The sequence below is a fragment of the Phacochoerus africanus genome, chromosome 1 (genome assembly GCF_016906955.1).
Source record: "Phacochoerus africanus isolate WHEZ1 chromosome 1, ROS_Pafr_v1, whole genome shotgun sequence".
NCBI classification, from domain to species: domain Eukaryota; kingdom Metazoa; phylum Chordata; class Mammalia; order Artiodactyla; family Suidae; genus Phacochoerus; species Phacochoerus africanus.
In genome coordinates, this window is record NC_062544.1 from 28,105,720 (window position 1) to 28,375,960 (window position 270,241).

At 49.4% G+C, this 270,241-nt stretch overlaps 1 protein-coding gene and 1 long non-coding RNA gene across 3 annotated transcripts; both read right to left on the reverse strand.

Annotated features, from left to right (window-relative positions):
* Positions 1-280: 280 nt before the first annotated feature.
* SH3PXD2B (SH3 and PX domains 2B) lies at positions 281-123,015 on the reverse strand. Of its 2 annotated transcripts, none has more exons than XM_047788749.1 (13): positions 122,795-123,015; positions 87,662-87,742; positions 72,138-72,213; positions 63,260-63,336; positions 51,528-51,619; positions 41,875-41,900; positions 32,589-32,723; positions 25,775-25,879; positions 19,874-19,991; positions 16,604-16,821; positions 14,586-14,635; positions 13,609-13,734; positions 281-3,931 (listed from the first exon to the last, which is right to left on the reverse strand). In XM_047788749.1, exons 1-13 carry the CDS (start codon positions 122,867-122,869, stop codon positions 2,390-2,392), a joined length of 2,721 nt encoding a protein of 906 aa, XP_047644705.1. In that variant the 5' UTR covers positions 122,870-123,015; the 3' UTR covers positions 281-2,389. The 2 variants fall into 2 exon arrangements, with proteins under 2 accessions (XP_047644705.1, XP_047644787.1); XM_047788831.1 differs by lacking the exon at positions 122,795-123,015 and adding an exon at positions 119,622-119,696.
* Positions 123,016-133,158: 10,143 nt separating this feature from the next.
* Positions 133,159-143,732, reverse strand: LOC125132089 (uncharacterized). Its single transcript, XR_007136130.1, has 4 exons — positions 143,185-143,732; positions 134,500-134,790; positions 134,284-134,367; positions 133,159-133,591 (listed from the first exon to the last, which is right to left on the reverse strand). It is a non-coding gene; the product is annotated as an uncharacterized LOC125132089 (long non-coding RNA).
* Between the last annotated feature and the right edge of the window lie 126,509 nt (positions 143,733-270,241).

Below are 270,241 nucleotides of genomic sequence, written 5' to 3' on the forward strand. Positions count from 1 at the left end.
TTCAGTTCATGTCAGAACCATCATCATCATCAAAAGGCGGATTCTTTCATTTGCAGGAAAAACTTTCTGCCCAGAGAAAGGCAGAACCAGCCCATTCCCACCCAGCCGTCCCCTGGGAGGAAGGGAATGAGGCCAGCGACAAACCCCTTCCATGGAATCTGCACACAACGACCCAGTCTCTCCACAGCCAGGCACGGAGCCACGGCAGCCTGGGCTACGCCCAGCCCCCAGCACCTAGTAGGTGCTCACGAAATACTAGAAAAGGCCAATGAAAGCAGAATCAGAAAAAAGAAATGAGTTTTGTCTTTGGAAATGTAGGCAAATGCTGCACAACAGCTTCACAAATGGTGTTTAAACCAGAGTGGGTCAAAAACTCAGCAGAACCTGCCTCGGGGCCTCCTCCCAAGTGGGGGGGCCTTGGGTGGCAGGTGGTTCTCTCCCAATCTCCCTTCTGCCTTCTTCCCCCACCCAGGGTTCTGGGGGCAGGGCCAAGGGGCAAGGGGGTACTGTGAGGGGTTCCCGGAATGTGGGATTTACAGACCTACTGAAGAAATAAAGATGCTACTGTGGATCGGGGGGAGCTCTTTCTCCTGCAGAGGAGGGTGGGGAGAGTGGAAGAGGGCTGTTTGCACATCAACCTTTGGCACTGCCGCTGGACAGCGAGCGTCCCCAAGAAAGCTGGCCTTGCCCTTCCAAAAGCATGGCAGCAGGTGAACACTCTCCGGGGTAGGTCAGGGCCACTTCCTCTGGTCCTGCAGAGTCAGGCAGGCTGCCTTCTCACCCCCACATGCCCCCGCCTGGGCAGCCTGTGCCCCAGGCAAGAGCTCTGGGCTGGGGGCCAGAACCCTTGGGTCCTGATTCTCGTTCTGCAGTGTGGCTGGGCCCCTATGTGCCTCAAGGAACCACATCCATCAAAATGGGTGCGAGGGCGGCCCGGGGTTTGCAGAGGGTGAGGTCATAGAGCAGGAGAAGAAAACTCTTCTTCAAGTGCCAGAGAGGAGCCGGAGGCAGCAGCAGAGGGAGGCAGGAGGTGTCTGCCTGGCCCGTGGGTCTTCATCTCCTTATGGGGCTACTGCTTACTCTGCTCAGCTTGCTGGAGATCCAGCTGCTGGCCTTGGGCCACCAGGGCCCCTCCAGGCAGGCACGTGAGACCATCTCAGCTCCCTTTGCTCCATAGGCTCCATCCCCTGGGGGGCACTGGCACAGGAGCAGGACATAGGGCTCCACGGCAACATCGGGGTCCAGGGCAGCCTGTGGCAGATGCTGCAATGGGTTGGAGGGTGGTGGGTGTGGAAGCAGCCATGAGCCACCCCGTTCCCTCTAGCACATCCCTGGGGAAGCCAGTTGGCCGCCTGCTCCTGGCAGCCAGCCGGCCTCTCCCTCTCCCCTGCCTGGTTTCCCTCTTGCAGGGGGAAGGGCACAGGCGTGCAAGTCAGGCCAGCCTGCATTCGGATTCCCCTTCCTCCTCTTCCAGCCCGCGTGCCCTTGGGCACACTGAGCTCCGGTTTCCTCATCTGTAAAACAGATGATATTTATATATCATAAGAGAGGGTTGTTGCGAGAGTTCAACGTGAGTGTGAAGTGCCAAGTACAGCATTTGGCACCTACTAGCTACGTGGCAAAGAGGAGCTCACAAGGGCCCCCTTATTCAAACCAGCCTTGAGCTTCTTGCTCTAGGTGGGCAGGAATGAAAGGCCCCTCAAAGCGGGCTGGGGATTCTGGTTTAAAAGCCCTGGGTTGGACCAGAGCCTGCAGCAGGAAAGGAAGCCTGGAGCTGGAAGGCAGGAAGGCGGAGGGGCCCTCCTGGCCCACGCCTGGGACAGTTGCATCTGGTTGAACCTGAGAGGCCCGAGGGCCAGAGGCCTCGGGGAAGACAGCAGCTCCCTGGGATTGAAAGGAGCCAGCTTCTACAGGAGGAAGTTCTTTTGGGGACCAAGCATTTTGGAAACTGACTGAATCAAGTCGCTGGACTTGAACGGACTGAGTGGGGTGCTGGCGGGGGCGGGTGTGTGTGGGGCGGTCCTCTGCCTGATCTAAGCCACGAGAGACCCTTTCTGCAGTTTTTCCAAATGATGGGCTTTGGTCCTGGAGGCCTCAGAGAGTCATAGTCCTGCCTCTGGGTGGGCAGGGAAGCTGGGTGGCGATGCCACGGGCCTTAAGGCAGGGATGCTGAGTAGAGAGAAAGGGGTGTGGCCTCTGAACCTCCAGGGGATGCTGCGCTGGGAGGGGTTACCCTCCCCCGAGGGGAGGGAGGAAACCAGTCTTCCCTTCCAGTCTTCCTTCCTTTGAAGCTTCGTGGAGGATGATAAATTAAGAGGCATATTAAATACGTGGGGAAAGCTGGCAGGGACCAGGGACGCGCAGGACCTCCGGGCAGGGAGGGAGGAGGCTACGGCTTCTTTCTGAGATAGTTGGAAGGAATCCACCCTTCCCAGGAGGGCGCCCCACTCTGGACTTGGCAGAACCACCAGCCGCTGCTGTTCTTCTCCCGGACCTCAAACACTGTCCCCTCCTGGAAGCTGCTGGTATCTTGGTCCCCTTCAAAGTCGGCCACGGCCACATACAAAGAGTCCTTCGGGCCGTCTGCGCCGGGGCAGGGGGCGGCAGCCCCTTTGTCCTTGTTTTCTCCCATCTTGCCCGTCATCCGTGGCCCCAGCCCACCTTTGCCTCGCATGTCATCTTGGCCCCCAGGGGAGGTGGAGAGAAAAGGTTTGGCTTTTGGAGGGACGAGCAGGGCCCGGCCCGGGGCAGGAGCTGCCTTGACTTCACTGGCCTCTCTCTGTGGCCCCCGGACCTCTGGGAGGGGCCTGGATGACGAGGTTTTCTTGGGGGGCGGTGGTCTCCGCGGCGGGACCACAGGTCTCTGCTGGGAAGCCTGTGGGAGAGGGACGGGCGCGTTCTTGGGCACAGGCTCTGCGGTCTTGCCCGGCCTGGGCGGGGCTCTGCAGGTCGGCTCCTTTGGGCTAAGCCCGTCTTGTTTGCTGGTCCTGTCCTGGGGGCGGCCAGGCCCCTCCCCTGGGAGGAAGCTGCGGCTGATGGCCATGTCCTGGCCTCCCCCGGCCTGGTGGCCACCCTCTCCATCCATTGAGGGTTTCTCTTGGGACTTGGCAGGCCTGAGCTTGCTCCTGAGGTTACAGATGTCCACCTGGTCTTCTCCCTGAGCCGGCTCTGTCCTCGGGGAAGGAGCTGGTTTTGGCCTCACCTGGGGTTTGGACTTCAAGAAGGGATTCGGGGGAACGGCTTCCGGCCTCTCCTCCGGTGGGTCGGCTTTGGATTTGGAGACGGGTCGGAGGTTGGGCTTCTTCACTTCCTTGGCCAACACTTTGTGGCCGCACTCCAGCCCCATTTCGTTTTTCAGCTGGAACAACTTGCTTTTGTCAGGTTTGGGCTCTGGTCTCCTGCTGTCCCGGCCCGGGGGCGCATGTTTGGCTGGAATCATGGGCAAGATCATGCCGGGAGGCTTGGGTGAAGCTCCCCGGAGCTGCTCCATCCTCTGCCGCTCCCGCTCCTGCAGCTCCCCTTCTGACTTGATGATGGATTCTTTGCGGGGAGGGAGGCTGGGCTTCTCCTCCAGGTCGGGGTCCGAGATCTCCTCATAGCCTGCGCACGAGGACATGTCTGAGGATGCCTTCCTCAGGACCTCCTTCCCGCCCTTCCAGTCCTTGGACCACGGCATCCCGGAGTCTGCAGCACCGGGCGGGGCCTCGGGCAGGGGCCGGGAGGGGCCCGTGGCTTCGCTGCTCACGCTGTTCTCCATCGCTGCTGCCTCCCCCAGCCGGAGCTGCGGCACCTCGTTGGGCAAGGGAGCCAGAAAGTTGGGTCTCGAGGCATTGCTGGTCTTCTTATACTTGTCAATGAAGGTCGCGGGGGCCCATCCCTCCTTATCTTCAATCTGAATGTACCACCAGCCACTCAAGTTCTTCTCGATTACCTGCAAGGGAGCGCAGAGGAAAGCACTTAGCGAGTGTTGTGTCAGGGCCAGCGGGCCAGAATGGTCTGGGAGAACTCACCTGCAATGGGGGTTCTAGAAGCAGGGATTTTTACATTCGGCAGATTGCCAGACAACATCTGTGCGGGACCATCTAAGGAGACTGCTGTGTAATGGAAACATCTCACATGGGGGTGGGTTCTTGTCTAATCTTGGATTCTCCCAAAAGCAGTCCTTGAGACATGAACTTGGGTGTCAGTCCTTGAGACATGCACTTGGGTGTTGGTAGTTAATTTGAGAGATGATTCCAGGAAGCCCAGGTGAGGAGGTAGGGAAGGGGAGAGCCAGTTAGGAGCAGGTTAACACTCTGGACCACTGGGGCTTTATCCAACAGGAACCCTCAGTGAGACTGTGCAGAATCGGACACCGGGGTGGGGACATTTATCTCCTGATTCCTAGCCCCTCCCCCCCAGGGCACTAACCCTCCCCCTTTCTGGGTGGTGCCCTCCAGCAGGCACAGGAAGTAGGAACCAGTCAGGGGGTTGGGAAGCAGGGCAGGCCACCAGCAGTGTCTGCTAAAATTCTAAAGAAGTTCAAGGCAAACCCCCGGTTTAGCCCAAACCAGCCTTTGGTTGAGCACCAGGCGAAGCAGTTGGGTGGTGCTTACAGGCCTTGCTGTGTGAAAAATGTGCATCCTTAAGTGTGGGAATCACGCTCAGCTCATGTTTAGATACAGGGGGACAGATACTGATGGAGGTAAGACAAAATTTCATCCCATCTCCTTCGCCCTCTGGGATAAACACCCATTGACTGGATCGGTGGGTGGAATCATTCATGTTATTTAAGATCTTAAGTTTCTTTTTTTTTCTTTTTTGGTCTTTTTTTTTTTTTTTTTTTTTTTTTAAGGGCTGTACCCATGGCTTATGGAAGTTCCCAGGCTTCCATTGGAGCTGCAGCTGCGAGCCTACGCCACAGCCACGCTAGATCCAAGCTGTGTCTGCGACCTACACCACAGCTCATGGCAATGCTGGATCCTTAACCCACTGAGCGAGGCCAGGGGTTGAACCTGAGTCCTCATGGATGCCAGTCAGCTAGTCAAATTCATTACCGATGAGCCACAACGGGAATTCCAGATCTTATGTTTCTTGTCATCTTTTCGCTTAGTGCTGTAAGGCTGAAATCACACGGGTGAAAGGCGCACATGCTGCATGTTCTGGGCTGAACTGAGGTTCCCCCAGATTCATATGCTGACACCCTAACTTCTGTAACTTTAGATTGTGACTGTGTTTGGAGATAGAGCCTTTTAAGAGGGAACTGGGTTACAATGGGGTTGTTGTGGGGGGCGGGGGGGGGGGGCTCGTCCAATATGACTGCTGCCCTTAGAAGAAGAGATTAGGACACAAATACAGAATGACGGACAACCACATGTGAACACAGGGAGAAGGCAGCCGTCTATGAGCCAAGGAGAGAGGCCACAAGAGAAACCAAACCTACTGACACCCCTGATCTTGGACACCCAGCCTGCAGAACATGAGAAAATACACATCTGTTGTTTAAACCAGTCTGCGGTCCTTTGGGATGGAAGCCTGAGAAAATTAATACCCAGAAATTCCCCAGCAGACTCTGTGCCCAGGATTGCTGATTGCAACTGCCCTAAGAGATGGGGGACTGTCAGCCCATTGTACAGATGCAGAACCGAGACTCGGGAGTGGAGGCTCTCACAGAGGGTCACACAGCAAGTCAGTGATGGAGGCGGGAGTTGCAGGCAGGCTGGTGGGCTCCAGAGCCTGAGTCTTTACCACTACTCAGCCCTGTCTTGGAAAGTGGACTCTGCACGGGGAGGAGCTGTGCCCCAGAGAGAAAGTGCAGGGGCAGAGGGTTGCGGGTGTGGTTTGGCTGTTGAGCTCTGCTGCCCAGATCAGAGAGGAATAGCAGCCACAGACCCAGCGCAGGAGCAGAGGCTGGGCTCTGGGGCTGCAGTCCTGGGTTCTGGTTCTGGCTACCTGAACAGCCCTGTGTAAGCCACATGCCTGAGATGCCACACCGCAAAACTGAGAGGGTGGTAAGAACAATGATGCCTATTTGCAGGGTTTCCATGAGGACCGCATAAGCTAATGCAACCCCGTAAGCTAATGCACGCAATGGCACTTGGTAAACCTGAAAACCAAACGTTACCTATTAGTATTAAATTACAGTGAGATCACTGAGAACGGAGCAGACATATACTTAACAAGTCTCACTGGAGTCTCTCCAGAAAAGGGGAGCCATTTACGTGTGGACAACCACGTAAATTAACACGTGGCAGCTCTGTTAACAATTAAAGGCAATTGTGGGCATACAAGGCATCGTCAGCACATCCATGAGATTCAAAACCTCTAAGTATGTACGTAAGCAAGTGAAAACAGGACAACAATCAAAATAAAATGTATCCGTGAGGATTTGCTAAGTTTACACACTACTCTGTACTATGGCAGGAGCTCTAAACGTTTTTATTTTTAATTGAGATATATGGGAGTTTTTCATTTACTGGAGATGCTAAGAGCTCTTATGAAACAGACATATCTCATTTTCTTGTGTTACACTTTATTGTGCTTTGCAGATACTGTTTGCTATACATTGAAAATCTATAGCAAACCTGCATTAAGCAAGTATATTGGTGCCATTTTTTTTCTTTTTCTTCCTTTTTTTTTTTTTTAGGGCCATACCCACGGCATATGGACGTTCCCAGGCTAGGGGTCCAATCAGAGCTGCAGCTGCTGGCACATGCCACAGCCACAGCAACTTGAGATCATAGCCACATCTACGACCTACACCACAGCTCACAGCAACACCAGATCCTTAACTCACTTAGCGAGGCCAGGGATTGAACCCGCATCCTCATGGATGTTAGTTGGGTTTGTTAACTGCTGAGCCACGACGGGAACTCCCAATTGGTGCCATTTTTTCAACAGCAGTTGATCCCTTCATGTCTCTCTGTCACACTTTGGTAATTCTCAAAATATTTCCAACTTTTTCACTGTGGAATGATGATCTGGGATCAGCAAGCTCTGATAGTACTATTGTAAAAAGATTACCACCGGCTGAAGGTTCAGATGATGGTTCACGTTTTCAGCAACTAAGTATGTCTTTTTTCTTTTGGCTGCACCTGCGGCATGTGGAAGTTCCTGGGTCAGGGGTCGAACCTGTGCCACAGTATGGACAACACTGGATCCTTAACCCACTGAGCCACTAGGGAACTCCGAACACGTTTTAAAGACACACAGACCAAGCTAGGAGCTAAGGTGCTCCTCGTAGCTCCACTCTTAGAATGCCGTGGTTCTATCAATGAATTTTGAAGGCGAAGAAGATGTTGAATTGAACAAGGAAACCAAACTGGAGAAGAAGAAAACAGAGGACACAGCATTTATTGTACGGAAAGAACAGCTGGTTAAACCAAAAACTTTATGGACAACGATTTCTCACTCGAGTCCTGCAAATTACCACCAGCAGAATCCACGCTGACATCACAGAACAATAAAGCAGAGAAGTTTCCAGGATGGGTTATATCTGTGCTTCCCGGAAAAGAATGCTGAATAAGTGAGCTATTTATTGGCTCAGCTTTAGCAAAAATAGACAGGATAAAAGCCAGATACAAGAAAGCGGAATGGTTCTGGTTGAAGGGGTGGGGTAGGATCTTGGAGGGAGACTCCGCCACACCCTCAAAAAACCCCAGGGATCTGTTCACTCCCTACTGCACCCAGAGTCAGCCCTCAGCTTCAGTGTGTTGTGCAGCCTATTGAGCTGCCCTTGGCAGATTCCAGAACGTCCTGATCCAGGGTGGTGCTTATTGGCTTATGTCCTATACACCAGCATGCTCAAGCAATGGTGTGTGTGTTGCACAAAATGCTGGAAACTCATTGTCTTCAAGGAAAAGAGGGTTTTCTAATACTTTTCAGTGTTCTTGGGAAAAAAACAAACAAACAAAAACATTTTTAACATGCAAGCCAGACTTCTGGCTTCAAGATGGGAGATAGAGTGAACAGCAGTTTCCCCTTACTGCAATACAACCAGGAAACAAATAAATGAACACAAAGCCAAGTTCAGAAGAAGGAAGGGGAGGAGTCAGTGGACCAGGAATTGGGTGGAAGGTGCGGAGTGGGGCTGTGTTCCAGGCCTGCTTCAGGGAGTTCTGTAGCAAAAGGACTACCGGACGTCAAGGGGGTGGAATGGGGGACTAGGGAGGCCCAGGGCCAAGTGACAGGGGCCTCACTGGGATACCAGGCAGAAGCAGCCAAGCTGGTTGACCTCCCTCTGCTCTTTATCCCAATCCTGTAGGAGAGGTGGAGCGAAGGACTCAATTGCTTACAAGTGGAAACAGTGAAAGAGTGAGCTTGGGTCTGAGACACCACACTGTTCGGTGGCTGGCTCAGAAGTCCCCAAGCTGTCACTGAAACCAGTGCAAGTTGACCAGCCCCCTGTGTGCACCCCCAACCTGGCCTCTTTGTCTATCTGCTGCCTCTGCATGTACAGCCCAAGACAAGTACTAACACCATGAAAAGAACTGAAAGAAAAACACTCCTGGCAAAGGGTTTATAACTGAGGAAAGAGGTCCTGAGCAAAACCATATTTGATATCCTCAGACAGATACGGAAAGGCATAAAATTCATGAAAGAACAGGCTGTTATGAGATAAGAACAGGCAACCATGAAAAAGAATCCGTAAGTGTTCTTGGAAATAAAAATGGTAACTGTTGAAATAAAATAAGCCACAGACTGAACTGTTAAAGAAGAAATTGGGAGCTCCCTGGTGGCACAGCAGGGTTAGGATTTGGTGTTGTCACTGCTGTGGGGCAGGTTTGATCCCTGGCCTGGGAACTTTTGCATCCTGAGGACATGGCCAAAAAAAAAAAAGCAAATTAATGGGCTAAAAGATGAAGTAGAATGCTTTATCTAGGGATAAAGATGGAAAGTATAAGGAGTTCCTGTCGTGGCTCAGTGGTTAACGAATCCGACTAGGAACCATGAGGTTGCAGGTTCGATCCCTGGCCCTGCTCAGTGGGCTAATGATCCAGCATTGCTGTAACCTGTGGTGTAGGTCACAGACGAGGCTCGGATCCCACGTTGCTGTGGCTCTGGTGTAGGCTGGCGGCTACAGCTCCGATTGGACCCCTAGCCTGGGAACCTACCTCCACATGCCGAAGGAGTGTCCCTAGAAAAGGCAAAAAGACAAAAGAAAGAAAGAACGAACCAACGAGGGGAAAATACCATTCATTTCTCATAATGTCAAGAAAGCATTCAGTACAGAAATGAGGGTCTGCCCTTGGTCTCAGACTGAGACGTATGGCCCCATGAGCTAATGAGTGTAGGGAAGGGACACCAATGGGAACCAGAGCAGGCAGGGATTTGAAGAATAAGCTGGATTTTTTTTGTTGTTGTTGTTTTGTTTTGTTTTTTGGGGGTTCTTTTTTGGCCCCACAGCACATGGCGTTTCCAGGCCAGGGATCAGATCCAAACCACAGTTGCCATTTATACAGTAGCTGCAGCAATGCCGGATCCTTAATCCACTGTGCTGGGCTGGGGATCAAACCTGCAACCCATCGCTTCAGAGATGCTGCCGATCCCGCTGCACCACAATAGGAGCTCCTGACTTGGAATTTTTTTTTTGTCTTTTTAGGGCCCCACCCGCAGCATATGGAGGTTCCCAGGCTAGGGGTCTAATCAGAGCTGTAGCCACCGGCCCACGCCACAGCCACAGCAACGCGAGATCTGAGCCGTGTCTGCGACCTACACCACAGCTCACGGCAACGCCGGATCGTTAACCCACTGAGCCAGGGATCAAACCCGAAACCTCATGGCTCCTAGTCGGATTCATTTCTGATGCGCCATGATGGGAACGGCTTGGATTTTTAATTTTAATTTTAAAAAGTTTTTCATGGCTGCACTCACCGCATGTGGAAGTTCCCGGGCCAGGGACTGAACCCAAGTTGCTGCTGCAACCTGCATCACAGCTGGGGCAACAATCAGATCCTTTAACCCACTGAGCTGGGCCAGGGACCAAACCTGTACCTCTGCAGCACCCCACACTACTGCAGTCGGATTCTTAACCCACTGTGCCACAGTGAAAACCCCAGAGTTGGATTTTGATATGCCAAGTTCATTTCAAAGAATGACCTTTTTTTTTTTTTGCATGTTTCTTTTTTTAATATATATATATTTTTTTATTACTCGAATGAATTTATCACTCAAAGAATGACCTTAAGTGCCTTCTATGAGAGCAGGTAGTGGGCTAGGAGCTGGGTTAAAGAGAGGATGAAGTCAGAGAGAGTGAGAACTGCAGGGAAGGGCCAGCTGGGCCAGGGGGCTTCAGAGGAAAGCAGTGCAAATAACAGCAAAGGGAGGAGGACAGGCCCCGGATGTGTAAAGATGTGAAGAGAGGCCTGTGTTTCATGTCAGAATAATGTGTGTGTTTTACAGCAGCAAAGTGGGGAAACTGGGCATAGAATTTATCCTGTAGCCCAAGCAAGATGCTTTGTGAGTTCTCTCTGTGGATTTGAAGTTAGAAAGAACAGATTGAGAGGAAAAAAAAAAGGAGCAGATAAAAAGCCTTTTAGAGCCTTATTTTCACTGTTGCCTCAGTTTCTCTATAAGGATTGTCATTTGCATGTTACAAAAATTAGTATGAGAGGCTTCAGTTTAGGTTCTTTAAACACCTCTGCAGATAGTCTCCCTTCTGTCTGAAGGATACCTGGGAGTTCCCTGGTGGCCTAGCAGTTAAGGATTCAGCATTGTTATTGCGCTGTGGTTTGGGTTCAATCCCTGGCCCAGAATTCTGCATCACACACACACAGAAAAAACAAACAAAACAAAACAAAACAAAAGACACTTGACATTTCTGGAGAGGCTTGGGCAGAATCAGTGGTGGAGAGCCCCAGGATGCACCTTCAGGAAGCCCCCAGCTCCCAGGCTCACTGGGCAGCTGCTGTGGGATGTGAGGGGAAAAGAGAGGGAGGCAGGAGGGGTCACAGCTGGAGGGAAAAGGGCAGGTGCTTTGGAGGCCTGGAGAAGTGAGTCGAGACCCTCAGGACATGGGTCGCACTTACACACTGGCTCAATAATCACTCGTGCGCTCCTTAGTTCCTTCACTCGCCCAAACATCCCTTCACAAAGGAATGGCTCACTGAGCACACACTCTGGACCAGCCCCTGTGCCAAAGTGAGGGGCAAGGATGAAGAAGAAAACACTCCCTGGCTTTCTGGGCATTAGCAGGAGGCTAGTGGGGAACAGATTTTCACTGATTCAACAACATTTATTGGAGTTCCCATCGTAGCTTAGTGGTTAACGAATCCGACTAGGAACCAAGAGGGTGCGGGTTCAATCCCTGGCCTTGCTCACTGGGTTAGGGATCCAGCGCTGCCGTGAGCTATGGCGTAGGCGGGTGGCTACAGCTCCGATTTGACCCCTAGCCTGGGAACCTCCACATGCCGCAGGAGCGGCCCAAGAAAACGGCAAAAAGACAACAAAACAAAACAAAACAAAACACAGCATTTATTGCAAACCTACCCTGGGCCAGGCGCTATGCTAGTCGGGGGATATGGGAGTAAAAGACAGATATGGTCTCCACCCTCCTGAAATCCCCAAATATCGGGCAGATAAACAACACACTGTCAATACCCCTGGCTTTCTTTTTCTTTCTTTTTTTTTTTTTTTTAGGGTTGCACCCATGGCACACGGATGTTCCCAGGCTAGGGGGCAAATTGGCCCATACCACAGCCATAGTAACACCAGATCCTTAAGACACTGAGCGAGGCTAGGGCTTGAACCCGTGTCCTCATGGATACTAGTTGGATTCATTGCTGCTGAGCCACAGCGGGGAGTCCTTTTTTTTTTTTTTTAAATGATTTTAATTTTTTCCATTATAGCTGGTTTACAGTATTCTGTCAATTTCTACTGTACAGCAAAGTGACCCAGTCACACATACATGTGCACATTCCTTTTTCTCACATTATCATGCTCCATCATAAGTGACTAGATATAGTTCCCAGTGCTACACAGCAGGATTTCATTGCTTATCCATTCCAAAGCCAACAGTTTGCATCTATTTCATTTTTTTTGTGTGTGTGGAGTTCTTAGCCTTTCTTTTTTTTAATATGATTTTTATTTTTGCCATTATAGTTGATTTTCAGTATTCTATAAAAATACCCCTGGTTTTCATCTGGAAACAGACATGGATTCAAATCCTAACTCTGCTACCTTTTATTTTATTTCATTTTTGTCTTTTTGCCTTTTCTAGGGCCACTCCCGCAGCACATGGAGGTTCCCAGGCTAGGGGTCTAATTGGAGCTGAAGCTGCCGGCCTTCACCACAGCCACAACAACACGGGATCTGAGCCATGTCTGCAACCTACACCACAGCTCATGGCAACACTGGATCCTTAACCCACTGAGCAAGGCCAGGGATCGAACCCGCAATCTCATGGTTCCTAGTCGGATTCATTAACCACTGAGCCACGATGGGAACTCCTCTACTACCTTTTAGCTGTGTGACTTTGGACAGCACCTTGTTTCGGAGCCACAGCTTCCTCATCTGAAAAATGGGGACTGTACTATTCTTGCCTCCCCAGAGTCGATGATGACGCGAGATACCGCACTGGAGGGGCTTAGCGCAGTGCCGGCACCTAACTGCTATCCCACTACTTACAGGCTTTTCTGGAAACATGGGAAACACCTTGAAGCTCTAACTCCATGAGAAAGAAAAGGGAAATGAAGGAGAGAGGATTTCTGATGGCCTTTATGCGGGCAACAGAGTAGATAAGCAAAGGTGTGGGAAGCAGAGAGGAGAGGCATTGGGCAAGGAGGAGGTGATAAACACAGAATAGAAGAGAGTTCCCACCATGGCTCAGTGGTAACAAACCCGACTAGTATCCATGAAGACTTGGGTTCGATCCCTGGCCTTGCTCAGTGGGTTAAGGATTCGGCATTGCTCTGAGCTGCAGTGTAGGTCCAGATGCGGCTCGGATCTGGCGTGGCCATTGCTGTGGCTGTGGTGGAGACCGGCAGCTACAGTTCCAGTTGAACCCCTAGCCTGGGAACTTCCATATGCTGAGGGTGTGGCCCTGACAAAACAAAACAAAAACAGAATAGAAGCCAGTTGCAAATACCATGTGTATATGATTCCACATATAAAATAGATTAGTGGTCGCCTAGGGCTGGGGCAGGGATGCTCAGAGGGATTGAGGGGAAACGGGGAGTGACTGCCAGAGTATACAGGCTTTCTTATTTGGGTGATGAAATATTCTAACACTACTTGTGGGGATGGTTGCACAACTCTTAAAAACGATTGAGTTTTACAGTTTAAATCAGTAAGTTGTATGGTATGTGAATTATATCTTAATAAAGCTGTTACAAAAAAAAAAAAAAGAAAGAATAGAGAAGTGGGAGGTGGTGCCTAGAATCAAGAATCACAGTAGGGAGTTCCCATTGTGGTGCAACAGGATTGGTGGTGTTTCTGCAGCGTCAGGACGCAGGTTTGATCCCTGGCCAGGCACAGTGGGTTAAAGGATCTGGTGTTGCCACAGCTGTAGCACAGGCTGCAACTGTGGCTTGGGTCTAATTCCTGGCTGGGAACTTCTGTATGCTTTCGGGGAGGCAAAAAAAAAAAAAAAAAAAAATCACAAGTAGGCAAAGGGACCCTGGATCCACTCACCTCGACCTTCAGGCCTGCCTGGAAGCTGATGCCATCAGGGATGGTGGTCTGAAATTCGGCGATGGTGTAATACTCTTCCTCCACTTGAGGTGGGATGGGAGGCTTGGGCAGGTTCAAACCTCGAGGCTGGTGCAATTAAACACAGTGTCAAGTTCAACAGAAGTCCATTCCCACGGGGGCGAGTGGGGGTGCTGAGAGATTGGGGCACACGACCACCCTCGAGGGGGCGTTGGTGGACCCATTTGGATGCTGAAGGACAAATCAAAAGGGACTGCTCAGATCATCGTCTCTTGGATGGGTCCCTGGCCCGTCAGCTTTAGGGCGACGAGAAAAAACATGGGACATTTACTTACAATCATGACAACGTGGGGCAAGACAATATTCTCTGAACTTAAGAGGCAGCGGGGTTGTGAAATGCAAGTCAGAGCCATTGCTGTGACTCTGGGCAAATCCCTCCCCTCCCGGAAGTTTCAGTTTCATCTCCTATAGAAGGGGAAGAGCAGGATCTACCTGGTGGGGTCACTGTGAGCGTTCCTGAGTTCATGTAGGGAAACACCAGCACCCTGCCTGGCATTTACAGCTACTCAATAAATGGCAGACCTTAAAAAAAGAAGGCCCGTTTTCAAAGGCTTGCTTAGAAAACAGGAGTATGAGAGGAACTCATCAGAATGGCCCCACAGGCGGAATGTGAGCTTCATTCCATGTCTGTTGCAAGTAATCTCATTTGAGAAGATGGTTCTAAGATAAAACAAGGTGGGGGCAAGAAGCAGAGAGCCCATCCTGAAGCCTACCTGCCACAAAGTCATGGGCAAACTGTTTGACCCCCCCTGGACCTCAGCCTTTCCACCTGTTAACAGGATGAGCTTCATGAGGCTACCGTGTGGACAGGGAAGAGTGCATCTTTGGAAAGGGCGAGGTGAGCGTCGAGGCCAGTCTCAGGTCTGGGGCTGGCTCCCCAACTGCAAGGGTCCACTTACTATGGTCATGTCTCGGCGAGGAGGGGGTCTCTGCCTCATCTTGGGAGATCCTATAAAGAGACAAGATTTTATTTCACACACTACAGAAAAAGTTCCTGAGGTGGACACAGGAAACGATCTATTCTCTCTTTTTCCCATGGGAAGAGCCTGACTAGGAAGGGGCTGCTCAGACTTGGACTTGGCTCAGGACTTTCTATCAACAAGTGGATGGTGCTGAGTCGTGGCGCGATGGGAAGCTCTCCAGGAAAAGCAGCAAGTGTGGGCTTCAGAATAACGCGGAGGTGGGAGGTAACAAGTTCTGTGATTTCAAGCCACATGGCCCTTTTCTGGAGAAGGTGGGTGCCTGCCTCTTGGGGCCAGTGGTGGAGATGAAAATAAATAATACGGGTGAGGCTCTTGGCATGTGGCAGGCACGCATTCATGTTACTGCCCCAGCTCTGTGCTCTGGACCAAACCCCAAACAAACAATCCGCAAACAGAACCCAGCAAACTTGGACTGATGACTTCAGGGGTTTTTTACTCAGGAGTTGGACTGCCCTCACTCTGGGTCTTGGGGTCAGGAGGAAGATAACTCTGCAGTGATCTGAGGCTCCTGGCTAAAGGCAGAACACTGAGGACGGCAACCCATATGCTGCCAGAGCTGGTTTAGCTTGGGTCTACACAGCCTGACAGCTGGGGTGTGGAGGAGACTGCTAAACTCTTAAAAACTCTTTCCCCCTTTCTTCTATTAGAATAAATAGCAACAGGGTTTTAGCCAGACATTTGGCTGCCTACATAAGACGACATTTCCCAGACTCCCTTGCATCTAAATATTGCCATGTGACTAAGTTCTGGCCAATAGGATGCGAGAGAGCACCTAGTGTGTCGCTTCTAAGTCCCATCCTCTATTCTCCCTGACCATTTTCATTGGCTGGACTAGTGGGGAGCCATCCTGGACTGGGAGGATGAGGGCAACACGATAAAGATGCAGCATAACAACTCTTGACTGGATAGAGATGCCATAACAGCTCTGGACATTTACCTGGATTGCTCAGTGAGAAAGAAATTAACACCCATATTATTGGAGCTGTTGTTATTGGGGGCATGTGTGTGGTGGAGGTGGGGAATCTTTGCTTGAACATCCAAACCTATAGCCTAACAAAGACGCGGGATTTCAGACTTTCACTTGCTCCTCTGTATTAATGGGAATTATCTATGCTCTTTGTCACGATAGGTTCCTGCCATGGCATGTCTCTGTTTCCTCAAAGTGGCTGAGGAGAATTGAGAGACTCAAGAAGCACACTGACCATAAGAGCTAAAACAACCGGAGAAGCCCAAAGAGGGGCCGGTGACTTCAAACTTGCCCCTAGTTTTTAGGCATTTCCTAATAGATTCCTTCTGCCTTGCACAGGGTCATCCACTTGAGGCTGGAGTCCTGGTGATAAAATAATGAGCCGATGATAATAATGCACCCTACTCTCAGGTGTGCTGGGAACGTTCCGTGGTAAAACATAGATGAGGGAGCTTTGCAAAGCAAGATGGGTAAAGACATCTTTTTGGAGTCAACTCCACCCAGGGTCCACTTTTTCTTCCGCTGGCTCAGAAATGAAGCCCTGCAGCGAGAGCACAGGTGCTGGACTCAGGAGGACCTGGGTTCAAGTCCTGGCCCCATCGTTCACTAGCTGGGTGGCCTTGGACAAACCATGTCATCGCTCTGTTTCCTAATCTGTAAAACCAAACTTGGTCCTTCAAAGGTTGTTAGGAGGAGTCACTGAGGCCGATTACAAGATTCCTGGCACAGAGTAAGGGCTTGAGAAACAGAACCTGTGGTGTCATCATGAGGCAGCAGAAAACACATGGTCTGGACTAGGAAGGCCACACCTCTTTCGACTCAGGGTCTGCCACTAGCAGGCGGAATGACCTGGAGGGAGTTGCTGGGGTTTGTGAGCCTGTTTTCCCATCTGCAGGACAGTGGGGAGCAGGTTGCCGTGAGCACAAGGACAGCATGAGGCGCTCTGGGCACAAAGCTGGGTGCTTACTCTGCTTCATGTCGCCGTCAGGTGCCGGGCGACCGTCGAACCGGCCGTCCCTCTGGTTGTTGAGCAGCTCCTTCTCCCGGCCCGTCTGCCGGGTGATGCCGTCCAGCTCGGGGACGCCTGCATGGGCAGGTGAGCCGGGGCCTGGCTTCGGGGGTGAGGGCTCCCCGCTGCTCTTCCTCAGGTAGGAGGCCGGGGCCCAGCCCTCTTTGCCCTGGTACCTGGGAGGAGTGGGAGGGATGCTGGTCAGGCAGCCCTGCCCGGGCCCTTACTGTACATCACCCTTGGGGGTCCAGATGATGAGAATGACGATGGGTCACAACACTTGCTGCCTCCCGATGAAGCCCAAGCCCTCGGCTGGGCATTCAAGGCCTCCCCAACCTGGCCCCTCCTGGCCTCCCCAGCCCCACGGCCATCCCCACATCGCACCCACCCCACGCGGCCGGCAGTCTCCCGAACGCTCCCTCTGCTGCCCGGGGCCCCTGCTCTTGGAGACCCTCTGCCTGGAAAGCCCATCCTCTTGCCTGTTCTGTTCCTCTTTCCTCGCTCTACTTAATCCCCCTTCCCAAGCCTCTCCCGAGCCTCCCTCCACGGTGCCCCGCTGTCTCCGGCACACACCACGATCCCATCATCTGTGACACACAGTGACACTTGGCCCTGATGGTTTTATCTCCCTACTCAGAACGCGAGCTCCTGGGGGCGGAGATCACGGATGATGCGTGTCTGTGTGTGAGGGGCCTCGCTCCCAGTGAGATGAATAAAGGCAAACGGGACAAGTGGACACACTGCCAGTGGACCCGGCAAGGGTGACCAGCCGCAAAGCTCTGCTGGAGTCGTTGTCCCCATATGGTCATCACTGTGGTGACAACAATGAAGATAATGATAACTGGCACTTAGGGGGCCCTACTCTGTGTCAGTTCTGTTTGAAGCACTTTTTAGCTGTTGATGTGCTCCATCCATCCAAGCCGGGAGGTGGCAGAAATGGATTCAGACCCAGGTAGCTGGTACAGGTCTGTGCTGTGAACCTCTGCTTTGCTGCCTCTGCCCAGCAGCCCCAGCTCCCGGTGCAAAGCCTGGCTCCACTCATGTGGGTTAACAGTAGATTAAACACATATTTGGATGGGAATGAAGCAGGTTAGGGGCTGGTTCCAGGGCTACCAAGGGTCACTGAGCTTCAGGGTGACGGAGACGCTAAGAGATCAGTTCACTGAATTCCAAAGGGAATTGAACGACTGTGATATCCCTTGATTCTCTACACAATGGAATTCAGTTGAAAAGCATGAGCAGGTTGCTGGAGCCAGCTTGAAATGCTTGTGCGAACCAACTGTTCACAATTCTTCCCAACTCTGCACTTGGCGACAGCACCCTGGGAGCTTGAAATACAACCCGGCAGGAATATTTACACCATAGCAATTGGCAAACACCACAGCTCAAGAGCATTTTTCCCTTGGAGAGCTGGCTGTTAAACATTTGCCAGCACCCCACCAATCTGGACCACAAAACAGGTGCCCCCACCTTTGGGGAATATACCTAACGGACTGGACATGATATATGGCAGGGCCACATCTCTCATCAGGAATCACTGTAAGGAGTTTCTGTGGTGGCTCAGCAGAAATGAATCTGACTAGTATCCATGAAGACAAAGGTTCGATCCCTGGCCTTGCTCAGTGGGTTAAGGATCCAGTGTTGCCGTGAGCTGTGGTGTAGGTTACCACGTGGATCAGATCTGGCGTTGCTGTGGCTGTGGTGTAGGCCAGCAGCTACAGATCTGGTTTGACCCCTAGCCTGGGAACCTCTATATGCAGCAGGTGTCACCCTAAAAAGACAAAAAAAAAAAAGGAAAAAAAAAAGAAAGAAATTGAAAAAGAAAGAATCACTGTAAGAACTAAATAGCACTGTGTTTCAATAATAAGGAAAAAAAGGCTCTTTTATAACTGGAAGCAAATGTATAGAGACAAATCTGTAGTTTGGTGTCTGTCAATCTTAAAATATCCTCTGAGAAGGACTATAAATCAATTGTGCTAATTGGAAAACGTCAGGCGGCACACCATCCAGGCGTCACTTATGAGACAGTTCATTGTTTAGTGGCACTGGAAGCAGAGAGGCAACACATGCAGTGCTGAGTGGGCTTTGGGGTCAGAAAGGCACAGGTTCAAAGCCTGGCTCTGTCACTTTCTGCTTCAGTCAGACCTTCTGATGACCGGTGCCCTTGCTGATGTCCTGCTGCTACTTCATGAGGGATCCTGAGCCCAACTGAGCCACCTGAATTACAGAGCCACTAAATTTGGGGATAATTTGTCATGCAGCAAGACAACAATATTTGAGCTGTGTGAGCTACCCCTGTCCTTACTGCAAGCCTCTGTTCTGAGGTCCCCTCCTTTAGGAAGTCTTCCTGACTGCCAGGCCAAGGAGCCCTCTTCTGTACTCCAAAGTCCCCTGTGCATCCTTCCAACATACCACTCGCTGCCCGGCCCTGTGCCTGTGCCCGAGTCTGTCTTCTGCGCCTGTGGGGTGAACTACTGTGTCTTTCTCACTACTGACTCCCCCAAATCAGAATAGGTTTTGGTGTAGGTTTGCTGAATGAATGAAGCACTATACACTCAGCCGCACATGAGTGGCCCTGATGTCCTGCCTTACATCACAGCACAGACACCAGGTGGCAGGGGACTCAGGCTTCCTCTCTTGCCATAATTTCCTGCGGTCACAGCTTGGCCACCAGGCTAACCCAGGACTTTCACCAGGGTAACCCAGGGTAACACCAGGGAGTGACCCAGGATTTTCATTACCAAACTGGGAAAGTCCCAGGCCAAGCAGGATGAGTTGGCCACCCTACCTATGAGGTTTTGATTTCACCGCATGGGTGAAAGAGCTGTGACAAAGTGTTTGAAATGCCAGTCTCCTCTGGACTCCGAGCAATGACAGCAAATGATGGGCTTTAGGACAGGCTCCCGTCTGTGTGGTGTTACACATCCAGTTGCTCCCAGAGGAGGGCTGGAGTGGGAAATCACTCACACAGGGCAGCACCAGCCTCCAGTTACTGGTTATGAGACACATCTGGAGACCAGTCTTGCTCAATGGGGTTACTGCTTTCTGTTCAGTTTTGCTTATGACGGATTTTTAAAGGATATGGGTAGGGAAGGAAGCCAAATAGCACAGAGGAGAAGCATCCTTTTATGGCTCAAGCTGAAACCTCACTTCTTCTGCAAACACTTTATAGACTTCTGAGCAGCTGGAGCCCACATGACCTGAAACCCACCCAGCTGCAGAGGGTACCTGATCTTCCACCAGCCTTCCAGGTTTTTCTGGATGACTTCCACCACGGCTCCTCTTTCCAGGTTCATTTCATCTTGGTCACGCGCTGTGTATGGGTAGATGACTGTGTACTTTTCCTCTGTGGGGACAAAGGGATGCTGGGGTGAGTCAAGGGTACTGTTAAGTCCCAGAGTGCTGATGGCCAAGGCTGTGATCCGAGAGATGCCCTAGCAGTGAAAGATTTCCTCCAGAGGCGTCTGTGCACCATGCCCCCTCTCCCCCACTATAACCTCACTTAGCTCTGGATGAGCCTGTGCAAGCGGCCACAGGGCAGGTTCCAACACCTCTGAAATCCCTCGGTATCATACACGGCACTCACCTTCTTCAAATCTGTGCCTCAAGGTCACCCTTCTTGACTTTGCCTTAGGCAATACTCAGACGCATGGCACCCTGCCCCTTACCCAGGTGTATTCCCCCCTTACCAGGTGTTACCTTCTAATAAACCAGGTAATTTACTTATCTATTATGTTCATGTCTGTTTCCCCTGCTAGAATATGAGCTGCAGGAAGGCAGGACTTTGAGTCTGTCTTGTTCATTCCTCTATCTCCGGCACTGGCCATGGTCCTGGGGGTAAGTATGCAGCCAAAGAGGCCCTATTTAGTAATTGAACAAATCCCCAAGGCCTTGTGGGAGTCAGCTCGCGCATGCTGGTGTGTATGTGTGTGTGTGTGTGTGAAACAGAGAGAGAGAGAGAAACTCTCCCTGGCTCCTCTGCAGTTCTCGTTGGTAGAGGGGTCACAGACAAGCTGGATTTGGCAGCACATGGTTTTGGGCTGAATCACTACCCAGGAGGAGAGAGCAAGCAATTTTCATTACCTAGATAGGAGGCGATCTCTATCTTACACTATTTTCAAGCCCTTGGATCCAGCCATGCCTGAAGCACCTATTTTGTTTTATTTTAAAATTTATTATTATTATTATTATTATTATTATTTGCATCAGGGCCGCACTTGTGGCACATGGAAGTTCCCAGGCTAGGTAGGGATTGCCTCGGAGCTGCAGCTGCCGGTCTACGCCACAGCGGGAATTCCTCAATTTAATTTTGAAAAATTTATTTATTTTAAAAATTGAGATAAAATTGACATATGACACTGCATTGGTTTCAGGTGTACAATGTAACAATTCAGGTATCTATCAGGAAAGGACTGCCTGCTTCTGTCTTCATTAGTGTGATTGGGGTGCCTTCCAGCCTGCTCTCTGCGGTTCCAGCTCCCTCTCCCAAAGCCCAGGGACCATCCTTATGGCTCCAGTCCAATGGGCTGCCTCCAGCTGCGTCCCTCTGGTCCCCCCCCCTGCCGCCCCCCTCCCAAGCTGGAGGGCCAGGGCTCTGCTGCGAGGGTTGCTCAGTGTCACACTTGGGGAGGCCCTCCAGAGACCACGACAATAGCTGCCACGCCTAGCACTGTGGGCAGTGACTGCTGAGACAGATAACGGATGAGCGTCCCAGGGGAGCCATGGAGAGGAGAGGGCTTTTGTGTTTCGGTTACATTCCAGCCCCCAGGGAGTGACCAGGCCAGCTGCGGGCTGATGCGGATGGTTCGCGTGTGTGTGTCGAGCTGACTCTTTCTCTCTGGGAAAACACCGCGGGCTGCCTGTGGCCAGGCCAGGCAGTGCAAAGGGAGGCGGGAAACACACGGGGCGTTTGTTTACTGATTGATCTAGCCCCTGACCTGCTCTGCGGGGGCTGAGCTGACTCAAGTTGCACATATCTGTGCACAGCCGCCTCAGCTGTTCTCCTCGCTCACAGAGGCAGGCTGGGCTGTGGCTGCTGTGAGCGGGGCAGGGGGTAGTTCAGCCCCGTGGATGCACAGAAGTTCTGTTTGGCCAGGTGAGAAGGGGCACTGACTGGGTCCCAGACTTAAGAAGTACCCCAGGCCCTGGACTCCTGGGGCCAGCAGTTTTTGGTGGAATCACACTGGGGGATCACCTCTCTGGCGATCCCTAACCAAGTTTAAGACGGAAGGAGTTCCTGATATGGCTCAGCTGTAATGAACCCGACTAGTATCCAAGAGGATGCGGGTTCGATCCCTGACCCCGCTCAGCGGGTTAAGGAGCCCGCATTGCCATGAACTGTGGTGTGGGTCGCAGACGTGGCTCGGAACCCACGTTGCTGTGGCTGTGGTGTAGGCCAGCAGCTGCAGCTCCAATTTGACCCCCTCGCCTGGGAACCTCCATATGCTGCACGTAAGACCCTAAAAAAAAAAAAGAAAAAGAAAAAAATCAAAAAATAAAAAGCATGAAGTAGGAGCTTTATAAAAGAAAAACATTTAAGGTGGGAGACCTCGTAGACTGCATGGTGGGCGACACTGCAGCCTCCATCCGTGTGGTTTGGGTGAGGCTGACCTCACCACTGCCCAAAGGGATGGAGGAGGTACGAAACCCTAGCTTGGCCAAAGTGGCCGCCGTGATGAGTCCAGGGATGGCATATGACCCAAATGGATCAGTCGGAACCAATCCTGGGATTGTATTGAAGGAGGTGCACTTTCTTTGATGGGAGTCCCTGAAGGGTGCCTGGAACTACTGTCACCATGAGAATATGGGTCCAGCAAGGGAGAGAAGGGAGCAGAGGGGTGGCAAGGGTGAGTCCCAGACGCCAATGACACGGGGAACGGGAATGTGGCCTGCCATTCCAGTAAACCAAGAGTGTTGCCTGCCATTCAGTAAACAAATGTTGCTGCCATCAAGCCCTTAGCAATGGTGCACCCTGAGGGGAATTCAGAATGGATAAAAACAGGAAGCATTCTGTTAAATTAACTTACAGAGTTAAGATGCATATCTAAGGAATAGTTTCAATGAGCAAATTCTTGCATCTTCCCATTCAGAAAAGGCACTAAAACCATTACCTTAAGATGTCTGGTTTTTGTGACTAGCAGGTTTTTTTTTTTTAAATGTTGGACTACATGTTCTGCCACCACCTCCCCCCCACCCACCGCCAGCAAAAAATTCCTATATATCCTGGTTCCTCCCTTACCTCTTAGGAGCAGTTTCTCAGAACTATCTGAAAGGCTCTTTCATGGGCTAGAGTCCTTAGTAAGGTCCCTGAATAAAATTTAACATGCAACTTTTAGGTTGTGCATTTTTCTTCAGTTGACAGACAATTTCAAGCTCCTGGATCCAGCCATGCTTGAAGCTGGCCCTACCCTGGGCTTTTCAGCGCCATGAGGCAATACACTTCCCTTTTGCTTAAGCTGGTCTGATGTGGGTTTCTTTTCCTTTGCAACTCAAATGACCTGTTGAAGGTAAAAGGTCACTGGCTGAGCATTATAGAGGCCCCAGATATCGTTTTTTTGGGGGGCCCACCCACAGGCATACGGAGTTCCTGGGCCGGATCCTTTAACTCACTGTGGCGGGCTAGGGATAGCACTGCAGAGATGCTGCCGATTCCATGTGCCACAGTGGGAACTCCCAGGCATCATTTTTTAACCTGGGAAATTTTAGGGCCCCAGGCAGAGAAACACCCCAGGTTCCCTCCTCCCAAACCCACATGCCAACACACACAGGGTACAGACAAGACCATTTCTCACATGCAACAGGCACTGGCGGTCCCAGAGCAGCGAGGCACATGCAGATGCAGGGACCTGGCTCCGAATACCCAATGGGGATGAAAACTCCAAGGTAGGCACCTTGACGCCAGCTGATGGCATACAAGTCCCCCAGAGTCCGGCGGCGGCCCATGGGCCGGGGCAGAGACCAGTACCTCCACGAGACTGGACGTGCAGCGTGTGGAGACGAAGGGCAGAAGGCAGAGGTGAGAAGAAAGCACTTGCAGTGTCTCCAGGCCAAGGGGACACCAAGCACGTGCTCCCACGTAGGAGCAATTATTTCTGAGTCTATGCCAAGCCCCAGGTGTCTCAGAAGGACCCAAGTCGTCAGGATTAACCTCCCACCTGAGTGCAGAGCCACCCACTAGACAAAATGTTCTTCCCAGCAAGAGGACAAAGAAGCACGAAGAGATGCCCTCAGGGCAGGGGACGAAAACGGACAAACTTAGGAAACCGTGGTTTCTCTCCCATCTCTTAGCCGTGTGACCCCGGCCAAGGGTCTCTACCTTTCTGAGCTTGTTTTCTCATCTATAAGATGATGACAATCATCGGTCCCTCACAGACACATGCCCCGTGTGACGCCAGACGCCACCACCCTTTCATCGAAGCTGAGTCTTGCAGCTCCGTTTGTCAGCTCCGCCCCCTGTGTTCAGTGCGCCCCATAAACGCAGAGCAAAACCAAAGCCATTTTACTCCACGGTGCTGGCCACAATGAACTAAATGTAAAACCACACACGCTTTTTTTTTTTTTTTTTTGCTAACCTTTGAGCATAGACATACCTGCCCCCTTCTCCTCACCCTCTTTTCAGACAAATATATACTTTTTTTTAAAAAAAACTTTTTTTCTTTGGTCTTTTTAGGGCCGCACGCAGGGCACATGGAAGTTCCCAGGCTAGGGGTCGAATCGGAGCTGTGGCCGCCAGCCTACACCACAGCCACAGCAACGCAGGATCCAAGCCGCGTCTGTGACCTACACCACAGGTCATAGCAATGCAGGATCCTTATTAACCCACTGAGCGAGGCCAGGGATCGAACCCGCAACCTCAGGATTTCTAGTCGGGTTCATTAACCGCTGAGCCACAATGGGAACTCCTAGATAAATACATACTTAAATGGCTTTGTGCTTTTTATAGAAAGTCAACTAAAAAGCCCCAAATGGTCAACCCTAGGTAAGTTATCGCTCTATGATAATAACTGTTCCCAGTTACTTAATTGTTTTAGGTTCTATGCCAAGGGCTCTGCATGTGGGATCTCATTTAATTTAATTTAATTTATTTATTTTTTGCTATTTCTTGGGCCACTCCTGTGGCATATGGAGGTTCCCAGGCTAGGGGTCTAATCGGAGCTGTAGCCACTGGCCTACGCCAGAGCCACAGCAACGCAGGATCCGAGCCGCGTCTGCAACCTACACCACAGCTCATGGCAACGCCGGATCGTTAACCCACTGAGCAAGGGCAGGGATCGAACCCACATCCTCATGGTTCCTAGTCGGATTCGTTAACCACTGCACCACGACAGGAACTCCTCATTTAATTTTAAAAAGAAATCCCATGACGTAGATACTGTCACTTCCATTTCGAGAGGAGGAGGTGGCTGAGGCATAAAATATTAAGTTGCTGGCCCAAGACCATTGAGCCAGTAAGTGGTACCGCTTCAAATTCAGCGGTGAGGACGAATTCAGATCTGACTCCGAAACGCTCCTGTTTCTTAGCTCAGACTGAGCTGGAGACTGAAGAAGGCTTCTTGGGGGTGGAACGTTGGGTTGGGCCTTAGGATTTCTGACACGGCAGGAACCACTCTTTAGGATACCTGCAGGGAAAGTTCTCTGGGAAACGGGAGTGTGTGTGGGCGAGTGGAGAGGGTCACATCTAATCTTGACACCCAGTCAGGCCACTAAACCAACAGAGAAGGCAGAAAAAGCAGAGACTTTTACCAATGGCTTCAGGTGTCTTACAAAGGAGCCAGAAGCAACCCCGGCCCCATGGCCATTAGAATAATTCAAGGGCGGAATAGTGGGGTACTGACAGCGATCAGGCTGGGCCCCCCTGAAGTTCCATGGAGGTTTCAGGGCCCCAGTTCCAGCCAGGCTCCCCTGAGGTGGTGCCTCAAGGCCCTAAGAAAGGGCAGGCTTGCTCTGCCCCAACCCCAGGGCCTGGCTTCACCTCCACAGGCTCCAGAGCCTGAGCCAGTGAGTGGATGAGACTCAGAGGCAGCAGGTGCTAGGAAGGGAGTAGGTGAGGGGCCCCCCATAGGGGGCGCCAGTGGGCACAGTTCCCCCCGCCCCCCCCCCAGCAAGCCACAGGTCCCAGCTCCTTCCTACCTTCCTCAGGCTGGAGGGCAAACTCATCCTGCCCACCATCCTGCCCTTCGAGGCAGGTTGCGGGCACCCAGCCTTGCTCTTCAGCGGTGCTGACAAACCACCAACCTGGGAAAACGAGAGTGCAGACTGATGTTTAGTGGGGTCAGGGGTGAGGCCCGGGCGGCAGAATATGATATATTCAGCCAACGCTCAGGGTAGGACTAAGAAGTGACCATTTTATTAGTGGAACACAACTACCCATTTAGCTGATTGCTAACTGCTAGCAACAGTCGACAGGAAACCTGCTCTTGAGCCTGGAATGGGGCTCGAGAGGGGAGTCTGGGGCAGGGCGGGGAGAAAGACTGTCCTAAAGGATGAGAGGAAAGAACGCAGCCACCTTCGCTAAGGTGTGCAAGGCGCTCCTCATTTCACTTGCATGATCTTACCTTCACGTTATCATCCCCACTGCATGGATGAGGAAACGGAGGCTCGAAGAGGCAGGACTTGGGCAAGTTCACGCAGCTTATGGCGGAGCTGCGATTTGCACCCGGGTCCCTCTGATACTGACAGCGCTGGCCTGGTAACTTATCTAAGACACTGATTTTGCATCTGTTCATGCCAAAGTACAGCTGGCTGCAGAGGGAACTGCTTGAGAGGCCGCTCACGCAGACTCAGGCCCTCTTTCTTATTCGGGGGTGGGGTGGGAGGGAGTGGCCCTCCCTCTCTAGGGAAAGGGCTCTTCTGGAGCCTGAGGTGGGCAGAATAATGACTCGCATGGCAAAGCGTTAGACTTAGGGCTGCAGATGGGATTAAGGTTGCTCATCAGCTAAGCTCCAGACAGGAAGTTATCCTGGCTTATCTGAGTGGACCCTATGTAATCACAAGGGAGGCAGAAGAAGACTGTGGGGGATACATGGCTAAGGAAAAAAGGCTCAGAGAGGGGCAACGCTGCCGGCTTGGAAGATGCAGGAAGGGGCCCCGAGCCACGGGATGGGGCAGCCTCTAGACAATGGAAAAGGCAAAGCAGCAGATCCCCCATCCCCTCCTGAACCTGCAGAAGGGAACACAGCCTTGCCAGGGCCCACGTTTTGGCCCAGTGGGACCCATTTTGGGCTTTTAACTTCTAGAACCATATGATGATACATTTGTGTGGTTTTAAGACCCTAAGTTTGTGGTGATTTGTTACAGCAGCCATAGGAGATGAACACAGGGCCCGACAGGCTGTGCCCAGCAGAAATGGATAAACAGCAATGAGGTCCTGCTGTACAGCACAGGGAACCATATCCAATCACTTGCGATAGACCATGATGGAAGAAGATGAGAAAAAGAACGTGTATATATGTCTAACTGAGTCACTTGGCTATACAGCAGAAATTGACAGAACACTGTAAATCAACTATAACAACAAGTTAAAAAGTCATTAACAAGTCAACAAATAACAAATGCTGGAGAGGGTGTGGAGAAAAAGGTACGGTCCTCCGCTGTTGGTGGGAATGTGAATTGGTACGACCACCATGGAAAACAGTATGGAGGTACCTCAGGAAAGTAAAGATAGAGCTACCATATGATCCAGCAGTTGCACTGCTGGGCATATATCCAGATAAAACTTTCATTGAAAAAGACACATGCACCCATATGTTCAGAGCAGCACTATTCGTAATAGCCAACACATGGAAACAACCTAAATGTCCATCAACAGATGAATGGATTCAGAAGATGTGGTACATGGGAGTTCCCTTATGGCTCAGTGGTTAATGAACCCGACTAGGATCCATGAGGATGCGGGTTTGATCCCTGGCCTCAATCAGTGGTTAAGGATCTGGTGTTGCTGTGAGCTGTGGTGTAGGCTGATGGCTGTAGCTCCAATTAGACCCCTAGCCTGGGAACCTCCATGTGCTGCAGGTGTGGCCCTAAAAGGACAAAAGACAAAAAATAAATAAAATAAAATAAAATACGGAACAGATGATCCTATCTACAAATAACAACAAAAAAATAGAAACAGATCATAGCCAAGAAAAGCAGACTTGGGGTTCCAAGGGGGAAAGGGGAGGGAGTGGGATGGAAGGGTATTTTGAGGGCTTTTTGGATACCAACTGTTCTATTTGGAACGGACGGGCAATGGGACCCTACCGTACAGCACAGGGACATATGTGTGATTGGGTCACTCTGCTGTACAACAGAACTTGACGAAACATTGTAAATCACCTACACTTTAATAATAATAATAATTTAAAATGAAAAAAATTTAAAAAAGAAAAACAGGATCTGCTCCCCAAGATTGCAAACCTCCAGGTCCTGGAGACCCCAAAAGAGAAGAGAAGGAAGGGGCAGACTCTGAGCAAGCCTCCTGGTCTTGCTGGGAGGCCTTGGCTTTTGAGCTCCCTGAAGAGGAGGCCAACTTCTGCTTTACCCAACTGGCTGCTCCTTTTTTTTTTTTTTTTTGGTCTTTTTGCCTTTTCTTGAGCCACTCCCGTGGCATATGGAGGTTCCCAGGCTAGGGGTCCCATCGGAGCTGTAACCACCAGCCTACACCAGAGCCACAGCAACGTGGCTACTCCTTTTAAAATACATGTTTTGGTGGAGTTCCCTGGTGGCTTCATAGGTTAAGGATCTGGCCTTGTTACTGCTGTGGCTCAGGTTTCATCCCTGGCCTGAGAACTTCCACACGCCGCTGGCGTGGCCAAAAAAGTAAAAGACATGTTTTGGTGGCTGGGAACTGTGTGTGTGTGAATGAGTGGACTGAAAAATTTGTGGAAAATCAGAATTCGGAAAATATGGCGTAGAATTCCTGCTGTGGCACAGTGGGTTAAGAATCTGGCTGCAGCGACGCAGGTCACGGTGGATGTGCAGGTTCGATCCCCAGCCTAGCGCAGTGGGTTAAGGATTTGGCATTGCCGCAGCTGAGGCATAATTCCATATGCCTTGAGTGTGGCCATTTAAAGGAAAAAAAACCTTGGGAAAAAATACATCGTAAGCATCCTAAGGACTCGTCTTTGTAGGTACCTGAAACTGTATCAACAGCAATGACCGTGGAGACACATCAGACTGTCTCAGTGCCTCACACCTACGACCGATGGGCCAGGTCCTCAGAGCAGCCTGTGAGATGCGTTCCATCACTGCTCCATTTTATAGATGGGGAAGCCAAGCTCAGAGAGGGGCAGTGACTTGACCAAGGCCACAAAGACAGTGGCAGAGCCGGCATTCGGACCCAGGCCGCCTGGCTTCACGGTCTCAGCTCTTTACTATGGGTACTAATGCCTGCATTGCTGGAGGGAAAATAAATTGGTACGGCCACAGTTTGGAAGCAGGTAACTTGGCAGTATCTTAAAGTTGAAAGTACCTGTAGCCTACGGTGCGGCAGGCCCACTGCTGGTGTCCAACCTAAAGAAACACTCACCCACGTGTCCAAAGAGGTACTGTTCTTACTTGAGGAAAACATGGCTGATTCCGGTCAAAGAGAACGCAGATGTTAAAAGATTAAGAAGAGCTAAATGTTGACTTAAAAAGTCATGCTGCAGATAAAAATGTATAGCATGACAAAAAAAAAAAAAAGGAGTTGCCGTCGTGGCGCAGCCGAAATGAATCTGACCAGCATCCATGAAGACGCAGGTTCGATCCCTGGCCTTGCTCAGTGGGTTAAGGATCTGGCGTTGCCATGATCTGTGGTGTAGGTCGAAGGCATGGCTCAGATCTGGCGTTGCTGTGGCTCTGGCGTAGGCCGGCAGCTACAACTCTGATTTGACCCCTAGCCTGGGAACCTCCATGTGCCATGGGGGCCACCCTAAAAAAAGACCAAAAAAAAATGTATAGCATGATAGACCACTGGGGTTTAAAAAAACTACAATATGATACATATAAGCATGAAACACGATGTGTATGTATGATTATGTGTGTACACACGTGCATACATATATGCACACACACATATGTACACACTGTGTACGTACATATAAATCTCTGTACACACATATCTATACAGACACTTAAACAGCTGTGTGTGTTACAACTGTCAAGAAGCATTCACTCCAAACCGATCGAAGGGCGATCTGGGTTTGGAACGCAGGCTAAGGATGAAAGTAGATTTTAACTTTATCATTAAAGTTGTAAGAATGTGTTCAGATATTACCTGGGTAAGTAAAATGTCATCAAAAATAAATGTTGCCTGTTCCCTATTCTAGAAATGTCTTGGCTACTGGGGCCACTTGTGGTGTTATCTAGTATTATCTGCAGAATACACACGAACACACGCACACATTCACACTCACAAATACCCATGCACGCCTAATTTCTTTACTTGATAATATGAACACAAAAGACGGAATAGGAAAAATTATATATAAATGTTGCCAGTGCGTTGGCCCGTTGAAGATGCTAGCATCTGCGCTTTTTTCCCTGCTGCTTCTGGACACACCAGACTTGTCCCCACACCCATCCTGGCTTCTCCCAAGCAACTGTGCTTTTCCTGGTGTCACTCGAGCACGCAGGGGCGGGAGGGGTGAGGGGGTGTGGGTGGGGAGTGGGGGAGCCCTTCTTAGTCCCCACAGAGCATCCCAGCCACACCCACAATCCGCCTGTCCTCATTTCTAGGAAACAGAACGTCACACGGCCTGAGGGCCAGCTGGAATCGGTCTGGAATTCCAGCTGGGTAACCTGTCACGAGATCTTGGGGGAGTGACCGAGTCACTTGGAGTCTCGGTGTTTTCAGCTGTGAAGCAGGATGACAAGGGCTACATTGCGTAATCAAGGGGGGGGGGTTTGGTTGGCTAATGCTGATCTCATGACTACTGGGAACATGATTCAGAGTTGCTGGAAACAGTCTTTCCCCAGTTTGCTGGACCTTAACCAGCCATGGGGGTATCACAGAGATTGGCCCACTAATATTACTAGCTAGGGTCACATTTTAGCCACAACAAAGTCAGTGGGTTTGTGCCACTTTTTCCCGGAGTGGGTCTGCTCATCCCCTGTTCCTTGCTCTGTCTTCGGTGGTGCCAATGCCCTATTTTGGCTCAAGAGGCAAAAGGGAAGAAAACTCACACTTTTGAGCATTCACTGTGGGCCAAGCACAGGCTCAGGCCCGCTCTGGGTATTGCCTCCTTTAATCCTTGAGGCACCAGCCTTGATGAAGCAACCTGGATGCCTGTGAGATGTGGCGTTCAGATGGAACCAGGCTAAGTGTCACAAACATGTCACATTCTGTCCCGGCCAGTGGACAGGCAGACCTCGATTTATTGCACATCACAGATAATGTGTTTTTTTACAAATTGGAGGTTTGTGGCAGCGCTGCATCGAGTAAGTCTATCGGTGCCATTTTCCCTACAGCCTCTGCTCACTTTGTGTCTCTGTCACACGTTGTCCCAATATTCCAAATCTTTTCATTATTTTTCTATCTGTTACAGTGATTTTTTTTTTTTTTCCTTTTTAGGACTGCGCCTGTAGTATATGGAAGTTCCTGGGCTAGGGGTTGAATTGGAGCTGCAGCTGAGGCCTACGCCAGAGCCACGGCAACACCAGATCCTTAACCCACTGAGCGAAGCCAGGATGGAACCCACATCCTCATGGATACTAGCTGGGTTCTTAACCCATTGAGCCACTACAGGAAACTTCTGTTATGGGGATTTTTGATGTTACTATTACAAAGAGATTATTACTTGCTGAAGGCTGCTAGCATTCTTCAGCAATAAAGTTTGTGGGGTTTTTTGTTGGTTTTTTTTTTTTGGTCTTTTTAGAGCCGCACCCATGGCATATGGAGGTTCCTAGGCTAGGGGTCTAACTGGAGTTGCAGCTGCTGGCCTATGCCACAGCAATGTGGAATCCAAGCTGCGTCTGCGACCTACACCACAGCTCACGGCAACGCTGGATCCTTAACCCTGAGCAAGGCCAGAGATTGAACCTGCAACCTCATGGTTCCTAGTTGGATTCGTTTCCGCTGCACCACGACAGGAACGCCGGTATTTTTTTAATTAAGGTATGTACATGGTTTTTTTTAGACATGAGGGTATTGCACACTTGAAAGCCTACAGCAGAGTGTACATATAACTTTTGTTTCCACTGGGAAACCAAAAAGTGGGTGTGACTTTCTTTACTGCAGTGGTCTGGAACCCAACCCGCCATGTCTCTGAGGTCTGCCTGTTTGTGCCAGTGGTCCCTGAGACAGCTAGTGGGCTGGGACAGTAGGTCCATCCCACCAGAACCCCCAGCGGACAGGGCCTTCATGAAGATTTCCACGGCAGGGGAGTTCCCGTCGTGGCGCAGTGGTTAACGAATCCGACTAGGAACCATGAGGTTGCGGGTTCGATCCCTGCCCTTGCTCAGTGGGTTAACGATCTGGCGTTGCCGTGAGCTGTGGTGTAGGTTGCAGACGCAGCTCGGATCCTGTGTTGCTGTGGCCCTGGAGTAGGCCGGCGTTTACAGCTCCGATTTGACCCCTAGCCTGGGAACCTCCATATGCTGCAAGTGAGGCCCTAAAAAGACAAAAAGACAAAAAAAAAAAAAGATTTCCATGGCAGCCAAAGGCCCATCCACACGGCAAACTTGCAGTGGAGGGCTGGGCTCCGTGCCTCCAGGTGCAGGTGCTTTGAAACAGGAAGGAATGTTCATAAAACATGAACCCCAGAATGCGTTGGGAACATCTGACCCAACAGGATGCTGCTGAGCCGTGACCAAGTGGGGCCCTCGAGCACTGTGATCAAACAGAGCCAGCTCTCTAGCGGGCCTTCAGCTGGAGCCATGGAAACGGACCCGCCTGGGCTGGCTGCTGCAGTTTCTGCATTCCCAAGGGTTTCCTGTCCCAGGCTTGGTGACAGTGGAGGGTGGAGGGAGGGGTCCAGGGCCCTACCTGACTCGTTCTTCTCAATGATGTCTACCACCTGCCCCACGCTGAGGCTGATCTCCGAGCTCTCCTGCTTCTGGTAGTCCGCCACCACCACATACTGCTCCAGGACCATGGGGTCCACCGAAGTCAGGTCGCCCCCTGGGGATACAAAACGCTACCAGATGTCACATCTGGCCACCACTCATGAGGGAAGGCGCAGGAGCTGGGGGTGGGGGTGGGGGCAGGAGGAGGACATTTCAAATAGAGCAAGAAGCCGTGGCCACCTCAACCATTTATCCTTTCACTCATTTGTTCACTCAGTTACCAAATCTGACCAAGTGCCGGTCCTGTGCAGACACTGTGGGTTCAGAGCTGATGAGGATGTGGTACTTGCCCTGAAGAAGCCGACAGCCCAGCGGGGAAGTTCATTCATCTCTCCATCCATTCATCCATTGGCCATTATTCACCCATCATCACCCCACCAACTAAACGTCCATTCATCATCCATCCAGCCACACACCCATCCATCTATCTATCCATCAATCGCCCATCATCACGCATCTATTCATTCACAAAGTCACCAGCGATGTTCCAAACATTCTCTTAGATGCTGGAGGTACTAAAGTGCATGAAACAGACACGACTCCCAGCCTCAAGTAACTCAGTCTGGGGGGGGGAGACAGACCCATGAGCAAATATATATGATCACTAAGTATACAGGAGACTATTAGTTTTCGATCGATGCTTTGCTGGAAACCACCAGGATGCCAGCCAAAGGGTGAGGAGGAAACAAGCTCCCCCTGCAAAGGAGGTGACATAAAGCAGAGGCCTCTGAGACAAGGAGGCTTCGGGAGAATGGGCACACAGACCCGCAGGCAGACTGTGGGATGGGGAAGGACCCTGAGCCTTCTAGGAACTGGGAGGAGGTGGCTCATGTCCAGGAGTGAGGAGAGAGCAGTCCTGTGTGAGGTCACACTGGCAGACAAGGGTCGGAGCAGGCAGGGCTCTCTGAGCCACGGCAAGACGTTTGGATTGTTTTTAAACCCTGAAAGGCTTTAAGCCACTAAAAGGCTTTAAAAGCGAAATGACAAGTAAAGAGGTACATCTTTAAAAAGAGAAATCTGGCTGCCATGTGGAAATTGGATTAGAGCCTGGCAAGAAAAAGAAAAAGAAAAAAAAAAAAAGCTCACCAGATGGAGGTGATGGCATGTGCAGACAAGAGAGGATGGTGGCTTTGGATCAGGGCAGGGACAGCAGAGCTGAGGTGCTCCCTGAGAGGCCATTTCCACAGGACGCAGTGCTGTATGGCCCTGGTTAAGCACTGAGACACATCTGCTAAATGAATGAAAAGCTATCACAGCACACGGGGGATGCAAAGGAACACCTGAGTTCAAGACACTCCAAAGAGAAGGGTCAGCACTTTTTAAAACAAAAGCAGGCTGAGGAGTTCCCGTTGTGGTGCGGTGGAAATGAATCCGACTAGGAACCATGAGGTTGCAGGTTCGATCCCTGGCCTCACTCAGTGGGTTAAGGATCTGGCGTTGCCGTGGACTGTGGTGTAGGTCACAGACGTGGCTCGGATCTGGTGTTGCTGTGACTGTGGTGTAGGCTGGCAGCTGTGGCTCTGATTAGACCCCTAGCCTGGGAACCTCCATATGCTGCGGGTGCGGTCCTAAAAAGACAAAAAGCCTGGGGGGAAAAAAAAGGCAGGCGAATGTGGCGGGAGGGCAAGCTGGCATGTGTGGCCACCAGGCCCTCATTTTCAGAAAGCCTGGATTCCAAGCACTCCCTTCTGTTGTTTCCATAAACCAATGAAATATCCATCTATGCATCTTTGCGCCCAAATACACCCACAGTGAGCCAATCTTGTGCATCTCTTCCCGACTCTGTTGGGTGGTGTCCTATTGAAAATGGCCATGGTGGGAGTATTGACACCATGGAAATTGGCAAATGCTACAAAGCAGGGCTTTCCATCAGAGAGCTGGTTGTGAGTTTTTACCAGCACACCACTGCACTCCGGCCTCTGACATCCAGAAGCAGCACAAAAACCCTTTGTTAGGAAGGGTTCTGTGCTCTGAATTTCTGATGTGGAAAATCAGAGCAGGGCACTGTCGCCAGGTGAAGGGTCACTGCTTCTTGGCTCTGTGACCATGTTCCGGCCATTGACCCTTCCAGGTTGAGGTTAATGGAAGGAAGTGAGAGGGCCCCGGGGTGCCACTTGCACCCTGGGTGGAGAAAGCATGAGAACAGAGAGAGAGAGAGGAGAAAAAGAGGCAGAAGATATGAGACGAAGGTTCAGAAGACGACGGGGAGGGAAGCAGCCCCGGTCAATGCCTGTCACAGGCTACACACTGTACACAAACTATCTCGACACAACTGGCCTGGAGGGTAAGTGCTACCATCCTCACTTTATAGACAAGAAAACAGAGCTCAGGGAGATCCTGCTGTGGCACAATGGGATTGGTGGTGTCTCTGCGGCTCTGGGATGCAGGTTCAATCCCTGGCCTGGCATAGTGGGTTAAGGATCCGGCGTTGCCGCAGTTGCAATGCAGGTCGCAACTGTGGCTCGGTCTGATCCCTGGCCGGGGAGCTCCACGTCTTGAGGCAGCCAAAACAGAAAATAAAGGGAACAGGGACCCAGAGATATCAAGTGACCTACCTTGGATCCCATAGCTGGCTGGTGACAAAGCCAGATTTGAACCAGGTCCACCTGGTGGCAATGGGTGAGGAAAAAAAGATGGAAGGCAAGCAGGCTGGTCGGAGGTCTGCTTGCTCTCCTCCCCTGTGAGCCCCTATCACCACCCCTAAGTCTCATTTCTTTGCAGCTCTCAGGGTTATCTTCACTCCTGCTGGCCCTCTCTTCCGCTGTCACCTTCCACCCAGGTCAGGCAGCAGGGCCAACCTCCTCCCAGCCTCAAGCAGGACAGTCCACCCAAGGCAGCCTGGCCACTGCCCCCTCCCAGTGAGTAATCTCTTGACTGTGTCCTTAACCCCCTGGCACTGCTCCTGTGAGGTACCATCATATGAATGGGTGAAGGCAGACCTTGGCTTGGCGGAGGCTCTTGGCTACCTGTCCTGGTCATTGTGAGCTGGGGACACATTCCCCTGTGAATGCAAAAGTAGAGACCAGGGTTTACCCCAGAATACAGCCTCCCCCAGACGTCAAAGCCTCAGGAATGCATCTGCCCTTCTGTTTTAACCTCACGTGGGCTTCATCCAGGTAACTGTGCTTCCCTGGGCCTCACCTGGAGAAAGAGGAGAGAAGCACCACTTCACAGTCAGGCTGGAAGGGCCGGGAGGTGCCCGTACTCCCACATGGGGGTTCTCTGCTGCCCCCTGGCGGCAGCCGTCAGGACGACCCCTCGCAGAGCCACTGGTCTGACATGGGAGGACCTTCCTGCTAGCACTGCATCACTTCGCCCACATTCTCACTAAGCCACATCCTCTGCACCAGCATCTGAGAGCGCCTCCTTGGGGCCAGAGGTGTGGAGGTGGGGCCCTCGTGATTGGTCTCCATCCTGCCGCTCCTTCATACTGCAGCCAGAGTGCGCCTTCAGAATTGCTACTCTGATCACGCCATTCTCTGCTCAGCATGTGCTATGGCTCCCCAGTGCTCTCAGGTTCTCCAGGACCTGGACTTTGCCTGTCTTACTGGTTTCATTTTTGGCCACCTCATCCCTGGCTCACTTCTAAAACTGCAAAGCATGTAGGTTCCTTTGCATAGCTGTTTTCTCTGTCTGGGCTGTCTCCCCCTTTCCTCTCCATTCAAAAGAGAACCACCTATCCTTAACCTCCTAACTGGCTCCTGCTGCCAGCCTTGACCCCGATAATCTCAACACAGCAGCTAGAAGAAAACTTTTGTTTATTTTTTTATTTTCTAGGGCCGCACCCGCGGCATATGGAGGTTCCCAGGCTAGGGGTCTAACTGGAGCTGTAGCTGCTGGCCTACGCCACAGTCACAGCCATGCCAGATCATAGGCCATGTCTGCGAATTTCATCACAGCTCATGGCAATGCTGGATCCTTAACCCACTGAGCGAGGCCAGGGATCAAACCCACAACTTCATGGTTCCTAGTCGGATTCGTTTCAGCTGCGCCAAGACAGGAACTCCAGAAGAAGCCTTTTAAAAGATGGCTCACACTCTTCAAAGTTAAGGTCCTGCAAAGGCTTCTGCCTCACTCAGGAAAAGCCCCAGTGGCCTATAGGCCTAATCTGTCTCTGATCATTACTTCTCCATTCTCTCCAAGGTAGCACAGACCACTGCTTCTCCCCATTCTCTCTTCCCCTTATAGAAACAGAACTGATTTCTAGCTAGGCCACTTGGAATAACACTCCTTTATGGATGGGAATGGTCACGTGACTAAGTTTTAGCCAGTAGTGTAAGTGGAAGTGTTCTATGTAGCTACTCGGTAAGAATCCTTGTAGGAGGGGCTTACCCTATTTCACCCTTTACTTGTTCCTGCTGGCTGAAAGGTGAAAGTGATGGCTGGTGCCGCAGCAGCCATCTTGGACCCTAAGATGACCTTGAGAAATGTTGGACATGTGTGCCAAAGCCACGCGATAGGAGTCTGGGTCACTCCTACCATCAAACACTGTATTACTTCTGGGCCATCTATGGAGTTTGAACCAAGAAGAAACAAAATTAAATTTCTTAAACCACAATTATTTTTAGTTACTATGCTCTGGTCTCCTTGCTATTGTTTGATAGTGTGAAGCATGTTCCCACCTGAGGGCGCTGTGCATTTGCTGTTCCTTTGCCATGGCCAGTCTCCTTGAGATACCTGCAGAGCTTCCTTCCTCCCTTCCTTCACTTCTCGTTCAAGCGGCATCTTATCAGAGACCTTCCCTGACCACCTGCACTGCCTCACTCTTACTTCCTGCCATAGTGCTTTTCCTTTTAAAAGCCATCACAGAGTCTATATACTTACTTGTGTCCTTGTTGTCTATTTTTTTTTTTTTTTTGCTATTTCTTTGGGCTGCTTCTGCGGCATATGGAGGTTCCCAGGCTAGGGGTCGAATCGGAGCTGTAGCCGCCGGCCTACGCCAGAGCCACAGCAACGCGCGATCCAAGCCGCGTCTGCAACCTACACCACAGCTCACGGCAACGCCGGATCGTTAACCCACTGAGCAAGGCCAGGGACCGAACCTGCAACCTCATGGTTCCTAGTCGGATTCGTTAACCACTGCGCCACGACGGAACTCCCTTGTTGTCTATTTTTTCACTCTAGAATATAAGCCCCATGAGGGCAAGGACTCAAGTCTCTTGTTTACTGCTGTACTCACACTGCTTAAAGGCTCACAGGACCACGGTCTGCTTTTGGGCAAGGGGAGCTAAGAATGTGTTTTACATTTTTAAAGATTTGTAAAGAATCAGAAGGAGAATGAGTGGAAGAGGAAACCATTTTTTTTTTTTTTTAATCAGTGACAGAGATTGCATGTGGTTCACAAAGCCTGAAACATTTACTATCTGGCCCTTCAGAGAAAAAAAATACTTGCCGGCTCCTGGCCTAGAGCATGAATGGCATTTACAAAGGCTCAATAAATATTTGAATGAAAGAATGAATATTTTAAAACAGCTTTAAAAGACTTCCTACCTCTGGGAGACATTCAAATGCCTTCTCTCACAATACCTATAACATTTTATTTTGTTGACACACCCGTCTTTTCTGCAGACTGAGGATACCTCCCGCATGGTGTGTGCCTCTGCATTTCCTGGGGCTCTGCCGGGCACACAGTAGGTGCTTAATAAAAGACTGAATGAATAACCATGTTTGTCTTATTCACCCAGCACAGTCGCTCAGTGGACATTGGTGGAGGGAATGAACACAAGATGAATGAAGACATCTAGGAAATGTCCCTGCCCCACACGGCTGCAGGCCTCCTCCTGCGAACACACAGCACTGAGTTACCAGCAGGTGCCTGTCCATCTCACAGGCAACCCAAGACCACTCCTTGCCTGTAAGTAGGATTAGAGACCTCAGTTAACTCAGGGGCCAGTTAAATCAGGTTACTTCATCCAAAAAAGTTCAATTGTTGCCACCTCACTTTAACAACTGATGGTGGCCCACATACAACTTTCAGGACTCTGATCAATGGACCCATCTACTCACTTCTGTACCAAGTCTCCTAACCGCTGCCAACTGAGTTGGGATTAACTATGAGCAGTAACAGGATCAGGAAACTGTGGGACTCACTGCGAACAGGACATGCAGCCAGGTCACGAGGAAGGCAGGGAGCGGGGTGAGGACTCTGGGCTGGCATGAGCAGACCAGGCGCTGGCACAGGGTGCAGAGCTGGCCCTTGCTCCCAAACTCGTTCAGAGGCCAGGTCTGAGCTTCACATCTCCTCCCTGTTCTTCTCGGACAGTGTGTTTCCTGCCATTGAGTGCTTCAGAAGAGGGTGTGTGGAGGTGCATCTCAGCATGTTCTTCCAGGGCAAGCTGCCTTCATTTCGCCCAGAGCACTCAACTTGCCAGAAGGCCATACGTGGGATCGACCAAGTCCCAAGCTCGGCTACAGGCCATTTCGGTGTTAGCGGAAGGCCCCTACTGGTGGACTGTGATATTGCAACCAAGCTCTATGATGCACAGTAACGGCAGTATCTAGAAGGTAACTAAGTTCCAGGAGCTACAAGTGTGAAACCAAAGTATTTCTAGATAAGAAATGTCACTCCTGTGGTCCAGCAGGGGATAAGAGGAAGGAAAAGGTCAAGAGAAAAGGAGGAGCTCTGACAATGGAAGGGTGATTTTATCATTAACGAAGTGCCATCGGAGTTCCCGTCATGGTGCAGCAGAAACGAATCCGACTAGGAACCATGAGGTTGGGAGTTCGATCCCTGGGCTCGCTCAGCGGGTTAAGGATCTGGCATTGCCGTGAGCTATGGTGTAGGTCACAGATGCGGCTCGGATTTGGTGTTGCTGTGGCTGTGGTGTAGGCTGGCAGCTGTAGCTCTGATTAGATCCCTAGCTTGGGAACCTCCACGTGTTCCCCCCCCCCCCCCGCCCAAAAAAGGAAGTGCTATAAAATATCTTCAAAAGGTAAAGTGCCTCATCTACCAGAGAGGTTTTCTATTTGGATATTTTTTTTTCCTTCATGATGGCAGTTCTTGACTTTTTTTTAAAATGACAAGAAACGGTAAAGTAGGTCTTTTTTCTAGAAATTCAATATACTGCCAGTCTTGTTGAACGAGCCAATAAACAAGAGAGTATGTCAAGAAGTAAACGGTGGAAAAATCAGAAAGAAAAGAGGCTCCTTAAATAATCACATGATCTGTTAAATTTTGGTGGGAGGATTTTTTTTTTTTTTTTTTCTCTGCAGGATGAGCAGAATTTGAGACCATGTCAGCCAAAGTCTGCAGGAGCCAGCCGGCCATGACAGGGAAATTCTGGAGCGAGATAAGCTTTCTTCAACGCAGAATTCTGGCACAGACGTCTCAGGCTTAGGATGTGAAACTTAAAGCCCTTCTGAATGTAATCAAAGAGGCCTGTTCCAACAGAAACGCACGTTCAAAGGTCAGAGAAAAGAGTAAGGTTCCTTCCAGCAGGAGTTCTTAGTCTGAACGAAAAAAAGATGCTATTTTCTAGCCTGTTGAATGAACTATAAATACATCCACCCGTCCCCCGTCATTGCAGGTGACCGATGTGACCGTGGTCACCACAAATGAGACCTTCTTCTCTCTTTTCCGGACCAGTCCCCTCATCAAGCCTGTTCTGACGGAACGCTTTTATTTTCACAAACCAGAGCTCTCTTCCCTCTCTCCCTCCAGGAAAGTCTCTGCATATTCAAAGCCAGAAACTCTGGGACCAGCCCGAGACTGTCTGCCTCCCTTCTTCTCTCTGCTCTTTTCTAAGAAACGTATCATTACCCTCGGGGCTCAAGGGCTATTTGTAGCTTTAGCAGGATGTCAGGGCTCCGGACAGTACCTATTAAAGCCAGAGAGGAGAGCTATGAACAGGCCGGCCAGGGAGAGGCCAGAGATCATTCCAGACACCTTCCCTTGAGGCAAAGAGATCCCGTGGGTCTCTGCGCTTCCTTGCAAGGATGGCCTTGGAGCCTGGAAAGCGGACCACAGGCCTCAGACCCAAGGGACAGTACAGGGACCAGAGCGGTTGAATTTGGAACTGCTTCTGATGCTGGACAGGAACATCCGTGTGCCTTGAATTATCAGCAGTAGGAGCATAACACGGCACACACAGCTATCTCTCAGAGCACGCCAGGCACTGTTCTAGGTGCTTCATACATAACGTAAACCCTTCAGGGTCAGTTACCATCCTCACCCCCATTTTACAGATAAGGAAACTGAGGCCCAGGACAGGAGGCACCCTTTTTCACTTGGGGGAATCTCTGCCTAGCTTCCTCTCCCCACATTCTTATCAACCCCCTCAAACTTCCCAGAGTCTTAGAATAAATGAAAGCATTTAGAATTCTGGAAAGCTCTGAAGACCACGTTGGCTCCAGATGGGGTATGGGCGGGGGCCTCTGCAGATGTGCAGGCTGTTCTTGGCAGCAGGAGGACAAAGTCAGGAGGCTGTGAATCGAAGTTTACCAACCCCCCGGCCCGTGAGAACCCAAATCATTCCTCTGTGTGCACTCGAATTCCTGCCTTTTTTTTTTTTCCCACGATCACTCTCGACAGGGACCGCAAAGGTCTTAGGAAGGCAGAGAACTGAAAGTGAGAGCGGAAGTGATGTGACAGTTGCCTGCAAGAGCAGGTGTCACTGCCCAGAATGGCGGCTGACCCAGGGGAGCACGGAGCGGGCTCCAATCCATCCACCCCCCGCAGCTCCCACACTGTCCCCTCAGTCCTGCACGCCCTTTGCCATGTGGAAAGCTCCTGTTTGCTATTCAAGACCCAGGGTCCCGTCGTTTAGACCCCTTCCTGACACCCAAGAAGAATGCTCTTGGCTCTGAGCGACCACATTCCTCTGTCTAAAGCAGAACAAAGGTATGTAACATCCCACGGCCGGGTTCGGGAGCTGTCTGTCTCTCCTATGCTACCAAGGCAGTCTCAGGGAAAGACGCCAGGTCTCAACGATTTTGTAATTTTTTGGTATAGAATGCAACCACCTCCAATCCTTTTTTGGGGGAACAGGGGTACCAATCAGTCAATCCATTCATCCACCCATCCTCCCGGCCATCCATTCATCCACCGATCCATCCACCCACCTGTCTGTCCCTCCATCCATCATCTATCCAACCATCCATCCATCTATATCACTGTAACCCCAGTAGAGGGTTGGGGTCTGGGACATCACGCAGTAGGGGGTATGCTGAACATTGAAGGAACAGGAGAAAACAGAAAACATTCTTACCAGACTTCTTTTTCCCAACATGCTCCCTGTATAGGAAAGAATGGGGGTGGGAAAGAATCGAGAGTCATGAATCAGTTTCTTTTGTGTATTGACATGAGTTATTCTGTTAGGAAATTGAGATTTTTCCCTCCCACATGTCCAGTGAATTAATAAAATCCAAGCCAGCCCCAGGGACCCAGACTCTAAAAGGAAAAAAGTCCCCTCAATTTTCTCCCTTTGCCCGATAAGTGCTCTGGTACCCTGGGCACCAGCATCTCCTCTATTTGTAGAGTAGGGAGTCTGGGGAGGAGCTGATGGGCAGAGGGAGGTGGGTATGCAGTCAAAAGACAGGAGTGAGGTCTCCATGTGGCCCTGAGCCTGACACCCCCCCATCAGGCTTGGTGGATGCCTGGCCCCACTTCTTAGCGGTGCCCTGAGCTGTACAATTGGAGCAGAAAGCTCTCGGTGCTGAGTGGAATACTTGAAAACTGGGCGGACATCTGAGTAGCGGTGAACACAGCACAGCTCCCCCACGGTGGCACAGAGACCATGACTACAGGCTAGAATTCATACAGAACAATAAATAAGCAGTCACTCCCTTACACTTGTCAACCACGTCAGTTTTTACACACAACTGCATTACAAACACAATATTACCATTCAGGGTTTATGGTGTACTTTTAGGTAAACAATCCCAGTAGTAAAAAGCCTTCCAGTGTTAGAAAGAGTATAGGGAGGAGTTTCCTGGTGGTGCAGTGGGTTAAGGATCTAGTGTTGTCACTGCTATGGCTCGGGTGACAACTGTGGCACAGGTTTGATCCTGGCCTGGGAACCTCCTCATGCTGTGCGCACAACCAAAAAACAAAAACGAAAAAACAAACCTATTATCCTGTGCCAGTACCCTGCTAGGTACTTTTAGTTCATGCACTTAATACTCATGACCCCAGGAAACAAAAATTCTTTTTCTCTTTTTTTTTGCTTTTGCTTTTTAGGGCCGTACTCACAGGACATGGTTACCAGGTTGGGGTTCGAATTGGAGCTATATCTGCAGGCCTATGCACAGCTACAGCAATGTGGGATCCAAGCTATGTCTGCGACCTACACCACAACTCATGGCAGCGCCAGATCCTTAACCCACTGAGTGAGGCCAGGGATCGAACCTGCATCCTCATGGATCCTAGTTGGGTTCGTTAACTGCTGAGCCATGAAGGGAACTCCTGGAAACAAGGATTATTTTTTTCTTTTTTCTTTTTGTCTTTTTGAGGGCCGCTCTTGCGGCATATGGAGGTTCCTGGGCTAGGGGTCTAATTGGAGTTTCCACTGTGCCAGAACGGGGTCCCCAAACAAGGATTCTTTTAATGTTCATTTTACAGATGAAGAATATGAGGCACAGAGAGGTTTATTAAGTTGCCCAAGGTCATGCAGCTTGCAAGCAGCATAGTCAGAATCTAAACCTAGGTTAATCTAATTTTAAAAAAACTGAGCTATAACTCACATCCTTTTAAAGTACAGAATTAACTGTTTTAGTGTATTCACAAAGTTGTGTAAGTATCACCACGATTTAAATTCCAGAAAAATTTGGAATTCTCCTTGTGGCGCAGCTGAAACGAATCCGACTAGGAACCATGAGGTTGCAGGTTCGATCCCTGGCCTAGCTCAGTGGGTTAAGGATCCGGCGTTGCCGTGAGCTGTGGTGTAGGTTGAAGACTGGCTCGGATCTCGCATTGCTGTGGCTCTGGTGTAGGCTGGCAGCTATAGCTCTGACTGGACTGCTAGCCTGGGAACCTCCATATGCTGCAGGTGTGGCCCTAAAAAAAAAAAATAAGTTCATTACTCCAAAAAGAAACCCTGTACCCATTAGCAGTTACTTTCCATGTCCACGCCTCCTGCCCCTTGACAACTAGAAATATGCTTGCTATCTCTCTTAAATCTATTTTGGACATCTACTATGAATAGAATCATACAATAGGTGGCTTCTTGTGACTGGTTTCTTTCATGGGGCATAATGGTTTTAAGGGTTATCCCCGTTGTAGCGCGCGTCAGCATCTCATTGCATTTTGTGGCTGAATACTATCCCACTGTGTGGATAAACCACTATCTCTTCACCAGCCGATGGGCGTTTGGGTTTTTCTACTTTCTGCCTATTACAGGTAATGCTTTTATGAATTTTGTGCACGAGTGTTTGTGTGGACATTTATTTTTATTTCCATTATAGGAATGGAATCGCTAGGTAACACAGTAACTTTATACGGAACTTCCGAGGCATTGCCAGGCTGTCTGCCACAGCAGCTACACCACTGCACGCCCCACCAGCCGTCGGGAGGTTCCAACTTCTCCACATTCTCAGGCACACTTGCTGCTATCCGTCTTCTCGTCTTTTCCATTCTAGCCACGCTAGTGTGTGAAGTGGTACCTCCCTCTGCTTGGGACTCGCATTTCCTGATGGCTAAGGATGCCGAGCATCTTTCTGTGCACTGATTGGGCATTTGCTCATCTTCTCTGGAGAAACGTCTATTTCATATCTAATTTGAAAGTCTGGGTTTTTAACCACCAGGTAATACTGCTTTTGGTGTCATCGCGAGGTTGGGGAGGGGCTCAGCTAAGCCCTGGCCCAGGGCTGGACCTGGCTGGTCAGCAGTGATGTCCTCCAAGCAGGCATTACCCAGTGAGGCGCCGTGTCACTGCCCCTGCTCAGGAGAGGGCCAGGGTGACCGTGGAAATCCTTGCTCACATTTCCTGGCATTCACCGTGGACAGTGGTCCTGGTCAGAGGGCTGTACCTGGACTGACCCACTGAATCCTCAGGACAACCTTTGAGGGTCACTCTATTTTGCAGATGAAGACACTGAGGCTCAGAGAGAGCAGGCACCTCTCCCACAACTGGGACCCAGGAAGCCAAGCTGGAGGCCGCTCTCTTGACCCACCCGGACGGTCCTCCCAGCTCCGAGACATACCAGCAATGATCTCTTAAGTCTGCTTCCGTGTAAAGGGCTCTCTCCTCCTGCCACCATCCAGGTCTGTGACCTGAGCCATGGTCGGGGACACCTGAAATCTTGGCTCCTTCACTGCCATGTATCCTTACTAGTTGCCTCACTGTCCCGGCCGAAGGGTGGTGGGGGGGCAGTGAAGGGCAGCGGTGGTGTGGGGGGGAGGCGGCTCTTGGGTTCAAGCAGCAGCTTGTGTGGGCTCAAGCAGGCACATTATTTTCTCTCTGTGGCATGCTCGGGGTAGTCCCAAGTTTTCCCAGGCATGGCAGCAGAAAGCTTCCTCTAAGAGCACCATCTGGAAGCCATCCTTTCTTTCCCTAGAAACTTCTGGGCAAGACTCCCAATTTCCATCTCAATCCCTAACTCATTACCCACTAAACAACAACCAAGGGCCAACTGAGATTGCCTGCCGGGGCCCCAGAGCCACCCCGGGGCCCTCAGCAACCTGCCCCCTTCCTTCCTTCCTTCCTTCCTTCCTTCCTTCCTTCCTTCCTTCCTTCCTTCCTTCCTTCCTTCCTTCCTTTCCCTTCAAAGCCTGGCTTAGGGACAGCAAAGCATCCTGCCATGTGCCTGACACTATCACTGCCCTTTAGGAGCAGGATGTTGCTTAACTAAGATGTGAGCAAGCTTAGCCACGCCCACTTTACTGATGCGGAAACAGAGACGTCAAGTCACTTGTCTAAGGTCACACAGGGGGGAATGGACAAAGAGACTGGAAACTTCCCTTTCTAGGAAGACTCTTGGAACCAGATGCAGATACTCCAGCAGGATGCTGGTAAGCTTAGCTCAGTTACTTTGTGCTTTTCTGGGTACAGTCTAGGCCGTAGTTTGTATTTTTAGTAGATGTTCTGTGTGTGTGTGTGTGTGTGTGTGTGTGTGCGCGTGCATGTGGGCACGTATGCATATATGAACTTTCCCACCAGTACAGAAGCCTCCTGAGGGCAGGTGCTATTTTTCTCTTCTATTACTCCCAAAAATAATAAGGGAGGTGATCATTAAACACTATAGGTTGTGGGCTTTTGTTTTTGTTTTTTGGGCTTTTTGGCTGCACCTGCGGCATGCGGAAATTCCTGAGCCAGGGAACCATAGCAGTGACAATGCCAGATCCTTAACCCACTAGGCCACTGGGGAACTTCTTGTTTTTGTTTTTTAAATAAATGGAGCCATAAGATTTCTTCTAGCTGGTCAAAAGGTTCTAAATGTAGGGAAAAAACCTTAAGATTCTCACCACATGCCACATATTGAAATGAAGTCCAATTGATTTAATAAGTAAATTTTTTTTTTTTTTTTAGGATGGCACCCGTGGCATATGGAGGTTCCCAGGCTAGGGGTTGAATTGGAGCTGCAGCTGCCGACCTACACCACAGCCACAGCAACGTGGGATCCAAGCTGTGTCTTTGACCTACACCACAGCTCACGGCAACGCTGGATCCTCAATCCACTGAACGAGGCCAGGGATTGAACCCATGTCCTCATGGATGCTAGTGAAGCTCATTACTGCTGAGCCATGATGGGAACTCTGAGTAAATCTTCAAAGAAAATCCAAACCATAAATCAAACATTTAAAAAACCCTAAGGGAACTATCTTGTGTCGGAACGAGGACTGCCTTTCTAGCCTGAAAGTGAATCAAAGAAGTCAGTTGAAAAATGGTCACCAGATTTGACTTATGTCAAATACAAAACTTATGTACCTCATAAAATCCAGAAATGAAACATAAACGCACCATAAAAGGGACAAATATTTACCACAAATATGGCAAAAGCGAATTCCTTACTATTTAAATAGCCTATACAAATCCATAGTAAAACCAGTAAAACCAACAGCAAAAACAAGCAAAGAGATTTTCCCCTTCCAACTCTTGAGTCAAGAGCTGGAGGCAACGGCTTCCACTTGACTCTTTTCTAGCTCAAGAAATGCCCACCAGCCCTCAAAGCCCCTGAAGGCAGGAACTGGGCTGGTTTTTCTGGGCTTTCTGTGTGGGTGGCAGTTGCAGGAAATGGCTGGGAATGAATGTGTTTGAGTGAGTTGACCCTGTGTGTGCTGACTTTTGCCCAGGGACGTGGGGGAAGGGAGAGCCATCTAGAAGGCCTGCAAGGAAAGCCTCTGGTCTTCCTGTGTCAGAAGGAGCATCTCCACGTGGTACCCAGTGACCCATGACAATCAAATAGACCAACGAGCTTCTCTCTTACGGCCTCATAAGAGATTGTAGAACCCAAACACCTTGGCCTGGTAGCTGAGGTATGAAGACGGTGTGCCTACGATGGCTAAGCACTTCACACACGTCATAGATCCAAGCCTCGCCACGACTGTGGGTCCTTTATCCACGAATTCCACCAACCTCGGACTGAAGATGCCTCAAAAAAAAAAAAAAAATTCCACAAAATTCCAAAAAGCAAAACTTAAATTTGCTGTGTCCCTGGCAACTATTTGCAGAGCATGTATATTGTACTAAGTATTATAAATAATCTAGAGATAATTTAAAGTATATGGGAAGATGGGCACAGGTTACAAGCAAACATTATGCCATTTTATGTAAGGGAATTGAGCATCCGGGGATTTTGGTGTTGGGGGGGCGGGGTCTTGGAACCAATCCCCCTGCTGAGAATGAGGGATGACTATACTGCTATTCCCATTTAAGAAGTCAGGAAATGGACGCTCCTTAAAAGTTTAAGAACAAAACTCTAACTCCAGGAAACGTGGGAAAGGTCTAAGCTGTAACGATGACATAATACCTGGTGGTGGGGGGAGGGCAGCACATCACGATTTCAGCCCCAAACTCCAGAAAACTAGCTGCTGGTCATGTCCTAATTTGCCCACCACTATTTCATTTCAGTCTCCCAATAACCCACAGTGTGGGTGGGGCAGCTGACTCGGTCTTATTTACAGCTGACATAAGGGAGGCCGAAAGGGAGGGGAGGGGATGGCTCTGCCCAGGCAGACCAGCTGGCTGCCTGGCCAGCAGGCTGTAAACTCCCTGTGGGCACAGACTGCATCTGCCACATCATCTCTGTGGCCCCCATGCCCAGCCCTTGGCAAGCCCTCGATCCCCACTTCCTGAACGGATGACCAATGCTGGCACTCCTGACGGGGAACAGTGCTGGGTCCAGAACCCCCAGTTCCGTGTCCTTCCTTCCTTCTCTTTCCTGTTCTGTTCTTTTCTTTTTCTTTCTTTCTTTCTTTCTTTCTTTCTTTCTTTCTTTCTTTCTTTCTTTCTTTCTTTCTTTCTTTCTTTCTTTCTTTCTTTCTTTCTTTCTTCTTCTTTCCTTCCTCCCTCCCTCCCCATCCCCTCCCTCCCCTCCCTCCCTCCCTCCTCTCTTTCTCTCTCTCTTTCTTTCTCTTTCTTTTGGCTTTTTAGGGCCACACCTGAGGCACATGGAAGTTCCCAGGCTAGGGATTGAATCGGAGCTGCAGCCATCAGCCTATGCCACAGCCACAGCAACGTGGGATCCAAGCAGCATCTGCAACCTACACCATAGCTCACAGCAATGACAGATCCTTAACTCAATGAGCGAGGCCAGGGATCGAACCAGCATCCTCATGGATACTAGTCATGTTTACTACTGCTGAGCCATGATGGGAACTCCCTCTGTGTTTCTTCGACAAGCACAAGCTTTGACAAGCACAAGCCGGCAAGGGGGGAAGGTCCTACAGTGGCCACCAGAGACCATGACAAAGCTACGGCGCAGCCTCCCCAACACTCTGGCTCCCTAGAGGGCTGGCTCCACCCCACTTTCCCAGAGCATCCTTCCTGCACCAAGGTGCCCAGACGCTTCAAGCACAGCTGCCCTGGCCTGGCTCTCTCCCATTCCTGTCAGTAAGCTGGGCTGAGGCCTGCTCGGAAGCTGGGGATCCACTCACTCGCCCTCATCAGGCAGGAGGCCAAAGACATCCAACCACTCACATTCGGGAGGGGCGCCTGGGCGGCAGTTCTTAACCTCAAGTCCATGAATGGGATTTGGCACAAGTGAGGGCCTCCTAGAACTGGGGCATTTTTCTCGGGAAAAGGAAGAAAACTTGTATTGGATTCTCCCATGACCCCTTCAAAGTTAAGATCTCTGGGATGCTGAGATGAGGCAGAAGGAAAATCTAGGCGTCTCTAAACCTGCGGCCCAAGGAACCCACACCCAGGTCGGGGCTGGAGTTCTTTCTTCTGTGGCCACCAAGTCAGGTTTGCGGAGCACTCGCCAAGTGATTCTCCCCACAACTTGGCAGTGGGTTCCCAAGCAAGGCTGCAGGGGAGGTGTCATCGGACCCAACCCCCAAGAGAGGGGACAGGCGCAAGGATGAGAAGTCGAGCGCCCAGAACCACTCGGCTTGAAAGGTACCAAGCCACCATCCCTGAGAAGGTCTATCACCTGGATACCTGGAATAAAAGCAGCTAAGCTTGGGTGTCCAGAGAGGAAAAATACCATGAGCCGCCTTTCTGAGCATCTGGCAAGTTCCTGGAATTTCTACTCGTGGCAGCCATTCCACGGTCACTGTAATCATAGGCACATGGTCATTCCCATTTCACAAGGAGGGAAACTGAGTCCTAATGCTAAAAAGCCTACGTGTGGTAGAAGCGGAATTTGAAGCTGGATGTACCCGACTGCAAACCCAGATTCCTTTAACCCTGGTGATGCCTCGTGTGGGAGGCACACACACAGAGCCAGCACCGAGCTTCTGTAAGACTCAGGCAGGAGTTTCTGTCCTGGCTCAGTGGTCAATGAATCCGACAAGCATCCATGAGGACGCAGGTTTGATCCCTAGCCTTGCTCAGTGGGTTACGGATCTGGTGTTGCCATGAGCTGTGGTGTAGGTTTCAGACATGGCTTGGATCCTAAGTTGCTATGGCTGTGGTGTAGGCCAGCGGCTACAGCTCTGATTCGACCCCTAGCCTGGGAACTTCCATATGCTGTGGGTGTGGCCCTAAAAAGCCAAAAAAAAAAGAGAAAAAAAAAAACAAACAAACCAAAACCAAAAACAAAAAGGCTTAGGCAGACCTGGAGGAAACTGGAAATTCACCTTCACCTCTTTCAAACTGTATGACCTTGGGTGAGTCTCGTTGTTTGAAACCTCAACTTCCTTATCATAAAATGAAGATAACAGCTCCTGCCTGGCAGTTTTAGGAGAGAATGAAGTGGAAACTGAGCACTGCAAGCTCCATATCCTTTGATTCGCCTCATCTAGAAAGGAGAATCGAAGCCAGGGGCTTCAAGCCTGATTTTGCAGTTTTATCCAGAACTCCTGGGAGGGCTGGACACAAAGGTCCCTTGAGAATATTTCACCATGTCTTGTTATGTCGAGAAAAGCTGGGGTATGTTTACCAGGCACAGATGCTAAAGACAGCAAGCACAGAAATATTGGCCGGGATGGGCTGCAGGCCCATTAGCAGATTTACACTCATTCTGTATCTTTCCAAAAAAGTCCATGTGTCAGCAACGCGTTGCCTTGTGATGCTCTGATTCAAAAGATTTACTGTGGTCCTTTACAGAACGCCATCCCCATGCTCCCAAGTGCTGGCTCTCAGAAGCCGTATTCACCTTCTCTGTGTCTGTCACAGGAAACCGTATTTATTATAATACGCTGATTGTAGAAAGTTAAGTTTATCTTCTGTGTGGTAGTTAAACCATTAGTCCTGGGTGATTGGCTCACTCCCTGTGGCTGCTGAACTTGATTCTACATACATATCCATCCTGATTTTACACGTTAAAACTTTGATGCTTTCTCCTTACAGGTCTATTTAAAAAGTAAGCTTTGTAACATCAACAGATTCACTTCCAGAAAGGAACATGAGTCCTGCTAGCTCAAGCTACGTAATGTGTTTAGCCCATCAATGTTTAACTGATGTCAGCCTGGGTCATTATTGCTGTTTGGGGCAGTGAGTTAAGCTCAGTGCAAAGAGGAGCAGGTCATGTTTCTCCCATAACAGAGCCTCGCTGGCCCTTCTCGGCCCTTCTTGACAGGGCCCAAATGGACACCCGACCCTGCCAGGTCTCGCTCCTATGACCCAGGACGGCCCTAGCACCTGTGGTCTCCGTCCTCCTCCCCCACTCTGCTTTCTCTGTTAGACAGACTCCTTCTTTTTTGCAGACACATATGATGTTTTTTCCCCAGAAAGGGCTTTTAAAAAAAGCACCACGTTGACATCAGTGTTTCACGCTGGCAGGGCTGCTGGTGCCATCAATTCTTGGTGTGGAAGGGCTGGCAGCTAGGGGGTGTTGACATTCTGTGACTGGGCGGCTGGAGGCATGCGCTGACCTGCACCTGTCTGCTACGGGGACAGGTGGAGGTCTGGACAGCTTTGGAGACCAGCTGGGATCACCCCCCGGCCCTGTCACTCACTGGCAATGGGACTTCAAGCAGATCGCAGTCACTCGATCATTCACGCCCCTGATCATCCTGGGCGCACCCACTTTCCAGGACAAGGCACACAGTCCCTGTGTCGAGGGCTCACGGTCTCCCCGTCCAGGCACCGGGGTAAGCGTGGGGCGTTAGAGGACTGAGGCGTGCACTCGGCTGGCTCCCTCACCTGTAAAAACTCACCCCTCGCTACCTGCAGTCCCTGGGAAGGCTGCATGGAATGAGGCCCAGCCAGGGCTCCATTGATGGAATCTGGTTTAATTCTTACTAAGCTTTCCTCCATTGCCTCCTGGCGGGAGCGGGGCTGTGAGAGTGGGCGTTGGGGACATCCACAGACCAACTTACTCTTTGGGGGGATTCAGGTCCTCAGGTCTTGTCTCAAAGAACTGCAGCACCTCATCACACTGAGATATGTAGGGGGGCAGCTGGATCAGAGCCTGTGGAAGAGACACGTGGATGAGCCCAAAGGAAGGGGCGGGGTGCCAGGATGGCCCAGGGGCCTTCCTCAAACCCGGGCAGGCATCCCTGTCACCTGGGGGACTGGGCCCCACCCCTAGAATTTTGGATTCAGTAGGTCTGGCGTGGGGACTGAGAGTGTGCGTTTCTAGCCAAGTTCCCTGGTGATGTTGCCACTGCTGGTTTGGGGACCACACACACACGGTCTGTGTACACACACACACATATATGTATTACAAGCATATCTGGACAAATAACATGCACACATTTAGACAAAACAACAAATTGTGAACAAGGTCCTACTGTATAGCATACGGAACGATATTTAATATTTTGTAATAAACCAGAACGGAAAATGAGCTGAAAAAGTATACACATATATGGGTTCATATACACACCCATTATATATGTATGTACACACACACACACCCACACAAATATATAACTGAACCACTTTGCTATATACCGGAAACTAATACAACATGGTCAATCAACTCTACTTCAACAAAAATTTTTTAAAAATTGTGAACTTCATGCTGTGTCATTTTTCTTTTTCTTTTCGCTTTTTAGGGCTGCACCCACGGCACATGGAAATTCCCAGGCCAGGGGTCGAATTGAAGCCACAGCTGCTGGGTCTACACCTCAGCCACGGCCATGCAAGATCCTTAACCCATTGAGTGAGGCCAGGGATCGAACCCGAATCCTCATGGATCCTAGTCGGGTTTGTTAACCGGTGAGCCACGACGGGAACTCCCCGTGTCTTTTTCTTCTGTGACACCCCTCCTATTGGATGTCTGTGGACAGCTAGCTCATGCTTTATCCAACCAGTGGCCTGCAGGAAACATCTGGGTTGTTTCCAACCTGACTGCATGTTCCGAACTCAGGGATCTGAGGTTTGCAAGTGAAGGGACTATTTATGATTTAGGAAGAGGTTAGACGTTCCCGTATTAGAGGTTGAAACCTCCGGGACGTCCCCCTGCCCAAGTCCACGTTCATCTGCCCCCTTGGCTCATCCGTCAAAGGAGCCTCAACTGTCCCTGCCGACGGGCTGGACAGGGAGGTGGGGGTGAGGGACGCGAAGTGGGCCTGGGTATTTAATACATTTATCTACCAACGGGTATTCACTCAAGGATTCAATAGACGTCTTCTGCATGCCTAGCACTGAAGGACAGAAATATAGAGGACATCCCATCATGAAAGCATCTGAAACTAAGACATGGCTCTGTAATGAATAAACAGCTTATTTAACAAATATTTACATAAGACTCCGGGCACGGGTTCTGAGGATACTCATTGGAGTGTCATAGGGTTATTTCATGCACACACTTATTTTTTTATTTAATTTTTTTTTTGTCTTTTTGCCATTTCTTGGGCCGCTCCCGTGGCATAAGGAGGTTCCCAGGCTAGGGGTCTAATCGGAGCTGTAGCTACCGGCCTACACCACAGCCACAGCAACGCGGGATCCGAGCCGCATCTGCAACCTACACCACAGCTCACGGCAATGCCAGATCCTTAACCCACTGAGCAAGGCCAGGGATCGAACCCACAACCTCATGGTTCCTAGTTGGATGCATTAACCACTGAGCCACGACGAGAACTCCCATGTACACACTTTAGTATAAACTTCTGCGCAGGGAGAGGGCCAGCATAGATGCACGATTTTAAGCAGCACCGACATGCTGTGGGGTGAGGTGGGACCCTGCTCTCTCTGCAGGTCCCGGTCCCCTGCTGTCTCTCGTATGCCTTCCTGCCACACTGAGTGTGAGTCTGCGACGGAAAAGACGTGCCTTTTCTTTTCGGTACAAGAAGCCTCTAAAGGCTACCCCCACCCAAAGTGATTTTCCAGCCCTGCACCTGGGCTGTGACCCCCTAATGGAGAGATGGATGGGGGTCTCCAATGTGGTGCCTTCCACAGGGTTTTCAGGGGGAGGTACTTTGACCCTACATGATTTATTGTTCTGATGTTTAAAACGTTTTAATTGCGGTAAAATACACAGAGCACCGTTATCATTGTCACCAGTGTTAAGTGCACAGCTCAGTGGCAACCGAGGACATTCCTGCTCCTGTGCAACCATCCCCACCATCCGTCCTCAGAGCTCTTCCCCTTGTAAGATGACACCCTGTCCCTATCCAACAGCACTACTCTGTTCCCCCTCCCCAGTCCCCGGCAACTTCCATTCGACTTTCTGCTGCATGAATTTGCCTATTCTAGGTACCTTGTATCAGTGCCATCCTACAGTATTTGTCCTCTTGTGACTGGCTTATATCACTTGGAAGAATGTCCTCAGGTTCATCCATGTGATAGCACGTGTCAGAATGCTCTTCCTTTTCAAGGCTGAATAATATTCCAGTGTATGTTTACAACACGTTTTGTTTAAGCATTCACCCCTCGATAGTCACGTGGGGGTGCTAATGGGACATGATCCTTGAGTCAGGCTCTGACTTTAAGCTGCTTCCCCCCTCCTGAGGTATGATCTGCCCCAAACCTAAAGTGGGAAATTCAGTAAGCTGGATGGACATGGTTTAAGTAGGGCATCTTCTCTGGTAGCTGTCCACTCTCTATCCTGAGATGAAGGATGCTGACCTCAAGGACCTGGTACTTATGGCGCCTTGATTTTTTTTTTTTTTTTATTAGCCTTGAAGTAGTGTCTGCTCTGCAGCAAATCCCCAGGGACCAGGCTTTTCCAGGCCAGAGGCAGAGATGGTCCAGGGAACTGCCAAGTGCTGCGGGTACAGAAAAAAAAAGAAAAAGACACAGAGGCAGAGAGCCCAAGGGGGAGAGAGCAGACTCCTCGCACCTCCCACTTCTGACCCCTTCCTCTTTCTGGTTTGGAGCAGTGAGTATTCACTCTCCTGCTGTCTTGTGGCTCCCCGTGGGTCGCTCTCTCCTCTGAAATCCTGCAGCTCTTGCAGTTGCAACCACATAATGACGGAGCTGATTATACGCTGGACTGCGGTGTGTCCTGGCTGCTTTGTGTGCAGAAATCTTGTGGCTCCCCCCAGACTGCAAAACCAACATTCCCTTCTGTTGGCTCAGCACTTGATGGCTCCTAAAATGCATTCGTCTGCATCACATCATAGAATCCTGAAAGCGTGGGCCCACTTTAGAGATGGAGAAACGGAGGTTCTGGGGAAGGACCTGAGCCCCAAGCCAGCCGACTCCAGCTCCTGCAGCCCAAATCCACTGTTTCTTCCTTACATGCCCAGACAGTCTGGGAGGATCTGATCAGAGCATCTGCTGGATAAATGAAGTGAGGGAGAGGCCCGGACATGGCCCTGTTTGGGTAGAGATGGGTAAGCCCTGGGATGGCGAGGTCCCCACCTAGAGGCGGCCCCCCAGGGTGTCTCTGCTGAAAGGGGCTGAGGCCCCGAATGGACCAGTGCAGGAGGGACAACGAGGCCCATGGAAACCTCCCAAGAATGCCACGTTCTCATGGGGTTTTGAGCAGTTCCGAGGAGGTAAAAGCCAAACCAAACCCCCAAAGCGTCACATAAAGCCAAGTTACTTCTAAAAGCCAGTGCCCAGTGCTTAGCTACTTGCCCCTTTCATTTTGGAAGGACAGGCTAAGAGCAAAAACATGACCTGGGGCACAGCAATAGCTCTGCTTCTGAAATGCTCCAGAATCATCTTATGTTCGCTCAGCAATGACCAAGAATCATAGTTCCAGGAAAACTCTGGTTCTGTTCCGCCTGGGATGCTGGCCCTTTGGACAGATGTGACCAGCTGATGCAGGGGCAAGAGCGGAGGGGAGGCGGGCAAGTCCTGCTTGCTGAGGGTAATGAGGAAAAGTCAGACAGATCCAGCTCCTGGTCCTGGCTCTGGCCACGTCCCCTCTCCTCTGAGCCTCAGTCTGCTCATCTGTAAAATGGAAATAACCATCACCCTTCTCGGAGGGTTGTGCCACAGAATAAGTGAGGAAGTGGCTGTAAGGTCTCCATCACATACTAGCTGCTTGATAAACATTCAGTTAAGCCTCTGGCTTTTTGGACCACATCAATACAACGGTGTGCTGCTTCCGGAGGTGATTTTAGAGTCAGCGAGCTGATTCAGTTAAATAACAACGCCTCGGCTAGAAAGAAGGCGCAGTATGGTACTGCTGGCTGTGGTATCGCTGGCCTCTAGAACCGATTCATCTTGCTTGACTGCAACCTGATGCCCACTGCTTAGTAACTCCTCATGTTCCCCCTCCCCACAAGCCCCTGGCAACCACCCTTTTACTCTCTGACTCTATGAATTTGACGATTTCAGATACCTCATGTAAGTGGAATCCTATCATTTTTGATTTTTCTGTGACTGGCTTATTTCGCTTAGCATAATTCAGGCTTGTCCACATTGTCACGAATTGCAGAATTTCCTTCTTTTTAACGGCTGAATAGTCTCCCATTTCGTGTATTGGCCACATTTAGGCTGTTTCTACGTCTTGGCTTATTGTGAATAGTGCTGCAATGAACATGGCAGTCTTCGTATCTCTTGCAGATCCTGACTTTAATTCCTTTGGACAAATATCCAGAAATAGGATTGACTATATGCTAGTTCTATTTTTAATTTTTGGAGGACTCTCCGTGCTGTTTTTCATGGTGGTGGCATTTTGCATTCCCACCCACAATGTGCCAGGTTCCCAATTTCTCTATATCCTCACTGAAACTTATCTTGTTATTGGTTGGTTTTTCCTCCCTTCTTTTCTTTTGTTTTGTCTTCTTCCGTCCTTCGGCCATGCCCACATTATGTGGAAGTTCTGGGGCTAGGGATTGAACCCACACCACAGCTGCAAACCAAGCCACAGGGAAGTCTGTTGCTGTTTTTGGTAACAGCCATCCTGACAGGTGTGAGGTGAAATCTCATTGTCGTTTTGATCTAATTTCCCTGATTTTTTTTTTAAATGGAAGAAATTTTATTTTTTTGTCTTTTTAGAGCCGAAGGTGTGGCACAGGGAAGTTTCCAGGCTAGAGGTCAAATCAGAGCTACAGCTGCCAGCCTACGCCACAGCCACAGCAAGGTGGAATTTGAGCTGCGTCTGTGATCTACACCACAGCTCACGGCAACACCAGATCCTTAACGCACTGAGCGAGGCCAGGGATCGAACCCACATCCTCATGGATACTAGTTGGATTTGTTTCTGCTGCGCCACAATGGGAACTGCAAGAAATTTTCTTTTTTATTTTGCTTTTTAGGGCCACACCCACGGCATACAGCATACGGAGGTTCCCAGGCTAGGGGTCAAATCAGAGCTGCAGTCATTGGCCTGCACCACAGCCACAGTAACGAGGGATCCAAGCCGCATCTGTGATCTACAGCACAGCTCATGGCAATGCCGGATCCTTAACCCACTGAGTGAGGCCAGGGATCGAACCCACATCCTCATGGATCCTAGTTGGGTTCATTACCGCTGAGCCACAAAGGGAACTCCTCCCTGATGATTATTGACGTTAACTGTTCATACACCTGTTTGTCATGTGGCTATCTTCTCTGGAGAAATGTCTATTTAAGCCTTTAGCCCATTTTAAGACTGGGTTATTAGCTCTTTTGCTATTGAGATGGATGAGTTCCTTATATATTTGGGGGATTAATTAAATTAAAATTTGCAAACATTTTCTCCCATTTGTAGGTTGCCTTTTCACTCTCATGATGATTTCCTTTGCTGTACAGACGCTTTTTAGTTTGGTGGAGTCTCAGTTTTTGTTTTTATTTCCCCCCACACACACACCCACAGCCTGTGGAAGTCCCCGGCCCAGGGATCGAATTTGAGCTGTAGCTGCGACCTGCCCCAGCTGCAGCAACGCCTCAGAAAAGACTGCTTCAGGGCTTCTGCTGTCTTTACCTCTGGCCAGCACCAGAGCTTCCATATACCAGCAGAACAGTTAGAATTAATTTCCTTCACCAGTAGAAGGTGAGATGGCCCTTGCATAAATAGAACATGGTCAGCCCAGCATCACACATCCTTTTAAAGGATGCCCTGGGCGCAGGATTCTAGAACCTCCGTGTTCTGTCTCTTCCTGAAGATTTACTGACAGTCCATGGTTAGGGTTGGCGGATCCTGCCACTTAGGATCTCACTGCATCTGTACTGAGGAAACTTTCCTGCAAAGGAGTGTCAGACAAGACAGCTGGTATTTCAGTGAGTTTACAGAACAACTTGAGCCACTATTTAGGGAGCTGCTTCATAGCAAATGCTTGTATGTGTGGTAGGATTTGCCTGGGTGTTGTTTTCATTGTGTCTTTTGATGAACAGACGTTCTTAAATTTAATGTAGCCAAATAAATCAATCTTTCTATGCTTGGTACTTTTTGTGTCTTTAGAAGTCCCTCTATAGCTGCGATGATGAAGACATTTTCCCATGTTTAACTTCCTTTTTTTTTTTTTTTTTGCCATTTCTAGGGCCTCTCCCGCGGCATATGGAGGTTCCCAGGCTAGGGGTCGAATCGGAGCTATAGCTGCCAGCCTACACCAGAGCCACAGCAACCCCAGATCTGAGCCACATCTGTGACCTACACCACAGCTCACGGCAACACCAGATCTTTAACCCACCGAGTGAGGCCAGGGATCAAACCCGCAACCTCATGGTTCCTAGTCGGATTCATTAACCACTGAGCCACGACGGGAATGCCCCCATTTTTAACTTCTAAACCCTTTCCTAATGGCCTCTTCCATTTAGGTCTTTAATGTCCTTGGAAATGATTACACGTGTGGTATGAGGCCGGGGTCGCTATCAATTCTTATTTGTTTTTTCCAGGGATATCCATTGGTTTCTCCTCTCAAAAATCCTACCTTTCAGAGTTCCCTGGTGGCCTGGCAGTTAAGGACTCAGCATTGTCACTGCTGCGGCTTGGGTCTGATCCTTGCCCTGAGAACTTCTGTACGTCCTTGGGCGTGCCCCCTCCCCCAATCCCACCTCTCTTCAATGATCTGCAAAGTTGCTTTCGCCAGTATCAAAGTGTCCAAATGCACATGGGCCTGTTTCCAGGTTCTCTATTTTGTTCCAATGGTTTGGCCATCTTTGTGCCAACACCAAACTCTGTTAATTACATTTATATATAACTTTTGCTCTACCAGATCTATTAGAAAATAGTTAATCTATTAACTATTATTATTATTAAAATAGTTAATCTATTAACTATTATTAAAATAATCTATTAACTATTATTAAAATTATTAATTATTAATATTAGCATTATTATATTATAATAATAATAATTATTAATTATTAAAATAGTTAATCTATTAACTATTATTATTAGAAAAATAGTTAATCTATTTTCTAATAGATCTGGTAGAGCAAAACGCTTCTTCCTAGTTGGTAGCTAGTCTGGGGGACGTCTACAACACTCTTGTATCTTTACCTACAGGAAACTACCAAATCCTATCAAAACAAGGCTAACATGATAGATCAAACTGGCTTAAGTCAGCTCACACCAATGTCAACGACGGAGACCAAATGTTATGTGAAAGCCTATGAAGTTTCTAAAAGACTTTGCGGACCTTGTGACAAAAGGGATGGTTTTATCTCCTTCCAGGAAGACAGTTCCCTTGAAGCCAAGCCCAGGGAATGTGGCCAAGCCAAACCCCCAGATATCTGTTCTGCGTCTTAGGAGGCATTAAGAGCAGGGGCAGTAACTTCCATGAGGCTCATTTAACAGAAGCAGTTTTCTTCCCTGTGGTTAATTCAGGTCAGTTCATGATCTCTGGACTATTCCAAGCCTAGCCAGATGCAGGCAGCTGTTGCTGTCCCTTATCCCTTCGGGGGTTTATATTTCCTTTTCCAAATCGAATGTCCAGGGGTTTGTGAAGCCCCGGGTGAGAGCAAGATGTGACAGGAGAGAAGTTGGGTGGTCCAGGGCAGAGCAAGAGAGCACAACTTGGGCTGAGACAACAGCTTCTGGAAAGGAACCAGCTAGAACTTACTAGCTGGCCAAGGTGACCCTGAGGGGTTCAAAGTTCTTGCCAGCAAGGCCCGGACAAGGGAATTGTAGGCCCTAGAAGTCTGGAAAATGACAAAGAGCAGAAGAGGTCAACTTTCCTGAGAGCTGGGAGGCAGCAGTAGTGCCTTTGTGCCGAGTGACTGGTCCTACCCCCCCCCCCTTTTTTTAGGGCTGCACCTGTGGCATATGGATGTTCCCAGGCTAGGGGTCAAATCAGAGCTGTAGCAGCAACACGGGATCTGAGCCATGTCTGTGACCTACACCACAGCTCACTGCATCGCCAGATGCTTAACCCACCGATCGAGGCCAGGGATCGAACCCGTATCATCATGGATACTAGTTGGGTTCCGAACCCATTGCACTCAACAGGAACTCCTGGTCCTACCCCTTCCGAAGGATCCCTTTTTGTACTTTCTTAGAGGCTGTGAATGGTATGCGAATGCTGAAATTATAAAAGGCTCAACTCTCAAACCCTCCAATTAATACTGTAGTTTTATTGGGTCTCCATTCCATCAACAATGGAAAAAATAAAACCTACTTCTCAAGGTTGCTGAAAGGATGAAATGAGGTCATTCCCCGTAAAAATGATCAGGAGCGGTGTTCTCCCCTTCATAACGTCTCCTGCCAAGAGAGGGGGCGTCCCGCCGCACTGCCCCCTATCATTTACCTACTGTAAAAGTTCACCCGTTCTTCGTACACAATGCAATGATTCAAATGCAAATTACAGAGTTGGGCAACCATCACCACCATCTCGTTTTAGAATTTTCCATCCCCTCAAGAATTTTCTCCAACCTCCCTTGCAATCAATCTCCACATCCACTGCCCCAAGGCCCAGGAAACCACCGATCTGCTTTCTGTTTCTCAAAATGTGCCTTTCTGCACATTTCATGTAAATGGAATCATGCAATATGCAATCTCTGGCATCTGGCTACTTTCACGTGGCATCATGTTTCTGAGGTTCATTCATGGTGCCGCTCTGATCAGTATTTCACTCTGTTTATTTTACTGTTGGATAATATTCCATTGAACGCCTATTCTACATTTTCTTTACCTAGTTATCAGATGATGGATATATGGAATGCTTCCAATTTGGGGCTATTATGAATTAATGCTGCTATGAACAACCGCGTCTAAGTCTTTGGACAGATGTTGTCTTTTCTTTCTTTCTTTTCTGTCTTTTTTTGCCTTTCCTAGGGCTGCTTCCCACGGCATATGGAGGTTCCCAGGCTAGGGGTCTAATAGGAGCTGTAGCCGCCGGCCTACGCCACAGCCACAGCAACTCGGGATCTGAGCCGTGTCTGCGACCTACACCACAGCTCACCGCAACGCCAGATCTTTAACCCACTGAGCAAGGCCAGGGATCAAACCCGCAACCTCATGGTTCCTAGTCGGATTCATTAACCACTGTGCCACGACGGGTACTCCTTTTCTTTCTTTCTTTTTTTTTGGGGGGGGGGGGTCCTTTTAGGATTGTACCTGTGGTATATGGAGGGTCCTGGGCTAGAGGATGAACTGGAGCTGTAGCTGCTGGCGTACCCCATAGCCACAGCAATGCCAGATCCTTAACCCACTGAGCAAGGCCAGGGATCAAACCTGCGTCCTTAGGGATGCTAGTCAGATTCGTTTCTGCTGAGCCATGACGGGAACTCCTTGTTCTTCTTTATCAAAATTGTTTCAGCTATTCTGAGTCCTCGGCACTTCCCTATACACTTTAGGGGTCAGCTTGTTAATTTCTACAAAAAAGCCTACCCAGATTTTGTCAGAGACTGGATTGACTCAGTAGATCAGCTGGGGGAGAACTGCCACTTTAACACTATTGAGTCTTCGAATCCAGGAGTATGAAATGTCTCTCCATTAATTTGAAGCTTCTTTAAGTTCTCTCAACAGTATTTTATAGTTTCAGTGTACAAATCTTACACTTCTTTTACTGAATTTATTCCTAATTATTTTATTCTTTTTGATGCTATTATGAGTGGAATTATTTTCTTAATTCCACTTTTGGGTTGTTCGCTATTAGTATATAGAAAAAATTGATTTCTGCATATTTGCCTCGTACTTCGTTATCTTGTGGAGCTCATTTATTAGTTTTAGCAGAATTTTTTGTGGGTTCCTCATGATTTTCTACACTAGAATCATGCCATCTGTGAGTCAAGGCAGTTTCACGTCTTCCTTTCTGATCTGTATGCCTTTTATTTCTTTCTCTCGTTTGTGTCCACCAGCTAGACTCTCTAGTAAAATGTAGATGAGAAGTGGAGAGAGCAGATACCCTTGCTTCGTTCCTGATCTTAGGGGGAGAGAGCATTCACTGCTCTGTTTTAAGGCAGTTTTTGTTGTTCTAACCCTTCTCCGATCAGAGTACTAGTGATTCTTTTTTTAAAATAATTTAGCTAGTTTTTACTTTTATTTAAAAACTTTTTAGGAGTTCCTGTCGAACCTCAGTGGTTAACAAATCCGACTAGGAACCATGAGGTTGCAGGTTCGATTCCTGGTCTTGCTCAGTGGGTTAAGGATCCAGCATTGCCATGAGCTGTAGTGTAGGTTGCAGACGTGGCTCAGAGCCCACGTTGTTGTGGCTCTGGCGTAGGCCGGTGGCTACAGCTCCGATTAGACCCCTAGCCTGGGAACCTTCATATGCCATGGCAGCGGCCCAAGAAATGGCAAAAAGGCAAAAAAATTAAAAAAAAAAAAAACTTTTAAAAATTGAAATATAGGTGGTTTACAAATGTTGTGTTAGTTTCTGATGTATAGCAAAGTGATTCCGTTTTTAATATATTCTTATACATTCTTTTCCACATCCTTTCCCATTATGGTTTGTTACAAGATATTGAATATAGTGCCCTGTGCTAGACAGTAGGTCCCTGTTTATCTATTTTATATTTAGTAGTTTGTACCTGTTAATACCGAACTCCTAATTTACCCCTCTTCTCCACTTTCCCCTTTGGAAACTGTAAAGTTGTCTTCTACGTCTGTGAATCTGTTTATGTTTTGTAAATAAGTTCATTTGTATCATATTTTAGATTTAGCATATAAGTGATATCATATGATGTATATCTTTGTCTGACTCATTTCATTTGGCATAATAATCTCTAGGCCCATCCATGTTGCTACTAATGGTATTATTTCATTCTTTTTTTTATGGCTGAGTAATCTGCTAATGATTTTAAGTTAGAGAAATAAATACTAAAGGTAAAGGAAGCTAAACAAAAGAAAAATATGCTTCTTTCCTGATCACAGACTCACATCAAATGAAATATAACCAAAAGGCAGACAGGCTCCAGAGGGATTGGAAGCCAGATGCCCTGTTCAACAACAGAGGTAACTTCTAGAACCTGCACGCACAATGGAACACTATGCAGCCATGAAAAATAGGCTCAAGGAGATTTTTAATTGCATGGGGGAAATTCTTAAATTACAACATGAAAGAAAAGAGAAAGAATGACAAAATAACACATATGGGATGGTCTCAACACCATAAAGAAATGCAGGCAGAGAGAAAAGAGAGGAAGGAAATACGGCAAAATCTTTATAAATGTTGTCTCTGAGTTGAGAAATCATCGGTGATTGGTTTTTCTAATTTCTTTACATTTTTTTCACTTGTATAGATCTTTCACAATGGGCATCCTTTAGTCAGAAAAGAAAAAGAAAAGAAAAAACCCAAGGGGAAGACATGAGACACAGGGAAGTGCTGGCATTCCTCAAACTTACCTTACAGTATTCATCAATCGGTATCAGGCGTTTGACAGCCACGTCCCGGATGTGGCTCCGTCGGAAGAGAATTTTGCCTGCAGAAAACAAGAATGAATACGGCGTAGTAAGGGAGTGGTGACAACTCTCAGCAATCTGGGAGGACGAGGATGTGGTGGCCTTTGGCTGGCCTGAGTGGTACCTAAACTCCTGGCTGCCATCAGTACCTGCTGCTGGAGGTCCACAGCACCTGGACTGCCCCACGCTCGGTCCTCTAAAGCCCTGCTCACAGCTGCAGTGCAAAAGCTTCAGGGAGTGGGACTCGCTTTGACGTGATAAGGGAGGCCGGAATCAAACCAGAGAAGGAAGGCCTGATGATCTGAGGTCCCCTGTGCAACCCTACGACCCTCAGATTGGGCAGTGGTTCAGTGGACACTCAGATGTGCCCCCCCCCCCCAGCAGTCTCCTTTCTTTGCACACCTTTCGTGCTCATCTTGTTTTTTTCTTTCTTTTTTTTTTTTATGGTTGCACCCAAGGCATGTGGAAGTTCCCAGTCCAGGGACTGAATCCGAGCCACAGCTGTGACCTGTGTTGCAGCTGCTGCAACACTTAACCCACTGTGCCAGGCAAGGGATCGAACCCAAGCCTCTGCAGTGACTGGAGCTGCTTAATCCACTACACCAGAGCGGGGACGCCCCTGCACTCGTCTCATGTTCCCCCAATACTCCATGTTCTCTCATAATTCCGTGCCTTTCCCTTCGCCTAGAACACCTGCCCTATCCCGCCTCACCCACTATCCCTGCTGAGAGACTCTTATCCCCTTCAAACGGGTTAAGAGTTCCTGTCTCTTTCGGAGCTCCTGTGGTGGCTCAGCAGTAATGAACGCAAGTGGTAACCGTGAGGACACGTGTTTGATCCCTGGCCTTGCTCATTGGGTTGGGGATCCGGCATTGCTGTGAGCTGTGGTGTAGGTTGTAGATGCGGCTCAGATTCCACGTTGCCGTGGCTGTGGTTGTGGTGTAGACCAGCAGATAGAGCTCCAAATCGACCCGTAGCCTGGAAACCTCCATATGCTGAGAGTGCAGCCCTAAAAACAAAACAAACAAACAAAGAGTTCCTATCTCTTTCTCATGCACAAACATCCCATTGTCAATTTACATCTTCTTCCTTTCCACTGCTCACGGGGCTCTGCCCAAATAGGGACTGGGCTTTCGTCAAGTGTGTGCCCCCACCACGTGGCACTTGTGCTTGATCAATGTACAAAGGTGGATTCCACTCCAATTCCTTCCCCGGTCAGTGTTTGTAACGGAGGGCTCCAAGTGTCCCCACCTCACCGAATGCTGACGGAGGGTCTTCATACTAACTGCCTACTAACAGACAGCACTGTTACTTGCTTGGTGACATCTGACCCCGGGGGTGTATTAGTACCAGAACCTCCAGTGTGCCATCTGGGCAGAGGCTATGCGCCATAGGCAGGGACATATATAGAAAGGATGCCACTGAGAGTCTCGGGAAATATCCAAGATGCCAAAAGGTATGGAGGAGGTTTGTTTCAAGCAAATGGGTGGGTTCCCAAGAGCCTTAAAGGAGATCCCTTCATGGGGAGATGGTGGTGAAGCGTATAAAATTAAAAAAAAAAAAGGCTGTTGTTTAGCACTGGTCACTACATCTAGTCACTTACGATGGAACATGATGGAGGATAATGGGAGAAAAAGAATGTAGATATATATGTATGTGTGACTGGGCCACCTTGCTGGATAGTAGAAAATTGACAGAACATGGTAAACCAGCTATAATGGAAAAAATAAAAAATCATTGTAAAAAATAAAAATAAAATAAAATCATTTAACACATGTAAAAAAATTTTTTTTAATTAAAAAAACCCATGGAGTTCCCACTGTGGCTCAGTGGTTAACAAACCTGACTAGTATCCATGAGGACACGGGTTTGATCCATGGCCCTGCTCAGTGGGTTAAGGATCCGGCGTTGCCATCATCTGTGGTGTAGGTTGTAGACGTGGCTCAGATCTGGTGTTGCTGTGGCTGTGGTGTAGACCGGCAACTGTTAACTCCTATTAGACCCCTAGCCTGGGGACTTCCATGTGCTGTGGGTGTGGCCCTAAAAAGACAAAAGACCAAAAATAAATAAACAAATAAAATAAATTAATGAGATTTGTTATCTTTAACATTAAAACAACAACAAAGCGTATATATACGCTGAGGATCAAGGATCTGTCACACAAGCAGGGGGCAGGCAAAAGCAGAAAGAAGACATCCAGCCTCCAGAGAGGTGGGCGATGGAGACAAGCCCCCTGCCATGCTCGGGCAGAGCGACCAGGAGGTCTCGAGGGGTCAACAAGGAAGGCACGGGGACACCACGCTCTCCAGAGAGCAGAGCACGGAGGCTACAAAGAGCCTCACCCACTTCTGGTCCAAGGGGGCAGGTCATGGAGAAGCGTCTGGGTGATGAGCTGGGCAGGGCGAGGGGAGGTTAACCACTGATCTGGGCTAGTTCTGGTGAGACTGCCGTCTCCACAGGTCAAGCTTGGGTGAGCAGGGACGAGATGGTAAGAAAAGCACCTGAAGAATTTTCATCACATGACAGAGTTGAAAGTGATGATAGGAAACAACCTATTAACGTTTAAAGAATCGCAGCGCAAGGGGGTCCGGGAGATGTGCACCTGAAAAGATACATGGTTAATGTCACATTTTAAATAACTGGACAACTGGTTCTTTTTTTGGTGTGTGTGTGTGTGTGTGTGTGTGTGTGTGTGTGTGTGTGTTTAGGGCCACACCCACGGCATACAGAGGTTCCCAGGCTACGGGTGGAATCGGAGCTGTAGTTGCCAGCCTACACCACAGCCACAGCAATGCCAGATCTAAGCTGCATCTGCAACCTACACCACAGCTCAAGGCAATGCCGGATCCTTAACCCACTGAGCGAGGCCAGAGATCGAACCAGCAACCTCATGGAAGCTAGACAGATTTCCTTCCACTGAGCCATTGACGGGAACTCCAGACAATTTGTTCTTGGGCAAGAGGGCACAGTCAGGAATTAGGCAGATAGGGTCAACCTATTAGTAAGCCTTTTTTTTCTTTTATTCCCATTTCCACATATAAAGAAAAAAAACCCACAGTGAGCTAGATCAAACACACACTCCTCGTGTTCCTTAACAACAAAGGCTCCTCTTCCTTTGTAATGATGGGTTTAATTCTGTTTGAGTCAGTCAAGTTTCTGATACATCATGCTTGTTAGTAGAGAAAAAAAAAAATCTAACATTTTTTCCCCGGCACCTGCAGCATGTGGAAGTTCCCTGGGCCAGGGATCGAACCTGTGCCACAGCAGTGACAACACTAGATCCTTAACCCTCTAAGCCACCAGGGGACTCGCAGAAGAGAAAACAAAAATCTAGAAGAATGCATCAGAGGGATCAAAGTACTTGTTTCTGAGGGGAAAAGACAAAGCCTTTTTGTTGTGTTCTTTAAACTTTCCCCAAAGTTCCTACCGTAAACATTGATGGCTTCTGGAATCGGAAAATGTCGACATCACTTCGAATGAAAAAAACAAATCGCGCAGTGGAATGGGAAGGGGTTTACAACCTGGACCCCCAGAGCCGATGATCTTATTCCCTCCCTCACTCCCAGGCCCTGTCTGGGCGGGAGCCCTCTGTGCCCAGGCACTGGGGAGGGTGGCTGCCCTCCTGGCACGTGTTTCTCAGCAGGGAGAGCCCCTGCTGATGACTCTCTGGGTGGGGCAGTCCTTCCAGGGATGGGAGTGGCCGCTTGCCCTGCAGGAGGTTGAGCACCCCTGGCCCCAAATTCCGAGAAAGCCGGTAGCCTTCCCATCCCCGGCCCAGCCCCAGTCCCTGTGGTAATCAAGTTACCGCCGTCACGGGTGGGACCATTTGTAGGGCAGACTCCCTAAGAGAGTCAGAGCCTTCAGGAAAAACAAGAGATGCCTGCCTGCAAAGAGAAATTGTGCCCAGCAAAGGCTTCCTGCCCGCTAAGCTATTTCTCAAAATGTGAGAGGGGTCCCTACCAAAAACAGTTTGGCCCCAGTTTGGTATCATTTCCCCTTCCATAAATCAGAGGAAGGGTGGAGAGTGGGGTGTACAGGCCCCTTACCGAGAAGCTGTGACCCGACTCAAATGATGATTTGCCCCGGGCACGGTGCCGGCTGGGGCCCACACGACCAGCGCAGGATCATCTCAGAGCTACTACAGCGCAAGAGAATTCACCTGAGGCCCAGCCTGCAGGAGCCGGGAGAGGGCAGAGGGCTCAGGCGCCTTCACTGTCTCCCGGCGGTGCGACCCGACAATGTCACTCTTCCTGTGCAGCCTCAGTGGGACAGGCGTCTCTGGGCACATGTCAGGTGCCCTGCCAGCGAGCGGGACAGGAAGCCCCGTGGCAGAAGTAGCATGCTCGGGGGAGGCCACAGGCTCTGTGGTCAGCAAGGCCCTGGGCCAGGGCCTTGGGGGGGAGGTCTCTTCCTTCCTGTGGTGCCTTGGGAAAGGCATTTACCTGTCAGAACCTCAGTCTCCTCATCTGCAAAATGGAAGAGCAGCACCGGTCTCTTGGTCCTGATCTCTGTGTTGAACCAGCATAAGACTTGGCCCTCTCTAGGTGCTTATAAAAAGGTAATTATTTATTTTTTTAAAAAAGAAGTTACACGATACTGCCTGGCACTTTACAAGGAAGAGCACCTGTCCTTTCCTCCACTCCCAACCGGGTTTCTTTTTTAAAAAAGTTGTTTATTTAGTTGATGGGTAAGTTCCATCCAAGTCTTCTGTACAGCAAAGTGACCCATATATACGGCTGGGTCAAAAAAGAATATATATATATGTATATATATATTCTCATGTTATCTTCCATATTATCTTCCATCACGTTCTATCACAAGCGACTGGATACAGTTCCCTGTGCTATTCAGCAGGACCTCATGGCTTATCCACTCCAGATGCAACAGTTTGCACCTACTAACCCCAAACTCCCAGTCCCTCCCCCCTCTGCCCTGCGCCCTCAGCAACCACAAGTCTGTTCTCGACATCTGTGAGTCTGCAACCTGAGTTCTTAAGCCCTGCCCCTGCCAGCCCAATTCATCACTGATCCACAGCAGAGCCAGCGTTACTGCTCAGACCCCGGGCGGTGGGACAGAACTGAGGGTCCAGCACCCCCTTGGCTGGGGCCTCCAAGCGGAATGAATGCCCATGGGACAGCAGCCCCTTGTCTGTGTCTGCTGTCAAGTGTTTCCCTGTGCGTCCTGGGGAAGGAGGTCGGGGTGCCTGCACCCAGCCCTCCTGGAACGGAAAGGGTGCTCAGAGCGGAGAACAGCCTCTGGTGGGAACGAGCAGGCTTTTGTTTTCCACGGTGCAGGAAGGCCAAACTGTACTTCTTATTTTTCAAGCTGCATCCTCTGCCAAGTTGGCGTCCCCAGCTCTTTCTGATGGAAAATTGCACGGGGCCATTCTCCCCTCCCCCTGGCTTTGTGCTAACATGAAACTTGCTTTTGTTCTGCTGACGTGGCAGTCTTGGCAGAAAACTGACCCCCTAGCAGAGGGGACATTTCTCCCACCCGTCTGTCCGTGCCCTTGGCCTCGGCCTGGAGGCAAAGCTAAGACGTGGGCTGGGAAAGAAGACTCCAGGGGTCCTGGGGCCCAATGGGCTCTCCCCTCGCTACAAGTGGGTGTCCTGCGCAGGGACAGTGGGGTGGGTCCCTGCAAACAGCCTTTTCACGAATTCATGGGTGGAAAAAGGATTACGTAACCATGAAAGCTTTCAGGGGCTGCGGAGAGGGTCGGCTCAAGGTCTTCCCTGCCCTGGGACGTTTTTCCAGAGCTGGTTTTGCCTTTCATCCAGCAAAGAGTTATAACTGGCTGCTTTCTTTTCCTTCCTTGAAGAAAAATATACATTTAGAGCCCATTTCAACTTGAATATCCAGATGGATCATTTAAGTGGGACTCCAAGATATGAAATGCCCAGAAATTCCCAAGGAATGTCCCAGGATCCCTGTTTCTGCCTTTCCTGAGAACTTTTTATGTGCCAGGGAGAGAAGCTTGTGAGGCAGGGGGTTGCTGTCCCATTTTACAGATGTGGAAACTGAGGCTCAGAGGCAGAGATGCCATCTGATTGAGGTCATGGGGCTGAGTCTGTTGGACTCACGCACATGCTTTGGAGCCCCGAGACTTGGCTGCTGCAGCTGGCACCGTGGGTTTTCTCCAGCAGGGAAAAAAATTCCAGTGTTCTTTCCCCATGGAGGAACTAAAAACATTAGCGTTTTTAGGCAAATGATTCTCCCAGTAAATGGAGGCCTGGCAAATACATCAACCCTGTCTCTAAACTCACTCGATGATGCAGTATCTGGAAGGTGCCACTGATGTGCTGATTGCAGAATCCTGGAGTGAGGAGGGGCGAATGGGCTCCTGGGTGACTCGGAGAGTCTCCCCCGTCTCCCGGCCTGCCCCTCTTGTCTGCAAAACCAAAAGGATTTAAGGGCCCGTCCAGCTCTAAATATTTGTGATTTCGGGTAATTGGCAATTTGCTGATCATCTATACATTGAGACAGTAAATGCTTGATCGCTGCTAGTTACATACGAGGCGCTTACCTAATCTTCCTAACAACTCTATCATCTAAGTACCGTTATTATCTCGATGTGCAAATGAAGAAATGAAACTTTGTGTGCTTAAGTAACTTACCCAAGGGGACAGAGTAGATGAGGAGGGCCCTGGGATTTGAATTCGGGCTGTCTGACGTTGCGCATGAATTTTGGAGCCAGCCAGACCTGTTTGACTCCCAGCTCTGCCATTTGCGCAAGTGATTATAATTTCTCTGGGCCTCAACTGCGTCATCTGTGAAATGGGCATAGTAATGCCTGCCAGCAGGGTTGTTCTAAGGACTAAGCAGGCTAATGAACCTGAAGTACTTAGCCCAGAGACTGTGTCTATTTATTAGTAGACATCTAATAAATGGTAGCTATCATCACTTGAAGCTATAACCCTGGTTTTGGTAACTCATTTTTTTGAGTTGAAGCCTTTTGTCTCTTTTTTCTTTTTAGTCCATACCCGCGGCATATGGAAGTTCCCAGATTGAATCGGAGCTGCAGCTGCCGGCCTACACCACAGCCACAGCAACACCAGATCTGAGCCGCATCTGTGACCTAGGCCGCATCTGGTGCCATTGCCAGATCCTTAACCCCCTAAGTGAGGCCAGGGATCAAACCTGCATCCTCACGGACACATTGTCAGGTTCTTTTTTTTTTTTTTGTCTTTTTGTCTTTTTAGGGCTGCACCTGCGGCATGTGGAAGTTTCCAGGCTAGGGGTCTAATGGGAGCTGTAGCTGATGGTCTATACCACTGCCACAGCAAGGCCAGATTCGAGCCTCGTCTTCAACCTACACCACAGCTCACGGCAACGCCGGATCCTCAACCCACTGAGCAAGGCCAGGGATTGAACCCACAACCTCATGGTTCCTAGTCGGATTCGCCTCCACTGTGCCACGACGGGAACTCCTACATTGTCAGGTTCCTGACCCACTGAGCCATGATGGGAACTCTTGAGTTGAAGCTTTGATGCTATTCCTTTGGTAAGAATTTTCTGACGGGAGGGAAAGGGACACTGATTGTCTTAGAGCAGGGACCAGCTGTGGTTGCATTAACTCCTCCATGGCGCCTGGCACGCGGAAGGCGCCTGGTGGCTGTGCTGCCCAGGCAGGCAGAATTTCTACAATGGTCCCCAGAGATGTCCCACCTTAATCCTGGACACTGTGACTATAATGGGATCTCACTCCTGGGATCATGTTACATCATATGCCTTCGTACATTTCAAGAGAGGGAGATTATCCTGGATTAGCCAAGTGCGTGCAAGGTAATCACATGAGCCTTTAAAAGCAGACAGCTTTCTTTGACTAGTGGCAGGAGGAGAAGCCAGAGAGATTCCAGGCACAGGAAAGATTCAATGCCCCGTTGCCAGCATGAAGATGGATGAGGCACGCGGACAGCCAGACAGGATACAGGCATCTCGGTCCTAGAGCCGCAAGGAATTGGATTCTGCCAACAACCTGGATGAGGCTGGAAGTGGATTCTCCTCCAAGTCCAAATCCTCCAGAGAAGTGCCCCACCCAGCCAGGACCTTGACTTTGGTCTTTTTTTTTGCTCTTTAGGGCTGAACCCATGCTGAACATAAAGCTAAGTACTTTACATTCATTAACTTGTTTAGTCCTTAGAACAATCTGCTGGCACGCATTGCTCTGCCCACGGCATATGGAAGTTCCCAGGCTAGGGGCTGAATTGGACCTACAGCTGCCAGCCTACGCCACAGTCACAGCAAAGCGGACACTGAGCCGAGTCTGCAACCTACACCACAGCTCACGGCAATGCTGGATCCCCAACCCGTTGAGCAAGGCCAGGAATCAAACCTGTATCCTCGTGGATACTAGTCGCGTTCGTTTCCGCTGTGCCACAACGGGAGCTCCGACTTTGGTCTTTTAAGATCCTAAACAGAGAACCCAGCTGAGCCTGCCTGGACTGGTCAACAGGGCCGAGAGATAATAAATGAGTGTTGTTTCAAGTTGCTGAATGCGTGGTGATTTGTTGCGCAGTGCAGAAGACAAACACGGTGGCCCTTATACCAGATGCCATTCACTACAAAAACGTGACGAGCTCTAATGATTCCCACTGTAGAGACAGGAGAAGCTGAGGGTCCCAGAGGTGACAAGTCTTGCCTAAGGTCCTGCAGTGAGTACATGGCACGGCATCTAACCCCACGCCCATGTTCTTAGGCACTAATTTCTGCAAATCACTGAGATCTGGTCATTGGGACAGAGCCTCAAGGAGGAGGAGGGGAGAGGCTTGGGAGCTGTACTGGGAGCCCAGAGACCCCATCTGAGCACCTGTGTCTTGCTTACCGGGAAGAAAGGGAATGATCCGCTGTTTGGGGTCCTTCTGTCCTCCTTCCATGGGAAATTTGTCCAACATCTGCATCTAAATGGGAAGAATAACAACAATGAAAGCCTTTAATATAATAAGTGCATCTTGGATGTTTTCAAAGGAATTAGGCGAACTATGCGATGTGATACATAAAAGCTTGCTTGGTTCGGCTTTTCAGAAACCCAGACGAATGGGGAAGACAAAGCCAGCTGGACCTCGGATCTCCAGGCAAACAATTCTCTGTGTCCACAGCAGCCTGACTAGTGAAGGCCCAGAGCTGGGAGGGACCATTCTCAGTTCCCAGGGGGCTCCGGCCACAGGACTGCAGCCTGGCCTGAACAATGCCCCCAGGATTCCACGGACAGCAAGTCATCCTGTTTCCTAAGAACTGTCAGGTTGAATGTGGAGTTCCCACTGTGGCACAGTGGGTTAAGCAACCCACTGCAGTGCCTCCAGCTGCTGCAGAGAAGTGGGTTCAATCCCTGGGCTGGTGCGGTGGCTTAAAGGATCTGGCTTTGCCTCAGCTGCAGCATAGGTTGCAGCTGTGGCTCGGATGCAGTCCCTGGCCTGGGAACTTCCCTATGTTGTAGATGCAGCCATTAAAAACCAAACCAAAACGAAAAGGAACTGCCGGGTTGTGTTAAGGAATAAACACTGAGACTCAATTCATCGGATTCGCCTGGTTAGGTCTATTCTTCTGAGATCCTTACATCCCCTTCCCCCACTAAGAATTCCCCAGCTGGCTCAGCAGACAGCTCGGTGCCTGGCTGTCTTAGGCACATGTGGTGGAGCAATGAAAAGACTCAGCGTCTAGGGAGAGACTGAAAAGTCATTGCAGCACAGTGGAGGAGGTGCTGGGAGAGGTTACTGCTGCCGCGGGGAAAGAGGAAGAGCTGGAGCAGAGCATCCCCAGGGATAAACTTTAACATTTTCTCATAACACGAAATGCCTCTCTGATATGTGAAGGAAGGGACGTGAAGTCTCTGATTGGATGTGCAACATCGACGTGTATGGGGCCTCGGGCCTTACCCTCCGTTGGCCAAAATGGTACCAACTGCTGGAATTGCCTTGTGGATTAAAGCAGGGCTACGGTCATCATCATGCTGTCACCAGATGTCTGGCTCTTCTCCTGAGCACACGGTCGGCTCAGACGTCCCCACTCCCTCAAAGTGGGAGGTGGCCAATTACGGGTGAGCAGGAAAGACAAGGTTCCCTCGGGGTGGAAGAGGGAGTTATGGGCAGTGACTCCCCACTCCCCACTGCTGTCTGCCACGTGACGGCCACACTCTAGAGTGTGGCTTCTCTGCCACGGAGGTCCAAGAGGGATGAACATGTAGCCCAAGTGAGAAATAAACCCTTGTGCATAGTGAGGCTATTTGTCATAGCAGTATATCCTAACCCATCCTGATTAGTAGTACATGGGCCCAGGATTCAAGCAGAGGGAAAGGGAGTCCTAAGCCTACAGAAGTGATGGCTGAATGTGAGAAGCCTGCCCATCATTTTAAGGAGAAATGTCACCCTGGCTCTCAAGATGTGCCCCTCTGGAAGTGGAGAAAAGGGAATCTTTGTACACTATTGGTGGGAACATAAATCGGTGCAGCCACGACAGAAAACAGTATGGAGGTTCCTCAAGAAACCAAAACTAGAACTACCATAGGATCCAGTGATCCCACTCCTGGTATATATCTGGAAAAAAATGAAAACACTAATTCGAAAAGACACATGCACCCCAATGTTCAAAGCAGCACTATTTACAACAGCCAAGATGGAAGCAACCCAGATGCTCATCAACAGATGACTCTATTAAGAAGATATAGTACATACATACAGTGGAATACTACTCAGCCATAAAGAATGAAATTCTGCCATTTGCAGCTACATGGATGGAATGAGAATATTACGCTTAGTGACATAAGTCAGAGACAGACACATATTTTATCACTGAGAGGCAGAATCCAAAGAAATAACACAAACGAATACATACGCAAAACAGAAACAGGCTCACAGACATAGACTACAAACTTGTGGTTATCAAAGGGAAGAGATAAGGGGGGAGGGGCAAATTAGGGATATGGGATTCACAGATACAAACTACCATGTATAAAATAGACAAGCAACAAGGATGTACTGTATAGCACAGGAAGTTATAGCCATTATCTTGTAATAACCTATAATGGAGTATCATCTACAAAAATACTGAATCACTATGTTGCATACCTAAAACCAAGAGTATTGTCAATCAACCATACTTCACTTAAAAAAAAGATAGATCCTTCTGACAGAATGGAAGCAGCTTTGAATAAATAATAAGCACAGCTGCAGGGAGAGGCAGGAGAGACCTGAAGAGGGAAAGAAGAAAAACATGTATACACGCCAAGCAGGGGGTAGATTCTTCAGATACCTCCTCACAAAATCTGCAGAATACCTCTTCAAGGCGGATGTCGTTATCCAGGGAACTGAGTCCAGAGTCGTGCAGAAAGCTGCCATGAGCTTGCAGCCAGCGGGGGGCAGGGCCAGTGAGGGAAGCCACGGCTTCTCTGCCACTGCATCACTCGCCTCGGAGATGTTACGAAGGCAATTAGGGATCGCGCCCCAGCGCTCAGGAAGCAGCTGCCTCCTTAAAACTGTTTTATGTGACATCCCTGGGTGGGGTGGGTGGGGGGGTCTCAGCCTTGGCGTGGCCGGCACCCTGAAGGACTGCCCACGGGGCTGGGGCTTTAGCTGTGATTTCCAGTCGGCCCCTCGTCTGTGCTGTGCAATGAAGAGGAAATGCTTAGTCCACCATCATTCAGCAGTGGGTGAGGCACAGGGGGCCTTGCTGGGAAGACAGGCTTCCCTTTTATTTTTTTCAGAGCCACACCCACGGTGTATGGAGGTTCCCAGGCTAGGGGTCGAATTGGAGCTATAGCCTCCAGCCTACACCACAGCCACAGCCACGCCAGATCTGAGCCGTGTCTGTGACCTACACCACAGCTCACGGCAATGCTGGATCCTTAACCCATGGAGCGAGGCCAGGGATTGAACCCGCAACTTCATGGATACTTGCTGGGTCTGTTACCACTATGCCACCATGGGAACTCCCAGGCTTTCCCTTTTTGAATTCAGGAGCTTTCAACGCTGGCATGGAATGAAAACTGGCTAAACCAGTGAATGCGCCTGAGTGAAATGTGGGGGGAGGGACAGCTTCAGCTGTCTGCCGAGTTCCTGATTAATAATATCCACATTACTAATATCAAATAATAGTAATCACCCTACGAACACTGATGTGACAGTTTACAGTTAACGGGCCTTCCCAGACGTGGTTTTATCTAACCTGCAAAATAATCCTGTGAAGTCAATGCACAACTCCATGAAACAGATGGAGAAACTGGGGAGCAGAGAGACACAGTGAACTGCTTGAGGTCACACAGCTAAGCCTTGGTCCAGCCAGATCAGGTATCTGACCTAAATCCCATTCTGTCCCCCGAGATCACTCTCTTAGGTGTCTTGGGAGTGCCATGTGAATGCAAAAAAAAAAAAAAAAATCAGCCTGAAACAAGGTAAGTTTTATTTTCCACACACAGGTGAACAGGATGCTTTTTTTTTTGAGGGTGGCACCCGCGGCATATGGAGGTTCCCAGGCTAGGGGTGGAATCAGAGGTGTAGCTGCCAGCCTACACCACAGCAACACCAGATCCAGGCCATGTCTGCAACCTACACCACAGCTCACGGCAAAGCCAGATCCTTAACCCACTGAGTGAGGCCAGGGATCGAACCCACAACCTTATGGTTCCTAGTTGGATTCGTTTCCGCTGAGCCACAATGGGTCTTTTTTCCTTCTCAGTTTTATTTGTGAAGACAATGCTGGAACACCATGCAGGGTAATTTGTTTTTTAAAGGTGCGTGCCAGTCATCCATCCACCATACTGTGCTCGCGTCGGCTCTCCCGGTTCCTGCGGAACCCCCATCTGAAGGTGTTCCCCAGCCCCTCGCTGTATTTCAGTCTTCCCTGGCATCTTCACTGCTCTGTCTTTGTAGGTTATGCTCACCCTTCGTCCTGATTTGCTCTCACCCAGACAAGCAGGACATAAAGAGCTGAAGGGTCTCCCCAAGTGTTATTTATTAATTTCAGGCAGCAGACCTGGGTTTAATGCTGCAAAGTCTAACCACAGGCATTCGCCCTGGGGACCAGACAGTCCTGGGGTTTCATCCCGATGCGTCCTCAGGCCAGCTGTGTGTCCTTGGCCAGAGACCTCGCCCAGTGAGTCGGCTTCACCATCTGCAGAACGAGGCATACAGCCTGCTGGGCAGGGTGGTTGTGTAAGTGAACACTGAATGTGAACTCTCTGGAGACACACTGGGGGCTCAGCAAGAAATGCCCCTTCCTTGCATGCTGCCCATAACGAATGCCATGCTGAGAATTATTAGGGGGTCATTTTCAGTATTTTAGGAGACTGCGTGCGGGTGTTTGTGTTAAGTATACCTAACATAAAATTGATCATTTCGCCCATTTTAAGTGCACAACTAAGGGTATTAAGTATATTCACATCACCACAATCCATCTCCAGAACCTCTCCATCATCCCAAACTGAAAATCTACATCCATTAGACACTACCTCCCCATTCCTCTCCCCCAGCCCTTGGCAACCACCATTCTACTGTCTATCTCTATAAATCTGACTATTCTAGGCACTGCATGTAAGTACTTGTCCTTTGGGTCTGGCTTATTTCACTCAAATTAATGTCTTCAAAGTTCACCTGTGTTGTAACCTATGTTGGAACTTCCTTCCTTTTCAAGGCTGAATAATATTCCATTACGAGGCTGCTTTCTTGTCTTTGTTTTATTTTGGCCACCCTGCAGAATATGAAATTCTTGGGCCAGGGATCAGATCCAAGCCACAGTTGTGACCTTCGCCGAGGCTGCAGCAGCGCTTAACCCACTGTCTTGCGCCAGGGATTGAACCTTCATCCTGGCGCTGGAGAGACACTGCCAATCCCATTGTGCCACGATGGGAACTCCGAGCCTGTGTTTTAGGTTGGCAAAACTCCTCTGACTATCCAGATTCCCTCAGTGGCCAGAGCTGGGCTTTCCAGCAGAACTTTCTATAATGATGGACATGTTATATGCTATTCCGGACACGAGCCACTAGCCCTGGATGGCTAGTGAGCACCTGAAATGTGGCTCCAGTGACTGAGGAACCGAACACTTTTTGTTTGTTTTTGCCACGCCTGTGGCATACAAAAGTTCTCAGGCCGGGCATCAAACCTACACCATAGCAGTGACAATGCCAAGTCCTTAACCACTAGGCCACCAGGGAACTCCTGAATGTTTTATTTCATTTTAAGCAACTTAAATTGAAATAGCCTCACGTGACTAGTGGTTACCACACTGGACAGCGCAGGGCTGGGCTATATAACACCCACGCTCCTCTTCTAGCCATATCTAGTTCTATTTCATTTTCTCTACCATCCTGTCCATGGTACCCGCAATCTACCCGACTGCCGTTCACGATTTTGCTTCTGTCTTAGTGTCTGGGTTCACAGGCCACAAGCTGCTCCGATCCCGGGAACCATCACACTTGGCACCCACAGGCTTTGAGGCAGGCACGGGCAGAATTCCAGATGCTCTGTGGGGACCCCCAGGCCCGGGCTGCCTGCAGCAGCAGGACCAGAGGCAGGCCAGGCAAAGTCCAACAGTTTCTCCCGGGAAACCTGACCGTCCACGCCTCTCCCCCCAGATAATAAAAGGAAGCAGCGCAGGGGGTGTGGAAGACGGGGAGCCGAGGAGGCAAGTGAGTCAGTTTAGGGGCTGGGAAGGGAGAGGGAGCCACGTCAAGCTGCCACATCACCAGGGGAACAAGAGAACACTCCATCAGCGGTTTTCTAGCCCCCAGCCTGCGGTGGAGGGAGAGGAGACAGGCTGTCCAAGGCAAATAGTGGGGAAGCTGGCGTGGAGGTCCACACGTGGTTCGTGTTAGCAGCAGTCTGGACCTGGAGGGGTTTCCTCCCTCAGTATGACAAAGGCCCCACGTCCCGGAAGAGCCAGAGCAGGGAGCCCAGAGGGGCCGGAGGAACTGCCACGGGCAGCGACAGGCTGGCAGGAGGCTACTCGATGCCAGAGCAGGACACGGCCACCTACCTGGGCTGCTCTAGCATATGTGGTGGGTTGCCTTTGGGGATTCTGTCCCCTTGATGCCCTGGTCTCCTGGCAGACATGCTCCTTGGACATGCTCCACGGCCCTCAGCCCCACTGCCCCTCCCCAGTCAGGGCAGCATTTTCTCAGCCCGACTCCCTCACTGGTCTACCCTCTGGCTGCCCTACCGTCTTGTCCCTGGTACGTGGTAGGCACTTGGAGTGTATGTGCGCAAAGGATGAATGAATCAGGGGATGAGCGAAAAAATGAAAACGTGGTTAACTGGTCTGGTCAGCCATTGTCTAGGAGAGGAGAAATTATGTTCCCGGCGGCAGCAACAGGACCTGGATTGGGCCTTAGATGCAACTGAACAAGACAGCCTTGCCTCTTTCTATTTTCCAAATAAAGACTGGCACTCAGCCCTCCATATCCTCAGGCACCAAATCCACAGATTCAACCCAAGGCAGATCGAAAATATTCAGGGGCCAAAAATTCCAGAAAGTTCCGAGAAAGCAGAACTTCAATCTGTCACAGCTGGCAACTATTTACATTGAATTTGCAGCCATTTATAGAGCATTTACATTGCATTAGGTATTAGAAGTCATCTAGACATGATTTAAAGTACACGGGAGGTTGTGCAGAGGCTATATGCAAATACGACACCATTTTATACCAGGGACGTGAGCATCCTTGGAGTCTGGTATCTGTCGGGGGGAGGGAGTGGTGTCGTCCTGGAACCAATTTCCCCACGGGTCGACGGTGCTGTGTGAACAGAGACAACTACCAGATTTTCTTAGTTCCAGACGACAGATGTGGCAATGGCTTTTCACATGGAAGGGAAAAATATTCCATCAGGTATGTACCACATGGAGGAGGCACACCCCAATTGCAGAACATAGTATCTGGCCAAAAGAGTGTGCCTGGGGGTCCAGCAGAGGCAGTATTTGGGTAAATACGGTTGGTGAAACCTAGGCCGAGAGTGGGCTGGGGGCTTGCTGAGGAGTCTTCTCAGCTGGGCAAGGCCTGCCCTGTGGGGCGCGGGAAGCGCTCCAGTTCTGCTCCTCCCACCCCTCCTCCCAGAAAAGACAGGAGACAACACTCCCTTCGCCTTGGCTTCTGCGGTGGAGCCTGGGGCGTCTGGGCAGACAGACCCAAGCTCATTAAGTGCCTCTGGGGCTGCCAGGCTCTCAAGGGGGACGAGTCAGTCCTAGCAACAGAAACTGGGAACAGACAAATGTTTGCTGTGTGACTTGGGACAGCCTCTCCCATCTCTGAATCTCAGCTCCCTTCTCCGGGGAAAAGCGAAGGAGCAGATCAAGATGCGGCCTCCGGCTCGCCTTCAGCTCTGTGATGCGCTGCGTTTGGGAGACAGAGGCCTCTGGAAGCCCCATGCGTAGAAGTAGTCCCTGTAGCATGAACTGGTCTTGCTTAAAGGACACAGGTGGGTCGTGCTTCTCTCAGAGCTTCCTGACAGGCAGAGTGACCTAGTTGGCTCCACGCTGTCCTCACCCGCTGCTGTCGGAAATCTGCAAGCTGCCCAGCTCACAGTCTTGCTCTCTCACGCCTCTGCACCTTTGCACACAGCTTCTGTGTAGAATGCCCTCCCGCATCCGGTGGGTGGGGCAACGCCTTACTCAAGGTCAAGACCCTGCTCAGATGTCACCTCTTTCAGGAAGCCAGCCCTGACTGAGTCCCCTGGCTCAGAGAGGGGTCCCTCTTTGAAGAACTGGGATCCAGCTCAGCAAATGTTTAACGGTGCCTTCAGGCTCCAGAGACGACCGTGACCCTTGGCCTGGGGGACGCAATGGACCAGTGGGAAAACTAGGGCAAAGTCACATGCCACAGGGTAGAGCAGACCCATCAACCATCCGAGGGCTGACCGTGAAGGGCTCGTGCTCTGCTCGGAGCAGCTCTCTGCAGGCTAGACTCTGCCTGCATCTCACAGGGAGGCACCAAATGGGCCTTCGAAGGGCAGCCATCTTTGACGGGCAAAGAACCCTCCCTAGGAGGCAAATCTGTCTCTGAGGAGGCAGATGGAAAGGCACTCCTGGACCTCCAGGAGGCAGGGGCATAGGCTTCAGACTCAGCCACCTGCGCCCGAAGCCCAGTCGTGCTGCTTTCTGGGCACCTGACTCTGCCTCTCTGAGCTTCCCCTCCCCCCATCTGTGACGTGGGCACAATACTGACGTCACGCGTGTCCGTGAGAACGAAAGAACTGGCGCAAAATGGGCATCAGGCACATTTCAGTAACAGTTGCCAATATTGTTGCAACGTTGCTCCATCCAACCACATTTCCCCTAGGGGCTGCCTTCAACTCTCCGGGCATTCGGGTCCCCCACCAGCGCCCTGCTCCGAGGTCAGCTCCCTCTGCCCCCCCTTTGATGGACACCCCAGAGCGGGCCCAGGTGAGAGGAGGAGGGAAGGTTCAGAGAGGCTGAGGGGCCTGCCCGAGGCCACACAGCCGGTCAGACAGAGGGCTGAGACCTGACAGCAGGTCTTCCCCCTCCAATCCCAGGGCTCTAATGCCTGCATCCTCATGTGAATGAGACGCGTGGCCAGATGGCAACAAGAGGTGGCGGGCACGACTACCAGCGCAAGGGAGTTGGGAAATCACATCGGAAGATGAACTGTCCAAAAGGGGACCTTCTCGCGGGGGACTGTCTCTTTTCCCACAGAGGAGCCTGACTCATGTGCCTTCCTTCTGCCCCAGCAGCCTCTCTGAAGGCTGTTTCCTCGGCCTGAGTGTCCTGCCCCCACCAGAGGGGACATTTATTGTTTTGTCACCTACAGGTTGTTTTCCCTTTTTTTTTGGCAGCATGTCTCTGAATTCCTCTGGGGGAATCTTCTGCTCTTCTGTGAGTCAGCAGACATAGTGTGCTGCTGATTCTCCTGCAGTTCCTGGGCTGACCCTGAATGATCCGGCCACTGACCCAAAACGAACCAGTGAGACTTTTGCTTAAACATTTTCTTTTCCCTGAAGTCACTGAGCTGATCTGTTGGATACAGCAGGAAGCTGTGGCTGCCACCACACCAGACAACACCCTGTCTGGCCAATAAGTGGAGGAAGGCAGGTCCTCATTGACACTGTGGCCCCTAGATCTAGCCATACCTGAAGCCAAGAACCCTTGGGCTTCTCAGTTTCATTTAGCTAATCAATGTCCTCTTTGAATAATCCATCTGGACTGAGTTTCTGTCATCTGTAACTAAAACAGTTCTGACTCAAACAAGATCTCATGGCCAGGAAGTGGCAGCATTTGGATCAAAGCCCAGGATCTTAACCACTCTATTAAACTGGCATCATCTTCTGCTCTAATCTTGCCAGTTCCTAGCAGCAACCCACACCCATCAATAATCCCAACAGTTGACATTTGCTCAGGACTTGACAGCCCAGAAACTCTCACACACATCATCACCTTTTTCCAACAAGAAACAGATAGACTTCACATATAAAATTCACCTCTTGAAAGTGTACAATTCAGTGGGTTTTAGTGTATTCTCAAGGTTGTAGAAGCGTGACCACTACCTGATGCCAGAACATTGTCATTCACCCCAAAAAGACACCAGACACTCAGTATCCATGAGCAGTCTCTCTCCTTTCTGCCCTCTCCCCCCGCCCCCCGCCCCTGGCAGCCACTAACCTCCTTTCTGTCTCTATGGATTTGCCTCTTCCGGACACGCATCATCACATTTAACTCCAAAAAAGCCTTGTGAACGGGCCACTAGTGAGAGGAATACTGGACAGGCAGAGTGGCTAAGACTGTGGACTCTGGTATCACCTACCCCACTTCAAGTCTTAGTTCTTTTTTTTTTTTTTTCCTTTTTCTTTCTTTTTCTTTTTAAGGTCTGTACCCACAGCATATGGAGGTTCCCAGGCTAGGGGTCTAATCGGAGCTGTAGCCGCCAGCCTATGCCACAGCTGCAGCAATGCCAGATTTGAGCCACGTCTGCAACCTACACCACAGCTCACAGCAATGCCGGATCCTTAACCCACGGAGCGAGGCCAGGGATGGAACCCGCAACCTCATGGGTCTGAGTCAGATTCGTTTCCACTGTGCCATGACGGGAACTCCTTCAAGGATTAGTTGTAAAGCTCAGGGGCTGTGTGATCTGGGGCAAAAGACTTAACCTTCCCGAGCCTGGGTTTTTTCCCTTTGATAAGCTTGAGATGGGGATTAAATGAGTCACTGCCTCTCAGTGTTGAGCAGCCAGGGCTCCAGGAATGCCAGCTGTTTCTATTATCTTCATTCCCGCCCCCGCCTGGCCCCCAGCCACTGATAAGGTAATCGGGCACAGAGGGGTTAAGGGCCATGCCCACCGCCACCCTGCACAGGGCCTGGGCCCCAAGTCTCCGGACTGAGTCCTCTGCTGTTTCCATTACACGCCGGCCTAGCTGTTCCTTCACGAAAGCTCAGCCCTCCCCACACTCTGAGCCAAGTTACTTCTGAAAAAACCGAGGCTACGTGCCAGACCATAAAGGAGAAAGGGGGGAATCGTGAAATCATCCGACTTGAGGGTGTTGCAGCCCCACACGGGCCGGCCTCCTTGCCTCGTCCTCCCGATCAGCCGACTCTGGCTGGTGGGTCCTGCCCTGACTTCTTTCAGCTTCCTCCTCTCGGGTGCGGGGCTGGGGGACAGGCCCTTTCCAGGACAGCAGGACCCTCTGGAATCCCAAGACTCTCCCACTCTAGCCATCCATTTGGGACTCTTTAGAGCTCGCTGACGCCCTGTCTGTGGATGATTCTGCTATAGGAGGGGAGTCCGAGGCAGCTGCTGATGTCACAGCAAAGCCCCAATTATTAATCATGCTCAGGGAGGAAGCCTTGTTTTTTGTTTTTTTGTTTTGTCTTTTGTCATTTTAGGGCCACACCCATGGCATATGGAGGTTCCCAGGCTAGGGGTTGAATCAGGTCTGTAGCCACCAGCCTATACCACAGCCCCAGTAATATTGGATCCTTAACCCACTGAGCAAGGCCAGGGATCGAACCTATGTCCTCATGGATACCAGTCAGATTCGTTTCCACTGAACCACGACAGGAACTCCTTTTTTTGTTTTTTGTTTTTTTCGTTTTGTTTGGTTTTGGGGAGCCTTGCTTTTAAGTCCTAGTAGAAATAAGAAAGTTGAGCCAGAACAGGAGAGTGGAGGGAAGGCAGGCTCTGGGCCAGGGAGCCCCGGGATCCAACCGTGGCTCCAACGTTCCCAAACAACATCACTGTGGGCAAGTCCCATCTGAGCAGAGGGGCAACAGATGACAGCTAATGTGCTCATTGAACTGTCACAACAGATGGGATGAAAGCGCTTCCATTCTTAATATGCAGCCAGGGAAAGAGAGTCAGAAACTTGGTGTCAGAGGTGACACCAAGTGGAGACCCAAAAAGGCAAAGCGGAGATGTGGACTCAGGTCTGTCTAACCCCAGAAGTCAAGGTCTGAAGCCCTGGGTTAGAACAGGGAACTCGGTCACAGTCAAGTTCCTTATACACTGGCCCTCGGGCCACAGAAGGGCAGCAGTGAACATTACCATAGGAGCCGCCAGGGCCTCCCCCCACCCTCTTCTCACCACGGAACCTCCTCCTCCAAACGACACAGCCCCATCAGCCCCCTTCTCTGGCCACAGCTGGCAGGCTTGGGGTGGGGGTGGGGAGACTGACCCAGGATGCTGACAGTCAGATGCTGTGTCCCAGGGACTGGAATTGGCACCAGGGCCTCGACACAAGAAAGGGAACCTCAACTTGGGGCTGAAGGTGCTGTTTAGGGGATACAGGCCAAAGGGCCAGTGGAAGAAGCTGGTCCAGAAAGGCTGATGGGAAAAGGAAGCAGGCTTGATGCGAGATCCTGCAGCCACATGACACACGGCCAGGGAGCTGCCGGGCCTCCTGAGGGCCCTTCTGTTGCTGGTTCTGGGCCCCTGTGAGGCCAGCTGCTCTCCCAGCTCTGGGACCCACAGGGCACACTTTCATCTTCTCATCAACCCACCCCTTCTCCCTGCTAAGCTAGCTGAGTGGGAGACTGCTCTGTGGGTGCCAGCAATATCCCTAGGCGAGCGATCACCCATGTCACTCATCTCAGCCCCCTTTGTTCCCTCCTGGAGGTGTCAGGCAGGCAGGAAGCCTTCGAAAGCAAAATACAAGTAGCCCCCGATGCAAACCCTCAATGCACAAAAGTTAGTCTAGCAACTCGTAAAAAGTTCACCCAACATCTAGTCCTGAAAGGCCTGCTATGATGGATCTGCATGAGTCACCCCTGCATCTGGGAAACGGTGTGGATCTCGTCATTCTCACACAGGACCTGCCTCCGCTCGGTTCAGAGGTGTTGGGTACTATCTGTATCATCTTCCCTGCCTTTCTCCCCAGGGTCAGCCCATCTCCTGCTTATGCTGGCTCCTCCCAAGTCCATTTGTAGGTGGTAACCTAGCCTCTTTCATGTAGAGCCTCTTGTGTCCTGACATTTCTGTATAAGTTTGCTGCTGACCAGAAGGAAACTCTCACTTGTATATGATACTGTTGGTTTTGTGGCACAGAGAACACAAACCGTTAACAATGAGTTCATTACATCTTAAGTAATTAGGTCACTGGCGTCAGTTGCGCTCTGTTCTGCGATGACACTTGGCAGTTGGTAATGGAGGCATTTGAGACTGTTGAGTGATACTGGGGAACTCGGTTCGGAACACAGCATCATCTCCCACTCCCTTTAAAATACTGGAACACAGGCTCTGAAAATTCTGTATTTGACATTTTCCTTCTTGCTTGCTTGCTTTTTTTGGGTCGTTTTAGGCCCGCACCTGCAGCATATGGAGGTTCCTAGGGTAAGTAAGGGTTGAATTGGAGCTGCAGCTGTTGGCCCATGCCACAGCCACACCAGATCTGAGCTGCACCCAGGACCTACACCACAGCTCATGGCAACACTGGATCCTAAACCCACTGCGCGAGGTGAGAGGTTGAGCCTGCATCTTCGTGGATACCGGATGAGTTCTTAACCCATTGAGCTGCAATGGGAACTCCATTTGCCATTTTCAGGAACAAATTAGGTGGGCCCAACCAAGGATGCCTGTGGTTAACATCACCTAACCTTCCGGGAGAAAAGGAGAGGTGCAAAGACAGGCTGGTGGGAGGGGCCAGGGGCTGTCTTCTAAGGGTCCCACAACGCCTTCTCCACATCTCATCACAGCTATTCTCACCAGTCTCTGCCCCCATCCCTCTGGCTCAGAGGCGGAGTAGGAACCAGATAAGCCCAAAGGCCATCACATTCCTCAATACTGACTGGCTTAGAGATAAGCCTGTGAAACACAGCACTGTTTGCTAGGACTTCTGTGAAGTGACCTTTCACTTTGTTTTGCTGAATGGGAGCCCAGAGCATTGTGCAACCACGTGGGATCTGAGGATAAAGCCAACACCAGGGGGCTGGGAATGCACATCAAGAGGAAGAAGCTGGGTGAGAGGACACAGTGGAAAACCCTGGATCAAGCTGCACCTGAAGCCCAGAGTTTCCTTCTTCCAGTTCATTCTGTTACGCCAGCTCCCTAAATCCCCCTGTTTACTCTGGCTGGTTTGAGCTGGGTTTCTTTCACCTAAAACCAAAGCATCCAACTGGTGCACAGAGGAGACGAATACAGTCATCTCAGGATGAGGCCTTATGTTGACCAGGAGGTGATGTGAGCCTCTCGACACATGTCAAGGAAGAAAGCTGGGCAAGTTCCTATCTTCTCCTGAGGGTTGTGTTTTCTAAAGAACTGTGTTATGTCATATCAGGAGTTCCCGTCGTGGCTCTGTGGTTAACAAATCCGACTAGGAACCGTGAGGTTGCAGGTTCGATCCCTGGCCTTGCTCAGTGGGTTAAGGATCTGGCATTGCCATGAGCTGTGGTATAGGTCGCAGATGCGGCTCGGATCTGGCAGTGCTGTGGCTGTGGCATAGGCTGGTGGCTACAGCTCCGATTAGACCCGTAGCCTGGGAACCTCCATATGCCATGGGAGTGGCCCTAGAAAAGGCAAAAAAAAAAAAAAAAAAGACAGAACTTTGTTATGTCATATCAGGTACTCTGACTTCTCATACAGACAATTCCTTTGAGGTGCTGGCCTTGGTGACAGCAGGATGATGCTAGGGACCTGCAGGTTAGAGCTTTTTACCCCATTGGGGATGGGTTTACATGGAGCTGTCCACGCAGGCTCCCTGTGAGATTTGAGGCACTCCGGGTGGTTATAAATTCCTTCCTTCTTTCATTGGCTCATGCGTTTGCTTATTCATTTGTTCACCAAACACGGACAGGATGAAAAACAGCGCCCTTGAATGAAACATGAAGGAGAGAGAGGATAATGAAGAGGTGGTTCCTGCCCCCAAGAGTCACAGCTTAGAAGGGGAGGGAGACAGACAGACAGCGTCACCAGGGTGGGGACGGAGGGATGCAGAGCTGTCGAGGTGCAGGTGAGGTGGCCCTCACTGCCCGGGGGAAATGGAGTCAGGCCCGGCTTGTCCGGGGCCGAGAGGAATCACGGGAGCCACGCGGGGCTGGAGGGACAGGTGTTCCAGGTGAGGACGAAACGAAAAGGCCTCTGAGGACAGGGCGAGCGTGGTGCCCTCGGAGCACAGCAGGCATTTTAGGAGCTGAGCGAGGAGCCCTGACGGGGAGAAGAGGCCAAGGTGAGGCAACAGACGGGGGTCTTTCTTGAGAGCAGAATGGCTCCATGAGGTCTAAACACACTTAACAACGGAATTGACCAGCAAACGCGATTATACAAGTTCAAGATCTGCACCCCAAAGCCGAACAGAAATGATTTCCAGATTAGCCTTCATTCTAGAGCAGTCAGTAAGAGCCTTTCTTTCCCTTGGAACAGACTGAATATCAAAGCAAAAAGCAACGCAGCACATGAATGATGTCCCCCAAATAATAGACGCCTTTTTTTTTTTTTCAAGTATGTAACGCTCCACAAGATTGTGTGTTATCCCTGCACAGGGCCAGGTTAATCTTCCCTATATTGCTCCAATTTTATTTTTATTTTTTTTATGTTTTTGCCTTTGGGGGCTGCACCTGTGGCCTATGGCGGTTCCCAGGCTAGGGGTCAAACTGGAGCTGCAGCTGTCGTCCTCCGCCACAGCCACAGCCATGCCAGATCCAAGCCACACCTGCAACCTATGCCACAGCTCACAGCCACGCCGGATCCTTAATCCACTGAGAGAGGCCAGGGATCGAACCCGCATCTTCATGGATGCTAGTCAGGTTCGTTACTGCTGAGACACAGCGGGAACTCCCTGGGCGTCCTTTTTAAGCCTAAGAAATAAAAAAGAACACTGTGCGTCCACTGTGAGGGAGGGTGTAGGCTCTGAGGTCAAAACAGAAAGTTAAGGCCAAATAAACTCTTTCCCACCCAGCAGCTCACTGGAGACGCCAAATCCTTACCTGGAGGTCAAAGAATTTGCTGTAGCGCCGATAGATGGCCTCGGTGGAGCCGCTGGACCACGTGACCCGGATGATGTAGACCTGGAGAGAGGGATGGAGAAGACAGGCGTTAACTCCAAGGGGACCTAGACGTCTCCAGGACTCGAGCGCAGAGTGGCTCAGAGTCCGAAAGGGCTGGGCTTGAATCTCAGCTCTGCCCCCGACCAGCTGTGTGACTCTGGACAGGCTCCTTGCCCTCCCTGAGCCTGAGCTTCCTTTTCACTACAGGGGCCATCACACCCCCACCTCGGAGAGCTGGGCAGAGGATTGCAGGCAATCAAGGATGGGAATGTGTTGATGCCCTGCTCATCTCAGGAGATGCTATTATCTGCAGGATTTCTTGCTCCCCACTCAATTTAGTGGCCACAGGGCTGGCCATTTTGTCAGTGTCATTCTTTTTTTTTTTTGTCTTTTCTAGGGCCGCACCCATGGTATATGGAGGTTCCCAGACTACGGGTTTAATTAGAGCTGTAGCCACCAGCCTGCGCCACAGCCACAACAATGCAGGATCCAAGCCACATCTGCAACCTACACCACAGCTCATGGCAATGCCGGATCTGTAACCCACTGAGCAACCAGGGATCAAACCTGCAACCTCATGGTTCCTAGTTGGATTCGCTAACCACTGAGCCACAACGGGAATGCCTGTCAGTGTCCTTCTTAAAGCTTTGACTTTTGTCAGGAGTCAAGGCCACCTGCAGCTCTTAGCTCTCTCGTATTTCTCATAAGTGAAGCCATCATACCACTTCCTCCAATTAGGGCCCGAGTTCAGTCATCTTCTCCCTCTGAGTGACAGTGTCCCCATCTCTAAGCTGAACTAACAGCACCTCTTTCTGCGGTCTCCCAGGATGCCATGAGGATCTGAGAAGACCGACAATGGGAAACTACTTTATAAAACACAGGGCTGGAGTTCCCTGGTGGCCTAGTGGTTAAGGATCTGGTTGTCACTGCTGTGGCTCCAGTCACTGCTGTAGTGCAGCTTTGATCCCTGGTTCAGGAACTTTTGCATGCCGTGGATACGGCCAAAACAAACAAGCAGAACACCACAGGGCCACGTCTCCGACCTCTGTCATAAGTCACGGCGCACACAGAAAATGATACATTGATGACAAGTTCGGACAAACCGAGGTGGCAGCAGGAGGTCAGAGCCTCTTGGCTGGGGACTCTGGTGGCCATAGACACCACCTGGGCACTGAAGGGATCAGCGCACCCACTCCTGCCTTGCACAACTGATCTGTAGTTACAGGATAATTCTTTTTTTTTTTTTGTCTTTTCCTAGGGCCACTCCCATGGCATATGGAGGTTCCCAGGCTAGGGGTCTAATCGGAGCTGTAGCCGCCGGCCTACGCCAGAGCCACAGCAACGTGGGATCTGAGCCGTGTCTGCGACCTACACCACAGCTCACAGCAATGCCGGATCCTATAACCCACTGAGCAAGGCCAGGGATCGAACCCACAACCTCATGGTTCTAGTCGGATTCCCTAACCACTGAACCACGATGGGAACTCCTATAGGGTTATTCTGACACTTAAAACATACATTGTGAAAGCTGTTTGGAAACAGGAAATGCTGTACAGATGCGAGGGGCCAGGTATTATTAGAGGCCAGGGGAGCACAGGCAGGGTAGGAAACATGCATAACTGAAGATAAATACGGGCAATGCATACCTGTTATTTTTTTGCCCAGTAATGATTAACCTTTCTTTCAACCAAAATGCCCTGACTTTGCTCCTGGGAACCTCTTTCTCCACCTCAACAGCATCCCTCAGAAGCCATGGGGGGTACTGCTGTCAGCGGTGATTGGTTGAGGAGGAAGCACAAGACCTGGGCCAGGCCAATCAGAACCCATAGGAGTAAGCCCTGAGAAAGACAAGCTCTCTTTTCTTTGAGGTTGCCAGGCTGTTGGGATGTGGACCCAGAGCTGCTGGGGACCGTCTCATCATCACTTGGGAGGAACCTGCCTGAGAATGAGGCCAAGATCAGTAGATGCCTGAGGACACAGTCTGACCCTTAGGTTGAACTCTGCCAGTAGAATCAGTCTCCTCCTGGTCTGTCCAGTTTCCTGAGCTGGTATCTTGGGCCACTCCCACACTCCGGGGTTATTTTTGAAGCCAGTTTAAGTTGGGCCTCTGACACATGTAATTTAGGTTTGACTGATGCAGGAAGGGGGGCAGGAGAAAGAGCTCTGGAGCCTGAAGTCATCATGTACCTTGACGGAGATGCAGATTTAGACAGTAGGAGAGGAAGGAAGAGACCGTGGGTGGCAGGAGATGATGGGGGAGCAAAGACCAGCTCAGGGAGTGTGGGGACTGCGTGCACCTGGCAGTGGTTTCCAAAGGGGTTTTAGACAGTCTCTTTCCAAATGAATCCTTTTAGGATATTTTCACGCAAAACAAAAAAGGAGGAGCAGTTATGGGGGCCCGGGGTCAGGGCCCCCACTGCAAACACCAAGGACTTATGGGGAAGGTTCTCCAAGTGAGATGAAATGAAAAAGAAAAGGCAATGGAACCATAAAAGACCCAGAATTGCCAAGGAATCCTGAGGTGGCGGGGGGGGGGTAGGGGGTGGGGATGGGGAGAGAAAAAAGAAGCAGGAGGCATAACTTTCCCAGACTTCAAACAATATTACAAAACTACAGGAGTCAAAACAGTGTGGTACTGGTACAAAACCAGACATACAGATGGATGGAACAGAATAGAGAGCCCAGAAATAAACCCAGACACCTACAGTCAATTAATCTTCAACGAAGGAGACCAGAATATAAAATGGGAAAAAGACAGTCTCTTCGGCAATTGGTGCTGGGAAAACTGGACGGCTGCATGTAAATCAATGACATTAGAACACACTTTCACACCATGTACAAAAATAACTTCAAAATGGCTTAAAGACTTAAACCTAAGACATGTTAAAGTCTCAGAAGAGATAAAACTCCATAAAACTCCTAGAAGAGAACACAGGCAAAACACTCTGTGGCATCAACTGTACAGATGTTTTCTTAGGCCAGTCTGCCAAGGCAATAATAGAAATAAAACCAAAAATAAACAAATGGGACCTAATCAAACATATAAGCTTTTGCACAGCAAAGGAAACCATAAAAAAAAAAAAAAAAAGACAACTTACAGAATTGGAGAAAATAGTTTCAAATGATGCAACCGACAAGGGCTTAATCTCCAAAATATACAAATAACCCATACAAGTCAACAGCAAAAAAAACCAAACGACGCAACTGAAAAATGAACAGTGGGCCTGAATAGACATTTCTCCAAAAAAGACATACGGATGGCCAACAGGCACATGAGAAAATGTTCGCCATCACTAATTATTAGAGAAATGCAAATCAAAACTACAATGAGGTACCATCCCACACAGGTTAAAAGTACACCTACATCATTATTAAGTCTACAAATAACAAATGCTGGAGAGGGTGTGGAGAAAAGGGAACCCTCCTGCACTGTTGGTGGGAATGGAAACTGGTATAACCACTATGGAAAACAGTATGGAGGTTCCTCAGAAAACTAAATATAGAACTACCACGTGATCCAGCAACCCCACTCCTGGGCATATATCTGGACAAAACCACAATGCAAAAAGATATATGCACCCGTATGCTTACAGCAGCACTATTCACAAAAGCCAAGACATGGAAACAACCCAAATGTCCATCGACAGATGAATGGATGAAGGTGTGGTACATACACACAATGGAAGAGTACTCAGCCATGTGAAAGAATGAAATAACGCCATTCACAGCAGCGTGGAGGCAACTAGATTCTCATCCTAAGTGAAATGAGTCAGAAAGAGAAAGACAAATACCATATGATATCCCTTATACGTGGAATCTAAAATACGGCACGGATGAACCTATCTACAGAACAGAAACAGACTCACTGACATGGGGAACAGACTTGTGGTTGCCAAGGGGGAGAAGGAAGGGAGTGGGATGGACTGGGAGTTTGGGGTTAGTAGATGCCAACTATCACATTTAGAACGGACAGATGGCAAGATCGTACTGTACAGCATAGGGAAGCTCTATCTAATCTCCTAGGACAGACCATGATGGAAAATAATATACATTAAAAAAAGAACCTATATATATGTGTGACTGAGTCACTTTGCTATACAGCAGAAATTGGCACAACACTGTAAATCAACTATACTTTCATTTAAAAAATGATAAATTTAACAAAAATGGAAAGACCAATCGGGACAAGACGGCAGGTGCCCTTGAAGGCCCGGTTAAGGGGTTTACCAGGAACCACCCCTCTAAATCCCACAGGGATTTCGTTTCAGGGAAGCCTGGCAGGGAGGAAGGAACGTAGGCTGTAGACTCCCAGCGCCCCTTCCCTACAGTCAGGGCTGTAGGACCCCACAGCCGGCAGTGGGAACGTGCGAGGCGGGTGGTAGGGGTGGGTGTCCTTGGGAGGGAGGCCCAGCTGAGGAGGCAACCTTTCCACGGAGACCAGGAGGATAAGGAGCTGGCTGGGAGAGGAGCTGAGGAAAGCGTATTCCAGGCAGAAAGAAAAGTGCAAATGAAGACGTGCAGGCTGGAGAATGCTTGGCACGTCTGAGGGACGGGAAGGACATTACGGCAGGACAGAGCTGGGGCAGGGGACGTGGCCGGGAGGCAGAGAGCAGCTGCATCGCGAGGGGCTTAGAGGGCGTGCAGGCTACACTGAGGGATTTTATTCTACTGAAGTTTCCAGGGGTGGCGGGGGCGGGGGGATTGGTGGCGTGTGACATAACTTAATTTGTGATTTTAAGAAGATATCCATATAGGAGATCCCGTCATGGCGAAGCGGAAACGAATCCGACTAGGAACCATGAGGTTGCAGGTTTGATCCCTGGCCTGGCTCAGTGGGTTAAGGATTTGGCATTGCCCTGAGCTGTGGTGTAGGTCACAGACGCGGCTCGGATCCTGTGTTGCTGTGGTTGTGGCATAGGCCAGCGGCAACAGCTCCGATTAGACCCCTAGCCTGGGAACCTCCATATGCCGTGGGTGCAGACCTTAAAAAGGACAAAAGATAAAAAAAAAAAAAAAGATATCCACACACACACATACATATATATACATATATATATACACACACAGCTCTGGCTGCTGTGTGGAAAATGGTTTGGAAAAGGGGCAGGGAACTAGTAAGGAGGCTTTTTCCCAACTGAAAGGGACCACAGAACTCAGGCGACCCAATGGCCCCACCTTACAGATGGGTACACTGAGGCCCAGAAAATATCTTACCGAAAGTTCCCATCCTGGGGGATGCTGAAGCAAAGTTTAGACGACTATCGGTCAAGGACAATGCCAATGCGGATATAAAAAAACAAGAAAAAAAATCATCCGATTGCATACACCCATAAATGGGAAAAAAAAAATATTCTGCTTACACAACACATTCTCAATCTGTCGTTTACAATTTTAAAAGTTCTGTCCCTGTGGCATAAGGCCCCTCTGCAGATCTAATTGGTTTATTGGAATCAACCTCTGAAGGCAATGTGACACCTGCATTTTTAGGCAGAGAGCTACTGCTCTAGTGAGACTTGTCCCACTGCAGGGCTTTGGCCTTGCCCAGGGCTTGTGCGCTGGTAAAAGAGCCCACACACTGGGTTCTGATGCCAGCCCTGCTTTTGGGTGAGGTGCTCAAGGTGCCAAACTCTCTGGTCACAGTGTCCTTCTCTCTAAAATGGGGACAAGCAATCTCCCTTAAGGATTCACTGCAGTAACTAAGGTGCACTGGGCCCTGCCCCAAGCCTGGCACACGTGAGCTGTGCAGTCAGCTTTTCCCTCATGGCAGGTGTGCGGTATTCCTGTTTCTCTCTCCTTCTTTTGGTAACAGCCCCTGTCTTCCCTAGGAGGGTCGCCCCTCTTCCTCCCTTAGTCTTTGTGATGGGGAGTGGTCACGTGTCCAAGGCCTGGCCACCCAGAGAACCACGGGTCCCTGGTCGCAACAGTGGTTCAGGGATGGGTACACTGCCCAAGGCAGGCTAATGAGACTTAATTCTGGGCCTTCTAATAGCACAATTAGGAAAGAGACCCTTTTCCCCACAGCTAGTGGCTGGCTACTGTGATCAACTCCACACACATGCACAAAGTGCAAAAACAAACAGATCTTAGGGGGGGAGCCAAGCCTTGTGATACTGTTTGAACCCTTGGATCCAGCATCCCGGCCGTTCCACAAGCCAAAAATCGTGACATTCTTGCTTAAGTTGGTTTGAGTTAGTTTCTGTGACTGGCAACCAAGGCAATCCTAACACATTCGACCTTAGCTTTTAGATTATATCCCAAAGCCAGTTAATACTTGAGTGGCCTAGTATTAAAGAATTAAAAGCAGACCGTTTCTTAACATTATTCACAATCGCCAAAAGGTGGAGACAATCCACTGACGGATGAATAAGCAAAATGTAGTGTATACATACAGTAGACTATTATTCAGCCTTAAAAAAGGAAATTCTGACTCATGCCACGACAAGGATGAACCTTGAGGACATTATGCTAAATGTAACAAGCCGGTCACAAACAGAAACACACTGTGTGATTCTACTTATATCAGGTACTTAGAATAGTCCGTCAAATTCACAGAGACAGAAAGTAGAACAGCGGCCGCCAGGGTCTGGGAGCAGGGGGATGGAGAGTTACTGTTTAATGGATATGGAGGTTCAGCATGGGACGATGAAAGGAGTTCTAAGGAGTTCCCTGGGGGCCCAGCAGGTTAAGCACCTGGTGTTGTCACTGCTGTGGTATGGGTTTGATCCCTGGCCTGGGAATTTCGGTATACTTCGGGTGCAGTTTTAAAAGAGAGAATTTTGGAGATGGATGGTGGGAATGGCTGCACAACAGTTCAAATGTACTTAATGCTAATGAACTTTTTACTTTAAAATGGTTGATGGAGTTCCTGCTGTGGTACAATGGTTAAGAATCTGACTGCGGCAGCTTGGGTTGCTGGCAGAGGCATGGGTTCAATCCCCTGGCCTGGTGCAGTGGGCTGAGATCTGGCTGTGTTGAGGTCTTGGCTATGGCTTAGACTCATTCCCTGGCTCAGTAACTTCCATATGCTGCAGGTGTGGCCATAAATAAAAATAAAAATAAATAAATAAAATGGTTGAAATGGTAAATTTTATGTTATATACATTTTATCACAATTTTTAAAAATAAACTCTTTTAAAAAAGCAGATACCCTGTAGAGATTTACATAGTACAAAGACATATCACGCTCCCTGGAAATGAACACTACAGCTTTTTTTTTTTTTTTTGTCTTTTTAGGGCTGTACCAGTAGCGATCCTGGGCTAGGGGTTGAATGGGAGCTGTAGCTGCCAGCCTACACCACAGCCACAGCCATGTGGAGTCCTAGCCACATCTGCAACCTACACCGAAGCTCACAGCAATGCTGGATCCTTAACCCACGGAGCGAGGCCAGGGATCAAACCCTTGTCCCCATGGATACCAATCGGGCTCGCCAACCACTGAGCCACAGCAGGAACTCCCTATAGCTTTTCCCATAGTGTAGCTCTCAAAACCTGTACCATATATCTGAAAAAGAACTTATATCCAGAATATATTAAAAAAATAATAACCTACTCAGCAGTAAGAAAACAACCAACCTGATTACATGATGGACAAAAGATCTGAACAGACACTTCATCCAAGAGGATATGATGGATGGCAAATAAGTGCGTGAGAAGATATGCAACATCATGAGCCGCTAGAGAAAGGCAAATTAAAACCGTGATGAGGTCTCACCACGCATCCATTAAAATAGCTAAAAGGAAAAATATTGACAAAGACAAGTGCTGACAAAAATGTGGGGCCACTGGACTCTCAGATACTGCTGGTGGGAAAGCAAAATGGCACAACCACTCTGGGAAGATCCTTGATGGATGCTGAACCACAGGGTGAAAGGTAATTGGAGACAAGGGGAGTCACATGGTGTGAAGTTATCACCCAGGGATTACTTTCCCAGCAAAGGGGAAAATGTCCCTTTCTAATGGAGAGATCTGGCGATCACAACTGTAACAGGTGATCAAACCTGGTATCACCAACAGAAGGATAATCAGACGCTGTGTGGTCCCCAAGGTAATAGGAAGGCAGTAGGAAGTACACAAAATCTTCTGTTGCTCACATAATTAACCTGAATCTCAAGCCTCTTGATCCAAGTTCCAGTTCATAGGAAGGAGAGGAGGGAGAGGAACAAGCTAAATGACACTGTAAGGAAACAATCAGGCAAATCCAGAATGGGGGGTGTTCTACAGGTCTACTCATGGGGCATAGCGTGAATGCTACCTCCTCCAGGAAGCCCTCCCGGATTGCTCCCACCGCACCAGTATTAGCTTTGGTCTCCCTGGTGTGTGTCTCCTTGGCACCCGCTTCTCCATCACAAAGCCAATGACACTTTACAACAATGGCTGAGAACAGGAACCGTGCTTGTCTTGGACACACACTGAACGCCGTGCGCCCAGCGCTGAGCACAATGGAAAATCCATACTTCGTGAAAAAATGAGGAAGGACATGGCAGGAGGTCTAGCCCTCTCTGGTCCCTGTCCTGCTTCACCACAACCCCTTCCTGACCCCTCTGCCAGGAGCAGCTGGGCTCCCTCCCCCTGGGAATGAGGAAGCGCCGAGAGTTTCCTCTAGAGGAGCCTTACACTGGCATTCGCTACCAGCAAACCCTTTCTTACACAACATCAGCAGCAGGGTTTGCGTGATTTACAGAGTCTAGACTCCCCAGGCCTGGGTTTCCCACAGGGGCTCAGTGTCACCAGGACCAGAAGTCCTGGGTTTCTTCACTTCCTTGAAGTCGGGCGGGGAGATGAGCCAGGCCGTGGACTGGGTTGGGGCCACGCAGGGTGCGTGGGGTCGAGGTGGGCAGGTGACGGGGCTTCTGTCTTCCCCAAGTCCCCGCAAGCTTGCAGGCCAGGCTAACACCCCCTTCACTGTCCCTGGGAGGGAGGGAGGCTCAGAAGTGCTGTGATGTGCCTGAGGTCACAGGCTACGCAGGGCACAGCAAGGACTCTGACCCAGGTACCCTCTAACCCTCTCGGCCTTGCTGCGCTGGGGGATCGCACCCCCACCTGGCAGCTGGGCTGGGGAGATGCCTGCTCATTTTTCTCTTCCTCAGTGTCTGCCAGGAGACTTTGGAGTTCAGGGCTTAAGAGGGCCTGGATTCACCCTCTGCTTCCATCTCAACCAGCTGCGTGGTCTTGGGAAAGCGGCTTTGATGTCTCTGTGACTCAGCTTCCCCTTCTGTAAAAACCAGGGATGGGAAGAGCATCGACCTCAGAGTTGGGGTGATGATTAAGTGGGAAAATGTGTGGGGACTGCTTAGCATGGGGCCCGGCACATGGGAAAGGTTCTTTAAGAGAAGCCACCACTGTGAGTTAACACAGGGACAGAGAGCTGAGCGGACCTGGGTGGGCCCTGCTCGTGCTTCCCACAGCCCACCCTCGGGTCCCCCCCATCCCCCTCTCCCCAGGGCCCTCCCTCTGCCACTGCCTCCTCCAGGCCCCACAGGGGAGCAAAGGGACGGCCCCTCCACTCCTGGGAACACTGGCCCAGCTCACCTGAGCCTGGGGCACAGGTGTCCTACCTGCCAGCTGAGTCAGGGCCCTGTCCCGTCCCTGTGGGTGTCTGTGGGGAAGGCCCTGCCACCTCCCACCCCAACCCTTGGGCCTCAGCCTGAATGGAGGAGGCTGAATGGAGCCCTCTGTCTGGCCCAAATGCTGGGTCATCACGGACCTGTGAGCCTGCTTGATGCTGGGGCTTTAGTGGCCCTGGCCTTCCCTCCTCCACCTGGGGGTGAGCATGGTCCCGGTGAGTCCCAGGTCAGTCCCACTTGCCAGGAGCTGCCATAAAGAGGATGAGAAACCCTACCTGCTCACAGATCACCTTAGGTGTTTTGGGACCTGCGGCCACAGAGATCCCTGTCCTCTGAAGTCCACCCTGTCCTAGACTCCAGAAGCCACGTTTCTTCAACTTAGACTTTAGAAGACAGAAAAGAACAAAAGCCCCCTGGCGGATGCCAAGAGTCCCTGTGGGGACCCTCCCCCGCCTACACACACACTGTGAAATGTCCTATCTGTCCAACCTCATGACCACAGCTAACTGGCCCAGGGACAGCTGGTTTCTCTGAAATCAGACCTGAATATGTTGGCTCCATCCGAGAGGACGGCTGTAGCCCAAGCCACCTCCACAGTCAGTGACAGACATCTGGTCTGCAGAGAGGGACCAAGGGAGGAGAGGCAAAGAGAGGAGGCAGGGAGAGCCCGTCTTGGCTCCTGCCCACACTCCAGACCCTGCTTCGGGGGCCTGCCCGCCTGTGGCCTCTGTGATGCGTGACAGGGGTCTGGCCTTCCAGTTAATTCTCCTCTTGGCATGAAGAAGGCTGGGGTGCAACTGCAAGAATTCTGTGATGTGTAGGGGAAAGATCAGGCAGGCTCTTAGGTAGAAGAACAATGTCATCTCGAGCTCAAAAAAATTAGGAATACCGTACATAAATTATGTGCGTAGGCGTCTGCTCGTGTATATTTTATTTGGGGTCGCTCTGTACTATTTCCCAGGGGAAACAGACTTGGGGTCCTGCAAGCCTCCGGTCACATCTTCATCCACTGATCAACAGACAGCCTTGTTGTATGTTTCTGTTTAAAGGCACCTTATTTAACGTATATTGTTGATCCATTAACCCTGAACTCGTGGTTCACTACAACTCACGCCTGGGTGAAGCTCACCCAAGACTGTCTCCAACAGGCACGTCGCAGCCTTCCTGAGCTGAGGAAGACGAGCTGGCCCTTTGGCACCATGTTGGAGGTTATTTTAAACAATGAAATGACCAAGAAAAAGCACAAAAATGTAAAGAGAATGTGGCACTGAAGAGACCATGAAAAGGACACGTGTTTGGAGTGTGAGAGCTGGAGCAAGAAGGCAGAGGTCGCCTTGGTCAACTCCAGCTGGGAACATGCCCGCTAGGCCACAAGCATGCCCATGTTTGCAAACGACTAGGAAAGCCCCACGCGTGCTGATGTTGGATCAGAAATAAATTTTAGCAAGTCGGCAAGTTCCCAGACACAGGATCTGCAACTAATGCGGACTTACTATACCGTATATAAATGTGGATGTTTGGCCATAAACCACTAATACACACACACACACTATATGTATATATTTGTATATGTGCATTATATGTGTATATACATTATTGTATCTAATATACACATATTTTATGTATATGTACATTATATAAATATTATGTTATATGCATGTATATATGTATATTATGTGTGTATTACATACATGTTTTATGTATTATATATATTTATATTTTCATATATATGTATTTATATTTTCACATATATGTACATGGTTTGCTCTAGGGTGGTAGGAATATGTGGGACTTCAAAAATTCCCTCCTTAGGGAGTTCCCGTCGTGGCGCAGTGGTTAACGAATCCGACTAGGAACCATGAGGTTGCGGGTTCGGTCCCTGCCCTTGCTCAGTGGGTTAATGATCCAGCGTTGCCGTGAGCTGTGGTGTAGGTTGCAGACGCGGCTCGGATCCCGAGTTGCTGTGGCTCTGGCGTAGGCTGGTGGCTACAGCTCCGATTCAATCCCTAGCCTGGGAACCTCCATATGCCGCGGGAGTGGCCCAAGAAATAGCAACAACAACGACAAAAAGACAAAAAAAAAAAAATTCCCTCCTTAAAACTTTCTTGTATTCTCCAGATTTTCTACAGTGCATTTCCTTTTATAATCAGAAAAAAAGGTCACTCTTCCAGGAGGACAGGAAGAAACATGTCCGTGGCGTGCTTTCTTGTCTTGAGCCCCAAGGCTGACCCTCATCTTCTCTAACCACTCTGTCTCAGTCCCAGGCCCATCCTTCTGGAACATCCTTCCAGATCATGCAGCACCTCCTGGGCGCAGGTACAGATGATGGCAGAGCAGGGAGGGTGGGGTGGGAGGAAGCTGGGGTCTTAGCCCTGGGGTGGGCAGCAGAGGGGGTCTTAGCCCTGACCTCACTGTGAGTTTGGGTAAGTCCGTTGCTTCTTTGAGCCTCGGTGTTCCTGGATAAGTGGGGATAAAGATGCTTGTCCTTCCTATCTTACGGACCAAGACTGCGTTTTTTTCCAAACTCCAGAAATGGAATCTGTATTTGTCAGAACCGCTGCTCATGGCTGGGAATTGAGGACGTTCCATAAATGCTCCCTAACTCCTCTGCAGTCGCCTCCTTTGGCAGTGTGATGGGGGCGGGGGGGGGGGGGCTCCCAAGGCCTGGAAGGACCCTATTAAGCGCACAGAAATTTACATTCCGTTTCTTTTTCTTTTTTCTTTCTTTCTTTTTTTTTGTTGCTTTGCCATTTCTAGGGTGGCTCCCGCGGCATATGGAGGTTCCCAGGCTAGGGGTTGAATTGGAGCTATAGCCACCGGCCTACACCACAGCCACAGCAATGTGGGATCCGAGCCACGTCTGCAACCTACACCACAGCTCACCGCAACTCCGGAGCCTTAACCCACCGAGCAAGGCCAGGGATCGAACCCACAACCTCATGGTTCCTAGTCAGATTCGTTAACCACTGTACCACCACGGGAACTCCCTAGGTTCCGTTTCTGAGTGGCAACAGCCAGGAGGGCAGGTCATCCATGGATAAAGGTTTAAACCAGAACCGAGATTAGAGGCCCTTGAAAAACTCCTGGAGCCAGGCCTGGGCACAGCTAGGCAGTGAGCCAGACACATCAAGAACCTTGGTGAGTCCCAGGCAGCTCTGCTTAACTGACACGCCCCCTGTCCCTGCAGACCCACTGGCCCAGACCTCTGCCCAGGGCCAGGGCCGCAGCTCTCAGAAAGGCCCTAGAACGCCATCCATACACGGTCCCCAGGGTAGGATGATATGAAACAGCTGTTGCCCTGCCTCCAAAGTGCTGTGATCTCATATGCTTTCATCATGTGAACTCAAAAACATGAGAAGGTGTTTTTGCCCCGTGAATCAAATCTCTGAGGCACGGTGCAATGTGCTCTCATCTCACTTTGCTCTGCACATCTACGTGGTGGGGTTTCTGGGGCTGGCAAGGAACCTGGCTGAAGTTCCCAGCTGAAATTCTTGGCTGCTAGTAATTCGGAGGGGTGGGGCTTCTGCACTGGGCACATGACAGCGTGATTCCATTTGGATCCAGGTTGCAGTGGCCAGAGGTTTGATCTGGGGGGAGGGTCTGGGGGAGGGGAAGGATCTGATCCAGGATCTTATCAAAGATAAGATCCCTAGGCCTCAAGGCACGCGGGAGCTGGGGCGCACCGGCTGGTTTTAGGTGATCCAGGACTCGGCTGCTAAACTGCAGGGAATCCCGCAGTGAGAAAGGGAGCCTCTGCCATTCTCCTCCCGCCCTGACTGGCTCTGAAAGTTGGCAACGGTCGCTTTTTAACACCCCTTCCAACACTTGCTGGTCTCATTTCCTGAAGAAGGGACAGAAGACCTCAAGGCAGGCAACAGTTGCCAGGAAGAATTTTAACACACTGATTTTCTTTTTCCTTTGTATTTGGTTTCCTTCTATTTCTAGCAAGGGCCGCTGCTTTTCCATTTATGGTGGACCGCTAAAGTTTCCCTTTAAAACTACCTTAAATAAAAAAGGGAGTCAATCTGAAGAACCATACTGAATTAAGAATATATCCACCACAAGGTGTTTGTGGCCATGCCAAACACCGTGACGATGCCTGTAGGAGGATGGAGAATGAGGGAATTCCTCGCCATTCTCACTCGATCTGGAGCTCTGTTGTTTACAGGCCAATGAGCCCACACTTTCAAGTCAGAAGCCCTCTCCTGGCTCTACAGTTCTGGTAGGGAGCCTGGAATGACCTGGGAGACCAAAGAAAACAGCTCAAGACAGGGCACCTGTTGGGACAGAAGAGGTGGGGGCTGTTTTCCTCTAAGGGTGGTGAGAAAGGACCATCGGCAGGACAAGGGCTCTGCGCTCCATTAGCAATGTCTGCCACGGTAGGATGCGCGCAGCTCCCTGGTCCAGAGCAACCACTGCATTTTACAAATGTGGATTCAGAAGGACCAAGAGGAGTAGCGACTAGCTAGGGGCGACACTGAGAGCTGCGGACTCTTTCCACTTCCATGGCAGCATCCAACTTTCCTTGCAAGTTCCTCATGCCCCCCTCCAGGCCTCCTGCACAATGACTCCTCCAGAGCATTGCAAATCTGGAGAGTTCTTAGATAACTAGGCCAGCCATCAAATTGATCTTCAAGAAGCCCCAGGAACCTGGTGAGGTGGGTGGGTCGCTGGGCTCTCCACCCTGGTTTCCACTAGGCAGTGCCATTTTTAGCTCCCCAGTATATGGAAGAGGGTGGAACCCACCAGCCTGCAGGCCTAGTCGCCAGACTTTGTGGGTTTGCACGGCCACAAGGAAACCATCAGTGGAGCCTTCGGAGAGGGTCTGGGTTCCCCCATTGCCCACAGTTCTCCCTGGCTTGCTGCAAGCTGCTCTCGACCACCCCTCATTTTATAGTTGGGATTATGAGTTCAGAGAGGGGAAGGGGCTTGCCAAGGCTGCACAGCGAGCAGGGCGGAGAGCTGGAACTAGATCAAGAGCTCCTCTTGGGAGGTGCTGAGGATGTGGGGAGCTCCATTCCTTTCTCAGACCTGAGAAACAGCACAGCCCTTTTTAGATGGAGGGAGGAAAAACGTCTCTCATGGCTTCTGCTCATAGACCATGGTTTCTGCAGCAAGTCCTCAGCCCAGGATAACTAAAGCTGGCCTGCACTGCAGCCAGCGCACCTTCATTAAATCCAAAACACGTGCAGCCTTGACATCACGCAGGAGTGTTAGTTTCAAGATCTAGATGAACGCCCTTCCCAATGCAGAGAGGATTCCAAGGACTATAGGTAGGGTGCCCAAAAGTCGATAAACCCTAGCTTAAGAAACCAACTTTAAAAGGTAAGTGTGACCACCCCAATAAAACAACATCACTGGTTGGGTTTCTGGGTTGGTGGTTCCTGGGAACAGCCTGGTAGTGACTGGCTGGGCTCCAGGTCCACTCGCAGGCAATCTGTTGCCCCGGCTTAAGGTAGAGGGTGTGGGTGGGAGGAGAAAGAGAGAAGGGTGGAGGAGAGAGGGAGCGAGCGAGGCAAGGGCAGAGGCAGCTGGACAGGCTCCACCGGCTTAACTAATGGGAAACATGATTCTGCTGTTCCCCGTGGAGACCACGCGTCCCCTTTGGTTCCGATCTGTCGGCTCCCCCCAGCTGCCTGCCCAACATCTGGCCTATGTAGGTCAGCACTCCCAACCTCTGTGCGGAATTGCAACACCCTGCAGCGTGTTCGATTTCCCAACACTCCAGAGCAGCATCGCCACTGGAAGTGCCGAGGACCGCGGATTCATCTTTTTAAAGAAAAGCACGTTAAATTTTATCCTAGAGAAATGCCGCCAAGTGTTAAGATGCCTTTGAGACCTGGGATGTCAGAGTGAGGCAGGACCAAGACTAGGAGGGGTGGAGATAAAATCAGCAACTGCACCGGGGAACCTGCCCGTGATGCGCTGGTCCCGGGCTAGCTGATTACCAACTGCATGTCCATTGTCCTGCAGCACTTGGAAGGAAGGTGGGGTGCCCTTGGGGTGGGGAGGTGCAAACCCAGGCCTAGAAAGCCCCTGCCACATGGTGAGGTCATGTGCTAGGGAAGCAGGGGACTTCAGCTTCAAGCCTAGCTCCTTCAGCCTCTGAAATCCCTTCTCACCCGGCCCCAGGCTGGAGCTTTCCTGTCCCAAGTCGGCATCAGGAACTGCCAAGCCCAGGCGCCACAGCAAGTGACACACTGGGGGTGGCCGAGTGCCCATTTTTCTTTTTTTCTCCATCTTTTTAATTAAGTGAATGCTTGGAATGTGGCCCAAATACAAGTGCTTGTGGCGTTAGCAGCCGATGAGATGCTCTGGGTTTAAGGCTGTGATCTGGCCGCTCCTCGTTCACAGGCACACAGGGACTGGACAGGTGGGCAGGGAGCCTAGGTCTCAGAATGTACCTGGGGGCAGAGCCGGGCCAGGCTGGGAGGTGGGAGATAGGATCAGGCTCTCAAAAGCGAAAACTGAATCATGTTTCTCCTCTGCTTCAAAGACTTCAGTTCATTCAGCAAATACAGACAGTGCCTATTGTACCAGGCTCCCTTCTGAGGGCTGGAGATGTAAGGATGTGAAAAAGGATGACAGAGCCCCCGCACACCTGGAGCTTTCAACCTTGTGGAGGAGGACCGAAAAGGCACATCCGGGGCTTTAGGGGGCCTCCTCCCACTCCCACCTGGCCAGGTGCTCCCTGGCCCCTCACATGCCACTATCTCCCAGGGGGGAACATCTCTCCTTCCACCTGCTTGGCAGCTCTTCATTTCCCAGGTGTCAGCTCAGAGGTCACCTCCTCCTGGAGGCCTTCCTAGAGACCACATGTCTGGGTCTGACCCCTATTCCCTGGGTTCCCACAGCCACCAGGGCTGCCCTCGCTCAGCACGCATTCCTCTGGGTGTGCGGTTCTATCCATGTGACAGTCACCCCAGCCCCTGGGAGCCCTCGAGGTGCAGGGGCAGGATTTGTCTGCCTCACCAGTCTTCTTGGTGCCTGGCGACACTGGGTTCACTGGAACTGCCCGGTGGGAGACCAAGAGGTGGATGGACAGGCAGGCAGGCAGACCAAACGCCGAAACAGGGCCACCCAGCCATATATCAAGGTGACCTCACTCGAGCCTCTCCCTGTCTGGGATAACAATGCTCTTGGAATGGCTGAGTGAACAGCTCAGCTGCCAAGGGTGCTGGAAACAGAAGCGTCTTTGTTACAGAGGAGAGGGCAGGCGCGGGGCCCAGCCCTGGGAGAGAAGTCCACTTTTCACCCCCAGACCTCTCTGGACAGACGATGGAGGAACAAGAGAACAGTGCAGGAGCGATCCCCGCTGCAGGTGGAAGCGGCGGCCCAAATCATGGGAGAGTCGGGGCAGCCCAAGGGAAGCCTTCGGAGGCGCTGGGGCTGCTCTGCATCCCATCTGGGGTGTGGGTCCAGAACCTACGCATGCGTAAAAGCTCATGGAAGGCTACACCAAAAAAGGGGATTTTCCTGCCACGTCTAAATTAAAAATTAAAAATAACAATCACTCCTATGTCACTTTTTAAAAAATGCACTTTCTTTAGAGGACACAGAGATGATTCTTGGCTCTGTAGTGTACAATTGCCCTGGGACTGCCCTGGTCACTTCACGGCTCCAAGCCTCCATTTCCTCATCTGTAAAATGGACAGAATCACCATACCTACTTCATAGGCTTGGCCAAGGATTCAACAGGCTAATGCAGGGCAGAGGCTTGGCACATGGCCTGACTACAGGGAGCTTTGAGCACAATCACTGCTACCCCCCTTATAGCAATGAGGCACTGGAGGCCTAGGCTGAGTCTGGCTCCCCTGAGGTGAGCTATGCTCAGGAGAAAAGTCAGGAATGTCACGCTGTGAAACCCAATGACTGCCCCTCTTCGCAGATGCCTGCTCGCACAGGGCTGCCCCCCCAGCCCATCCTCCCTCGCGGCCAGAGTCTCTTCCAGATGGTGTGCAGCACGATCCACTTCCAGCGCTGGCCAGGCCCAGCACTTCTGCTCTTCTAGATGGAGACTCAGAGCGGGTGGAAACACTCGCTGGCCCGGGCGTGCATCGCCAGCCCAGGCCTCTGGCTGCCAACTCACGGCCTTGCACACATCTGGCCCGAAGCGACACGGGGAACTTTCCAATGGCAAGCAGAGGTGCTGGCAGCTGGAGCCCAGGCTCGGCCGAAACCAACCTGAAGGCTAGCTTTCTAGGAAAGCCTCCAGGGCAGGCACTTAGGGCTCGCGGAGATCTCCCAGGCTGCCGGGAGAGCCTGGGGCACTGCAGGAAATGGAGCTGAGAGATTTAAAGTCAGGGCCTCTCTGGTGTTAGCAGGGCTGCCTAGGGAGAGGTGGACAGCCAACAAGAGCACCCACTCTGTGCAAGGCATTAAGTCATGAAAAAGAATCAAAATGGGCCACATTTATTGGGCTGATCAGGCATTACACTAAGTACTTGGTTTATGCTAAGTCACAGGGTCTGGAGACTCAGAAAGGGCAACTGACTTACACAAGGTCACACAGCCAGTATGTGACAGAGCTAAGATCTACACTTGGGCTGTGAGACATGGTGAGAAAAGCCCAGGAAAAGGCCCAGCCCAGGGCCTGGCACACAGGAGGTAGCTAACAGAGAAGACAGCGATTGAATTATCTCACAGGCCGCAGGCCCCCTAAGAAACACTTTACAGCTGCTCACAGAGCACAGAGGGCTAATTCTGTTGGTGGAGATTGGAGGGACCCTCCAGCCAGGAAAACAATTGCTTTGGATCTTGAGGGATGAGTAGAAGTTCTCCAGCTAAGAACAAATACTAATGAGTTCTTGCAAAATCCCCAGCACACTCTGCTCTCAGGAACCCTATGGAGTGAGGCTTATTTCCATCCCATTGCACATTGCTCGCTGTAAACTGACATTCAGAGAGGGGAGGGGGCTGGTCCAAAGCCACGTGGCTGCTTAGAGAGGATGTAAGAATTCGAATCCAGCTTTGTCTGACTCCAGAATGCCCCCTCCAGTCCCCCAACCAAAGCCACAGTCACTGCAGCAAAAAACGGCAGTAGCTATCTAAACCAGAACAAGAAATGTGGGGTCCCCCAGGCAGTGTCTTGGGGAGTCTCAGTCCACAGCTGCCAGCACTGGGTCAGGGGGCCCAAGAGAATGCTGCTCGCTCTCCAGCCACACCACATGGAACAGGCAGCCCAGTCTCAAGACAGCAACAATGCAAATAGCACAGCCTCGCAGTTGGATCTGGGTTTCCATCCTACCTACACCGCTTCCTCGAGCAAGCAATTCAGGAGCCTCAGTTTCCCCATATGATAAATGGAGATGCTAACACAGTCAGCCCTTGGTGTCCATAGATTTAACCAAGCTCAGATCGAAATTTTTTTAAAAAAAGAAATTCCAGAATCTTCCAAAAAGCAAAACTTGAATTTGCTGTGTGCTGGCAACTATTTCCGTAACACTTATATTATATTTATAGCTATCTACATGGCATTTACAGTGTATTAGGTATTATAAGTAATCTACAGATGATTTAAAGTATTCCAGAGGATGTACAAAGGTTACATGCAAATACTACACCGTGGTATATAAGGACTTGAGCATTCATGGATTTTGGTATCCATAAGAGATCTGAGAACCAAAGCCCCACAGATACCAAGGGATCTTGGAACAGTGTCACCTGTCTCCAAAGGCTGTTGTAAAGTGTAAATGGGACAGTGTCTGTAAGATGCCTAGCAGAGTGGTGGCTCTTAACCCCCTTCCACGTAAACAGAGTGGGTTCCTTACGCCCAAATCCAACCCAGATCATTAGGCTGAACTAAGTGAACTCCCCCTTGTTAAGTCAAAAATTGACCACTTCATACGGTTCAACCCAAGAGCATCCCAAGGGGTTAGAGGATTCCACCTCTGCCCACTGGACTAGACAGAATTCGTTGCTTTTCTCGAGTGTTGACTATACGTCATATACTGGGATGACTCCCCCACTTATAGATGAAGAAGATACTGAGGTTCTGAGAGATTAGGTAACCCAACCCAAACCCCACAGGTAAAAAGTGACCAAGTCAGGATTGACACCCAGGTCTGGCTGTAAAGCCAGTGTCTTAACCACCACGCACAATGCTCGGCCTGGTACCAGCAAGAGGTCACCACAAGGAATCTGATTCTGTCTCAGCTGAAGGATGCCATCAATGGCCAACACCCTAGAATCATGGGACCTGGGGATAGAAAGGGCCCAGGAAGACATGGTTTCATTCAGGGAACACGTTAGGCACCTGTTCTGGTGGAGCCCTGGACTACGGGGGACTTGGGGACTCAGGAGAGAGAAGACAAGTTAACAGACAACTAGACCCAATGTGTGAGCACTGACATGGGCTTGGTCCACTAGGAATGTCAGCCTCAAAGCTGCGTGTCTTCACTGGGCGGCAGGCAGAAAGAGGCCGCCTATGACGGTCTGGGATACTCCCTAAACGACTGCCCCCTCCCCTTAAGTGCACCTTCGCCATTCTGTCCCACTGGGCTTGGGGACATGAAGAAGGAGGGGGAAAGAACTAGATGAGAACGCAGAGGGGCTGAGCTTGCAAACCCTGGGGACGGCCACCCATTAGGAGCATCATAAGGGAAGTAGGGATTCCTGCACCAGATTAGGTTGGGGCTGCATACGTGGGTTCCAAATTTAGTACAGCAAAGAAGCCTTTTTCCCCACATGAAACCATATGTGGTTCTGCGGGTTCCTTGGCTACCCCTGTGCTCATGCCCTGCTGGGCTTCTCACCAGACTAATCCTCCCAGCCTCGTGTGACCTGTGTGGACTTTTCTGCCAGTCTCTTGTGGCTTACCTTTTTATTTTGATTTTTGGCCACTCCCAAGGCATGCAGAAGTTCCCGAGCCAAGGATTGAACCTGCGCCGCAGCAGCGACCCAAGCCCAAGCCTCTGCCGTGACAATGCTGGACCCTTAACCACTGCACCACAAGGGAACTCCACTCTCTGGTGCTTTAGATACAGCTCTACGAGACAGGAAAAAAGGGAGCCAAGGAAGCAGGGTCCCTTCCTTCTTCCTCCCTCCAGGAAGCTTTCCAGACTCCGCCATCCCACACTGTTCCCTCTCCTCCAGAGAAACCTGGGATAAAACATGAAAATACAATACAAAGTAAAACAATGTCACTGCTTGCCACCGCCAATGGTTTCAAAGTGTTTCCTATGAGGCTACACTGCCTTACTGTTTCCACTCAGCAGGGGTGGAAAGTAAGACCCAGGGAGGTGAAGTAACCTGTTCCATCCAGCTGGTAATAAAGTCTCACGGCAGAGGCTGAGCCATCTATGTTTCTACCACCAGAGACGAAGCCTTAGGCATAGTTTTTTTCCAGATCCTTTTTCTATATGTCGAAGTGGTTTATGAAATTAAGATCACATCACACAAATGATGTGTCTTTTCCACTTGCGTTATATGGCGAGCATCTCCCCATTTCATTAAACATTCTTGGAACAAACCATTTTTCAAGGCTTCCTGACAGTAAGGCTGTAAGGCTACATATCATTTATTTAATCCTGCCTCCAATGATAAATATTTAGGCTATTTTCAATATTGTTTTAATTACTGCACTGCTAAATATCCAAATGGATAAGCCTTTGGAGAAAACGGCTTTTAGATCTTACGGCTGCAACCTGGACTCGTCCATTTAGGGCATGTTTCTAAAGAGTGGTCATTCCAGACCACCTGCCTTCTATCGTTCGCGGTTGCTTATTTAAAATGCGTATCACTAGTCAGGAAATGGTAGTGATGACGACAGTAAAGATAATGTAATACTTGGAGGTAACTATTTATTCAGGACTTTCAGGTGCCAGGCACTGCTCTAAATCCTTTACATGAAAAAACCCATGGTAGGTATTTTTTTTCTTTTGTCTTTTCTGCCTTTTCTAGGGCCACACCTGTGGCATATGGAGGTTCCCAGGCTAGGGGTCTAATTGGAGCTGCAGCCGCTGGCCTACGCCACAGCCACAGCAATGATGGATCCGAGCCGCATCTGCAACCTACACCACAGCTCACGGCAAGGCTGGATCCTTAACCCACTGAGCAAGGCCAGGAATCGAACCGGCAACCTCATGGTTCCTCGTCAGATTCATTAGCCACTGAGCCACGACAGGAACTCTGAGTAGGTACTATTCTTACACTCATTTTACAGGTGAAGAAACTGAGGCCCAGGGAAGTTAAGTCATTTACTAAGGTCACACATTCCGCCAGTTACTGACAAATCCATACCATCTGGCTTCCAAGCCCAACCTCTGAAACTTCCACCCAGAAATCTTTCACCGTTTTGTGCGTGTGTGTGTGTGTGCGTGTGTGCAGGTGTGCGCGCGCGCGATGTGCGTGCCATGGAGCCATTAGGCAATCTGACGAAATCTATATTCCCCTTCCCAAAATTGTTTAAAAATGAATAAAATAAAGCATATCATATTCCAAATGAAACTAATACTAAATTGAAATTAAAATGTTAAAAAAATAAAATTATAAATATATGCACACTTTAATAATGCAGTAAATAACAAAACTAGAAGTGGGTTAAGCAACGGCATGATTCTGAACCAGTAATGAGTAAAAATGATCTATTGGGATCTACGCAACAAGTGAAAAGTGACATGAAAACATCTGTGAATTTCCACCAGTGACAAAGTCACAGGTATTACTAGTGCCACTGAGGGCTGCGGCCTTCATTCACAGTGGAAAAATTGTGGTTGGAGGTTAGTAAGAATAAAAATGTACTCTTTCCCCTTCCAAGTTCAAGGACCCTCTGAATTCTACCCATTTTAAGAACTTCTCTGTTAATGATAGGTTTCCCTGTCCCAGAGCAGCCATCTCCTTTTTAATTTTTAATTTTTGGGGGGCTGTGCCTGTGGCACGCAAAAGTTCTTGGGCCAGAGATCAGATCCGAGCCACAGCAGTGACTACACTGCTGAATCCTTAACCACCGCTAGACCACCAGGAAACTCCCCATCTCCTTTGGACCCCAGCTCAGAGCGCCACCTCTCTGTCCTAGCAGGAATGCGCGGGCCAGGCCTCAGACCCCTGGCCTATCCCCTAGCCCCACGCCAGGCCTACCACAGCCGTCATGCTTTGGTGACATGTTCCGAACAGATGGTGACCTCTGTGAGGACAAAGGCTGCCCGGTCATCTTAGTCTCTCTTGGGCTTGGGGCCAGGCCTGGCCCAGAACAGATGATAAATCCACATCTGTGCAACGGACTGGTAGCCAAGGGTGGCCTGAAGCCACAGGCTGCTGATTCACACCTTGGCTGGGGGGCAGGAAATGGTGACGTCACTGTGTGGGTTTCTGGCTTTCTTTGCTAGTACAGTAGGCAGGGGGTCCACGCAATTCTGCTTCATTAAGCAGAACAGAAAAGAGTATCCTTATGTGCTGCAAGGTGAAGTTTCCCTTCAAGTCCGGGGGATGAGTTGACTCTACCCTTCTTTACATTCAATGCTGGGTAATAAAGCTGCGTATGATCCTGGGCAAAGTACTACATCTTTCTAAGCCTCAGTTTCCACATCTGGGAGATGGGCTAACAACAGTAACTATGTAGCAGACATCTACCATTTCTACCTGTCCAGGCTCCGGGCTCTCTTCTTCCAACAACAGTGCCCTGAATCTCCTATGACTATTGGCAATTTCATTGTGACTGTCCATCAAGGTATCCTGCCCTCGCCTGGCCAAAGGATGGTCAGGTGACCTGGCTGGGCCAATCGGATTCTCTCTTCCTGGAACTGGACTCCTGAGTGGCCAAAGGGACTGAGGGATGGAGCAGCTGCCTGCTTCCGGTGATGCTCTGATGCCCACTGGCAGTTTCTACCTCCTGGATAGCTCCAACGGGCCAAATCCTTCTGTGTGCAGGGGCTGAGCCTTCCCCTCGGTTCTGCCAGAGCCATCTTCCCAACACATTTCCACCAGCTTAACTTATTTCTGTCACGTGCAACCCAAGAATCCTCCTACTCCTTACTAGGTGGAGCTGCTGCTCAGATTCAGTGACATAAAGCACGAAAAGTCTTGAGCATATAAGAAGCATTCAAATAAATGACAGCTATTCAATAATAATAATAATAAATGATGATTAAGTTCTGAGAGCAAAACAAATCTGGAGCTATTTAATCTCTCCCAAATTTGAGAACTCCTACTGGTTTTCAGAGTCCCCTCTAATTTTTCCTATCCTCCCCCACCTAACTGCATCATCACTGTCTGCACACAGTCCTCCTGCGGACAGGTGCTCTCTCCCTTCAGCCAGGTGTGTCTGTCTGGCCTCTCTAGTCTCCTGTGAAAGGCCTTCCTGCCTGCCCATCAAGACAGGGAAGTGTCAGAATCCCCATCGAGGCTCAGCAGAAATGAATCTGACTAGCATCCAGGAGGATACAGGTTTGATTCTTCACCTTGCTCAGTGGATTAAGGATCCGACGTTGCCGTGAGCTGTGGTAAGGTCGCAGATGTGGCTCAGATCCTGTGTTGCTATAGGCCAGCAGCTATAGCTCCGATTCAACCCCTAGCTTGGGAACCTCCATATGCCACTGGTGTGGCCCTAAAAATACAAAAAAAAAAAAGAGTTCCCATCATGGCTCAGGGGAAACAAATATGACCAGTATACATGGGGATGTGGGTTTGATCCCTGACCTTGCTCAGTGGGTTAAGGATCCAGCATTGCCATGAGCTGTGGTGTGGGCTGCAAATACAGCTTGGATCTGGTGTTGCTCTGGCTGTGATGTAGGTTGGCGGCTATGGCTCCGATTCCACCCCTAGCCTTGGAACTTCCATATGCCTTAGGTGTGGCCCTAAAGAGCAAAAAACAGGGGTGGGGGCGGGGGAGTTTCCCTGAGTACCAGTTCCACCCAAGCACTCCAGATTCCATCTTGGACAGCTCTGGTCCTGAGCCAGGGGTCACGGCCTTCTTGAGGGTGGAGTCAAGAGGGTGGGGCTTTCTACTCTTTTATGGCTCTTGGCCTAGTCAGCAGCCCCCAGATCCCTGGGGCTGCCACTCACCCATCAGGCTCCATCTCCATCAGTGAAATCTTTCCTGCTTTTTCCAAACATGCCACAGGCTAGGGTTTCCGCTTCCTCGCTCTCCTGTTCTCTCAGCCTGAAATCCTCCTTCCCCTTCTCCACTTGGCAGCACCCCTCCTGTGCTCTGGATCAGCCTTGGGTCACCTCTGCTGTGCCGCCTTCTCTAACTTCCAGAACCCAAGGGCACAGGCCTCTGCTCATTCCCAAGTCCCAGATGAGCCCTGAAACTCCTTGTCTACCTGTCCTTCAGGGCACTTGACCTCCTCGAGGTCTGAATTCCCTGCTTTGCATACGTCTGTGTCATCCTTGTGCTTAAAAGTGCCTGGCTCCTGGAGGGACTTATATCTGTTCAGTGAATTCCCAGGAAACACTGTTCATATTATAAGGTAGGAAGGAGGGTCTCTTTCTTTTCATTCCTTCCTTCCTTCCTTCGTCTTTTTAGGGCCGCACCTGTGGCATATGGAAGTTCCCAGGCTAGGCACCGAACTAGAGCTGTAGCTGCCAGCCTACACCACAGCCACAGCAACACAGGATCCAAGCCAGCCCTGTGATCTTCACTGGATCCTTAACCCACTGAGTGGGGCCAGGGATCAAACCTTCGTCCTCATGGATACTAATCGGGTAGATTACCGCTGAGCCACACCGGGAACCCTAGGAAGGTTTCTTGGTTGTTGTTTTATTGAGAGTGGTCGTTTTGACAGCACTGCCAGATAAGTACAGGATGTCCAGTGAAATCCGAATTTCAAATAAACAATGAATACTTTTTTAATATAACTATGCCCCAGATATTACCTGTTTATCTGAAATTCAAATTTCACTGGGCATCCTGTATTTTCATTTGGTAAACCTGGCAGCCTAAGTCCTGGGGTGGCCCAGGAGGGGCCTGCAGAAGCAGGTGGGAGAGCTCTGTGTACACGTACACACACACACACACACACACACACACACACACACAGACACCACCTGTACCTCTGGTTCCTTTTCCCCTCACAGTCAGAAGAAGGCTCCAGGCCAGCAAGTGTGAGGCAAGAACACCCTGTAGTTTGGAGAACGGGGTACAGGCGGGATGGCTTGTGGCAAACCACCAGGCTTTGCTTGTGGCAAAGCTCGGGCCCGTGGGCGCCCAGCAGAGCCCCTAAGGATGCGCTACACCAGCCCCTGCCCATGGGCCCACTTGCCAGGCCTCCGGAGTCTATCACATCAGCCAGTTCCCACGTCCTGCAGGGGGCAGGATGCCAGCCCCACTCAGGGTCTGATGACCCCTCTGGGAAGGGACAACAGGGCCCCAGTCTCTGGGCATTACCCCAGCCGGGAAGCTCCAAGGACAGCTGTCCCAGCAGCACCGTGCCCCTGGGCATCAGGCACAAAAGCTAATTTAATTTCCCCACCAAAGCCACCCACTTCCCAGGGGGAGACGGCTCGGGGCCAACAGCAGGTGGCTGACAGAACCAGACCAGAACCCAGGCTCTGGGCACAGAAGCCACCCTCGCAACCTTCCAGCCTCATGGCTTCTGAACAAGCCTCATCTTCTCTCCTCGGGCCAAGGGTGGTCACACCTCACCCCTTGTGCCCACCAGGCTGACAGCATGCTCAGCCGGAGGCTCCCTTTCCTACAGCTGCAGTGACGCACAGCTGGCCTTGACCTCCAAGGGGAAGGAGAAAACTGAGTCACACCAAGCAAGACCGTTCCCCCAGCACAGCTTTCTCCAAGGAAAAAAGCCTGCCTGATTTGCAACAGGATATGAGTGTCCTGGATGAGAAGTACAGAGAATGGAGACGTCTCCTAGGCCTTTTTTGGCAGTGTGACAACCATGCTGTGTGCTGACTCCCCTGCACCTCCAGGTGGGTGACAAGCAGATGGATGGTCTGCCCAGGGGAGTGGGGTGTGGGGCCCACCTCTAACCTGAATGGCCTTTCCAGTGCACCCTTGACCTTGGGGTGCAGAGCACAGAACTCTTTCCAACCTACTCAGATCCAAGCGCAACGGGAGGGAGGGGCCTTTCGACTAGGAAAGCATTTCCTTGGGCCTTCTTTCCCTCATTTTATTTTATTATTATTTTTTTAATTAAAAAATTTTTTTTATGGCTGAACCTGCAGCATATGGAAGTTTCCAGATTAGGGGTCAAATTGGAGCTACAGCTGCTGACCTACACCTCAACCACAGCAATGTGGGATCTGAGCCACATCTGTGACCTATAGCACAGCTCAGAGCAACACCAGTTCCTTAATCCACTAAGCAAGGTCAGGGATCGAACCCACGTCCTTATGGATAACAGCTGGGTTCCTAACCAATGAAGCCACAACAGGAACTCCCCTTGTAGTATTTTAAACTCATCTTTTGCCACTTCTTGGGCTTGAGGACTTGAAAGCTACATCCAGAGCCCTGGCTCTGGGGCAGGAACTAGGGAGAGTCTCAGAGGCCAGCACCTACCTGGGGAGGACCGGCTCTCAGAGGAACTAGAGAATTCTGCTGCTTCAGGACAGGACCGGGTGGCAGGGTGTGGGCACCTGGCTGGAGCCACCACAGTTTGGCGCTGCTCCTCCTTTAAAATGAGCATGCGCTGTTTTTTAAATTTGTACTAAAAGCAGGAATATATGATCCACGCAGAACATTTGGAAAACAGAGAAATGCACAGACGATTCAAAAAAAAGTGACATATATCTTATCAGCTATACTTCTGTGCCTTCACAGATGCAGATTTCCAGCCTGCATGTGTAAGCAGATGGGAGTCAGCCTGGGCACGAAGTCTTGCCACCAGCTTTTACGATTGAATATTCCTGTGACCGAAGATGGAATGCATTTCTGCCATCTCGATGGTATTCTAGCACGTGGATTTAGGATGTTTTACTCATCTTGTTCTCTACTGATGGGTATTTAAGTGGTTCCCAACTTTTACTATCATAAATGATTCTACATGTGTACACTCCTAATATGGCTCATAGTTTCTGAGCCCTTCCTCTAGGCCAGGCCCATTCAATTCTCACACCAGCCCTATGAAACTGGAACTATCATCATTCCCATTTTACAGGTGAGGAAACTGAGGTGTAGAAAGCGTAACTAATTTGTCTGAGGTCACACTGATGGTAGGTGGCAGAGCAGGGATTTGAACCCACACTGTCTGGCGTACCTCCCCTGCTTATCGGAAGCATGGAATGGCACAGAAACAACGTTTGAACTCAAGCGACATTTAAGTAAATCCGAAGAGATGCTAGCCAACCCATGCTCTTTGACCCTGACAACTGCAGGAGCCGGGTGTAAGAGTGTAGCAGGTTGAGGATGACCCAGCAGGTGAGGTGAGGGGCCTGGTGCCCTGGAACCCTGGCCCAGACAGATCAGGATGGCACAGCGCGCCTGACAAGGTCCTCTGGTTTTTAATCAGAAGAAAGCAACAGTCATTTTTTAAAAACCGACCTGAGGGGTCTTAATGCCTACTGAGGGTGCTACCTCTCTGCAACGCAGGCGGGGCACGGGACCAGCACCCACTTGCAGAGGAGGCAGGCAGGCTCTGCCTTGCTCACACGCCTATCCCAGGGCAGCAGGGTGTCCAGCCTGGAGGCCGCACCCCCTACATGCCTCATGAATGAAAGACTAAGGAAAACACATACGGGCCCCCAGGGTGGTAGGCAGGAGAGAGGCAGAGATGTGGCTCACGGCTCTTATCATTAATACCAGTTTTCATGACCACCACCGATTGTGTGCCTTTAAGACAGGAGGCATCAGGCTGGGCAGTATGTGAGAATCGCCCTCTCCTTACAGGTAAGCACTATTACTGCTCCCATTTTTTTTGGTCCACACCTGTAGCATGCAGAAGTTCCTGAGCCAGGGATCAAACTTGCAACGCACCAGTGACAACACCAGATCCTTAACCTGATGCGCTACCAGGCAATTCCCACTGCCCCCATTTTAGAGGAGCTCAAGGAGCTTGTCTGCAAGGTCACCCAGCTCAGGGGTTCAGGAAGAGGACTCAAAGCCAAGTTCTTTCATCATGAGGGAATGGTCCATAAGAAATGTGCTAGGAGCTGGCATTTATTCCCAAGCAGGAAGGATAGAGAATGGATTGTGGGCATACATTATCTAAACCAGCACACAATCCGCTTAGAAGGAAGACACGGTCCTCATTTTATAGATACAGAAACTAAGGCTCCGAGTTTCCTTGGGGCACAGTGGGTTAAGGACCTAGTGTCGTCACGGCAGTGACTTGGGTGGCTGCTGTGGTATGGGTTCGATCCCTAGCCTGGGAACTTTCACATGTCTCAGAAGCAGTCCCCCCTCCCCCCAAAAAAAGAAAAGAAAAAACAAACTAAGGCTGGGGGTTAAGTGAGTCACCAAAGACCATGCAGAACTTGAATGCAGGAATGTTTGTCACTGACACCCGAGTTCTTTCCACTCAAGTTTGCTGGCCTGACCTGCATGTTTCTGCAAAAGGGGGTGCTAGGATGGCTACGGGGGTGCTAGGATGGCTAGGGGGGAGGCAACTGGGGACCGGAAAATGGAATGTAGCTAATTTGGGCAGCAGATTCACAGTTTGTTTCAGACCACTGAGCCTGCCAGCCAGAGGCCTCCCCTAGACTGAGATAAGAATGTCGATGATGCCTAATAAGGGTGTGACCCATCCTGTGAAAGGCAGTTGCTCAGAGGAGAAACCCTTGGCTCTTGGAGCCTGGCGAGTGGAGAGGGAGGTTTCGAGGCGTGCAGCACATCCAGGCGCACAATGAACCCAGAGCTTCCCTGGAGTGAGAATGAGTAAGGGCTGGCTGTGGTCTGTGCTTCGTCAATCCGGGATGAGCAAATAAGACTAAAGGGCCCAGAGGGGGGAAACCCGAGCCTGGAAGCTTAAGTGACCCATCTGTCTCATGGTTCAGGGGTGGGATCACAAGGCTGCAGAGATGTATGTCAATCCCCACCTGGCCACTCCTTGCTGTGTGACCTCAGGCATATGTCTGTACCTCTCTGAGCCTCCAGTCTCAAGAGGGAATGGGAACATTAATGTAATTATCTGAAGGACAAGGACCCTGAATGCATAAATAAATTTCATCAATTAACAGATCAATAATCCACAACCCAATATACTGAAAAAGAGGCAAGAGATAAAACAGGCAATTTGCAGAAGATGAAAGTCAAACAGCTGATAAAGATGTAAAAAGATGCTCAACCTTACTAGCAAGCAGGGAAATGCAAACAAGCACGGCCATGAGATACTATCCACACCCACTAACAAGTCTGACAATTCAGAGTGTAGGCAAGGACCCAGAGCAAAGACCCATAGTCACAGCTCCTGGGGAAATAAATGCACAAGTGAAAATGCACAAACCCCGAGACCCTGCAGTCCCGCCTCAGCTGTATGTGCAAGGAAGCACCTCTAAGAAAGCATCCTAAAAGTCTCCCATGGGAGCTCAGATACATAGGGATATGTTCATAAATGGAATATTAAACAGCCATTAAAACGAACTGGAGCTATATGCACCAATGTAGATCTCCAAAGTGTCCTGTTTTTACACCATTTTAAAACATTCAATCCAAGGTTAGAGAGTGCTAAAAAGGTAAAAACAGGAATTCCCATCGTGGCTCAGGGGTTAATGAAAGCGACTAGCATCTAGGAGGACGCAGGTTCGATCCCTGGCCTCGCTCAGGGTGTTAAGTACCTGGCATTGCTGTGGCTGTGGCGGAGGCCAGCAGCTACAGCTCCGATTCGACACCTAGCCCAGGAACATCCATGTACCACAGGTGTGGCCCTAAAAAGACCCCCCCCCCCAAAAGTAAAAACATTAAAAGGTACATGAGGCCTGAGTGAGGAGGGGAGTGACTGCCACAGGGCACGAGGGATTTTGGGGGGTGACGGAAATGTTATAAAATTGGGTTGAGATGATGGTTGCACAGCTCTGTACACTCATTTAAAAAATCAATGGCTTGTGTACACTTACAATGGGTGAATTTTATCTGTCAGGAAAGCCACTGGAAAAAAAATGTCTATTGGTCCATTTTTAAAACATGCCTGGGAATGATAAGCACCAAATGTAGAATACTGGGTTTTGGTGGGGGGTGGTTGTTGGGGTGGGTAAACAAGGGGCTCTGCATCTGTAGCATTTTATTTCTTAAAAAATAAAAATAGAAACTATTTGAAATGAGTAAGGCAAAATGGAAAGACCCGACGGCTGGATGGTAAACAGACAGGTATTTTACTTATTCTATATATCTCTGTGTTTGAAATGATGTACAAACAGAATGGAAAAGTACCTATTTCAAGGGGCTGTTGTGATGACTAAATACACACAGGGGGCTTAATCCAGTGCCTGGCCCACAACAATGGATTAAATTGCAGCTATTATGCAGCCTGCTCTTCTTAATCTCTAAAGACCTCAAGACACAGCAAGCCAGTATCTCCTGGACCCAGCTGATGGACACTCTCTTCTTCTCTTTCTCTGCTTTTTAGGGCCGCACCTGCAACATATGGAGGTTCCCAGGCTAGGGATCTAATCTGAGCTACAGCTGCCGGCCTATGCCACAGCCACAGCAACTCGGGATCCGAGCTGCGTTTGCAACCTACACACCACCTCACAGCAACGCTGGATCCCCAACCCACTGAGTGAGACCAGGGATCGAGCCCATATTCTCATGGATACTAGTCAGATTTGTTTCTGCTGCCCCACAATGGGAACTCCCCGGACACTCTCTTCTAACCCCAAGGCTTCTGTATATCCCTTTCCAGTGCTAGAAATGGGGTGATCCAAATAAAACCTGCAAAACAGGGAGCACTTCCTCCTCCCCTCAAGCCAGAAGATAACCCAGCTGGGGAGGGTCCCCCAGGGTATGGCCCTTGAAAGCCTTCTTTCCATTCATTCAGAAAGCCATGGGCTCCAGGGCAGGTGAGATGCTGGCACAGAAAGGCCAACAGATAGACAGAGGACAGTGGCTCCAGGGTAGCTCTCTCCAAATAATAATATTGTTGATATTATTGTCCACAATAATCCCTACCCACCCGTGGGGATCTCAGAGGCCCTGGGAGCTCCTGCCCCTGCATTTTCCAGCCCTGGTCCCTGGTTCTGTCCCTGGGCCCATCGAGGATGTCTCTGCCCGCAGCTGAAGGAGGTCGGGGCCAGGCACAGTGAGGATAGGTGCCCTGATCCTGGAGCAGATGCCATTTCAGGTGGAACAAGGTGCCCAGTCCTGATGGGCAGCCCCGAACTCCAGGTGTAGTTCTCCAACCAGATCTGCGGCACCTGTGACCTGTTCCCTCCCAGGCAACCAAGTGGTGAGCAGGTAGAGGGGAGGCAGCTGCAAATGGGGAGCAGGTGGTGGGGAACCCTCTGAAACTGACCTGTGTGTTTTCATGCAGTGGTTGGAAACACTGCCCTTCTGGAAACACGTGAGGAGACATTCTGGCTTGTCATAAATGGGAGGGCGATGCTACTGGCATCTAGCGGGCAGAAACCAGAGAGGCTGCTGAATACTCTACAACGCACAGGATAGGCCCTCACGACAAAGACGGATCTGGCCCAAGATATCAATAGTGTTGAGAGGAGAAATTCTGCACCAGAGGGTAGTGGCAGTATTTACAATTTCTGGACTATAGAGGCTCAGGGAGGTAAATCGACCAGCTCAAGGTCACACAGGAGGAAGTGGCAGAGCCTAGGGCTGTCCACCTCTCCTGCTCATGCTGTCTCTCCAGAGTGGCTGGGCCAACTTCAGAAGGGAGGATAAAAGTCCGGGCCCACGGCAGTAGCTGCCTCGGTGCCCGTTCTTCCCAGAGTGGCAGGGCCAGGTATGGCTTGAGAGCAGGGGTAGGGTCACTGGAAGTTTCTGGTGGGTCCCCTGCCATCACAGCACCTAATTTTCTCTGTTTCTGTGGATGTGGGTGACTAGGGCTTCAGGTCAACCCACCACCCCTCTTCATCTGATGAACCCAAAAGACTAGCTCAAAAGGAGGGAGGCCCTCTTGAATCACAAAGAGTGACTAAACCCACATGCAGCAAAACAAGTTCATGGTGAAATTCCTCCTCATGTGACTTTGGTATGTTCCCAAACAGAGTGACATGGATACCACAGGGCAGGGAGACAGGCATCTAACGGTTCTGGAATGTCAACCCTATTGGTCACATGTCCTTCTCCCAGGAAGTGGGCACTACTACCCCCACTTACAGACAAGGAAACTGAGAGTTGGGCAAGTCGTGACGCCAAGATCTGAACACAAATCCATGTGAATATTCAGAGACTTGTTTGAAGGGGCCCCTAACAAGTGACTGAAGGCTTAGAAAGATGCCCCTCAAAGCCGCAGAACCTCTAAAAAACAGGCAGGCAGGGATCTAAGCAGAGAATGAAAAGCCTCAGAGTGGTCACAAATGATGGCAGTTTTTTGTTTGTTTGTTTTTGTTCTTTTTTCTTTTTAGGGCTGTACCTGCGGATATGGAGGTTCCCAGGGTAGGGGTCGAATCCGAGCTGTGGCTGCTGGCCTACGCCACAGGCGCAGCCACGTGGGATCTGAGCTGTGTCTTCGATCTACACCACAGCTCACAGCAATGCTGGATCCTTAACCCACTGAGCGAGGACAGGGATCGAGCCTGTGTCCTCATGGATGCCAGTCAGATTCCTTTCTGCTGAGCCACGACGGGAACTCCGTAATGACGGCAGTTTTTCAGGGGACTTTGCTTAGAGACACCCTGAGGTACGAAACCTGCAAATTGGTGTGGTCTGGAAGAACAACATTTTTGGGGGTGAAACAGACTTGATTTCCATCCCTGCTCGGCCCTGACTGTGACTTCCGGCGTAGGACCTCACCTTTCTAAGCCTTAGTTTCCTCATCCGTCAAGTAGGCTTAAGAACCTGTGCTTGACCGCCGTGTGACAAGAGGGGACAGGAGAGTGTGAGTGGACGACGATGCCTGGTGCTTGGTGGCTGCATGTACTCTGCTGTTGCCAGCTCACAGATCCGGTGGGAGGTGGCATGGAGAATTTGAGAACGCCTCCCGTTGCCATGTTGGTAAAAACTATCTTCATACCAAAGAAGCAACTCAGTTACACACTCAACAGGCTCAAACAAGAAACCCAGATTTGGCAGCATTTGAAACAGTTAACCAAAAAAAAAAAAAAAAAAGACAATTTAGCCCAACTATGGAATCAAGGGAAACTTCACCCTATTTAAAGATGCCACAGGTCCAGGAAACAGCTTCCCACCGCCTGGCTAAGGCTTAAATAACTAGCTGCCCAGCCAATAACAATACAGGCTCACAAAGCACACCCTTTCTCGAAGGGAGCGCAGAGTGGATCCCCGGCAATCTCCTTTCAGAATTTTACAGACGGTTCATGGAGAGCTTGTAGATCTGCTTTATAAGAAGCAGCCTCTTAAGAAAAGAGATCCAAAGACGACTTACTGGGAGGTCAAGGCGCTGAATGTAGCCAGCCAACGCCCCTTGCTCTTTATTGTTCTATACTTCTTTGTTAGGATTTTTTTTTCCCTCCCTCTTGCTCTTTTTTCCTTCCTGCTTAACTTCTCTGCAGCAGGGCGCTGCCACTGCCCCCTTCTCACCACCAGAGACACCACAGCCCTCTTCCCTCCTCCGGAGAGGCCTCCCCAAGGCCTCCCCTGGGCCCACCAACCCACAGCCCCATTATCCCTCCACCTAGAACCTCTCGGGCCCCTGAGAGGCCCCCTGAACCCACAGATTCAGCTTCAAGACTCCGTGGAAACCATTTCTCATCTAGGGGATCACCACCTGCCCCAGGCACACGTTCCAGAGGCAGGGAACACCGAATGCCTTGTTCCAGAACCCGAAGTCTCCTGGAGCCTCAGCTTTCCCATCCGCAAAACGATGCTACCCGCCCATTTTCTCAAGTCGTCGCCAGCACTAAACACGATTCCTATTTTGCCAGGGAACTACCAGGAGAAAACTTTAATACATTTTAAAACAGAAGTTACTGGAGAGAAGGGGCAGAGACTGGTTTTGTTTTCCGGGGTTTTTTGTGAACCTTTTCATGCTGCAGGCACTCAAAACATCCATTCGCAGAGACCTCCACCGCTCGGCCTGGCTCCTCCGAAAGGGGGGAACCAACTTGACGATCCCTGGTGGGGCTACCTGTGGCTGGGCACTGCGGGTCTGAGCGCCTCCGGACAAGGAGGGACAGGGCGGGCGGCCTGGGAACTGGCGCCTCTCTCTCTTTCTGTCTGTTTCCTACACCGGCTGGGGCCAGACTTGGGAAGGGCAGGACGGGAGTAGGGGACACAGGGAGCGAGGGGAAGGGGCGGCAAAGAGGCGAGGTGGGGGCGAGGCGGGAGGAGCGGGTGGAAGAGCGGAACAGGGCAAAAGAGAGGAGGGGGAGGGGGAGAGAGGGAGGAGCCGGGAAAGACCCGGGCAGCTCAGCAGCAGGGCCGAGGCGGGGAGAGAAGGGGAGGTGGGGGAGAAAGAGCAGGAGGCAGAAGTTTTCAGAGCCGGGGGGCTCTCGGTTGCCCCCGGCAGGGCACCGGCTCGAGGGGGCGTGGGGGCCGCGCGATACTCACATAGTGCTTGTTGGGCACCCGCCGCTTCTGCACGTCCAGTACCTTCACCTCCACGATGCTGCGCCGCGGCGGCATGGCCGCTCCTCTGCGGGACCGAGCGCGAGGGCTGGAGGCGCGGGATGCACGGGGCGCGCTGACGCGGACCGGGAGCCGGGGGCCGAGCGCGATCCAGAACCCGGGCCGAGCACGAGCCGCTGCAGCCGCCGCCGCCCTTCGCTCCGCGCGCCCTCCGGCCCGGCCGCCGCCGCCGCCGCCGCCCGCCTCCGGCCCGCCCCCGGCCCGCCCCCCGCGCCGCCGGCCCGCCCCCCTTAAAGGGCCGGTCCCAACTCCCGCCTCCCGGCGCGCAGACCTGACTGGCCCACGTCCGGCCTCCGCAGGGCCTTTGTCCCAGCGGCGAGCCCCCGCGGCCAGGAGAGGGGACAGGCGGGCATCCGCCGTGCGAGCACTGATGGCCTGGTGGGTTCATTCCCGCATTCTCTTTCTGATAGCCGTGGACGGGAGCTGGATTTGATGGCCAAACTCCTGGGTTCAAAGTCCAACTCTGCCGCTAATCAACTCTGTGACTTTGGGCAAGTGGCTTAACCTCTCTGAGCTCAGTTTGTTCATCTATAAAATGGGCCTAGTGCTGACGCCTACCAACCGGGGCTGTCCTCAGGATTAAGTGCCTGTGAGGTCAGAGCCACTATAAATGTTGGCATTTGTAAACTCAGCCTCAAGGCATGGGGATTCCGGGAGGTGCTAGAGGCCAGCAGCTTCTCCTCCTAGGCTTACAGTCTGAGAGATGGGGAGAGAGGGAGAAAAACAAACAAACAAACAAACAAAAACCCCAACAAATGCAAGTACAATATAATGACAATAGCAGCAAAACAGGGTAAGAGGGTGGTGAATGGGTGAAGGGCAGTGGATGCCTGTCCACAAGGCCATTGATTCCCAAACGTGAAGCATTTACTCCCTGCCTGGTGCAGTGCCTCCTGCTTTGGGGGACATGGTCTCTGAATTGTCAGGACAGCTGTGGGGAGAAGAGGGGGTTGCAGACCCGTATTACAGAGGAGGTGTCTGAGAGTAGTCCCCAGAGTCACAGAGCTGGTGGAGGGACCCCATCTGTGTCTGGCTCTAGGCATATTTCACAAGTTAAAGCTGAGGGTGGCTTGGGCTGCTCCACATTTCTTCATCCAGTGCCTCCGAGCCCTGGCTTGGCACTGAGTCATTTTCAGGAGATGCTGGCTGAACAAATGCCTGAATGAATGTACGCATAATGCATGGATAGGAGGTTTAGGCCCCTGGCCAATGTTTTACACGAGTAAGCAGGGCTCTTTCCAGCAAACCACACAGCTCCCCTCCAGGCCTGAAGGAGCCCAGAGCTTCTTCCCATCCTAAACCCAGGGTGAGCCTTTGAAAGAGGGTGGTGGTGGTGGTGATCCAGGCAGGATGCGTGTCAGCAGCTCTGGCCAAGCCACTGGAGAGTCTGGTGCCAGTTCATTTTGACTCCGCCCAACTCCTTGCCCCTCTGACTTCCTTGCCAGGTTTTACCATCCTGCTCAGGCCCTGGAGGCTAGCCGATGAGGATGCCTCTGATGGGCTCCCTGTCCTCTGGCTTCCGGTGAGGCTTGGTTAGTGGGAGTCCTTGGCAGGAGATTGAGGCCAGGAGGAGAGAGAGGTCGGGGTGGTCACTTCCCAAGCTCCCTTCCTGCTGGGTTGTCCTTACCGAAGGCACCTTCCCCATGCAGGCTCTCGCAGGGTCCCGCAAACATTTTTCCCTCTAAGGGAAAAATCCTGCTGGCGCTGGACCCTTGCCTTTCGGTTCCCTCCGCCCTGCCCACACCTTTGTGAAATGGACTCTTTAACTTTCCTCTGTGACCTGGTTTGTGGGATTTGTTTTGTGCGGGGACCCACACCAATATAATGCCTGGAAGGCCTTCTTCTGCAGCACAGTTGCAAGTCAAAGGGTGTGGAAATGTCTAGTACGTTGAAGGCCTGGCTTTTCTGTGCCTTTGGCCGCATCCTCTGCATGAGCCAAGCCCTCCTAATAAGGCAGAACGACAGAGGACAGGCGCTGGAGGAAATCTGTGAATCAGCCAGCTTCCTCGGTCTTCCCAGAAAGGCCATGAGACCTGCCCCCAGTCAAGCCCTGAGCTGCGGAGTAGGTTCTCAGCCCTCCTGTGGTTTACCTCTTCCTCATGCGAGACAGGACACCCCCCATCTGCCGTCGCAGATACGATACCTGCATCTTCCCATGCCCCCTTTCTCTCTTTCTTTCTTTCTGTCTTGGTATTGTAGTGAAATATACATGGCATGAAATTTACCATTTCAACCATTTGTAAGTGTACCTTTCCATAGCATTAGGTACATTCACCTTATCGGGCAGCCATTGCCACCACCCATTGCCAAGTGATGGTCCCAAATTAAAATTCTGTAGCCATTAAACACGAACTCTCCATTCCTCCTCCCCAAGCCCTGGAAACCAGCACTTACCAAGTGTGAGACCTTGGGCTTGTCACCTGTTATCTCTGTATCTCCATCTCCACATCTTAAGATGAAAAAAAGAATAATCTCTTGAACAGAGGTTTGTTCTGAGCTCTAAATGAGAGAATACAGGTAAAGTATATGTATTTTTGTTGCTTTGCTACGAGCCCATCTGATACCCCTCAACCTTTCCTGTTAACTTACAATCCAAATCCCAAACCCATTTTTAATCTGCTTTGACCTACATCCACTCTTCCTAGTCCTGACCCTCTTTTTAGCCTCTGATTGCATGGCCCACCTCATCTCCCATCAGTTGTCTCCTTTCCCCCCATGTCTCAACAACGGAAATGACTTGGGAGTTTCCACTGTGGCTCAGGGGGTTGAGAAGCCAACATAGTGTTTCTCAGGATGTGGGTGCAATCCTGGCCTTGCTCAGTGAGTGAAGGATCTGGCGTTGCCACAAGCTGCAGTATAGTTTACAGATGTAGCTTGGATCTGGCGTTGCTGTGGCTTTGGTGTAGGCCAGCAGCTGCAGCACCAATTCAACCCCGAGCCTGGGAACCTCCATATGCCACAGGTTGGGCTGTAAAAAGGAAAAAAAAAAAAAAAAAGAAAGAAAGAAAAAAAAGAGATGAGAAATCACTTATTATCTCCAGAAGAAAACACATTCTGCTTTTGCCTACCAAAATGCCTTGGCATAAGCTATTCATTTCCCCACCTGTCTGCTAGTGATTCAGCCTTCAAATCCGGGCTTGGATGGCACTTCCTCCAGGAAGCCCTGCTTCCCAGATATGTGATCACTTCCTCCTGGCCTAACACTACATCTTGTTGCAGCCATCATACAGGGGTGTAATTGCCTTCTTATCTGAAGATCTGAAGACTATGCCAGATACTGAGCTCCCAAGGAGCTGGAGTGGGTCTTATTTGTCTCAAATCCCCCAGCAACTGGCACAGACTAACAGAGAAAGGCCCCAAGGAAATGCGTGTAGGATGAATGAACCCATCTCCATCTCCCTGACTCTAAATTCAGTCCTTAGCAGCGTTCATCAAACCTCCAGGCTGGGCTTGCTTTTGTTCCTACCCATCCTCCAGAGACCTCTTCCTGCCAAGCTCCACTTCTGTACACACTGGTGTTCTCCCTGATTGCGGTGGGGAGCAGACGGGGTAGAGAAGAAGGTAAATTTGCGGAAATGTGCTGCTTTTGCTGACTTTATCCTTCTCAATTCCTGTTTTAGAAAAAGCATTTTGCAAACCCGAGAGCTGCAGACCATAAAAAATCAATGCTGGAGCCACTGGACCACAGAATCCCATATGGCAGGTTTATTTGGAAGGAGGACCACACATTCGAGGAACATTGAATCTATCAGCCTGAATTAGGTTCTGGTCATTTTGTGATTTTTGGTGTCTGCCAGGCTGGCTGGATGCACTTCTTCCAAATTCCAAGTTCTCAGGATGGACAGCCAGGCCCAAGAGGCCAAGGCCTGCTCCTTTTCTGCCTCTCTCCATCAGCTGTCTCTGAGAAGCAATCAGATCTCCCACCCCACCTCCAGCCAGTCCCTGACTACTGTCTGATTGGCTGGCACAGCAAGATGCTCATCATTAACAAGGCTAGGCCTCCGAAGGCTGAGCGGCCAGGCACGCGTGGCCCTGGGGCATGAGTCATGGGCTGTAAGGAAGCAGGCCTCAAAACCAAGTTCCAGGTGCCCAGGCTGCAGGGCAGAGCCTCAGGGGATTGGGGTGGGAAGGCGGATGCGTGAAGTTACACCTCGGGGGCAGAAAGGAGATTATGACTTCCTTTCTCCCATCTCCCACCTTCTCCCTCTCTCTGGGCCACCAAAATGATCTTCCTCTGCAAAGGAAGCTCTGTTCATGACACTGCCACTGCTCAGAAACCCTCCCTGGCTCCCGCTGCTCACCAAAGTTCAGGTGCCTGAACCTTAGGTTAACATCCGAGGCCTCCTCAATCCGGTCCTTTCAGGACTGCTTCATCTCTACCTAATTTGTGTTTGTAAATTGAGCATATAGCTGTCTTTTGCCTACTTTGTAAAGGGATGTGTGTGTGATAGTGTAACTTCTATGGAGCACCTACCAAGTGTCATGGATAGCACCAAAGATGCATATCCGTTTCTCTGATTTGCCCCATGAATCTGCAGTGTGAGTATCATTTTCCCATTTTCACTGGAGAAAACCATGAAACCAAGCTTAGAGAAGTTGCCCAGGGTTATAGCATGGAAAAGTGGTGAAGCTGGGATTTGAATTCAGAATTACTGGGCTGCGGTTCTTTCCATTGAAGCCAGAGTGCCCTTGAAGACAGGGCTGGTACCCTTTAAATGTTCGTATCCACTCCCTCCATTAAGTAGGTGTCCCTCTGCTATACACCTAGTGTTTGTGTGCCCTTCCATTCATGTTGAATCTAATCCCCAACGTGATGGCCTTTGGAGGTAATACAGACAAACAGCCAGATGAAGAGATACACAGGGCAATGTCTGGGGTGGGGTCCTGTGCACTGGAGCTTCTGTCTCCTTGGAGATGGGCTACACTGCCCTCTTGGTGTGGATGTATTTACCAACTTGGAAGCTCATCAGATCCCCTACAATTGAAATTTTATGGAGGCTTTCTCACGTAGGCATGATCAATTATTAATTCCATTTCCAACCCCCCTCCCCTCTCTGGAAGCTTGGGGTAGGGAGGGGGCTGAACATTCTCAGCTTCTAATCATGGCTTGGTGTTCCATCTGAGCCTCCTCCTCTCATTCCCCACACCCCTCCCTGCCAGAGGTCCTAACTGAAAGCCAGGTCACAGGAATGAAGGGGCATGGGCTGATTGATTCAAAGTAGTGGTGTTGGGAGTTCCCGTCATGGCGCAGTGGTTAACAAACCCGACTAGGAACCATGAGGTTGCGGGTTCGATCCCTGGCCTTGCTCAGTGGGTTAACGATCCGGCGTTGCCGTGAGCTGTGGTGTAGGTTGCGGCTCGGATCCAGCGTTGCTGTGGCTCTGGCGTAGGCTGGTGGCTACAGCTCTGATTCGACCCCTAGCCTGGGAACCTCCATATGCCGCAAGAGCGGCCCAAGAAAATGGCAAAAAGACAAAAACAAAAAACAAACAAACAAAAAAACAAAGTAGTGGTGTTTTTTAGGGAGGGGTGAGTGCTCTGGGAGACTTTGAGAGAGAAATACACCCCTCTCTAGGGCACTTCATCATGCTTAGAGGGAGAGGAGGAACAAAATGAGGCTGGCAGGTGCCCAAAGCCAGTGCAGCCCCTGGAGCCCGGGGCGGGGGGGGGAGGAGGCAGGAGGAGGGCTGAGAGGTGGCAGTAGAGCAGATGGCCACTAGAAGGTGCTAGAGCACAGGAGGAACCCACTTGAGACTCCCTTCCCAGATCTCCATGTTCAAAGAAGGGGTGGATGGAAAGATACACCATGCTCTTCGGTTGGAAGAATCAATACTGTCAAAATGACTGTACTCTCCAAGGCAATCTACGGAGTCAATGCAATTCCTATCAAACTACAGATGGCTTTCTTTACAGAACTAGAATGAAAATTTTAAAATTTGCTTGGAAACACAACAGACAGCGAATAGCCAAAGCAATCTTGAAAAAGAAAAAGGGAACTGGGAGAATCCCTGACTTCAGACTATACTACAAAGTTACAGTAGTCAAAACAGTATGGTACTGGCACAAAAACAAAAATATATATCACGGGAACAGGACACGAAGCCCAGAAATAAACCCATGGACCTATGGTCATCTAATCTATGACAAAGGAGGCAAGAATATACAATGAGAAAACACAGTCTCTTCAATAAGTGGTGCTGAGAAAACTGGACAGCTACACACAAAAAAATGAAGTCAGAACACCATACACAAAAATAAACTCAAAACGGATTAAAGACCTAAATGTAAGACCGGATACTACAATAATCCTAGAGGAAAACATAGGCAGAACACTCTTTGACATAAACTGCAGCAATATCTTTACAGATACACCTCCTAGAGAAATGAAAATAAAAACAAAAAATAAGCAAATGGGACCTAATTAAACTCAAAAGCTTTTTTTTACAGCAAAGGGAACTATGAAAAAAATCTCAGAAAGACAACCCACAGAATGGGAGAAAATCTTTGCAAAGAAAGCAATGGATAAGGGATTCATCTCCAAAACATATAGCCATCTCATGCAGCTTTATATCAAAAACCAAACAACACAATCAAAAAAGGGGTAGAAGATGCAAATAGACATTTCTCCAAAGAAGACAGACAGATGGCTAAGAAGCACAAGAAGAGATGCTCAACATCACTAACTCTTAGAGAAAGGCAAATCAAAACTACAATGAGGTATCACCTCACACCAGTCAGAATGGCCATCACCAAAAATTCTATAAGCAATAAACACTGGCGAGGGTGTGGAGAAAAGGGAACCCTCCTACACTGTTAATGAGAATGTAAATTGGTGCAAACATTAGGGGAAACAATATGGAGGTTCCTTTAAAAACTAATATAGAACTACCACATAATCCAGCAATCCCAATCCTGGGCATCTATCTGGAGAAGAACATAATTTGAAGAGATACATGCAGCAAGGTGTTCACTGAAGCACTATTTACAACAGCCAAGACATGGAAACAACCTAAATGTCCATCCACAGAGGACTGGATAAAGAATAAGCAGTACATGAATACAGTGTAATATTGATCAGCCATAAAAAAAAAGAATGAAATAATGCCATTTGCAGCAACACAGATGGATCTAGATATCATCATACCAGTGAAGTAAGTCAGAGAAAGACAAATATCATGTGATACCACTTATCTGTGGAATCTAATAAAAGTGATGCAAAAGAACTTATTTATAAACAGAAAAAACTCACGGATTTCAAAATCAAACTTATGTTTACCACAGGATGGAGTTCCCCATTGTGGTGCAGCAGAAACGAATCCGACTAGGAACCATGAGGTTGGCGATTTGATCCCTGGCCTTGCTCAGTGGGTTAAGGATCCGGTGTTGCCGTGAGCTGTGGTGTAGGTTGCAGACGCGGCTTGGAAGTGGCGTTGCTGTGGCTGTGGTGTAGGCTGGCAGCTGTAACTCTGATTCCACCCCTAGCCTGGGAACCTCCATATGCCGCAGGTGTGGCCCTAAAAGGACAAAAGACAAAAACAACAACAACAAAACCCAACTTATGGTTACCATAGGAAAAACTGGGGTGGGGGTGGGGGGAGCATAAATTAGGAGTATGAGAATAACATATACATACTACTGTATAAAAAGAAATAATTAACAAGAACTTACTGGATAGCACAGGGCGGTCTACTCAATAGTTTGTAATAACTTATATGGGAAAAAAGAATGGATATATGCATACATATAACAGATTCACTTTGCTATACACACTGTCAGTCAACTATACTCCAATAAAATTTGAAAAACAAGCAGGGGTTGGAGATGGGGTTGATAGAACCCCCCAGACATGCTCAGACAGAAGGGGTTATTCACCAGGTGACCAGCTCCCAACCAGGAGCCATCCAGGAGCCTTTGTTACCTCATTAGAACGAAAGATGTTCCTAGTGCTTTTTTTTGTTTTTTGTTTTTGTTGTTGTTTGTCTTTTTGTCATTTCTATTGTCTCCACAGCATATGGAGCTTCCCAGGCTAGGGGTCCAATCGAAGCTGTAGCCGCCGGCCTACACCACAGCCACAGCAACACCACAACACCAGATCTGAGCCACGTCTGCAACCTACACCACAGCTCACGGCAACGCTGGATCCTTAACCCACTGAGCGAGGCTGGGGATCGAACCTGCAACCTCATGGTTCCTAGTCGGATTCGTTAACCACTGAGCCACGATGGGAACTCCTCCTAGTGCTCTTATCACTTAGGAATATACAAGGGTTTTAGGAGCCCTGTGTCAGGGAGAGGATCAAAGACCAGATATTAGAACAAGACATGCTCCTAGTGCTTTTTTTTTTGGGGGGGGGGGTGCCTGTGGTATATGGAAGTTCCCAGACTTGGGGTCAAATCAGAGCTGCAGCTGCCGGCCTACACCACAGCCACAGAAATGCCAGATCTGAGCTGAGTCTTCGACCTACACTGTAGCTCATGGCAACAGTGGATCCTTAACCCACTGAGTAAAGCCGGGGATCAAACCCACAACCTCATGGATACTAGTTGGGTTCATTACTGCTGAGCTACAATGGGAAATCTGTTTTTTTTTTTTTTTTTTTGGCTCCTGATGTTTTTATCACTTAAGGAATTATAAGGGTTTAGAAGCTCTGTGCCAGAAACTGCAGGCAGAAACCAATATATTTTCTACAATCTTGCATCATCTTCATGTTTATCTTCAACTAGAATGTTGGCTCCATGGGAGTAGTCCAGTCTGTCTCATTAGTTATTATCCATCAAAGCCAGCATGGTGGCAGCAGGCTCTTCGTAAATAGTGGTTGACTAATGAATGGCTGTCTTCTCCCCTGGAAGGGCAGCCCTCTTCTTCCCTACGGCAACGCCGGATCTTTAACCCACTGAGCAAGGGCAGGGATCGAACCTGCAATCTCATGGTTCCCAGTCAGATTCATTAACCACTGCGCCCCTCATAACTGCTCAATAAATGTTTGTTGAACAGATGGATGGATGGATGGATGGATGGATGGAAGGATAGATGGATGGATGCATGAGTGTATGAAAGATCACACTGATCGTAAAAAAGATTTGGGCTTACATGTCAGATAAATGGGCACATACTCCAGAGGCCTCTGAGGGGGCCGAGCCTGGTGACTCTCATTTTGTTCACAGAGCCTTGGAGAACTTTGCAAAACAATATCTTTTTTGTTGTTGTTGTTTGATTTTTTTTTTACTTAATGAATTTTATTACATTTATAGGTGTACAACAATCATCACAATCAAATTTTACAGAATTTCCATCCCAAACCCTCAGTGCATCCCCCCACCCCCTAACCTGTCTCATTTGGAAACCGTAATTTTTTCAATGTCTGTGAGTCAGGGTCTGTTCTGCAGAGAAGTTCATTGTGTCCTTTCTCTAGATTCCACATGTAAGTGATAGCATTTGATGTTGGTGTCTCATTGTCTGACTGACTTCACTTAACATGATAATTTCTAGGTCCATCCATGTTACCGCAAATGCGGTAAAAGACAATGTGTTAAAAGGTGGAGGTTCCCTGCCATTGAGTGGTTCTTCCCTCTTCCCCCCCCCCCCCCCCCCCCCCCCCCCCGCCAAGTTAGACTCGGTGCATTTCCTCATTTAGCCACAAGGTGGCAGCCTGTCAAAGCAGCCTCCCATTACCCACCCCACCCCACTCACCTGACCCGCACTGCCCGCCCCAGGAGCAACAACTGCTGTTTAATCATCCCCATGCTTCCCACACCACACATCCCCAGGCAAATCTAAGTGCCTGGTTACCCTACAAGTTTGTTCCAATGGATATGAAGGTTATGATTCTGCCTCGCCCACCCAGATAAAATGTATCAGAGGATGCTCCCAACGGCAGCTACTCGGGGAGCTTAGCTATGCACCCACTAGTATGTATTTATCACTTGTGTGCAAGTATTTATCACCTATATAAACAAGTGTTTACTGAATACCTAATATGTGCTAGGCACAGTATGAGGTACTTGGAAGACATCCGTGAACTGAACAGGAAAAGATATTTTCTTGCGGTCCTCATGGTCCAGCAAGGAAGGCAGACAGGAAACAATCAACGTAAGAAATAAGGACATTGTACAGCATGTTAGGAGGTAAAGTGTGTTATGAACCACTCAGCCAAGCGACAAGAGGGCCCAGGAGGCCATGGCCTCTACTTCCATAAGCCAGTAGGACGTGTGCTGGGAAGGGAGCTGGGCTAGAGCTACCTGAAAGCCCCCCGCCCCTGCTCCCCCCACCCCACTCCCACCCCAGGACCAGGGGCCGCCTCTGAGGGGTCTGTGGCTGGTTACTCCCACCAGGAAGAGGCAGAGGGGTGGACCTCCCAGCAGGGTTCTCACACAGAGACCCAAGCCAGGGACGGGGCAGGAAAGGGGCTCAGTGGTGGCAGGGGCCTTGGAAGACCCTGCAAAGCTCACCCCAAGGGAAGGAGCCACAGGGGATGGGGACAGGCCTGCGGTGGTTTGGAAGACAGTGGGGGGATTCAGTCAAATTCCTTCCTGCTTGTCCCCTAGGGCCCCTGAATGCCTGTCTGCAGCAAAGCGCTTACCTTGGCCTCTGGCTCTCTGTGTTCCCAGGACCCCAGGCTGGGAGAAAGGGGTCTGTTTGGAGCTGTAAGGTGGCATCTCCTGCCTCAGGGACTGGATGGTGGATCATGTGAAACGGGGGAGAGAAAAGGATCAGAGGGATCTGTGGAGAGAAGCAGGAATGAAGGGAGCACAGAGTCCTGGCTTCCTTTCGGGCCAGGATCAGACCCTTCCAGAAGCCCCAATGCATCTCTGTCCTATGGCTAAACACCCTTTTTCAATCCCTCTATTTTTTTACTTAATTCACATAGTAGGTATGAAACTCAGGCCACAGATGTAGGTGTCTGAGAATGACCTCCTTTCTAAATTTTTAAAAATCAACTTTATTTTTGACTCCACCTCCAATCTGCTCAGCCACTCTTGGGGTAATGCGTCCCCAGGTCCTAGGAGGATTTCACACTAAGCGAGGCCCCCCCAGCAGCTGTCTTTCCATTCATCACACCCAGCTATTCATGCCGAGTCACCCTTGGCTCTGGCCCACATGGTCCCTTCCTGTCCCGTGTTCAGCGTGTTCACATTCCGCTAGAGGTGCAGGGTCTCTGGGGAGGCTTGGGGTCCAGCCTCCCTGGTGGTCCCAGGTCTTTGCAGAGCTCTGGCTCCTCGTTAAGGTGCAGCCTGGGAGCAAGTACAGCTTCCTTCTGTTTTCAGATCTGCAGACCCTCCTCCCCCCACCCCCCTGCCATCCCAGTCTTTGCTGAATATGCCTCCTACTCCTCCCAAGCCTCAGGAGGGCTCCCTCTGTCCTGGGGGGAAATCCCTTGTAGATGCCCACCCGCCGAGCCCCTCAGCACACACCTGCGGGCAGACACACCCGTGGGTGTGTTACCTGTCCCTTGGAGAGGGAGGCACACCGTCACCTACGACCGTGAGCTTGAGCGTCTGGGGGAGGGAAGGCGAGGAGGGGCTTGTTAGAGGGTGGGGCCCTTGGTGGAGGGTTTGGGAGAGGAAGTGGGGGCTTGTTCTGGATTGGGTGCTGCCAGAAAGCGGGGCTCATGGGATGATCGGCCGTACCTTTCACCTAGGAGGTGGGAGAACTGGAGCAGTGGTCACTCAGGTCAGGCAGACGGGGGCTGTTTGCTCATTGGGAGGTCACTGTTTTCATCCCTGCTTGGGCGGGATGAGGGGTTTTGGTTTTCTGTTTTGCTTCATCACCGTCACAGAGCATCCTCATCTGACGCTGACCTTCTGGGAAACTGTGTATGTTCAGGCCGGACCGGCACAGCCTGGCCGGGAGCAAGAGGCCAGGTGCCAGCAGTCATCCAGCAGGGCTGCTTCGTCCTTTTTCACCTTCTCCTTCAAACCCTGTTCTCCTCAGGGAGGGAAAAGGCCTACGTCAAACCTCCCAGGAGGCAAGGAAGCTGCTACCTGCTTGAGTCAGGGAAGAAGTCGGAGAAGTGAGGTCTATACGGAGGGAACAGGAATTCATTTGTAGGCACGTGTTTCTGGTCCTGTAGGCTTCGGGGCAGGGGTCTCTGCTGAGTCTAACCAGTGTCCCCGTGGCAGGTATGGGGGTCCCTGCCTTAGAGAACCAAAGCTCAGAGAAGGGAAATGTGTGCTCTAAGCTCATGTAACTGGCTAGACGTAAACCCGGAGTCCAAAAAAAGTAATTTAGTTGTAGAGAGCCATTTTTTGTTGAGGAAGAGGTACAATTTGCACCAATGAGATGAGTCATAGGCTTGAATGTGCTGGAAAACACTGTAGCAAAAAATAGACAAAGCAGAACAGAAAGAAAAAGAAAGATACTCAGGAGGTGATGGGCAGGTTCAAACACCCATCTCATTTTTTGGTAGATCAAATAGACAAAAAATACACAGGGACATAGAGCCCTGACACCAATGTCAATGGTTCTTGACATTTTGGAGAATCTAATGAGCTCAAGGAACCCTTGCTCCAGAAAAATGCAGGTAGATTAGTATTCTGCATGTAACTAAGGAGCTCATGCCACCTGTCAGGAGCTCCGTGCATCCCTGATATGGAAGATTTTCATCAAAGTCAAGCCTAGCTTAGGATCCAGACTTAAATTTGAATCCCAGCTCCACATCTCTGGCAGTGTGACCTTGTACAAGGCTTTGAACCTCTGTAAGCCTTAGTCTCTGCATCAGCACAATGAGGATCACGAGAGACATTGCTTAGAAAAACACTGGATGATATCACTTATATGTGGAATCTAAAAAACTGTACTTATGAACTTACAAAATGGAAACAGACCTACCGACATGGAAGACAAACTTACAGTTACCAAAGGGGAAAAGCAGGGAAGGATACACTGGGAGTCTGGGGTTAACAGATGCATACTACTACAAAAAAAACAACAACAGAGAAACAGTGGAGTTCCCTTGCGGCCCAGCTGGTTAAGGATCTGGCGTTGTCACTGCGGCAGCTTGGGTTGCTGCTGTGGCATGGGTTCAATCCCTGGCCTGGAAGCTTCCACATGCTGTGTGTGTGGCTGAAAAAGAAAAAAATATATAAATAACAAGGACCTGCTGTAAAGCACAGGGAACTATATTCAACATCTACCCTATAACAGAAAAGAATTTTTGAAAAGAATATATATATATATGTATAATTGAATCACTTTGTTGTATACCCAAAATGAATACAATATGGTAAATCAACTATACCTCACTCAAAAAAAAAAAAAATTAAGAAGGAAAAATAAATTATATTTAAAAACACACGCAAAAAACCCCAAACAAAACAACAACAACAACAACAAGAGACACTTCTTGCAGGATCCTGGGGGGATTAAATGAGAAAGTTCATGGAAAGGGCTCAGTACGGAGCCTGGCACACAGTAGGTCCGCAATGACGACAGCTCTTACTACTGTTACCATTAGCATGCCAGTGGAGTTCACGGACATGCACTGAACACTGTCCTTTGCAAATAAAGAGTGTACCTTCTGTGGTGCCCATGGACCAAGCACAAAAATAGATCCTATCTGAAGCCACTACAAACAGTTCTTTTAAACACAAAAGGCAGAAAGCATATTTTCCATGCCTTGCACGCACAAAGCAATAAAACCTAGACATGAATAACACAAGTTTAAATGAAATAAAAACTTAGAAATGAAAAAAATAAATCCAAAAGCCATTCTTCTAAACAGATCTTGGGCCCAGAAGGTAATCAATAAATATACTTTTACTGTGAAGAAGAGGCTTTTGGCCTTTCTGCCTCCTGTCCCAAGGAGGTGGGGTGCCTCAGTTTCCCTGGGTCTGACAGCACCCAGGGCCACTTTCTTTCCTCAGCAGAGTTAAGGACAGAAAGTGGAGGTTTCCTGTAGACACTGAGAGGTGCTGGAGGACCTGGGGACAAACGCCAGGGTGGAAGAGTCACCTGGGAGTGGCGCCAGGACTAGGAAGGCTTTGATGGTGGTGGCAACGGGTCCTTACTGTGCCCTTAATCAGTAGAAGGAAAATGGATTCTGGAAGCCAGAGGCTTTACAAATGCATGCCTTAAATGGCCCGGGGGGACAATCCGGAAGTACTCAATGGAGATGGAGAGTGATACTCACTGCCTTGGGTTGGAACAGGCTGGATGGTCAGAGAATAGAATTGGGCCTAGAACATCAAGATTCGGAATGGAAAGCAAGTAGAGATGGTACAGAAAGAGGGGGGAAGAATCCCTATGTTTGGGGGTAGGAAAGGCAGGAGGAACAATTCAATTAGAGAAAGACGAATAATTGAGCTGTATTTAAGAGGCAGCTAGCACAGGGAGGGGCTGCCATAAACAGAAGGAAGAGGTGAAAGATGGATGGCTGCGAGCTGAAAGATCATAAGTCACGGGGGAGGCAGGGCTGCCTGGGGGCTCCTTGGGGTTTAGCTCTGACAGAAGACGGACAGTGGGAGAACGTTTTGGTACATGTCCTTCATGAGTTAGTAGCCTGAACGCGAAGGGGAAGCCAGGTGATGAAGGCGATGATGCCAGGCCATGGAGATGCATCTGTAACTCAGGGTGGGGTGGTCTTGGAGCCCAGGAGAGCTTGCTACAGGGAAAAGGTGAGGTAGGATCTCAGACAAAGATGAATGGGGTTTTGCAAGAATGCTGAGATGGTTGGAGGGAAGACCTTTTTATCCTTCAGAAAAGATCTGCGAGATTACATTTAAACAAATCATCACAGGGCAAGAGAGGCGCTGAACACATTACGTATTCCAGAGAAGGGTGAAAAACCTGTTTGATGTGGTGATGGTAAGAGGTCCTGAATTAAACACTGAGCATGCAGTAGCTAATGCGACATTCATTTATTAGCCTACAGTAACCATGTGCTCCCATGGGCCTGGCATGGCTAATACTTACCTAACACTGGCCAACCTCTGGCATAAGCTCAGTGTATACTTTGGCTTATTTAATCCTCACAGCAACACTGGGAGGGAGGTGCAACTACTATTCCCATTTTACAGATGAGGAAACTGAGGCACAAGGGAATTCAATCTTTGCACAAGGCAGGGCTGGGACTAGGCTGAGCTGACGGAGGCTCTCATCTCAGAGACAAAATTCAAAGGAGAGTGTCAAAAGACCCTCTGTAATCAAGATAACACTATGCAAATGCAGTATTTTCAAAAACCAAAATTAATGCAAAAAAATCGATGATGAACAATGTACCAGAGTTTTAAATGAAGACAGAATATGCAGGACACGGAGTTCCCGTCATGGCTCAGTGGTTAACGAATCTGACTAGGAGCCATGAGGTTGCAGGTTCGATCCCTGGCCTCGCTCAGTGGGTTAAGGTGTTGCCGTGAGCTGTGGTGTAGGTCACAGACGCGGCTCAGATCTGGCATTGCTGTGGCTGTGGTATAGGTGGCTACAGCTCCAATTAGACCCCTAGCCTGGGAACCTCCATATGCCGCGGGCGCAGTCCTAGAAAAGACAGAAAGGCCCCTCCCCCCCCAAAAAAAGAATATGCAGGATACATAGCAAACGCTCCGTAAGTGTTGGTGGTTCTTGTAACAAGGAAGCCACGCTGCCTGGGACACAGATGATGCTCAATAATGTTATTTTCATTCTTTTCCTTTCCCCTCCCCTTCTCTGGCCTGGATTTTGGGGCTCTTGGGCCTGGGGTTGTGACCAGTTCTGTCATTAAATGACTGAGCGACCTTGGTCAGAGCAGCAAATCCCACGCCACCTCTGTTCTCTTCTGTAGAATGGGCCCTTGCAGGGTTATTGTGAGGATTCGATGAGAAGGCTCATGGAAAGAGCCCGGCACATAGTAGGTACTCACTGAAAGATAGATTTTATTAGCTACTATGTCCGCTAAGGGCTGCTGGTGCTCTTGGCTCTCGCATCTGCTGTCTTCCTGGCTCCTGCCAGATGGGGGCAGTCACTGCTTTCTTATTTCCCATGTGCTCAGGGAGGACTTCCTCCAACAGCCGGCCCGCTGGCCACCAGAGGGCCTTGCCACCACTCTTAAAAGCATCTTTGGCTGGACGACCAAGAGAGACGTGGATGACAAGTAAACCCATCAAATTCTAACTTGTTTCTCAATCAAATGCTTCTTCATCTGAACCAAGGGAGTCAGGGAGCCCATCACTCTAAGCGCTCTCTGGCTGGGACTGCCACACCCATTCCAGGCACCCTGCAGGGGACCCAACCTTCTAGAGAGACTGTGCCCAGGTGAACCCCCACTTTATCTTCCATGTGAAAGTGGAGTCATCTGGCGGTGGTGCCATGCTTGAAGATGCTACAGTTGTGTAGTCAGAGCTGCGTGCTCAGCCCATTCGTATTCCTTCTGCTCTGAGAGCCCCCGCAGATGCAGAAGGTGCTGGGGCTGTTTTGGCACCAGCCTTAGTGAGTGGGTTTTTGCTTATTCACAATTCATTCATTCGTTCATTCATTCACTCATTCATTTTTTGTCTTTTAGGGGCATACGGAAGGAAGATCCCAGGCTAGGGGTTGAATCAGAGTTGTAGCCACTGGACTGCACCACAGCCACAGCAATGCAGGATCCAAGCTGCATCTGCAACCTACACCACAGCTCATGGCAACACCGGATCTTTAGCCCACTAAGCCAGGCCAGGGATTGAACCTGCGTCCTCATGGATACTAGTCAGATTCGTTTCTGCTGAGCCACAATGGGAACTCCCTTATTCAGAGTCTATGATGGTTTCACACAGGGAGCTGGATTGATGCTTAATGTTACTTTGCGAGGCTTGCTTTTTTCTGCAAGAAGGGGGAGGCAGGGATGGGGAGGAAACACTTCTCCAGTGAGTCCTACCTGCCCAACAATGTGCTAAGTGCCCTGCAAGGGTCAGAGGGAGAAAGTGACTTGCCTAAGGTCACACAGCCTGGAGGGGCCGAGCCGGGATTTGAACCCCAGCTGTTGGGCTCTAAGGAACCATGATGTGTCCCTCTCCCTGCCCAGTCTCCATCCAGTCCCAAATCGGCAGCCTTTGTGGCACGTCAGCACTGTGCCCAGGTCTGTTGGTGGTGGGTGGGGGTGTCTCTGGGGCTCACAGGGAGAATGGCCAGCCTTGCTGGCAGGATAGGACCTATTTATTGCTATTATTATTTATTACTACCCCCTGAAACCCTCGAGAAAGAGAAGGAAATTAGAGTATCTTTCTCATGAAGTTCTTTGGAGAGCTTTTAAAAGGTACTTTCTATTATGAAACATTTCAGACACAAAGACGCGAGAATACAAATTAAAGTCCCACGTGTTCGTCCTGTAGCTACAACAGCCTTCAAGGTCTGGCCACTTTCGTCTCATTAGTTCCTTCACGCAAGTTGCCCCCTTTCCACTGGATTATTTTGAAGCAAATCTATGTCATCATGCCATTTTATCTGAAATATTTCAATATATGTCTCTAAAAGATAAGCATTCTCTTTTAAAACATAACCTGAGAAGTTTGATGGAGCCTCTTCTCTGTGGCCTGGATTTTTAATAAAATTGCCTGGATCTGAAGAGAGCTCCCACGTCCTGCCATTAGAGCATTTCAAGAATAATTATAATGACCATTCCAAATGCTCTTAGTGGTGGATGGGTCATCTGAGATCACACACGCAGCAGTGGACCAGGAGACGGCAGTCTGGTAATCTGGTTACAGTTACGTTTCTGATGATTGTTGGTTGGGGGAGTGCGACCTGCCGAACTCTGCTGTCACAAACCTTTGAGGTAGGAATGACCATCTTCATCTGTAGGTAAGGAGAGAGACACAGAGAAGTGAAGGATTTCCCCGGGTCACACAGCAGTAAGTAGCAGAGGTGTAGTTTGAAACTAAAACCTGTTTGACTCCAGCGCCCATGCCCTTTTCTCTGTTTTGTGCTGTAATCTTTGGAATTTCAGTTAGTGTCTCTTTCAGACTGTAAATTCTTCAAGGTAAGGACTCTATCTTAGACATCTATTGCCACAGTGCCCAGACGTTTGATGATCGACTAATAGAAAGTCCAGCGTAATCTCTGCAAATTGGTGGGTAAATGCAAAGTTTATCATCACCATCATCAGTTTGGAAAACAACCAGTATTTGTTAAATCTCTCTGTGGGACTATACTCAAACCCTGTGAGGAGTAAAAACACAGTCTCTGTCCTCAGAGTTACTTATAAAATCTGCCGGGGCCTAGAAGAGAACATAGGCAAAACATTCTCTGACGTCAACCGTACAAATGTTTTCTTAGGTCAGTTTCCCAAAGCAATAGAAATAAAAACAAAAATACAGAGTTCCTGTTGTGGCTCCGTGGTAAACGAATCTGACTAGGATCCATGAGGACGCAGGTTTGATCCCTGGCTTTTCTCAATGGGTTAAGGATCCGGTGTTGCCGAAAGCTGTGGTGTAGGTCGCAGACTTGGCTCAGATCTGGCGTTGCTGTGGCTCTGGCATAGGCCAGCGGCTACACCTCCAATTTGACCCCTAGCCTGGGAACCTCCATATGCCTCAGGTGTGGCTCTAAAAAAAAAGAGAGAAAGAAAAGAAAAGAAATAGAACAAAAAATAAACCAATGGGACCTAATCAAACCAACACATTAAAAAAAGCAAAAAGACAACTTAGGAATGGGAGAAAATAGTCTCAAATGATGCAACTGTCAAGTGCCTAATCTCCAAAAATATGCAAACAATTCATACAACTCAAAAGCAAAAAAACACAAAGAACCCAATTGAAAAATGGGCAGAAGACCTGAATAGACATTCCCCCAAAGAAGACATACAGATGGCCAACAGGCACATGAAAAAATGCTCAACATTACCAATTATTAGAGAAATGCAAATCAAAACTGCATTGAGGTACCATCTCACACTGGTCAGAATAGCCACCATTAGTAAGTCAACAAATAACAACTGCCGGAGAGGGTGTGGAGAAAATGGTATCTTCCTGCACTGTTGATGGGAATGTAAATTGGCACAACCACTGTGGAAAACAGTATAGAGGTACCTCAGGAAACTAAATTCAGAACTAGCTGTGATCTAGCAATCCCACTCCTAGGCATATATCCAGACAAGGCATTCACTGAAAAAGATACATGCATCCCTATGTTCACTGCAGCACTATTCACAATAGCCAAGACGTGGAAACAACCCAAGTGTCCAATGACAGATGAATGGATTAAGAAGATGTGGTACATTTACACAATGGAATACTACTCAGCCATAAAAAAGAACAAAATAATGCCATTTGCAGCAACATGGATGGAACTAGAGACTCTCATATTAAGAGAAGTCAGAAGGAGAAAGACAAATACCATATGATATCACTTATATCTGGAATCTAACATATGGCACAAATGAATCTACCTACAGAAAAGAAACAAACTCATGGACATGGAGAACAGATTTGTGGTTGCCAAGGGAGAGGGGGAAGGAGTGGGAGGGACAGGGAGTTTGGGGTTAGTAGATGCAAACTATTGCATTTGGAATGGATAAGCAATGAGATCCTGCACAGGAAACTATATCTAGTCACTAGTGATGGAACATGATGGAAGATAATGTGAAAAAAATATATATATATACAAATATAAAACTGGGTTACTCTGCTGTACAGCAGAAACTGACAGAACATTATAAATCAACTATAATAAAAAAAATACCCCCCCATCTGCCAGGGATCAATTCAGACAAAACAGCAACAAGAAGGAAACATGGACTGGGTCTCTTAGTGCCTATGAGGGTGATTTCTAATCTGCTTAGATGGCCTCATAGTCCACAGGCAAAAATGTGGGTATGAGCCGAACAAATGTGTATCGGGGTCCACTATGTGCCACCAACGGTACTGAGATCAACAGTACTTGGGGGAGAAAGTAGGAAACAGGATAAGGGGGCATACAGACAATACGCAGCAAATGAAAAAACCACACAAGGGCTTTAGAAGTAGCGCTAAGTGCTAAAGGGCACTAAGCGGGGTGGCGCAGTAGGAACCGGGATGACAAGTCCTACTTTGGACGGGTGGTCGGGTGGACACCTCTGCGCAGGTGACATCTGAGCTGTGACCTGAAGGTTGAGCCACAGGCAGCAGCCAAGTGAAAAGCCACAGAAGGAATGGCAGCTGCCAAGGCCTGGAGGTGAGAACAGAGCTGGCATGTTTGTGGGCCAGTAGAGGGCTGGTGTGACGAGGGCACAGGGGCCAAAAGGAGAGTGGGGTAAGGGGAGCTCAGAGCATCAGTTGGCCAGGGCCAGACTCCACGGGGCCAGAGAAGCCAGGGGAAGAATTCGGATTTAATCTCCATGAGACTAGAAAGCACAGGTTGGTTTTAGAGCAGGGAGCGGCGTCACTGACCTTGCCACTTCCTGGAGCGAAGTCCCTCCTCCGAGGTCTGGGTGGTGAGGGCTACTGCATCCAGCCAGAGGCCTTGGTGCAGCCCTGGTGCTCACCCCGCTACAGGGAGCCATGCTTCGGGTGTGGACGGGTCCGAACAGGAGGCAGAGTCAGCTCGCCTGCTTTCCTCCTGCTCACTGCCTCCAGAGGGGTCTTTCCAAAAAGCGAAACCACATCTTTCCCTGCGGCTCTCACTCCCCTCTGGATAGAGTCTGATGGCTTTAGCCTGACTGGTAGGGGAAGGCCCGACGCTGCCACCACCGCTGAGCCTTTCCACTGTTTGGAATGCTTTCTCGCACCGACTGATCTGGTGAACTCCTCCTCCTCATTCACAGAGGCACTTCCACTCAGAAGCCTGCACGAACTTCCCAGTGTGTGGCAAGGTGTCTGTTCCTTTTGTGTACTTTTGGTGGGCCATAATAGAAAGCTCAACGAGAAGAAGCTAAGGCAGTGAGCAACCTATCATTTCATTTAATGAGCAATCCAGAGATAAGACAGTTCCAAAGTTGGTTAATTTAGGCACAACTAGGTCTTTCCTCTTTGCCATCTCAGTTGATGGTGACATCTCTCCTTAGGATTGCAAAATGGTTGCCAAAGCTCCAGACAAATCTGCGTATGACATCCGGAGAGGACGCGGTCATTTCTTTCTTGTAGCAGAGAGCAGAAGCTTTCTCAAGAGCCCCTCACATTCCCTTGGCCAGGATGGGGTCCACTGCATATTCTAAACCAATTTCAGATAAGCGATACGGGATTGCCTGATGGACTCAGATCAATGAGATTCTCTCCTCGGAGCTAAGGAGGGATCATCTGACTGAAACGGGGGTTTTATTAGCAAGGGAGGAGGAAATGTTACTACCTCGCATGACAGCCAGTCTTCAAGGTAGCCCCACCAATCCCACCTGCTGGCATTCACTACATTGTACTGATTGGTCTGTATGACCACTGGCATAGGGCGGAAAGGATGGCATGTCCTTCGTCCGAAGCCTCCAGCTTCTAAGAGCTGAAGATGATGTGTGCAGGGCCCATCGCCCCCATTTCCAGACAGTTCCAGGCAAAACCAAGCATGATGGCTTTGGAGGAACATGGGGGTGAGACAAACCTATTTTAGGGCGGCTACAGGAGCTCCGTGTGGGTTCTCTTGTCACAGGTCTGTCAGAGTTGCTGGAACAAACCTGAGAAGTCAGTGGAGCAGCAGGTCAGGCCAAGGGGCTGGGCGAGGGGAGGGCTGACTTGCTCACAGACCCCAGGAAAGCCGTGGCCAACGAGGAAACCCGATGCAGCAGGGGGTGCATCCACAGGGGCAGAGAAAATGTTTAAAATCACAGGCTGTGCAAATGCCCATAGAAATCATTTAGGCTGATGCCTCCATTTTACAGATGGGAAAACGGAGGTTCAGAGTTAGGTTTGTGGTGGGGGGAGAAGCGGAGTTTTGTTTTCTTTGTAAATGACACATGGTTTTTTGTTTTGCTTTAAATAATCACTGTAATAAATGTGAAATAATCTGTAGCCCCTCAATGCCGTGGTTCTCTGCTGTATTTAAAAAGAACAAAAAAGATATGCGTGAACCGTTAGAACTCTAAGACGTGTTAAGAGAAAAGAGAAGCTTCAGAACATTAGTGCTTACTAAAGAACAAAGGTGACATGTTTCAATAGGTCCATGGATGTGTATGAAGCCCTCAAGAAAGTTCTGGACGGGCGTTGATCAAGTCAGGTAGGATGGCCACTTCCTGAGGGGGCTGGATGGGGAGCATGGGGCAGAGGGAACTTCAAATTCACTGGGATGGCTTTAATTATTAAGAGAATATTTTCGTATATTACTTGTGTCACTAAAACATGGAATACAAACTATTAAAAAAATTGCTGTCAAAAGTTTGTTTGACCCTGGGGTTACATTTGTCCAGAAGACATTTCTCTTCTGGGTATCAGATTTAGTAAAGCCCTGACCTCTCCTCTCTGGAGCCTCACCCCCACCACCCCCATCATGTGCTGGGTTTTGTAAAATACAGAAAAAATGATGAAAATGCTAATTAAAAGACACTCACCCCACTCCCTTTGCCCAAAGGCCGTGAGAAGATGCGTTTTCTCATGATGTCTCAGGCTTCCGGGAAATTCCTGAGCCCTGGGGGCCAGGCTGATGGGGGTGCACGACCCCAGGCCTGTTTGGAGGTGGGGCCCCTGGGCTTCCTCCCTCACTAGAGTCTGTCCCCTCCCCTCCTGTGTTTCTTCTGTGCTGTGCCCGCAGACAAGCGGTCAGCACCCTGGATGTTCTTCCCAGAAAAATGCAGTGACGGTGATTTAACTGTGTTCCCAGAGTTGATCTTTTTTCAAAATTAGTTTTTAGGAGCACAAATCAAACAAGAATACATTCTCCCTGGGGGACAAACAGGGATGAGGCTCAAGTCCCTTTGGGTAAAATTCAGAGGTAACCACTGTTTGCAGTTTGATGTTGTTGCCTATAGAATTTCTCCTCTGCATTTCTATCTAGTTATTTGTACTCATAAAATCATATACTGCATTGTTAGTGCTGTGTGTACACACACACCCATATATGTGTTCATGTGCGTGTACTTGTATGTGTGTGCAGTGTACGTGTGCGCACATGTGCATGTATGTATGTGCACCACGCAGGCACATAAGTATGTGTGCCCATGGGTGTGCACGTGTGTATGTGTGCATGTGTGTACATGTGTGTGTATGTGTGTGTGTAGGGTTATTAAGCACACCTGGAGCTGGCTATGCACACTAGGTAACGGGTGTTTGATGTCACTACACAGTTTGCCCCATGAGGTGCCCTGCCTTTATCCTGTTCCTTGTTTCCCTGCTGCCTGGCACACAGTAGGTGTTTGCAAGGGCCCCTCTGCCTCAGTCTCAGGCACCACCTCTGCCTGGGCACTTGGGCACCACATCACATACCCTGAGCTCTGCCTCTCTTCCTAATGGTGCCTCAGGAGGGAGGCTCGTGGGTGTCCAGAGGGAGGAGTGGCCCGCCAGAGCCACCCCGGGGGGAGGTGGCTTGTCTAGTGGCTTCCAGGAGACAAGAGGCCAGGCTGGAGGCAGCTTCTGGGAGGGAGAAAGAGCACGTTTGATCAGAAGGAAGCCTCTTGACCACAGGAAATAGGACTACCTCCTGCGGAATTAATGATCACGTCAACTGGGGCTCGACGTCCTTCCCAAACACTGCATTTGGGGGCGAGTCCCCTCTCGGGGCTTCACTTTCCCTCCCTGACTGACCATGCTCTGTCCCCGCACATAGTGGGTTCACAACCAGCCTTAGGGACCTACTGTGCCTCAGATCCTGACACTGAGCTCTGAGGCAAACTTTAATTTGATAAACATTCATTGGTCCTCTGCTGTGCGTCAGTATCCATTAGGATTTTTTTGGTTGCAAGTGACAGGAAAAAAAAAAAAAAAACCTCATATAACTGAACAGCCAAGGGAAGCTCACTCTAGGCCTTCTTGGTTTCTCTCCACCTCGTTTACAGGTAGGCTTCTTCCAAAAGGTGTCTGTTTCAAGCAGACCTTCCATCTGTGGTCCCAAGACAGCGGCCCACAGTGCCGCGTTCTCTCTTTCTTCATGCACATCAAGCAGGGAGGGACAAGAACCTGTTCTAGCATTTCCAGCAAAACCTTGAGATCCATTCTGACAGGTCATTCGGGGTCCTTGGCTCATTCCTGAACTGGTCAGGCCATTTGGTCCCTGGGCACTTGAAGTGGCCAGGCCAGTCCTAGATCAGCCCTGGCAGGGGTCAACTAACATCCCTGACTGCCACCTGGACCAAGGGATGGGAAGGATGCTGGGCAGCAAAACCCCCTGTGCCCTGAAGGTGACAGGCGCACTCAGCCTTCACTCACGCCCAAGAGGCTGGAAGATGGAGTGAGTTTCAGGTGCCTATGTCCACTCACGGGAGCTGGGCTACCTCTCCTGGAAGAAGAGGTGTGACTACCACAGTGCTTAAAAAATCACCTGTGCGCATCATAGCTTCTAGAACCTGGATTTCCCAATAGAGAACAACCAGATCTATTATTCCATGAACGAGGAAACAGAAAAGTCATGGCTTGCCTGGATCACACGGAAGCTCAGTGGTCCAGCTGATGGCAGAGTTTAGGATTTTTAACTCCCAGGGAAGTGCTTGGTTTGGGGTGTAACTATCGCACCAGAGGTTGTAGCCAAGGGGGGTGGGAGGTAGTGAATAACTGTCTAAGGGGAGATGAGCTGGGGATGAGCTGGGGTGGGGGGGTCATTCCTGGGATGTCTTTTTGTTGTCCCAGCGGGCTGGGGGAGGGAGGGGCCAGGAGTAGGCTGAGCCCGCTCTACTCTGAGGTGGCCCCAGGCCCTCGTCTGACAGGCTGCCCGTTACTCTTTGAGGGTTGGGGAACACGATCCTCACCCTGAATTCCTGGTGTTGGCTCTCTGGCGTTGTAGACAGAATGTGGCTGCAGAGCCAGAGAGACCTGCCCATTGCTGGCTGACCTTGGGCAAGTTACTCTGCCTCTCTGTTGTCTCTTCAGCTGTATCCTGAGACCAACCACCCCGACCTCTCCAGAAGCTCAAGAGGAAGACAGGAGATGAAATATGTGACAGTCCAACACAACGGCTGCCCACGGCCAGTGCCCAACAAGTGTGCACGGCCTCCCAGTGGGGTGACAGGTGGTCCATCCCTGGGCACATACTTGCCCTTGGGGTAGCTCCAGGCTTCCCCTTGGGGAGGAATGGGGGTTTCTGGCTGGTGTCTGCAGGTTGAGCTGGAATTGCTTCTAGAATGATCCAGGCCAGCCTGGGCGCACTGCTCCTGGGGCCTGATCTGCCCACTGGCCGCCCACACTCTCAGTCTCGGGAAGCTCTTCTCCCCAGCCCTGCCTCTGGGGCTCCAAGGTCAGGCCTCCGGGCGGCCCTACCAGATGAGCTGCAGGATTAAGGCTGGGTGACTCCTGTGCAGAGAGGGAGGCTGAGACAGGGCATCAAGATGAGACAGAGAAAGATTTCTTTCTCCCCCGGGGATTAGGAAAGCTCCGAAAGGGACCCACACGTCATTCATTATTCATGGGGCCTGCCTGGGGAGTGGGGTGGGGCTACGGGGTGAGAAATGGCAGCACCTCCCCCGGCGGCAGCCCCTCCAGGCCGCTTCCCTCCCCATTCTGGGACCAGCTAAGCTAAAGCCTTCTGAGGTGACCTGTGTCACCTGCTCCTAGAGGATGTGCCCTGGGAGGGGCATGCCAGCAGGTCTCTTCAGCATGGGCCTTTCTCCAGCTTTTGTGGCTGTGCCCCTGTGCTGCGTACAAAGCCCCGTTGTGCGGATGAGGAAACTGAGGGGCAGAGAGGAGAAGTGACATGCCTTAGGTCACACTGCTAGGAAGCAGCCAAGCTGGGAACGAGTGAAAGGGACTCACCTGTAATGAAAGGGGATCATCTACCATGCGCCTGGCGTGGCTCTGGGTGCTGGGGGTACAGCAGCGAACTAAGCAAAGTCTCTGCCCCCATGTGGCTTGTATTTTATTTGTGAGGGGAGAGGCAATAGACAAAGCAACAAAGACATGTATGAAATAATTTTAAGTCAGGCTAAGTGCCATGAAGAAAGACAAATGAGGCGAGGGAATAGAGAACAAGAGAGAGGATGGGGGCAGGAATAGGCTGCAGTTTGAGATGGTGTGACCAGGGAAGGCTTTTCTGAGGAGGTGACACTTTGCTGAGGCCTGTGGAAAGCGAAGGACCGAACCCTGGAAAGGTTCAGAAACGCACTCCAGTTGGGGGAGAACAGCAAGGGCAAAGGTCCTGAGGTTGGAGGGTACATGAGTGTTCAAAGCACCATGAGGCTGGTGTGATGCAGGGAGGGCAGAGGGGTAGGAGGGCGGGCTCACAGGGGGAGCAGGGGCCAGAACGTGGGGGCCCTTGGAGGCCACGGTGAGGACAGACGCTTACGAAGGAACACGAGGTGCCTGGGTCGGGAGATCTGCCCTGTGTACATCAGAGTCTCCTCTCTGGGTCGGTCCAGGTTTCCTGGCCGCCTTCCTGCAGCTCCATGAAGCAGCCAGGAACACTCAGCCTGCAGAAGAAAAGAACTGCGAGTTCACAGTCTGTCTTTACACATCCGAAGAGCTGCCACCACCATCCTCCGCCTCATCCTTCCCATTTCTTTAGCTCGGCTGCGTGGTGCCAAGCCTCGGGGGTGTGCACGTCATCTTGATTAATTTATGCTTCAGGGCAACCCTGGGAGGAGGCGCCCCTACATCACAGATGAGAAAACGGACGCTCATGAGGACAGACTTACTCAAGCTCACGCAGCCGGAGTGGAGTTGCACTGAGCCCGGACATCAGAGAGGATGCTCTTAACCCAGAGAAGGTCTTGGAAGACCCTGATACATCCACGGCTGGGACCCGCTCCAGACAATGAGCCCCCACGCCCTCCCTGCGAAGGCAGAGGGGTGCTGACTCACCGGATGCTCACATCTCCAACCTCCCTCCCTCGGGCTTTCTGCAGGGACCTTGGCCATCCTATCAGCCATGAGCGTTATCAGTCTCTGAAGGAAACCATAAGCCTGGCTGTTCTTAGGGAGTTTCTGGTGAGAAATTCCATCCCAATGCCTTTTTGACCTATTTCTAGACAAGCAGCTGTAAGAATGGAAAATGGAGATTCTGTTAGAATCCTTTAGACACTTTTAGAATCTCTTTTAGAGTGAGAATGAGTCTGGGGATATTTAGACATCGATGTCAAAGTCTTAAAATGTTCACTTATCCTTTGGGCCACTCAGAAACTCTGCTTCTTGGAACGTATCCAGGGGAAAGCACAGGGGATGTACAGAGATAAGTGTCCCTGCAGTGAAGACACAGTGCCACCAAACCAGCCCATTTGTGACTACTGCCCACTCCAAGTGGTTGGTGCCCAAGCCCAGACCATCCCAGCTGTTATGTATTTTAAAAGTTGCTCCTGCATATAAGGGATGTTTATTGCATCCCTAACGTTAATAGAGAGAAAATGAAAACAACCTAAGTGTCCAACAAGAAGGGATTGGTTAAATAAATAATGGTGCATTCATAGACTACTGAATAACACTGGAAATTATGCTTTTGAAGAATACATAAGGTTATGGGAAAATCATTATAATCTATTGTTAGAAGCAAAAGAGTTACAAAATAGCACATTCTAGAAGACATGATATAAATTTTTCTCATTCTGGCAACATAGCAAACTGAGCTGACACTTCTCCTTCCTCACCACAACGAGTACAGACATCTAGAAATGCTGGATAACATAAAACAAAGATATTAAAAAATGCTTAGCTGAAGCGTTTCCTGGGGGTGCAGTAGCTTAAGGACCCACTCTTGTCACTGCTGTGGCTCAGGTGGCTGCCGTCGCTTGGGTTCGATCCCTGGCCCGGGAACTTTTGCATGCTGAAGGCTCAGCCAAAATAAATATACATTAATTAATTAAAAAAATGCTTAGCTGAGCATAAAGGGAAATCCCCATTGGGACAGGAGACATAGGCTTGATGTGCGTGTGGTGGCAGGTAGAACTGAGATGCCCTAACGAAGCAGGGACCTCAGCAAGGCGTCTCCTTTGAGTAGTTGTTCATATCGTTCACCAGGTATTTGCAGAGCATTTAAATGCTTGTGCAGACTTTCTGATGATGGCCATTCCGGCTGGTACAGGATGGTACCTCATAGTAGTTTCGATTTGCCTTTCTCCAATATTTAGTGATGCTGAGTATCTTTTCCTGTGTTTTCTGGCCATCTGTATGTCTTCTTTGGAGAAATGTCTCCTTAGATCTTCTGCCCATTTTTTGATTGGGTTGTTTGTTTTCTTAATACTGAGTTGCATGAGTTGTTTGGATATCTTGGAGATTAATCCCTTGTCAGTCGCTTCATTTGCAAATATTTTCTTCCATTCTGTGGGTTGTCTTTTCATTTTGCTCATGGTTTCCTTTGCTGTGCAAAAAGTTTTAAGTTTAATTAGGTCCCTTTTGTTTATTTTTTTCACCAGTCTAGGAGGTGGGTCTGAAAAGATATTGCTGTGATTTATGTCGAAGAGTGTATATGTATTTCTCCAAGAGTTTCATGGCATCTGCTCTTACATTTTTAGCTCTTTAATAAAAAAAAAAGAAAATGGGTGCAGGTTGTCCAGACTGGGAATGTTCAAGAGAGTAGCTTTTCCATCAGCCTGGGTACCTGAATGAAGACACATGGTACAGGATTCTCGCCTGAAAGTAAGAAATAAATCTGCTGCTGTGTTAAGCCATGAAGCATTTGGGCCTGTTTATTACCAAGTATAACCCCACCTCTCCTGACTGTCATAGCCCGCCATGGACGGGGGGCTGGAGAAACCTCACCTGAAATACGGTCTCCTCTTCAGGCTCTGGGTGAAAATGAGTAGGTGTCTCTGGATAATTTGAAATCTCAAGCCTGTACCACATGGGTAAGGGGAGACTGAAGTTATACCTCCCAGTTAGTACAGGAAGCCCAAGCCAAGAAAACATCGTAGGAATTGGTCTTGACTATCAAAACCCAGGAGCAGCAAAGATGAAGTATAAAGCAAAGAGAAACCTGGTCCTCCAACCTAGGGCACATGATACTTCCACAGAAATCACAGCCTACAAATTACACAAGAAAACCAATCAACCACAGGGCAGAGTCAGCAGACAGAACAGATTAGGAGAATGCATATCTCAGTACCATGAGGCAGTAGGACAATCAGAAAGAGACTAACATACATACATTTTGAAAAAGTGTACCCTTAAATTACTTTATGTAACGGAATCAAGAGCATGAAGTTAAAGAGGTGGTGAACTCCTTTGGTCAACTTTTGGCCTCAAAATATCAGTCCACTCTCTGATGATTCACATATAACCCAAGGATCTACAGCTTCCTTTCTATTTAAGGTTTCATATTTGTTCTACTCATAATAGAGTTCTTTTCCTATCCATTTAAACATCTCTCTTGTTGGTGAGAACAAATCAAACACATCTACCTGAGTGTTTATATGTGTGTGCAAACATAGCAAACATCTACGCCCATGAACACAGAACTACACATGCACATGTGTGTGGGAATATATGTAAACGCATGTGCGATGCATACACTGATAAATAATACTTACGCAATAATGTGACTTTTTATAATCATAAATGTGTCACTCGTACATACTTTTAAAATGATTTAAGAAGAAGGTGGCTTTAAGAATGAAAGAAAAACCACGAAAGAATGACAGACACCCTGAAAGCACAGCCATCTGCATAGAGAAACAACTGGAAGGAAATACATTTTAATGTTATCTCTGGGTGGTGGGAAAACAGGTGATTTTAATTTTATGTTTTTCTGTATTGCTCAAATTTTCTATTATGATCCAAGTGTTTTTCAGCTTGCATTAAAAACGTTGTTTAACTCTGCAGGAACCCCCCCCCCACCACCCACCCCAGAAACTGGGGCTTCTGTACTTAGGAAAAATATCTTTTAGAATTCAGGGTGGGGGAGTTTCTGCTTGGTGCAGTGGGTTAAGAATCTGATTGCGGCAGCCTGGGTCGCTGTGGCAGTGTGGGTTCAGTCCCTGGTCAGTCGAGATACGTTAAAGAATCCAGCATTGTCACAGCTGTGGTGTAGGTGACGGCTGTGGCTTGGACTCAATCCCTGGCCCAGGAACTTCCACATGCTGCAGGTATAGCCATAAAAACAAACAAACAAACAAACAAACAAAAAATGACCCAAGGTGGGGCTATGGCCTTTCCATTTAACAGGGGGCACACTGTAATTTGGGGAGGGGACTGAGGCATATTCTCCTCAGCTTAAATCAGTGTCAGGCTCCTAAACCAGAGATTTTTCATCCACTTCTGGGACTCTCTGGAGAGTGAGCAGTGACCCAAAGTAGGAGAACTGCCTGCAGAATCTCACATCTTCTAAATGTTCTCACAGAAGCAGAAGTCTAGAATCGATGGTCACTTCATCATACTTTTTGAGGGCTCCTTAGTTTATTTCTTTAGAAGGAAATCAAGCAATACAAGTGTATCACAGAAAATGTAAAGAAAACACTAAGAATGGCTGAGGATCACACCACCCCAGGGCTCCGCTGCTGCTCAGTTCCTCCAACTCGTGCCAGGTGCCTCGCTCTGGGCCAGGCATGAGGAGAACCCAAAAGGAGTGTGAGACAAGGCTCGAGGTCCATGGATCTTGTTACCAGCTTGGGAGGAGTAGTCAGTTCTTCTGGTTGCAAGCAACAGAAACAGACTGTCCAACTTTAGCACAAAGGAATGTACTGGAGGAATATGGTGCAGTTTCCAGATTCCACAGAGAAGCTGGAGGCTTCAGAAAGGGCAGGGGCTCCAGGGATCCAGACGGCAGGAATAAACAGGCACACTCTCCCAGGGATGAATCAGCAATGGTCGTGTGCATGGAGACCCTCTGCTGGTGGATCAAGGGATGGGGAGGCACCTTGATGAGTAGCCCCGCTGGCCTGGGCGTGGTTGCGGGGTGGTAACCTCCACAGGAAACCAGGCTGCTGGCACCAGGACGAGGGGAGTAAGGGTGGGAGGATCACCCCAGGGCTTCCTGGACCTGGCTCTGAATCTAGGCTCTGTGTCGCAGCAGCTTGGTGATATGGGGCAGGCTGCCAGCCTATGGGTCCTTCTGTTCTCCTACCTCTAAAATAGATGATGACACCAGTTTGGGGGGATTGCGATGACGATGAAATGAAGTACAGTGAGCAGTCTGTGCAATGACTTGAGCAGGAAGAGGAGTCACGTGCCGGAGTCCCAGAAATCGTGGGCAAAGAGGGACAGAAGAACCCCTAAGCCCTGGCTGAGTTTCCAGTTGCCTCAAGATCTGGCCACTTCTCAGCCGCAGGAGCTCAGGCACGTCATGGTTCCTCCTTGGGCTTCAGTTTCGGTATCTAAAAATGTGACAATCTGCCCTGCTGCCTCATAAAGCAGCTGTGAGGATCCAAAAAGGGGAAGGCTGTGTCACTGGTGCCGGCTGGGGGTGGGGATCTCACGGGAGAGGAAAGAGCCGGACATGCACCGTAGGGGCACCAGCAGGAGCAAGGCATGGAGACGAGAACGCACCGGCTCCTCCCTACAAGCACATGGATGCTAATGTTCTAATAATGGCATCCATTTGTGGCGCTCCTGGCCTGTGCCAGGCTCTATAAGAGGTGCTGGGCCACAGGGACAACAGAAGAGACAGTGCTCTTGGGCACATGGAGCCTAGGGATGTGGCTGCAGCTCAAATAACTGGGGACGTGCTCTGAGGGGGCACTCCCAAAGCAGTGAGAGGGACCTGAGCCGGTCTGAAGTCAGGGAAGGCTTCCTCGACGATGTGACCTGAATGGACAGCTGAACGTGGAGGAGGCCCCGGGCCGGTAGATGGAGGAAGAGCACTCTGAGAATGGGGGACATGCTGCAAAAGCCCTCCGGCAAGAGGCAGGGGAAAATCAGTGCAGACTGCAGAAGTGTATGCTAAGACGGCAGAGGGACCTCAGCTGCCCCGAGGGACCCATTCGGAAGCAGGGACAATGCTGCCCGTGGACATTCTGCTGTTAGGGCCCCAAGACAAGCCACAGAAGTGGATATTCCTCAAGCTCTCAGAGAGGTTGAGTGCCTTGCCCAAGGGCATTCAGCCTGTAGGACAGTCAAGGGAGGATTCAGATGTAGGCGATTGTGGCAGAGAACACCCCTTGATTGAGAATGGTGAGGATGCTGCCGACAGACATGGATAAGGTCCTCCGGGCACTAGGGAGCCATAGTGGGTTCTTGGTACGCAGGGCGGCCATTTAGTTCCTGTGTCAGAAGGCTCAGGACAGTGTCTGGGGACAATACACCATGGCCTGCTATGCCCCATGCCACAATGAGTCATGCTCAGCAGGCAACCTCAGCCCTCTTACGGCAGTAAGTGATGGTGGCGAAGGAATACGAGTGTAATTGGAGGTTGCTGCTGTGGCCACTTTGGAGCAGGAAGGCTGATTTCCCCCTGTGAGATTGATTCTGGTGGTAAAAATCTGAAAGAAGGACCTAGGTTCTTGTCTTCTTTGAGGGAAGAGTTCACCAAAGAGACCAAGATTGTGAAAAAGAAGCAAAGCACACGTGCAAAACACACGGGTGAGCTTGGAATGAGTTTGTGCAGTGGGGGCAGCTTAGGTTGCTTATATAGTGGCAGTTTTCCTGGCCAATCATTTCCGTATTTGGTCCTGGAGTGGGCACGCGTCAGTCAGCCCAGATGGATTCCAGCTGGTGTCTTCTCCCTGCTTTTGTCCTTCCCCTAGACTGAGGGCCTTCTCTGCGCATGTGTCAGGCTGGAAATCCACAAGGACGCACCCACTTCGTGCCCAGTGCTCCTGCTGGTATCCCATCTCCAACCATTGGCAGACCAGCTGCAGGTGCTCAGCCTGGGGCCAATAAATCTCCTACCTCGAGAGGTCTGTTCGGGGGGAGTGAGGCCACAGAGAGGGGCGCAGGTTTCTGAGAATCTGCTCTGTACCAAGCTAGCACATCCCCTGTGCGCTGGAAGGGAGGTGACAAGAGGTCCTGGGGGGTCTCCTGACTTGGCCTTGGATAACCCAGCCTGGGGACAGCAGGAGGTGCAGCTGAGATGGGCCCACGGGTGAAAGTGGGTCTTTAATACTTTTGCTTGTTGCTACACTCACTGTATAAATAACTTCTATTTATGGCAAGTGCGCCTGGCTTCCTTTTTAAGGGAGTGATAGGAAGTGAGTTTCAATAAGTTTCCAATAAATATATTTGAGTAATACCTTCTGATCCATTCAAAGAAAAAACCATTAGTGCAAAATGCAGGGAGCTAAAGGTGTGTTAAACTCTGGCCACAGAGGAGTGGGGGAGGTCCGGATCACCTCCTGGGATCCTCGTGAAAGCTCTGGAGTGGGAGCTGTTACCCCCACTTTACAGCTGGGAAAGCTGAGCCCTGAGAAACGGACTTCCCCTCGGCCCCCCAATGGCAAGGGCTGAGCCCATTCTGGAACTTGGGTGTCTCCTCACATGCGACCTAACTCACTCAACTCCCAGATTCAGAACGTCTGGGTTGAAAAAGCCATCCCACATCTCCAGGTAGCTCCTTGGCAGTTCAGAGCTCTCGTGATGACAGGGGTTCTCATCCCGGCCCTGGCTCCACCATTTTCTAGCCTGTGGCCGAGGGCAAGTACCTAACTTTCTCTGAGCCTGGTTACTCATCTCTAAAGTGGGGACGTTGCCGGTAGCTCAAAGGACTGTTACAAGGATTTAACGAGGTGATGTCTGTCATTGTTCCCAACCTGAAAGTGAGACAATAGACCCCAGAACCCTGAAGCTACCCGTCCAAGTTCCGACAGGTGGAAAGGGGAGGAGCCAGGTATGAATACAGGTCGATCAGACTCCCAAACTGCTGGTTTTAAGGATCCCGTGGTGCCGCCTCCCTTCTACCAAAAGCCACCCTGTGCCCACGTTGGAAGAGCTAAAGGGTCTACAGTGGATTAAAAAGACACCTGAATGACAAGCCCATAGGGAAAGGGCTCACTTTCCTTCCGGCAGGAGCCCATGGACTCTGTCAGGATCCCCAGAAGCATGCAGGGTCCGGAGGGAGGGAGGGCGCTTTCCTGTGGGAAAGTGTAGGGCGTTTCCACTTATAGCCTGATAATTGGGCCCCGTGAGGTCCAGAGCACAGATGATGTCATGCAGCCTCTGTGGCCTTCGGGGCTTAGGAAGCCTCTGGGGAAAACAGAGTGGGGGAGGAAGGGCTAGAGTGCAGAGAATCTGGAAGGAATGACAGATGAAAACAGGAATCGGAGTTTTGGACATTGGACTGCGGTGAGGGAGCTTGAGAGCAGCTGTAGTGGGAGGTGGGGCATCAGAGGCCCACGCTGGGGGCAGGGTGACAGGATGAGCCCGTGGTGCTGAGTGGATGGGTGGCTTCAGTGCAATGGCGAGGAGTGGAGAGAGATTCAAGGGAAGCAGCTGAGTTCAGGGCTTCTGTGCTCTGCGACACTGGACAGAGTTCAGTTCAAATCCCAGTTGTCATTTATCAGCTGTGTGATTTTGGGCAAATAAATACGTGACCTCTCTGAACCTCTATGAGGCAGACACTGTCAATCACCAACCAGGGAGCCATTTCCTAGACCATCCCAGCTAAGGAAACCCCGATCCTCCTCAGGGTGGCAATGCGCTCAGCGCAGGGGCCTCTGTATCCCAGCTGCCTGCACAGTGAGGGGTGGCCGAGCCCAGGGCCTCAGTCTCCTGGTCCTGAAAGGAAGATGACTAGAGCCTCTTTGCAGGGCTTGGAGGAGGAGTTCAAGGGACGCAAAAGCACCTGGCTCGGTACATGCTTTTGAACACTGCTGAGGGCGAAGCAGGCTTCTCTCCCCCTCGCCCCGGATGGTGGGTCCGAATTCTCGTCTCTAGCATTTCTGGCTCTAACTTCTCTGGATGTCCACTCGGCAGTCCCTGTTGCCCCAAACGCAACAAACCCATCCTTCTCCCTTCCCCCAGCCATCCCAGCCCTTCCCAGCCTCCCGTGGCTATGTCACCTTTCGTGGGCTCTAGAGCCAGCTATCTGTCTAGATCTGAGTCTCAGCCCGTTTCCTCTAGCTGTGTGACTTTGCAAATTACCCAGCATGGATGGTAAAACCTCCTACAATTAACATGAGGGTACAAATAAGTAACTCATGCCCAGTGCCTAGCACAGAGTGAGCACTTTTCTGTGTTGTCCTGTCCCTGTTGTCCTGTGTTGTCCCTGGGGGCGGAAGGCTGACCCCTTGGCTTGGCCCACCACATGCCACCTCTTTCCCCAGCCCCAGCGCTGGGACCCCATCGCACACTGGGTCCCATTTCTCATATCTCTATGCCTTTGTGCTGGCTGGTCCTCTGCCTGGAATATTCTGCTGTCCTTTTGCCTGCCCTTCTTTCTTCACTTGGCCAATTCTGCTTTAGGCTTTAAAACAAATTACTTATGTCACCTTCCCCAAGGAGCTGTCCCTTGCTCACCCCTGGGCTTCCATGGCCTTCTGTATCCTGACTTCAGAGGCAGTTCCAAGGTCTTATCATTGTGTTTCTTTCTCCATAGTTGCTGGTCATAGTGGCTGCATGATCTGGGTCCCCAAGGCCTGGCTCCAGGAGTCTCATGCCAACTGTTCCCACGTAACTTCCACCATGGAAATCCCCACAGGGGTCCAGCTCACAATACCAACAGCTAACACTTGTTTAGCATTTCCTCCATCAAGTCTCACACGTGGGGAGAAGTCTTACACTTTCTCTCACGTCGGCTACGACAGCTGGCATGGTTACTTTCGTGTGTCCACTTGGCCAGGCTGTGACGTTCACCTGTTGGGCAAACATTAACTAGATGTTGCTATGAAGGTATTCTGTAGATGAGTCAACCTACAATAGGTTGACTTTAAGAAAAGAGTACCCTCCCTACTGCAGGTGGGCCTCATCTAATCAGTTGAGGGCCTTAAGAGCAAAAACCAAGGTTTCTCGAAGCAGGAATTCTGCCTCAAGACTCTACAGAAAATCCTGCCTGAGTTTCCAGCCTGTTGGCCTTCCTTACAGATTGGACTTACCAGCTCCCAAATCAAATGAGCCAATTCCATAAAGTAAATTCGCTTATGTACACATACATACATACATATATATACGGCATGTATATAAGAATATTATATATATACATCATGTATGAAAGAACATTATATATATTTATAACTCTGGTTCTCCTTTCTTGAAGAACCATGACCAATACAATTATCATCCCTATTTTACAGATGGGGAAGCTGAGGCTCAGAGAGGTTAAGTCTTATGATAAATGCCATATACCAGCTTGGTGGCAGGGCCAGAACTGGAGCCCAGGCAGCCTCTCCAGGACCAACAACATTCTGGACCACCCAGCTAATGCTGGGATCCAGGGTCTCGTTCTTCTCCAGACATTTCCCAGTGCCTGGGGCCAGCTTCCTGAGCCAAGGGAATCAGTGAATAAGCCTCTTCCTGTGGAGCCAGGATACTTTACAACTCTTCTCTAAACTGTGTTTCCCAAAGAGATGTAGTTCTCACACCTAAGTTCTCTAGAAGAAGAAAAAAAAAAAAAAAAAAGAAAGGGAAGACCTAGGAACAAGCCATTCCTTCCACTTCCTGGCTGTGTGACCTTGGGCAAGTACCTTCCCCACTCTGGGCTTCAGTTCAACCTAAAATTCCCTTAATAGGGACTGGTCAGAAACATTCTGATACCTCCAGACAGTGGGATAAACTCAGGAGATTCTCTGTCTGTGGATACAGAAAAATCTTCAAGATGAATTATAGGTTGAAAAGAACAAAGTGTTGGCAGCACGACATAGATGTTCTACTTTGTATAAGAAGAGTTTAAGAATATGTTCCTGTATTTATCTAAATAAATTGGAGAGATACACCACAAACTACCAAATACGATTCCTTTTTTTTTCAGAGCTTAGGTATGTTTATTCCCGTACAAATCATCACAAAACCAAGTCCAGGGGAGTGGCCGTCCCGTCCCCGCCCCAATGTGCAATGGGTCACTGCTGGCCTCCTTCTCCTCCACCTGACCCCTCCCATTCCATGGCCTCCACCAGGAAGCCCTCTAGTCTTTCCTTCAAGACTTCAGAGAGCAGAATGGAGAAACCCACCCCACTGAGGCGCAGCAATAAAGTGCCTGGTGTAGATCAAATATGATTCCTTGAGGGAGGGAATAGATAGAAATACAGATGGGATGAGACTTCTCATTTATTCAAAAAAGAATAATAATTGTAAAATGGACATAAGAGAGTATTTCCTTTAAAAAGTTGTGGTTAGGATTAACTTTAAAAATATGTGTAGGAGTTCCCATCGTGGCTCAGTGGAAACAAATCTGACTAGAATCCATGAGGATGCAGGGTCAACCCCTGGCCTTGCTTACTGGGTTAAGGATCCGGTGGTGCCGTGAGCTGTGTGTAGGCTTGGATCCGGCGTGGCTGTGGCTGTGGCGTAGGCTGGCAGCTGTAGCTCTGATTTGACCCCTAGCCTGAGAACCTCCACATTCCATGAGTGCAGCCCTAAAAAGACAGACAAAATACAACCAGATTGGTTTAAAAAAAAAAGAAAAAGGAAAACATATGTAAACTGCAAAGCACACAGTAGGTACTCAGAAGTGGTTGCTAGTTGTCTCTTCACTGTGAACCGTATTTTTACCGGCTTTCCCCAGGAAACAGGAGCTGATCATCATTATAGCTCCACTTCCCACTGGAGCGCTCACTGGGTGCTTCCTGCTAAATGGGGTCCTTTGGGCTACAGATGAAATATTCCCCACAGGCCCTTGCTTTCCAGGATTTAATAATCCACCTGGGGAACCTGGGCTAACATCCACTGACAATATAATGCTCACCATTCACTCACTAGTGTCAAAAAGAAGCTCTCACTCTTTGCTGGTGGGAAGGAAAAATGGTACAGTCACTTTGGAAGACAGCTTGGTCGTTTCTTGCAAAATTACACATACTCTTCCCATATGATGCAGCAATGATGACCCTTGGTATGTACCCAAGTGAATCAAAAACTTATGTTCACACGAAAATCTGAACACGGATGTTTATAGCAGCTTCATTCTCAATTGCCAAGCTTGGAGGCAACCAAAATGTCCTTCATCAGTAGGTGAATGGATGAATAAACTGTGCTACATCCACATGATGGCATATGTCAGGATGAGAAAAAATGAGATATCAAGCCGCGAAAAGACATGCAGGAATCTTAAGTGCATATTCTCTAAGTGAAAGAAGCCAACATGAAAAGTCTATCCATAGTAAGATTCCAACTATATGACATCTGGGAAAGGCAAAACTACAGAGATAAAAAAAGATCAGTGGTTGCCAGGGGGGGAGGTAAGGGGGAGTGGAAGGTGTATAGGCAGAGCACAGAGTGTATTTCAGGGAAGGGAAAATACTCTGCAAGATATTATCAGGACAGATGTATGTCATTATACATTTCTCCAAAGCCATGGAATGTACACCATTGAGACTGAGCAGCAATGTCAACCACCGACTCTGGTGATAACAATGTGTCAGTGCAGGTCATCAATTGTAACTAATGTGGGGATGTTAACAGTGTGGGGGGGTCTATGCCCGTGTGGGGTCAGGGAGTGTAGGAACGCTCTGTACTCCCTGCCAATTTTGCTGTAAACCTAAAACTGCTCTAAAAAATTAAGTCTTAATAAAACTCAAAGGGAAGGAAAGGTCACTGGTGGATAAGAGGAGCTTTATGAGATGGGGACAGATATTCCTGGAGCTGTGCCAGACATTCTTGGACACACCCCTCCTGTAATTCTCATGTCAACCCTGGGAGGAATGGTGATTGCTTCTATTTTACAGAAGAGGAAACTGAGGCTCAGAGAGTTGAACTAATCTGGCCAAAAACACACAGCCAGAAATTGGCAGTGTCAGGCTCTGACCTCACATCTCTCCAGGTACAAAGCCCCTTGTCTTCCCCTAGACTATGATGCCTGGCCAGAGCCTAGAAGAATCCAGTGGGTTGACTAAATGAAGCTGGGGGTAGGTGGTAAGACGGGTGTGGGTTAGGGAGAGTGAGAGTAGCAACATGAGAGTGACTCTTTTCAAAGACCCTCCAAACTTGACAACAACCCTACTGGACAGGCAGAGGTCATAGTGTTATCTACCCCCCGACCCCCACTTACTTATTTCTCCATTTAGCCAATCATTAACATTTTAGTAAAAATGAGTCCTTGCCAAGCATTATGTTGGGAACTAGGAGCATTAAAATTAATGAGGATCCAAGGAGCTCACAGTCGAGCAGGAGAGAAAAGACTCACCACTGAATACAGGCATTTGAACGGTGAGTTTGTGGAAGAACATCAAGTAGCAAGTGCCCAGAGAAGGTGACATGCAGGGATGGAGGTCTTAGAGCACGTATAGGAGTCTGCTGTGTGGGGTGGGGCTCCAAACAACAGCCTGTGGGAAGCACCAAGGTAGACGAAAGCATCATGAGTGTGCAGAAGAGCTAGCGGCTCAGAGTGATTGAGGTGTGGGTGTTGGCAGGGGGCGGGTGGGCAGGTAGGGAGGGAAGAGGACAAGGACGGAGCCATGGTTTGGGAAAAGATCAGACTGTGATGCACTGTGACAGACACTGGACACCATAGGCTCCAGTTATCTATATCAGTTAGGCTCCAGACATCTATAGGCTACAGAGAGTTAAGGGGGCAACGGGGCAGCTGGGCAGATCTGGACTTTGGAACAACCACTCTGGGGCTCTAGGAGGGGGGCAGAGAGAGTGGAGACAGGGGCACTGGGTCAATTCTAGGGTATCTTCTAGTGCCTTAGGACACTTCCAGGTCTCTCCTTTGCCACTCCCTTTTTATTAAAATTTTTATTGAGATAATTGTAGACTCATATGCAGTTATAAGAAGTAATTTGAGACCTCCCTTGTACATTGTGTCCATGTTCCCTCAATGGTAACTTTGTTTCATTTATAACGATTTTTATTTTTCCATTATAGCTGGTTTACAGTGTTCTGTCAATCTTCTACTGTACAGCAAGGTGACCCAGTTACACGTACATATATAGATTCTTTTTTCTCACATTATCATGCTCCATCATAGTGACTAGACATAGCTCCCAGGGCTATACAGCAGGATCTCATCTGTAAAGCAATTCCTTTGTCACTTTTGATACAGAGGGTGGCTACTGGGCCGAGGGTATCAGTGTGCCGAAAGACAGATGCCCAGAGAGTTCTGGTGACAGGGTGCCTCCTTTCTCATCACCTGCCCTTCCTCTATGAGTCAAGGTCATTTCATAGGTATGTCACGCAGCAGGTTTGGGAAGCCTTACAACAGCAACTTTTAAGTTCATCCTTACAACCCCCATTTATTTTGCTAACTTTTTTTTTACTAACCCCCTTTCTATCTCCTCATAGGAGACCAGGCCAGCACCTTGGGCATCACCTTTAACACGGCCATATCCAAGACAGAGTGGGTATAGCCAAGGCCATCAGCTGATCAATCAAGTTTTAAGTTCCCCTTATGTTATATGGTGGTGGTGTTAAGATGTACCTGCCCATCCAGAAACGACCTTTCCGAGTACACCTTGCTGATCAGGTGACCAATTCTGAATAATGCAAAGGGAGCAGAGGATTGCATGACACTTTTAAGAGGAGGTGCTGAACAGTGGGTATATCATCTTTTCTTTCTTCTTCTAGTCCTGTTTGGCTGATTCCAGGATGACCCTGAGCCCAAAAGATGGCAGAAGAGTCACAAGATGGAAGGGCCTGTGTCCTGGAGCATCCATTAGAGGAAGGCCATCCCGGAGAGCTGCAGGCCAGGAACATTAGCATTGGACGTTGTATGAGTGAGAAATAAATATACATAGATGTTTTGAACATACAAAAGAAGTAGAGAGTATAGTATGATAACCCACTTCAGCCATCCATCATTCAGCTTCAAAAATTATCCACATTTTTCCAGGATTCTTTCACCATCTCCACCCTGCTTTTCAAATTATTTGCTGGTGGGCTTTAAAGTCATTTCCAGACATCAGGCAAAAAACCCCCAAACGAAACAAAAATCCAAATACCCTTTATTATGCTAAGCCACCAAGATGAGGAGCCATTTATCACAGCAATTAGCCAGCCCTGACTACTGCAATGGACACTCAGTACCTGGCTGTTGAACTGAACATAACTGACCTGTTTTTCTAGGCTATGCAGCGTGCAGAAGAATGTGTCTGGGCCTAAAGTAGCCAGAATGCCAAGCCTTCCAACTCTCCGAGAAGCAGTTATCTTGTTCTTCTGGCCCAGCCACCCGCAGCCCCACCCACCCACCCTACTGGCCCCTACCTCCCACTTCTTCCTCCTTCCAGGCCCTGAGCTGTACAGAAGAGAAGCTGACCCAAGGTGGGTTCAGGAATAGAGGGTTTTCTGGGCTATGTCTCAGCTCAGGCTGGGCTGGGTGTGGCGGGCGAGGCTCTGTGGGAACAGAGAGTAGGCAGAAGGGATAGATGTTGGAAACCCAGAGCTTAACAGCCAGTGGGTCCGGGGCCAGGGGAGTAAAACCTTTTATGCCTTTCAGCTCGGCCTGTGTTCATGATCCTGAAGCAGAGACAGATCAAAGCTTTGTGGTCAGAGCCTTGGGGGAGCTGGAGCCCATTCAGAAGTGACTATGGCGCTCCAGTGGGGCAGCCCTTTGCCTGGTGCTCCAGATGCACTGGTGGGCTGGATCCCAGCTTAGCTGGATCCTGGCTTAGACGCTCCTGGGCTCTGTGGCCTGGGGCAGATTCCTTTCCCCCTCAGAGCCTCAGGCTTCCCATATTGAAAATGTGGGTAGAAACATCAACCTCCCTGGGCTCCACGGAAATTGGCCACGATGTAGAGAGAGAGCCTGGCATCCCGTAGGCTCTTGGTGACACATAGCGATTGCTACTATTTCTGTTAATCACAGCGATAAACACAGTAGTGCAAGTGGGCACCCATCCAGGAGGTAGACCAGGGCTGGAGGATGCTGGGCCCCACCCTCTTGGGAGCTGTTTTCAGAGAAGGAGAAATGAAGAATGGGGGGTGAGGTGGTGCAAAGGCTTTCGCTGGGTGTGGCCAGGTCTCATGTTGCGTGTCAGAGGAGTGAGGGTGGGTGGAATCCTGCAATTCAGGGGTTCTTTCCTGGAAGGGGTTGGATCAGCAACAAAATGCTCCCTCCCTTGGAGACACCCTCATAGCTGTCAGGAAAAAACAGCTGCATGGCTTCCCTTCAAAGAGAGGAAACCTCAGTCCTGTGGGGGAGGAAGGCAAGATGTGACAGAAAACAGGAACTCCCAGGCGGGTTCTCTGGTGACGAGGAAGCGGGAATAATGAACTGGGTCAGCACTCCTGCTTCCGGGCTGTGTGACCTTGGGCAAGTCACTTCACCTCTCTGAGCCTTAGCTGCATCACGCTCTAAATGGGGATACTGATGCTCATCTCACAAGACTACTGTGAGAAAAAGAAAAAATGCCTCGCACAATGCCTGGTACACAGGAAGCCCTCAATGAAAGATCATTGCAAATCACTTCTAAAACTAAAATGAAACTTCCTTTCCTCAAGCAATTTCTAAATATCAGAGGCACCTGTCACTTCTTCTCATTCCTTACATCAACTTCCTGCAGTGGGCTCAGCCACTTCCACAGCATTAACCCCTATTTCCATGACATCAGTTTGGTAGGTGGCATTTGAAGCTTTGGTCAGATTCCTTTTTTTGTGTGTCTTTTTTTTTAAGGTCCACACCCACAGCATATGGAGGTTCCCAGGCTAGGGGTCGAATCGGAGCTGTAGCTGCTGGCCTACACCGCAGCCACAGCAACACAGGATCCAAGCTGTATCTGTGTCCTACATCAGATCCTTAACCCTCTGAGTGAGGCCAGGGATTGAACCCACGTCCTCATGGATGCTAGTCAGGTTCGTTAACTGCTGAGCCAAGCCAAGAATCTTTGGTCACAGACTCTTGATATTCCCCTTAAGCACCAATTGCCACCTTTTCCATCCTGGGACATTTCCTCCATTCAGTTGAAAGATCTTAATTATTCTCTCTCCTCTAGTCCCCAAATCCAACCCATCGACAACTCCTGCTGCCTCTACCTTCAGAACACATGTCCAATCTCCCCACCTCCACTGCCACCACCACAGTCCACACCCCCCTGGGCTTTCCCTCCTGCTCTGCTCACAGCCCCCTCCCCACACTCCCTGTTCCCACCCTCGCCTCTCCTACAGCCAGCTCGCCACGTAGCAGCCTCACACGTTGCATCTAATTCTTTATTTTGATGTAACATCTAGACTCCCAGAAAAATTGTAAGAACAGCATTGTAAGACTCTCCACCATTCTTCACTCAATTCCTTACGTGCGCCTTATCATTCTTTATCTCAATATGTACACGTATTTTTTTCTGAAACATTTGAGAGGAAGTGCAGACGTGCTGATGCTCCTTTATCCCTAAACATTTCAGGGCTATCTCCAATAAAAAGGGTATTCTCCTACCTACCTGCAGTACCATGATTAAAAGCAGCACTGAGCTAGCACTACTCGCTAATCTCCAGACCTTATTCACATTTCTGCCTGCTGTCCCCAAAGAAAAGTCTGGAGGATATATTGCATTCTGTTCTTGTGTCCCTTCAGCCTCCTTAAAACTGGAACAGTGCCTTGGTCTGTCTTCACCTGTCATGCCCCTTGGCATTTTTGAGAAGTATAGGCCAGTTACTTTGCAGCATGTGCTTCAATTTGGACTTGTCTGATATTTCCTCCCACAGTGAGCTCTTAAAAAGTGTAGAAAATCTCCTCATTGGCTTTCAATGTTGAAATGATTGTCCATGGCACCCAGAGAAAAGGCAGACTCCCCGGCAGGTCTCCACCGGATGCAGCCACTGTCTGACTCCCCCAAGGTTCCCCCTCTGCTCCCTCCACTCAGCACTCTGACCTCAGACACACCTCCTCAGACCAGCTCAACCTCCACCTCCTTATCCTGCTACGCCGCTCTTCTCTTGCCCTTAGGTTGTACGTCGAGTCTCCCCCACTAGAGTGTAAGCCCCAGAACTGGGCTGGGTTTTGCCTGCCTCTGTACACCCAGAATTGTAGTGGCGTCCTGGCCCCAGTACACTTCCCGGGGGGTCCCCTGCTGTCTCTCTCCTCACTAATCCTCGGCCCCTTTCTCCAATAAAGCACCCTCCTTAAACTATCCCCTGGGATGTTGCAGGATTGATCCCAAGTTCTGGTGTGTGACAGAGGGAGGTCCAGGAGGGATCCCTCTGCATGACATGGACAGACCTGGGGTCCAATACCCCTGTGCTATTTCCTAGCTGTGCGGCTTTTGGGCAAATTCCTTCACATCTCTGGGCCTATATTTCCTTGTCTGGATAGAAGAAATAATCCTTAATCTGGTGAGATGCTGGATGAAGAGTTGAGATGATGGATGTAGAGGTACCTGGCACAATCTCGATCTCTCTGTAGTCGGTGAAGTAATGAGACCCACTGCATCTTCTGGAGAAATTGAAAGGGGGTTGTAGTGGGTTGGATGGTACCCCCTCCACCCCAAGAGGTATGTCCAGGTCCTAATCCCCAGAACCTGTGAATGTGACCTTATTTGGTTAAAGCGTCTTTGCTGATGTAACTACATAATCTTGAGATGACATCATTCTGGTTATCCCGTGGGTCCTAAACCCAATGACAAGTGTCATGTTTCTAAGAGACACACAGAGGAGACAATGTGAAGATGGAGGCAAAGACTGGAGTGATGTGGCTACAAGCCAAGAAATGCCAAAAACTGCCTTGGGGGCCAGGCACGGCATGGGAGGGAGTCCAGCCCTGCCAACAGCTCCATTTTGCACTTCTGGCCTCCAGAACTGTGTGAGGACACATTTTTGCCATTTTAAGACACTCAGTTTGTGGTCATTTGTTACAACAGCCCAGGGAACAAATATAGGACTGACCTTTGGCAAAACAACACAAGGCCTGGCCCACAAGGAACCCTTTCTGGGTGGGACTTTCTATACCAGTGTTTCATTCACTCTTTGCCAGAGGTCGGAAGAGAGGGCAATGGGATAAATATGGCCCCGAGGGCTGAAGCCTCCTGAGCCAGAGGTCTCCCATGTCCCCTCCTTTAGCAGACCCTCCTTTGGTAGGACAAATGCCAGAGAGTGGCCCAGGCAGCAGGAATTGTAGGCCACCTGGAACCAGGCAGAGTGGAGTCGGGGTGCCGGCTGATGACAGGGTTGCCTGGCTGCCAGCACCCAGGGACCTTGGGGTCTCTGGGGGCCAGTGGGTTGTCACAGTTGCCCTTGGTGATGACGGGGAGAGGTAGCTATTGGCCTGTGGGAACAGGCTACCCCAATAGCTCCTTGCTTGGACAACACAAAACAAGATTCTTGGACCCTTTTCAGATATCTCTGCCCATGGCAGTCTGTCCCCAGATCCACACCATTTCTACTGCATCACATGCTTCCCTGGAGAACTTTGTGTCCTTAGCCTGAATCTAACATCTGGTGGCATGGCCCCTGGCTGGCTCAGGAATTCTCCTGATAACTCCAGGAAGCAGGTGCAGGCAGCATGGAGCCCACGACCATGGTTCTTGTGTGACCAGCTGCCAGGCTTAGGCTTACTCCAGGGTCTCTGCATCCCCCAGGGAAGGACAAAGCTCCCTGTGAGTAGATCCTAACCAAGGTGGAGCTTGAAATGACACTTCCTTGCAAGGTGCACTGCCTGAGCTTTCTTCTGGGAAAAGACACCTCTCAGCTGCTACAGTACCCACACCAGCTACAGGCACTGCCCACAGCACCCCCACTCAGGAACCGCTAATGAATTCTCCTTCGTGGCTCACACACTGGGCAGGAAGAAGAAAGCTGCTCTGGGAACGGGAACAGCGAGCGAGGACCCCAGGGAGGCATGTGGAGGAGGCAGCAGAGGCGGCTCTTTCACACCATGTCACAATGGAGGTAGCAGTTTCCTTTTTGGGGACTGGAAATGCGACCTACTTCCTTATAACAAGGACGCTACTTCAGCACTGGGATGGAAAACGCAGGTGAAGGACGTTCTCCTCTCTAGATGGAGCAAGAAAGGGAAAGGTTCTTGCTTTGTACTCCACGTGCTGTCCCCCTCACCCAATGCCTGAAACCCCGCACTCAGCCTTTCCATCTGGGCAGCTCTCCTCTGTGCTTCATAAGCTGGCTGGAGGAGACCACTCCGCCCCACTGCCCCCAGCTGCCTTCCACTGCTTCTCCAGGCGGAGCGGCCCATGCTAGGAGTGAAGCCATAGCCTTCTGGATTGGATTCTGGGCTGGTTAGGCTGCCTGAGAAAGGGGGCTGCCTCCCTAGTCCCTGGCACAGAGGCTGGCATACAGGAGGAGATCAGAAATGCTTTCTTATCATCTATGGCATGCAGACAGGTGGAATCTATTCTCTGAGCTTTGGTGTCCTCATCTGACAACAGAGCTAGGGTACAACAGCTGCCTTTATTTAAAGTCCTTCCTATTGACAAACTCAGGAGGTGGGTGCTGACATTAGCCTCACTGCACCAAGATGTAAAATAATGTGTTCAAGTTCTCACAGTCAGTAAGAGGCCAGTTCACTATGTCTCTCTGGACCTCTTTCTGAGGGTCAAATTATATATATGTATATGTGTATGTTATATGTCGTATTATGTGTGTTATATGTTAGATATCAAAATATGAGATAACACACATTATCAAGTATCAAGTGTGTTATATGTATAATAATGTGATATATATGTATGTATGTTTATATAGATAGGGACATGTATATACATGCATGTGTGTTTCAGAGCAGTCAGTGCCCGACACAGGGGAACTGCCCAATAAATGGGAGCTCTTTTACGTATTGTCACTGCCATCTCCTCTCTGCTCCCAGCACTTCCAAGGCATTGACTTACCCTATCATACAGCCCTTGTCCAATTCTTCTCCCTTGGACAGGAGAGCTCTGAGCACATGTCTGCCTAGAGTAGGCGCTAATTAAATGCTAAAGGAATGAATACAGTGAATGAGGAAATGACTCTAAATAGAGATTTCAGCTCCTAGAACCAACAGTTGTGGCTCCCAGGGAATCTCAAAGGCACTTCTATGAAAGGCCATTGTCACTAGTGAGTAACATTTTATTGTAAGCATTTCTGCAGTAGGAAAAGAATTTTCCACATTAGAAAACCCTTTCATGTTATCTCTGTTGGTCCACCCAGATGAGGGGTGCAGAAGTTCATGGCACCTACTTTATAGATACAGCTGGCACTTGCTTTGTGAAGGATATGGCACAAAGAAGCTTTAGCTTCTTGATGTCCAATCCATGCTCTGCCACATCCTCTGTGTGATGTGGGGCAAGTCACTTTTGAATCTGCTCTGACTCTCACTTTCTACATTAAATATGTAAATATTTCCGTTACTACAAAACTGTTAATAATCCTATGCTTTCAACTGATATGAAGCTTGCATGAGGCACTGTACTCAGAAAGAGTTAGGACCAAATCTTCTACAGAGGACAACTGAAAAAGACATACAGAATACAAAAATATCTGGAAGGCATTAAAGAGCCAATAAGAGAATGAGGAATTTTCTGACCACAATATACTAAAATATGAGAACCCAGAGAAATAAGACCATGACCCAAAGCTGCATTTTCCCTAAGGGCATTTACTAATCCAGAAGAAACCATTGTGGTTTTGGTGGCCTCAGCACAAATTTAAGTCCCAGAGTCAACCAAAAGTGGGGACTTTTAAATGTTCCTCCTTCCTCATTTTATTTTTGAAATTAAAAAACAAAACAAAACAAAAAAAAACACTTCTACTTTTTGGCTATGCCAAAAAATGGAGTTTTTGGGCCAGGGAATGAACCTGAGCCACAGCAGTGACAATGCCGAATCCTTAACTGCTAGGCCATGAAGGAACTTTCCCTCCTTCCTAGTTTTAAGCTGGGATCCTGAATGCATCAACTCTCTCACTGACCTTCCAGTTCTAGTCACCTGGGTAATCCAGAGAATCTCAAGCCTTGAACTTGGATTAAGGTGGTTCCAGGCTGGTAGAGTACCCAGACTCCTGGCAGAAGCAAAGAAAAAGTCCTCTCTGGAGAAAATACCACTATCTTAGGTGACAAATTATCCTTACAAATAACTTTTCAAATCAAATTTACAGCACACAGTGGGGAAAAAAAAGACCCCAGGGGCTCAAGGAAATAATAAATCTGAGTGAGAACAGAAACCACAGTCAATAGAAATATACACAAAAACTTCACTTAGAATTATCAGACACAGACTATAAGATAACAATGTTTACTGCATTTAGAGAAATACAAAGGAACACAAACTACAAAAAGTAACACTGCAGATTTGAAAAAGGACAAGATAAACTTTAAGAATTGAAAAATTAAAAAGTTAAAAACTCAAAGTCGGGGCATTCCCATCGTGGTACAGCGGAAACGAATCCGACTAAGAACCATGAGGTTGTGGGTTTGATCCCTGGCCTCGCTCAGTGGGTTGAGGATCTGGCATTGCTGTGAGCTGTGGTATAGGTCATAGACGCAGCTCGGATCTGGTACTGCTGTGGCTCTGATGTAGGCCAGCAGCAACAGCTCTGATTAGACCCCTAGCCTTGGAACCTCCATATGCCATGGGTGCAGCCCTAAAAAGACAAAAGACCAAAAAAAAAAAAAAAAGTCACTTTAATGGCAGATTAGATGCAGCAGAACAGAAAATTAATGAACTGGAAGACGAATTAGAAGAAATGTCCAGAATGCAGCACCAGAGGCAAAAAGACTAAACATATTACAGAAAGGATAAAAGAATAGAGTAAGAATATCTAACATATATGTAATTGGGGTGGAATTTTAGAAGGTAAGAAAGATATGGAGACAATGGTTGAAAACTTTATAGTTCTGTTGAAAGAGACCAATTTCTATTGGGAATTTAAGAAGCCCAAGTAAAAACCCAACATGTAGATACATCATAGCGATTCTGAAAAAAACCACAATAAAGAAATAAATTAAAAGAAATGAGAGAAAAGGGACAGTATCCTCAAAGGAGTGACAGAAGGACAGCTAATTTTCAATAGCAACAACAGAAATCAGAGGACAGTGAAATGATATCTTCAATGTACTGAAAAAAATAATCCTAACATAGTATTCTTTTTTTTCTTTTTGGCTGCACCCACAGCATACCTTAACATAGTATTCTATACTCAGAGACATATCCTTTAAGAATGAATGTGAAATAAATACAATTGTTGACAAACAAAATGTCACCAGTAGACATTCACTAAGGCCATTCTTCAGAAGATAATTATCTGAAACATAGGTTAGAAATGAAAGAAGACAAGCAACAACAACAAAAAAGATGAAAGGATTTATAAAAATTAAATGCCTTTCTGCTTCAAAGAACATCATCAAGAAAGTGAAAAAACAACCCATAGAATGGGAGAAAATATTTTCGAATCATTTATCTTTTAAGAAATTTGTATACAGAATATATTTTAAAAAACTTTTACAACTCAATAATTTAAAAATGGACAAAAGATATGAGTAAGATATTTTCTCCAAGGGAGATATATAAATAGCCAATAACACATGAAAAGATGCTCAACATCATTAGCTATCAGGGATATACAAATCAAAACCACTTAGATACAATTTCACACCCACTAGAATAAGGTTAGATAATAACAAGTGTTGGCAAGGATATGGAAAAATTGGAACCCTTATACACTCCTGGTGGGAATGTAAAATGGTGAAGCAGCTTTGGAAAAAACTTTGGCAGTTCCTCAAATAATTAAACATATGACCCCAAATTCCACTTCTAGATATATATCCAAAAAATGAAAGCATATGTCCACATACGCAATGTATGTGAATGTTTACAGTAGCATTATTCATAATAGCAAAGAGATGGAAGCAAGCCAAATATCTAGCAACTGATGAATGGATAAACAAAATACGGTGTCTATGAAATGGAGTATTACTTGGCCATAAAAAGGAATGAAGGGGACTTCAGTTTTCTGGTCCATTATGTAAAGAGCTTAGAAATTGACACTCCAGTTTAACAAGAAGTTAAAAGCTGAACTTGAACTTTAAAAATAAAAAAAATCAACTCTTTCAGATCTATTGTAGAAGTGATATCACAGGGCAAACCGCTGCCCTCTAAATGGGAGAGACAGGCACAGAGAATTACAAAAACCTCTATAATATCCAACTCCAGCCAGCTCTAGACCTCCACATTGGGGAAGAAAAATATCCAACTCCAACCCCCTGTAGCCATCCTGTCTCACCTAAGAAGACGCAGTGCTCTAAGAATACTTGATGCGTATGCCACCAAGAACCTAAGGCAAAAGCTGATAGAATTTAAAGGAGAAATAGATAAACCCATTATTATAACTGGATACTTTAACATACTTATATCAGATGACTATATTCAAAAGGCAGAAGATCAGTAAGGACATATTTGAATGAATAGCACTGTCAATCAACTGAATATAAATGACATCTATAGACTACTTCACCTAACAATAGCAGATTATACAATCTTCTAAAGCTCACATGGAACATTCTCCAAATAGATCATATTCTAGACTGTAAAACATGCCTTAACAGATTTAAAAGACTATAATTCATACAATGTCTGCTCTCAGACCACAATGGAATTAAGCCAGAAATCAGTAACAGAAATATAGCTGAAAAATCCACCAATACTTGGAGATCAAACAATATATTTATAAATAACACATGCATCAAAGAAGAAATCCAAACAACTTAAAAGTATTTTAGCTAAATGAAAATTAAAATACAACTTAACAAAATTTGTGGGATACAGTGAAAGCAAAGCTTAGAGGGAAAATTAAGCATTGAATGCATATGTTAGAAAAGAAGAAAAATTTTAAATCACTAATTCAAGCTTCCATATTAGGAAACTAAAAAGGAAGAGCAAATTAAACCCAAAGTAAGTAGAAGAAATAAAAGTAGCACAGAAGTCAATAAAATTAAAAATAGGAAATTAATAGAGATCAATAAAATTGGTAAGACTAAGCTAGGCTAAGAAAAAAAGGAAAGAAGACACAAATTACTAATATTAGAAATTAAAAAAGAACACCACTACAGATACTATAGACATTATAAAGACAATAAAGGAATATTATGAACTCTGTGCCCACAGATGTGATATCCTAGATTAGATGGATCATTTCTTTGAAAGACACAATCTTCTGAAACTCACACAAGAGGAAACAATGTGAATAGACATATATTTATTAAAGTAATTGAATAAATAATTATTTGACTTGTAAATCATAAAGCACCATGCTCAGATGAGTGCACAGGTGAATTCTATTGAACATTTAAAGGAAAGATTATATAATTCTCTACAATCTTTTTCCAGAATATAGAATTAGAGCAAATACTTCCTAACTTATTTTATGTCACTGGTTTTACCCTAATACCCCAAACAGACACACATATAAGAAAACTATAGACCAGTATCTCTCATGAACATAGTTGTAAAAATCTTCAACAAAATATTAGCAAATTGAATCCAACAATGAATAGGAAGAATTATATACTATAACCAAATGAGATCAATGCAAAGCTGGCTCAACATTCAAAAATCAATTTATATAGGAGTTCCCCCTGTGGCTCAGTGGTAACGAACCTGACTAGTATCCATGAAGATGTAGGTTCAATGCCTGGCCTTGCTCAGTGGGGCAAGGATCCAGTGGAGCCATGAACTGTGGTGTAGTCCAGCAGCTTCGGCTCTGATTCAACCCCTAGCCTGGGAACTTCCTTATGCTGCAGGTGTGGCCCTAAAAAGCAAGAAAAAAAGAAATCAATTAATGTAGTCCATCAACTCAGCAAGCTAAAGAAGAAAATTCACACAATCATACCAATAGAAAGTATTTCACAAAATCCAACACCCTATTCATGATAAAAACTCTCAGTACACGAAAATAGAAGGGACTTCAACCTGATACAGAACATCTACAAAAACCTTGTAGCTAAGATCATACTTCATGTGAGAAACTAGCAGCTTTCCTTCTAGGACATCAAGAACAAGGCAAGGGTGTCCCTCTCATCACTCCTTTCCTTTGCTTTGCAGCCATGCCCATGGCATGCAGAAGTTCCCGGGCCAGTGATCAAACTGGTGTCATAGCAGCAACCTAAGCCACAGCAGTGAAAATGCTGGATCTTTAACCCACTGGGCCCCTAGACAACTCCTCACCATTCCTTTTCAACACCATACTGGAAGTCTGAGCTAGTACAAAAAGAAAAGGAAATAAAACATTGAGAAAGAACAATAAATCTGTTTTTGTTCACAGATGACATGATTGTCCATGTAGAAAACATGTAATAATTGACAAAATACTGGAACTACTAAGCAGTTATGGCAAGATTGCAGGATACAAGATTAATGTAAAATGTAATGGCTTTCAAAATAATAATAAAAGGTAATGGCTTTCCTATATGTCAGTAATGACCAAGGAGAATTTGATATTAAAAACACCGTATCATTTACATTAGCACTCAAAAAAGAACTACTTAGGTATAAATCTTATAAAATATGTCTAAGAGCTATATGATGAAATGTACAAAACTCAGATGAAAGATATCAAAGAACTAAATAAATGAAGAAATTGTCCATGCTTAATGGCTAAGTGGACCCAATACTGTCAGGATGTAATTTCTTCCCAATTTGATCTATAGACTCAGTACAATTCCAATCGAAATCTCATTAAGTTATTTGGTGGATATTGACAAACTCGTTCTCAAATTTTAATGAAGAGGCAAAAGATCCAGAATAGCCTACTCGATATTGAAGAAGAACAAAGGTGGATGCCTGACATTACCTGATTTCAAAACTTACTATAAAGCTGCAATAACCGAGACAGCATGGTACTGACAAGAGAATAAACACATAGACCAATGGAACAGAAGAGACAGCCCAGAAACAGACCCCACAAAATAAAGTCAACCAATCTTTGGCAAAGGAACAGATAGTCTTCCCAACAAGTAGTGCTGAAATAACTGGACATCCACATGCAAAAAAATCAGTCTAGACACAGACCTTATTCCCTTCATAAAAATTAACTCAATTTATAGGAGGAGTTCCCGTCATGGAGCAGTGGTTAACGAATCTGACTAGGAACCACGAGGTTATGGGTTCGGTCCCTGGCATTGCTCAGTGGGTTAAGAATCCAGCGTTGCCGTGAGCTGTGGTGTAGGTCGCAGACACGGCTCAGATCCCACGTTGTTGTGGCTCTGGCATTGGCTGGTGGCTACAGCTCCGATTAGACCCCTAGCCTGGGAAACTCCATATGCCATGGGAGCAGCCCAAGAAATGGCAAAAAGTCCAAAAAAAAAAAAAAAAAAGGATCACAGACCTTAGTGTAAAACATGAGACTATAAAACTCCTGGAAGATAACATATAAAATCTAGATGGCCTTGGATATGGTGATGACTTTTTAGATACAATACCAACAGCACCATCGATGAAAGAAATAATTGATAATTGAACTTCATTAAAATTAAAAACTTCTGCTCTGTGAAAGACAATGTCAAGAGAAGGAGGAGATGACACAGACTTGGAGAAAATATCTGCTAAAGACATCTGATAAAGGACTGTTATCCAAAATATACTTAAAACTCAACAATAAGGAAACAAATAACCTGAGTGAAAAAAATGGGCCGAAGACTTAACAGAGACCTCACCAAAGAAGATACAACAGGTGGCAAGTAAGCATATGAAAAGATGTTCAACATCACGTGTCATTAGGGAATTGAAAATTAAAATAATGAGATGCCACTACACATCTATTAGAATGGCCAAAATCTAAAGCACTGACAACACCAAATATCAAGAATGTGGAGCAACAGCAACTCTCTCTCATTGCTGGTGGGAAGGCAAAATGGTACAGCCAGTTTGGAAGACAGTTTAGCAGGTTCTTACTAAACCATACCATCCAGCAATGATCCTTAGCAGTTACTCAGGTGAATTGAAAACTTAGGCTCACAAAGAGACCTGCGCACAGATGCCACCTTTATTCATAATGGTCAAAACTTGGAAGCAACCAAGATGTCCTTCAGTAGGTGAATGGATAAACTGTGGGCCATTCAGACAATGGAGTATTATTTAGAACTAAAAAGAAATGAACCACCAAGCTATGAAAGGACATGAAGTAAACATAAATGCATATTGCTATGTGAAAGAATTCAATTGGAAAAAGATTCCAGCTATATGACATTCTGGAAAAGGCAAAACCACAGAGACTTGTAAAAAGATGAGTGGTTGCTGGGGGTTAGTGGAGACAGAGGGACCAATATGCAGAACACAGAGGATTTTTAAGGGCAGTGAAACTACTCTGTTTGATACTACGGTATCATTATATATTTGTCCAAACCCTTAGAATGTACAACACCAAGAGTGAGCCCTAACATAGACAGACTATGGACTTTGGGTGATGATGTGTCAATGGAGGCTCACTGATAGTAACAAACATACCCACTCTGATATAAAGTGTTGATCACAGAAGAGGCTGTGTATGTGTGGGCACAGAATGCATATGGGAATTGTGTGTACTATCTGCTCCATTTTGCTGCAAATTTAAAACTGCTTTAAAAAAATAAAGTTTATTAGTTATAAAAAGAATGAAGTGCTAATACTTCAGGACATGGACCTTGAAATACGCTACATCAAAGAAGCCAGTCACAAAAGTCCACATATTATACAATTCTATTAATACTATAGTCCAGAGTAGAGAAATCTATAGAGACAGGAAGTAGATTAGTGGTTGCTTAGGGACAAGGAGGGATTAGTAATGAGGAGACAAAGGGCAATAGCTAAAGTGTTTGGGATTTCCTTCTGAGGTGATAAAAGTGTTCTCAAATTAACTGTGGTCATGGCTGCACTCTGAAATCCCCAGAATCATATATTTTAAATGGGTGAATTGTATGGTATGTAAATTATGACTCAATTAGGCTGTGTTAAAAAAAAAACCATAACCTCAGCAATGACAAAATAAAAATGAAAGAATAGAACAGCAAAGAAAATGGTAAATGAGGAGTTCCCGTCATGGCGCAGTGGTTAACGAATCCGACTAGGAACCATGAGATTGCGGGTTCAGTCCCTGCCCTTGCTTGGTGGGTTAACGATCCGGCGTTGCTGTGAGCTGTGGTGTAGGTTGCAGACGCGGCTCGGATCCCGTGTTGCTGTGGCTCTGGCCTAGGCCGTAGGCCAGTGGCTACAGCTCCGATTAGACCCCTAGCCTGGGAACCTCCATATGCCGCGGGAGCTGCGGCCCAAGAAATGGCAAAAAGACAAAAAAAAAAAGGTAAATGAGTGTCAATCTAAATAAAACAATACTAAAAATGTATCATGGATCCTAAAAACATATGTAGAATTAGAATGCATGGAAACTATGATGTTAAAGTCGGGAGGGGGATAAATGGGGTTAAAGTGCTCTAAAGCCTTTTCTCTTTGTGAGGAAGATTACACTTCGAGAAGTCAAGCATGCATGTTAAACACTAGAAAGGTATATGACTTCCAGATTAGAAGAGGGAAAAAAATGATGCAAAAGAAGTTAATACCAAGTGCTGGAGGGGGTGTGGAGAAAAGGGAACCCTCCTACACTGTTGGTGGGAATGTAAACTGGTACAGCCACTATGGAGAACAGTTTGGAGATACCTTAGAAATCTATACATAGAACTTCCATATGACCCCGCAATCCCACTCTTGGGCATCTATCCGGACAAAACTCTACTTAAAAGAGACATGTGCACCCGCATGTTCATTGCAGCACTATTCACAATAGCCAAGACATGGAAACAACCCAAATGTCCATCGACAGATGAGTGGATTCGGAAGATGTGGTATATATACACAATGGAATACTACTCAGTGAAATGAGCCAGAAAGACAAATACCATATGATCACTTATAACTGGAATCTAATATCCAGCACAAATGAACATCTCCTCAGAAAAGAAAATCATGGACTTGGAGAAGAGACTTGTGGCTGCCTGATGGGAGGGGGAGGGAGTGGGAGGGATCGGGAGCTTGGGCTTATCAGACACAACTTAGAATAGATTTACAAGGAGATCCTGCTGAATAGCATTGAGAACTTTGTCTAGATACTCATGTTGCAACAGAAGAAAGGCTGGGGGGAAAATGCAATTGTAATGTATACATGTAAGGATAACCTGACCCCCTTGCTGTACAGTGGGAAAATTAAAAAAAAAAAAAAAGAAGAAGTTAATACAAAGAGAAAAAAAGCATAAGCAAATACGTAATTCTAAGTAATTACATTAAATGAAAATGAGCTAAATATTTCTCTTAAAAGATTAAAACTGTCAGATGGAGGGCACAATACAGAATTTAACTATAGGCTATGTATAAGGGTCACATTTAAAATTTAAGAATACAGAATGGTAGAAAATAAAAACATGGGAAAAGAAATACTATATTATTATTGACCAAGTGAAAACTGATGTAGCTATGAAATAGACTTTAAGGATGCACAAGTGTTCACAGCAACATTTGTAACCTCATATACTGAAACAACCCAAATATCCATGGAGAGCAGAATGGATAAATTGTGGTATATTCGTGCATACAGAGGAATAAGCTATAAATACCCACAATGCTTGGATGGCTCTTAAAATATAATGTTGAGCAAAGGCAGCAAGACGCAAACAAATTCATGCAGCATGATTACACTTACAAAAATATTCAAAACAGGCAAAACTAAACAATTTTATTTAGGGAGGTACCTAGGTATCTACGCTATGAAAAAAACCCAAGAAAGTGACTATCCTTTCCCCATTCAGTCTACGTTGAGAGGGATCTTCCCCCAGACACACAAGGATGTCTTTGGCAGGTTCTATATCTGGAAGGGTCAAGGCTCTGCCCATGGTAATGAGGGGCCAGGGCAAGGAGGGGAACTTCCGAGGTCAGCGCGAGCCTGTGCAACCACCCACAATTTGAGGCTTTCTTGACCACTCCTTACCAAGTGCAGGCAGGGTCCCGAGGGACAGGGTGATGAGGGCAGAGCAGAGGAGGAGAGAGCAGGTCCCTCTTCACCTACCTGGCCTGTCCTGTCTGGCCCCAGTGTGCTAGTGCTGGGGATGTTCCTGGGCTGTCCTTTGGGCTGGGGTGGCCACATGCAGTATCACATGACCCTCCCTCCCAGCTGGCCGATCCACTACAAGCCTGAGGCCCTGGAATCCACAGGCCATGGAATTGAAGGTACAGTTTCCCCTCACGTGCATGGAACAAAGGGCTCCCATTAAACCCTGAACCACAGGAGCAGTTAAGATGAAATGATCTCAGGCTATTCCTATAATGAAGTCAGCATGGAGTGGGGTTTTGGTAGAAACTGCACCTTCCATCAGTGGCTTCAGCTTGGTTCTCCAGAGTCTATATCCCCTTGTCTATATCTGGTTTGGCCACATCTGCAGCTGGCTAGGGAATTTGTACGGGTGAGTGCTTCCACTCAGACCGTCTGCAGGCCACTCCCTGATACTTAAAGCAGCAAGAATGAAAACTGGCTAGGGATGTTTAACTTGATTCTTGCAGGGTGAGGTGATGCATGGCTTCCTTCCTTCCCTCTCCTCTTTGTCTATTCTTGGTCCACACTATAATCCTTAGTCACAAACAACAGAAATCTTGGCCTACTTACTGAAAAGGGGTTTATTGCAAGGATCCTGGGTAGGAAGCTTGCAGAATGGACTGAAGGGGATGCTAATGGACCAAGAGGTCATGCCAAGGGTATGGTCTGATTAGAATGCAACTGCTGCCCTGGCTGCCACTGGCCACTGGACCCCTGGACCCTCAACTCCATCCATGGCCACCCAGATGCCCCTACTCTGGTAATGAAAGAGAATCAGAAGGACTCCTGCTTCTTTCTGTCCCTCATCCAGATTTGTGTCCTAGGTGGGGTCATCTGACAGACTGGCAGAACTGCAGGGGCTGGGAGAACACGTGTCTGGGTCTTTAACTTCTGTAGGTGGGGCTCATCAGAACACACAGCGGCCATTTCTTCAAACCCAGGAAGGGGGATCAGACAATGGACCGCCCAAAAAGTGATAAGCAATACTGACTGTGGCCTCCAGGGCTGGACACTGGATGTGACACATTTGCATGAACAACTGCAACACAGGGATCAAAGGGCTGCAGTGTTAGCACCAAGACAGGACAATAAATCCAGCCTCGGTTTCCCCATCTGTAAAACAAGAGTAGTAATGATAGTGCTTGTGTCATATGGCTGTTTGAAAATAAAAACAGCATACGTGAAGGACCTTCTACTATGTGGGGAGAAGGGTATATGTGGGGCCTTGGACAATGGCAGGGGTTTTCATTAAAGAGGCTGTTCAGCAGAGTGGCCAGGAGTGTAGTCACTCTTATCTTGGGGGTTCCAGTAGCCCCACCCACACATTTCCAGAAGCAGAATAGTAGGGATGGGGAAGGCCACAGGCTCTGGAGCCAGGCTAACTGAGCCTAAAACCCCTTTCTGACATGTACTAGTTAGGGGATCTTGGGCGACTGACTTTACGGCTCTGTGCCTCAGTTTTCTCATCTGTAACTTGGGGATGGGCATGATTCATCTCACAGGGATGCTGTGAGGGTTAAGTGTGATTTACACCTGAAGGTCTCTGAGCAGTGCCTGGCACATAGTTATGAGCTCAATAAGTGTTAGCAATTTTTAATACTTTTTTTTGGTCTTTTTTTGCTATTTCTTGGGCCGCTCCCGCGGCATGTGGAGGTTCCCAGGCTAGGGGTTGAATCGGAGCTGTAGCCACCCACCTACGCCGGAGCCACAGCAACGCGGGATCTGAGCCGCGTCTGCAATCTACACCACAGCTCACGGCAACGCCGGATCGTTAACCCACTGAGCAAGGGCAGGGACCGAACCCGCAACCTCATGGTTCCTAGTCGGATTCGTTAACCACTGCGCCACGACGGGAACTCCTTTTTTTTTTTTTTAATAATTTTTTTTTTTTGGTGTGTTAGCAATTTTTAATTAGTCAGAGCCCATCCTGGGTGCAAAGCCCAAACTCCAGACTGCCCTGTTTCAGAGGGAGATTCCATTTGCAGATAACATCTAAGGAACTGTACAGCACAGAGCTGGTAAAGGTCCGAGGGAGACAGCTCTTCAGCCCCCAATGTCACAGGCTCAGAACCTCACATTCACAGTCTGTGTGAGCTGAGAACCCTCTCGATGTGGTCAGCTTCCGGCAGAGTTCCTGCTGATCCTGGAGTCCCCATTTCCGCACCGAGCCTGCCATCTTGGCTTGGCCTCATCACAAGTTCCCATAGCCCAGCCAGTCTCATTCAGGATTTTGAACTCCACAGAAGACTTGAGGGAGAAGAGGTTTGAGTCTGGCCAGTGTCTCCAGATCTCCCATTCCAACTCTTCTCTAGGGAGCAGCCCTACCTCCTAGCCTGCCTTCCCCTTCCTCTAGGACAGTGGTTCTCATCCAGGGGATACTTAGCCATGTCTGGAGACATTTTGGGTTGTCACACTTGGGGGAACGGAGGAGTGCTATTGGCATCTAGCGGGTAGAAATTAGGGATGCTGAAAACTCCCTCCAATGCACAAGACAGTCCTCAACAACAAAGAACTTTCCAGCCCAATAAAAAATTTTCCAGTGCTGAGGTTGAGAAATCCTGCTCTAGGAATTCTGCTGAATTAAAAGCTTTATATCTCGCTATAATACAAAAGCATAAACAAGAAAGCAAAAATCCCCCCAAATCTCCCTCCCCAGAAATGACCACTTTCTACATTTTGGTGATCTTGCCTCCAAGTTTCTCTCCGCAGATGTACATGTAGATTTATAGATGTGTACAATTTGACAGAAATATATGTTCATGCTATACGTGCTGTTCTGCAACCCAATTTTTTTTCACTCAGCAATATACCACGGGCATCTTTCCACTGTCAACATATGGAGATTTGCAACATCCTTTTTAGAAGTCTGCATGGCATTCCATAGTAGGGATGTAAGACTTTATTTAGACAATCCCTTATTGATGGATATTTAGATCATTTCCAGTATTTTGCAGTTATAAACACTACTGTGATGAATATCATTGTATATACATTTTAGTGTGCTTGTCTGAGTAAATCCTTAAGATAAATTCTAGGAGTAGAATTGCTGGCCAAAGTAAAACATGCCCTTTTAGGACTTTTGATACTCAGGGATGAATTGCGCTTGAAAAGGCACATTAACTTACACAGTCTCCAAACAGGGCACAGGGGTGCCAATCTCTCTGCCCCCTTTGCCCACACTGGATATTATCAATTGTTTAATCTGTAAAAAGGATGTTTAAAGCATTAGCAGAGAATACCCAGAAATGCTCAAAGCTAAGCATGTGTCAGTTTCTTCTTGGCAGCAGAATCCTGGGATTTGATGTAACCCTTCTGGATCCTGACTTTCTGTCTCCTCTCCCAGGTCCTCCCTCTCCATGTGGAATCCTCAGCCCGGCCAGGGTGGGTGAGACAAACTTGATGAAGACTGTGGCTTTCCATCTGGGGCTGGTGCTCCCCTCCCCTTTTCTCTGTTTGGCTAGGAACGCTCGTGTGTTCCTCCGTTTCTCTATGGCCACTCTGCTGCCTGATTTTTAAGGACTCAGGAGTGTGTTTCTATTAGGGAAGTCTCCATGGACTTGACTTGAAGCTATCTGCTCTTTAAGCTCTAACTGGGGCCAGTCTCTATTCCCAGTGAGGACTAGTATGATAATAAGTCACATAGACCAAGTGATTTCGAGTTCCGAGTATGTGGCTTTCTTTTGTTTGGGGTTTATATTACTCCTTCCAACAACCCCATGAAGCAATTATTATTATTTTAATCCCTATTTTTCTCAATGCAGCAACAGAGGCTCAGAGAGAGAAAATGATTGACTTAGGTTCCACCGCAGGTTAAGTGGTAAGGCTGAAATTTAAACCTAGGATTTCTGTTAAAAAATGATCTTCTAAATCAAGTATGGCGAGGCACTCTGACACAGAAATGACTGTCACCAAGGAAGATTTTATACTCACAGATCCCTACGAACAGGAGGCACTGCATGCCATGTAGGGCTACATGGGGAAGCACCAGGGTTAGTCAGGAGGCAGAAGGAGGGAGAGAAAAGCCTTTATTGCCAGAGGTGCCTCATTAGCTAATTCCAGGAGGAAAGGCTTTAGCATGTACATACTGAATATTAGAATGGTGTGGGGTTTTATGTTTCTGAAATCAGGATTCATCTTGCAATTGAAGTGTACATTTCATGTGTTACCAGGCAGTAGAGTGTTTCAGTTAAAAATGAGAAATCACTGGATGACCTCAGTTCAAACTTTGGTCTTTCCAGTTCCTAGCTGTATGATCAGATTACTTAACCATGCTTTACCTCCATTTTCTGTCTGCAAAATGGTGCTACTAACAATAGCTATTTCATCTAGCTATTGTGAGGTTTGCCATTTATTAATTCAGGTCATAGGAAATTAAACTGGAAATTTCAGACAATGCTCCATGACACAATAAATTTCATAATTCAAACTTTAAGTTGAGATGAATCACTCTGAGCACTTGTAAAATGATTTACTCAGCTTCTGGCTACCTGACTCTTAAGCCCTTGACTGTCATTGAGGATGCAAAAAAAAAAAAGGGTAGGGAATGAAGTCTTGGAAAGGAGTTGGTGCTGGGAGTTTCTCCCTACTTCAAGTCAAGAGAGAAGAACTTCGATAGACCACACAGAGGACTTGATCTCTGTCCTTTGCAGTTAAGAGATAGAGGCAGTGCCTGGAAAATCTACAAGGAAGAATATCTTGCAAATTGCTTCAATAGCATGGAAAATGGAAAATGGGTGGATGCTGCATTAGGACTGGTCAACTCCCAGAGTTTATTGGAGAAGGTATATATATTTCCCATCTACTAGATGGGGCTACTTGAATGAGAGAGCTAGAATGAGTCCATTCTCTGTCTTTCAAAAAGGACCACCTGAAAGGTGATGGGTCCTCAAAAGCTGGCAGCTGGAGAGGAAGCTGATTTCAAAAGGCTGTGGGTGGAGGAAGCCATGAGCCTCAAGTGAGTATGTCACTCACATATAGGGACTGGCACTGGGGAGTCTCTGAAGAACTCGCAAAAGTACCTTATAAGTGTCACCTCACTTTAGATATGCGAGTAGAGGGTAGATTAGGGCAGCGCCCGCCAAGTGAGATCTTTCCCGCTCCCTCTTACTCTCTGTTCTCTCTGACATGCCTGTCCAATCCCAAGAGAGCAGTAAGAGCAGCTGGCAAGTGAGAAAACAGTGGCAAGTGAGAAAATACTTTCCTGCAGCAAGTAGTGGCTTTTAGCCAGGCATCCCATAAATACTTCTAGGGCAGTGAGTTGAAACCAGGCTCTGGTTGGGTATTTGGGGTAAGGTTATGAGAAAGTAAAATGAAGGTGAGTTTGACAGAGCCCTTGCCATCTAGAAGCTAACATCCCAGTGCAAAAGACTGGTATATAAAAGATAATTACAAAATGGAGGGATGCACACAATGATAAAGACTAATCTTCATCGAGCACCTACGTGCTGAGGTTTTTGCCTGAATGATCTTACCTAATTCCCATAAACTCCTGTGAGCTGGGTGTTGTTAGATCCATTTTACACATGAAGAAACTGGAGCTCAAAGAGGTAAAGTGTATTTGAACTTGATCCTTTCCGACTCCAAGCCCATGTTCTTCACCACCCTGCTACTTAATGATCCATGGAGGAAGGCAGCCAGTGGGGATGGGATGTGGAAAATGGGGTTTAAGAGGCTGATAAAAGAAAGAAGGATATTCTAGAAAAACAAATCAGTGTTGTCAAATGCCATATATTTGTGTGACTGGAAAACATTGATTATATGGCTGCTAATTGGCACTTATTGGGAACCTACCATGTTTCAGGCATTTTACCTGTATTTAATCTTTACAGCTCTCTCCATAGTCTTATCTGCATTTTTAGAAAGGACAGCCTGAGGCTCAAGGAGGGGTGGCCCAGAGACCCACAGACAGTAAAGAAAGAAGGCAGAACTAGAACCCAGGTCTGTCTCATCCCAAAGGGTGTTCTTTTTACTACACCAGCCTTATAGCTGGAAATTAACAGCAATGAAATCCATCCCTGCTCCGGACCTGTTAATATACTGACTTCCACTACTACGGCGATTGGCTCAGAGGTGAGCAGGTGGCCAAAGCTGGTCTAATCGGAATGGGTTCTGGACCTTGAAGATGAGCTTTCAGAAAGAGGCTTTAGGGAGTTCCCGTTGTGGCTCAGCAAAACGAACCCAACAAGTATAGATGAGGACAATGGTTCGATCCCTGGCTTCACTCAGTGGGTTAAGGATCAGGTGCTGCCATGAGCTGCCCTGTAGGTCGCAGATGTGGCTAGGATCTGGCGTTGCTGTGGCAGTTCAGCTCCAATTAGACCCCTAGCCTGGGAACCTCCATATGCCTAGGGTGCAGCCCTAAAAACAAACAAAAACAGAAAGAGGCTTTATTTCTGTCTGCCTAGAACTCGGTGGGCGGGCTGGTGAGGGGAAGCTGAAGCTTTGGTTGAGAGAGAATGCGGCTGTGCTGGTGGTCTTGAGCTGCCAGGGCACGGGCTACAGATGTGGTGGATGGGAGAGCCAATTTGCCCAAAAGACGTGGAGAGCTGGGAGGGAGGTGGGATCCCCGGCTCTACCCTGGCCTCTGGCGGCCAGCAGTGCCCCTGACTGACCCTGGCAGCGGAGCTTGTTTGTGGGGGAGAGACTGTACAGGAAACTGGAGCGAATCCGGCACTACTTGCGCTTTCGCTAAAAACCGCCCACCAGACTTGCGTGTCCCAGGTGGGTCATCAGGCAACCGTATTTCATGTTACAGTAATAAATAAGAGGCTGAGATGCAGCAAAAAGATAGTTTAGACTTCTCCGAGGGATGGCTCGGTGCCTGTCACTCCGAATAATGACGTGTTCTTTGGGTAGCGCCAGCATGCCAAGCTGGCTCGAGCCTCTGGCTCTGGCACAGCCAATTCCCTCTGCCTGACATGCTCTTCCTCCGTCCCTTCACATGGCCACCTGAGCCTCCAAGTAGCAATATAAATGCCACTTTTCTCAGGGGACTCCTTCCACCTCCCATCCCTTCCCCGGGGGCAGGCGGGCCCCAAAGCCCCATCCCCCCCTGGGCTCCCTGGGCCCCGCCTGAGGCGCAGAGGTCAGCCTACCTTGTGGCCGGAAGGAGAAAACAGGGGCAGCTGCTTGTAGGCCACTTCATCCGGCTGAACGAATGTGTAGCCGGATGGAGTGCCACTTGCTCACAGGGTTCCACGTGCAGAGGCTTCACACCCGGCCCTTTAGACCAGCGCTCGAGTGCGATAAGGCTGCGCAGGACCCTCAGCCGCTGGCGTGGGCGGAAGCGCTGGGCCCAGCACTGCGATTCAAGATGGCGGCGGCGGGCCGTGCGCAGAGCTGCGCGCGCACTGCGACGTGGACCCGCAAGGTGCACAGCTGTGGCTACCTGAGAGCATTCCGCCGCCCTCCCACTGATGAGAAGCATGTAAAAGCAGCCCTGCTAGGTTTGGGAGGGAGAGTGTGTACTCTAGAGCAGGTGCTCCTACTTCTCCATGCTTTGATCAAAGGGTAAAGCTTTCCTTTTCTTCTGCAGAACAAAAGCACCTTCCCTGAGGGCACTCCTTTCTCCCCAGTGACCACCACAGTGCCTGACGCATGCTCCTCCCCCCGCCCCCCCACCTTGGCGGGGGGAATTGTGTCCGATTCGTCCCTGGACCTGCTCCAGACAGGCTCAACTTCGTGAGCTTGTGCAGTGACATAGGGCACTCTGTGCAGAAGGTACCTATGCTTGGGGTTTAAGGCTCCATGGCCACCATCTTGGAATTCTTTTTTCTTTTTTTTCTTTTTTTTAAGGCCGCTCCCAAGACATATGGAAGGTCCCAGGCTAGGGGTCAAATCCGAGCTGCAGCTGACAACATACCCCACAACCACAGCAACACCAGGTCCAAGCTGCATCTGCAACCTACAGCACAGCTCACAGCAACACTGGATCCTTAACCCACTGAGCAAGGCTAGGGGTTGAACTCGTGTCCTCATGGACGCTAGTCAAGTTCATTACCGCTGAGCCACGATGGGAACGCCACCGTCTTGAAGTTCTTAATGATTGCATAATCGATTTGTGTTTTGCAAGAGAAGTGTGATGGGGATGGAGCATGCACCGGGGCCTTGGAGCCTCAGCTCCCGAGCAGTCAGACACCTCGCATAATTTCCCTGGGATGGGTTCTCTGACACTTAAAACCTCTCTCCTGGTGCTTAGGACACTCCAGGACACTGCCTGGTCTCCTCCCACTGCTGTCCCATGACTGCTGCTGCCTTCTTTCCCAGCAGGGGGCCTGAGCCAGGCCCTCGGAGGGTTGAGGTCAGGCATGCACACTTGGTGGCACCTTGCAATGGGTGTGGTCCCCATTTGGGGTTAAGCACAACAGTGGTCTGGTGGGTGGCCAGCCAGAGGCCATGTGGCAAGGAGGTCAAGCCTGATCCAGGTTTCCAGTGCATATTAGCATGGAGGTTTAACTATTCCAGAAGATCTCCAGTCTGCAGTGGGTTGGATCCACTTCTCCAAACCTTGCTCTGGCCAGGGTGCGTGGTGTAGGGCTTGTGACCAGTGGAAGGGGAAACGCAACATTCATCAGACCCAAATAAGAATGCCCATGCCACATTGCAGGTGTGGCCTCTGGGTATTGGTGAGGAGGGCTTCTGCAGGGCTCTGTGCCTGATGGGGGCAGGGGGGTGGGGGGAACACAGAATTCCCTCTCCGTCTTTTCAACCTTCCTGTGTCTGGCCTGTTTATCTCTGTGGCTAGCTTCAAGCACCCTCCTGGGATGAGCAACATAATATAAATTATGTAATTTCAGTGATTTTTATTTCTGAGTTAAATGCCCTGGTGTTTACATTTAAAACTGGACTCGCACAATAGAAAGCCAAACAGTAAATTCATGCTACTAATTTAAAATGTGTTCTTTTCTTAGAACGACACCGAATGAAAATGACAAATGAAAAGTATCATAAGTCAAGAGAGAGACCATAGAAGAAAGAAGAAACATTCTCTGGACTTTTTTTTTTTTAATAGCACTTTTCCCTGCTCTTTGACCAAGGAGCTCTGAATTTTCATTTTGCACGGACCCTACCCCAGCTCATGTTTGTTGAATGAAAGACTAACTAACTAAATATTTGTATTAGAAAGCGAAACATACTTGTTGTTTTCTATTTCCTGACAATGCTGTATGTACTCAGGATTACTGGCATGAAATACAAGAATATCTGAATCATACACACTCTTGAATCATGTATGTCTGTTGTGAGTTGGGCATATGTCTTCAAAGTCATCACAGTTTTGTCAGCATTGATGTTCTGGTCTCACTTCAGACCCAGCTCTGGTCCTGCTGGAGTAGCTTATATCAGACTAATCCTTCCACAAACAGCAATTGTAAATTCTGGATGGCTTTTGAAAACAACCATTTACAGATGCCAGAGAGCAAACAAAAGCAGACAGAAACAAGAAAGTTTTCAACCCATGAAAACAGTAAACGTAGTCACCACACACGTGTACACACACACTCATGCATGTACAACACATGTGCACACATGCACACACATACATGCACACATACACGTTACAAAGAGACAGAATCTTTGTGAGGGGAAGACCCTTGTCCATCTTGTTGATGGCGAGTAGTAGATAACCATTTTTGTTGAAAAACAAGTGTTTTGCTTGTGTATGTCTTTTTATTGAAGTCAAGTCTGTTGAGACATAAAACAGACTGTTGAGACAGTCTGTTGAGCCTGAAGTAAAATTCAGTTTGATGAGTTTTGACAAATATATACAGTTGTGTTACCTCCACTACAATCAAGATAGAATTTCCATCACCACCCAAAGCTTTTTTTCTTGTTCTTTTGCAGTCAGTCCTTCAGCCCCAGTCCCTGGCAATGACTGACCTGACTTCTGTCACTGTAGCTTTGTTTTTCAGTATGTTGTAAAAATGGAATCATAGTGAAGGTAGTCTTTTGTGTCTCGCTTCTTTCACTTGCACTAACGTTTTTGAGATTCATCCATGTCGTTGTGCATGTGTATTCATAAATCATTCCTAGCATGGCTGAGTAGTGCTTCAGTGTGTGGATATTTGGGGTGTTTTCAGTTTGGGGCTATTATGAAGAAAGCTGCTACAAGTAGTTGCATGTGGGTCTTCATGACGAAAGGTCTAATTTCTTTTGGGTGAATACCTCAGAGTAGGATAGTTGGGTCACACGGTTAAGTGTGTGTTTAACTTTCTGAGAAACTACCAAATTGTCTTCCAAAGAGGCTGTATCAGCAACGTAATGAAGATCCCAGTTGTTCCACATCCTTGTTAGCATTTGGTACTGTCAACATTTAAAGAAATGTTTAGCCTTGTTAATAGATGTACAGTGCTATCTTATTGGTTTTAATGCATATTTACCTAATGACTAATGAAGTCAAGCATTTTTTTCACATCCTTATTTGCTATCTATTCACTTCTTTTTGGGGGGGTATGTATATATTCAAATCTTTTTCCAATTAAAAAAAATTGGATTGTTTATTTTCTCACTGAGTTGTGAGATTATTTTATATACTTAGGATACAAGTCTTTTATCAAATACATGTTTTGCAAATACTTTTCCATTTTGTCTCTTTAACTTGTCTTTTCATTCTCTTAATGTATTTTGAAGAGCGTAATTTAAAAATATGATAAAGTCCAACTTATCTATGTTTTTCTTTTGTAGTTTGTGCTTTTTATATCCTAAGAAATAATTGCCTAAACCAAAGTCACAAAGGTTGTTCTCTGTTTTCTTCTAGAAGTTTTATAGCTTTCAGTTTTATGTATGTAAGTCTATGATCAATTTTAAGTGATTTTTTTGTATGTGTTGTGAGATAGGGGTTGAGGTTCATTATTTTGTATGTCCTATTATTCCAATATTATCTGTTGAAAGGGCTATTCTTTCTTCCCTGAATTGCCTTCTCTCCTTTGTTGGAAATGAATTGACCATATACCTGTATACTTCTGCTAAACCATTGGATTTCAGACTTCTGGACTATCTCTTCTTTCCATTTATCAATGAGTCTATCTTTTCACCATGATGACAGTATTTAAGTACTATAAACTTTATAATAAATTTTGAAATCAGTAACACAAATCCTCCAACTTTGTTTTTCTTTTTCAAAATTGTTTTGGCTATTTTCATTCCTTTGCCTTTCCATATAAATCATAGAACAACCCTCTCAGTTTTTACAAAAATTTTTATTTTGATTTTATTTGATATTTGTGTTGAATCTATAGATCAATTCAAAGAGATCTGACATCTTAACTGTATTGAATCTTCCAATCCATGAACATAGTATATCTCCTTGTTTGGGGATATAGTTTGATAGTTTTCAGTATATAGATCTTGCACATATTTGTCAGATTTGCCTGTAAGTATTTCTTGGGTTTTGATGCTACCGTAAATTTTACTTTTTAAAAAATTTCAAATTCTGGAGTTCTCATCGTGGGTCAGTGGTTAATGAATCCGACTAGGAGCCATGAGAACTAGGGTTCGATCCCTGGCCTTGCTCAGTGGGTTAAGGACCCAGTGTTGCCGTAAGCTGTGGTGTAGGTAGCAGACGCAGCTCAGATCCTGCGTTGCTATGGCTCTGGCATAGGCTGGCAGCTACAGCTCCAATTAGACCCCTAGCCTGGGAACCTCCATATGCTGCAGGTGCGACCCTAGAAAAAGGCAAAAAGACCAAAAAAAAATTCAAATTCAAATTTTTTATTGCCAGAATATAGAAGTTAGACCTTTATGAACTGACTTTGGATCCTGTGAACTTGCTAAATTAACCTATTAGTTCAAGATACTTTTTCACAGATTCTTGGGGTTTTCCACATACATATTTTATCCCAGCAAATAGGGACAATTTAACCTTTATGGTATTCCTATAGACTGATCCTTCTGAGGAATGAAGTGTAACTCACTTTGCCATCAGACCAGCTTGGCTTGGATTCTGGTACTTCTACTTCCCAGCTGTGTGACCATGCACAAGTTATTTAACCTCTCTTAGGTTCCATTCCATTGTAAAATGGGAGAAAACAACTCTCCTCTAAGGTTATCATTAGAAAATCATTAGTTCTCAGAAGTAAGATTGTAGGTTAAAAGGACAGTCATAACTTTAGGGCTCTTGGTATATTTTGCCAAAATATTTTCCGGAACTGGTATGCCACTCTTGATCAACCCCAGTAACATTGCTCATTTATAATTCTGTGTGCTTTAAGGGACTTGGAGAAAGCAAACAGCATTTTGACCTCTATTACAATAGTTATTTTTACCCTCTTTGTTCAAAACTGTTGTCCAATTGAACTTTTATATTTCCTGTCTATTGTTTCAGGCTCATGAACTGCCTTCACTATTAGTTTGTATATATTATTCTTTTGATTTAGGAAGTGTTTTTCTTTTCAAACTAGAAAAGTGGATAACCAAAACAATGTCAAGAATTGACCTTTATGGAATATTTCCTATGTACGCAACCGTGCTTCACAGGTGTTAACTAATCCCCCCAAGTCCAGGAGGTTGTTTCTTATCCCTATTGTGTATGTGAGAAATGAAGTCCTTTATGGAATATTTCCTATGTACAGCCACTGTGCTTCACAGGTGTTAACTAATCCCCCCAAGTCCAGGAGGTTGTTTCTTATCCCTATTGTGTATGTGAGAAATGAGGTGAGACGTTAAATGACTTGCCTAAGGGCCCAGCTAGGCAGTACTAGAGCTGGGGGTTTTGCCCTGGGCAGATGGCTATGGAGGGCACACTGCTCTCATTCAGTAAACCTAAGGTCTGGGCAAAATGGCCAGGGATCTAGAACAATTACTTTTCTTGTGAGCCACGCACCCTTGAATGAGTCTCTTAGCCTCTCTGATCCAGTCAGGCACCTGCCCACAAAACCATTGTTGAGTCTTTAGTGCCAGGCTCTCTGTTAAGTTCTGAGCCTCAGGTTTCTCATCTCTGAAATGAGCCAAAGGATTACATGTATGGCACCTGCCTTTTGTGAGGACTGGATAAAATTCTGAGAACACAAATTTGAAGAGGATCGCAATGAGACCTCAGTGTATTCCCAGCAGTTCCTGCCCATGAGTGGAAGTTTTCAAGACACTGTCAGCCTCCCTGACCTTGGTCTATACCCGGATTGTGTCTCCACCTTTCTCCTAGAAAGTCTTAAAACCAACTCTGTCCCTTCAATTTCCAACATGGGAAGGGAGACAAGACAAAGGGTATATGTTTTTCTTCCTTGTCGTGAAGCTGAGAGGGAAGGAAGGCTGTCATCAAGCAAGAGGCTAGAGAGCCAGAAGAACCCTGTCTCACCTTTCAATTCTTCATCGTGGCCTTAACTGAGACCACTTTTCTCTGAACCTCAGATTCCTCTGCTGCAAACTGGGGAGTATTATCCTGACACCTGCACCAGGAACACGTGGAATACTCATTGTAAATGTTGAGGTTCAAGGTGGCTTTATGAATAGGTCTGCATTGTGTCTCAGGGCTGGGGTGTTCGAAAGCCAATGGGCTCCATGTTGGATTAGCTCAGGCTCTCTTCCTTATGGTCTGGGGCCTTGACTTTCCTCTTCTGTAGAATGGGGATGATGCTGGGCTGTATGGCTCTCTGCCTTCTGTGCACTTAGTAGGATTGTGCCCGCTGGCCTCTCTGTGGTTGGGCGGAGCCACCTGACAAGTCGTGGTTAATGAGCTGTAGGCAGAAGTGACGTGTCAGTTTCAGTCTGAAACATTTAATTGCTTGACTCCAATCTTCCCTTTTTATGTCTTGGAAACCCTGTACATAGGCAGGGCCTCCCTCATTCTGGGTCCCCGAGTGAAGACAGTGGAAAACAGAGTCCCTTGCTAACCTGTGCCTCATGAGCAAAAACAATTGCCTTTTGATTTCAGCCACTAAAATAGCAGCAGGCTATTTGTCACCACAGCATAATTTTGCCTGTTCTGACTGATACAAATCTCTCCTTCCCAAGATGGTTGTGAAGATCCAATGTACACGTAACATGTAACATGTAACACTCTTGGTACTGGTCCTGGCAGGTAGTAATTGCTCACTGAATGGTAGCTAGGATGATGATTATAGTAAGAAAACAATAAGAAACAGTTGGATTCAAATCCCAGCTTTGCCCTTCACTCTCTAGGTGACCTTGGACAAGCAATTTAACTCTACAGAATGGGGGTATAAAGGCCTCCTATTGGGGATGTGGTTTCCTGTGAGGATTCCAGGAGGTGATGAGAGGAAGTGGTGCCTTGTAGTTTTAGAGCTCCACAGTCAGGCACCTAGGTTCCAATCCTACTGGTACCATGATTAGCAGCCATGTGACCTTGAGCAAGTCATTTAATATTTTTGCCCCTCAGTTTCCTCATCTATAAAGCAGACATAATAAATGCATCTACTTTAAAGGGCTGATGGGGGGGGGGATTAAATATGTTACTATATGAGGAGAAGATTGCAGTAAACACCCTATAAACTTGAGGGTTTTTTTTTTTTTCTTTTTAGGGGCACACCTGGTCTATGGAAGTTCCCAGGCTAGAGGTCGAATTAGAACTACAGCTGCCAACCTGCACCACAGCCACAGCAACACGGGATCCAAGTCACATCTGCGACCTAAACCACAGCTCATGGCAATGTTGGATCCTTAACCCACTGAGCGAGGCCAGGGCTCGAACCCAAATCCTCACGGTTACTGGTGGGATTCACTTCCACTGGGCCATGATGGGAACTCTCCTAAACTTGAGCTTTTAGGATTATCATCCATTAGGCAATGTAGAATAATGGTGGGAGCCCTGGCATGGACTCCAGCCCTGTGTCTCATTAGCTGGGTGACCTTGGGGCTGTCAAATGGCTTCTCCATTTCCTCATTCACTAAACAAAGCTAATACTACCTGCCCTTTGACATCTCGTGAGGAATAAGTGAGATAACACGGCAAGTGCCAATTGCAGGGCCCAGGTCCTGGCAAGTACCTGGTCAAGGTCAGCTATGATGATTAAGACAGGAGTCATAATACATAGTCCCAACACATAGGAAGTGCTCCATCAGTATTTGGCTCTCTGTTGGCCCTTGTCTTGTGCCATAGCTTCCACATTCATACCAGACTCAGAATTGGGGCGCTCTCCCCAGGCCTGGCACCAGGGTGAGGCAAGAGAAGTATGGAGGGCCTGCTCAACCCACCTTACAGGGGGGAAAAGTGAGGCCAAGCCAGGTGAAGCGATAGCCTCCTGATCTGAGTGTGGTTGGCACCCACGCTGAGGCTGGACTCCATTCTCTGCACCACTAACCACCCCCGCCCCAGCTGGAAAGGCCACAGTCCTGCTGGCGCCCTGGCAGGCCCGCTGCCTCCTGCCTGCGCTTTGTGGTGGGACAGTGAGCACGGCAGCTGTGCTCCGTGGGCCAGGTGGCTGAGGGGCCGGCCTCTCCCCTGGGCATTGGCAGCCACTCTGGTTACCCTCTTGGATTTCCTCGCTCGCGGGCTCTGCACTGGGTGGGCATTTGGGGGCTGGGGAAACACTCAGAGACTTTATTGCACACTGCCGCTCCCAGGCCCTGGGGTGCCGCCTGGGCTGGAGGACCCCGGCCAGCCACCATGGAGAGAACAGGGCCCCAGAGAACCTGTCTGCAAAGGTCACGTGGGGGTGGTGAGACCCTGTCCCTGAGGCGTGAGCTGAAGATCAGGAGCTGCCAGCAGCCGCAAGGTAGGGAAATCCTCCTGCCCAGGGAACTCACCCAGCACACACCCCTGCGGGAGTAGGACAGGGACTCTGGGGACCACGAGAGGGACCACCTGTCTCCCTACACCTCCCCAGCCATGCATGAGGATGGGGCCCTGACTCAGGCCTGAAGCCTCAGCCCAGCTCAGATCAGAGCTGCAAACCCAGGGCCTGTGGGGCTGAGCAGGAGGATGAGGGATGCTGAGGAGCAGGAGGCCGGCAGGTGTTGGGACATGCAGATCCTCTGTTTAAAACAGGTGCACCGAGCCATATTTTTATCCTACAACCAAAAGTTTCTGAGCACAGTATTAGTCTGCACAGGCTGCTGTAACACAATACCCCAGGCTGGTGACTGCAATGGACAATGATTTTCTCCCTGTCCTGGAGGCCAGAAGTCCCAGCTCGAGGTCCCCAGGGTGGGTTTCTGGCGTGAACTCTCCTCCTGGCTTGCAGACGGCCTTCTTCTCACTGTGCCCTCATGTGGAGAGAGAGCATGAAGACTCTAAAATGGCTTCTTCTAAGGACAACAATCTTTTTGGGTCAAGGCTCCACCCTATAACTTCATTTCACCTTAATTACTTCCATAAAGGCCCCATCTCCAAATAGAGCCATATTAGGGGTTAGGGCGTCAACCTAAGAATTTGGAGGGACATAAAACATTTGGTCCATAACGAGCACCCGCTCTGTGCCAGCATTATGGCTTATAGAATGCTTGCTGCCATGGAGCTCGGGTTTTCGCGTGCACATGTGTTTGAACATGTAAGCTGTTTTCAGGGATAAGTAAGCACAAGGTCCATGGTGTCACTGTGACCTGGGTCACTGGCCAGCAGTGCCTGCGTAGACTGGTAACTGTGCAAGGTTTGGAGCCAGAAGGACCTGGGCTCATAGCCTGAGTTTGCCTCTTACAAACTATGTCTCCTCAGGCAAGTGAATTTGCCTCTTTTTTAAAAAAAAAATTTTATAGGAGTTCCCACGGGGGCTCAGTGGTGATGAACCTGACCAGGATCCATGAAGATGTGGGTTCAATCCCTGGCCTCTCTCAGTGGGTTAAGGATCTGGTGTTGCTGTGGCTCTGGTGTAGGTCGCAGACATGGCTTGGATCCTGCATTGTGTGGCTGTGGGGTGGGCTGGCAGCTGTAGCTCCCATTTGATCCCTAGCCTGGGAACTTCCATATGCCGCAGGTACAGCCCTAAAAAGCAAAACAAACAAACAAACAAACAAACAAAACAAGACAAAACAAAAAAGAAAGAAAGAAAAAAACTTATTAAAGTATAGTTGATTTACAATGTTGTGTTAATTTCTGCTGTACAGCAAAGTGAAACAGTCGTACATATATATAGATTCCCTTTCTTATATTATCTTCCATCAAGAGACTGGATGTAGTTCCCTTTGCTTATCCTCTCTAAATGTAATAGTTTGCCAATTTGCCTCTTTTCACCTCAAGCTCCTTCTCTGTGCAGTGGGGATGATAATATCTACCACAGATGGTGCTTAAAATGACTGAGAATGCTGCTGTGAAGGGCTTAGTACAGGGTTGAGAGTGAGGATGTGAAAAATACAAGATAGTTATTATCCTTACTGCTCATGGACAAGGCGATCGCCTCCCATGAGTTGGAGGCTTCGAGCTGGAGATCATCTCACCTGTGAGGTCAGATGCTGGAGGATCTTGGCCATGGTGAGACATGTAGCAGGGAGGATGGGCACTAGTTGGGTTTGATAAAGGATGCCCTTCTCTGATGCACGTCATCCATGCATCCATCCATCTGTTCATTCATCCATTCATTCATTGAATTTCTCTTCTACCCTCCCAAAGCCACCCAAATCAGCTGAGATCTTGTCTGCCTTGCAGCTTTGACTTTGGCTCAGATAGTTTGGGGACCAGGCTGGGGGCAGTCAGGTTCTATTGGTGCAGGTGGCTGCCCACCAGACACAGGCAGATGGAGCCCACACAAGCCCATAGCACCGGTCTTGGTATGCTGGAGGCCCAGATTCTCTCTTCCTCATGGGAAGACTGATCCATGTGAGTGGTGGGGCCAGCAAGTGGGTGCCCTGGTTGGGAGATGTCTAGGCATTGCCTTTGAACCCAAACTCCTTAAATACTCATTCAGGGCATGGGCTAAGTGTGCTCCATGCCCAGTGAAAGGCAGGGCCCCTGCGGTGGCAGCTGTACTGTGGTTGGCAGTTGGGCTCCTGCCTCCAAACAAGCCACATTGTTCACCCACTATCCTCCCACCCCAGTGGAAGGCCCCTCTGTGTGTACAGAGCTTCTCACCTTGAGGGATAAGCCTGGGGTGGGGTTGAACGTCCACCCAGAGAAGCTTACAGAAGAACCCCTCCCAACGCTTCCAGTGCCCACCTGAGAGAAAGCGTGTACCCTAGGGTCCCCATCTCATTACACCCCTAGGCTTGCTTCAGCACCCCCTTAGAAATCAGTGCCTCGGGTCCCTGTTCACCTCCAGCTTTCTCCCCTCCCCATTCCCCTCAGGGCCCTGAAACAAATGATAGGAACGTTCAAGAACATCTGGGGGCTGGGCTCCGTGGGGCCTCAGGTTCCTTTCCTCCTGGCCTTTCTGAAGTTCAAAACACCCACTCTCTACCCATTCCTGGGCTCCTCAGGGAAATTCAAGGATGAGCCAGGCTTGGGCCCTAGCCCTGGGTCAGGGGGCCAGGGAGGGGTGGGGAAGCATGATCTACAGACCATTAGCATGCATTGAGACTTCCTTGTGTCTCAGTTTCCTCATCGGTAAAATGGGGATGATGGTAAGAGCGCCTACCTCAGAGAGCTATGCTGAGGATGAGGTGAGTTAGTATTTGTACAGGGTGTAGGCATGTAGGACCTACAACCACCATTAACTCTGCAGGTTGTCTGGTGGAGGAAGCTGGGAAGTGAGTGTCACATACATTGAGCAGGGGGTCTACCTAGGAGCCAGCAGAGGAGCAGAAGGGGTGGGGCTGTATTCTAAATCCTTTTGTCTGCTATATTTTCACATTTGAATTGGCACATGCCCAGTTAAAATAGTGAGGGAATTTGAGGACCGACACAATATGTAATGGTTAGAGTTCAGTCATTTCAGAAAGAGCTGAGGGTCCGGGTGAGACGGATGCATCCTTTTAACAAGTATGTACTGAACACCTACTCTGTACCGGGCACGGATCTCAGCACTGGGGATACAGCAATGCTCAGAATTCCTGCTCTGAATTATTTTACATCCTAGTAGAGAAGCAGATTGTAAACCAATAAACCAAGAAACTGATCTCAGGTGGCCATGGGGGTCAGGAACAAAAAGAAAGCCGAGTAAGGGGCCGGAGAGGGATGGGGTGTGTGGGCGGGGGAGCTTTGTTTATACAGGAAGGTGCAGGAAGGCCTCCCTGGATCAGAGGTCTGAGTTGATGTAGGGGAGTGAAGCACGAGGGTATCTGGGCAGAGGGAACAGACAGTGCAAAGGCTCTGAGGTGGCACTGGGTTTGGCATTTACAGTACACAGCAAGAAGGCCCATGTGGCTTGAGCAGAGTGAGGGAGGATTTGGGATCAGAGAAGTGTAGGATTCAGATCACAGAGGGCCTTGTGTGCTGTTGTAAGGATGTGGCTTTTATACGGAAAAGTGGGAGCTCCTAGGAATAGAGGGGTGAGCAGAAGAAAGACATGACCCAAATTACATAAAAAAGATCCTGTGATCAGCTGACAAATGATCCCCCAAGACATCCACATCTTAATCCACAGACCTACAAATATGTTGCCTTTGCAGATGTGATTAAATCTAAAGTCCTTGATGGCAAGAGGAGCCTGAATTATCTAGGTGGGCCCTCTGAGGTCCTCCCAAGTGTCTTTATAAGAGGGAGACTCAAGAGACACTGCTCCAGAAGAGGAGAAAGAACTGTGACAACAGAAGCAAGAGATTGGAATGCAGGCAGCCCAGGAATGTAGGCAGACTCCAGAAGCTAGGAGAGGCAAGCAATGGATTCTCCTGAAGCCTCCAGGGGAAAAACAAACAAACAAACAAACAAAAAAAAAACAAAAAAAACTAGCCTGCTGCATCTTGAGCTCAATGAAACCTATTTTGACCGGCTGGAATTGTAAGAGAGTAAATCTGTGCTGTTTTAAGCCATCATGTTTGTGGTCATTTGTTATAGTGGCAACAGGAAACTGATACAGACGGCTCCAGCTCTTCTTCAGAGAATAAGCTCAAGAAGATGTGGGGAGGAAGCCCAAAGACTGATCAGGAGGCTTTTTCGGGCATCCTCCAGAAAGACAGTGGGGGCCTGGGCTAGGGTGGTGGATGGAAGAGGAGGTGCACATGGCTGGATTCTGGATGTATTTTGAAGGAAGAGCTGAGACGAATCAGATGGGATGAAAGAAAAAATCAAGGATGGTCTCAAGATTTGGGGCCTTAGTGGTTAGGAGTGCTGTGTCCTGAAATGTGGGAGGGTTTGGGAGGAGCAGGTTTGGTGGGGGTGGGGGTGAAATGGAGAGTTTGGCTGGTCTGTATCATGTGTGATCCGCTTATTAAACAACCAAGTGGGAAGGCCCAGGAGACCATTGCATACATGAGTCTATTTCGGGGGAGAGGTCCACGCTAGAGATACAGACGTGGGGGTCCCCAATCCAAGTTCTTCCTGATGGCCTGTGACAGGGTGCCCTTTCCACCCAGGGAGAGCTTTGGATAGTGTCCTAAAGGGCTGCGTCCATCAACTGACTGGCCTGCCCCAGGGCTGTGCTCAGCTCTTCACCCCCTAGACATTCGAGGCCCCGTCACTGCGACCTCCGTTCCACAGATGGGGACAAGGAGGCTCAACAAAGGGAAGCGAGTTGCCCAAGGTCCCCTAGGAGCAAGAAGCAGAGCTAGGATTTGAACCAGGTCTGCAGGGACAACCAGGGGACGTTCAAAGTTTAAGCTGGAGACTGGCCAGTCCACTTCCTCCCCCTGCAGCCTCGGATGGTGGGTGCTGTTATTTCCAAGCTATTCTAGCAGCACGAGGCCCCTTCCCAGTGGAGCTGGGCTCCAGGTGTCTGCCAGGAACCACCAGGCGGGGCATAGAGATCACACAGCTGGGAAACCTTGAACTCACTCAAGGCCTGTTGCTTCCGAAGTTTTGCCTTAGACATCCACCGGCTGATCACTCTGGGAAACCGAGGTAGCGCATCACCTTGCTTTTTGAAAGCTGGGCCCGGGTCAGCTCCCTCTCTGCCTCCCTCCTAGCACTCTATGCGCAGTCCCTCACCCATGGCAGGTGAGGGGCTGGGTGGCTTTGGTGCTGCCTGCAAGTTGGGAAGGGGAGCCAGTCCCCCGGCCTCTCTCTTCTTTGTCTTCTGGTACTTTCCTTCTCTGAGTCCTGCCAGCCACAAGGCTGATGCACCCATCACCTGGCCCAGTGAAGCCTTCACACCTGAGCGAGGTAAACCAACAGTGTGTCCGTGGGGACAGAGAGGCGTGGGGTTGTTGGGGGTGGGGGTGGGGGATGCGCAGGGAGACCTTCAGTGTCAAGATCCCATGTCTCTCAAGCAGGTGCAAGAGCGGCAGCTGTCTCCCGGGAATACCTGCCTTCTCCCCAGAGGGCCGAGCTGCTGCCCAGCCTCTGGGGGCAAGAAAGAGCCTTTTGTTTCCCCCGCAGGGGAGCAAGGACTTTTATTGTCTGCTTGTTTATCTCATAGGCTCTGCCTGATTGTAAGCTGTTAATAAATGCCTCTGTTCAGATTTCACAAGGGTATTTGAATTCCCAGTCCTCCTCAGTGTCCCAGGAGCGGACTCGGCCACCCCTTTCAGAAACAACACCCCAGCAGGACATTGCGGCATTACACTGGAAACTGCTAGAAAGGAAGTGAGCGGAGCAGGCACCTGGCATGTAGTGAGGACATACTGTGCGGTGGGAGGGTGGGCAGAGCCTCGCTGTGGAGTCGGGAAGACCAGTGCCCGCTGCTGATGGGTGATTTGGGCCGAGGGATTCACCTTTCCTTCCTTCCTTCCTTCTTTTCTTTCTTTCTTTCCTTTACAGTGGTGTATTAATTTCTGCTGTACAGCAAATTGATTCAGCTCTACAACTGTATGCACTCTTTTCTATATTCTTTTCCATTGCAGTTTATCAAAGGATACTGCATAGTTCCCTGTGCTAGACAGTGGGACCGTGTCGTTTATCCGTTCTGTGTAGAAGAGGCTGCCCCTGCTAACCCCAAACTCCCAGTCCATCCCTCCCCCACCCCCACCGGCTTTGGCAACCACAAGTCTGCAGAGAGCTGCTGCACCCACACCTCATTTAGTAAGGTTCAGGGTAGGTATTTGTCACCCCCCACCTTGCGGATGAGGACCCGGAGGCCGAAAGGTGAAGTTAATCCACCAAAGTCAACGAGCCGGGAAGTTAGCTCTGCTGGGTTCCAGAGTCACTGCCCCCAGCTCATCTCTGTCTCAGAGGCGCACAGGTTAGCTCTCCAGCCTGTCCGGGAGCCAGAGGCGTGACATGACCTCATGGAGCCTTCCTGCTGGCTGGCTGCCTGGTGGCTGCTGGTGGGGTGGGTGAGGGGGTGTGGGCCTTCCCTGTGGGCCCCGGGCCTCTCCCAAAGGGCGGGTGTGGGCCTGGTGGCCACTCCGCCAACGGCGTCCTCAGCGCCTGGCTGCTCTCCGCCGGCAGGTTGTGGTTTAGATCATTCGGTTCTTCCTGACACTCAGGGCCCCGCGGGGGGCTCCTCGCCTGCCTCCCATCCTGCTGCGTGTGGATTTCCATGTATGGACTGGACACGGTTCATCCCAGCCCCCGGGCTGACTTTGTACACGGATGTCTTTTTTTTCTCCCTCTCTCCTCTAGCTTCCTGGAAGATGGCCCGTTTGATTTTTATAGGCACTGTCACTGTAATTAACCTTCATGGAATTCTGCACGGGGCCTGCCTCAGGCATCCCCCCCACCCTGGGGAGGAAGAGTCAAGCAGTTTCTCCTTTCTGCCACTCACTTGCTGAGTGACCAGCTTCCCTGGCGAGGTTTCGCTCTCCCGAACCTCAGTTTCCTCGTCTGAGAAATGGGCACGATAATGTTTGTCAGCATCGATGAGATGAAAGGAACTTAATCCTAGAAAGAATTTAAAGAGGTAACATGAGCGGGCCTAGCACCACAAGGGGCACACGAAGGCAGAGCCTGGGTCCGCCTTCTCTGCTCTGTCCCCAATGCCTAGCACGTGTCCTCATGGAGCTCAATGAGCATGCGTTGAATGAATCCTTTCGGCTCTTGCCTGTCTCTGGGGACTTCCACTTAGCGCTTCATAAGCCCCGGAGAGATTCGTAAGAGAAAAGACAGATGGAACAGTTCACACAAGCGGAGATGCCTCCGAGGAGAAGATCGTTTAATTAAATCAATAGCCAGGTGTTTAAGGAATACCATTGCTCTAAACCCTGGGCATTCCAGCCTAGGTATGGGGTGCCCGGAGGGGGAAGAGACAGCAAAAACTTGATGCTACCTATGTGCTGGGCATTGTGCGAGGCCTTTTATATGCCTTGACGTATTGAATCGTCTCAAACATTCTTCAAAGTTAGGGTATCACCCCCATTTTGCAAATGAGGAAATTGAGGATCAGGAAGGGACGTGATTTGTCCAAGGTCACACAGCAAGGACAAGGGAGAGCTGGGAAGCTGGATCAAGGCCTTGGAGACTGTGCCTTTCTGTTTCTGCTCACCCACTCTGCTCCCTTTTTCTGGCAACAGGGCCTTCATTTTCCCTTGGGGAAAATCTGCTGCTGCTGCTCATACGACCCAGGCTTGGCTGCTCAGAGTACCAGCAGCCCTGGTGGCTGGCTTGAGAGCACGTAATAGAGACAAGCAGGGCCAGGAGGGGTCCAGGAGAAGAGGAACCCTGTCTGCTGGGCTGTTGGGCTGGCAGGCTGGACTGGGGGTGCTGGACGCCACCTTGCCTCTGGCGGGCCACCCAAGACTGGAGCCAACACAGAGGGCAGAGCTCCAAGTGCAGAGAGATCAGTTCTGGGTGGCATGGTTGAGCCCCTGAGGCCAGCTCTGCCCTTGGGCTTTCCGTCTTAAGAGCCAACAAATGCCTGTTTTGGCTGAAGCCAGCTTGTGTTGGGTTTTTGTCACTTGCGACCCAAACCACCCTGGCTTCTATCACCTAGCGACAGAGACCAGACAATCCCCAGGAAATGACAAGCCAGGAGGAGGGTGTGACTGGGGTAGCTGAGTTGGAGAAAAGCCTTCTTGGATGAGAGAGAATTTGAACTATGCCTCAAAGGGTCAGGGAGTTCAACCAGCCCAAATGGTGCTGGTTTAGTCTTCTCTCTCCCTCTCCAACTCCATCTGTCTCTCCCTCTCCATCTCTTTTTCTCATTGGGCAAAGGTCTTTTCTTGTGTCTCACTGTTTTGCCCACCAAGCTAAAACCCTATGGGTTGACTCAGAGCTTTGGGAGAAAAAGTTACATCTTCCCTCTTGGGCAGAGCTTTGTGTCCCAAGGAAGGGACCTGAGGGAATGTGAGGGCTAGGAGAGGAGGGTGACCGAGTAGCATCAAGGACATAGGAATCAGATCTGGGTTCTGTTCCAGGACCACCATTGCTTATAACTGTGAGACCCTGGACAACCTCTAACTCAATTTCTCCGAGCCTCGGTTTCCATGTCTGCGGCATAGGATCGTGTTCATAGGGCTGCTGTGGGCTAGAGCAAGATTGCTCATTTATCGAATAACTCAGAGATATGGCAAAGATCACTGCCTAGTGTCCATCCTCCAGGGCCTCCTTGAGAGGGGAGGAAAGTGCCTGGCTTAGGGCGGGACCTGGCACCAAGTCTGGCATAGGAAGTCTCCTTCTTTATCGTTCTTCCAGAAGTGGCAGAGGGTTGACTTGGGTTATAGGAATTTGAGCAAAGCCAAGGGAACAGCAAATGCTTCCTTGAGTCACAGTCCTGAGAGGAAGGTTCTGAATGGTTGAGCGTGAGCTCTGGAGTCGGGGCTGAATCCTTGCTGGCTGCCTCACTCTCTAGTCCTAAAACCTGGGGTAACTTATTTGACCTCTCAGAGCCTCCATTTCCATAAAAGGGGGCTTACACTTGCCTCTTAGTTACTGTAAAGTTGACATGAAATTGTCTCGCTTGATAAACATAGGACCAAAGCCAACTAATTTTTTTAAACTTTTATTTTTTCCATTATAGTTGGTTTACAGTGTTCTGTCAATTTTCTACTGTGCAGCAAAGTGACCCAGTCACACATACATATATACATTCTTTTTCTTTATTTTTTAAATGTTTTTTTTTTTCAAAACCAACTTTTTATTTTCACTAGTTTACCCTGACCATCATCCTTTGGGGGGGGGGTAGATGTTATCATCCCCATTTTATTGATGAGGAAACTGAGGCTCAGAGAAAGTTCGTGGCCCACAGGAATGGTCTCATTCACCCGATCTTCTGCTGAAGGATGTGAGCCCAGCCTTGCTCCCCATCCCAGGGGCCCTACTAGGATAGAGGGTGGTGGGGCTTTTGCCAGGATCATCTCCAGCGAGCTAGGATCTCATCAACCTGCCGCATCCCCCGACCTCTGCCTGCCTGGGACTGCTAGTTCTCTGAGATGGGGCCGGGCTGAGCTGGCTTCCTTGTGACTGGGCTCCAGGATCCCTAGCTGGGAGACTTGATGTGCCTGCAGAGACCCCCACCCCCAACCATTCCTTCCCAGTGTCTCCCGCCAAGGAGCGGGAGAGGAACAGCTCAGAACGTATCGGCCTGTTCTAGGGCTCACACCCACGGGGGAGAGTGCTTTCCCTGGAGCCCAGGAAATGCCAGGGCAGCGTTCTTGGCCAGTGATTTCCTCCTCCGCCCCTCCAGCCCTCCCTCGTTCTTCAGCCACTCCCTCCCCATCACTCAGAGTCGAGCAGCAGTTCTGAGCATGCTTCCTGCACAAGCAGTGCACACATCACCTGGGGGCTTGTCAGAAATTCAGAACTCTCACCTCCTTGACAGACCTTGTGTATGGGTCTGCTCAGGCCACCATCATAAACACCACTGAGCGGGAGTTCCCGGTGTAGCACAGTGGGTTGAGCAACTAACTAGTATATATGAGGATGCGAGTTCGATCCCTGGCCTTGCTCAGTGTGTTAAGGATCCGGCATTGCCACAAGCTGTGGCATAGGTCGCAGATGTGGCTCGAGTCCCCTGTTGCTGTGGCTGTGGCCTAGGCCTGCAGCTGCAGCTCTCGTTAGCCCAGAAACTTCCATATGCCGCAAATACTGCCCTAAAAAGAAAAAAAGGAAAAAAAAAACGAAAACCAAACACCACCAAGTGATTTAAACAGCAGATCTGTATTTTCTCGTGTTCTGGAGGCTGGAAGTCCAAGGCCAAGGTGTCAGCAGGGTTGGTTTTTCCTGAGGCCTCCCTCCTCTGCTTAAAGACAGCCACCTTCTCCCTGTGTCCCTGGCGCCATTGACCCTCTGTGTGCATGCCTGTCCGGTGCCTCACACTGTCTTTATCCTAATTTCCTCTTCTTCAGCAAACATCAGTCAGATTAGATTAGAGCCCCAACCACCCCCGTTTTAACCTAATTACCTCTTTAAAGGCCCTATCTCCAAATACAATCACATTCTGAGAAACTGGGTGTTACAGCTTCGACACAGGAATTTTGAAGGGACAGAAATGATCTGACAACACCTCATGAGTCAGAAACACTGGGACAGAGAAGTGTGTGTTTTATTTTATTTTATTTTATTTTTGTCTTTTCTGTCTTTTTAGGGCCATACCCGCAGCATACGGAGGTTCCCAGGTTAGGGGTCCAATCAGAGCTGTAGCCACCAGCCTATACCACAGCCACAGCAACACCAGATCTGAGCCATGTCTGTGACATATACCATAGCTCGTGGCAACACTGGATCCTCAACCCACTGAGTGAGGCCAGGGATTGAACCCACGACCCCATGGTTCCCAGTCAGATTCGTTTCTGCTGCACCATGACGGGAACTCTGAGAAGTGCGTATTTAAAAAAAAAACTCGGGTGGATCTGCTGCACGCTCAAGAGTGGAAACTACCTGCCTGGAGCTTACAGCACCCACGAGGTGCCCTGGGCTAGCCATTTAATCAGTCAGCATATGCTCTTAGCTACTGAGTGATGGGTGCTGGGGTCACACAGCAACCAGACCCTGGCCTTGTCCTTAGGGAGAGCAGACACAGTCTGGAAGGGAGACAAAGGATGGATTTAAATACTCCATTAAATGATCCTGAGTAACCCCAGTGCTGTAAGGGAGAGGTGCGGGATGTCCTGGTACAGCTAGACCCCTCCGAAGAAGGGAGATTGCAGCCTGAGTCTCAAGGAAGAGCAGTAATTAGCAGGCAAGGAAGCAGGTGGCAGGTGAGAGCCTCAAGCCAACCAATGGTGGAGACCTGGAGCCTTGGCTATGACTCCAGGCACCCCAGGAGGGTGCAAGGGGATTCTTTCTGGTAGAAGAAGATAATCCAATTTCTTTTTATTTCTATTGTCTTTTCATTCATTTAAATTGCATTCATGGTGAGTTCCCATTGTGGCTCGGTGGGTAAAGAATCCAACTAGGATCCATGAGGATCTGGGTTCAATCCCTGGCCTCACTCAGTGGGTTAAGGATCCAGCCTTGCCATGAGCTGTGGTGTAGGTAGCAGACGTGGCTCGGATCTGGCATTGCTGTGGCTGTGGCGTAGGCTCCAATTAGACCCCTAGCCTGGGAACCTTCATATACCATGGGCGCGGCCCTAAAAAGACAAAAAAAAAATGTTCAGATAGTGGGGTGTGTTTGAAAAATTTTTTGGATGGGGTGCATGTCAACAAAGTTTGGAGGCCACTGGTGTTTTTAAAAACAAAAGCGAGAAGGCTGGAAAAAGCAAAGGAGGCTGAGGGGGCTGGAGCCCAGAAAGGAGTGGGGCAGTGTACGGACATCAGCAAAGAGGGGTATCTTGAAGGGCAATGGGGAGCCACTGAAGGTGTTTGAGCAGGAGAGGGGCTAAATGAGATTTACGCCTTCAAAATGACAGGCTGGCTTCTGCTGGGAGAAGGATGTGAAGGAGGCAAGAGAAGCTCCAACTTCCCAAGCTGAGACCTCTTCTCCTGGGTGGCAGCCTGACGGAGCGGTGAAAGGACAGGCTCCGGAGACCCACCGTCTTGTTTCAAATCCCACCTCCACTTCTTATTGGCTGTGTGATCTCAGTTACAGTGTTCAACCTCTCTGTGCCTTGTTTCCTCAGCTATAAAACATAAGCCGTAAAAGGCCATCATGGGGCTGCAGTGAGGAGGAAACTGATCCTGCAAGTAAAGGACTGAAAGCAGGGCCTTGCGCAGAGCAGCACTCAATGCGTGAGTTACTTTTACTGTTGTCGTTATTGCTGTCTCTGCCTTTTGCCTGGATGCTCCTCCGGGACGGGACACTTGTCTGCTTCAACCTGTGTTGCCAGCGGCTCCAACCCAACTTGGAGCACTGCTGGGCATTCCCTTGTCCATCTGGAGTCTCAGTTTCTCCTTGTGAAAAGTGGGGACTACAGCTGAGATCAGTGGTTCTCACACTGGGTTCCCTGGAACCCAGGGGTTCTGTGGAGATGCTTCCAAGGGAAGGGTGGACTAAGCATCTTTATTTTCATTTGTATTATATGCTGGAGTCATGTATACAGTTTCATTAGAACAAAGGAATCTATCACTTTAAAGGAAACATTTTACAAGCTTAAATGCAAATGGATGATGAAACATTCTCTAAGGGCCTTCCAGGCTCAGAGTTGATGAATCTTGTTGCAAAATCATAATTGGGCAGCAATTTAAGTTACCCATTATAAATGTCTCCTGGGCCTAGAGTTCGAGTTCCTGTGTATAATTCCCGCCCCCATTAGGCCCAGTAATGCCTCCACGCTGGGATAGATGATGCCTCTCAGATGGGGCTGCCGGCCAGGCCCCAGGATTTATGTGTATCTTCTGCTTTCCCTACACAAACACTGCCCCTCTGCTCCCTCCACGTTTCCTAATAAGTCATCTTCCTCACCCTGGGTAGTCTCACTCACTTTTCCCTGAACTGCCTCCAGCTAGCCTCTGTTTATGCAGCAGGGCAAGTCCAAGGGCTTCGTGAGAGAGGGCCCTCAGCTCAGATGGGAAAGGAGAAAAGCAAGCCTGTCTGTGTGGAAGAGCATCCTTAATAGAGGGAACAGTACATGCAAAGACCCTGAGGTGCAAGTGTGTTTGGAGTGTGAGAGAAAAAGCAAGGAGGCCAGTGTCACAGGACCACAGTGGCTGAGGAGGAAAAACAGGCCAGAGGGGTCGAGGGGAGGGGATAATGGGGGGCTATGGAGAAACGTTGCCACAATGTTGTGAGTGGGATCTGAGACGCCCAGGCGTATAAAAGACTAGATGTCATTTTTGAAAGTCAATAAAATGTTAAAAGAGGCCGAGCTGAGGAAGCGGGTCCATCACCAATGGAGTTACTGCAGGGCACTTTATGGTGGCATTTTACTGCCCCTTGGACTTTATTCTCAGCAAGATGGCCTCAGAGCTGGGAGACCACTTGGAAGGTTCTATACAGGTTAGCTGTAACCAAGGCAGAAGTGGTGAGGAGGCGTTGGATGGCAGTTCTGTTTCGACAGTGTATCTTCTTCGCGTATGGGTTCTTCTTCTCAGCCCCTCAGCCTCCCTCCTACAGGCTATTCTTCCCTTTGGCAACCCAGGGAGGCTGAGAATGTCCTCAGCCACCACTGCTGCCCTGGGGCCAGGGCCCCAAGGAGTCCGGCCTTCCCTGTGCCATGTGGGCTCTATTTTCCGAGGGGCTGACAACGGTATCCCCTGAGAGACACCGCAGGAGTTAACGAAGGCGCTGAGCTCCTGTCTCCCTACTCAAGTCACATATTTAACTTAATCTCTGGCTTCTCTCTCTGGACCTCTCCTCCAACCAAGTTGATAAACGGCCTTGGCTCTGTTTGGCGCTCGGCTCAGGTCAGCATAAATCAGCTGGCTGCAGACACGCGCATGCTCACTCTCCGCAAGCCGGGGTGGATCTTCCTGTGATTAACCACCAGTATTTATCTCAGCCTGTCCCACGTGTGTCCTGGAAGTAGGAATGATTTGGGATAGGGGTGTCTTTTCAGGATCATGATCTGCCTTTCTTACCCCCCAGAGTTTGACAGGCCCAAGGCAAGCCAGGGTTGGGTTGATTTGACACACAAAACTGACACAGGCTATATCACCAACCTCCAAGGACTGCTGAGCCCCCAAGAAAGCCCCTCTTCCTCCAACTCATGATTCCTATTGTGTGCCAGCCACAGGGACGCAGATGAGAATGAAGCCTCCTCCCGCCCTAGAAGATCTTGCAGGCCAGGGCGGAGGGCTGATGACTATAACCCAGGACAAACGTTACTAAAGTAATGACAAGGAGACATCGCACTTAGCTAATACTATGTGCCGGGAGCAAAGTACCCCATCGGCGTTCACACACTTGAACCTCCTTCATGGCAGGGGCGTGTTTCCCTCTACCATGTGCCCTGACTCCAAACAGTCCTAGGAGGGCTGTGGGGTTACATGGCCAGTGGCTCCCCAGAAAGAGAATATCTGATTGAGCCTTGTTGGGGTGAAGACGCACTTGGCAGATGGAAAGTTATTCCAGGCATCAGCGTGGATCAAGAGAGGTACACGTGATCCTGCTGAATATTCTCAACCACCCTAGGTTCTGTCTGTTACTGTGGCTACCTCTAGAGATCCGAGGCAGGGGGTGGGGGGGTGGCAAGTGAGTTGCCCAAGGACACGCAGGAGACAGTGTTACAGATTCCCACATACGGTCACTAACCACTGGGTCTTTTTCTTTTTTTTTTTTCTTTTTAGAGCCTCACCTATGGCATATAGAAGTTTCCAGGTTATGGGTCGAATCAGAGCTATGGCTGCCAGCCTACACCACAGCCAGAATACCACCAGATCCCAGCTGCATCTGTGACCTACACCACAGCTCATGGCAGTGCCAGATCCTTAACCTACTGAGCAGGGCCAGGGATCGAACCCAAAACCTCATGGATACTAGTTGGTTTTTTTTGTATCTCTGAGCCACACTTGGAACTCCAACCCTGAGGTCTTTTGTCTCTGAAGAGTCCACGTCATAGCTACACTTCACGAAGAGCCTCCATGAGGACTAGTTCTGGTCTCGGATGTCGGGAAGCTTGGCCCAGGGTGTGCAGGACCCCTGCGGGCTCTGCTATGTAGCTTGGACTTGAGATTGAGTGGACACAGGCAGGCAGAGGCAGACTCTTGACAGCTCGTGTTATGGCTCCAATAGCCTTCACCGCTTTGAAGGAAGCCTGACCCTCCCAGACCACAGCCCCATGTCCTGCCATGCTCCTGTCCAGACTCCACACCCAGGGCCTTCGGAAGGGGCAGGATGAGATGCCAGGGCCCCCAGAAACCCTCCTCCAACCCTGTCCTCCCTGGGGCCAGAAATCCCCTGCATCCTTTCCTTCTCCGTCAAAGGCCTCCCTCAGGAGGCATATTTGCGTGAGAGAAGAACAATGCTGATTTGGGAGGCCGGCAGCTGGCCTGGGAGGGCTTGGAGCCTGGCCCAGCCCAAGAGTCTTTCTGTACCAGGAAAGGTGGGGGCGGGGGTCAGAGGGCTGGGAGGGGCTGAGGAGAGAGGACTTGGAGACAGTGGGGAGGAGGGGGGCTGCAGGTGGGGGCCTTTCTGTCATGGCAGACCCTAAGCCCCGGGGAACTGTGGTGGGTGGGAGGGAGTCAGGCCGGTCAAGATTCCTCTTTGGCCGGTCATCCTGCAGAGCTTCGGTTCCTCAACTATAATAACTTGAAAAATTTTTTAGGAGTTCCTTTTGTGGCTCAGCGGGTTAAGGACCTGAGGGCTCTGTGAGGATGCGGGTTCAATAAGGATCCCAGGTCACCACAAGGTGTGGCATGGGTTGGCAGATGTGGCTCGGACCCAGTGTTGCCACAGCTGTGGCCTAGGCCTGCCGCTGCAGCTCTGATTCAACCCCTGGTCAGAGAACTTCCATATGCTGCCTGTGCAGCCAAAAAAAAAAAAAAAAAAAAGGAGCCATTTATTGAAGTATAGTTGATTTACAATATTATGTTAATTTCTGCCATGCAGCAAAGTGATTCAGTTATACATATACACATATCCATTCCCATACGGGTTATCACCGAATATTGAGTAGATGACCCTGTGCGATAAAGCCGGTCCCCCCGGCCATCCAGTCCATGTACAGTAGTGTGCATATGCCAATCCCAAACCCCCAGTCCATCTCCCACCCCCCACCTTTCCCCTTTGGTAACCACGGGTTTGTTTTTGAAGGCTGTCTTCACCTGTACCTTGCGCCTGGTGGGAGCAGAAAATGAAGTGGGGCTGATAAGCTCCCAGAGATGCCTTTGGTGGCAGGAGATCTGGAGTGGCCAGCACCAGGTGGAGAAGGCACCGACCGTGTTGTGCTGGTGGCTGTGGCTGTTTCGGGCGTAGGCGGTGGCCGAGCTTAGCTCTTAGCCAGAGATGTCTTGGCATTTGATGTGATACTGCTGTTGGTTTTGGCTCTACATCCAAGACTCCGGCACGGCTAATTACTCATTGTCTTGGAAGACTGGCCCAGGAGCCTGAGAGAGGAGGGTGGAGAGGGCTGGTTGCTGTGTTTCTCCGAGTTAAGGAGGCGGTGGCGCTGAAACTGTTGAGTTAAGTCTTCCACATGCTCTCAGCTTTATTGAGAAATAATCTGTATACAATAAAATGCACGTTTCAAGAGCACAGTTCAGTTGGTTTGCCTAAAACGCCCGTAAACCAATAAAACCCTTTAACACAGAAAACGACCAATCCAATCAAGATACGCAACGTTTTCATCCCTGGATAAAGTTGGCTCCTTTCCTCTATCTGTCAACACCCCCTCCTCTGCCCCAAACAACTACTAATCCCCTTTTTGTCACTGTATGTTAGTTTCACCTCTTCTAAAATTTCATATAAATGGAGCCCTCCAGGATGGATTCTTACATCAGGCTTCTTTGATGAAACATGGTGTTTCTGAGATTCATCCACCTTGTTGTGTGTCAGCACTCCTTTCCTTCTTGTTGCTGAGTTGTATTCTGTTATGTGGATTCGACACAATTTCCTTACACATTCATTTATTGTTAACGATTTTGGTGGTTTTTAGTTTGGGGCAATTACGAATATAGCTGCTGTGAGATGTTCTTCTATAAGTCTTTAGGTGAACAGACATTTTCATTTCCCTTGAGCAAATACCAGAAAATGCAGACGCTAAGTCATATGATAAGGGTACGTGTAGTTTTATGAGAAATTTCCAGCTATTTCTGTTGCTCTGTTTCATTGTTGACACTTGATATTGGCAATCTTTTCAATTGTAGCCATTTGGGTGGTAGGTGGTGGTATCTTCTCATGGTTTCAAATTTGCATTTCTCTGGTGATTAACAAAGTGAAGCATCTTTTCACAGGCTTACATCTTGCAGAGGCTTTTGAAAATGAAATGTGGGTTGCCAAGGCGGGGGGTGGGGGGAGGGAGTGGGATGAACTGGGTGTTTGGGATTATTAGATGCAAACTGTTCCATTTCGAATGGATAAGCAATGAGGTCCTGCTGTACAGCACAGGGAACTATATCCAGCCTCTTTGGATAGACCATGATGGAAGATAATATGAGAAAGGGAGTATATATATATGTATGACTGGGTCACTTAGCTGTACAGCAGAAATTGGCACAACATTGTGAATCAACTGTAGTTTAATTAAAAATAATAAAAATCTGGGAGTTCCTGTCGTGGCGCAGTGGTTAACGAATCTGACTAGGAACCATGAGGTTGTGGGTTCGATCCCTGCCCTTGCTCAGAGGGTTAGCGATCCGGCGTTGCCATGACCTGTGGTGTAGGTTGCAGACGTGGCTCGGATCCCGCGTTGCTGTGGCTCTGGTGTAGGCCGGTGGCTGCAGCTCCGATTAGACCCCTAGCCTGGGAACCTCCATATGCTGCAGGAGCAGCCCAAGAAATAGCAAAAAGACAAAAAAAAAATAATAATAATCTATATATTTTTTAAGTGAAACATGGGAAGTCCTGAACCAGGCCCTTGACTTTCTCACAAGGAGAATTTGGAGATTTGGGAGGAGATTAGAGAAACATGTGTCATAATTCCTATCTCAACTAACCTAATTTTTTAAACTTGAATTGTTCCTTACATGAGTAATATAGGTAAATAAATTCACATGACAAGAATACTGAAGCATCTTTGGTGCAAGACTTGAGATCTCATTGACTGCACCAAGAGTTCCTTCTTAATTCATTTGCCTCCCTTCAGAAGTCCTTCTTTGTGTTTATAGATGTGTTCCCATAGAAAATATGCAATATGTATTTGCATGTATGATCTTATGTAAATAATATAATAGTGTACAAATCATTCTTCAGCCTACTTGCTCCGGTCGTTAAACTATCCAGAGACCCCACCATTTCACGACATACAGATCTGCTCTGTTCTTTTAAGTTACTTAAAATTCCGTTGTAAGAATAAATCATAGTTTATCAATCAATTTCCCTACTGCAGGATATTTAAGTTTGCTTGCAGTGTTTTGCTGTTGCAAACAAAATGATGCAGGGAACATCCTCGGCCTTGTCTCCTTTGCTGCTGCATGCATTTCTCAAGGCAGAGCCTAAGGAGCAGAACTTAATGAAGTTGTCATATCCGTCATCTCTTGCCTCAGTAATGCTGCGTAACAAACAACCCAAGACTGAGCAGTTTAGAAAAACAAGCATTTATTCTTTCTCGCCAGTCAACAAGGTGGTTGGCAGTTTTGCTGATGTGTTCCTAGCTAAGCTGATTTTGGCTGTACTTTCTCATGTGTTTGCGGTTGACTGGCGACTCAGCTGGGAGCTGGCTGGTCTTGGAGGACTTTAGCTGGGATAACTCATCTCTGCTCTATATGATCTCTCTTCCTCAACCACATTAGCCTGGGCTTATTCTCACAGTGGAGGCAGGTATCCAAGAGAGTGAGTGGAAGTGTGCAGAGCCTCTTGCAATCTGGGCTCCGAACTGGCTCACCATCACTTCTGCTCCATTCTACTGGTCAAAACAAGTCATAAGGCCACTAGATTCCAGGGATGGTAAATAAAATCCACCTCTTGATAGGAAGATGACAAGTGACAGTGCAAAGTATATAAATGGGGAAATGGGGGATTAGAATTTGGGCCATTGTTTGCAATCGATCCACCATCCATTTAATGGGATGCTGCCACATTGTCCCCCTTAGGGCTTGGTCCAGTCTTCCCCCCATGGGCAGTGGGCAGGAAGAACTCTTTCCTCACAGCCTTATCCACACAGAATCTGTGCATGTGGCCAGCACTTGAGCTAGATGTGTTATTCTCTATACAGTGCCAGCATTCACATGGATATGGATGGAGAAATGAAATGTGTCCTCTTAGAGCACTAATTTTACTCATCTTTTTGAGGGTCAAAAACTCACTTTTAAAAATTAAACCAGGAGATCCTGTTGTGGCTCAGTGGGTTAAGACCTTGACATAGTGTCTGTGAGGATGAGGGTTTGATCCCTGGCCTCGCTCAGTGGGTTAAGGATCCAGCGTTGCCATGAGTTGTGGTGCAGGTCGCTGACATGGCTCACATCCAGCATTGCTGTGGCTGTGGTGTAGGCCGGCAGGTGCAGCTCCGATTCAACCCCTAGTCTGGGACCTTCCATATGCCAAGGGTGTGGGCCTGGAAAAGACAAACAAAAGATAAAAAAAGAGATGCAATTCAGATCTGGTGTTGCTGTGGCTGTGGTGTAGGCTAGCAGCTGCAGTTCTAATTTGACCCCTGGCTTGGGAACATCCATATGCTATGGGTGCAGCCCTAAAAAGAGGGTTAAAAAAAAAAAAGGAACAAAGACCCCCCTGCCCTTCTGGAATGAAATACCAGGACAGGCTGGATGGCAGAGGCAGACAGCAAACAGTAAGTGTAGTAACTACATTTTGTGGCAGATTAGGGGATAAGGGATATGCCCCGACACTGCCACCCACCCAAAAAAAACAAAAACAAAAAAAACAGGATAAAGGGGGAGACCAGGCTTATGTGCTGTTGGAGGAGGGGAAGTTCTGAATCAAATGGGGAGATGGGGGTGGGAGGAACCTCCTGGCAGACTTGAAGTGGGGAGGAAGGTGCCATACCCTCCTCTGGGATGACAGCAGGCCAGGTTCAGGCTGCAGCCACAGAGGCCCCAGGCAGGAGCGTGCCTGGTCTATGAAGGAGAAGCGGCCGAGCAGAGGAGGATGAGTGTTCAAGCCCCAGAGGAGCCATACAGGCTGTTGCAGGGCCTGAGGCCTTTACCCAGCATCAGTGTGAGCCACTGCAGGGTTTTGGGCAGAGGAAGGGCATGCTCTGCCTTGGTTTCCTAAGGGTCTCGCCAGTTACTGGGTGGAGAAATAGACTGTAGGGGGAGGGGTGGCCGCAGGAAGACCAGCCAGGAGGCTCTGACAGCTAAGCAGGCAAGAAATGCTGGTGGCTCGGACCAGGATGCTGACAGTGGGGGGGGGTTAGAGGGACCTGGACTCTGCATCCCCCTGATTAAAGCCCATTTTCTCCCCCCTGATTAAAGCCCATTGATTCCTTGGGGAAAGAGAGCATCTGGCCAGCAACTTCTGCTCCCCATTGCCTGCCCCCCAGCCCGCCCCCATGGCTCAGCACTGACTGTTGAGACAGGTTTCCAGGGAACATTCATTGTTTGGGGGGGAGCTGTGCCTGTGGCATGTGGAAGTTCCCAGAGCAGGGATCGAACTTGCATCGTGGCAGTGACAATGCCAGATCCTTAACTGCTAGGCCACCAGGGAACTCCAGGAGATGTTAAATGAAATTTCCCCCACTGAGGGCAATGGAGTCGCTACCCAGTAGCACCTCAAGAAAGATGGCACATAGCCTCTGGCTCTGATCCTCAGTTGGTCCCCTCTCTGCAGAGGTAGGGAGTTTGGAAAAGAGAGAGCTGGGCTGGCAGAACCCCAGGTCTGCGGGCTGTTCCAGCTTCTTCTGAGCTGTGGCTTCTTTGTGAGTCTCGGTGTCCCCTTCTAGCAAACTGAGGAAACACCCATTCCCAGATCCCAACAGGCAGGGGGCCAGCTACCTTCCAGGAAGATTCCAGCGGGCCAGGGACAGAGACAAGCTGATGACACACTCTCTCGAGCCATCCCACACAGGGAGGGGATGCAGAAACAGCAGAGCAGCCGGGGAGGTTACAAACCAAATAAATAAGCAAAGAGAACACCGCAAGCTTTGTATACCCAGCCCTGAACGGCGCCCAGGGGCTCCTTGAGGTTTCTTTGGGGGCTGCTGCTGGCAGGCAGGTCCTGCCCCTGCAAGATGGGCCCTGGGAGGGGCCACAGCACCCATGTGAGATAAGCCGGGGCCCTTTCCTAATCCATCGCCTGAGCATATGCGCGGCATGGGCAGGTGAGCCAAGATAAGCTGGGCCCTTGATGACATCCCATAGATACATGTGCACACGCACAATACCCACGTCTTAGACAACACAAGGCTTGTCTGTTCAGGTCCAAACACTGCCCAAACCCCCGCCGTGTGCCAGGGATTTCACCTGCATCTTTTTGTTTGTCACGTTCCACGGAAGGAGGGAGCTGTTTGGCAGCGGGAGACACTCCTCTGTAGGCTTTTTTAATTCCTGCCAGCTCCCAGGCAGCTTCGTACACGTGTCCTCATCCAATTTTTCCAACACCTTGTGGAGGTAAGGATTTTTGTACCTGCTCTACAGATGAGGACAGCGAGGCTCCGAGAGGTTGGGGGACTTGTCCAGAGGCACGCAGCTGGGAGAGATGGAGCTGGGATTTGAACCCCGGTTTGTGATCTTGTCCTCCTCCATTTGTCTTTGCCACCTGGGTCCTGGTTCCCCCACCTAGGTCCTGCCCCTGAGGTGCTCCCGAGGGGAATTTGGTGATCTTTTCCTTAGAAAGTTTTTTCCGAACACTTCGCCTGGTCACTCTTTTCTAACAGGTAAAGAGGCAAAGCCAGGCGGTGGTGTCCACAGAGAGGGGCGTCCTCACCCCTGAAGTGCTCGTGTGATGGGGCCTCTTTTTCCGCTTCAGTGGGGAGAGGGTGCCCAGGAGATAGTGGTGCCCAGCCTTGCGGAGGGCTCCTAGGGAGGGTGGATGGAAGAGGCCAGCATGGCTCCTTCCCCCTCTGGTTATCATAGGCTGAATTGTGTCTTTGTTTTTTGCTTTTTATGCCTGCAATTGTGGCATGTGGAGGTTCCCAGGCTAGGTGTTGAATCGGAGCTGCAGCTGCCAGCCTACGGCACAGCCACAGCAACATGGGATCCAAGCCGTGTCTGCAACCTACGCTTCAGGGATCGAACCCGCATCCTCGTGGATACTAGTTGGGTTCTTAACCTGCTGGGCCACAGTGGGAGCTCCTGTTGTTCTTCTTGTTTATGATTATTGCTCACCCAGGACAGATGAAGGGGTTAAAAATTACCTGCTCTTAAGTTCATTGGTTTCCCAGTCATTCCATCCTTGAAAACTTATGAAATCTGCTTCTGGTATCTGGGGTGAGTACCAGCCCCATCACTTACTGGCCTGTGATCTCGTGGGAGTTAAGATGATCCCGGACTTCTTGCCGTGGCTCAGCGGTTAACGAAACGACTTGTATCTAAGAGCACCTGGGTGCGATCCCTGGCCTCGCTCAGTGGTTTAAGGATCCAGCATTGCCGTGAGCTGTGGTGTAGGTCGCAGACATGGCTTGGATTCCGCATTGCTATGGCTGTAGTGTAGGCCGGCAGCTGCAGCTCTGATTTGACCCCCAGCCCGGGAACCTCCTCCCTAAAAAAACAAAACAAAAAACAAAGATGATCCTGATCCAGAGTTGGTGGGAGAATAAAATGATACGGCCCCACTGTGATGAGTGTCACCCGGTGCTCGGCCCACGGGCGTTCTCAGGAAACGCAGGCTCTCCCTTGGGGGCTGAACAGACTTGGGTGAGAGCAGCTTCCATCTGAGGCGGACGATCTGCTTGTGCAGCATCAGGGAGGCAAAGCGTTTCCATGGCAGGCCTGGGCGGTGTTTCTATTTTCAGATGACACTTAGTGACATCTTAACAATACTGGAACGAGATAGAACCCAGTGAAACAACCATCTCCCACCAAGGATCCAAGCCTGGATGGACAGAGAGGGAGGTGTCTCTGACCCAGCACAGCCTGGAGCGGGGTTTTAGCAGAGCAATAGGGATTGGGCCTCAGGAGGGGGCCTGTGGTCCCTACAGCCCCACCTGTTCGCCTTCCACTCTGGATTCGCCCTCCACCCTCCGCTCCCTGACCTGGGTCCCAGGAGGCCGACCGGCATGGACTCAGCTGCTCCTTTGCCCAGTGACTTCTAGCTGGGTCCACTTGGCAGGAGCCTGGCATGAGGGCATTGCTTCCCCAGCTGCGTCCCTATGGGGCTTCCACCTGGGCATCCCTACTGCCTGGTGTCTCTACACAGGTAACCTGTCCCCTAACCCCTTCAGCCTAGAAGTAAAACTGGCTCCCCTGTTGACCAGCCCTCTGCCATGTTGGTGCCCCTCTACCCAGCCCAGACCTCTGAAATCACCCTCAAATTTCCCAGCATCTCCTCCCTCCTCTCTTCCCTCCTGCCTTCTTTCCTCCCTTCCTCCTTGCCCAGCTGTCCCCTCCTCTTTCCTTTCCTCCAAACCAGGAGAGCACTCACAAATCCTCTCATACCCAGCTCAAATGTCAGCCCCCTGGCAGGTGGGGACTCTCTCCTCTCAGCCTCTGCAGCCTCAGGGTCCCCCCACCTCTGAATCCTGGGTCCCTTTGCCTGGTCACAGTCTGCATATGCCCATCTTCCCGGCAGAGCCCCTTCCAGTTCCGCTTGTGACCGAGTCACCTTTGTGCTCCTTGAGCCCACAGAGGGCCCACCCGGGGTACCTATGAGGTAAACACTGACTGGGTTGAATGTGCGTACAGATGGCGAGCGTCCGGGGAGCTCAAAAGAAAGGATGAGCACAAGGAGCCTAAATCAGGGAAGGCTTCCTGGAGAAGGTGGGACTTGACCTTGGCCTCCAAGTGGGGCGTGGAAAAAACGAGTGAAGGGATTCCTGGCAGAGGGAATGATGTGTGCAAAGGCCCAGAGGTAAGACTGCCAGGAGGTATCAGGATCTATTGGCATAAAGGAGACACTAGGGAAATGGAACTGCAAAGGAGCAGGTAAACGGTTTCTGAGCCTCTGTTTTCTCATCCGGAAAGTGGGCTCTCAATCCTGCCCTTGGTAAAGGGGATCACGTGGTGCAGCATAGACCCGGCCTGGAGGCTGTGGGCAAATGAGAGCTGGTGTCAGCCCAGCACATGCAGGGCCCCAGGCCCTGAGCCCGTCTCCACGCATGCCCCAGGCAGATGCTCCGCTGTCCAGGACTCAAACAGCTCAGCTTCCAGCATCCAACTGGGCAGGGAATCAGCAGGCCATGCATCGCCTGCCTAATCCACCCGCTTCCGCAGGCCAGAGACCACCAGCCTCCAAGCCGCAACCTGCCCAGGGACACTCTCCTGTTAATGGGGTTTCCCTGAAAATACTCAGAAGGAGAGGCGTTTTCTCAGGTGTATTAAGCTGGATTCAATAGCTGATGTGGCATTTCACAATGTGTTAGAAACATCACAGGACGCAGGGCTGACATCCACCAGGCACCACAGGTACACTGTCTAAAGCCCACTAGACCTTTAGGGCGCCCAAGAAAACATTCTCATTTTATCTAAAACCATAAAAAAAGGGAGTTCCCATCGTGGCTCAGTGGTTAACGAATCCGTCTAGGAACCATGAGGTTGGGTTCGATCCCTGGCCTTGCCCAGTGGGTTAAGGATCCGGTGTTGCCATGAGCTGTGGTGTAGGTCGCAGACGTGGCTTGGATCCTGCATTGCTGTGGCTGTGGTGTAGGCTGGTGGCTACAGCTCCGATTAGACCCCTAGCCTGGGAACTTCTATGTGCTGTGGGTGTGGCCCTAGAAGAGACCAGAAGGGGAAAAAAAAAAAAACAAAACTGTAAAAAATAAATGAATACTGTCTACTCTGAAGACGTACATCTTTATGCCAATGCAGTCATAAAATACAATTTTTAATACATTTTTATAAAGTCTATGAAGACGAAGGTAGCCAGGACCGGCATAAGTCACGTGGCTCTGACCATGGGGGTGGGGGTGGGGAGGGCGGGATGTGGTGGAAGAAATGGAAACTGAGGCTCGGGCCTGGGTGGCCCAAGGGGATAAACTGCCCCTCGGCTCCTACGACCCTTGCTTGCGGGTTGACAGGTCTTCTTCGGGTGGCTCTCAAAGCTTCAAGTCCAATGTTGGCTGAGGCCTCAGACTTCCTAGTTCCGACGGCTCGGAATTGGATAGACATCCCCCATCTCTGTTCCCTCCCCAAAGAGATGGTCCTCTCCCTGCCATGGGCAGATCTGGGAGGGACCTTCCCGAGGGCCTGGTCCACTGGCTCACTCACAGATGGGCCTTGAGGCTCAGCACGGGGAGTTGCTGCTCCGGGTCCCAAGGGGTGGGGGATGAGGCTGGGGCTAGCCCTACCCCCCTCTGGCTCCCAATTCATCATCCAGGGCTCCCCTCTCCCCCCGCACCTCGTTTACGCTGAGCCTAAATTAGACAAGAATCTGATGTTGTCCAGATGGAAAGTCCCCTGTTTTTGGCTGAAAAGCTCCTTGCTCAGGGAGCTATTGGAGGCAGGAGTACTACAGCTCAACCCGCCTGGAACGCTCCCCCCTCCCCCACCCCAGGGTCAGAGATCTGCTTTCTCTCCTGCCCCCACCCGAGTCCTGTCCCCCCGTCCCAGGAGGCCAGGCCCCCTCCCCCTGTCCCCTTGTCCACTCAAGGGCAAGCGCTCATCATATGCAGGGGTGGGGAGACTTCTCAGTGGCGCCTTAGCCTGAAGACACCCCTCTCTGGAGAGCCTAAAATCCCACTGTTTGTGCTTGGTTTGGAGCAGAGAGGCTCTTTAATGGGCATTTCCTTTAAAGGCAAAGAAGTGAATGACTCTGTCAGATCATCTTTCACCATGGCCAAGTGCCGGGCAGCCTGGGGATGCTGAGGTTCTGTCTAAAAGTTTGTACAGGGAGGGGGGTTGGGGGACGTAATCACCGCCTTAGCCCTATATGGCCCTTTAGAATTAATGACCTTGACCAGGGCAGGAAGCCATGACTTCTACCTGGGTTAAGGGCCAGGCATAGGTGTGCTGGGGAGTCGGGGAACGCGAATGTGAGACAGTTCAGATGTCAGCGGAGCTGGCAGACAAATCGCGGAGGGAGGGTGCTCCAGGCAGCAGAGGCAGCTCGAGCAGAAGTCTGGCAGCCAGAGAGCTCCCGGTGTCTGGGGAAGAGCTGTGGCTGGAGCACAGGCAGCCAGGCTGTGGGTGAGGGTCAGGGTGTGTGGGGGTGGCAGGGGGTCAGATGGAGGTTGGAGAGACTGGCTTTCTGCTCCCGGAAGTCTGGGGTCGAGAGCCCGGGAATCTGTTTTTCATCAGCACCAAGGTGTTTCTCATTCAGGTTGTCCATGGTTTATGCTTTGGGAATCGCAGGCTATAGCCAGACAACCAGCCCTGAGGCCACTGCTCCAGGACTAGGAAGAAAAGACAGGGTAGTTCAACAAGGACACAGAAGGACCTGGGTGCCAGTCCAGCTCTGGCATTTGCTGGCTGTGTGCCCTTGGGCAAGTTACTTTGCCTCTCTGTGCCGCGAGCTTCTGCCAGTTGTCCTATGGCTTAATTTCCAAGGTGGTTATGAGGATTTGCTCTGAAAAAGATCACCTGGCATGGTGCCTGATACATAGCAGGCACAAGAGATACTGCTCTTTTCTTTATCCCTTCATTCACAAGGTGCTTTTGTCTTGTTATATTTGCAAGATCACAGTGGCCATCTGAACTAATCAGGTTGGCTCTGTTGTCAGAGACAGAAGCCAACACGCACCAGCTTAAGGGAATATTGAAGTGGCTAATGCCAAAGGGCCCAGCACTGAAGGAAGTCACGTGGGTGCTGGCCAAGGGACATTCAGTCTCTTCCTCTCTCTGCCTGTCAGCCCTGTCTTTTCCTCCTGCTGCTGCACCATCTCCAGGAGGCCCCGACTGAGAATCTCCTGCTTAGCAACCCAGGGAGGGACAAGCTGCTTTCTCCTGGTGACTATAGCTCTGTCCCAGGGCAGGATGCTGATTGGTGGTGTCTGGGTCATGTGCCTGTTTCTCAGACCAATCACACTGGCCAGAGATGGAGTAGTTTTTGCTTTGTTTTGTTTTAATGGCCACACTTGTGGCATATGGAAATTCCTGGGCCAGGGACTGAATCTGAGCCATAGCTGTGACCTACACCACAGCTACAGCAATGCCAGATCCTTTAACCCGCTGTGCCAGGCCAAGGATCAAACCTGTACCTCTGCAGCCACCCAAGCAGCTGCAATTGAACCCTTAACCCAGTGTGCCCCAGTGGGAATTCCCAGAGTAATGGGAGTATTTTAAGTGGCCGAGACTATGACCTGTGGGCAGCATTGAATACCAGAGGAATGAGGAGCCCTCGCTGGACAGAAAAAAGCAACCAATACGGGACATTTTTATGAAATTGAAAAGTCTAAGCTGTACAGCTGAAACCTGTTAAAGCCTTTCCTGCTCTGTGCCGCTGTCCAGGTCCAATTCTCCCTTCTAGAACCCATTTAGGCGCTCCACCCTACTTGGGTGCTCCTGCCCCATACAGCACCTTCCTCACGAGGTCTGCCCCCCGGAAGCTCCTCAAGACAGGACTGGACTCTGCAGATCTGTGGCCCTGATGCCCGTCCTGGGGTTGTGCACAGAGTGGATTTGAACCCACATTTTAACAGCCAGCATCCTTCGTCCTCTCTACCGCCTCCATCTGAACCCACCTCTGCTCTCCACCCACCCAAGCCCTACCTTCTCCTGGGGGACATGTGACGGCTGGGTGTTCCAATGGGGAGGGCAATGCCCAGCTGTTGCTTCTTTCTGAGTCCCCAAGTTGCTGGCTGGAATCCCTGGGGGGCTGGCACTCAGGTCACACCCGGCTCTTGAGCCTGCCTGAGGCTCTCTCATTTCCCCTGCTTGTTAGACTGGAGGCTCAGACGCCCTTTGCAGAATGACCAGGCTGCTCTGCTCTATGTCCATGTCCCCAGCTCTGGCCACAAAGCCGTGGAGGGGAAGGACGGCAGCTGTTTCTACGGGGTTAGGCTAACCCAGGGCACAACCCGCTTATCCTTGCCGAATCCCATCCTGGGGTCTCCCCACATGGGGATGGGGTGCTGCTGACTTTCCCCGAGACATCCCTGCAAATGCCACTGGGTGGCCGTTTTCTCCCCCGCAGCGCTTCATACCTCCTGACAAAGAGACATTCTTTCTTTTCTTTCCTTTTTTTTTTTTTTCCTTTTTGGTGCTGTTTAAAAGAGAGTAATGTAAGGCTCAGATCCCCTCACATCATGTTAATGTTAAAGTAGGACTAAAAATAAATCTTGGGTTGCCATAGGAACCCTGACTGTTGCTAGGTTTAGTCTGTGGGGGATTGGGAGCCCTGCTTTTTCTGGCCCTGCTGGAAGGTGGCCTTTGTGGCTGCGCAGAGCACCTGGGAGGGGCCCCCAGAGCATTGCCTTACCCCCCAAAACTCGCTAGAGGTGACCGGGATTCAATGCTCCACTGGGCGTCCTACGGAGCATTGGGATCTGCCTTGGAAGGGGGGGGCTAGGGCTCTACAAAGCCTCTGAAAAGAAGTTCCCAAGAAGAGGGGTGGAGAGGGAGAAAATAAAGACAGGAAGAGAGAGAGGGAAAGAGAAGGAAGGAGGGGAGGACGGAAGGAGGAAAAGAGGGAGAGAAAGAGGGAGGGAGGGATGGAAGGAGAGATGGAAGGAGGGAGGGAGGGGAGGAGGCTGGGAGGGAAGGAAGGATGGAGGGAAGGAGGGAGGGAGGGAGGAAAGGAGAGGGAGGAAAGCGAGAAGGAAGGAAGGCAGAGGGTACATGTCGGCCGAGCTCCTCCTCTGAGCCAGGCCCTTTGGGATGGATTGCTCCTCCCTCTGCAGAACCATCACGTTGAGCAGACATTCAGAAAGGTGAGGAACCATTCCTGTGTCACAGCCAGCAAGAGGCACGCTGGGCCTAGAGCACAGGCTTTCTGGCTCAATCCTGGGCCTGGCCACCAGACCTCGCCTCCTCTCCTCATTGCTCTCAGCCCCGTCCACAGCCGGGCCTGCAAGCATCCCATGCACCCTGAGCCACCTTGGCCCTGTCCACCCTGGCACCTGGAGCCCTGGAGTGGATTTCCCTCTCCTTGATCTGGGCACACCAAGGACACCATGCCGAGCCCTGCTGTGTCCTGTGCACTATGGGAGGTCCCTATGTCCCTTCCTGGTCAGCCCTGTTTGCTGCAATGCCTGTGCTCCCCTTCAGGAAGCCAGAGGTCCTTCTGAGATGCTCTGAGAGTCAGACCATAACCGCAGCAGGCCTCTGTCTCAAGATTTCCACTGTGTCATAGTTGTCTGGTGTGTGTGTGTGGGGGGGTGGGAGTGGCGGTGTCTCCACCTCTTCCGCTGCTACTGGCTAGCAGAGGCCTGCCTGAGCCATCTGACTCCCCAGTGTAGGGCACCTCAGTTCTCGAGCTGTTTTAACCCTGGTTCTCTGCAAGGGGGCATCAAACCCATCCTGCCCCTGGATGCAAGTTTGCAGCCCAGGACTGTGAGAAATTTCCTTTGTTAAGCCCTCCCTTGGTTGCCTCCAAGCCTGGGGGACTGTCTAAGACCCGCTTTGGAGGGTCAAGTGTAATTTGGCGGGGGTTCCATTTTTGGTAGTGGTAGGATAAATAGATGCCAGGGTTTAGAGAGTCAGCAAGATCAATTCAACTTGGGAGTTTGTGTGCTGGGGCCGTGCCCACTGGGTCCAGGCCTGCTGCAGAGATCAGAAGCCCCGTGCAGCCCAGACGTGATGCTCAGAGCAGCAAAATGGATTCTTAGCATATAACGACTTTTCTCAAAAGCCTCTTTTCCTCTTCCACCTGTCTTCTCTATGCCCCGCAGAACTTCCAGTCTCCTCTCCCTCCTCTTTTCTCCCAAATCAGCATCATAAACACCCTCAAGGAACTGTCAGCAGCAGATCCTTCCTGGGAGAGGAAGTGGCCCTATCAGTGCAGGTCCTGGGAAATGGATGGTGCAAAAGAAAGCGGGTTCTACGGTTTCTGTTGCAGAGGGACGGGGGGGTGGACCACCCTTGACCAGAAGGGAAAAGCAGAGCCCAGAGGTTCTATGAAGAGGGCCACCCAGGCCTATCAGGGCAATCAGTCCATGGCTTCGCCCCTCTGCCTCCCTCCTCTTCCTGCCAGCGCTGTCCACTGGGCTGCCCAACTGGAAATCAAAGCACATAAAGGGCCTTTGATGAGGTCCACCCAGGCCAGGGAAATGCCGCACTAAGCCAGGTAGGGAGGGAGGTCGGGTGAGACAAAGACCAGATCTTCAAGCCAAAATGCTCTTTAGTGTGTTGGGGGGGTGGGCGTGCTGGAAGGGAAAGGCCCACACTCAGACCTTCATCATTTTTGCTTGGAACAAATGGTTAAGAACAAAGCAAGATGGGGAGTTCCCTGGGGGCCTAGCAGTTAAGGATTCAGCTCTGTCACGTCTGCGGCTCAGATTCGATCCCTAGCCTAGGAAGTTCTGCCTGCCTTGGGTGTGGCCAAAAAAAAAAAGAAAGAAAAAGAACATAAAAAATAGTTTTTAATAATAACAGATTTAATTCTTTATACTAGTGTATAAAGAATAAAACAAAAGCTAGCCAAGTCTAAGAACAAGCCATGGAAAGTCCCAGAAGATGAGAGGAACTCAGAAAGCATCTTGAGAAGGTAAATCTCCAGAGCACAGAGCCACCTACCTGACATCAAGGAGGCCCAGTAACTGACAAACACTCATTTTCATTCATTCCCATATCCTGATCTGAGATCCCAACCTCCGGATTCACGAAACGAAAAGGAAATAATTAGCACAATCTACTGCAGTTGTGTTTGAGATTAATATGCTGCCTGGAACCTGCACAGGAAAATGTAATTGCATTTGAAACCACAACGTGAAAGAAAGGGATTGAAGCCAGACACCCCAAGTGTGGGAAGAGAAGCTCGATCTCCAGAACCAACCAGAGGCGGAGGGGTCAGCAGGTGCATGGGGTTCCTGGGGGAGATTTCCACCAAGCGAAGGTTAATAAGGGTGGGCGGGGGGCCTGGTGGACAGATTGCTCTGGAAGCCCTTCTAAGCTCACAGGAGCTGGGGCAGGCGGGGAGGGGGGACCAGAGACCATGCCCATGCCCACAAGAGGGACTTCAGTTCTGTGCAAATGAAATCAGGGCAACAAAATGGGTTGAAATTGCATTTCTCATCATGTATTGTTCATCCTCCTGTCCTCATGAGATGCCTTAGGAACAGAGGGCTTCAGGGTCAAATCACTTTGGGAAGTGATTTGGGAAGAAACATATGGAAGTCACAGGGCTCATCAGCCTGGCGAAGGAAGACTCCAAAAGAAACCAAAGTCTGGTCTTATTCAACCAAGACCGCCAGTTCCACCATGTTGACCACAGAGCCTGTCGCTTTTTATGGCTACTCACCTCCTGGGGCATCACCTTGAGCAGAACTCCTGGGCGGGTGCTCCTGGATTAAACCAGGGACAAGGAGGCCCCTGTAGAGGAAGGGTAGCTTGTTTAAAGGGTGAGATGGTCACATACAGCCCTCACAAGGCTCCATCTAACTCCCTCCCTTCCTGGGGCAAGAACACGTCCAAGATGCTGGGGTTCATTCATTCAGGTACTAATCCACCCCTTAGTATCTGTTCCAGGTGTCAGGCACTGTTCTAAGCACTGGCTATGTCTGGGCACAAAACAGACCAAAGTCCCCACCATGGAGGGACTTCAGTTCTGGGGCAGACACCAGTCCTCTCTTCCTTCCACAGCCCTGGAGTGCTTGGGGACCCACCCCATTCTTGTGGCCATCGCTGGTGGGGCCATGAAGGGACACCTGATCTAGGACAATTATTCAGAAGCCAAGTGGGGCCAATCAGTTTCAGGACATAGACCTTGAAGCTGGGCAGCCCAGGTTCAAACCCCAACCTGCCCACTCATGAGCCGAGCAATCCTAGGCAAGTTGCTTCATCACTCTGAGCTTCTATTCCTTTCCTTTCACATTTTTTTTTAATACTAAAAAACCTTGTTTGGTAGGGTTATTTTGAGAATTAAATCAGAAGGCCCACATGAAGCCCTTAGACCAGGGCCCAGCACACAATTGGGATGTGTGTGTTTGCAGTTGGGTATTTGCTGGTGGTGACAATCATTCTTGCTCCCAGGTATGAAGAAACAGAATTCATGGGCTGGGCCTGGGGGTCCCATTAAGTTTGAAAACAAAGGCTGCCCTCTGGGGATCTGAAGAATGGTCAGGGAGGAGGGGGCTGATCTGCAAAGAATCAGAAAAAAACAGAGCAGAAGGGCTGAGAGAGGTGGACCCCAATGCAGGGAGACGGCGGGCATCTGGTGTCTGACAGTTTGCCTTAAGCTTGGTGGCCCCCTGGTCCTCATGTCCCCTGTTGTTTCCCAGCTTCCTACTAATTCCAGTTATCTTGATGGGGTTTTCTCTTCCTAAGAAACAAGCCACCCCTGACCAAGGCGCGGTGTCGGCAAACCCACGCAGAAGAAAAGCTGTTCGTGGAGTTCCTGTTGTGGCTCAGTGGTAATGAACCCAACTAGTATCCATGAGGATGCGGGTTTGACCCCTGGCCTTGCTCAGTGGGTTAAGGATCCAGTGTTGCCGTGAGCGGTGGTGTAGGTCGCAGACAAGGCTCAGATCCCGCATTGCTGTGGCTCTGGTGGAGGCTGGCAGCTGTAACTCCGATTTGACCCCTAGCCTGGGAACTTCCAGATGCCGCAGGTGTGGCCCAAAAAGAAAAAGAAGAAAAGAAAAGCTGTTTATAGCAAACCCACAGTTGGAGATGAGCCTGCCTTCCTCCGCCTGGGCCTCCACTCTGCCTGCAGCCGCATCATCACGCGGCCCCTCCCGGAGGAGGAAGAGCAAGGAGGCATTTGGAAGATGGAAGAAAGGCCAAGATGACAAGTCAAGGGGGACCCAAAGACGCTCCCCGGCCCAGCCCTCGCCAGGACAGGGGGAAGCCGGCCAAAGCTAATTAGCTGGCTCCAGAGCCGCTTCCTGCCATTCTTCAAGGCCTATGGGGTCACTTGGGGGAGCAGAAGCCATCTGCTCTCTCTTCCCCTGCCGGAGATAGAGTCCCCTGTCCAGCTACTAATCTCTCCCCGCCTTGGTCCCCTCTTCCTGGAAGGAGTGCTGAGCAAGGCTGTGCTCCCCATGGCCCCTCTGAGAGGCCCAAGCAGAGCAATGATGCTTAGAGAAGGCGGGAGGGCATGCAGGATGGCACAGAGGTATGACAGTTGGGGAGTGTCGGGGGAGCGAGGGACAGAACTCGCTGGCTGTGGGGACAGGGGCATAAACCCAGAAAACAGCTTGGAATACAGTGGCCTTGACCGCCGAGCAAGGAGACAGTACCACTGATGATTTTAAGGGGCGGGGAAAGCGTGACATGCATTGATCTGTGTTTTAGGAAGTTTGTGCTGGAAGCAGTGTACAGGACTGACCCATGACAAGTGAGGCTTGGTCACAAGGAACAAGAAACTAGATAGGAAGCAGAGGACATGCCTCCTGCAGGGACCTCGGGGGCGGGGGGGAGCTCGGTGGTCTGAAGATGCTGACCTCCAGCAACTTCAGTCCTCCTCCCGCCCACTGACCCTGTGCCCGCCTGTGGGGGGCAAGGCCTCATGCGAGAGCTCCTGGCTGACCAGGGAGGCCAGTGGAGCCCTGGGCTGGAGCGGGAGATGGGTGGGGAGACAGCACAGAGAGGACAGATGTATATGAAGGTGATATATGAATTCATTCAACAAACACTCCCTGCACCTCAGGGCTGATCCCCGAGCAGACACATTTCAAGCTTCTCCTTCTGCTTCTGCTTCTCCCTCCTTCTCCCTCCTCCTCCTCCTCCTCTCTCTCTTTTTAAACTCTCAGCCCTTTCTCGTGCACAAGTAAGACAAGTCCCAGAACCGGTGTAACGAATTACCGTAACTGGGTGGCTTCAAACAACAAGCATTCATGCTCTCCCAGTTCCTCAAGCTAGAAGTCTGAAATCGAGGTGTCAGCAGGGGCAAGCTTGTTCTGAAAGCTCTAGGAGAGAATTCATCCTTGTCTTTTTCGTAGCTGTGGCGTAGCTGGTGCTCCTAGCTCCTGAGAGCTCCCTGGCTTGTCCGTGTATCACTTCGCTCTGCCTCAGCAGTCACGTGGCATTCTCCCTGGCCGAGTTTCTGTGTCTTTTCTCTTCTCATTAGAGATGCCAGTCATACTGGACCAGGGCCCACATGGATCGAGTATGACCTCATGTTGACCCGATTACATTTGAAAAGATAACTATTTCCAAAAAAGATCACAGTCATAGGTCCCGGGGTTAGGACCTCAACATATTTTGTAAGGGGATGCCATTCAACCCACATTTGTTATAGGGAAAAAAAATCAGTAAACAGATGAGTAATAAATAAATGAATAAAATCATTAAACATTCACATCATGTAGAGACAACCTCTCTAATATCTTGGGATGGTCTTCTCTCTATCAAAACTATGTTACTGTTTTTGCGAAGATTCCATTGTCCTGTGCACATCATTGGGATCTGTTTATTTCACCTGATGTCACAAAGTACCTGGTCTAATTAATCATCGTTTTTTGTGCCCCTGATGAGATCTCCCCTCTTACATCTGGGAATCCACTATCTACTTTTTCTTCTGGATGCAGAAAATAATGATGATATGGTCATAGCTATAGCTATTGGGACCATTACAATGGCAGGATCATATCCATACATGTCATGTGTTAATATAAATCTATGACCATGCTGAAATAGCAATATTTTTTGGCCCCACTCTGCAGAAAAGAAAGAGATTCAGAGAGGTTAAGTACTTTGCCCCAGGTCACACAGCCAATAATCAGTACACTTGGGATTTGCACCCAGGCCCATCTGACTGCAGACTAATACTTGAAGCTGCCTTGTTTCATGGAGATGCTTCTTATGTATTATCATGTCAGGGTGCTATTAAGATTCACAGTGCAGGAGTTCCCCTCATGGCTCAGCAGTTAACAAACTCAACTAGGATCCATGAGGTTGTGGGTCTGATCACTGGCCTTGCTCAGCAGGTTAAGGATCTGGCGTTGCCGTGAGCTATGGTATAGGACGAAAACTTGCCTTGGATCCCAAGTTGCTGTGGCTGTGGCTGTGGTGTAGGCCTGATCAGACCCCTAGCATGGGAACTTCCATGTGCTGCAGGTACAGCCCTAAAAAGAAAAAAGGAAAAAAAAAAAAAGATTCACCTTGCAGATTTTTTTTCTCTTTTTGCCTTTTTCTAGGGCTGCACCCAGGGCATATGGAGGTTCCCAGCCTAGGGGTCCAATTGGAGCTACAGCCACCGGCCTATGCCAGAGCCACAGCAACTCAGGACCCAAGCCACGTCTGTGACCTACACCACAGCTCACGGCAACGCCAGATCCTTAACTCACTGAGCAAGGCCAGGGATCGAACCTGCAACCTCATGGTTCCTAGTTGGGTTCGTTAACCACTGCACCATGATGGGAACTCCCTCACCTTGCAGATCTTGATGGCTGTGCACGAGGGAGGATTTTCCAGGCGAAAAAGCAGGCGGAGTATATGGTAGATGCATGGGGCACAAAAGCACTAACTAGCTCCTCCTGGGACGGAGACTGTGCTGTTTGCTTATAGTATATGGTGTGAGGCAGGGAGCGGCCAGGCCAGGTCGGCTAGGTCTGTGTCCTGTGAGAAGTCTAGGCATTATCTATAGTAATAAGGAGCCCTTGAAAACTCATCAGCAGGGAGAGAGCCTGGGCTTTGAAGAGTTCATTCTGGCTGCAGCATGGAGGATGGATGGGAAAAGCTGGCTGGAACAGAGAGACCAGGGAAAAATGGGGCAGGTTGAACCGTTGTACAAGGAGAAATGGAGCCTAGAAAGGCAGAGTCAGGACTAGAGGATCAACAGCTGCTTCCTCAGTCTTCAGGGAAAGCAGAGGTGTGAGCTGTGCCTTGAGTGGATCCAGTTCAGCCCCAGCTGACAGCTGCCCAGGGGGCATCTCTTGCCGTCTTTTCTGTTTCTTGTCAAGAGCCCTCCCGGGTGGCATCAGGCAGATCCTCAGCCTTGCTGGTGGGGAGCCTGGCTCCTCGCCACAGGAAGGCACAGAGATAAGTGGTGTGATGGACCTACTGAAAACAGGATTAAACACTTAGATGCTGACATGAAGCCTCCCTTCAGAAGCCAGGAGATGGGGACCAGGCCCTGCCTCTTGCTCGGGAAGGTTGGGCAGCTGGGACTGGAGTTACCAAGCTCTCCCAGGGCTGGGGGAAACAGATCCACCCCAGTCTTGTAGAGAGGCTGCTGCCCAGGGTCTGCCCCTCTTCTCCTTGCACCCCTCCGTAGCCCCCCATGCAGTGGAGTTAGCCTGTACTTCCAAATTCTAAGCAGTGTCCTCCCTTATCTCAAACAGCAGCCCTCATCCACCCCTCGGGTCTAGGGACAGACCCCCATGCCAGTGATGCGGTCTACCCTCAGGAGGATGGACTCAAGCCCTGGAAGTGTGGACAGAGAATTCTAGGGTCCTGGATATCTGGAGTAAAGTCGTAAGGGGAGTTGCGGGCTCTGGGTTTCTGGCTTGGGCGGCACCATCATGGGCTTGGGAACCCGGGAGAAAGGAAGAGGCAGCTGGGGTAAGGGTGATGGTGACAGTGAAGTTGGTTTAGGCAGGTGGCCTTGAAGGGCTGGTGCACAGAGGAGCAGCTTGTAGGTTCTGGTGCAGAGTCAGGGGCAGGGGTTCCCCAGGCCAGGCTTAGCTACAGACCCCAGGAAGGACACCCAGCTGCTGATAACCATTGTCCTGGGAGACAACAGATTGGTTCCAAACTCCTGGGCTGGGTGGGGTCCTCCCCTCTCAGGCTGCCAAGTGTAGTCATGGGGCTTGAAGGATGGGTCAGCTGTGCCTCCTCTGGTCCGCCCCCCACCTCACCCCCCTGAAGATCTCTGGGGGGGTGGAGCCTTCCAGGAAGAGGAAAAAACAGGATGTCTTAGTTGGCTTCAAGGTCAAGGCAGTTTTCTAAGGAGCCATCTGGAGGTGAAGGAGGGCACAAAGGTGTCTGAAGATTAAACTTGGACAGGCTGGGGCACAAAGGGCTCTGCAATAGAGCCTGGAAGGGAGCCGCTGATTGACTGATTAATGGACGGATGGATTGATTGAGGTAAAATACATATAACACACAAAGTCGTCATTGAAACTTTTTTTTTTTTTTTTTTTTTTTAGGGCTGCACCCTGAGCATGTGGAAGTTCCCAAGCTAGGGGTCAAATCGGAGCTGCAGCTGCCAGCCTATGCCACCACCACAGCAACACCACATCCAAGCCATGTCTTCAACCTACATCACTGAACCGTTTTCAAGTGTGCGGTTCAGTGGCAGTAAGTATAGGCACGATGATGTGTAACCATCACCAATGTCCAGTTCCAGAACTTTTCATCATTCCAAACGGAAATCTTGTCAGCTACCATTGATTGAGGACCTTCTATGAACTTCACACTCACACTCATTCACTCAGCTAATTCTCCCAGCAGCTTTGAGAGGAAATCACTTTACAGAAGAGGAGGATAAGGCTCAGGAAAGGACAGTAACTTGCCCAAAGCCACACAGGTTGTAAGTACCCAAGGCAGCGTAGCTATGCTTATTTCTAGCGTCCACCATGTCTGAGGGCTGTTGAGACTGGAGGGGACAGGTGAGCCAGCTCGCCCAGCTGCCAAGACTGTTCCCTGGGGGTGCAGCTGCGTTGAGGCTCTCTGCTCTGCTGGGGAACCGTCTAGACAAACAAAGGTATCCAGACTCAGGGCAGGCCTCAGCTGGGGAGCAGAGCGGGCATGGCCTGGCACCAGGGCTTTTGACCTACGAGGGTAACTTAGTTAGGGGCTGGCAGTTGGAACCGGTCCTGTCCCCAAGGGATAGTGCTGGCCCCAGCTGAGCAAAGGGCCCAAGTTCCAGCTAAGTGGGAACCACTGATCAAGGGTGTACAGTGGGGAGTAGGTTAAAAGTTTGGGTATAGAGGTTGGGAGAAGGCCAAGGTCAAAGTGGCCTGCAAGGGCTGGTTGACAGCTGCCAGGAGGGCCAGGAGGGAGCAAGCCCTGACTTCAGATCCCAAACCATCCTTGATGGGAAACTGAGTCCAGGGCAGCAAGTGTCCCTGACCCTCAAGCCTGTGTCTCCAGTAGACCCTGGAATTCAGGCTCCAGACTTTGTTTTGGTGCCAAGGCCTGGAACACACTTGTCCTGCAGAAAAGCAGAAGAGCGTTCATCTTCTCTCTCTCTCTCTCATTCTCTCTTTCCTCTATGTGTGTACATATAAACACACACAGGTGTAAAAATAGGATTCTAGCATACATGCAGTTTTTGTCACCCACCTTTTTTTCTCCTTAAAAATGTTGTGGGGAGTTCCCGTCGTGGCTCAGTGGTTAACGAATCCCACTAGGAATGATGAGGATGCGGGTTCGATCCCTGGCCTCTCTCAGTGGGTTAAGGATCTGGCATTGCCGTGAGCTGTGGTGTAGGTCGCAGACGCAGCTCGGATCTGGCATTGCTGGGGCTGTGGTGTAGGCTGGCAGCTACAGCTCCAATTAGACCCCCAGCCTGGGAACCTCCATATGTCACGGGTGCAGCTCTAAAAAAAAAAAACAACCCCCCCCAAAAAAAACCAAAGCCAAAAAGACAAAAAAAAAAAAGTTGTGGAAATATTCCCAGGTCGTTTCATATACCATCCACTTTTTCTTTTTAGGGTTGCACCTGAGGTCGAATTGGAGCTATAGCTGAGGCCTATGCCACAGCCATAGCAACACCAGCTCCGAGCTGCACCTGCAACCTACCCCGAAAATTGTGGCAACCCCAGATCCTTAATTCACTGAGCGAGGCCAGGGATTGAACCCTCATCCTTGTGGGCACTATGTCGTGTTCTTAACCCACTGAGCCACAACGGGAACTTTTACACCATCTCTTTTAAAGGCCACACAGCATTCTTTGTGCGGCTGCCTCTAAGAGATCCCTGCACTCATGCTCATTGCAGTATTATTCTCAACAACTAAGATGGGGCTAGGAAATGTAGACTGAAGGCAGAATCTCAGAATTTCAGGTCAACTTCCTACCCTTTGATATAAGCATTATTTTATAGCCTAAGAAGGGGCTCTGGAGTCAAAGTGAGCTCACATTTATTCCCAGCTCAGCTATCTCCTAGCTGTGTGATGTTGAGTAAGTCATTTACCTCTCTGAGCTTTTCCTCCTCCATGTTGCCTCAGGGTCTTTTCAAGGTCAGAAGCTTTGGTTGAGCAGCAGGTCGTTACAGCCACAGTCTTAAAAAAAAAAAAAAAAAAAAGCCTGTATTGGGAGAATAAATTTGAGGATGTCAAATCCTCAAATTTCCTCATCTGTAAATGAGGGTCTTGGATGCCTGAGGATCCAAACTGAGAATTAAAAACTTTTTTCTAGGGAGTTCCTGTTGTGGCGCAGTGGAAACGAATCTGACCAGTATCCATGAGCATGCGGGTTCGAACGCTGGCCTCTTTCAGTGGGTCAGGTATCTGGCACTGCCGTGAGCTAGGGTGTAGGTCGCAGAAGTGGCTTGGATCCCGAGTTTCTTTGTCTGTGGTGTAGGCCATCAGCTGTAGCTCCGGTTTGACCCCAGCCTGGGAACCTCCATATGCCGAGGGTGTGGCCCTAAAAAGAAAAAAAAAAAAAAGTCTGCTTTTTATTGCTTTACCTTGAATTTCCAGTTAGACCAGTCCCTTTGATTGGCTTCATTAGGTTCAGTTCAGTTTATTTCATCTCGATACAGATCAATAGACATGACCTGAACATGCCAAGAGCAAGCTGGGTCAGCGACTTCAGGAAAAGGCAGAAAATGGGTGCTTTCTGCCCTATGATACTCACAGCTAGACCGACGAAAATGAACAGGCTGTTAATTTCTGGGGCTCAGGAAGCATTTACTGAGCCTTGGGTCCAGGAGGGCTTCCTAGAGCAGGAGAGGACCAGAGGGTAAGTAGGAGTCAGATATCCCAGGAGAGATAAAGGCTTGGCAGTGGGATGAAACTTGGCATAGTGCCAGGAGGGAATTGAGCTTGGTGGCAGCTCAGGGTCGGGGGCAGCCACAGAGGCCTGAGGGCCAGATCACGTGCACTCTGCAAGTGATGCTGAAGAACCTGGGCTTCCTCCAGGCAGGGAAGGAAAGGTTTTGATCTGAGGACAGACAGAGTCAGATTTGCATCTTACCAGGAGCACTCTGGGTGCAGAGAGGATGCCATGGGTGGACCAAAGGGAGGGAGACCAGTGAGGAGGCGAGTGGGGATAGAGAGAGGAGGTGACCCCCTTTGGCCCAGAGGATGAAACAGACCAAGATCGCTGCCCTCAGAGTTCCCGCCATGGCACAGCAGAAACGAATGGGACTAAGAACCATGAAGTTGCGGGTTTGATCCCTGGCCTCTCTCAGTGGGTTAAGGATCTGGCATTGCCGTGAGCTATGGTGTAGGCCGCAGATGTGGCTTGGATCTGGCGCGGCTGTGGCTGTGGTGTAGGCTGGTGGCTACAGCTCCAATTAGACCCCTAGCCTGGGAACTTCCATATGCCCTGGGTACAGCCCTAAAAAGAAAAAAAAAAGATCGCTGCCCTCGGGGAGCCTCTGCACTAACATGGGAGAAAGGCAATGATGAACGGAGAGGGTCTTCGAGGTGCAGAAAGGTGCTATGGGGGAAAGAGAGCAGAGGTGGGGGCAGGAGGGGGAAGGATGCTTGGCTGGGGGAAGGGCAGCAGTTCCGCTGTAGTGATTAGAGAGGATCTCACCGGGAAGGAGGGCTTGGGGAAAACCTGTCCCTTTGTCCTTGCATCCACCCATCCTCTCATCCTTATGTGCACCAGTATCCAGGGAGGGGCAGCTAAGGAAGCCACTGCAACGCTTACCGGGGACCCACTGGGACAGTCCATCCTCTCGAGATGAGTCTGAAGAGAACCAGAGGACCAGGGAGAGCAGGAACCTTCAAAGCTGGCAGCACCTCTCACTAGGTGGCTTTGGGGGTGGCAGAAACTACGAGGAAAAAAAAAAAAGCAGGACAGTGGTTGTTTTACCTGTTTTTTTTTTTTTTCTCTTTATAAATCAGGTCTCTCTTCAACTGCATTTCAAAGGCCCCTGATATATCATTCCCCAGTGCCCCCAGCCCCAGCTCACCATCCTGTCCCCTCCCCGTGGCCTGGATGGCCTCTCACTTTCATCGGTTTTAGAATGGCTGCATGCGAGCCTGTCCCCTGCAGGGAGCAGGCGGGAACACAGAAGCATGAGCACAGATGCCAAGAAAATGTCCTCAGCCTAGACTCTGACCCCTGTTCCACGAGTTCCATGTCTGGCCCGCCATGTGGCCATGGATGGTCACTTCCCTTCTCTAAGCCTCTGTTTTCCTCTCTGTAAAATGGGTACAAGAGTCTGTGTCTGCCTGAGTGTGGCTGGGAGTGTCCAATGAGGGAATGGGCTCAGAGACAGCAGAGAGGCTTCTTAAGCCCCTGCTACGTCCATCCTCATGGAGTCCACGGTCTGTGGAGGAGACAGACCGTAGTCAGATACGGCCCGGGCTGGACTCTGGAGACAGGCTCAGGGGACAAATCTGTCCAAACCATGGTAAATTGGGGACCAGAGAGAGATGCAGGAAGCCATTCATACTCCACATGGAGGCAGAGACCCAGGGCAGCCATGCCTGAGAAAGGAGCTCGGGTAGTGTGGCAAGGGGGTTATGTGAGATCTTGGAAATCAGCTATGAGCAGTGTTTTCACATGTAGGTTTTATGATTATTCAGGGATGGTGAGGCCCACAGATCAGGAGATGACTGCTATTTAGAAGATAGTTTGTCATCCAGTTTCTAGGAGGGGGGCACGCCATGCCCCGCAGGACCCCACAGGGAAGTAGCAGGGCTGGTCACGACGCAGTGACTGGTCACGAGGCCAGTGGAAAACATGGGTAAGAACCTTATGGGGGCTTCTGCGGGAAGGAACAGGAAGGCAGAGGGAGCAGGCTTAGGACTGGCTAGTGTGAATAATTCTAGCAGGCTCTGGGGTATTGGGGCTGCCCGGGGTTGTCTGGTACCTGATCTTGTGATGACTTGGGGTGGTAGTGTGGCTCTGAGTGTGAGGAGATTGGGGCAGGATGGGCTCCGGATTGCTTCCTAAGCCAGGAATCATCTGGCCCTGGGAGGGCTAGTCTCTCCAGGGTCAAGGTGGCACGGCTCCAGGTACCAAAGCATCAGAAACACAGGGTTACTACAACCAGGTTCCAATCCCTGCCCTGCAGTTTATAAGTGGTGTGGCCAGCAGGTGAACTGCCTTCTCTTTGGTTCGACTTCCTCCTCTGTAAATTGGGAGTGATAATACATTTCCCCCAGGGCCTTATGGAGTCGTGGGTGGTGTCTGATGCTAGCAGAGGCCTGGCACGTAGTTAGCTAGCTCTGCCCCCTCCCCTTTCTCACATGCTGGCTTGGATGGTGAACTGGCAGCTGGTGCCCCTCTGTGAAAGTTCTGCTCCTTAGCCCAGGGTCCTTGACCCTTTCACGCTGACTGTAAGATGTAATCCTTGCAGAGTATCCTCCTCTGGCTTTTGTGCACTGTGCAGCCCTAGGGGTGCTGGAGAAAGCCAGCCCTAAATTCCTGAGCTCCTGCTATGGGCCTGGGCTTTGAGGTGCAACGTCTTTTAACTTCACCTCCACATAACTGTTCTGTCGGCCTTGTTCCCCCCATCGTACAGATGAGGACACTGCGGCTCAGGGTGAAGGGACTTTCTCATGCTTACTCAGCAAGTCAGGCCATCAGGGCTGTGATGTGCGGCTGTGCAGGTCGTGCACTGCCTAAAGGTGCCTGGACACCAGGGAGAGCAGGACTGAAGTCCAGCCCACACACCATGGCTGGGCTGTGTGCTCTGGGCCACGTGTCATCTGGGAGAGGACATCTTGACTGTCAATGGCCTGAGGGCTTTAGGCACAGGTCCACTGTCCCCTTTGCTTCTCTTCTAAGAGCCCAGAGGAGAGTTATCCCAGCCTCTTTGGGCAAGACTTCTGCTTCCTTTCAGCACTGGAGGTGCCTGTACTGGGTGAGCTGAAGACAGAGGTGGCCTCAGGACACAGCCATTCTGAGTCTAAGGGTCCACTGCCTCCTCCCACTTCCCTTGCTAGGTAGAGAACAAAGGCAGCCTCCTACACACAAACATGCCGGAGACACACACATCAGACAATACTCACCAGGCACAACACAGCAGATACATACACAGTAGACTCACGTGCACATACACATCAGAAACATACATGCTTATACCCTTCATACACATGCATGTGCGCTTGTATACACACACACACACACACACAGCCCCGTCGCTTGGGCTAGTCTCCTGGAGCCTGATTTTCCGGGCAACTGAGACTGCACTTTCCGCAGCCCCTGCCCTATGCTGTGTTCTTGGCAGGATGCCAGGGGTGGGTGTGGACCTACATGGGGGTGAGAATGGGTGATTCCCCAGGTGTGTGTGTCACAGCCAGAAGTCCGTTTCATGCCATGCTGTTGAGGACATGAGAGGTCCATCTGCTGGGTGCAATGTGAGTGCTGTTTTCATGCATGGGGCTGTGGTATGTGCGCTGTTTGTGGGTGTGGGAACATGTGTTGTTGAGGAGTGGGCCACGTGCACAAACACTGGCAGGTCCCAGGAGCACACAGTGGGTGAGGACTTTCCCTGTGGGCAGCCTGCCCAGACCCAGGAGCAGTTTCTTCCCCCGGAATCAAGTCATAGCCTCTCCATCCACTTTACCTCCAATTGCTAAGATTGGGTTCAATGCCAAGATTCAAGGTTGGCGTGATCCTTGGGTTCTGGAGCTTTCCGGTAGCCAGATCCTTTATCAGCAAAGGAAGAGGCCAAGAACAATGGGGACACTTTCCTCTAGGCCCCCAGGGGAGAAAGGTGTCGAGTGGGGAGGGCCCTCTGGATACGGGGGAGTGGGACTGACCAATGGCTATCATTTCCTCATCCTGTTCTCTTCCTAACCCTGTGGGAAGGGTCATGGAATCCGTCAGGGACTCCGCTTAGGGAGGATTCAAGGGGAGCCCCTGGGCCTTCAGACTGTGGGGAGCTGCTGAGCTGTGGCCCTGGAGACCCAGCCTGCCCCTTCTCCCAAGCGCTGAGCACCATCGGAGCTTCCTATTGGCCAGCCAACCGGAAGTCAGAGGGGCGGGGTCTGGGCTACGCCACCAGAGCCCGGTGGCTCCAGGTCCAGAGCAGGGTAGTGAAGCGTGGAGAGCGGGTCTGGAGCGGCAGACAGAGACCTCTCAGAGCAGTCACACTCCCGTCTTTACGGAAGGGGACACTGAGCTTTTAGCAACGCCATGTTCCCTGCTCGGGTCACTTGCCCAGGAGGCTGCAGAACCAGGTTCGAAGCCTGGCTCTGGCTGAAGGCATGGCACTCCTGCTTGGGGTCCCTTGAGCGGGTCACTTACTTTCTCCGAATCTCTGGTCAGACCATTAGCCGAGCTTAGCTTCTGCCTCAGGATTTCTGGGAGAGGCAAACGAGGCCGTGAAACTAAGGCAGAGGGTCTGTAGTAGAGACCTCCTAGCTCCTGGCTGGTATCTCCTCAGCTGCATGGAGAGATGGCTCTCAGCCCAGTACTAGCCCACGCTCTGCTCCTGAAGTGCTGGGTAACCATAGGGCAAGTCACACAACCTCCCGGGGCCTCCTTTTCCTCATCTGTAAAAAGCAAGGCTTGAACTAACAAGCACCTTGCATTCTCGTCCCCTCCCCTCCTTGATTCCCCTTATCCCCTCAGCAGCTGCATTAAAAATATTTTTCCTTGAAAACATTATGAAAGGTTTGCAAAATGAAAGAAAGTGAAAGAAGCCAGTCCTAATGTATTATTATGTATAATTCCATTTTCCTGGAATGTCCAGAACAGGTAAATCTGTAAAGACAGAGAGTAGATTAGAGTTTCACTAGAAATGGAAATATAGAGGGGTTGGGGTCGTCATCACTAAGGAGCATGGGTTTCTTTTTGGAGTACTGAAAATATCCTAAAATTGGTTATGGTGATGGTCACCCAACTCTGAATTTACTAAAAGCCATTGAATTGTATATATTTATTTTCTAAAAAAAAATTTATGGCCACACCTATGGCATTTGGAAGTTCCCCAGGCCCGGGATTGAATCTGAGCCAGATCCTTTAACCTGCTGTGCTGGGTTGAGGATTGAACCTGCGTCTCCACAGTGACCACGAGCCACTGCGGTCAGAATCTTAACCTGCTGCACCACAGTGGTAATCCCGAATTGTACACGTTGAAATGGGTGAGTTTTATGGTGTGTGAATTCAATATCAAGAAAGATCTTTGAAAAATAAGGTTGTGGGAGTTCCCATCGTGGCACAGCAGAAACGAATCTGACTAGGAACCATGCGGTTGAGGGTTTGACCCTGGCCTCACTCAGTGAGTTAAGGATCTGGTGTTGCTGTGACCTGTGGTGTAGGTCACAGACGCAGCCCGGATCCTGCGTTGCTGTGGCTGTGGCATAGGCCAGCAGCTAGAGCTCCAATTAGACCCCTAGCCTGGGAACCTCCATATGCCGAGAGTGCGGCCATAAAAGGACAAAAGACAAAAAAAAAAAAAATCAGGTTGTGGAAGATCAGGCATAATACGATTCTACATGTGCAAAGAAAAAGACATCCATGTGTGTGATTGTCCAGGCATTAAATATCCCTGGAGGAGTTCCCGTCATGGCTCAGTGGTTAACGAATCCAACTAGAAACCGTGGGGTTGCAGGTTCGATCCCTGGCCTTGCTCAGTGGGTTGAGGATCCAGCATTGCTGTGAGCTATGGTGTAGATTGCAGACGCGGCTCGGATCCCACTTTGCTGTGGTTCAGATCCCCCGTTGCTGTAGGCCAGCAGCTGCAGCTCCGATTAGACCCCTAGCCTGAGAACCTCCATATGCTGTGGGTGTGGCCCTAGAAAAGGCAAAAAGACCAAAAAAAAAAAAAAAAATCCCTGGAAAGGTGTAGTCAGCACACTATCTGCTGTGGGGAAAAAAAAAATTCAAGCTGATGCAGATAAGAGATATATTGATTCACATAGCTGGGAAGTTGAGAGTGTATGAGCTTCAGGTGAGGCTTGATCAAGGCTCCAGCTCCATTTTTCAGTGGTTCTCTCAGCTCTACCTTCCTTTGTAAGTCTGTGAGCTGCATCCTTAAGCTGACTTCTCTCATGGTAGCCAGATGGCTTCTCACATCTGCCAGGGGGATCTTTGTACCTCCTCAAACATTCAGAAAGTCAGCAAGAGCATTCTGTGCCAGAATTTCCAAACAAGACTCTAGAGATTCACTGTGATTGGATACATTTGGGTCACTGCTCCCCAAACCGGTTACTGTGGCCAGGGACCTTAAGGCAGTAGGGCCCAGACCAGGGCTGGGATGAGGGTCAGTCTTCCATGGAGGGTAGAGGATTTAGGGGGCCGGGTGGCTGGTTGAATGATAATTAGGATGAGGAGAGAGTACAGGATGTTGGGCAGGTAATCATTAAGACTCCCACCCGACTCTTCTTGATGAACTACTCTAAGTTATTCAGTACACAGTACTGAATAAATTATACCTCAGTTTCTCCATCTGTAAAATGGGTGAACAGCTAGACTACCTGCTCTCTAAGGCCTTCATATGTAGGCTTATTATTTGTTTTTAATCAGTCACACCCTGGCTTATGATGCCATGTGAATAACAGGATTTATGGATATTTGAATGCTTGCCTTTGTTACCCACACTGGTCTGACCCCACCCGTTACCCCACCTCACCTCTTCCCCTGGATTCTCAGTCTCTGCATAGGATCCTCTTGAAAGACACCTTTGCCCCTGTAGGACCCAGTCCAAGCCCCTTGGCCGGGCGTAATGATCCTCGGAACCTTGCCTCCTGCCCGCCATACAGCCACTACTTCCAGAAGGAAAGAATGAGCCACCTGCCCAGCCTGGATCGCAGGCTCGTCCTGGACCCTGAGTGGCATCAGCATCCCCAAATCTCTCAGATCTCTAAATGGAACCAGGAGTCGCTGGGAGAAGGACCTGGGGAATCATCAGTGAGAGGTTAGTCAATAAATACTGATTCCAAACTCTCCCAAGGCCCCCTGGCTGTGTGCCCTCGGTCAGGCCCCTTCCCTCTCTGAGCTGCCATTTCTCTGTCTGTGAAAAGGGGGAACGGATGACTCTCACTCATGGGTAATGATGATGACTAACCGAACAGTCTGTACTCACAACACTTTCCCTCCCAGAGCCGCTGGGCTGCTCCTCCACTCTCCTCGCCTCCTCCGCATCCCTCGAAGCATCCCTTACCAGAGGTCCCTCGCTGTGGCACCCCTCTTGGGCAGGCTGCCCCCCTCCAAGTCAGCCTGGCCACACTGAGGGCCCTCTCCCAGTCCTGGCAACTTGAACCCATGACCTTTGGAGGAAGCTCAGTCCTGCATCCTGCCAGCATCTTGGACAAGACAGGGAAGTGGAGGGGACAAGGGGGGTGGGCAGCAGCCTCGGGGCCCCAGGCTCAGCAGGGTTTCCGTGAGCAGGTCACCGCTGCTCCCGGAAAGAAACACAATGTGTATCTTGTCAGCCTCATGCTGCAGATGTTGAGGATAAACCCTCGTAAATCTCTGTCCAGGGCTCGTTAGAGAAACGCTGAAAATCAGAGGGACGCGGTGGTGACCACAGACCACAATCTCCCTCCCTCCTCTTTTTTCCTCATCTATTTCGTACTCTGCCTCTGTTTCTCTCTTTGAACCTCTGTCACTCTCTGTGTTCTGTCTACTTCTCCCTGAGTGCCCCCTTCTCTGTCTGTCTCTCCCTCCCATCTTCTTCCCCGGCTCTTCCCCCCACCAACCCACTTATTAAGCTGCGCGAGAGGCCCCAGCCTACCAAACGCCCACAGAGCACATATTTTAATGCACTCACAGTCTTCCAAAGAAACAGATGCACCATCTACAACATTCTTCCTGCTCCCTAGAACAGCAATTACACAGAGAGGATTGGGCAAGGGGGGATGGAGAGGAGAAAAGAAAGATTCCTTGTAGCGGGGGAGGGGGCTGCTCTTCTCCACAAAGGTGGCCAATGGTGCTGGGCCCTTGTGTGACTGTCTAGGGCTGTGACATCTTTCTCCCGTGGACATCAGCCTGGGGGGTGGCAGAGTCTGGCATTGGAGAGACAGTCAGGGGGACCACAGGTGGTCCAGGGTCCCTGGCCAGAAGGATCTTGTAGGAGAGCAGGGGATTCTGAGTTCCCACATCCAAGTCTGGATGCTGCTACGTGGGCCCAAGTGAACTCAGGCAGTTTTGATCTAATCACTCATGCTTTGGTTCATTCCCTATCTCATTCACTCATTCAACAAGCAGATTTTGAGCTCCCAGCTGGCATGAGGTCTATGGGCTATGGTAAGACTATGGGTTGGTAATTATAGAACAACATGAGGGGGTGCGAACAGGGTTGCCTGGGGATCCTGGCAGTTCTCCCGGAAGAGCTGAGACATCTCAACTTTGAAGGATTCGGGTGAATGGGGTGGGATGTGGGATGGGTATCTGAGGGGTCTGGAGTTGCCACGGAGGGGACTGCAACTTCCTAATGGGAAAACGGAGGCTGCCTAAGAGGAGGAGGGCCTGCCGGGGTTGACCAGGGGAGCAAAGGGTCTACAAGTGGACAAGAAAGGCTGCCCAGGTCCCAGCATCGGCAACATCACCATCTACCAGGACTCAGCTTCAGATGCCGACGGGGGCAGGCAGAGGTCATGGGTAGGTGAGGTGGGCCGGGCAGTGGGGACCAGCACAATACTCAAAGATTTGTGCCCACCCCATCAGAAGAGGGCATCGATGGTTGCCCAATCGTCCCTGATTGTCCATTTTTTTTGTAAAAAAAAATATGAAATGTGGGATCTAGGCCCTGGGTAGCCAGAAAAAGAGGATGACCCAGATGTTGGTAAGAGAGCCATTAGCTACTGAAATCTCTACCACCCCAGGCATCAAAATGGAGCTTGAACAAAAGATCCTGTCTACAAAAGAGAAACAGACTCACAGACCTGGAGAAGAGATTTGTGGTTGCCAAGGGGAAGTGGGGAGGGAGTGGGACGGACGGGGAGTTTGGGGTTAGGAGATGCAAACTACTACATTTAGAATGGATAAGCAATGAGGTCCTGCTGTACGGCACAGGGGACGACATCCGTTTTCCCAGGAGAGAGCATGATGGAAGAACATATAAGAAAGGGAATGTATTTATATGTATGACTGGGTCACTTTGCTGTACAGCAGGAATTGGCACAACACTGTAAATCAGCTATCCTTTTAATAAAAATTTTAACTAATTTAAAAAAATGAAGCTTGAGTCCTCATGTTGGCCAACCAGTGAGGCAGCTCTGGGATGAGCAAGATCCCCCTGGGTTGCACATTTATTCTTCCAGCCATCCTCATGCTCTCTGTGGTCTGACAGCACAGGAATTGAGCCTATTGGTCAGTCTCCTTTCCCACGTGGAGTTGGTTTTGGTTTTATAGACACTTAAGAGACCTCCTAGTTCAGCTATTTTTTCGCTTGTGGCTCAGGTAGGGAGCTTCTTTGAGTTCCTCCCCTTCTAACGTTTCATCACCTCATCTACTCAGCCTAGAATGCATTACTTAACCCTGGGGGAGGGGATCCAAAAACACATCAAAGATAGTTCCTGCTCTCAAGGGGCCCCCCAGCTGATGAGGAGACAAAAGTAGCCACATGCAAACAGAAGCTTCTCATACAAGATACCAGATTGCTTACTGGAAAGATTAAAGGCAGTTTCCAAGGACACATGAGTTAGAGCAAGTTACACACATAAAGAGTAGAATGAGTGAAGAAACAAATGACAAAGTTGGGCCCTAACTGGAACCATAATGAAAGCCTATTTACAGAAAGCACCCATCATGGCCCAGAAATTTGCTATGGTTGGGCCACCAGATTGATATCAAGCTTCCTAGCAGCCAGTGTGAAAAGGGAAATATGGCCAGTCACATAAATCACAATGATCATGCCATTTGAACAAACGAATTACCCAAGAGAGTTATAATAGCACAAAGCATCTATTAAATGTTTACTACTTCAAACAAAGGAGGCACTATTATCCTCACTAACAGGAAGAGAAAGGTTCACAACAACTTGCCCACAGTCACACACTTGGAACAAGAACTGGAATATAGATTATTTAAATTCAGAGCCTCAGGTGTTCCTGTCATGACTCAGCAGTAACGAACACAGCTAGTATCCTCAAGGATGCCGGTTCAATCCCTGGCCTCACTCAGTGGATTAAGGATATGGCATTGCCACGAGCTGCAGTGTAGGTTGTAGATGTGGTTCAGATCTGGCACGGCTGTGGCTGTGTGTAGGCCGGCAGCTACAGCGCTGATTCAACTCCTAGCCTGGGAACTTCCATATGCTGTGGATGTGGCCCTAAAAAAGATGTAATAAATTAATTAATTAATTAATTAATCCAGAGCCTCAGCTCTAATCCATCTCGGGGTCAAACATAAGAATCTCCCCCAAGGATTCTCCCAAGGGTGGACATTGTGTGATAACCTGCATTCTTGCAGTAGGCACAGGAGGGATTTCATGTTTTATCCCATCCCTCTACGCATTTACACTTTCTTGCCAAGACACATTTCAGGTCTGCAGCCTGAGTTCCTATGATGAGTCTCCATTCCCAACTGGCTGCCATCTGGCTGCCTCCAGGAGAGACTGGAGAATATCTGGAAGGGAAGGTGGACAATCTGTCTTCAAAGTAATTCTTGCTCAATACTGTTTCTTTCACTGAGCTTTGGCTAAATATTGCTTTATTCATTCAGCAAATTTATCTTGAGGATGTACACTGCCAGGCACAGTCCTAAGCTCCAGCCCCATCACTATATGCACAGCAGGCAGGATCCCCACCCTCATAAACCTACAATCTTCCAGAAGAGACAAATATTAAATGTGTGAAAATACAAAGAAAACACAACTCCACATATTATGATAAATCTACAATGAAGCACAAGGAAGAGGACATACTTTTAGTTGGGGAGGGGCAACGCAAGTGCCTTTGGAGGAAGTATCATTTAATCTGAAACTAAATGCTAAAAAGAAACTGGCAAGGCAAAGAGGAGAGACGAAAGCCCTCCACGCCAAGGGAACAGCATGGGCAGAGGCCCTGAGTAGGAAAATAGCTGGGAGTTTACCAAGAACTTTCAGTTGACTGGGTTGCTGGAACGTGAAGGATGAGGGGGAGAGTGGGAACAGATGAAATTGGAGAGATGGGTAAAAATCAGGTCGTGAAAGTCAGGGTAAAATTCAATGGTGTTGCTTTTTTTTTTTTTTTTGGGTCTTTTTGCCATTTTCTCCAGCCGCTCCCGCGGCATATGGATGTTCCCAGGCTAGGGGTCGAATCGGAGCCATAGCCGCCAGCCTACACCAGAGCCACCGCAAGGAGGGATCTGAGCCGTGTCTGCAACCTACACCACAGCTCACGGCAATGCCGGATTCTTAACCCAACTGAGAGAGGCCAGGGATCGAACCCGCAACCTCATGGTTCATAATTGGATTCGTTAACCACTGAGCCACGACGGGAACTCCGATGGTGTTGCTGTTTTTAAAATTTGCTTGAAATTAGACCCCCTGGCAAGTGTCTGGATTTTTGGGATTCTATTTTGAACAGACGTAAGCAATCGATTTGTTGGCTGCATGAGTGGATAGATGGATGGATGGATGGGTGGATGGGTGGATGGATGGATGGATGGATGGATGGATGCAAGGATGAATGGATGCATGCATGGATGGATGAAAGACCCATGAAGCCATCTTGGGCAGGACAAATTGGCTGAGGGAGACAGGAGGTAAGCGCCCCATTAAGATAATTTTGTCCCCACCTAAGCAAAGCCAGAAAGGACCTGTCGGAGGAAGGTCCTTGAAGAAGGCTTTAGCCCTCCTCTGAGAAAAGTTATGTTTGGTCAAATGAAGGCACGGGGTTCAAAGAATCCAAAAAGGCTCCAGTCCATTCCAGAAAAGACTGACTTTGGAGCTGGATTTGTGAGGTCTAAGATGACCTTCCTGATCAGAGCAGAGAGGTTGGAAGAAAAAAGGAGGATTGTAATGGCACTGCTTCACATTCGTACACATCTCTGGGGTTCGCAACGTACTCGGACAGTGTGATAAGATGATGATGACAGTGACAGTGATGATAGTTGCCAATTGCTGCACACCGACTCGATGCCAGGCCCTGTGCTGAGCACTTAAAATGCATTTGCTCATTTAATTCTCACCACAGTCTTGCGTAGGCTATGCCAGTACCACCTCCACTCCCACTCCCATTTTGAAGATGAGGGCCCTGAGGCTCAGCGGGTGGAATAACCTGTCCAAGTCCCCACAGCTACCTCTCTAGAACACCTCCTTTGTTTGTAAAGCACCTCAGATCCTTCATACTGCCCACCTTGACCTTCCTTGAGCCCAAATCTTAGTTGGCACCTGTTCCCACAGCATGCTAAGTGGATAGCGAGGCATTTTCCAGGCATGTTCGCCTAGGACAAAGGCAGAGGGGCGAGGGTGTAAGGGGTGGAGTGACTGGGACAAGATGGAGTTGAGCAATGCAGCAAGTACGGTACCTTCTGGGAAAAGCTTTGATGCTGTTTGGTGAGTGAATTCATCTCCTATTTGATCTCACTGATAAACAAAGCTATGCACAACAGCCATGTTCCCAAATTGCTTTCCCCAGAGGCTTCATGAAATGCTCTGAAAGTTGACAGAATAAGATTTCACTTGACTACAAGTTTGAACAAAAGAAGTAATTCACGGAAAATAGTGAAAATAATAATAACGATGAGCTACCATTATTTTACCTATCAGGCAGGTGAGATGGTATGATAAATCACAGCCACAGCTGGAGAGGCAGGGTGAGATGAACAGGGATCTCTCACAGAGGTTGAGGGAGCATACATCGATAACACATTTCTGGAGGGCAATTCGGGATTGCTCATCCACCGCTTTGGGATTGCAAGTGAGCTTTGACAGCCATTTCACTTTGGGGAATGTATTCCCAGGAAAGTTAGGAGTAGGCATCGAGGTAATACCAAAGGTCGCCAGCTGGGGTTCTGGCATCCTGGAAGCTTCTTGCACAGGAGCCTATGGACTGTGCTCCTTTGTGGTCCTCAGTAGTTTAAAATCAACAATAGTGGAACAGGAATATTTACACCATGGAAATGGGCAAGCACTGAAAATCAGGGCCTTTTTTTTTTTTCCTCCCCCAGAGAGCCTAACATTTACCAGTTTGACAATACCGGGTGGTCAAGATGATTTATAATTGGTAACAGTTGGAAATAGGTTCAATAAATTAAAGTGCAGCCATTGAATAGAATAGTGTGTGGGGAGGAGTGTTGATTGACTGGCATGGGGACACTTTCCCAAGGGTGGCTGAGTAAAGAAGCATTTGCCGAATAGTAGCTACACTCTGACATCAAACACACATACAGGTGCTCACACACACATGCACACACAGCCTCGTATAACCACAGTCTTTCCAAGAAAATGTAGCGTAGGTTACCTGTGGGCAGAGCAAGGGGGGTACTGGGCAGGGCTGAGAGATCAACTTACTTTTCACCTTCTCACTACAGAGGTTTTATTAGGAGCCTACTTTCTTTAAACCTTTTAAAAAATACATTCATTAAAATGTAACTCTTAACTCCAGCACAGAAAAAAAGACTGGACAAATATACATTAAAGTGTTAGCAGCGACTCTAGTCTCTGACACTAGGTAGGACTTTTTGAACTTTTACTTATTTTTGTTTCCTTCCTTTTTTCCATGTATTTCTTCATTTTCTGCATGTGAGTACAATATCCTATTTCAGAACAATGGCAACTTGATTCACCTGTTAAGTCCTTTTTTGAGAGGAACAAGAGGGTGTTGCAAGAATGAGGATCACAGTTCTAATGGTCAGCAGCTTCCATTTGGAACAAAACAAGATTTTATGGTGATGATGAGAAACTGGCTTCCCAGCTCCAGAGGTCCCAGGGGAAGCAAGCAAAACCATTGAGTTCAAGCAAAGGCTGGCACCCCTTGACTCCTGCTGTGAGGTTTGCAGGCAGATCTGAGCTCAGCCTCCTTCTCATAGGGGTTGCGGAGTGAGAGTGGGAAGGTAGATACCAGTAGGGAGAGGTAGGCTTTGGAAAGTCTCCACCTCTCTTGAGATCTGCAAACCTGGGAGGAGTGTAGGCAAGAAGGCTCTGTGATCAAATACACGTGCATGCACCACTCATTCATTCATTCATCCAATGAATTCCTTCATTCCTAGTTCTTAAGCACCTCCTCTGGGGCAGACCCAGGTTAGGCTACTGACAAGATATTGTGTCTAAGCCTTGCAATCATGATGGGAATATTTCCTTTTTAATAGCTGAGAAAACGGATGCCCAGGGAGATGAGGTCACTTGCCCAGATGTGTCCTTAGATGCAGGTTCTCTAATGCTGGAGGACCTGCCTTCCTTCTAGACCTAAGGGACGCTTGCAGGATGGCCATGGCTAGGTCAAAGTCATCCATCTTTGGAAGGTCAGCTTCTCTTCCCTTCTCCATTCTCTCAGCAGCAGCAGCAGCAAACCCGCTGACCCTTCAGTGCACTGAAGAATGAGGAGGCCCAGGGAGACAAGGTCTCCTTCCCCATAGCCCACTCCGAAGCCATGCAGGGGCCAGTTGGGGTCCTGCCCCATAGGTGAGGGCACGGGTAAGCTGTCACATGGACCCTCCCACTGCCCCAGCCTCTGCCTGTTGCTGGCATTGGGCAGCCCCACCCCAATTGCTGAGGCTGGCAGGCCCCGCCTCTGACCCCCACACACCACCATGGTCTGAGGGAAGGAGCAAGCAGCTAACCTGGGCTCCAGAACCTGCAAAGCCCTCATCCTGCCTCAGTCTGGCCTTTAGTCCCAGCCCATCCTGCAGTTGGTGACTGTGAGTCCCAGAGCTTGAAGCATAGCCTGGCCCCTTGCTCTGCTGCTGCTTAGCCACCCACCCCTGGGTCAGGCCAGCTCTCTTCCCAGAGGTAACGGTTGGACTAGAGAGAAGGAACTTTGGATCAGCCAAGGCTGGTGCCGATCCTGCTCTACCACTTACCAGCTGCGTAGCCTGGGCAAGTCAGTTAACCTCTCTGTGCCTCCCTTTGCTAAAGATGGGTCCTGAAAAAGGCAATGGAGCGTAGGGTCAGTGATAGTCATTAATCACAGCTAATGCAGGCACCTCTGCTTCCTTTTTTTTTTTTTCTTTTTTGGGTTTTTGTCTTTTTAGGGACACACTCGCGGCATATGAAAGTTCCCAGGCTGGGGGTTGAAACGGAGCTGCAGCTGCAACGCAGGATCCGAGCAGTGTCTGCAACCTACACCACAGCTCAGGGCAACAACGATGGATCCTTAACCCACTGAGGAAGGCCAGGGAGTGAACCCACCTCCTCATGGATACTAGTTGAGTTTGTTAACCACTGAGCCATGATGGGAACTCCCAGGGACTTCTGCTTCTGACCACAAGAGAGGAACAGAATCTGGATTTACCCTCCCACCCGAAACAATTCAAAATGGGACTGAATACACAAAATAAGTTTCAAGACATGGGCATCAGGAGCAGAGGTGAGTTGTAGCGGCCCTTGCCTGATTCTACTCCTCAATTTCTCAAATTGGGGCGACCCGGTCGAAAGCAGGTACCTTTTGAGATGTCCTGCTGCATGTTGTCAGACTGACCACGGATAGTTTGTTCAGCTCCCAGAGCCCCACCACTGACTCCCTGTGCCTCCTTGGGTAAGTGACTTAACCTCTCTGGGCCTTAGTGTCCTCATCTATACACACGGTAAAATATCCCCTACCTCTTGGGCTGCTTTGAGGATTAAATCAGACACCAGGTGCCCAGTGGCCATCACATTCCACGGCGTGGCATGTCGGAGGTGCTTCCTTCTATGACATGAACAGCAGAGCAGGCTGGGGTTCCTGTAGAAGGGACGCAGGCTGGGGGGATGGGAGGAACCCAGAGGGTGCCTTCCAGTCTTGAGACCAGCCCCCACATGTCTCCCTCCGAGAACTGAGGGCTGCTTTGAGCGTCTGCAGCTGGAACCTTCCTTCCCCCTCCTGATCCGCCCGCTGACTCATGGGCTGAGGAAAGACAACCCCTGGCTTGTTTTCTTTGTGCAGGGGCGTCTCTCCCCCTTTCCTATCAGCTTCTTTCAGGTGGAGGAGGTTTACACCTCATAGGTATAACAAAATCCCCCCACTCCACACGCAGACACGCGTCCATGGTGTCTTCCCACTCCCAACGTATCCCCCTAGGAACCCATTACAGCCAAAGAGCTATATTTGTGCAGAGCCGTCTAGAGAGCGCCCTTAAAGCAAAGGGGGCGATGCTAAGGGCAGAGCCATGGGTGCCGTAGGTGCACTGGCTGCATCCCATACCCTGAGCGGGCCCTGGTCCACTGGCCATTCCCGGCATGTCTTACTTACTGTTAATGTGATTGGACCCCAAACAAGAATTGCCTAACTCAAGCATCATTTCCCACTCAACCCAATTCACAAAGAAACGTCTTCCCTTCCCTTCCTCCTCCCAAGAACACAGCTTTTAAAAATATGGTGTTAATGGGCTTTTTAAAGCCTACTAGCTAATGTGCAGAGAAAGAAAAATCCTGGGAGAAACATGTTCTATGTTCTCCTGGATGGATGAAATCACAAGCTTATTTGCAATGAGGAGGGGGATGAATGTTTATGGAGCACCTACTGTGCACCGGATGAAGGGCAGTCATCTGCCTCCAGTTGCTCACCTCATCTTCCAACAATGCAAAAGGGCAGCTGAGATTGTCTCCCAGGTGAGGGATCTGAGGCCCAGAGAGGCCAAAGAACTTGCCCAGGTCACACAGCTGATTGTGTGTGGGCCACTGAAGTGGGTCCGAGCTTCTCCGACTCGGATGTGGGGAAGGAGCCTCCTCCTCTTGGGGCTGCAGGGGGTTGAATGCATCCTTTGTGGAAGCTGCTAGCCCAGGGAGCCAATGTTGGTCTCTTCCCAGCCTCCCCTCACCCATCTGGGTCCCTCTGCTTGACTCAATTTTTTGGGAAGGTAGAAGGCACTGGGGCAACAACCACACGGTACAGTCTTGAGGAAAATCAACCTCCTTCCCATATGTTTCTTTGCACTTCCTCCTCCTTGAGAGACTTAATAGAAATGTCTACCCCTCTCGATCTTTCTACTAGTGTGTCCTCAACATGGTCCCCACAGGCCACTTACGTACTCCACGTGCAGCTACGTATCTGTTTCCTCCTTGGAATCTTAGAACAAGTCTGTGGAGCAGGTTTTATTTTGATACCCATTTGACAGAGGTAGGAATTGAGGTTTGAAGCAGAGAATCAAATTCGCCAGGTCACTGGTCTCTAAGAAGTGGAACAAGAATAGAGGAAACTTCTAGTGGGCAGATTCTCTCAGCCTTGCCATCAGTTGTAAAATAAACTTGTGCTTCCTGGAAGAGCATGAAGGAAACGCATGCCCACCTGGCTACTGCTGAGTGGCTTGGCTGTGGGCTCTCTAAGGGCAGGTACCTTCTTTTCCCACCAGTGTGTGCTCCATGAATGCTGGACGGCTGGATGAAATACTGCAACAGCCTCCTCACTGGGGTCCATGTCTCCACTCTCTCTGTCCTCCAGTCCCATTTGCTCAAAATCCCTCTGTGGCTCCCCATTATCCTAGAGTAGTAGGCAAACTCCCAGGCCTAAGTTTCTCACCAGCCAGGCTTGCACTCCCCCTACAGTCTTGTGTTTTAGGTAAGTGGTGTTTGAGAAGCCGTAAGAACATCAAGCAAGGCTGTGAACAGAACTCAGGAGTAATGTCTGGGACCTTTGGGTTTTTTTTGTTGTTGTTGTTGTTTAGGTTTGGTTTTTATTTTTATTTTTATTTTTTTGCTTCTTAGGGCCACACCCGTGGCATATGGAAGTTCCCAGGCTAGGGGTCAAAGTGGAGCACAGCTGCCAGCCTATGCCACAGCCACAGCAACATGGGGGATCTGAGCCATGTCTGCAATCTACATCACAGCTCATGGCAATGTCGGGTCCCCAACCCACTAAGAGAGGCCAGGGATCAAACCTGCATCCTCATGGATACTAGTGGTATTATTTCTGCTGCACCAAAATGGGAAATCCCCCCTTTGGTTTCCCTTCTGAAACAATTGATAGACCACCTACCAAGTGCCAGGACTTCCACATAAGCATTGTCTGTCCCACAACTACAACCAGCAGCTTGCCACATTGCCTAGGGTTCCAGCCTCAGCATCACTCCTTTGCATGACAGTGTTGTCTCCCAAGCAGGGAACACCCACACCCACACGGTAGACCTGCACCCCGAGAAGCCTGGGGTATCAGGGAGCTGGAGCTCTAGCAGCAATAGCACAATTCTAAGGGAAGTAGCGATAGGAGGGGTAAAGTTTGATTTTTAACAAGTTTAGTTAGCCTACAATATTATGTTCATTTCAGGCATACAATATAGTGATTTCATGGTCTGATATTACAAACACCTCACGGCGATAAGTCTAGTAACCATCTGTCATCACGCAGAGGGATCACAGGATTAGTGATGTGCCTTACCTCCCTGTGACTTTTTAATTTAATTTAATTTTAAAAACTTTTAAATTTTATTTTACTGATAGGAGGGGTAGGTTTTGACTCCAGTGGAAGTAAACAGTTAGGTCAGCCTGGGTGGGGCAGTGCAATATACTAATAAACTTTGGGGGCAGGTGTATGGACTATGGTATTGCTTTCTGACTTTACAACAAGAAGCGCGCTGATTGCTCAGTTCATGGAGCAGAAACTCCCCCGGGAACCATCAAGATGACCTCATCAGACTCTAAAGTTCAGAGCAATGGTTTGCAAAATCCCCCAGATGGGAATCACTGGGCTGGATGGCATGGATTCTGGAGCCTCAACCCAGACCTAAGGAGTTAGGAATGCTCCGGCAGGGCCTGGGACTCTGCATTCATTTCAAACACACTGCCCCTTGTGATTCACATGTCCACTGAGGTCTGCTAGCCCCAGGCAGGGAGAAACGAAGCCCCTTGGGTGATTCTAGCTATGTCACTGCTGACAGGCAACGGGGAACAAGACTCAGCTACAGAGCGCTGAGGCCAGGGAGACCCCAAAAGGGGGTCATGTCTGGGCCAGGCTGGGAAGGTAGATGGCAGATCACCAGGACAGTGTGGGGCGAAGGATCGGGAAGGGTGCTCCAGGCAGAAGGAACAGCAGAAAAAGCTTGGCAGCTGAGTGCACTGTGGAGAACCAGAGTTCCTGGTAAGCGGTCTCTCAATGGTTTTAGTAGGTCTGGGTAGGGAACCAGACCACCCACTGACCCCTGCTGGTCCTCTCTGAGCTTGAGCATCTTTGTTTGTAAAATGGGGATAATTCCAGGTGTCAATTCTACAAGGCACGTTCGTTCACATTTTGGCTTGTCTGAAATCGCAATGTATCTTACGGTGGATGGCATCTTAGGTACGATGCAATGTGGCAACAGCACCTGCCTTCCGCAGGGAGGATCTGATGGGAAAATATCAGGAAAGCACCTAGTGTGGCATTTGACACACAGCAGGAGCCCAGTGAGGGTGGGCTCTCTTCTCCCTGAGCTGGGGAAACGTTTGGGGAGTTGGCTCGGAAATTTCTAAATGGGGCGCTCCCCTGTCATCTTCATGTCCCTTTCCAGTGACAGTCATGCCCTGTAATGATCTGACTTGATGACAACAAGCTCTGGTGAGCCGCCTGTCAGTGCCGCTGGCCTGAATGACACAATCATCTTTGTGGGTGGAGCTCCCGTCCTGTCACCCATGGGCGGGGATCAAAGGCCCATCCCCTCTGCCTGGCAGCCCCCACACTGGCTAATTAGGCAAACTTTGCTCAGCTTTTCACTGCGTGTCCCTCCAGGTTTATTCACTGAGGAGGGAGGGAGGGGGTGGTTATGCTCTGTGTGGCATTCCCAACCCCAGACCTACTGTGGGACTCACAGGAACCAGGGGATCCCTATGTACAAGCTGTGTGACCTTGGACAAGTTACTTAACCTCTCTGGGTCTCAGTTTCTTCATCTGTAACATAGGAGAACTAGCATTAGCACGGCCAAGGGTTCATTCATTCGTTTAACAGGTATCTATTGAGCACCTGCTCTATGTCACGTAGGCTCTGCAGATACTGTGGCGAACAAGGCAGATGAGATTCCTGGAGTTGCTGGATTTTCAGGGGGACTGAAGACAGCAAATGAGTAACCCTGTCAGTAGAGTTACAGAAGGTCTTTGAAGACAAAAAAAAAGAGAAGCCGGAGATAACTTGTGCCTGAGGGGAGAGGGGCAAACTTATGTCCAACTAGTCAAGATGGTCAAGATTTATGGGGCTTTTCTGAGCATATAGCACTTGTGCTGAGACCACTTAGGAGATCTGGGGAATAAACGTTCCAGACAGGGTGGGCAGCAGGTGCAAAGGCCCCGAGGCCAGGTGAAGCTTAGAGTACTGCAAGAACAGAAGAAGGCTGGTGTGGCGGGGACCACCGTGAGCACAGGACAGCCTGGTGGGAGATGAGTGGGAAAGGTCCACAGCAGCCAGGTCAGGGAGCTCCTTGTGGAAAGGTCAGGAAATGAGCTTTTATCTACTGGGGGCTGGCGGGGGCGGCGGGGGCGGGGAACCATAGGCTGCAGAGGGAGGACTCCAGCTGCTGTGAGTAGAATGGATACAGGAAGCCCAGCTCAGTAGCTGGTAGGCCTCACGATGATAACCATCTGTTCCCTAGGGGGTCAGGAGGGCCCAGGCCCCTCACACAGGCCACCAGGATTGAGCACCGGGACCCCCTCACACCCTCTGAGCCCGCCAATCTGTTCCCGTTATCCGAACACCCCAAACAGTGACTCACGTAATAAGAGTCAATGGCTGATGCACTTGGGTTAAAATTATGCAGACGGCATGTGATATTAAAAAATCTAAGGAGCATATATTTCGAGCACAGGGGATGCCAAAATGTAGCTGCTTTATTTAAGGAACTACTTGGTGTGAACGGATGTTTATCTAAGATTTGCTCCCCATGGCAGGGCTGGAGCGGGGGAGGGGGGTACAGGGACAGGTACCTGCAGCTTCATTGCTAAAAATAGGGGGATTCTCAGTCTGTTCTCATGTGATGGGTCCTGAAATATCGCCCCTGCATTTCCCATCCCCATGCTGAAGGTCAGGGCAGATGCACAGAAATCTGGCCAGGATGAGCTTTGTCTGGGAAGGATCTGGGGCCACAGAGAATCAGCTCCGGGGCTCAAGTGCTCACCCAGGGCCTCTGGAGCCCAAATCCCAGGAGTGATCCTGGCTCTGGGTCTCCCAGATAACCTTGTGCTGGGATGCCAAGTCCAAGTGGCTGCTTCCACCCTGGATGACAGGGACAGTAATACCCACCATGAGGGCTGCTGAGAGGTCGGAAGTGCCAATCTTCAGAGCTGGGATGTGCCCTGGGAGGAGCTGCTCATCCCTGAGGCCTCCCTTCCTTGTTTGCGAGTGCCGGCAGAGTTCAAGTTCGGCCAGAACTGAGCCAGTGGGAGGGAGAGGCCCTCACTCCTCGAAGATCCCATAGTGGGTCCATTTCACAGATGGGCACCTGAGCCTCGGGGCGGGGTTAAAGGAGGCCCAGCTGAGTCTGGCCCTTCGCGACATCCCCCTCTGACCTTCACCCCTCTCAGACATCCTGGGAGCCTCCTGCCTGCTAGCACTCTCCATGCCACCCATCTGTCTGAGCATCCTTTTGATTCATTCAATCACTTTTTCTTCATTCATTCATTCATTCATTCACTCACTAATATTCAGCAATGGCCCTAGTTCTCAGGCAGGGCATTGGAAGCCAGAGCAGGGCCTGCACTGGTAGGAAGCCCAGGCTGGAGATGGCTTTATGCCCTCAGCTGTCTGACTCCTAGAACATGGCAAGGACTCCAGCCAGGCTATGCAGGAAACCCGGTCTCTGAAAGCGTGGCCAAGAGTGGCTGGTCAGCTCAAAGGCATGCCGGGTCTGGAGCCCCCCACCCCCAGGGTCCAGCTCAGGGGCAGGGAATCTGGAGGGAGTGGAGGGAGGGGGCTACACTGGGCTGTGACCAGGGCAGGTTGAGCAGGATCCCTCCTGTGTTAACTCACCCACCCCTGCTCCACCCCCGGTCTTCCAGGGAAGAGGAGGGGCACTTTGACCTTTTGATGCGGGGAGGGGGGCTAGGCAGCCAGTGTTCAGCTGGAGAGGCTTCAGAGTCAAGGACTTTGGAGTCAGAAAGACCTGGATGGAAATCCTTTAGCTCAGCCACTCAGCTCTTAGGTGGCCTTGAGCGAAGTTCTTTGCCCTTCTGAGCCTCGCTCTCCTCAGCTGATGGCCCTGTCATTTGCTAGCCCACCTGGCTGCCTCCCAGCCCGCACCCCTGCAGGGCCCTCTGCCTGGCGCACCCTTCCTCAGGCTACCTGGCTTCCTTCCTGCTTCCCTCAAAGTCCCCTCCTCAGAGAGGCCTTCCCTGACTGCCACCCCGGCCACACATCCGGCTGCTTTGTTTTCCCTCTTTCCATGTCACCCCATATTATCACCTGATTTCTTGTCTGTCTTGTCTGCTAGAATGGACCTTCCTTGGCGCAAGGGCCTCAGCTCCTTCTGAGTGTGAGGCTGGGCTGGGGACAATACTCAGTGTGTCATCCTCCCCACCGCCCCCACCCCGCGTGGGGACCTACCCTCCCCCATCAGCTTTAGAGAGGGAGGGGTGGGGATGGGGATTCACTCCGCAGAGGACCCTGAATCTTTGCATCAGTATTCTGACATTGGTACTAAACCTAGCCCCATTGAGCAGATAAGGAAATATGGCTCAGAGAGGTAAAGAACTTCTCTAAGGTCACACAGCAGTGGCAGAGTTGAGATGCACATTGTAGCCGGCTGACTCTAAAGGCCTGGCTATTTTCTCCGACCGGCCGGGGAGAATTTGACCAGAGGTAACAAGAATACATAACAAACTGGCTGCAATGGAGACTTAGAGCAGAGTTTCACTTTGATCTTTCTGCCAATGTGGGCACGACTTTGAAATTTTAATTTTTATTACAGCCACCTTCTGTTGTATCGACAGTTGTCTGAAGAGCGACGTGAAGGACAGAGTCAGCTCCAGTGGTCCCTAGGCAGAGGACTAGGTGGCAGGGTGGCCTTCCACTTCCCTCCCCTGCTCCCTGTCCCCTGAGGACAGGCCAGTGTTGCTGGGAGACTCTGGGGGTGGGGGCAGAAATGGGGGATGAGAGCTGGCGGCAGATGGGTGGGCACAAGGTCTTTTCAAGGCAGCCGCCAGAGTAGGGGGCCTGCTTTGTTGGGTCTTTTCAAGAGCTGTGGCTGCACACAACAGGGGGCCAGGGATGCCCCCTTTCTTTGCTTTCTTCTGCTCCACCTGCTCCACCACCTGTTCCCCCTACTGGCTCCATTGGCCTCTGCTGCCCCCATCCCTAGGCCTCTTCCTGCTCCCCCTCCTGTAGGCCCCCATGGGTGACTTCAGAGCTCCCCCAAAGACCAGACACCCGCTCTTCTTCCTCCCCCAGTTTCTTTCCAGTGCTGTTGGCCTTCCAGGCCTCTGCCCGTGCCCTTCCTCCCCTCGAGGGCCCGCCTTGCCTCTCTCCACCTTCAGTCTACACATAACAACTGCAATGACAGAGGTCTTGACCTTGGGAGCTCACACAGCTCCTAAAAGAATTTTGAAAACTGCATAGGACACACAAGCACCCAAATATTTTCATTGTAAATGCAAATATTTGCAAAGGATGTAACCTCCAGCATGCTTTAAATAAAACAAGTGTTTAAATAAAATCGAATCACAACCTTGAAGCTATAGATTCCCCTCGTTAATTCTTCCCAAAACTCCACGTGGCAAATTGAACAGAAAGGCCAACACTTGGCCAAACTGATCGGGTCCACCTGATGTATAGTCAGAAAGCTACGTGCGTTTATTTTCCAATTCATAAACAAGCTGATGCACCTCTCTGCATTGCCCCTCTCTTTGGAATTCAATTTCTTTCTCTCTCTTTCTTTCCCTCCTCCCTTCCTTCCTTTCCTTTTTTTTTTTTTTTTTTTTTTTTCCCACAGCTGCACCTGCACCATGTGGAAGTTCCTGGTTTAGGAGCTGAATCAGAACTGCAGCTGCTGGCCTACACCACAGCCACAGCCACACCAGATCCTTAACCCACTGAGCAAAGTCAAGGACCAAACCTGCATCCTTATGGAGACTATGCAGGGTTCTTAACCCTCTGAGCCACACCAGGAACTTCCGAGTTCTATTTCTAATTCTAAAACAGGAAAGGCATTGGATGCCTAGATAAATTTTTTATCTACTGTACAGCATGGTGACCCAGTTCCACATACATGTGTACATTCTTTTTCTCACATTATCATGCTCCGTCATAAGTGACTAGACGTAGTTCTCAGTGCTACACAGCAGGATCTCATTGCTAATCCATTCCAAAGGTAATGGTTCGCATCTATTAACCCCAAGCTCCCAATCCATCCCATTCTGCCCCCACCCCCACTCCCCCACCCACCCCCGCCTTGGAAAGCACAAGTCTATTCTCCAAGTCCATGTATTTTCTTTTCTGTGGAAAGGTTCATTTGTGCCATATATTAGATTCCAGAAATAAGTGATATGGTATTTCTCTTTCTCTTTCTGATTGACACTATCTTGCTTTTCTGCACCTGGAATGCTCCCTTATGGCTAGACTCTTTCAAATTGCCTTCACTTTGGGGCGCTGGGAGTTTTTTTTTTTTTCTTTTAAACTTTTGTTGTGAAATAGAACACTCACAGAGAAGCCCATTGTGTGTGGCTAAAGCTTGCATCAAGACTAAAATGCGCAGCTTGATAATTTATCAAAAAGCAAACATCCAGGTCAAGAAACAGAACATGTCTAGCTGCTCAGGAGCCCCTCCCCTGGGGTCCTCCCAATTGGTACCCCTCCCTCCTGTTCAAAGGTGACCATTACCTGGAGTTTTATGACAATCATGTCTTGCTTTTCAGTCCGCTTTTATAACCTACACACACCTATTTTTCATTGTCGTATAAATAATCATGTCACATGTATTCTACGGGGCCTGGCTTCTTTCACAAGATATTATGTTGCTGAGTCATCCAGGTTGGTATGTGGACGGTGCTTTGTTCCTGCTTATGACTGAGTGGTATTCCATTGGATGACTATATTCCAATGTTTTGACCCACTCTTCTCTTGATGGACATTTGGGTTGTTTTCACTTTGGGTACTTGAATAAAACTGCTATGACCATTCACGAACAGTTCTCTAGGTTCGTATAAATAGGCATTTCTCTTGAGTCTCTATCTAGAAGAGTTTTGCTGGATCATGGGGCTACATGGATGTTTAGCAGATCCTGCCAAAGAGTTTTGCAAAGTGATCGTGCCACTTTATAGTCCCATCAACAGTGTATGAGTGTTCCTGGTGCTCCACATCCTTGCCAGTACTTGCTGCTGTCAAAAGGTTAAAGTTTAGCCAAGCTGTCTGGGTTATCCCATTGTGACTTTGATTTTCCATTTCCTTGATTATTGATGAGATTTAGCACTCTTTTATATATTTTTGGCCATGAGAATATTCTTGCTGTGAAGTGTTTGGGTTTTTTTCTTCCTATTTTTATACAGGCGTATCTCGGAGATATTGAGGGTTTGGTAATAGATCACCACAATAGAGAATATTGCTGTAAAGTGAGTCACCTGTTTTTTGGTTTTCCAGTTCATATAGAAGTAGTATTTATACTACACTGTAGTCTATTAAGTGTGCAATAGCATTATGTCTAAAAATGTACACCCTTAATTAAAAAATACTTTATTGATGGAGTTCCCATTGTGGCTCAGTGGCCACGAACCCCACTAGTATCCATGAGGACTTGGGTCTGATCCCTGGCCTTGCTCGGTGAGTGAGGAATCCGGGGTTGCTCTGAGCTATGGTGTAGGTCATAGACGCCACTCTGATCCTGTGCGGCTGTGGCTGTGGTGTAGGCTGGCAGCTGTAGGTTCGATTTGACCCCTAGCCTGGGAACTTCCATAGGCTGTGGTTGCAGCCCTAAAAAAACCCACAAAACTTTATTGCTAAAAAAAAGTACTAATGGTCATCTGAGCCTTCAGAGCGTCATAATCTTTTTGCTGGGGAGGATCTTGCCTGCTGGCTGAAGGTTGGGGTGGCTGTGGCAATTTCTTACAATAAGACAACAATAAACAACAAAATAAGACAACAACTTCATTGATTGACTCTTCCTCTCATGAATGATTTTGCTGTAGCATGCGATGCTGTTTGATAGCATTTTACCCACAGCAGAACTTCTTTCAAAATTGGGATCGGTCCTCTCAAACCCTACCACTGCTTTATCAACTAAGTTCATGTCCTGGTCTAAATCCTTTGTTGTCATTTCAACAACCTTCACAGCATCTTTACCAGGAGGAGATTCCATCTCAAGAAACAAGTTTCTTTGTTCATTCAGGAGAAGCAACTCCTCATCCATTCCGGTTTTCTCCAAGATCGCAACACTTCAGCCACATCTTCAGGCCCTACTTCTAAATCTAGTTCTCCTGCTATTTCCACACATATCTGCAATTGCTTCCTGCACTGAAGTCTTGAGCCCCCTCCAAGAGGACTGGAATCAACTTCTCCAATACTCTGGTTCACGATGCTGTTTTGACCCCTTCCCCTAATCGCCAATGTTCTTAATGGTATCTAGAATGGCGAACCCTTTCTAAAATATTTTCGGTTGACCTTGCCCAGACCCATCAAAACAAACACCCTCCGTGGAAGCTTCAGCCTTATGAAATGAATTTCTTAAACAAGGATATGGGGATATTGAAATGACTCCCTTTTCATTTTATTTTATTTTATTTTATTTTCTGTCTTTTTAGGGCCGCACCCACGGCATATAGAGGTTCCCAGGCTAGGGGTCGAATTGGAGCTGTAGCTGCTAGCCTACGCCACAGCAACAGAATCTGAGCCGTGTCTGCAACTACATCACAGCTCATGGCAACACAGGATCTTTAACCCACTGAGTGAGGCCGGGGATCAAACCTGCATCCCCATGGATGCTAGTCAGATTCATTTCCCCTGAGCCACGATGGGAACTCCTGAAATGACTTCTTGGTCCATGGGCTGCAGAATGGATGTTGTGTTAACAGGCAAGAAAACAACTATAACCTAATTGCATATCTCTATCAGAGCTCTTGGGTGACCAAGTGCATTGTCAATGAGCAGAGATATTTTGAAATAAATCTTTTTCTCCCCTGGTCTCAGAGCAGTGGACTTAAAATATTCAGTTAAATCATTGTTGTAAACAGATGTGCTGTCATCTAGGGCTTATTGTTCCATTTATAGAGCCTAGGCAGAGTAGATTGAGCATAATTCTTAAGGGCCCTAGGGCTTTTGAAAGGGCCAATGAGCATTGGTTTCAACTTAGTCACCAGCTACCTTAGCCCTAACAAGAGAGTCAGCCAGTTTTCTGAAATTTTGAAACTCGATATTGACTTCTCTACAGCTATGAAAATCCTAGACAGAATCTCCTTCCAATATAAAGCTGTTTTGTCTCCATTGAAAATCTGTTGTTTAGTGTAAGCTTAATGGATTAGCTCAGCTAGGTCACCTGGAGAACTTGCTGCAGCTTCTACACCAGCACCCGCTGCTTCCCCTTGCACTTTCACGTTGGTGTCTCTCCTGACACCTTAGGAACCAACCTCTGCTAGCTCCATGCTTTTCTTCTGCAGCTTCCTTACCTCACTCAATTTCATAAAATTGAAGAGAGTTAGGGCTTTGCTCTGGATCAGGCTTTGGCTTAAGAGAACCTTGTGGCTGGTTTGATCTTCCATCCAAACCACTAAAGCGTTCTCCCTATCTGCAATAAGACTTTTGCTTTCTGATCATTTCTGGGTTCACTGGAGTAACATGTTGAATTTCCTTCAACAACCTTTCCTTTGCATTTACAACTTGACTGTGTGGTGCAAGAGGCCTGCCTTTTGGCCTATCTTAGTTTTTGACATGCCTTCCTCACCGAATTTAGTCATTTCTAGCTTTTGATTGAAAGGGAAAGCTATGGAACTCTTCCTTTCAGTTGAACACTTAGAGGTCCTTGTTGGGTCATGAATTGGCCTAATTTCAATATTACTGTCTCAGGGAATAGGGAGGCCTGAGGAGAGGGAGAGAGACAGAGGAATGACTGGTCAGTGGAGGAATCAGAACACGAATAACATTTATCAACTAAATTTTCTGTCTTCTAGTAGTAGCTTCCTGAGACTCTAAAACAATTATAAGAGTAGCAGAAAAGGTCCCTGATCACGAATCACCATAATACATATAACAATAATGAAAGAGCATGAAATATTGTGAGGGTTACCAAAATGTGACCCAGAGGCACAAAGTGAGAAAAAGGGCTGTTAAAAGGGTGCCAATAGGAGTTCCCATCATGGCTCAGTGGAAACAAATCTGACTAGTATCTATAAGGATGCAGGTTCAATCCCTTGCCTCACTCAGTGGGTTAAGGATCCGTGTTGCCATGAGCTGTGGTGTAGGTCGCAGATGTGGCTGAGATCCCATGCTGCTGTGGCTGTGGCGTAAGTCTGCAGCTACAGCTCTGATTCAACCCCTAGTCTGGGAACCTCAACATGCCATGGGTGCGGCCCTAAAAATAGAAAAATGGCGCCAATAGACTTTCTCTACACGAGGTTACCACAAACCTTCAAATAGTAAAGAACTCAGTATCTGGGAAGCACAATAGAGCAAAGCTCAATAAGATGAGGTATGCTTGTATTGTGTTGTTAGTGTTTTTCGTATCAGTTTGTAGGTTTTTTGTTTTGGGTTTTTTTTTTTTTTTTTTTTGTCTTTTTGCTATTTCTTGGGCCGCTCCCGCGGCACATGGAGGTTCCCAGGCTAGGCGCCCAATCAGAGCTGTAACCACCGGCCTACGCCAGAGCCACAGCAACGTGGGATCCAAGCCGCGTCTGCAACCTACCCCACAGCTCACAGCAACGCCGGATCGTTAACCCACTGAGCAAGGGCAGGGACGGAACCCGCAACCTCTTGGTTCTCAGTCGGATTCGTTAACCACTGCGCCACGACGGGAACTCCTGTAGTTGTTTTTTATTCAGGAAACAAGTAAGTCGTCTGTTGGTTATGTCTGTATGATCTATTTTTTTCCCCACTCTATAACTTGCCTGTGAATTCTCTCATTAATATCTTTTGACAAAAAGAATGTTAACTTTTAACATAGTCAATTTTATCAGTCCATTTTTATGGTCAGCACTTTCTCTATCTTGTGAAAGAATTTTTCCACCACTTTGAGGTCATGAAGACGTTCTCTTTCTAGACATTACTTTCTAGAAGTTCTACTCTTTTGCCTTGAACATTTAGATTTACAGGATCCCTGAAACTGGTGTTATGAGTGGTGTAGGGCAGGGATCAAATTTCCTCTTCTTCCTGTGTAGCCATCCAGTCGCCCCACTCTCGTCATCGAAAAGATTGTCCTTTTCCCTTACTGCCTGGTAGTGTCATGTCTGGGATAAAACACGAGTCCATTTATGTTTGGCATCTGTCTCTATCCCATTGGTCTATTTGCCCATCCTTGAACCAATAACCATCCTATCTTACTTACTTAACTTTATAATAGGTATTGCTATCCAGTAGAGCAAATCCTTCTACTTTGTTCTTTATCAAAAAAAAAAGTGAAAAAAAAAAAGGTTATCTTTCATCCTTTGTGTTTCCACATAGGTTTTACAATCTGTTTTCCAAGTTACACACACACCCACACACACACACACACACACACACACACACCCTTATTAAGATTTTGATTAGCACTGTATGCATTGAATCTATGAATCAGTTTGCAGAGAACTGACTCCTTTAAAATATTGGAGTTCCCATTGTGGCTCAGCGGGTTAAGAACTCGACTAGTATCCCTGAGGAGGTGGGTTCAACGCCTGGCCTTGCTCAGTGGGTTTGCCACAAGCTGCAGCTCGGATCTGGCCTTGCTGTGGCTGTGGCGTAGGCCGGCAGCTGCAGCTCCAATTCGACCCCTAACCTGGAAACTTCCATATGATACAGGTGGGGCCCTAAAAAGAATGAATAAATAAATAAAATGTCAAATCTTCCAATTCATGAATATGATATATCCTTCCATTTAGTTTTTGGAGTCCTCTCAATCATCTTTTACAGTCGCTGAGAATTTTCTTAGAGGAACCCATTTTTAAAAAAACCTCTGAAGTGAGTGCTATGCAACCCTTGGATATGGCAAAATCATGAAGACAGCCAAGTTCACAGAACGTTTTTGTCGTGCCCCCTGCCAGCTCGATATCAAGGGACTTCAAGGTGTGCCTGGGTCCCCTCCCCAGACCCCCTTCCCCTGCACACAAGGAGGCTGACCCAGAGCTGGGACCCAGTAGATATGCACGAAGCAAACACTATCTGTCACACTCCCATCCCAGAGCGTTCACCCCATCGCTGGAAAACCAACAACCCCACCCACGCCCACGTCCTAAGGCCAGGCCAGGCCATGGTTCAGCTCCCACCTAAAACTCTACCTTTGAAAAGCGGTTTACTGATTCTTTCCCGTTAGAATAGTTTGACACAGGCTCATTGCAGAACATTTAAAAATTGCCCACATGGGTAGTCCCCTGGTTGCAGCTCAGGCTGCAGCTGTGGCGCAGGTTTGATTCCTGACCAGGAACTTCTGCATGCTGCAGGCACGGCCAAAAATAAAAAGATTACTGGTTTTGTTGCATTGAGGTCAGAGAGCGTTATTTATAATATTTCTACGATATAAAACTTGCAGATGTTTTCTTTGTGACAGTAGGTAATCACATGCTTGTGAAGGTTCCATTTGCACTTGAGAAGAGGTGTATTCCAATTATTAAGCTACAAAAGTTTTATATAGATGTGTACTCCACAGTTATTGATTGATGTTCTTTGCATCTGGTATATCTCTACTTATGCTTGTCCACTGAGAGTAGCATATATTATCATTATGAGTTGCAGCTTTTAGCATTAAAAATTATCCTTGAGGAGTTCCCGTCGTGGCGCAGTGGTTAGCGAATCCGACTAGGAACCATGAGGTTGCGGGTTCGGTCCCTGCCCTCGCTCAGTGGGTTAACGATCCGGCGTTGCCGTGAGCTGTGGTGTAGGTTGCAGACGCGGCTCGGATCCCGCGTTGCTGTGGCCCTGGCGTAGGCTGGTGGCTACAGCTCCGATTCAACCCCTAGCCTGGGAACCTCCATATGCCGCAGGAGCGGCCCAAGAAATAGCAACAACAACAACAACAACAACAACAAAGACAAAAAGAGAAAAAAAAATTATCCTTGATCAGGAAAAATTAAAAAAAATTGCCAACATGTACAGCAGAAATTATCACAACCTTGTAAATCACCTAGACTTCAATAAAACAAAAAATAAAAATTGCGGAATTGGCATCGTGGCCCAGTGGGTGAAAGATCTGGCATTGCTGTGAGCTGTGGTGAAGGTTGCAGATATGGCTCGGATTCCCGTGTTGCTGTGGCTGTGGTGTAGACAGCTGTAGCTCTGATTCGACCCCTAGCCTTGGAACTTCCATGTGCCACAGGTGCGGCCCTAAGACAAAAGTTAAAAAAAAAAAATTGCCGGAGTTCCCGTCGTGGCGCAGTGGTTAACAATCCGACTAGGAACCATGAGGTTGCGGGTTCGGTCCCTGCCCTTGCTCAGTGGGTTAACGATCCGGCGTTGCCGTGAGCTGTGGTGTAGGTTGCAGACGAGGCTCGGATCGCGCGTTGCTGTGGCTCTGGCGTAGGCCGGTGGCTACAGCTCCGATTCAACCCCTAGCCTGGGAACCTCCATATGCCGCGGGAGCGGCCCAAGAAATAGCAACAACAACAACAACAACAACAAAAGAGACAAAAGACAAAAAAATAAAAAATAAAAAAAAATTGCCAACCCACAGATAGCAGAGGGCGGGAAGTGTGCACATTCCTCATTACTCAAATAATCACTTTTCATATTTTGCTGCCCTTCCTGCCATCTGGATTTGCTGATTTTGTTTTTAGAAGCTTGATTTCATTCGGCGGTCACAGTTCTGTGTTCAGCCTTTCTCTTTAACTTTAAAACGTCAGCTGTCTCTCCTGCGACTCTGCTCTTCAGAAACGTCACGGCCAGGAGTTCTGTCAGGTTCTGTGAGTGACACCCGTGTACTACACACTACCTGCGGTCAGAGGTATTGGTGACTTGACCCTGGTGGACACAATGCATACAGAAGATCTCTGGGCATTTCTTAGTCTCTATCCGTCTGGGATTACATCTGCAGCATAGATTCTGAGAAGTGGATTTCAGACTCAAAGAGTGCAAAGAGAAGCTTATGAGGCCCTTCAAAGCAGGAGTTAGAACCTGGAACCGTGGCTGCCCGTGGGGCATGCATTTCTTGGGAACTAATTATTCCAGATGCGTCTCTTACGACCTACCTATTGCCAGATACCCGTGTAAATGCTTCAGGCCTTTCAGCTCCTTCAATCCTCACAACCCTCGCAGGGAGTTCCTGCCATATGCCTCATTTTACAGATGTAGAATCTGAGGCACCAAAAGGTCACGTAACTAACCCAAGTCACAGGCAACGAGGGCCCAAGCTGGGATTTGAACCTAGGTACTCTGGCCCAGGACTCCAGCTCTTAACCACTTCAGGAGGATGAAGGATAACGTGGGCTCTTCCAGAAACCCATGCCTCTTCCCAAGGGCTCCTTCCTCTTGGCCTGAGGAGCCTCTTCCTTCTACGGATGAGGGGTCAGAGAGATGGAAGACCCGCTGTAGGGGCCCCACAAGGGGCTTGGGCCCACTGCATCCAGCTGTATGGCCATGGGCAAATCCTTCCCCTCTCTGAGCTCCAGCTTCTTCATCAGTAAAACAGGCAAAGAGGCCATGGCAGGAAATGGCTCAGTGAACTGGTCAGTGCTCCCGGGTCCTGGGCTCTCAGAGCCCATCCTTCTGTACCAGCTCTTGAGGCTGGGGGAGCGGGAAAGCAGGGAGCCCCTCCTGGTCACCCACCTCCACTGGCTCAGGACCCAGCTCCTCTCACCTCACCTGGACACACTGATTCTCGCCAGACAGCAAGAGTGGGACACTAGGCTTGGCACAAAATGGGTGCTCCAGTGATGGGTGTGAGACAGAGTTTTAAAGAGCCCTCATGAGATTTTACCCAGTTTTGGGATCAGTGGGGGCAGAGAAAGCAGGGGCCAGAAATTGTCCCCGGGGCAGGGGGTGGGGTGAGTGGGAGAAAAAAGAAGGCATTTATCTGTCTACATCTATACCTCTAATAGCATTAATGGTCCTTTTTTTCCCAAAAGTTGGACCTGTCCCTGAGTCCCCATTGCTCTGAGATATGAGGGCAAGTCCCTGGGCAAATAAGAAGGTGAATTAGGATTTGAAACTTGGTCTGTAGGACCAAATTCCCGATTGCCAACTTGGTCCTGTGTGTAGGACTGCAGGGTTGCAATGCCCACCGCCTGATTGTCACAATCCCACTCCAAATAATGCACAAACTGATTTCACATGGCCATTTTACAGATGAGGACACTGAGGCCTGCTTGGAGCCTCAGGTGGCTGCAGCCTTGAGCTGATCCTGGGCTTTTCAAGTCCCAGTCAGTACCCAAGCCTCCCCCAGCCACGCAGCACAGACCCCTCCCCTCAAGCTGGGCGGATGATGATGAAGAAACCTCTGAGCATGAACCAGACCACGGTGAGAAGCCTCCAGCATGGGCTGGGGTGGCTCCTTGGATCCCTAAATAAATACTTGGTCCTTTGAAAGGCACAGAAAACAGAGACCCCAGCCTTTCTCCTCCTGAGACGGTAACAGGCTTTGCCAGAGATAAAGAGCCTATTCTAAGCCAGTTTCCACCTCAGACTCTGGAGCAACAGAAAGGCCACCCAGCCTCATTCACTCACCCCGATAATCAGGGAGACAGACCCTGGCCCCCTCCTCATTTTTCAGGGGAAGAAACCAAGGCTCATGCTTGCGAGAGGCCACATGGCCAGGGAAAGGGCTTTTGAACAAGCCAGGCTGGCCTCAGAGTCCAAACTCTGCCCTGCTGCACCTGCTGTGGCCCCTGGTGCCACCCACCCACCCACCAAGGTCCCACTCTGTCCTCTGGCCTTTATCAGCCTCACCGGGCACCTGGCAACACCTCAGGAAATGCGGCCAAATGGCACTCTGCGCTACAGATGTGTTTTGGAGGAAAAGTGTGCTCCACGCTGGATCTCATTCTAAACTCACAGTAATTCTAGCCTCTCACCACCTGGATGGAGCCTCCACTCTGTGCCAACCCCTCCCCAGGCTGCTTCTCATTTCACTCCCACCGTGGAACTATTGTCCCCATTCTATAGATCAGGAACTTGAGGCTCAAAGCAGGCACGTGACATGCTCAAGGACCCCCAGCTGGGAAGCTATGGGATGTGCACCCAAAGAGGGGCCTGGAGCTGGGCTCGTTCCCTCTTTAGCATCTCCCATCAGAGCCAAAGGATGCCCTGGGTCTGTCCACCTCCCCCACCTGGAGCCCACGGGAACCCATTGGTGGTGCAAGTGGCTGGCCTCCTGCATAGGCAGGGCCCTGCGCATTAAGAACGCACATCCCAGCTGTCCAGGACCTCAATCTGCCTCAAACCCCTGCCCACCTGGGGTCCCCCACTCAGGTTCCTGCTGCAGCCCATGTGGCCCCAGAGCCT

What these genes read in the sequence shown, in the direction of transcription:
- SH3PXD2B (XM_047788749.1), bottom strand. Translation starts at nt 122,869, where the DNA reads ATGCCGCCGCGGCGCAGCATCGTGGAGGTGAAGGTACTGGACGTGCAG. An exon ending in GATCATTCCCTTTCTTCCCG is followed by an intron (nt 63,337 to 72,137) that starts GTAAGCAAGACA and finishes TGTTTTCTGCAG; the next exon opens with GCAAAATTCTCTTCCGACGG. An exon ending in CGATTGATGAATACTGTAAG is followed by an intron (nt 51,620 to 63,259) that starts GTAAGTTTGAGG and finishes TCTCTTCCACAG; the next exon opens with GCTCTGATCCAGCTGCCCCC.